This window comes from Carcharhinus amblyrhynchos, chromosome X (genome assembly GCF_965287045.1).
Source record: "Carcharhinus amblyrhynchos chromosome X, sCarAmb.v2.hapA, whole genome shotgun sequence".
Taxonomy (NCBI): domain Eukaryota; kingdom Metazoa; phylum Chordata; class Chondrichthyes; order Carcharhiniformes; family Carcharhinidae; genus Carcharhinus; species Carcharhinus amblyrhynchos.
In genome coordinates this window covers 6,316,903-6,574,402 of record NC_137359.1, presented here as the reverse complement: position 1 = coordinate 6,574,402, position 257,500 = coordinate 6,316,903, and the positions used below count along the sequence as shown (strand labels likewise).

At 46.2% G+C, this 257,500-nt stretch overlaps 3 protein-coding genes across 5 annotated transcripts; 1 reads left to right on the top strand and 2 right to left on the bottom strand.

The window, feature by feature from the left end:
* Positions 1 to 18,337: 18,337 nt before the first annotated feature.
* On the bottom strand, positions 18,338 to 42,682 carry dazap2 (DAZ associated protein 2). Of its 3 annotated transcripts, none has more exons than XM_080217927.1 (4): positions 42,562 to 42,679; positions 28,543 to 28,658; positions 26,435 to 26,665; positions 18,338 to 18,955 (listed from the first exon to the last, which is right to left on the bottom strand). In XM_080217927.1, exons 1-4 carry the CDS (start codon positions 42,572 to 42,574, stop codon positions 18,827 to 18,829), a joined length of 489 nt encoding a protein of 162 aa, XP_080074053.1. In that variant the 5' UTR covers positions 42,575 to 42,679; the 3' UTR covers positions 18,338 to 18,826. The 3 variants fall into 3 exon arrangements, with proteins under 3 accessions (XP_080074053.1, XP_080074052.1, XP_080074054.1); XM_080217926.1 differs by having other exon boundaries at positions 18,339 to 18,955; positions 28,543 to 28,661; positions 42,562 to 42,682; XM_080217928.1 differs by lacking the exon at positions 42,562 to 42,679 and adding an exon at positions 31,167 to 31,330 and having other exon boundaries at positions 18,339 to 18,955; positions 28,543 to 28,661.
* Positions 42,683 to 57,108: 14,426 nt separating this feature from the next.
* pou6f1 (POU class 6 homeobox 1) lies at positions 57,109 to 186,351 on the top strand. The gene is made up of 11 exons (XM_080217969.1): positions 57,109 to 57,396; positions 81,427 to 81,489; positions 95,560 to 95,767; positions 108,285 to 108,379; positions 112,983 to 113,196; positions 154,925 to 155,097; positions 162,017 to 162,130; positions 165,267 to 165,485; positions 170,738 to 170,867; positions 176,686 to 176,854; positions 185,892 to 186,351. The coding sequence occupies exons 2-11, from the start codon at positions 81,436 to 81,438 to the stop codon at positions 186,298 to 186,300; spliced, it is 1,785 nt and encodes a 594-aa protein (XP_080074095.1). The 5' UTR covers positions 57,109 to 57,396; positions 81,427 to 81,435; the 3' UTR covers positions 186,301 to 186,351.
* A 27,626-nt stretch (positions 186,352 to 213,977) lies between these two features.
* Positions 213,978 to 248,780, bottom strand: LOC145361847 (natural resistance-associated macrophage protein 2-like). The gene is made up of 9 exons (XM_080217818.1): positions 248,717 to 248,780; positions 244,142 to 244,297; positions 242,879 to 243,037; positions 233,370 to 233,456; positions 231,560 to 231,679; positions 230,190 to 230,339; positions 224,692 to 224,765; positions 220,169 to 220,322; positions 213,978 to 216,693 (listed from the first exon to the last, which is right to left on the bottom strand). The coding sequence occupies exons 1-9, from the start codon at positions 248,738 to 248,740 to the stop codon at positions 216,586 to 216,588; spliced, it is 1,032 nt and encodes a 343-aa protein (XP_080073944.1). The 5' UTR covers positions 248,741 to 248,780; the 3' UTR covers positions 213,978 to 216,585.
* Between the last annotated feature and the right edge of the window lie 8,720 nt (positions 248,781 to 257,500).

Sequence of the window (257,500 nt, the reverse complement as noted above, 5' to 3'; positions counted from 1 at the left end):
TATAGTTAAGAAAGCCCCACCAACGCCTCTACTTTCTCAGAAGACTAAGGAAATTTGGCATGTCCGCTACGACTCTCACCAACTTTTACAGATGCCCCATAGAAAGCATTTTTTCTGGTTGTATCACAGCTTGGTATGGGCTCCTGCTCTGCCCAAGAAACTACAAAGGGTTGTGAACGAAGCCCAGTCCATCATGTAATTTGACCTTGTGTGGAAACGAGTAAATCCCGTTGGTTTTCTCCGTGGGATTTTCAGAGTGAGTCTCCTGCACTCTGTACACTGCAGAGTGCACCAGTGTAAATCAGTCTGGAAATCAGTGGGTGGCGCCTATTCCAGCTGGAGAAGCCGGCAGCACAGTGCTGAGTGAGCCATTGCGCACGCGCTGACCTGTCAGCACCGAGACCGGCACGTATGCAGCGAGCCCTGTCTGCTGGCCTTCCAATCGCTGGCCAAACCCATGACCCCTGCATCGCCGGCCCCCCCCAACCCCCCCATAGCCTGATCGCTGGCCCCCGACATTCCCCCCCCCCGGCACCACAGTGCCCCCTGCAGGCTGTGCCCCCCCCCCAATGGCTAGCCCCAATTGCTGGCCTCTCTCTGCCTCTCATCGATTCTGTCTGCAGAGTGGCAGCGGGAGCTCCCACCCCTACCAATCGCCCCCCTGACCCTGCCCCCTGAGCCCCACCTCCTTGGCATTGCCTGATGCCCGATGGGCAGTGCCAAGGTGCCCCCCTGGGCAGGGGCACTTTGCCTCTTGGGCAGTGCCAAGGAGCACAGGCTGGCACTGCCAGGGTGCCAATTCCAATGGGTCACACCCCTGGCGCCTGACCTACTTGAAGGGGGGGGTGGGGTGCACTGATTAGCACCCCCCCCCCACTTCACTCCATGGGATCGGGCCCGAAAATAGGGAGCTGCTGTAAACCCCAGGAGAATCGCCTCCAAAATTAATCAACAATCGTTGAAATTCGGCATTTTTTTTGTTGAATGTTGATGCCTCAGCTTTGAGGGCAACACAGCAGAGTAAGGGTCACCTGGCTTGGGAGACCAACTGGGACTCAGAGTGGGTAACCACCCCAGAGGGCAGAGTCCTCTGAGGCAGGAGACATGGGGAGCTGGCTGGGATTGCTGAACAATTCTTATTAATAAAAACATTTCTATTCAATAATGAAGTCTTACGAGGCCTAATGAGTTGGGGCACGGTGGTTAGCACTGCTGCCTCACAGTGCTAAGGAGCCAGGTTCGATTCCAGCCTGGGATGGAGAGATGGTGGGGGGTGGGAGGAGGTCTCCCAGTTCATTCAGAGCCCTGTGTCATGGCGCCTGAAGCTGGCTTCTCTGGCAAGCTTAGACTCTGCCCTCCCAAAGGACGGAAAGCTCCTAGCTGTTAGAAAAATTGACAAGGGTGCAGGAATATTGGAGCTCAAAAGAACAGTGTGGAATTTTCAGACTTTTATTTGAATTTGGCATTAGTTGAGAATAAGGTGTTTCACTCCAGGTATGATTCTATTGACCCACTAGGAAGCTTTTATTAAAACAAACTTCAATTACGAACACAGTTAGAATGTAACAGAAAGAATTAGCATAACTTTTACCAATTAAAATACTTGAACATGACAAGCTATAGTTCTTTACAGCTCGCTCGCTCTACAGTTCTAATTTGAGCAATATCTCCGCAGACATATATCCTTCTTCTGAACCAATCAGCAATAAAGACAGATGGATGCTAGATTTCCAGCATTTTCAACCCTCTGGACAGATATAGAAAGCAACTGTCTCTGACCCCCATACAGCAGTCTCCAGAGAAAGAGCTATCTTCAACCAGCAGAACTTCAGAGAGAGAGAGATCTATTTTCTGGCAAGTCCCACTCTCCAGTCTTCAGACAGAGAAAGAACTACTTCTCTCTACAGCACCCAAGCAGCAACTGAACTTATTATCTCTCACTGACACAAGGCGGGACTAATAACAAAACAAACTGCACAAGAAACGTGACCCAAATACTTTTCTTAAAGGCACAGTCTTAAAAACTGAAACGCCCAGCTCTCTCCTCTCACTGTTTTAATCCTGTTTCCTCTTCCCCCATCCTGGTTCCCGTCCCCTCCTGTCCTGGGCCCCCACTCCGCCAATTCGATCCCCTCCCCCTGGTAAACCACTCACCAGTGAAACTTACCTGTGTTGACTGGGTGATTGCATTGCTGAGCACTTCCGCAATGGGGACCCTGACCTCCCGGTTCCTTGCCATTTTAACACACGATCCTGCTCCCGTGCCCACACGACTGTCCTTGGCTTGTCGCAATGTTCCAGTGAAGCCCAACGCAAACTGGAGGAACAGCATCTCACCTTCCGGCTCAGCACTTTATACAGCCTTCCTCAACATCGAATCCAACAACTTCAGATGGTTTGTTCTACCCCACCTTTTGTTTCCATTCTATTATATTTAATTTTAAACTGTTCTCTACCTTTTATTTCTTTATTGTCTTTCTTCATTTCTCTTCCCACCCTTTCTCCCTACTTTATCCCCCTTCCCTTACCTTTTCTCCCCCTTTTCTAAATCTTACCTCTGCCCCATTCAGTTTCCTCCCCCCGCCCCCACTCCCCCATCATCTTAATTTTAGCTTCCCTGGACCATTCGCACCCTCTATTCTCTGGGCTGCCATTAGCAGCCTTTCCCCTGGTTTCTGTGGCTATGACTCATCTTTCATTCCCTGCAGTATAAATATCTCCCACTCTCTGAGCCTTTGAGCTTTGACAAAGGATCATCTGGACTCGAAACGTCAGCTCTTTTCTCTCCTTACAGATGCTGCCAGACCTGCTGAGATTTTCCAGCGTTTTCTCTTTTGGCTTCAGATTCCAGCATCCGCAGTAATTTGCTTTTAACTTACCTGCTCCCGTGTCCCTTTAGCATCCTCTTCCCAGCAGCTATTACTGGACGTAGAGAAAATTTCTCACCTCTCTGTACCCCAGTCATTCTGCATCGCACTAGCCCTGTCTCAGCCAGACTGAGTGAGGGAGAGAGTCTGGGCAAGGCAGGCGTTTCACAATATTCCCATTTACTGGATCCACCATTGTGGCTGAAATTTAAAATCCCCTCAGTAAAATGGTCCAGTCTGTAAGCGTTACAGAAAACCAGAAAAGTGATGTTATCAGCAGTGACAAGGTGAGGCTGGGAGACAGGAGGGGGGAAGCAGTGTATGATCATAGTGTGCTGTAGACAGTCAGAAGCTTTGTCCTGTGGAAGAGTCAATTACTAGGGGGCACAGGTTTAAGGTGCGAGGGGTAAGGTTTAAAGGAGATGTACGAGGCAGGTTTTTTACACAGAGGGAGGTGGGTGCCTGGAACTTGCTGCCGGGGGAGGTAGTGGAAGTGGATACGATAGTGAGTTTTAAGGGGCATCTGGATAAATCCATGAATAGGATGGGAGTAGAGGGATATGGTCCCCGGAAGGGTAGGGAGTTTTAGTTCAGCATGGTCGGTGCAGGATTGGAGGGCCGAAGGGCCTGTTCCTGTGCTGTAATTTTCTTTGTTCTTTGTTCTCTTTGACTTCTAAGTAACATCATAAGAACAACTCTTGCACACAGTGACACAGTAGTTAGCACTGCTGCCTCACAGCTCCAGGGACCTGGACTCAAATCCCGGCTTGGGTCTGTGCAGACTTTGCACGTTCTCCCCGTGTCTGCGTGGGTTTCCTCCGGGTGCTCCGGTTTCCTCCCACACTCCAAAGATGTGCAGGTTAGGGGGATTGGCCATGCTAAATTGTCCCTCAGTGTCCAAAGATGTGTAAGTTAGAGTGATTAGTGGGCTAAATATGTGGGGTAACGGTGATAGGGCCTGGGTGGGATTGTTGCCGGCGCAGACTTGATGGGCTGAATGGCCTCCTTCTGCACTGTAGGGATTCTCTGTTTAATAATGGTCACTTTGTCGATAGAATCATAGAACCCTACAGTGCAGAAAGAGGCCCTTCGGCCCATCGAGTCTGCACCGAACACAATCCCACCCAGGCCCTACCCCCAAATCCCTACATATTTACCCACTAATCCCTCTAACTTGCACATCCCAGGACACTAAGGGGCAATTTAGCATGGCCAATCGACCTAACCTACACATCTTTGGACTGTGGGAGGAAACCGGAGCACCCGGAGGAAACCCACGCAGACACGGGGAGAATGTGCAAATTCCACACAGGCAGTGACCTGAGCCAGGAATCGAACCCGGGTCCCTGAAGCTGTGAGGCAGCAGTGCTAACCACTGTGCCACTGTGCCGCCCACCACTGTGCTGCCCACCACTGCCACTGTGCCACCCATCACTGTGCCACTGTGCCGCCCACCATTGTGCCACCGTGCCACCCTAATAAAAAGTAAAACAATTCAAAATTGCATTTAATCCATAACAGCAATGAAAATTGCTACTCCTCAATCACATAGCCCAAGTAACAATCATCATTCTCTTGTGCAACACTTCTAGTTTTGATGCAAGTTGTATACAGAGTAACTGTCCCTCTATAATGACCCACCAAGTAATCTGATACGGCCAGATCTCCCGTATATCTGCCTTTACTGTATACCTCCTGCCTGACATCAACAGACCTTTGCACAGTCTGTGCTCCGCCAGCTACGATCCCCGAGAAAATTCCACTCCTTGTTTTGGGACACGCACATCTTAAGAGACAACGCTGATTTGAAGCTGTAACTTTTATTTCTGAGTTTAGGTCATTGCTCAGAAAGCAGGAAGATAAGATCAGTTGTGTCACGAGACAGGGCAGGACTTACACAGTTAGTGGCGGGGGTGTTGTTGAACAGAAAGACCCAGGGCTGCAGGCACATAGTTCCTTGAAATTGGCGTCACAGGTAGACAGGGTGGTGAAGAAGGCATTTGGCACACTTGCCTTCATCAATCAGAGTACAGGAGTTGGGACATTATGTTAGCAAGACATTGGCAAGGCCACAGTTGGAGCACTGCGTACAATTCTGGTCACCCTGTAATAGAAGGGTTGTTATTAATCTGGAAAGGGGGCAAAAACAGATTTACAAGGATGGTACTGGGACTGGGGGGGTCAGGGGTCATGGGGAAAAGGCAGGAGAATGGGGATGAGAAAAATATCAGCCGTGATTGAATGGGGGAGCAGACTCGATGGGCCGAGTGGCCTAATTCTGCCCCTATGTCTTATGGAAAGGTTTGAATTAGAGGGAGAGGCTGGATAGGCTGGGACTTGTTCCCTTTTTCCCGGGGTGGGGGAATCGAAAACTAGAGGGCAGGGGTGAAAGGTGAGAGGGGAAAGGGGACCGGAGGGTGGTGCGTGTATGGAATGAGCTGCCAGAAGAGGTGGCAGAGGGGGATACAACGACAACATTTGAGAGACATTTGGACAGGTACATGGATGGGAAAGGGATATGGGCCAAAAGGAAGCAAATGGGACTAGTTTAGTTTATGAAACCTGGTCAGCATGGACAAGTTGGGCCGAAGGGCCTGTGTCCGTGCTGTTTATCTCCGTGACTCGCACCACATCTTGTCTCAGTCAGCGTGACGTTGAAGAGTGTGGCTGCTATTGGAGAACCTCCCATTGTATCTTTTGACAACAGACCATTTTCCCTGGGCACCTTTGGTGGAACGGTGTCTCACTTGATGGACAGGGGCTCTTTCGACATCTTGTGGAAGACAAGTTACACCAACCTTTTTGTGCTAAAACTGAACACAGAGACAACCGATTATATACATCCTGTAGGCAGGGACACAGAGCAAGAGAGAAAACGGGACACTCAATGTGGCAGGGTTACTCTGGCCCAATCTACACCACACTTATTTCATGGACAAATAATCTCCTCCCTGCCTGAAAATGCAGAGCCATTCGTCTAAACGGCAATCCAAGAATTTTTGTACGGTTTCTAAGATCAAAGAAAAGCAGCGGAAGGATCCAACACCTGTCTACATTCCTGCCGCCTGCTGGGTACTTCCTGAAGAAATGCTGGAGGAATATTTTGACAGTTTGGGGTTCTCCCCCATCCCCCTCCCCTACCAATCACAACTGATGTTGATTAAAAAAAACCTGCAACTTCCTAAAATAATACTCTCAGCGGCGGAGAGAGAGAGCACACAGAAATCTCACAGCTTCACTGACATTTTCAAGATGATGCATCAGTTGTCCATCCACTGCACGTCACCTCAACTTCCAAATAAGATACTTCCTAGTGGCACACTGGTTGGCACTGCTGCCTCACAGCGCCAGGGACCCGGGTTCGATTCCCGGCTTGGGTCACTGTCTGTGTGGAGTCTGCATGTTCTCCCCGTGTCTGCGTGGGCTTCCTCCGGGTGCTCCAGTTTCTCTCCACACTCCAAAGATGTGTAGGTTAGGTGGATTGGCCATGCTAAATTGTCCCTTAGTGTCCAAAGATGTGCAGGTTAGGTGGATTGGCAATGCTAAATTGTCCCTTAGTGTCCAAAGATGTGCAGGTTAGGTGGATTGGCCATGCTAAATTGTCCCTTAGTGTCCAAAGATGTGCAGGTTAGGTGGATTGGCCATGCTAAATTGTCCCTTAGTGTCCAAAGATGTGCAGGTTAGGTGGATTGGCCATGCTAAATTGTCCCTTAGTGTCCAAAGATGTGCAGGTTAGGTGGATTAGCAATGCTAAATTGTCCCTTAGTGTCCAAAGATGTGCAGGTTAGGTGGATTGGCCATGCTAAATTGTCCCTTAGTGTCCAAAGATGTGCCGGTTAGGGTGGATTGGCAATGCTAAATTGTCCCTTAGTGTCCAAAGATGTGCAGGTTAGGTGGATTGGCAATGCTAAATTGTCCCTTAGTGTCCAAAGATGTGCAGGTTAGGTGGATTGGCCGTGCTAAATTGTCCCTTAGTGTCCAAAGATGTGCAGGTTAGGTGGATTGGCAATGCTAAATTGTCCCTTAGTGTCCAAAGATGTGCAGGTTAGGTGGATTGGCAATGCTAAATTGTCCCTTAGTGTCCAAAGATGTGCCAGTTAGGTGGATTGGCCATGCTAAATTGTCCCTTAGTGTCCAAAGATGTGCAGGTTAGGTGGATTGGCCATGCTAAATTGTCCCTTAGTGTCCAAAGATGTGTAGGTTAGGTGGATTGGCCAATCTAAATTGCCCCTTAGTGTCCAAAGATGTGTAGGTTAGGGTGGATTGGCTATGCTAAATTGTCCCTTAGTGTCCAAAGATGTGTAGGTTAGGGTGGATTGGCCATGCTAAATTGTCCCTTAGCGTCCAAAGATGTGCAGGTTAGGTGGATTGGCAATGCTAAATTGTCCCTTAGCGTCCAAAGATGTGCAGGTTAGGTGGATTGGCAATGCTAAATTGTCCCTTAGTGTCCAAAGATGTGTAGGTTAGGGTGGATTGGCCATGCTAAATTGTCCCTTAGTGTCCAAAGATGTGCAGGTTAGGTGGATTGGCCAATCTAAATTGTCCCTTAGTGTCCAAAGATGTGCAGGTTAGGTGGATTGGCAATGCTAAATTGTCCCTTAGTGTCCAAAGATGTGTAGGTTAGGGTGGATTGGCCATGCTAAATTGTCCCTTAGTGTCCAAAGATGTGCAGGTTAGGTGGATTGGCCAATCTAAATTGTCCCTTAGTGTTCAAAGATGTGTAGGTTAGGTGGATTGGCCATGCTAAATTGTCCCTTAGTGTCCAAAGATGTGTAGGTTAGGTGGATTGGCCAATCTAAATTGTCCCTTAGTGTTCAAAGATGTGTAGGTTAGGTGGATTGGCCATGCTAAATTGTCCCTTAGTGTTCAAAGATGTGTAGGTTAGGTGGATTGGCCATGCTAAATTGTCCCTTAGTGTCCAAAGATGTGCAGGTTAGGTGGATTGGCCATGCTAAATTGTCCCTTAGTGTCCAAAGATGTGTAGGTTAGGGTGGATTGGCCATGCTAAATTGTCCCTTAGTGTTCAAAGATGTGTAGGTTAGGGGGATTGGCCATGCTAAATTGTCCCTTCGTGTCAGAGGGATTTACAAATACATGGGGTTACAGGATTGGGCCTGGGTGGGATTGTGGTTGGTGCAGACTCGAAGGGTTAAATGGTCTCCTTCTGCACTGTTGGGGTTCTAATCGATGATTCACCAATACAGTCACTATCAAAAACAGGCTGTGAACTTCCAAACACTCTCACTGGTGCATGGAATCTATACACAGACCATACAAGTTAATAAATATTAGCGCACCCACTGAGACTGTCTGACAGTGATTGGGAATTTCAGCCAGGAACCTTTGGTTTAGTTGACAATGGACAGGAAATAAGTCATTTATAAATATTAACCCAGTTACAGAACATTCTGCACACATGGAACCACAAACTGAGATATCATTTGTGCCTTGAAATGATACCACAAATCAACAGAGTATCAACTACCCTCGACCAAAATATAGCTGAGAAGGACTTCCTGCAGATAACAATAAGCATTACCCAGTAGTGACTGCTGAGACATCAGAACTGTTAAAAACCTGAGATATCTTTGTTAGATGCCAACACATTCTGATCCAGACGGAGATCAAGCCGCTAACAAGCCCAGTCTTTCACCCTTTTGAATGGAATCGCTATCGCCTGCACTCCAGTATAAACCGAGGAGAATCGAGAGAGCGAAACCAACTCACTCCCATTCCACAATAAATACAGTGGAATTGACAACACAGGAGAAACAATCAAGCCAATAGGCCATTGCCAATTCCAGATCAACTCCAGAGCCATGGCCTACTCCTGTTCAACTCGCACACAGTTATCAATACTGCAGTGTATAAAGACAGAGAGGCAAGTGTGAGGGAGCCACTGGAAAAGAGAAAGGTGGAATTAGACAGATAGACAGACAGACTGATAGACAGACAGACAGACAGACTGACTGATAGATAGACAGATAGATAGATACGTAGGCAGGTAGATATATAGACAGACATAGGTAGATAGATAGATAGACAGACAGATTGATAGATACACAGGTAGATAGATAGGTGGATAGATAGATAGATAGATGGATAGATGGATTTATAGATAGACAGATAGATAGATGGATGGATTTATAGATAGATGGATAGATATATATAGATAAATGGATAGATAGATAGATAGATTTATAGATAGATAGATAGATAGATGGATTTATAGATAGACAGATAGTTAGATAGATAGATAGATGGATTTATAGATAGACAGATAGATAAATAGATAAATGGATAGATAGATAGATAGATTTATAGATAGATAGATATAGATGGATTTATAGATAGACAGATAGATAGATAGATGGATTTATAGAGAGATAGATAAATGGATAGATAGATAGATTTATAGATAGATAGATTTATGGATAGATATATAGATAGATAGATATATAGATAGATAGATTTATAGATAGATATATAGATAGATAGATAGATTTATAGATAGATATATAGATAGATAGATATATAGATAGATAGATTTATAGATAGATATATAGATAGATAGATTTATAGATAGATATATAGATAGATAGATATATAGATAGATATATAGATAGATATATAGATAGATATATAGATAGATATATAGATAGATATATAGATAGATAGATTTATAGATAGATATATAGATAGATAGATTTATAGATAGATATATAGATAGATATATAGATAGATAGATTTATAGATAGATATATAGATAGATATATAGATAGATAGATTTATAGATAGATAGATATATAGATAGATAGATATATAGATAGATAGATATATAGATAGATAGATAGATTTATAGATAGATAGATAGATTTATAGATAGATTTATAGGTAGATAGACAGATGGATTTATAGATAGATAGATGGATAGATAGATAAATGGATAGATAGATAGATAGATAAATGGATAGATAGATAGATAGATAGATTTATAGGTAGATAGACTGATAGATTTATAGATAGATAGATGGATTTATAGATAGATAGATCGATAGTTAGATGGATGGAATTACAGATAGATAGATAGATAGATGGATTTATAGATAGATAGATAATAGATAGACAGACAGACAGAATGACACAGACAGTCAGAGAGTGAGAGAGGGGGAGAGATAGATAGAGAAGATAGAGAGAAGATATAGATAGACAGCTGGACGGATGGATGGATAGACGGACGGACAGACACAGACAGTCAGAGAGAGGGAGGAGAGATAGGTAGCTGGATAGAGAGAAAGAGAATAAGATTGCACAAGCCAATGAGAGAGTGTAAGACTGAAGCAAAGACACTGAGACTGGGGGGAGGGGGGAGAGACATTGTGAGCAAATGGAACATTGATTGATGCATTTGAACACGGCGAGATCAGGTGTGGGAAAGAGGATTGTACTGTTAGAGCCCCCCCTCCCACCGCCCCCTGTTTAATACTCACATTACCATCGCCATTCAAGAGTGTTTCAATATTGAAAGAAGCATATTTCCAAGCTGTCTGTCATTTTCTTTTCGAAGTGACTAGTATTTTGTGTTTGTTCTTGCCTGCTGCAATCAGTTTCCACTGTGGTGTGGGATCAGTAAGTTATTTATTGTGAAGGGATGTGAAAATGTCTTTGCACAAAGAATGTCTCTGATGATGACTGACTGGTGTGCAGGATGTTCTGTGATCAGTTAATAAGTACACAGTAACTGGGTTAATATTTGCACATGATTTATTTCTTTCCCAGGGAGAGTTCTGCCAAGCTGGCAGCAGTTGGCAGTGTACTGCCACAGATCGAGTCTCAGTGAGTGCAGTAATATTAACCGATGATTTGTTTCAGCATGTATGTATTCCCGAAACACTGAGAGGGTTTAAGATAATGACACAGTTTTGATGTATGTTTTTTAAAAGCATGTTTGTGCCTTCACAGTTTTCAGCCTCACTTTCCAGCTGCAAGGTTTCTGATCCTAGTGACTGACCATCTAGAGGTAGCTAATCTCAGCGACCCTCCTTATAAACTCCTCCTTGCACATGTACACGCTTCTGTGTATGATTGGGTGTGTGTGCTTCTGATTACGCCTCTATGTGCGTGTGTGTCTGTGCATTTGCGTCTGCTTCTGTGTACATTTGCACATGCTTCTGTATACATTTGCATGTGTTTGTACATTTGCGCGTGCTTCTGTGTATACTTGCACATGCTTCTGTATATATTTGCATATACTTCTGTGTATGTTTGCATGTGCCTTTGTGTATATTTGCACATGCTTCTGTATATATTTGCACGCTTCTGTGTACATTTGCACGTGTTTCTGTGTACACTTGCACGTGTTTCTGTGTATATTTGCATGTGCTTGTGTATATTTGCATGTTTCTGTACATACTTGCACGTGTTTCTGTATACATTTGCACGTGCTTCTGTATATATTTGCACGTGCTTCTGTATATATTTGCATGTGCTTCCGTGTAAATTTGCACGTGTTTCTGTACATACTTGCACGTGCTTCCATGTACATTTGCACATGGTTCTGTGTACATTTGCACGTGGTTCTGTGTACATTTGCACGTGGTTCTGTGTACATTTGCACGTGTTTCCATATGTATTTGCATGTGTTTCTGTGTATATTTGCACATTTGTGTCCGTGTATGCTTTGGTGCACGTGTGCTCGCAATATTTTGTGCATACTTGCATGCACGCGTAGAGTTTTTTTCACTCTGCTGGCGAAACGAGGACAGAAAATAGGGCGAGAGGTGGACAAAAAATCAGAATTACGCCCAGCATCGAGCACTGTGCCATTTTCCCAGCCGCTTGCTCCTGACGCAAACAGCACCAAGATGGGCGAGACGTCAGTTTGCATGCGTGGATTTCAACATCCTTAGCAAGTTCAGCATGGCCCTTTTCCCCACCGTCCGGGCGTTTCCCACCTCTCCGGCGCGCCATCATAAATCACAAATGGTCTATAAAAGTCTGCTTCAGGCACAGGCGCAGAGTGCCACTGAGCACCAACCCCTGGACTGCAGGATGGCATGGGGTCGGGGGGGGGAGATTCATAGCCGTGACCATGATGTGGGATTGGGGGAGGGGGGTGGGGGGTGGGGGGCGGGCTTGCACGTGTGCGGGGGGGGAATATGCTTGTCAGAGGGTCCTCAGGTCAGAGGTCACTGCAGATTGCTGTCAGTGGGGCCTGGGATGTAACGTCTGGAGTTGGCCACAGAGCCTTGTCCAGCAGGGTAACGACAGCGATATCCGTGTTGCGTACATTCCCCCTGAACAAGCCCCGGGTGGGGGGCTCTGCCGTGCTGCCCTGGATGGGAACTCATCCACTGATAGTCAGGAATCTGCCTCTCCCCCTCATCTGACTGAGGTACAACACGTAGTGGAAGGCAATGCACCAGCCACACCCATGTCTATGCCTCAGGAGTTACCAATAGGAGCACCCTCACAGCCACCCTTATGCCCTCCCTGCCTGCTGTGGCAAGGATGCCAACAGTAGACAACCATTGAGGTGACGCGCGGCACCGGGGATGGTGTCGAGCTGCCAGTGTCCAGACTCACGCGTCACTCTCAAGTGCAAGTATGGATTGGCAGCGATAGAGATGGCGATGGAGGAGGTTCCAGGCCAGAGGCCACAGTAGGGTGAGGACATGGCAATATCTTCCTGCAGGGGAGGGGGGGAGGAGTAGGGGAAAGAGGGGGCAGCGACCCCAGGACCTGCAGCTCCTTGGAGGAGATGCTGGAAGCTGCCATAGGCTGTAAGTAAGGAGACGATGCCACACCCGTGTCAGGTTCTCTCAGACCTGGCACCTCGAGGGTACGGAGAACACTCGCTCCCAGTAGAAGAGAAGGTCACGGCAGCCCTCTACATCTCCGAGCGTCTAGCGGGGAATCTACAGCGTCTCACAGCCATCGATAAACAAGGGCCAGCTCGGAGCTGCCTTGTTCACCCAGTCTGCCAATTACATCCACTTCGACATGGGTCACGCCCCACAGGAAGCTTTGCCGCCTTCGCTGGTATACCCCATGTGCAGGGGGCACCAGCCTGACTCTCTGCCCCTCTACCGTGGCTACATTCACAGCCAGGCATCCCTGGAAAGGGAGCATGCAGACTCCACGGGCAACAGCGAAGCCTTCCGTGCTCTTTGGGCATCGCTGGGGCTGGAGTGTATTATTGACCAGGTTAATCACACATTGATTTGATGTTGTAACTTTCATTTATGCCTTTTTTTTTGTTTCAGGTGGTTCCCCTTCAAGGATCTCCAATGTTGCTTTGTCCTTCAACTTGTTTAATTAGTTTGCCAAAAAGAGAGTGGCATTGCAAGCACACATCTAAATCCTTCTGAAAAATGTTCTGAGGGAGACCTCAGGCCTCCATCATCCTTTCAGGCAGCGAGTTCCAGACTCCCACAACCGTCTGGGTGAAGTAAAGGGAAAGAAAATGATGCCAGGATCAGTAGGAGAGTCACTGAGTGCCTGGAAGCTGTGATGAGAGAGTGAGCACGCACATCCCTTTATCTGACGAGTAAGTGAAGTCAGTTGCCTCGAGGTTTAGTGAAGACATAGCCAAGAAAAATTAAAATTAGCTCTTCGGGTAAGCATTCTCCAAGGCGGCTTTCGAGACACACGACAGCTCAGAGTTGCTGAGCAGAAACTGATAGCCAAGTTCCGCACACGAGGACGGCCTCAACCAGGATCTTGGGTTCATGTCGCACTATAGAATCATAGAAACCCTACAGTGCAGAAAGAGGCCCTTCGGCCCATCGAGTCTGCACCGAACACAATCCCACCCAGGCCCTACCCCCATATCCCTCCATATTATACCCACTAATCTACACATATTTAGACACTAAGGGGCAATTTTTTAACACGGCCAATCAACCTAACCTGCACATCTTTGGACTGTGGGAGGAAACCGGAGTACCCGGAGGAAACCCACGCAGACACGAGGAGAATGTGCAGCCTCCACACAGACAGTGACCCGAGCTGGGAATCGAACCCAGTTCCCTGGAGCTGGGAAGCAGCAGTGTTAACCACTGAGCTACCGTGCCCCCCTATCTGTAACTATTTGAGCTTGCAAAATCTCACTAACTGTCCTGGTTTGAGACAATTCACATCTCTTTAACCTGTGAATATCCCTCTCTCTGCTCACTGTCTGTCTCTGTAAAGACTCGATTACCTGTAAAGGTTCACATTCCAACCATTATCTTGTAATTGTGTCTCTGTCTGTATATGCCCTGTTTGTGAACTTACCTCTACACTCATGATGAAGGAACAGCGCTCCAAAAGCTCGCGATTCCAAATAAACCTGTTGGACTTTAACCTGCTGTTGGGAGACTTCTTACTGTGCCCACCCTAGTCCAACACCGGCATCTCTATATCAAGAAAATAAGCCACTGGGGCTAAATATTCCATGATTTACTGGATCTCCTGCAGCGTTCCATCCTTTTCTTCATCTGTGGTCAGTTATCTGGAGAGCCTTGCTAGCGGGGATCGGGCTTCAGAGAATTTCCTGTTTCTTGCGCTTTCCTTGTTCATTGCCACGCCGGGGTTTATTTCCATTCAGGAAGGGATATCCCAATCCGGGACCTTGTGAACTAGCAGCCCCGAACAGGACTGACATACTCGCTCATGTTGTTAAATGAGCATGTCAGAGGGATGGGAACACAAAGGGTGGCCCAAAGTGGAAGGAAGTAACGTCGGGAACAGGAAACGGTAACGAGACTAAGTGGCAGGAGAAAGAAAGCATCGAGTACGCATCAAATGTGGAATGGTGTCAGAAAGACAAAGTTAAGGGTGCTCTACCTGAACGCACAGAGCATTCGGAACAAGGTCGATGATCTAAAGGCACAAATAGAGATAAATGGGTTTGATGTGATTGTTATCACGTAAATGTGGTGCACAGTGACCAGACAGAACTGAATATCGAGGGAAATTCACTGCTTAAGACAGACAAGGAAGTGGACTTTTGCTGGGAATAAGAGATGGGATCAGTGCAGTGGTGAGGGAGGATCTCAGATCGGAAGGACAATGTGTGGAATCTGTTGGGATGGAGCTTAGAATCAGTAAAGGGCAGCAGACATTGGTTGGAGTTTATCATTTGGTAATGCGGTGTAGTATTAATCAGTGGACACTAACAGGGACAATTTGGCATGTCCACTGTAGGCGATGCCACTGTTAGCCCAAGGTAAGGGGGGGGGGGGGGGGACTTCCAGAACACACTGACAATCCAGTTAAAAATGGGTTTTCCTCACTGCCAAACTGATTCAAGTCTACAAGGTTTACGGTGCTGTAACAGTGAGAAACCCTTGTTAAGGAAGCCACTGACTACAAGAATAATATGAAAGTGGCTTTAAATTGCTTTGGTGTCACTATGAACAATTTTATTTTTCTGCGGGCTTTGTGTTCTCAGTATATCAGCACCATTGTCCAGGTGATCAGGTTTGGCAGCATCAGAATGGTATCATGTACCTGCACATGGCTAGCTCTATGATCACATTACCAACACTTCCACAGTTGGCAGGATTAGGTTTGCCCCCAGTCTATACTGAGACTTGCTGCACTCAGCCTATGGAAACATCAGCACAGCGCCTGCTGGTCCCATACAGGCCCATCAAATACAATCCCACCCAGGCCCCATCCTGTAACCCCACATATTTACCCTGATACTCCCCCTGACATTAAGGAGCAATTTAGCATGGCCAAACCACCTAACCTACACATCTTTGGACACTAAGGGACAATTTAGCATGGCCAATCCACCCTAATCTACACATGTTTGGCGACACTAAGGGACAATTTAGCATGGCCAATCCACCCTAACCTACACATCTTTGGACAGTGAGGGACAATTTAGCATGGCCAATCCACCCTAACCTACACATCTTTGGACACTAAGGGATAATTTGACATGTCCAAAGATGTGCTGGTTAGGTAGTTTGGCCGTGCTAATTTGTCCTTTAGGTGTCCAAAGATGTGCAGGTTAGGGGGATTAGCGGGGTATATACGTAGGGTTACGGGGATAGGGTCCAAATAAGATGTCAAAGAGTCAGTGCAAGCTCAGTGGGCCGAATGGCAGAGTTACTGCAATGCAGAAAGTTGTGATTAGCTAAGACGGAATACCTAAATGGAAGGACGATATAAAAAGAGACTGTGAAAGAAACTTAATAGAACTTTGAACTGTCGATACTGTGAACTGGTGTCAATAAATAGCATTCTTTCTGCCCCAGTTTAACCAAACGATCTGTCTTGTTTGTCAGGCTATTAAATACCAAGAGGCCATGCTTTGTTAAAGTTGTGCATTTTTTAATAAATTTATCTGATTTTACATTGTGGGTACCAATGGTCTGATTGTTCAGAATTACATTTCTGTAACACAGGAAGCTGGACATTTCCAACTAACAGCACTAAAATGACCAGGCTGACGTTGGATACAATCAGCCTTTTGTGAACTAGGTTGGCAACATGGGCCGGAATTCTTCACGTCCCGCCGCGGGAGAGTATGGCGCTCAGCCGAATCTCCATTCACTGCAGTGGGAGCAGGGAATTCCGCTTGTGTGAACGGCGGGGAAATGCTGGCCAAGTGCTGCCAAAAAAAAAAGCTACCTTAAGTTATTCAGGACCTAGGAAGCATCAAGCAGACTAATGCAAGGTGGGTCGTAATACTACCCAACACAATGAAGGTGCCTTTATAGATTTTATGGTCCTTTTGACACAGTCATCTTTTCCCATCTACAAGTCGGGGTGGAGATGCCAGCGTTAGACTGGGGTGAGCACAGTAAGAAGTGTCACAACACCAGGTTAAAGTCCAACAGGTTTATTTGGTGGCACAAGCTTTCGGAGCATTGTCCCTTCATCAGATGAGTGGAGAGTTTGTTTCACAAACAGGGCATATACAGACACAAACTCAATTGCAAGGTAATGGTTGGAATGCGAGTCTTTACAGCTAATCAAATTTTTACAGGTACAGACACAATGTGAGTGGAGAGAGGGTTAAGCACAGGTTAAAGAGATGTGTATTGTCTCCAGACAGGACAGTGTGTGCTGAACTTGGCTATCAGTTTCTGCTTGGTGATTCTGTGTTGTTGTGTGTTTTGAAAGCTGCCTTGGAGACACGAGGACGGCCTCAACCGGGATCTTGGGTTCATGTCACACTATCTGTAACCCCCATGACTTGCAACATCTTACTGTCCTGTCTGGAGACAATACACATCTCTCCACTCATTGTCTGTCTCTGTAAAGACTCGATTACCTGTAAAGACTCACATTCCAACCATTATTTTGTAAATTGAGTTTGAGTGTGTGTCTGTACATGCCCTGTTTGTGAACACAACTCTCCACTCATCTGATGAAGGAGCAACGTTCCAAAAGCTCGTGCTACCAAATAAACCTGTTGGATTTTAACCTGGTGTTGAGAGACTACTTACTGCACCTGCAGGTTGGACACTGAACAGAGCTTCCACTTTCACTCGGAGGTGGCAAATTTAAAAATCAGCAATTCACTTCAGTAGCTTGGAAATAAAATCGGCCAACGTTGTCCTTCTCAAGTTAGAAGTAGAAATTTAATATTTCCAGACAGAATCAGAAGAAGATAGGAAAAGAATTCTCCATTTGCAGTCATGGAAATGAACCTGGTCATTTCGTTGGCAGCTATGATCATGAACAAAATCTAGAAATGCTTTTTTTAAAAAAATAAAAATCAGTTGAGGTGCTCCAGATAGAAAAAGAGCAAAGTGATCTTCAGAACACAAGTGGAAGGGAACAAGTTCCTCTCCTTACAAGAGGAGAATATATATTTGCGCAAAAATACAGTTCAAGAAGTTTCAATTTCAAAGCGATGAGTGAAAAATGAACTCAGTGTTGACACAGTTAACCCTTTGAACACCGCATTAAAATCCACCAAATTGACATTTTTAATAGTTTTCCATACAAAACAGCAATATACATAAAAACCACTCGTATAGAGGTTTGGTGGCAGGTATGCAGATATGTACTTTGGTACTTAATAGGCCAAATCAGTACTTAAAAAGAGTCAGAGACACAACAATGGCCCATGAATCTGAAGTGTTAGTTGCCGAAAAAGAGAGACATATTGTCAAAGCTTTTCATTTTGCACTCATGAGGACAGCTACACAAGACAAGCTAACAGTAAAGGAAGCAACAATTGATAGCACATGACAAGAGAGTGCTGATTGGTTGGCAACTGGACTCTGGTAGAGGCATTGCCATAGAGAATACAGCAGAGAGCAGTTAACTGCCAAATTTCTGTTTCAAATTCCAGCCAGGCAGGCCGACTTTTGATTGGTTGGTTGGTAAGTGGACTCTGATCGGTCAAGGCATTACCAGAGTCCACTTACCAACCAAGAGTCAGCCCGCCTGGCTGGAATTTGAAACAGAAATTTGGCAGTTAACTGCTCTCTGCTGTATTCTCCATGGCAACGCCTCTACCAGAGTCCACTTCCCAACCAATCAGCACTCTCTTGTCACGTGCTATCAATTGTTGCTTCATCTTGTGTAGATGTCCTGATGAGTGAAAGATGGAAAGTTTCAATAAGGTGTCCCTTTTTGAACAATTCTTAAGTCACCACCAAACTACTAATTATTATTTGGTTCATAAATGTTAATGACTAATCCTCTTAATTAACAATTGTCACTGATTGTTTAGTTTATATTTCTCTTAATCCTGATGAATGTTAAAAAGGCACCAACTAAAACATTTTTTTCCTGCTCAATTTTGCTTAATATGAGTATTTCCCACTACAGTTACAATTTGATGTTTCCTCCTATCCACTACAATTATAAACTCAGTGCGAGAAGGAAAGGGTTTTAAAAGATGCTAAAAGGCATAGTTACCAAGATAAATCCATTATTTGCCTAAACAAACGAGAAAGTTAATGGCTCCTTCCGTTAAAGCTCCTGTGCAAGCTTGCATCTGATTACCAGATTGTGAAACCACCATCTGAGCCACCACTAAGCCAGTCGCTCTTTCTCTGAGTCACTACGACGTTATTGCCTTGCATGGCTGCGATTTGAGCTGCATTGGGAGGGCAGCCAGGTGGAGGTGGCTAAATCAGGAGAGAAAAACAAGAGTTCTTTTTAAGAGCCAAGCGCATCTTTAACCAGCATATGTTCACAATTCAGCTGCAACCCTCTCCTCTCCAGCTCCTCTGACACCCACACAAGTCCCTTCTTTTAATCGCCAGAGGAGATCATCTGGGTGGGGAAGCAATGGGTTGGAATTAAAAAAGCTTCAGTCTTGCGAATGGCGAGCCAATTCAGCCACTTGCCAGTGTTTCGCTCGGTAAGGCACAGCCTGCTGCCTGTTCCACATGTGTACAGGTGACACTTTGGCTATAGAAGCCCTACAGTGCGGAAGGAGGCCATTCGGTCTGCACCAAATACAAACCCATCCTAGCTCTATCCCCATATATTCACCCTGATAATCCCCTGACACGAAGGGACAATTTAGCATGGCCAACCCATCTAACCTAAGAGGCAATTTAACATGGCTAATACACCTAACTTGCACATGTTTGGACACTAAGTGACAATTTAGCATGGCCAATCCACCTAACCCGTACATCTTTGGTCTATGGAAGGAGAGCAGAGCAGAGCACCCGAAGGAAACTCACATAGACGTGGGGAAAAAAGTTGCGGACGCTGCAGTCACCCAAAGCCGGAATTGAACTTGGGTCCCTGGCAGAGGCAGCAGTGCTACCCACTATGCCATCGTGCTGCCACTATCATTGACCAGAGTAAGACATCATGAGATTGTAGGCGATGCCACTGTTAGCCCAAGGTTTGGGGGGTGCTGCCACAATATTCTGACAATCCAGTTAAAAATGGGTTTTCCTTACTGCCAATCTGATTCAAGTCTACAAGGTTTACGGTGCTGTAACAATGAGAAACCCTTGTTAAGGAAGCCACTGACAACAAGAATAATATGAAAGTGGCTTTAAATTGCTTTGGTGTCACTATGAACAATTTTATTTTTCTGCGGGCTTTGTGTTCTCAGTATATCAGCACCATTGTCCAGGTGATCAGGTTTGGCAGCATCAGAATGGTATCATGTACCTGCACATGGCTAGCTCTATGATCACATTACCAACACTTCCACAGTTGGCAGGATTAGGTTTGCCCCCAGTCTATACTGAGACTTGTTGCACTCAGCCTATGGAAACATCAGCACAGCGCCTGCTGGTCCCATGATTGGAGCTTCGAGGCAAAAAGGTGTATCAATATAATGGGAATCAAATTATTCCTCCAACACCTCAATGTAGGTGCAACACAGCAGAGAAGCTGCCTTGGAGGGGTTACTGTTTATAGACCGTACTCACGTCAGTAACTGATTTGGTTTTTTGATACACTAAAATATGGGGAAAGGAAACCGTAGGGATACAATATAAAAGGAAAATACCACAGGAAGGAAATCCATCTTTTAAACATCGTGTGCAATTGTCAGGAAAAAGACAAGTACATTTCTGTAGCTTGAGGATCCCAGGATATGATACTTATACAAGGCACTAGCTCATCTCCCGGGTGGCACAGTGGTTAGCAGTGCTGCCTCACAGCGCCAGGGACCTGGGTTCAATTCCCAGCTTGGCTCACTGTCTGTGCGTACTCCACACATTCTCCCTGTGTCTGAATGGGTTTCTTCCAGTTTCCTCCCACAGTCTGAAAAAAATGTGCTGGTTAGGGTGGATTGGCTGTGCTAAATTCTCCCTCAGTGTATCTGAACAGGAGGGTGGCGACTAGGGGATTCTCAGTAAATTCATTATAAGAACAAAAGAACCATGAGGAGTAGGCCCTCTGGCCCCCCGAGCCTGCTCCGCCATTCAATAAGATCATGGCTGATCTTTGTGGACTCAGTTCCACTTACCCGCCCCGCTCACCATAACCCTTAATTCCTTTACTGATCAAAAATGATCTGTCCTGCCTTAAAAAACAATGAGGTAGCCTCAACTGGGCAGGGAATTCCACAGATTCACAACCCACTGCAGTGTTAATGTAAGCCTACTTGTGACACCAATAAATATACTTTAGTTTGAACACTGCTTTGTATGGTGCCTAGGACTAATATGGAGGTGGAAATCATGGCTGAAAAAGCAACTAAACCACAAGAATTGGGCATTTAAGCAACTGGGTTGGTGTGAAATTAAAGATTAAATAAGTTAGACATGTGGAGATGCTGGCCTTGGACTGGGGTGGGCACAGTAAGAAGTCCAACAGGTTTATTTGGAATCATGGGCTTTTGGAGGGCTGCTCCTTCATCAGGTGAGTGGAGAGGTTGGTTTCACAAACACAGCACATTTAGACAGAGACACAATTACAAGATAATTGCAGGTTGGAATGTGAGTCTTTACAGGTACAGACAGCACGAGCGCAGAGAGGGATAATCACAGGTTAAAGAGGTGTGAATAAGATAGAATGGAGTAAAGAAGAGAGTAATGATACCTAAACCAGGGTTCCTGTTCTTGTATGTGAATACACTGAGAATAGTGAACAAGACTGGGGGTCACGGGTACAGATTGTGATGTGGAAATATGTTGCAATGAGACCTGGCTCAATGGAGAGCAGGAGTGTGTGTGTGTTAAATATTCCTGGGTGTAAGGTGTTGAGAAAAGATGGGAAAAGGGTGAGGGATGCTGGTTTTGGTTCCAGAGAACATTGCAGCGTTGGGGAAAGGGGATGTTCCAGAGAGTTCACAGACAGATTCTATTTGGCTGAAGCTGAGAATCGGAAAGGGTGGAATGACATTGCTTAGTGTGGAACCTAGACCACTAACTAGAGAGATTGATATCGAAGAACAGATTTGTGGGGAAGTTGCAGAGAGATGCAAAAGTTATAGAGTAACTATGATGGGGCTTCAATTATGCAAAAGTAGACTGGGACAGTGGGAGTGTAAAGGGCAGAGAGGGGCAAAAACGGTTCCCATTGCAGCATGTGTCCAGTACACCAAGAAATAATGTACCTGATGAACCTGGTTCTTGGAGACTAGCTAGGCCAAGTAGATTAATTGGGGGGGGGGGGGGGGGGGGGGGGGGCGGTGGTGGTGGTGGCATTTAGGAGACAGTGATCATTATATCATAATGTTTAAGATGATGGTAGAAAAGGACATTAGGCAATCCAGGAGTAAGATAATTAACAGAGAGAGACACAATTTCAAGTGGGGGAAGAACAGAGGTGGGCTGGTTTGACTGGAACAAAAGGTTGGTGGAAAAAACTGCAGCTGAATAATTGGCTACGGCGGTGATTATCCCTTTAAAAGGGTCAATCTGCAGAGTAAGGGTCATATGACATGGGAAACCAATCAGGGACCAGGGTGGGGCATCACCCCAGTAAGCATGGGCTTTTCTATCTGAACCTTCTGAGAAGCTGGTTGCAGCCACTGTATAGCCTGTAAATAAAATGTGTTGCTGCTTTTCCCTTAACTGGTGAGCAAGAATATTGGCGACAAGGATAAAAGCGACAAATTCTCTCCACCTAAGAATACACCTTCAAGCACTGGCCTGCAAAACGCATAGTGAATGCTGATGCACTTAGTTGCTGACCTTTGCAAAAGAGAGTGTTGTGCCTCCCCCAGTACCGCAGGAAATTGTCACAGTGTTGCATTACTTGGACACATTGATCTGTTTCACTGAGACTGGCAAATACTCAACCAGTCAGATCCACTGCTGCCCAAAAGTGAGGCACAGAAGACTAATGAGTCAGTTTCTAAAGAGATGAAACCATATTTTTATAAGAAGAAGCGAGTGGAGCTGCCATGATAGCATCATACTTTGGGGAGATAGAGTAGGCATTCCTGTACCAGGAAGAGAGCTGCTCCTCACTGAATGACACAGTGCCCATCCAAGTATATTTATGATGAAGACGCTCACCAGTAGGTATGTCCGATGGCCTGGCATTGATGCCAACATTGAGAGTCTAGTTGAAGTGCCAACTGCAACAAAGGTTGCCTACTGCAGCCCCACTGCATCCTTGGGAACGAATCCATATGGATTATATTTGGTCCATTCATGGGCACAATGTTTCTGCTCCTTGTCAGCACACAAAGTCAAAGTCAACGGAAGTGTTTGCGGTGACATCTCCGACGTTGCACACTACAGTTGAGAAACTACGCTCATAACTATGCCTGAAGCCACAGAGTTTGATAACAGAGCAGCCGCCACGAGTGCTGAGTTTCAGAACTTCACTGCTCTCAATGGTATCAAGCACCCTACCACCCAACATCCAACAGACTTGCCAAGTGAGCCATCCAAACCTTTCAGTCTGGCCAAAAGAAGCAGTGAAGAGGAAGCCTAGAATTTCACAGTTCCTTCTGGAGCACTCCACCTGCAATAAGGGGAATCCTGCCAGCAGAGGTGTTGATGAACCAACATCTCAGAACGAGACTCAGCCTCGTGTTTCCAAATTTGCCAGGGAGGGTACAGGCTGCCAAAACAGTCAGAAGGCAAAGCGGGATTCATGTAAGTCGACACGGTGATTTCTGGTGGACGAAGGCTGTGTGAGGACTTTTGGGTGTGGGTCAAATCGGGTCCTTGGAGTTATTGTATCCGAAAAGGGGCCCGTCTTATCAAGTGGACGCTGGAGGCAGGATCATTCAGAAACGTGTGAACCATTTGAGAGAGGGGGAAGTTACCCCCGCAGCCAGTGCTGCCACCTGAAAACATTGTCAAGTACCCACATACCACGCCATCCTGTTTCTGCCACAACTGACGTCCCCATGGATGGAACTGAGATGCTTTACCCAAAGAGGCACTCATGATTGCGGTTTCTACTGACAGCACTCCAGTGGAAGCAGCCCAGACAGAGGAGTTACGCTGCTCCACTAGCAATCAGAAAGACTTCATTTATAACGGATTAGATTCATGTGTTAAACGTTCAGTTATTGGGGACTGAGTAAACTGATTGTTAATCATATAAAAGAACTTAGAGGGGGAGGAATGTGGTGGTCCCTTTAAGAGTCGATCTGCAGAGTAAGGGTCACATGACTTGTGAAAGCAATCAGGGACCGGGGGAGGGGGAGGGGGGCGAAAAATCACCCCATTAAGCACAGGCTTCTGTATCAGAACCATCTTGGGAGCTACCCGCAGCTACAAGGCTACAAACCTTTGTGGAGCCTTTACCTGTAAATTAACACAGACACGGGGAGAACATGCAGACTCCGCACAGACAGTGACCAAACCCGGGTCCCTGAAGCTGTGATGCAGCAGTGCGAACCACTGTGCTGCCTGGTCTATGATGATAATGCTGTTGATACGTACATAGACTTTCAGAAGACATTTGATACAATGCCACACAACAGATTTGAGAGAAGTTCTAGCTCATGGAATAAAAGGGACAGTAGCAACATAGATACAAAATTAGATGAATAATAGGATAGAGAGAGAACGGTCAGTGGATATTTTTCAGGCTGGAGGAAGATTTGTATGCTGTGTTCCCCGGGGTCAGTAAAGGGACCCTCGCTTCTCCTGATATATATTAATTCTATTCCTGGAGTGCAGGAGATCATTTCAAAGTTTTCAGATGACATGAAACTTGGAAGTATTGCAAACTGTGAGGAGGACAGTACAGAACTTCACAAGGACACAAGACAGGTTGGTGGAGTGGGCAGATAGGTGGCAGAGGAACTTCAATGTGGAAAAGTCTGAGGCGATGTATTTTGGCAGGAGAAACATGGAGAGACAGTGTAAAATAAGGGTACAATTCTAAAGGGAGGGCAGGAGCAGAGGAACCTGGGTATATTTCTCCATAGATTGGGAAGGTGGTAGGACAGGTGAGGAGAGCAGTTAATAAAGCATATAGCATTCTGGGCTTTATTAATAGGGGCATAGAGTACAAGAGCAAGGAGGTTATGCTGAACTTGTACAAGACACTAGTTAGACCTCAGCTGGAGTACTGTGCACAGTTCTGGGTGCCACACTATAGGAAGGATGTGAACACACTGGAGAGAGCTCAGAAGAGGTTTACAAGAATGATTCCAGGGTCAAGAAACTTCAATCGTGAGGAGAGATTGGGACTGTTCTCCTTGGAGAGAAGGTGGCTAAGAGATTTGATCGAGATGTTCAAAATCATTAGGGGGCTAGATAGAGTAGACAGGGAGAAACTGTTCCTGTTTGTAAAAGGATTGGGAATGAGAGGGACACAGATTTAAAGTGATTTACAAAAGCAGCAAATGTGATGTGAGAATAATTTTTCACACAGGGAGTGGTTGGGGCCTGGAATGCGCTGCCTGGGAGTGTGGGAGGGAGGTTCAATCAGACTGATCAATATGAAGGAAAGTTGTCAGCCAATAAGAAGGTGAACATAGAGCGAGGATGGTGCATGTGGATTAAACAATGGTTTGGAACGGTTAATGATGATGGCTGTTTCCAGCTCAACATTGCCCTGTCACTAAAGGAGCGAGAAGGGGGAGTTGGTGATTATTTCTCATGATGCATCATTCTTGAAATAGCATTTGGAAGTGAGGAAGAATGTCTCTGAGCTTGTTCTAAATGTAGGCCGCGTTCTTTGCGTTGCGAGTTGTCACTGGCAGTAATTGAACGAGACAGAGTAAAGTAAGATGTTTCTCCAGAAAACTGGCTAGCTCAGTATCCACTGACATAACAGTCTCTTTCATCTGTGTGTGATTAAGACAGGAAATGATATTGAATGTTTGTTTGGATTAAAATGGGGTAACTTGTCTGCTTCCTTGCATCTTTGTAAAAACTTGACGTCTGTGTCGATATGCGCAATCTTCTTGGGGATCCTCTCCACTTGGATCCTGCAGTTTGCAGTGTCGATGGTAGTCACATCGTGGATTAAAATGGAACAGAGAATGGACAAACAGACCAGAGGACAAGCACACAGTGTATTTTTTCATATTTAGTATAGTAGTTTAGAATGACAGTCGGATGGTACAGTGGTTAGTACTGCTGCTTCGCAGCGCCAGGGACCTAGGTTCGATTCCCGGCTCGGGTCACTGTCTGTGTGGAGTTTGCATGTTCTCCCCGTGTCTGCGTGGGTTTCCTCCAGGTGCTCCGGTTTCCTCCCACAGTCCAAGAAACGTGCTGGTTAGGTGGATTGGCCATGCTAAATTCTCCCTCAGTGTACCCGAACAGGAGTGTGGCAACTTGGGAATTTTCACAGTAACTTCGTTGGAGTGTTAATGTAAGCCCTACATGTGACTATTAAATAAACTTTACTTGTCCAAAGATGTGCAGGTTAGGTGGATTGGCCGTGCTAAATTCTCCCTCAGTGTACCCGAACAGGAGTTTGGCGACTAGGGGATTTTCACGGTAACTTCATTGCAGAGTTAATGTAAGCCTACTTGTGACACTAACAAATAAACTTTAAACAAATAAATAGTATTCAAACTATTTCAGGTGTAACAATTGCTTTTTTTAAAAACAAAAAATTGTGGTTGCTTGAGTGTCTCATTACTCAAACTAAAAATTTCTAAGACAACCCGAGGCACATTCAATTCAAATTTATCAGAGTGAGCACATTGGGCGTGGTTACAAAATATAGCGCGTCACACAGTCACGGCTGTCGAGAACACTTACTGGGAGATTAGGAGTCGCTCCTGTCCCAAACCTCGCTCCGGCGTCATACCCTCCATTCACAATCACAGTTGAAGGTGGAGCGAAGGTGTGTGGCATTGTATAGTACCCCATGGGCATGGCTGCCGCATTTGGACGCACTTGCATCTGGGCTGTGACTGGCACATAGAAAGCGCCCGGGTAGCCAGCACCCATGTTGGGTGGAGCTTGGATATATCTTGGCTGCTGATGAGGCTGGGATGCAAACAAATTCAATTATCATTTTACAACAAGTCGACAAAGTTCGAGTACCGTGCTACCGGAGGCTGTCCGAAACACACACACAGCTGATGCTGGAAACACCAACAGGCCCACGTACATTTGTGAAGGTTCAAATCTCGACTCTGATCAGGTGAACGCACTCCAGATAAAGACATCTCTTTGCCTTTTTCAAGTGCAGATAGATCTAACGCTTGCTGCTTTGAATTCCAGGGTTTTTGGCACGCGAGTTCTGATCAACACCTTCAGCCGCTCTATTCGGGGCTGTCGTGGCAAAGTCGCTGAACAAGTAGCGAATGCCCCGCGGGCAAGGGTTCAAATCCCATCAAGACAGCTGGTGGAATTTAAATTCAATTAACAAAAGCTAGATTATTAAATTAGTTTCAAGGCCACCATTACTGAGACTATCGCCAATTGTTATAACACCCCTTCTCGCCCCGCTGGATCCCGGGGAATCTCAGCGCCGTGCGCCCCGCTGGATCCCGGGGAATCTCAGCGCCGTGCGCCCCGCTGGATCCCGGGGAATCTCAGCGCCGTGCGCCCCGCTGGATCCCGGGGAATCTCAGCGCCGTGCGCCCCGCTGGATCCCGGGGAATCTCAGCGCCGTGCGCCCCGCTGGATCCCGGGGAATCTCAGCGCCCCGCGCCCCGCTGGATCCCGGGGAATCTCAGCGCCGCGCGCTCCGCTGGATCCCGGGGAATCTCAGCGCCGCGCGCCCCGCTGGATCCCGGGGAATCTCAGCGCCGCGCGCCCCGCTGGATCCCGGGGAATCTCAGCGCCGCGCGCCCCGCTGGATCCCGGGGAATCTCAGCGCCGCGCGCCCCGCTGGATCCCGGGGAATCTCAGCGCCGTGCGCCCCGCTGGATCCAGGGAATTTTAGCACCATGCGCTCCACTGGATCCGGGGAATCTTAGCATCGTGTTCAGGATTCAGGGAATCTTAGCGTTGTGCGTTCCAAGATCCGGGGAACCTTAGCGCCATGTGTTTCAGATCCGGGGAATCTTAGCGCCATGCGTTCTGACTGATCAGGGAAATCTCAGCGATGTGCAGGTTAGGAGAGTGGGCAAAGTGGCAGATGGAATGCAATGTGGAAAAGTGTGGGTGTACCGATATCACACTGAACTGACTGATGTCCAATAACAATCCTGGAACTCCCTCCCTAACAGCACTGTGGGTGTACCTACACCACATGGACTGACTGATGTCCAATAACAATCCTGGAAATCCCTCCCTAACAGCACTGTGGGTGTACCTACACCACATGGACTGACTGATGTCCAATAACAATCCTGGAACTCCCTCTCTAACAGCACTGTGGGTGTACCTACACCACATGGACTGACTGATGTCCAATAACAATCCTGGAACTCCTTCCCTAACAGCACTGTGGGTGTACCTACACCACACAGACTGACTGATGTCCAATAACAATCCTGGAACACCCTCCCTCACTGTGGGAAGATGCGAGTGAAGAAACAGTGGGTGTTTAAACTAGAGCAGCTGAGGAGGTTGTGTACTTAGAGAACTAGAATGTGGAGTTACATATATAACAGATACAAAGTTCCACTCATCGCCGTTCATCAGGTTTAAGTATCTGTGTTAAACATGACCATCGTGCATCATACAGAGACCAAACTCCACCCCCCCACCCCAAGTCCCACTCATTGCCCAATTTTACTCCACAGTCAACCTCCCTTTCAGTCTAACTTTCAACTTGCTCCTGGCTGGGGGGAGAAAGAAATTAAGTTTCTGAACTGCAATTGGTTCAAAATGCAAACACCGACTAAATTCAACAGCCCGTTAAAGCTGTTACAAAGTGCTTCTCCCCTTGAACCATCCAAAAGTTGACTCACCTCTGCATAAGACGGCGGAGCTTCTGTGTAAGGTGGAGGAGCTTGGGCAGCGGGCATATAGTTTGGCGGAGCCATAGCTGGCCGCTGGACAGGGTAGCTTGGCTGCTGGGGATATGCTGCTAAAAGATGAAGAGGAAAGATTACACGCACAGACACACAATTCAGAGCAGCATTATATTACATTTAAAAATACTGATGACTAATCAACCCATTCGCCTTTTTCCCAGGGTAGGGGAGTCCAAAACTAGAGGGCATAGGTTTAAGGTGAGAGCGGAAGGGGAGCGGAGGGTCACCTGTTTCATGCAGAAGGTGGTGCGTATATGGAATGAGCTGCCACATGGGGTACAGTTACAATATTTCAACAGTACATGGATGGGAAAGGGATATGGGCCAAAATGGGGCTAGTTCAGTTTAGGATACCGGGTCAGGATACCTACCTCCCAAGTAGGGAGGTCTTGCTGCGGCTGTATAGGGCATTGGTGAGGCCGCAGCTGGAGTACTGTGTGCAGTTTTGGGCGCCGCACTTACACAAGGATATTTTGGCCTTGGAGGGAGTGCAGAGGAGGTTTACTAGGCTGATACCGGAGTTGAGGGGGTTGAGCTATGAGGAGAGGCTGAATAAACTAGGCTTGTACTCGTTAGAGTTTAGAAGAATGAGGGGAGATCTCATTGAGATGTATAAGATGATGAATGGGATGGATAGGATAGAGGTGGAGAGACTCTTCCTGCTCAGAAAGGATAGTAGGACTAGGGGGCACAGCCTCAAGATAAAGGAGGGGCGGTTTAGAACGGAGTTGAGGAGGAACTTCTTCACTTAAAGGGTGGTGAATCTCTGGAATTCTCTGCCCTTTGAAGTGGTGGAGGCTGCCTTGCTAAATATTTTTAAGACGCGGGTTGATGGGTTTTTGATAAGAGGGGATTAAGGGTTATGGGGAGAGGGCGGGAATGTGGAACTGAGCCACGACAGATCAGCCATGATCTTATTGAATGGCGGGGCAGGCTCGAAGGGCTAGATGGCCTACTCCTGCTCCTATTTCTTATGTTCTTACGTCAGCATGGATAAGTTGGGCTGAATGGCCTGCTTCCGTGCTGGACGACTGATGTGCTGTAGAGTCTATGGGTGGGATCTTACAGCCTCGCTCAACCTGAGATTAGGGGTAGGTTTTTCACTCAGAGGGTGGTGAGCGAGTGGAATCGGCTGCCATCGGTGGTGGTAGAGGCGAACTCGCTGGGGTCTTTCAAAAGACTTCTGGATGAGTACATGGGATTTAATGGGATTGGGAGTTACAGATAGTTCTATGGCTCGGTAGGTATGGATATGATTGGCGCAACTTGTGGGCCGAAGGGCCTGTTTATGCTGTAGTGTTCTATGAGATTGGAAAATCCCACCCGAGTTCAATAGACGTTTCCATTGTCCACCACTCCGATTCCGTGGCAGGCGGGACGGTGGAATTCCAGCGTGTGTCTGGAAAGTTAGGATAGAACATACAGGATTAGTGGCATCAGTACTGGAGATAGTGGGGGCTGTACTCTTGGGATGGTTTACACCTGAACTATCCATGGTTCAGTAGAGAAGTGAGGCAAAGCATCAAGCTTGAGTATATAACTGTGCAAAGATGAGTGGCAGGTGAGAATATAAAGGGCAGCAGGGAATAGTTTATCAGGAGAAAGAGATTAGAGTATGAGAGGAAGATAGCTAGGAATGTAAAAACAGCAAGAGTTTCTACAGGTATTTAAGAAGGAAAAGCGTAAATAATATGAGCGTTGGTTCTCTAGATAGTAAAAATGGGGAGATGGTCATGGATAATAAGGAAACGGATGGAGAGAATTCAAAAACATTTCCGCAATAGTCGGAAATCAGGAGGTGAAAGGGAGTGAGGAACTTGATGAAATTGATGAAATGGCAATCACTGAGGAAGCAGTACTGAGCAAACTGCCGCCATGGGCTGACAGGCCTCTAGGTCTTAAAAGAGATGGCTAAAGAGGTGGATGTGTTAAATTTCTAACGTTGGCCAGATAGTAGAAAGGCTCCAGCAGATTGAAGTGTCGCAAATGTAACTCCTCTACTCGAGAAGGGTGTGAGGCAGGAAACTATAGGCCAGTTAGCTTGGCATCGGTCATGGGGAAGATGGGAGAATGGATTATTACGGAGGATAGAGCCAAGCACTGAGAGAAACTGAAGATAAGAGTCAGAATGTGAAAGAGAAATCACGTTTAACTAATTTATTAGAGTTCTTTGAAGGGGTCACATGAGCTGTGGATAAAGGGGAACTTGTAGATGTACTGTCCTTGGATTTCCAGAAGGCATTTGATGAGTGTAATGACTTCAATGAGACACTGGAGGTTGGCCTCTTGGAGTATGAGCTCCCTGATTGAGGTCATAATTGTCTGTCCAATTAGGAAGTCTCATTGTGTATATAAAAGTGGGAGTGTCAGGTCTTCTGGCACTCCGCATTGCGATTGTGTACCTGAAGTTTTACGAATGGAATAGTTTGTAAATAAAGGGAACCTGGTGAAGGGACACCAGCCTCAGAGGACTTATTTCAGTGGCAATGAGGAAAAAGAATGACCTTAAGAACAGCCTTAAGAACGCATCAGTGGAAAGCCATTTTCAAGCATCATACCTCTGTTGGGGAAACTTTTGGACCCAATATGTGGAGCGCCTGTGTTACTCTTTTTTTTGGGCTAATGACATTCAGGCAGATGAAAAGCAACAGGTCCTCAGAGCTTGCGGACCAGCAACATTTGCCGTTACTCTCAGCTTAGCCTTCCCGGAGATCCCCGAAACCAAAACCTTCCAAGAATAATTGGAATGAAGAAATGTCAGCAATATTATTACGGGCGGAAATTTGTGATCGTTACCGGAGACGAGCAGTTACTGGGAATACTGAGAGAGGACACGGCAGTATCACCAATAGCATCGGCTCGAACCCAGTGGTGCCCATTATTATTTGCTGCTTACACCTATCAGTGGAGCACCAGCCAGGAGGCTGAATGGCAAATGCAGATGCCCAATGTAGGCTACCTTTAGCAGACATGCCACCAATAGTACCCCAAGTAGAAGAGACACTAATGGCTACAAATTTTCTGGCTACCCTCCCAATGATATCCATCTTTGGACGCAAAAGGACCCTGTACTGGTGAAGGTTAAACACTTAGTACTGACAGGAGAAGTGGAAAGGCCAGTACCGCCCCAGTTCCACCCCGTGGCAGAGACAGCAGACGGAATACTGCTGGCGGGGGCACGAGTGGTTGGTTCGAGTCAGAACCGCTGTGCCATACAGGCTGGATCACATCACAGACACCCAGGAGTGTCCAAACTGAAGATGCTGGATAGACGCGAGGTTGGGTGGCCTGGAACAGACACGGACATAGCAGAGCTTGTAGGTCAGTGGCAGGAACGCCAGCAAGGACAAAAGCTGCCACCAGCAGCTCCCCTACACCCGTGGGAATGGCTGGGTAGAGCATGGACTCGGGTGCACGTGGATTATGCAGGCCCATAGATTCAATGTTCTTGGTCACAGTGGACAGCCACTCCAAGCGAATGGATGTGCTTTGGGTGCATTCAGCAACAACGACAGAGACACACCGCACCTGGTTTGTGACACACGGGATCCCAGAGGTGCTAGTCTCTGACAATGGGCCTGCCTTCACCAGCCAGGAGTTTACCCGATTCACAAAAGTCAAATGGGATTTGTCATACCAACAGGGCACCATGCCATCCAGCCTCACGGAGGGCACAGCCAGGAGTATCTATGGACACCAAACTCTCCCGCTGGTTATTTGAGTGTAGTACAACTCCCCACCCCCTCCAAACCGCGATGGGAATAGCACCTGCAGAATTGCTCATGGCCAGATAACTCTGCACCAGGTTAAATCTTACTATTCCTAAAGCTGGGGTGGGAACAGGTGGAGAAGTAACAAGAAGCCCACTGCAAAGGCCAAGACAATAGTAGCCGGGAGAAAAAAAATTAAAGTTTATTTATTAGTGTCACAAGTAAGGCTAACATTAACACTGCAATGAAGTTACTGTGAAATTCCCCTAGTCGCCACACTCTGGCGCCTGTTCGGGTCAATGCACCTAATTAGAGGCTGGTGATTAGTCCAGCATGGTTAGCTGGAACAAAGAGAGAGAGAGAGAGAGAGAGAGAGAGAGAGAGAGAGAGAGAGAGAGAGAGAGAGTCAGAACCGGGGAAGGAGTCACCCAGAAGGAGGAGGAGATCACTCGTAGGAAAAGAGTAAGGGCTGTGGTGAGCAGCCGGGGGGTGAAAAAGGTGACCCTGTGTAGCAGCAGTGTCTGGTCAGAACGGCTCAAGAGCTAAACTTGTCCTTGGGAGTTGGTTTTAAAGTGCAGACTTGGGAATCCGGGAAAAAAAAACAGAATCAGGAGCCAAGACTGAAATCCAGGCAAGTGAACAGGGTCGAGGCAGTCCGAGTTGGAGCAGCTTTGAGGGAGTTCAAACTTGTTCTTTGAATGAGAAAAGTTTGGTAATCTACTGAAGCCAATCTCTCCCCATAAGGCTGGGTCCATGTCCCCTGTGCAGCAGTGAATGGGAGAGGGACCGATTGCTGCCTGTAAGTCACTGGGGCCATCGTGGTGCCTTTTATTTGTAAAAGGTTCCCCCATGTCACGGCTAGCCTGGCCTTCATATCTGCCAACCTCAGGAATTGGGAGGTCTGATTGGAAATACTGATATGATAATGGAGACCACAGCTTCCGCGGCCACCTCCACCTTCAAGGGGTGGCCATTATCTAACAATTCCACCATTATCTAACAATTCCACCATTATCAGGCAATTTTCCTTGTTACAACTGGATAAGAGCAAATTACTGCAGATGCTGGAATCTGAAACCAAAAGAGAAAACGCTGGAAAATCTCAGCAGGTCTGGCAGCATCTGTAAGGAGAGGAAAGAGCTGACGTTGCAAGTCCAGATGACCCTTTGTCAATGCTCTTTTCTGTCCTTACAGATAGTGCCAGACCTGCTGAGATTTTCCAGCATTTTCTCTTTTGGTTTCCTTGTTACAATTCGATTCAGTTGCAGTGTTCCTGTCTCTGGAAGGGGGATTACCTGCATGGCTCGCTCAGGTACTTACCTTGGCTTTCTCCCTAGGTAGCACACAATTTGCTTGTTCCTGAAGCTCTACCGTGACTGAGTCCTTTTACCCTTTTAGTCTCCCTAACACTGGCCCTGCCAAATTGACCCCAATCAACCTAACAAGTATATCTTGGGAAGAAACAGGAGCACCCGGATGAAACCATGCAGACCACGCAATGTTGGTACGTGGCAGAATGACCTAACCATCCAAAGGAAACTGTTGGCAGAACCCAATTTGGATTTTTAACAAACTTTGAGATAGCCTTGTCACTTGAGAACACAGAGAAAGGGGCTCAGGAAGTACAAGGGGCACCAGGCAGCAATGTACTTAAAACTCACTATCGTATCCGCTTCCACTACCTCCCCCGGCAGTGAGTCTTGACAAATAAATAGGATGGGAATAGAGGGATATGGTCTCCGGAAGGGTAGGGGGTTTTAGTTCAGTCAGGCAGCACAGTTGGTGCAGGATTGGAGGGCCGAAGGGCCTGTTCCTGTGCTGTAATTTTCTTTGTTCTTTGATCACAAGGGGCTTTTCTCCAAGTCTACTGGCTCATTAGAAGTTTTTAAGTCAGGGGCATCCAGATAGGTCAGGCTTTAAAAAAAAAAATCATACAAAGTCAAGGTGTCAACAATCTCACTTTTTGTTTTTCGTCTCCTTCAATGATGTTAGCGCAAATGAAGTAACCTGTGCCCTCAGTATATTGGGCCCAGTCTCTTCCACTGGTGTCATAAGGCTCGAGTTTCCTGAACAGAGGCATAATTGCTTTTTCTTATTGGAGAAACTCTTGACATTTGGAGGTTGTCCAGTGGGAAAAATGGAGAAAATAAATTATCCTCATCGCCAGTGTAGGAATTCAGCCAAACACCAATTTCCAGTCACCAAGGAAAGGTCCCGCATTTTCAGCTTACTGTCAGGTAGTCTTTATCTCAGGACCTACAACTCCAGTCCAGGTAAAGTAACAGGTTTAAAGCCCCCCCCCACTGGCTGCTTCCCATTGAGTGAGCAGTGGCTCCCCCAATCAGGGAACTTGTACTCCAAGAAGCCCATTGGGAGATCTATTAATGACCGCCTGTGGGCATTGTGGTTGTCAGAACACCCACACATGGGACCTCCCACCCAAACCACCCTCCTCACCACAGGCCACAACCTCCCACTGTCAGACTGCACCGCCACCCCCCCTCCCCCCAGACTATCCTCAATAACCTCTTCAGCTGCTTGCTTACATCCTTCACCCCAAGCTAGTGCTGTAACAAAAAAAAGGGATGTAACTTCCTTGTCTCTAATTCTCCTGCCTTTCACACAGGGTCTTGAGAACTGCTGGACTGTTCTCACCCAGTCTGAGTCAGAAGAGGGCAGCTTTACAGAGTGGACGTGGAGAGGATGTTTCCACTTGTAGGAAAAACTAGAACCAGAGGGCACAACCTCAGGGTAAAGGGACATAAGAACATAAGAACATAAGAAATAGGAGCAGGAGTAGGCCATCTGGCCCTTCGAGCCTGCCCCGCCATTCAATAAGATCATGGCTGATCTGTCGTGGCTCAGTTCCACTTTCCCGCCCTCTCCCCATAACCCTTAATCCCCTCTCTTATCAAAAACCCATCAACCCGCTTCTTAAAAATATTTAGCGAGGCAGCCTCCACCACTTCAACGGGCAGAGAATTCCAGAGATTCACCACCCTTTGAGTGAAGAAGTTCCTCCTCAACTCCGTTCTGAACCGCCCCCCCTTTATCTTGAGGCTGTGCCCCCTAGTCCTACTGTCTTTTTTGAGCGGGAAGAGTCTTTCCACCTCTATCCTATCCATCCCATTCATCATCTTATACGTCTCAATGAGATCTCCCCTCATTCTTCTCAACTCTAACGAGTACAAGGACGATCCTTTAAAACAGAGATGAGGAGGAATTTCTTCAGCCAGAGAGTGGGGAATCTGTGGAACTCTTTGCCGCAGAGGAGGTTGGGTCATTGAGTGTCTCTAAGACAGAGATAGATAGGTTCTTGATTAATAAGGGGATCAGGGGTTCCAGGGAAAAGGCAGGAGAATGGGGCAGAGAAAAATATCAGCCATGATTGAATGGCGGAGCAAACTCGATGGGCCGAGTGGCCTAATTCTGCTCCTATGTCTTATGGCTTCACTTCCAGGTATGTAAATAGGAGTTGAGGGGCAATCTGACTCCAATTGCCCCTCTACGCAGTTACGAGGTAATATACCCACATAGACATTGTTAGAAAAGATGGAGAGCGCTGATTCTTCTGTCTGGAAGTGTCACTTCAGCAGGAAAGCCCATGCTTGCTACCAGGTGAAAAACACTAAATATTGTGGGTGTATCCTCCTATTGATAGTAGACCAAGTTTGAGGTACACTGCACAAGTCAAAGATTGCTGAATATAGCATGGGCAGCAAGAGAGAGAGAGGTCATACTTACATTTTCTCTCTCTCTCTCCCCCCCCCATCATCCAAGGATGACTATGATTAGATTGAGGAGTGGGAGCAGGTGAGGGCGGTCCCACCCAGCTGTACGATAGTGGAAAGGTATTGGAAGAGAACGTTGTGGTCAAACATGTCAAAGGCTGCAGACAGGTCAGGAAGGACGAGGGGGGGAGTTTACCTTTGTCCCAGTCACACTGGAGACCACAGAACCAACAGACACTTAGCAAACAATTTTGTGGTGGAAAATACTAAGCCCAAGGTTGTTGCTACACCCAATGAGGGTATTGGCAGGGTGGGTGTGGAGAGGGTGCTTCCTCTTGTGGGAGATTCTAGAAACAGTTGGGGGAGGGGGGGGCTCATTAAGACAGAGATGAGGAGAATCTGTTTTCTCTCAGAGGGTGGGTGAGTTTCTGGAACTAAAAGTTAAAGTTAGTCACAAGTCAGGCTTATATTAACGCTGCAATGAAGTTAGTGTAAAATTCCCCTAGTTGCCACACTCTTGTTCAGGTCAATGCACCCTAAGCAGCGCGTCTTTCAGAACTCCCTTCCTCAAAAGGCTGGTTAGCACTGCTGCCTCACAATGCCAGGGACCCAGGTTCAATTCCTGGTTTGGGTCACTGTCTGTGCGGAGTCTGCACATTCTCCCTGAGTCTGTGTGGGTTCCCTTCGAGTGCTCCGGGTTCCTCCCACAGTTCAAAGACGTGCTGGTTAGGTGGATTGACCCGAACAGGCGCCAGAGTGTGGCGACAAGAGTAATTTCACAGTAACTTTATTGCAGTGTTAAGGTAAGCCTTACTTGTGACTAATAAACTTTAGGCAGTGGAGGTAGAGTCTTTGCATTTTAAGGCAACGATCGATAGATTCTTGGTTAACACGGGGGGGTGAAAGGTTATCAAAGTATCAAAGTGAATCAGATCAGCCCTGATCTTATTGAATAGTGGAGCAAGCTGGAGGGGCTGAGTGGCCTTGCTCCTGATTTGTATGTTCACATGCACACTGACTGGAGTTAAAGTTTCGATCTTCTTTCTCGTGTTGCCCTTTAATACTTTTAAAGGGGACACAAGTCTCAGAAATCAACCTGCTACGGCCTCAGTGATTTTGCAGATTTTAAAACCAGATTGAATTTTATTAAACCTCTTTTGCTGGCAAAGAATGATCATTTTTCTTCAAGTTTATTGCACACAGTTTCTTGCGTAAAATTTGTTTTGCTTGTCGACATTGCAATTATCCTATTTTATTCCCCTCAGCTGGATTTCCTGTATCCGGGAGGTCACATCAGCAGGAAGCAAAACGACAAACTATGGCTGCTGATGTCTGTATACTTACTGACGAATGGAAAATATATTTTAAGTCAATATTCCCAGATCAGGAATAGCATGAAGCAAGAAGAGCAAAATTCCATTTACACTGTGCGCTACAAAACCAATTCCACTTAATCAAGATTCAGCTTACCATTTTGCTACAGGTAGCACGCAATGAAAATCACCCTGTGCGTTAAAATAGCACTTCCTGTTATCAACGTGATATTTCTATTTCTCTCAGCAGTCATCCCAATCACCTGAGTGCGATTGGCTGAATTTAGAATCAATCTATGGCCACCGGGGGGGGGGGGGGAGAATTTCACAACACAAACAACTCTTTGGAGGAAGCCCGAGTTTCACGCAGCAATCTTTGCAGCAAGGAAAATATTTATACTTCTGTCTGGTTTCAATCAAATCCCTGTCACAGATCCAAAGAGGTACAGGGGTTTGCAAATCCAATGTGCTCACATTTCCTTCACTTCTAAAGTCTCTTTCAAAAAGATCCATCTTAAAAGTCAATGTCAAAGTTTATTTATTCGTCACAAGTAAGGCTTATGTTAACACTGCAATGAAGTTACTGTGAAATTCCCCTAGTTGCCATAGTCCGGCACCTGTTTGGGTCAATGCACCCTAACCAGTATGTCTTTCAGACTGTGGCAGGAAACCGGAGCACCCGGAGGAAACCCACACAGACACGGGGAGAATGTGCAGACTCCACACAGACAGTGACCTAAGCTGGGAATTGAACCCGGGTCCCTGGAGCTGTGAAGCAGCAGTGCTAACCACTGTGCCACCACTCTCCCCAAGTACTAATCTCCCTTTTGAAATTCCTTCTTCCTTCAACATCTCCTGAGCCCAAGGCCGATCGAGACCCAAGAGCTGTCACTACAGTGCAGAAGGAGGCCATTCGGCCCATTGAGTCTGCACCAACCACAGTCCCACCCAGGCCCTATTCCAGTAAGCCCATGCATTCCCCTGCTAATCCCCCTGACACTAAGGAGCAACTTAGCATGGGCAATCCACCTAAGCTGCACATCTTTGGAGTGTGGGAGGAAACCGGAGCACCCAGACGAAACCCGCACAGACATGGGGAGAAGGTGCAGACTCCGCACAGACAGTGACCCAAGCCGGGAATGGAACCCGGATCCCTGGCGCAGGCTCTAACAGGCTCTTCTAACCCCTTACTTATCAAATGCAGAGAAAAAACTTCAGAATGGTGAAATTTAGTCTCCCTTGGCTGGGATTATACTATCATAGCCACCGTTCCCACTTCCCCTTCTTCCAAAAATCATTTGTACCTCTTCTGTATTCACCTAGCTTTTAAAAACAAAAATCGAGCAGCATAATCTTGTGCTGCAACTCATTAACCCTAGGAACTCAACACTGAGAAATCTTTCCTTCCCTAAGCTCTAAAGGGATGTCACAAGACACACAATATGTGATAAAACTGACGTCATTGGGAATCTGGGGAAAAGCTTTCAGCTGGCAGGACTGATGCCTAGCGCATAGGGAGATGGCTGCTCGAGGCCAAGTAATCTCACAGCAGATATACTTCACGGCAGCACCCGAGAACCAACAATTTTCAGCTATTCCTGTTTGCTGATGATTACATGTACAACTCCTCAGACATTGCTTCGGGGCAGCATGGTAGCACAGTGGTTAGCACTGCTGCTTCACAGCTCCAGGGACCTGGGTTCAATTCCGGCCTTGGGCCACTGCCTGTGTGGAGTCTGCATGTTCTCCCCGTGTCTGTGTGGGTTTCCTCTCACAGTCCAAAGATGTGCAGGTTGGATGTATTGGCCATGCTCAATTGTCCCTTAGTGTCCCAGGATCTGTAAATCAGAGGGATTAGCAGGGTAAATGTGTGGGGTTATGGGGACAGGGCCTGTGTGGGATTGTAGCCAGTACAGACTCAATGGGCCAAATGGCCTCCTTCTGCACTGTTGGGATTCTATGATGCTATAAAAATGGCCTGATTTTGTGCTAGTACTAAGGCTGAAACTGGCAATGTTTGCCATCTCTGTCTCTCTGAAAATGACACTAATCTCTCGAGTCCATGTAGACACAGATAAAGAGAAATCCAGAAGTTGCTGTTGGCAAAATTTAATTTTACAGAAAGCAAAAACACATGCAAGAGTGAAGGGATTCAGTGCTTTTTACTTCCTTGTTTGCTGGCTGCCTTTACCTCAATGTGATTGGTTGGTTATCCTGTTTGAGGACATCACTATCATTAGAAGGTTAGAAATGTTATCAGCTTGGTACCAGATGCAAACTGGCAGAAAGAAAAGGTAATACTCATGGCACTGAGGTTGCCGAGATTTGTGTGGGCAGCTTTCAAGGTCAGTGCTCAAGTCAATCCACCCTAACCTGAACATCTTTCGGACTGTGGGAGGAAACTGGAGCACCCGGAGGAAACCCGCGCAGACACAGGGAGAACATGCAGACAATGACCCAAGCCGACAATTAAACCCAGGTCCCTGGCGCTGTGAGACAGCAGCGCCAACCACTGTGCCGCCCCACTTCACTGCTGACTGGGAAACCGAGGTAAGTGAAACAAATCTGTGTCCATCTACAACAAGACCTGGGCAACCTTCAGGCCTGTGCCGATAGTGGCAAGTAACACTGATGCCACAGAAGCATCAGGCAATGATCTCTTTCTGGGGAAGACGGTGGAACAATGCTAATGTCACTGGACTAGTAATCCGGAGGCCAAGGCCAGTGCTTTGGGGACATGGATTCAAATCCCACCATGGCAGTTGGTGGAATTTAAATTCAATGACTAAATCTGGAATTGAAAGCTAGTCTCAATAATGGTGACCATCGATTGTTGTGAAAAAGACCCATCTGATTCACTAATGTACTCTGAAAGAAGGAAATCTGCTGTCCTTACCTAGCCTGGCCAATGCACGACTCCAGACTCAAGGCAATGTAGTTAGACTCTGAACTGCCCTCTGTAATGGCCTAACGAGACACTCAGTTCAATGGCAATTAGAGATGAGCAACAAGTGCTGGCATTGCCAGGAATGCCCACTGAGTGGCATTTTTTAAAAATTGCCAACGAGAGAATCTAACCATCTCCCCATGACAGTACCATCACTCCACTATCCCCAAAGGGTACCATTGACCAGAAACTTAAACTGGACCAGCAATATAAATACTGTGACTACAAGATCAGGGGCCAGGACTTCTGTGGCAAGTAACTCACCTCCCGACTCCCCAAAGCCTGTCCACCACCTACAAGGACACAAGTCAGGAGTGTGATGGAATACTCCCCACTTGCCTGGATGGGTGCAGCTCCACACCATCCAGGACAAAGCAAACCAGGTACCATGGCTATAACGGGTACTCAAGAAGCTCGACAAACTTCCTCAGCAATAGCTTCAAACCTGGGTTGTGCGTGGGAATTCCCTCACCTCTAACCTGACTTGGACATATATGGGCCCTTCCTTCACTGCTACTGAGTGCAAAGCCTAGGACTCCCTATCTAACAGAATCATCAGTGCAACTCCTTCGCAGGGAGTGATCAAAGGCCCACTCCTATTTTCTAAAAACTACGGATGGGGAATAAATGCCACCAATCTCCAAATCCCAAAATTTAATAATCTTCAAAGAAAACAGCTGGTTAAGGAAAGCAGAATATAAATCAGGTTCAGCCAGGCAGCAATACCAGTCAGTGAAATGACCCAAACATTATTCTCCAGTCCAACATCACTGCAGTGAAACCTCTCAAATTCACTCGAGCTGTAACACTTGCTATGACAGTAGGTAAAGCTCCATTTACAGAATTGTGACTAACAAATCACACTAACATTCCATACGCTCCTACATTACAACTGACACCACAATACACACTCCATTGAACAAAGAAAAGTACAGCACAGGAACAGGCCCTTCGGCCCCTCCAAACCTGTGTCGATCATGATGCTCTAACTAAACTAAAGACCCTCCTGCCCTTACTCGGTCCGTATCCCTCTATTCCCTCCCTATTCATGTACCCATCCAGATGCCTCTTAAATGTTGTTAATGTGTCTGTTTCCACCCCCTCCTCTGGCAGCACGTTCCAGACACCCACCCCACTCTGTGTGAAAAACCTCCCCCGCACATCTCCCTTAAACTGTCCCCCTCTCACCTGGAACCTGTGCCCCCCCCCCCCGTGTAATTGACACTTCCACCCTGAGGAAAAAGTCTCTGACTATCCCCCCTGTCTCTGATCATTTTGTAGACCAGATCTCCCCTCAGCCTCTGTCTTTCCAGTGAAAACAATCCCAGTTTATCCAACCTCTCCTCATTGCCAACACCCTCGAGACCAGGGAACATCCTGGTGAATCCTAATTACACTCTCTCCAAAGCTTCCACATCCTTCTGGTAGTGTGGTAACTACACACAAAACTCCAAATATAGCCTAATCAAGGTTTTATATAGCCATGATATTGGGTGCAAAGCACTCTGAGTCATATCAAGGATGTGAAAAGCACTATATAAATGCAAGTTCTTTCCATGCTAATAATATTTTTTAAATGCTAGCAACAAGCTGAACCAGTTAGCCACAGGGGACACAGATTAACAATATGTACCACAGTCTCCCAGCATTATAAACAGCAAATCATTTCTGATATTGACTTCAATTCGTTTTTAGACCAAGTGTTGGTCAGACAGTACGTATTTAACAGGATGTTCTTGGCAGCACAAGCTAACTTGTCAATCTGACATTTGCAAAACAGTCAGTCAACGACATATCTCCCATTATGGCTTTTAACGTAATGAAACGTCACTTTGATAGCTCAACAAGCTTTTCTCTCCCCCTGCTCTCCCCACCAAAAGAGGTGGATTGCTGAGTGAAAAGCCGCACTGATTCTAGAGAGAAGAAAGTGACGGGAAGGCAAGCAGGGTCTCCGGTCCAGCTACACCAAGACTGGCTGGGATGTCCTTCCCTGTTTGTAAAAGTATCTTGGCCTTGGGAAACAGGGAAATTCCCTCCCTCCCTCAAAAAAAAGGGTGGAAAGAAAATGCACTGGCATTCCAATCAGGTAAAGGACTCATCTCAGAAAGAAATGTAACCGGGGAAGGGGGGGGGGTTGGATTCATTTCGATTTACCCAAATGGGAAGCAAGTCTATATTGAAGCCAATGTTCTAACATTCGCCCAAGCTTCAAGGCAGCAGTCCCCTGTTGGTTAAAGCTCCCCCCCGCTTACCTTTCTTACTCATGCTGCCGATTCCTGCTTCCTCCAAGCTGAGAGTGCTTTCGATCGCAGAGGTCCCTGCTTACTTCCTGCTCAGGGTGACGTCCTCGCGTCCTGTGCCATTTCAAGGAAACCAGACGCTTAAAGGGGAAATGAATGTTATCAAATCATTCACATGACCAATTTTAGAGGCGGGGGGAGGGAGTTGTTTGTATCCACATGGAGCTGAACTGTCTCTTTATATGCAGAACTGTCACTACCTGGAGATGGATAAGACCTGCAGGTACCTTTCCCAGAGCATTCCATGTATACAATCAGCTGATTATTCAGGATGTAGAGATGCTGGTGTTGGACTGGGGTAAACATAGTAAGAAGTCTCACAACACCAGGTTAAAGTGCCACAGGTTTATTTGTAGCACAAGCCACGAGCTTTCAGAGCGCTGTTCCTTCGTCAGGACAAAGGGGCAGCCAGCGCTCCGAAAGCTAGTGGTTTGTGCTACAAATAAACCTGTTGGACTTTAACCTGGTGTGTGAGAGTTCTTACAATCAGCTGCACAGATTGCTGAATGTCCACTCAGAATTCAGCTTGGTCAGAGGCAGCAAAAAAAAAATCCACACTGTGGAGGGCAAAATCAGACAAGTTTTTGATCATTAGAATTGTTAGGAGGAGGCTTTTCAGCCCATCATATCTAGTACTAGCTCTTCAAACGAGCATCATGACTTAAGGTTATTAGTCACAAGTTGGCTCACATTAACACTGCAATGAAGTTGCTGTGAAAAATCACCACACTCCTGTTCAGGGACACTGAGGGAGAATTTAATACGGCCAATGCGTCTAACCAGCACTTCTTTCAGACTGTGGGAGGAAACCGGAGCACCCGGAGGAAACCCACACAGACATGGGGAGAATGTGCAGACTCCACACAGACAGTGGTCCAAGCCAGGAATCGAACCCAGGTCCCTGGCGCTGTGAGGCAGCAATGCTTACCACTGTGCCACCCATGACTTAGTGCCACTCCCCTGCCTTTTCCCCGTACCTCTGCACATTGATTCTATGAAGGCATTAGGTGATTAGTTGAATAGAAACAGAGGTTTACAGCATGGAAACAGGCCCTTCGGCCCAACTTGTCCATGCTGCCCTTTTTTTTTTAAAAGCCCCCAAGCTAATCCCAATTGCCCTCTTGAATGCCTCAATTGAACAATCACAGTCTTCTATGGGAAAGCACGTGCAGCTATCAGAACATAAGAACATAAGAAATAGGAGCAGGAGTAGGCCATCTAGCCCTTCGAGCCTGCCCCGCCATTCAATAAGATCATGGCTGATCTGTCGTGGCTCAGTTCCACATTCCCACCCTCTCCCCATAACCCTTAATCCCCTCTCTCATCAAAAACCCATCAACCCGCATCTTAAAAATATTGAGCGAGGTAGCCTCTACCACTTCAACGGGCAGAGAATTCCAGAGATTCACCACCCTTTGAGTGAAGAAGTTCCTCCTCAACTCCGTTCTAAACCGCCCCCCCTTTATCTTGAGGCTGTGCCCCCTAGTCCTACTGTCCTTTCTGAGCAGGAAGAGTCTCTCCACCTCTATCCTATCCATCCCATTCATCACCTCATACGTCTCAATGAGATCTCCCCTCATTCTTCTAAACTCTAACGAGTACAAGCCTAGTTTATTCAGCCTCTCCTCATAGCTCAAGGGTAATGTCCAACATGGTCGAATAACCCAACAACTATACGTTGCTAATATCCACCTTGACTCAATTGGCAATACTCCTGCTTTTGCATTAGGTGGACATTAATTCAGGCACCAGTGGAGAGATTTGAACAAAAAGTCCAGACAGTACACAAAGTCAGAGTGCTGAAATGCCAGATGATTTATCAATTCAGGTGGACATAAACACTCTCATGATACTCTGAATAAAGGGGGTGTTCTTGGTGTTCTAGCCAATATTTATCCCACAATCAATACCACAAAAGAACTATCATGGAATCATAGTACATGAAGAAACTGCAATTTGCAAATTAGCTGTTGTCTTTCCTGTGTTACAACAGTGACCACCATTCAAAAACTATAATTAACTGGAAAATGCATTGGGACACACTGGAGTCATTAACATGGTTACAGAAATGCAAGTTCTTATCAACAATCATCCACACTCACCCCCTCGCTCGTCCCCGCACACACTCACCCCCTCGCTCGTCCCCGCACACACTCACCCCCTCGCTCGTCCCCGCACACACTCACCCCCTCGCTCGTCCCCGCACACACTCACCCCCTCGCTCGTCCCCGCACACACTCACCCCCCTCGCTCGTCCCCGCACACACTCACCCCCCTCGCTCGTCCCTCCCCTCTTGGTAACACACAGTAGGGAATTATGTCAGAGCAAGGCTGCTCAGTCACAAGAGTGATTGCAAGTGACAAGAGCGGTGTCAAGAAAGACTTCAGCAGTGGAAACAGACTGAAGGTTTCTCTCTCCTTTTCTCTCTCTTGGAATAGCAATATCACCCACTTCAAGAAGCCAACTCCACCAGAAACCTACCAACGAACCAAGATCTTGTAGTTGTTGTAACATCTGTATCTGACTGCATCCAAGAAAGCAGCAAACCTAAGTGGGCTGACACCAAAAGAGAAAATGCTGGAAAATCTCAGCAGGTCTGGCAGCATCTGTAAGGAGAGAAAAGAGCTGACGTTTCGAGTCCAAATGACCCTTTGTCAAAGCTCAAAGGCACAGAAAGTGGAGATATTTATACTGCAGGGGGAGGGAATGAAAGATGAATCATAGCCACAGAAACCAGGGGAAAGGCTGCTAATGGCAGCCCATAGAGAGAATAGAGAGGAATTGCTTTGATGAGCACCTTCGGTCTGTGCGCAATGGGGACCCTGACCTCCCGGTTCCTTGCCGTTTTAACACACGATCCTGCTCCCGTGCCCACACGTCTGTCCTTGGCTTGTCGCAATGTTCCAGTGAAGCCCAACGCAAACTGGAAGAACAAAGAACAAAACAGCCCGGGAAACAGGCCCTTCGGCCCAACGAGCCCACGCCGCCATTTTAACACCACTAGTCCCCCCCCTCCACCCATGACCCTTATCTAATGTTTTATGGCCATCCACATTGAGGGAAACTAATTTTGGGACAATTTATTACTGCCAATCAGCCTAATAGCACATTTTGGGGTGTGGGAGGAAACTGGAGCACCCGGAGAAAACCCACACAAGCACGGGGAGAATGCGCAAACTCCCACAGACACCGGCCCAAATCCATGTGTCTGCACAGCAAACAGTGATAGTCACTGAGCTGTCGTGTTGCCCAGTATCTGGTCCAGTTTAAGCGTACACTAACGACATGAAGCACTAGGCCAATCTCGAACAACCAAGAGCAGCCCCAGTACGACCCATCGTGTGTATGCCCCTCGTTGGACACGAGGTGGACTGACTTAAAACCTGTGAATGAAAAGAGAAAAAACATTATTATCATACTATACCCATTTACATTACCAGGGACGCCTCAATGCTAATGAACCTTATTTAAAACAATCTCCTATATCCACCCATCTCCAACCCACTCATGTGCCTGTCTAAGTAACTCTTAAACAACTCCAGCGTGCCTGCCTCCACCGCCTTACTTGGCAGAGCATTCCATACCCCCACTACCCTCTGTGTGAAAAACCTCCCTCTAATATCTGTGTTATACCTCTCCCCCCCTCACCTTAAGCCCATGGCCCCTCGTACTATGTGTCTCTACCACAGGAAATAGCTTACCTCTGTTTACTCTGTCTATACCCGTCATAATCTTATATACCTCTATTAGATCCCCCCTCAGTCGGTGTCTTTCAAGGGAAAAGAGCCCCAACTTCTTCAATCTTTCCTCATACCCCAGTCCTTCCATACCAGGCAACATCCTGGTAAACCTCCTCTGCACCCTCTCCAGAGTCTCCATGTCCTTCCGGTAGTAAGGCGACCAGAACTGGACGCAGTACTCCAAATGCGGCCTAACCAACGTTCTGTACAACTGCAACATTAGACTCCAGCTCTTATATTCTATACCCCTTCCTATAAAGGCTAACATACCATAGGCTTTCTTCACCACACTCTCCACTTGTACTGCCACCTTCAAAGACTTGTGCACTTGCACCCCCAGGTCTCGTTGCGATTCTATACTCCTTATGGGCTTACCTTTTATCATATAACTCCCCGCTACATTATTCCGGCCAAAATGCATCACCTCACATTTATCTGGATTAAACTCCATTTGCCACGTATCTGCCCAATATACCAGCCTACCAATATCCCGTTGTATTGCCAGACACTGCTCCTCACTGCCCGCCAATCCAGCCATCTTGGTGTCATCAGCAAATTTGCTGATCATACCACCTACTCCCTCTTCCAAGTCATTTATATATACTACAAAGAGAAGAGGTCCCAGTACCGAGCCCTGCGGCACACCACTAGTGACAGACCTCCAGCTAGAAAAAGACCCTTCCACTACTACTCTCTGTCTCCTCTTAGCAAGCCAGTTCTCAACCCATCTAGATACCTGCCTCGTATCCCATGAGCCTTAATCTTTTCTACCAACCTACCGTGAGGGACTTTGTCAAACGCCTTACTGAAACACATATAGACAACATCAACAGCTCGTCCTTCGTCGACTGTTTTTGTCACCTCCTCAAAAAATTCTACCAGATTCGTAAGGCAAGTCTTCCCCTTGACAAAGCCATGCTGCGTATCCTTAATCAGATCGCAACGCTCTAAGTGCTCATACATCCTATCCCTAAGAATCCTCTCCAACAACTTGCCTGCCACTGACGTTAAACTCACCGGCCTATAGTTACCCGGGCTATCCCTCCTATCCTTTTTAAACAACGGTACCACGTTCTCCATCTTCCAGCTCGGCACTTTATACAGCCTTCCTCAACATCGAATTCAACAACTTCAGATGATTTGCTCTACCCCACCCCCATGTTTCCATTTTATTTACTTTTTAAACTGTTCCCTACCTTTTATTTCTTTATTGTCTGTCTTAATTTTTCTTCTCCTCCCCCCCACTCTTTCTCCCTACTTTATCCCCCTTTCCTTCCCCTTTGCCCCCTTTTTAGAATCATAGAGTCATAGACGTTTACAGCATGGAAACAGGCCCTTTGGCCCAACTTGTCCATGCTGCCCTTTTTTTCAAAGCCCCTAAGCTTGTCCCAATTGCCCGCATTTGACCCATATCCCTCCATACCCATCGTACCCATGTAACAGTCTAAACGTTTTTTAAAAGACAAAATTGTACCTGCCTCTACAACTGCCTCTGGCAGCTTGTTCCAAACACTCACCCTCCTCTGTGTGAAAAAAATTGCCCCTCCGGACCCTTTTGTATCTTTCCCCTCTCACCTTAAACCTATGCCCTCTAGGTTTAGGCTCCTCGACCTTTGGAAAAGATATTGACTATCTAGCTGATCTGTGCCCCTCATTATTTTATAGACCTCTATAAGGTCACCCCTCAGCCTTCTATGCTCCAGAGAAAAAACTCCTGGTCTATCCAGCCTCTCCTTATAACTCAATCCATCAAGTCCCAGTAGCATCCTAGTAAATACTTTCTGTACTCTTTCTCGTTTAATAATATCCTTTCTAAAATAGGGTGACCAGAATTGCATACAGTATTCCAAGTGTGGCCTTACTAATGTCTTGTACAACTTCAACAAGACGTCCCAACTCCTGTATTCAATGTCCTGACCAATGAAACCAAGCATGCCGAATGCCTTCTGTCCACCTGTGACTCCACTTTCAAGGAGCTATGAACATGGACCCCTAGATCTCTTTGTTCTGTAACTCTGCCCAATGCCTACCATTAACTGAGTAACTCCTGCCCTGGTTCAATCAACCAAAATGCGTCACCTCACATTTATCTAAATTAAACTCCATCTGCCATTCGTTAGCCCACTGGCCCAATTGATCAAGATCCTGTTACAATTGCCACTATGCCACCAATCTTGGTGACATCTGCAAACTTACTAACCATGCCTCCTATATTCTCATCTAAATCATTAATATAAATGACAAATAACAGTAGACCAGCACCAATCCCTGAGAGACACCACTGGTTACAGGTCTCCATTTGAAAAACAACCAGCACATCTTTCAGACTGTGGGAGGAAACTGAAGCACCTGGAGGAAACCCACACAAACATGGAGAGAATGTGCAGACTCCACACTGACAGTGACCCAAGCTGGGAATCGAACCCGGGTCCCTGGCACTGTGAGGCAGCAGTGCTAACCACTGTGCCACCGTGCTGCTGTTCACTGTAACTTCATTGCAGTGTTAATGTAAGTCTCCTTGTGACAATAATAAGTGAACTTTAACTTCAGTAAATGTTTCTTTTGTTGTTAAAAGCTAATTAGTGGCATTATAACTCTGTTTCCTCCACATTTGATAAAACTAAAAGTAAAAATAACTGTTCTGCTCTTTTGAGCCGAGGTTGCATTCTGAGATCCTCCTGTTCAGTTATAACACTGACTGGGACTGTAAGAATCAAAGATAATCAAGGACACGTAACAGTATTCTTTTATCTTTTTGTACTGGACTTTAACTCTCCTGATTTCTGATACCTGTGTGTGTGCGTGCGCGCACGTGTAATTCTGAGTGACTGTATGAGAAGTGAATGTTTGACATTGTGTTTTATCCTGGTGGTTAATGAATTTACTCGTTCTTTGACTCAAGAAAACCTTATTTGATTGTCTCCTTATTGCTCACAACTCAAATAGTTAAACACATTCGGATTTGGAGAAGGCAATTTCTCGTGACAAAGAAAATATGATCAACCAAGGAAGCTGAATAGAATGGAATCAGTTTACCCATTCACATCTCCTTGTAATAACACCTTATCAGATTCAACCGCACTCCAAGTGTGAATCCTGCCAATCAGGTCTCTGCCCCACCACAATACCGAAACAGCCTGTATCAAAGTAACAGGTTTGTGATGCTGACCACAGTAACTACCCTCCCCCCACCCCATTCTTCTCCAGCTGTCTGCAGCCTCTGACCGAGTTAGACTTCTCCATCCCCCACCCCCCACCCCCTCTCCACTGTTGTCCAGCTGGGTGGGTCTGTTCTCCCCTGATTCCATTCTTATCTATCTCATCGCAGTCAGAGACTCACTGGCAATGGCTTCACTTCCTGTTCCTGTACCGTTACCTCTGGTGTCCCCCCGGGAGCTCTCCTGGACCCTCCTATTTCTCATCTGCCCCCTCTCATCTGAAAACGCAGTGTTAGTTTTCCCGTGTACACTGACCCTGCTCCACCTCCCCACCACCTCTCTTTAACTGTTGCTAAATGATCCGACTGCTTATCCCACACCCAGTGCCAGATGGACAGAAATTCCCTCCAATTCAATATTGGGAAAACCAAGATTGGTCCTCACCAAACTCTGTTCCCCAGCCACTGACTCCATCCCTCCTGCAACTGTCTGAAGCTGAATCAGGCAGTTTACAACCTCTGTGCCATCGCTGATCCTGAGATGAGCTTCCAGCTACATATCCGCACCATCACTAACAACACCCACTTTCACCTCTGTAAATATCGGCTCAACTCATCTGCTGTTGAAGTTCTTGTCCATAGCTTTGCTTCCTCTAGAATTGACGATACTCCTGGCTGACGGCCTATATCTTACCCTCCTCAAACATGACATCACCCAGAACTCTACTGCCCATGTCCTCACTGACATCAAGTCCCATTTCCCTATCAGCCTTACACTCACTGACCTACGTCTGCTCCCAGTTATAGCGTCATAGAATCATAGAGTTTTACAGCATGGAAACAGGCCCTTCGGCCCAACTTGTCCATGCCGCCCTTATTTTTAAAAAAAACCGCCTAAGCTAATCCCAATTGCCCACATTTGGCCCATATCCCTCTATACCCATCGTACCCGTGTAACTGTCTAAATGCTTTTTAAAAGACAAAATTGTACCCACCTCTGGCAGCTTGTTCCAGACACTCACCACCCTCTGTGTGAAAAAATTGCCCCTCTGGACACTTTTGTATCTCTTCCCTCTCACCTTAAACCTATGCCCTCTAGGTTTTAGGCTCCCCTACTTTTGGGGAAAGATATTGACTATCTAGCTGATCTATGCCCCTCATTATTTTATAGACCTCTATAAGGTCACCCCTCAGCCTCCTACGCTCCTGAGAAAAAAGTCCCAGGCTAGCCAACCTCTCCTTATAATTCAATCCATCAAGTCCCAGTAGCATCCTAGTAAAGCTTTTCTGCACTCTTTCTAGTTTAATAATATCCTTTCTATAATAGGGTGACCAGAACTGTACACAGTATTCCAAGTGTGGCCTTACCAATGTCTTGTACAACTTTAACAAGACGTCCCAACTCCTGTATTCAATGTTCTGGCCAATGAAACCAAGCATGCCGAATGCCTTCTTCACCACTCTGTCCACCTGTGACTCCACTTTCAAGGAGCTATGAATCTGTACCCCTAGATCTCTTTGTTCTGTAATTCTCCCCAACACCCTACCATTAACCTGCCCTGGTTCAATCTACCAAAATGCATCACTTCGCATTTATCTAAATTAAACTCCATCTGCCATTCGTCAGCCCACTGGCCCAATTGATCAAGATCCCGCTGCAATTGGAGATAACCTTCTTCACTGTCCACTATGCCACCAATCTTGGTGTCATCTGCAAACTTACTAACCATGCCTCCTATATTCTCATCCAAATCAATAATATAAATGACAAATATCAGTGGACCCAGCACTGATCCCTGAGGCACACCGCTGGTCACAGGCCTCCAGTTTGAAACACAACCCTCTACCTGGTGACTAGTGGAGTGCCCCAGGGGTCGGTGCTGGGGCCTCAGCTTTTTACCCTTTATATAGATGATCTGGAGGAGGGAACCGAGTGTAGGGTGTCGAAATTTGCTGATGACACCAAGATTGGGGGAACGGCAAATTGTGCGGAGGGTGTGGAGAGTCTGCAGAAGGATCTAGATAGGCTGGGCGAATGGGCCAGGAAATGGCAAATGGAATTTAATGTTGGCAAGTGTGAGGTGGTCCACTTTGGTAGGAAGAATGGTAGGAAGGACTATTACTTATGGGGCGAAAAACTGCAGCAGGCGACGGTGCAGAGGGACCTCGGGGTCCTTGTGCATGAGTCGCAAAAACCCAGCTTGCAGGTGCAGCAGGTGGTCAGGAAGGCGAATGGGATGCTGGCCTTCATAGCGAGGGGGATTGAATATAAAAGTAGGGAGGTCTTGCTGCAGCTGTATAGGGCATTGGTGAGGCCGCAGCTGGAGTACTGTGTGCAGTTTTGGGTGCCGCACCTGCGCAAAGATATTTTGGCCTTGGAGGGAGTGCAGAGGAGGTTTACTAGGCTGATACAGGAGTTGAGGGGGTTGAGCTATGAGGAGAGGCTGAATAAACTGGACTTGTACTCGTTAGAGTTTAGAAGAATGAGGGGAGATCTCATTGAGACGTATAAGATGATGAATGGGATGGACAGGATAGAGGTGGAGAGACTCTTCCCGCTCAAAAAAGACAGTAGGACTAGGGGGCACAGCCTCAAGATAAAAGGGGGGCGGTTTAGAACGGAGTTGAGGAGGAACTTCTTCACTCAAAGGGTGGTGAATCTCTGGAATTCTCTGCCCGTTGAAGTGGTGGAGGCTGCCTTGCTAAATATTTTTAAGACGCGGGTTGATGGGTTTTTGATAAGAGAGGGGATTAAGGGTTATGGGAGAAAGCGGGAAAGTGGAACTGAGCAGCGACAGATCAGCCATGATCTTATTGAATGGTGGGGCAGGCTCGAAGGGCTAGATGGCCTACTCCTGCTCCTATTTCTTATGTTCTTACAACCGCCCTCCGGCTTCTGTCAAGAAGCCAATTTTGTATCCATTTAGATACCTCATCCTTAGGTAACCTCAGTTACGCAATGTCTTGATTGTGAAATTCTCATTCTTGTTTTCAAATGCCTCCATGCTCACTCCTCCCTATCTCTGTCATCTCCTCCAGTCATACAACCTTCCACAATATCTGTACTCCTCCAATTTGCTGATTTCAGCTGCCTGGGTCTCAAGCTCTGGAATTCCCTCCCTCGATCTTTCTACTTTCTTCCTCTCTTCCCTCCTTTAAGACACTCCTCAACATTTATGTTTTTGACTAAGTTTTCAGTCCTAACGTGCAGACAAAGTTTGTTTCCTAACACCTCTGTGAAACACCTTGGGATGTTTTTCTACACAAAATACATTCTAACAATGCAAGTTGGAAATGCAGGTTTTAGTTCAGATTTGCAACACTGACTGTGTTTTGCTGAAGTTTTTGTTTTTCTCCTTTTCCCGAGCTTCTTCTACCGGCACTAATTGGTGGAATGATTGCGATTGTTGTGGGAATTCTATACAGCTGAGAGAACAACATCTCTAGCTGCAAGGTTAACAGATCAGCTGAAAGAACAACACCTTCAGGTGGAATGATGTTGAAACAAGGTCCAAGATAAACAACAAACGTCAGAGGTGTGGCAGGTAGAAAAATAAGGCTCGGAAAGACTCCACTTTATGGTGTCCTCCAAATTCGCCATGATCTTTCTGATCCTGCAACTAAGTCTGTACATCTCCTAGGTTCAATCACAGAATCATACAGCGTATGAGGCCCTTCAGCCCATCGAGTCTGCACTGTTGTGAAGTTGAGTTTATAAAGATGTACAGAATGTCGACAAAATATGTGAAATATTAAAGAGGAGAAAACTGGGTGTGTCAATGTCGTTAAAAGCTGTTTTTGTTCAATGTCGAGGTGTTGAAAATGCAGAGTACGCACAGACTTCAACATTTGTTTCAAAAGGACCAAACCTCAGGGTTGCCTTGGTAACCAGCTCTGCAGTTTTCTCTTGCATTATAACAGCCTATGAGTTTAAAGAGGACACTCAGCTAAAGGGAACCTATCAGATTTGAATTTACTATTGTTGTCAACCTCAGGCCAATCTGAGTCCAGGAATGTTGATAGATCATTAGGATTATAAAAAAGAAATTTGGTCGACCTCCTGGCTCAACCCCTGATGGAACTGCCTCCAGGAAGGTCAACCAAAAGCAGTGCCAGACCACCTGAAGCAGTTTAGGGAAGTTAGATCAACTGGAGTAGTTGGTTCTTAACTCTGCCAGCTTCAGACAGGGATTAAGATAAACCGCCCTCTAACCAGGAGACAGTACCGAATCAGACAGAAAGTGGACAACTACTGAAGTACTCCAAATGTCTGAACGATACCAGATCTGGCTGTATCCAGTTTTTTGAGAGTGACTAAAATTCAGTTATTACTATTTTAGTACTGAATGGTCTTTGTCTTTATTTGAACAGCATTTCAGTCGAAAACTTCCTTAACGCAAATGTTATAGAGTCATGGAGGTTTACAGCAGTTGGAAACAGGCCCTTTGGCCCAACTTGTCCATGTTGCCCCTTTTTTTTAAAACCCCTAAGCTTGTCCCAATTGCTTGCATTTGGCCTCATATCCCTCTATATCCATCTTACCCACGTAACTATCTAAATGCTTTTTAAAAGACAAAATTATACCTGTCTCTACTACTGCCTCTGGCATACGGCCAGGGCACTGAGTTTAAAAATTGGCAAGTCATGTTGCAGCTTTATGGAACCTTATTTAGGCCCAACTTGGAAAAGAGTGTTCAATTCTGGTCGCCACACTACCAGAAGGATGTGGAGGTTTTGGAAAGGGTACAGAAAAGATTTACCAGGATGTTGCCCTAGTATGGAGGGTATTAGCAATGAGGAGAGGTTGGAGAAACTTGGTTTGTTCACATTGAAGTGACCGAGGTTGAGGGCAACCTGATACAGTCTACAAGATTATGAAAGGCATGGACAGAATGGATAGTCAGAAGCTTTTTCCCAGGGTGAAAGGGTCAATTACTAGGGGGCACACACACGCGCTCGCTCACTCACTCTCACACACCTTCCTCCCCCCACCTCTCCACACACACACACATCCCTCCCTCTCTTACACATACAGACACCTCCCTCCCTCCCTCATACAAACCTCTCTCACACACATAGATCTCCCCCTCTCTCTCAACACACACACCTTCCTCCTGTAATGACTTCAAAAAGGCACTGGAGGTTGGCCTTTGGAGTATGAGCTCCCTGATTGAGGTTGCCACTTGTTTCTGTAGGGTAGTGGTTATCACGTTCGCCTAATAAATGAAAGGTCTCCTGTTCAAAACTGGGCAGAACCATTCATTAAACTTTCTCATGCAGGGTGAGGGAAAACCGTACAATTGCAGTTGGTTGCTATAAAAAGATATCCCTGATTGAGGTCATATCCAATCAGCGAGTCCTATATGTATAAAACTGGGAGTGTCAGGTCTTCTGGCACTCTGGATTTTGACTGTGTACCTGAAGCATTTTGAATGGAATTGAGTTTGTAAATAAAAGGAATCTGGTGAAGGGACACCAGCCTCTGAGGAGTTATTTCAATGACAATAAGTAAAAATAATAACCTTAAGGAACTTGCTCGCTTAAAGCTGGTTATGCATTGGGGATAAGCTATTTTCCACAGGGGAGTGGTGGGGGCTGGGGAGGATGTACTTTCAGAGAGTCAGTGCACTCTCTTGATGGGTCAAATGGCTATCCTCTGCATTCTGCACTGTAAGGATTCTATGGACACATGACTGCAGTGCAACACTGAGTGTGGCACTCTGGGAGATGTATTCACATAACAATTAATTCCTAGCTATTTGTGAATAATAAAATAGTTGTGAACCTGAGTAATGAGTCCAAATATAGCTCAATTAGTTTGGATTTTTTTCAAATCAGAAAAGCAAACCTCAGAGTGCTAATGAAACATTACCTGAAAGGTAGCACTGTTTTTCTCTCACACGTGCTGCCAGACCTGACGAGTGTTTCCAGCACAGCAAATCTTAGATTGAAGGTGTTAATGAATCTCCTACACTGCCAAGACAGTCAGACATGAACTTCCAAAACATTTACGGGGTGTGGGAGTCATTGGCAAGGCCCAGCACTTATTGCCCATCATTAATTGCACCTCGAGAAGAGATGGAGCTACCTTCATTCGCTGCAGTCCATGTGGTGTAGGTACACCCACAGTGCTGTTAGGGAGGGAGTTCCAGGATTGTTATTGGACATCAGTCAGTCCATGTGGTGTAGGTACACCCACAGTGCTGCTAGGGAGGGAGTTCCAGGATTTTGATCCCGTGACAGTGAAGGAATGGTGATATATTTCTGAGTCAGGATGGTGAGGATTTTCACAGTAACTTCATTGCAGTGTGAATGTAAGCCTACTTGCGACTTATAAATAAATATTACTTTGAATGATTTGGAGGGGAGAGTTGAGGGCTTCAAGTTTTTAGGTGTCCAGGTCACCAACAACCTGTCCTGGTCTCCCCATACTGACACAATAGTTAAGAAAGTCCACTAACGCCTCTACTTTCTCAAAAGGCTAAGGAAATTTGGCATGTCAGTTACAACTCTCACCAACTTTTACAGATGCCCCATAGAAAGCATTCTTTCTGGGTGTATCACAGCTTGGTATGGGCTCCTGCTCTGCCCAAGACCTCAAGGAACTACAAAAGGTCGTGAATGTAGCCCAATCCATCACACAAACCAGCCTCCCATCCATTGACTCTGTCTACACTTCCCACTGCCTCAGCAAAGCAGCCAGTATAATCAAGGATCCCACGCACTCCGGACATTCTCTCTTCCACCTTCTTCCGTCAGGAAAAAGATACAAAAGTCTCAGGTCACGTACCAACCGACTGAAGAACAGCTTCTTCCCTGCTGCCATCAGACTTTTGAATGGACCTACCTTGCATTAAGCTGATCTTTCTCTACATCCTAGCTATGACTGTAACACTACATTCTGCATTCTCTCATTTCCTTCTCTATGAACGGTATGCTTTGTCTGTATAGCACGCAAGAAACAATACTTTTCACTGTATCCTAATGTGAAACAATAATAAATCAAATCAAATATTAAGCTAATCTTTGTCTCTAACCTAACTATGACTGTAACACTATATTCTGCACCCTCTCCTTTCCTTCTCCCCTATGTACTCTATGAACAGTATGCTTTGTCTGTATAGTGTGCAAGAAACAATACTTTTCACTATATCCTAATACGTGTGACAATAATAAATCAAATCAAATATTAAGCTAATCTTTCTCTCTACCCTCACTATGACTGTAACACTATATTCTGCACCCTCTCCTTTCCTTCTCCCCTATGTACTCTATGAACAGTATGCTTTGTCTGTATAGTGCGCAAGAAACAATACTTTTCACTTCGTCCCAATACATGGGACAATAATAAATCAAATCAAAGGATAACTTGCACATGGTGGTGTTCCCAGGTATCTGCTGCTCTTGTTCTTCTAGATGGAAGTGGTTTTTGGAAGATGCTGTTGGAGGAACCTTGGATGGGTGCAGGTGGCTGGAGTCAGTTGAACAGCTTCAGTTGGAATGGGCTGGAGGGTGTCCCTTTAAGAAGGAAAGCGCGCCATCTGGCCTGGCGGGTGGGCACGGCAGCAGCAGCTTCTCTCTGGCGGCCGCAGCCTCGCCTCTGCATAAATTATGTTCATGTAAAGGCTTAAGCAGCAAAAAAAATTATCCAAGCAGCTGCCCTCTTTTTTTTGCGGAATAGAAATCTCGGGTCAGATAATTTCCTTTAGTTGACAAAAGCTTTTTTTGAAAAAAAAATAAGATTGGTGAAGGGAGGGAAAAGTCTGAAAGGCCAGGTTGAAGCGATGCAAAATGTTAATTGTTGTGTAACGTCGACTTTTTGATTAATTGCGCTTGAAGTACTAGTTGTGGAGGAGGCTTTGATTCAGCGGGAAGATTGCAGAGTGAGGGTAAGTAGATGCAGGTGGATCTGGGTGGAGCTGAGGGGAGGCAGCTCTGTGTCTCGGAGCTGAGGAGGGAGCCGGCCCGTGGCGCCTCATTGGGATTCTCCCTCCGCCATTAGCATAATTTATCAATTTATGGCTCTGAGAGGAGAAGCGGCTGCTTCAGCACCCCGCTCCCAACCCCTCTCTCTCTTCATTTCCTCTCTCGTTCAACAAAAACCCACACAAAAAAAACATTATCTGAAGGGAACGGTTATAAAAACAGGCAAATGAGCAGCTGCGCATGCGTGCCATTTCTAATGAATAAACCTGGCAAATCTTTTTTGATAATTTTAAAAAAAATTGTCTTGACTGTTGTCAATCTTTTAAAATCTATTAACATTTTTCTTTAATCCATTAAGATTTGTGTCTTAACTACACTTTGTTTAGATTTGTCTTAACTATTTAAGTTTTAATCTATTAAAATTTTATTTGTCTTTATTAAAATTTGTCTCAACCATTTCATTTTTAATCTAAGATTTTTTGTCTTAACTAGTTGTCTTTTTTAAAATTTGTCTTAACAAATTAAAAATGAAATTAAGATCTTATTTCTCTTAACTACTTATCTTTTAATCTATGAAAATTTATCTCAACTATTTCATTTTTAATCCATTAAGATCTATGTCTTAACTACTGTTTTTAAATTTGTTAACATTTGTCATAACTAATTCCCTTGTATATTAACTACTCTTTCTCTAGATTTGTGTCTCAACTATTTCAGTTTTAATCCGTTAAGATCTATCTTTAATTATTTAAATCCATTAATATTTGCCTTAACTAGTTGTCTTTGACTACTCTCTTTAGATGTGTGTTTTAACTATTTCACTTTTAATCTATTAAGATTTATGTCTTAACTACTCTAAAATCTATTAATTATTTCTCTTAACTGGTTGTCTTTATCTATGCTTTGTTAACTCTTAGATGTGTGTCTTAACTATTTCATTTTTAATCTAAGATTTGTGTTTTGGCTACTTTTTCTCAGTTGATTAACATTTGTGGTAACTAGTTGCCTTTAATCTATTAAAATTTGTGTTAACTACTCTTTCTTTAGATTTGCCTGAACTATTTAATCTGTTAAGATTTGTGTCTTAACTGCTCTTACTTCAGGTTTTTTTATTATTTCATTTCTAATTTATTAAGATTTGTATCTTAACCAGTACCTCTTTTTATCTATTAATAGTTGTCTTTTATGTGCAGACAGAAAATTGGAATTATTTCCTAATTTTTGAATTGCCTGGTATAAGAGCAAGATTTTGGGATAAGGGCATTGAATTTGTTACATAATTGGAATGAAAGCACCTTTTTACATTCTGAACAGACTGGTCAAGGAGAGACTTGATTTATTGCATGAATTTTCTCATCCCACCTACCGCGGGAATTGGAGCAGGTGCAGATCGTGGAAACATAGAAGCTAGAAGCAGAAGGAGGCCATTCGGTATATCGAGCCTGCTCCACCATTCATTATGATCCCTCTCGCTTCTTCACCAACCCCCTCCCTCCCCGTCCCTCCCCGATCCAATTCCCCTGCCCCCCGCCCAGTTGACCTTGGGCGAGATTTTCCAGATTCGGGGTAAGCATGGCTGGGACATCCCACCTATTATTGTCACGTGTATTGGGATACAGTGAAAAGTATTGTTTCTTGCACACTGTACAGACAAAGTATACCACTCACTGAGTAAGTAGGGGAGAAGGAAAGGAGAGGGTGCCGAAAATACTGTTATGGTCATAGCTAGGGTGTAGGGAAAGATCAACTGAATATGTGATTGGACGATTCAAAACTCTGGCAGCAGGGAAGAAGCTGTTCTTGAGTCGGTATGTGTCCTCAGATTTTGTAATTTTGCCCTGATGCAAGAAAGTGGACGTGTCCTGGGGTGCATGGGGTCCTTGATTGCGTTGGTTGCTTTTCCGAGGCAGCGGGAAGTTTCGACAGTGGATGGTAGACTGATTTGCCTGATGGACTAGGCTACGTTCGCAACCCTTTGTAGTTTAACACTGCTGCCTCACAGCGCCAAGGACCCAGCTGGTTTTGATTCTGGCTTTGGGTGACTGTGTGGAGTTTCTATGTTCAGCCCATGTTTGTGTGGGTTTCCTCCTTCATTCCAAAGATGTGGTTAGGTGGATTGGCCGTTGCAATTTTTCCTTTAGTGTCTAAAGATGTGTCGATTAGGGGGATTAGTAGAGTAAATGTGTGGGGTTACAGGGATAGGGCAGGGGGCGGGCCTGGGTAAAGATGCTCTCTGGAAAGTTGGTGTAATCTCAATGGGCTGATGGCCTCCTTCTGCACTTTAGGAATTCTACAATTTTATGAAATAACGGTGGTTTGTAAGAAAGGTCCATTTTCCATGTGGAAAGCAGGGCTACAAGGCTTTCAATCTTGCATGTAAACTTTAAATCATGTGCCTATGAGTTCAAAGGGGGGCTGTAGTCTTTTGGATAGACCTACGTTCCAGTTCAATCTAGGAGAAAGATGCTGGAGCGGCAGGATGTTGTCACAACTTGCAATCAACATTCTACCAATGAACCTGTAAATGTAATTAGAATACTACAGAACACTTGATCTGTGGCCTCTAGCCTGTTAATAACTTTTTTTTTGAAGCTGTATTTACATTTCAGCATTAGGTTATTTGTCAGCAATGTAAACAAGTCCAGGATTTATTCACGAGGCAAAGTATTCAGAAAATGGCTATCATACGTAAAAGGATTAGAAAGAAAACTTTATGGAAGGAAAACGAAATGCCTCCATTTCATACCTATCCAGGCCATCAATGGATGGTGGCTACTGGGAGACGAACATTTCTGTCCACAGTTGGCAAATTGAATTTAATCTTAATTCGTCATATCTTGTTGTTATTGTATTGGCAAAAATTGCTGCTTTGACCAAACTGCTAAAATTAGTGTGCTCTTTCACTCAAAACTCACTTCAATGGATTTGATCCTCAGTGCAGGAATGATTGCCAGCAGGTCGCTGCTTACTGGGTGAAGGGATGATATAAGGAACGCTGCAATTTTGTAATGGAGTGATGCTTTCCTTTCCCTTTTCCTGCCAGCTTGGTTTTCTTTAAATGACTCACAGTATTACCATATTATTAACCAAGGCTCCACAAGCTCCTTTCGCAACAGTATCAAGCTGTTATGGATTGATGCTGATCTCCTTGGTCGACAGCAGCCACTAAAATAGCATAAGCATTCCAAAATCTGACAGTAAAAGCAGGAAGCAGTATTCTTTATTTAATCTCTCCCAAGAGATATCAACCTCAAAAGGGAATCAATGCTGAAACAGTTTCACATCCTGCATCAATGTTGAAGGTCCTTGCCAAGATCTTCACTCATCCCTTTAGAGAGCAGTTTTTAACTTTGGTTGAAGATCTGTTACAGTAAGAAGCCATCCTCCCCTTAGATATTGGTTATATTTCTTGGGTGTTTGCTATAGAGCTACTGCAGCTGCAGAATTTTTCTCAACTGCCTAGACTGGATTGATGCATGGTATTGGTGAAGTAATATGATATATCTTTTATGTGATGTACACAATGGTCTGCATTGTTGAATAGGAAGAGAAATGTGGGCTTTAAACTAGTAAAGCAGTATTCCAAACCTGCCTGCTATTTTATCAAAAGTAAATCTTCTTGAGCAATAATCTAAATGATGCTGACAAAGAATGAGGGCAGAAGGGAGTTAGATTAATTGCTGGCATGAGAGCAAATCACGGATAAGAAGCCAGAGTAATATCAGAAAAGAGTGGGGGGGGGGAGATAGTGGAAATTATCTACATTGCTAGACTTTCTTTTTGTGTTGTTCATTCTCAACATAATGTTAAGTCATTTCAGAGTTGTACAAAATTCTAAGAAACCAAATGGACTGGAAACCTTTTTAGTACAGATTTTTAGCACTGGCTTGCATGGAGTTTGGACAATGCTGATCTGTTCCTGAGCACTGTAAAAACTGTGTACGTTTTGAAGCAGTTCTTTATTGTCACCTACAAGGTAAGAAACTAACAGCAACAAACAATGAAAAATCAATAATCTGATGCCATTTGACATTTTCCACACACTTGAAGACTAGTTCAAATTAAAAGGATGGGAAGTCTTTGCAAGGAAGAACTCCCATCCAGCAGCACTGTGGGTGTACCAGATGGACAGCAACGGTTCAAGAAGGCATTGACTACAACTTTCTCGAGGGCAATTAGGGATTGGCAGTAAATGCTGGCCACGTCAGTAATGTGCGCGTCCCATAAAATCCCTATAGTGCCAAAGAGGCCATTCAGCCCATTGGGTTTGCAACTACTCTTGATAGAGTATCTTACCCAGGCCCTCTTCCCTCACCCTATCCCTGTAATCCCACACATTTACCATGACTAATCCATCTAACCTACACATTTTTGAACACTGAGAGGCACCTTAGCATAGCCAATCCACCTAACCTACACATCTTCAGACTGTGGGAAGAAACCCACATAGATGTGGGGAGAATGTGCAACAGATCAGCCAAAGAAGATATTGCTCGTGGATTCTAAGTTGAATCATTGTGATTTTGTGGATGTTATCAATTAACCTTGATGGATTCTGCTTCAATACTTCCTCCATGAAGCAGCTGGTATGACATTTTTGTGGGACCACTGAACTTCCTGCTAGAAGGATGGCAAGAAGGAAGAATGTACTCCACCTTCCACTTTGATCCTCTACTTTGAACCAGGCTCATACAGAACTCTGGAAAAAGTTGTTTTGCATGTTTCATTGTAGTGCAAATATTTTTCAAAATCACAAGAGCTCTGGGATGTGCTGTCTGGTGACTTGGGTGTGGGTGATTCCTTGGCAAATGAAGTTTTTTGCACTTCATGATAGCAAGGGTCTGGCACACAGCATGATATTGCAGTGAATCTTCTATCATTGGCTTAGCTGGTACAATGCATGATGTGGCTCAAATATCATATGGCACTCAATAGTTCAGGCAATCTTTCCCTCTGAGATGTTTAAATATTTAGCCCATTATTGGTGTATAAAACAGAACAGCTTAAATGGCAAACAATATGAATGATGGCTTTTTAACAATTCATTTATAGGATATGAGTGCCACTGGCTAGGCCAGGATTTATTGCTCTTGAGAAGTGATGGTGAGCTGTCACTTTGAACTGCTACAGTCCATGTGGTATAGATACACCTACAGTGCTGTTAGGGAGGGAGTTCCAGGATTGTTATTGGACATCAGTCAGTCCATGTGGTGTAGGTACACCCACAGTGCTGTTAGGGAGGGAGTTCCAGGATTTTAACCCATCGACAGTGAAGGAATGGCCGATATATTTCCAAGTCCGATGATAAGTAACTTGGAAGGGAACTTCCAGCAGACTATATGTCTGCTGCTCTTGTTCTTCTAGATGTTAACAGCGGGGAGTTTGAAAGGAGCTGCCTGAGGAACATTGGTGAGTTGCTGCAGTGCGTCTTGTAGGTGGTACACACGGCTGCCACTGTTCCTTGGTGATGGACGGAGTGAATGTTTGGAAAGTAAAGTTTATTTATTAGTCATAAGTAGGCTTATATTAACACTGCAATAAAGTTACTGTGCAAACCCCCTAGTCGCCACACTCTGGTGCCTGTTCAGGCTCACCTGAGGGAGAATTTTAGTACGGCCAATTCATCTAATCTGCACGTCTTTCAGACTGTGGGAGGAAACCGGAGGAAACGCATGCAGAAACAGGGAGAACGTGCAGACTCTGCCCAGACAGTGACCCAAACCAGGAATCAAACCCGAGTCCCTGGCTCTGTAAGACAGCAGTGCTAACCACTGTGCCACCCACTGCTTGTGGAAGGAGTGCCAATCTTCCTGGATGATGAGTGGTGTTGGAGCAACAGTGCTAAGCATGTGGAGGCTGTTCGACTTATCCCTTGTTCCACCATTCAACCAGGTCATGGTTGTCTTGGACCTCAACTAATTCCATTTAATCCCACCTTTAATCTTAGCGAGGTCAAATCATCAACAATCTTAGCTTCATAATTCAACTGACCCAACATCTACAGAAGAATTTCAGATTTTCACTGACTGTTATGTGCAAATGTGCTTCCTGATTTCACAGCCCAACAGCCTAACTATTGATTTTTAAGTTTTCACAGCTTGCAGTCGTTTTTAGGTTTTTGTCGGTACTTCCATTTCAGTTGGCAGAATTTTGTTATTTTATCTAAATTATGTTTTGAAAGACTTACTATTGCAGTTATTCCTTTGTCCTTTATGTTGATAATTTGGTCAACATATATTTCAAGCAATATCAAGTAAGTGCATTTGTCTGAAAGCTACATTAACTGAGACCCTTTATTAAAAACACTCAGAGATATTGGATCATTTAGAGCTTACTGGCATACGCTACACTATCCACAACGAGTCGGAAAGATTTGAAGCATTGTGTAAAATGCATCAACATGATTGGTCTGAGGTGGTGACGTAGGGGTATTGTTACTGGACTATTCCTCCAGGGACCCAGGTTCGAATCCCGCCATGGCAGATGGTGGAATTTGAATTCAGTTTAAAAAAAATCTGGAATTAAGAATCTACTGATGACCATGAAACCATTGTTGGAAAAACCCACCTGGTTCACTGATGCCTTTAGGAAGGTAATCTACTGTCTTCACCTGGTCTTTTTTTATTAATGGGACATGGGCGTCGCTGGCTGGCCAGCATTTATTGCCCATCCCTAGTTGCCCTTGAGAAGGTGATGGTGAGCTGCCTTTTTGAATCGCTGCAGTCCATGTTCTGTGGGTTGATCCACAATACTGTTAGGGAGGGAATTCCAGGATTTTGACCCAGCAACTGTGAAGGAACGGCAATATATTTCCAAGTCAGGATGGTGAATGGCTTGGAGGGGAACTTTGCAGGTGGTGGTATTCCCAGGTATCTGCTGCCCTTGTCCTTCTAGATGGAAGTGGTTGTGGGCTTGGAAGGTACTCCCTCAGGAGCCTTGGTGAGTGGCTGCAGTGCATCTTGTAGATGGTACACACTGCTGCTACTGAGTGTTGGTGGTGGAGGGAGTGAATGTTTGTGGATGGGGTGCCAATCAAGCAGGGCTGCTTTGTCCTGGATGGCGATGAGCTTCTTGGCTGCACTCATCCAGGCAAATGGGGAGTGTTGTCTCACACTCCTGGCTTGTGCCCTGTAGATGGTGGACAGGGTTTGGGGTCAGGAGGTGAGTTACTCGTCGCAGTACTCCGAGCTTCTGACCCGCTGTTGTAGCAACTGTGTTTATGTGATGAGTCCAGTTGAGGTTCTGGTGAATGGTAACCCCAAAGATGTTGACAGTGGGAGATTCGGTGATGGTTACACTATTGAATGTCAGGGGACAGTTGTTAGTGTCTTTTATTGGTGATGGTCATTGCCTAGCATTTGTGTGGTGTGAATGTTATTTGCTACTTGCCTTTTGTCTGCCCAAGCTGGATATTGTCCAGGTCTTGTTGCATTTGAACATGGACTGCTTCGGTATCTGAGGAGTCGTTCTACATGTGACTCCAGACCCACAGCAATGTGGTTGACTCTTAATCACTTCTGAAATGGCCCAGCAAACCACTCAGTTGTATCCAAAAGTCAATGAAATGGAATGAAACCAGACATCGACCTAGGCACTGGAAACGAGAACAGCAAACAGTCCTTGACCCTGTGCCAAACTTCTGTCTCACTAACTAGTGAAGCAATATAGTCATACTCATGGAACCGTACCTTACAGACATGTCTCAGACATCAGCACCCTAGATATCTCCTGTCCCATGGGCAGGACAGATTCAGTCGAGGTGGCAGCACAGTAGTATAAGTCACAAGGGAGTTGCCCTGGGAGTCCTCAACATCGACTCATGTTGTCTCATGGCAAACATGGTCAAGGAAACTTGTGAATTATCACATACTGTCTCCTCTTAGTTGATGAATGCTCCATGTGGTATTGAGGACACTCCATGTTATGTGGCACTATCACTGTGCTAAATGGGAAAGACTTCAAACAGATCAGAATAGTGTCTAAAAATTTGATTGGATTTTGAGGAGATGATTAGGTGTATAGATGAAGGCAGTGTAGTTGATGTAGTCAACGTGAATTTCAGAGAGACATTTGACAAGGTCTACCATGGGAGATTGATCAAGAAGGCAAGAGCCTCTTGGGATCCAGGGCAATTTAGTAAATTGAATCCACAATTGATTTAGAGATAGAAAACAGAGGGTGATGGTTGAAGGTTTTTGTGTCCAGCGGTGTACCACAGGGATCACTGCTGGGTCCCCTGCTGTTTTGTAGTGTACAGTAATGATCTAGAAGTGTGTGTGTGTGTGTGTGTGTGTGTGTGTGTGTGTGTGTGTGTGTGTGTGTGTGTGTGTGTGTGTGTGTGTGTGTGTGTGTGTGTGTGTGTGTGTGTGTGTGTGTGTGTGTGTGTGTGTGTGTGTGTGTGTGTGTGTGTGTGTGTGGTGGGGGGGGGGGGTGATCGGTAAGTTTGCAGATGACACAAAAATTGGTGGTGTGGTAAATAGTGAGGAGGAAAACCTTAGATTACAGGGCAATATTGATGGGCAGAAAAGTGACAAATGGAATTTAACCTTGAAAAGTTTGAGGTGATGTATTTTAGAAGGACTAACAAGGGAATATACAATGAACGATAAATACTCGGAAATACAGAGGACTATGGGGACCTTGGGGTGCGTGTTCACAGATTCCTGAAGGTAGGAGGGCAGATAAATAAAATGGTGAAGAAGGCATATGTCAGAGTCATACAGCACAGAAACAGGCCCTTTGGCCAACTATCAAATACCGATCTATACTAATACCATTAATCAGCAGTTGGTTGATAGCCTACTGTGCCTTGGCAATTTATGTGCATGTCCAGATGCTGCCCAGGATACTGTGTGTTCCATTAACAGATTTCTAAACTTGTACTTTCTGTCTCCAGTGACTTGTGCACATATACACCCAAGTCTCTCTGCTGCTGCACCCACTTTAGAATTGTACCCTTTAGTTTATATTGTCTCTCTGCATTCTTTCTTACCAAATGAATCACTTCACATAAATATCATCTACAACATGTCAGCCATTCCTGCATATGTGCCCTTGAAGTCTAAATCCAGCTTCCTAACAATTCCTAACACTTTTGTGCCAATGTCAGTTAACCTGAAAATTTTGAAGTTGTGTCCTGTCTAGATCATTAGTATGACCCTAACACTGACCCCTGGAGAACGCTACTGTATATAGAGCACAGAAAAAGGCCCTTCAGTCCATTGAATGTGTGCTGGTCAGACAAATCACTCAACTCTTCTAATCCCATTTTTCAGTGCTCAGCCCATAGCCTTATATGCCTTGGCATTGCAAATGCACATCTGAATACTTCATAAATGTTCTCAGGGTCTCTGCCTTTCAGGCAGGGAGTTCCAGATTCCCACCACCCAAAGGGTGAAAAAGATTTTTCTCACGTCCCCTCTAAATTCTCTTACCATAAACCCATGCCCCGTTGATCTCTTGACCAATGGGAAAAGTTTCTTTCTGTCTACTCTTATCTATGCCTCATAATTTTATACAACTCAATCGTGTCCCCCTGTTTAATCTCCTCTGCTCCAAGGAAAACAACCCCAGTTTATTCAATCTTTCTTCATAACTAAACTCTCCAGCCCAGGAAACATCCTGGTAGATCTCCTCTGCACCCTTTCCAGTGCTATCACCTCCCTCCTATAACATGGACTCCAGAATTACGCACAATACTCTAGCTGTGGACGAACAAATGTATTATATAGTTCTAGCATAAACTTCCAGCTCTAAAACTCTATGCCTTGGCTAATAAAGGCAAGCATACCATATGTATACCAATCTGCAGAGCTACTGTCGTATGTTGTCAAGGGTGACTATGCTGCCTTGCTTGGTCACTCCTGATTGCAGAAATTAAAATTAAACTGGAGGGGTAAACAGGCTGGCAGATTTGAAAACAAGGTTCCAGGATGTCCAGCAGAGGTACAGGAACAGATTCAAGGGGACTCTGAGTGACATGAAAGGGGTCAAGATAAAGATTCAATTGAATTCTGGAGCTTGTCCAAGGAGTCTGAAGCCACATCCAGTGTCATACGCCATTCGGCCAAAGGTGGAGGCCGAATTAGAATGACGGTTGAGTATGGGGACACTGGAAGCAGTCTTGACCAGTGAATGAGCCACCCCAATTGTGTCAGTTTTAAAGACTGACGTTACGGTGAGAATCTGTGGAGACTCACGGTAACTGCGTGCCAATCAATACCCACTTCCTCTGATCAAGGACTTACTTAGCAGATTGGCAGGAGGGAAGAAATTTTCAAAGGTGAACTTATCTCAAGCCTGCCTTCAAATGAGAGTTGCAGAAAAGCCCCAAACACCTCTGACGATCGTAACTCATCAGGGATTTTTCCGTTATTAGCATCTTCCTTCCTGGTATCATGTTGAGACCAGTCTTTTTCTAGAGGGCTATGGATTACCTGGCGTCCAGTGTTAGCTGGACGACATTTTGGAGACCTTCAGCAGGCTACAGGAACATGGCCTGCAAGTAAAGAAAGAGAAATGCACATTCTTTAAAGATTCAATTGAATACCTGGGCCACATCATTGATAGTGAAGGACTACACAAGGCACCCAAGAAAATCAAGGCTGTCGTGAAAGTTCCTAGACCAGAGAATGTATCGCAGTTACGATCGTTCTTGGGACTCATCAATTATTATGGCAGATTTGACCACCATGCAGAAACCTTTACACAGACTGCTGGGTAAAGGCCAGTCATGAAGATGAACTCTGATATGAAGAGGCTTACTGGGAGATAAAACATGGGTTACAAAGGTTGGGGGTATTGATACTTCTGATCTGAAGTTGCCATTTCAATTCCCCTGCCTTGCTTCGCCACATAGGGTTGGCGCTGTAATGTCATACATTGTCCAATGGAGAAGAAAGACCATGACAAGAACAGAGGAAAGATATGCCCAGGTCAAAAAGGAAGGGTTAAAAATCAAATTTGGGGTGAAGAAATTCTTCCATTTTCTATATGGCCGGCATTTTGCACTGTTAACTGATCATGGCCCCTGACACCAAAGATGGGCCATACACAGGAATACCACCCATGGCAGCAGCACAGTCACAATGATGGGCACTGCTGTTGGCAGCATACTCCTACGACTTACGGTATAGACATTTTTGAACAGCATGGTAACGCTGATGCACTTTCATCTGCCTCTGTCTGAGAGAACGGATGTTCCTGATTGGCATTTGAAATTATGTATTGTCACTTAGATAATAAAGTACCTGTATCAGCAACCCAGAGTTGAAACACCACAAGAAATGACCCAGTCTTAAGTCAATAATGAATTTAGTACGATGAAGGAAGACTTTTTAAATTCATTTGTGGCACATGGGTGTCGCTGGCTGGCCAGCATTTATTGCCCTTTCCTAGTTGCCCTTGAGATGGTGGTGGTGAGCTGCCTTCTTGAAGTGCTGCAGTCCATGTTCTGTGGGTTGACCCACAATGCCGTCAGGGAGGGAATTCCAGGAGTTTGACTCAGCAGCTACGAAGGAACAATGATATATTTCCAAGTCAGGATGGTGAGTAGCTTGGAGGGGATCCTATAGATGGTAGTGTTCCCATTTATCTGCTGCCCTTGGCCTTCTAGATGGTAGACATTGTGGGTTTGGAAGATGCTGTCTCAGGATCTTTGGTGAATTACTGCAGTGCATTGTAGATAGTACACACTGCTCCTACTGAGCATTGGTGGTGGAGAAAGTGGATGTTTGTAGATGTGGTGCCAATCAAGTAGGCTGCTTTGTCCTGGATGGTGTTGAGCTTCTTGAGTGTTGTTGGAGCTGCACCCATCCAGGCAAGTGGGGAGTATTCCATCACACTCCTGACTTGTACCTTGCAGATGGTGGACAGGCTTTGGAGAGTCAGGAGGTGAGTTATTCACCACAGTATTCCTAGCCTGTAACCTGCTTTTGTAGCCACTGTGTTTATGTGGTGAGTCCAGTTTAATTTCTGGTCAATGGATAACCTCCAGGATGTTGACAGTTGGGAATTCAGTGATAGTAACACCATCGAATGTCAAGGGGCGATGGTTAGAGTGTCTCTTATTGGTGATGGTCATTGCCTGGCACTTGTGTGGTGTGAATGTTACTTGTCACTTGTCAGCCCAAGCCTGGGTATTGTCCAGGTCTTGCTGCATTTGGACATGGGTTGTTTCAGTATCTGAGGAGTCATAAATGGTGCTGAACACTGCAAACATCCCCACTTCTGAAGTTATGATAGAAGGAAGGTCATTGATGAAGCAGCTGGAGATTATTGGACCTAGGACACTAAGCCGAGGGACTCCTGCAGAGCTGTTCTGGAGCTGAGAGTTGTCTGGAATGGATGCCTGTCTTTTGTGGGGTATGAGAGTGGTCATTCCTCCTACATTACGTAGAAAGGTGCTAGATCAAGGGCACCTGGGTGTGGTGCGGATGAAAGAGATTGCCAGGAGCTACTTTTGATGGCCAGGCATTGATTCCCAGATCGAGGACAAGGCTGGTGCAGCCATTATTGCAGTTATCACCCCTTCATCCAAGGGAATGGCCTGAAGTTCCTTGACAAAGGATGCATGTAGGCTTCGCAAGTCCAGTGGAAGGAAAATTGCTGTTGGTAGTGGTGGTCGATGGCTTGAAGTAGCAATTATTAGGTCAGTATCTGCAGAGGCAACTACAGAGCCACGCGACCAGTTGGCTTGTTTTGGAAGCCCTGATGAATAGTGAGCGACAAAGGGCCACAGGTTGTGGCAAAGGAATTTGTCAACTACCTGGACCACCAAGCAGTCCGGCAGGAGATGTTGGCCCTATGCCACCCTGCAAACAAATGGCCAGGCCGAAAAGTTTGCCCAGACCTTAGAACAGACATTGTAAGGTTTGCCAACTGGAGGGTTCCTTGGGAAGGCAATTCTTAAATACATATCGTGACACACTCCATGCAACAATCCAATGTTTCCTGGCGCCATTGATGTTTAGTCGTAGATTGAGGACCACCTTTGAGTTGATGTGGCCAAAGGAGACACGAGAATTGGTAACAAAGACCCAACAAGGGCAGATGGCCGGAAGTGAGGGAAAGACCAGGAAGTTCAGGAAGGGAGCAACTATGTTAGTGAGAAAAAGGGGCCATGAAATGTCCTTGGTAGAGAGGGTTAAGGAGAATCCAAAGGCTTTTTATGTGTATATAAAGAGGAAGAGGGTAGCTAAGGAAAGGGTAGGTCCACTCAAGGACAGTGTAGGGAATTTGTGTGTGGAGCCAGATGAGGTAGGGAAGTCCTTAACTGCATCAGTATTCACAAAGGAGAAGGATGTGGCGGATGGTGAGTGTAGAAAGGAGAATGTTGACATTATAGGACATATTGAGATAAAAAGGGAGAAGGTATTGGAGGTTTTGAAAAACATAAGGTGGACAAGTCCGCAGGGCCAGAAACAGTCTTTTCCAGAATACTGAGAGAGGCGAGGGAAGAAATTGCTGAGGCCTTGGCCAAAATCTTGGTATCGTCTTTAGCCACAGGCAAGGTACCAGAGGATTGGAGAGTAAATAACACTGTTCCTCTGTTTAAGAAGGGCAGAAGAGACAATCTGGGAAATTACAGGCCTGTGTGCCTTACATCAGTGGTGGGGAAATTATGGGAGAAGATTCTTAAGGACAAGATGTACTCACATCTGGAGCACAATAGGCTTATTAGCGATAGGCAACGTGATTTTGTGAAGGTGAGATCATGTCTCACAAACTTGAGAGAGTTCTTTGAGGAAGGGACAAGAAAAATTGACCAGGGTAGGGCAGTGGATGTTGTATACATGGCCTTTAGTAAGGTTCCTCATGGCAGGCTGATCAGAAGGTGAAGTCATATGGGATCTGAGCTGAGCTGGCAAGATGAATACAAAACTGGCTTGGACATAGAAAGCAGAGAATAGCAGTTGAAGGATACTTTTCTAACTGGAGGTGTGTGACAAGTGGTGTTTCACAAGAATTAGTGCTGGGGCCTCTGTTGTTTGTATATATAATAAATGATTTGTAGAAAAATGTAGGTGGTCTGATTTAGTAAATTTTGCACATGATACAAAATTGGGGGCTAGCGGATAATGAGGAGGATTGTTAAGCGATCCTAGCAGGATATAAATTGGCTGGAGATCTGGACCGAGAAATGACAGATGGAGTTTAACCCAGGCAAATGTAAGGTGATGCAATTTGGAAGATGTACTGCAGAAAGAATGTTTGCAGTAAATTGTAGATCCCTCAGAAATATCAGCATACAGAGGGATCTTGGAGTGCAGATCCACAGTTCCCTGAAGGTGACAACTCAGATAATCAAGGTGGTCAAGAAGGCGTAAGGCATGCTGGCCTTTGTTGGTTGGGATGTTGACTATAGGAATTGGGAAATCGTGCTGCTGTATAAGACTGTGGTTAGGTCGCATTTGGAGTATTGTGTACAATTCTGGTCGCCACCGACTGGAAGGATGTTGGTGCATTGGAAAGAGTGCAGAAAAGATTTACCAGGATGTTAACTGGTTTAGAGGCTGTGGATTCTGAAGAAAGGTTGAACAAACTTGGATTGTTTTCATTGGAGCATCGGAGGATGCGGGGGATACCTGATAGAAGTTTACAAGATTATGACAAGCTTGGATAGAGTGGATAGTCAGAGTCTTTTCCCCAGGGCCAAAGAGTCAATTACTTGGGGGCATAGAATGAGAAGGGGAAAGTTTTAAAAGAGATGTATCAGGCAAGTTTTTCACACAGAGTGGAACATGCTGGAACACGCTGCCGGAGGTGGTGGTGGAAGCAGATTCTATAACAGCGTTCAAGAGGCATCTGGATAGATATACGAATAGGCAGGGAATAAAGGCATATGGGCTATATAGAGGCAAGCGAATATTAAATTAGATAGGCATTTGTGTCGACACATACTTGGTGGGCCACATGGCCTGTTCCTGTGCTGTACTGTTCCTTTGTTCTTAGCACTAAGCTGCCTCCACTCCAGGGAAAAAAGTCCCAGTCTATTCAGCCTCTCCTTATAACTCAAACCATCAAGTCCCGGTAGCATCCTACTAAATCTTTTCTGCACTCTTTCTAGTTTAATAATATCCTTTCTATAATAAGGTGACCAGAACTGTACACAGTATTCGAAGTATGGCCTTACAATGTCTGGAACAAGCTACCAGAGGTGGTGGTAGAGGCAGGTACAATTTTGTCTTTTAAGAAGCATTTAGACAGTTACATAGGCAAGATGGGTATAGAGGGATTTGGGCCAAATGTGGGCAATTGGGACTAGCTTAGTGGCTTAAAAAAAAAGGTGGCATTGGACAAGTTGGGCCAAAGGGCCTGTTTCCATACTGTAAACCTCTATGACTCTAAATGTATTGCCTTCATCTACACATCTGGTCACCTCAAAAATTTCAGTCAAGTTGGTCATGACCTCCCCTTAAAACCATGTTTACAGTTCTTGATTAATCCCTGCCTCTCCAATTGCAGATTACTTAATTAGGGCACCACAGTGGTTAGCACTGCTGCCTCACAGTGCCAGGGACCCAGGTTCAATTCCTGCCTTGGGTCACTGTGTGTGCCGATTCTGTGCATTCTCCCCATGTGTAAGTGAGTTTCTTCTGGGTGGTCTGATTTCCTCCCACACTGCAAAGATGTGCAGGTTAGGTGGTTTGGCCATGATAAATGTGTCAAGGGGATTAACAGGGTAAATACGTGGGGTTACGGGGGTAGGGCCTCGGTGGGATTGTGGTCGGTGCAGACTCCAGGGGCTGAATGGCCCCCTTCTGTACTATAGAAATTCTAATTCTGTTTCTCAGAATTGCTTCCAATAGTTTCCCCAGCACTGAGGTTAGACAGATTGGCCTGTAGTTTCCTGGTTTATCCCTTCCTCCTTGAGTAATGGTATCACATTGGTTATTCTCCAGACCCCTGGCACCTTTTCTGTGGCCAGAGAGGAAATAAAAATTATTGCCAGCACCCCTGCTATTTCCTCCCTTGCCTCACTCAACATCCTGGGATCCATTTCATTCGGCCCTGAAGATGTACCTACTCTTCAGCCTGCCAGACCACTCAGAACCTCCCCTCTGTAGTTTCTTTAATTGTATCGCAGTCCTTCTTTGTGATTTCTATACTCATTATCTATCTCACTAGTGAACACCAGTACAAAATATTCACTTAGAACCCTACCTATGTCCTTGTATTAAAATAAATACCATCTAATCTTGTCAAACTCCCTTGTGCCTTAACTAGCCTATAATTTCTGTGCCTCCCTGACTCACATGCTGTCTCTTCTAATTTTGGTTGTGTAGCTCCCCCTGCTGAACCTTCTCTCTGGATCTCAGCCCCCTGCCAAGTTAGTTTAAATCTTTGACAAGATTCCACAAAGCAGACTAGTGCAGAAGGTGAAGTTGCATTGGGATCAGAGGTGAGCTGGCAGGATTGGTACAGAGCTGGTTCGGTCATAGAAGACAGAATAGCAGTGGAAGGGTACGTTTCTGAGTGGAGAGCTATGACTAGTGGCGTTCCTCAGGGATCACTGCTGGACCTTTTGCTGCTTACAATATATATAAATGATTTGGAGGAAAATATAACTGGATTGATTAGTAAGTTTGCAGATGACACAAAGGTTGGTGGAATTGTGGACAGTGATGAGGACCATCAGAGGATACAGCAGGATATAGATCGGCTGGGGACTTGAGCGGAGAGATGGCAGATGGAGTTTAATCCGGACAAATGTGAGGTACTGCATGTCAGAAGGTCGAATACAGATGGAAAATGTACAGTAAATGGCAGAACCCTTAAGAGTATTGGTAGGCAGAGAGATCTGGTACAGGTACACAGGTCACCGAAAGTGGCAACGCAGGTGGAGAAGGTAGTCAAGAAGGCATATGGCTTGCTTGTCTTCAGCGGCCGAGGCATTGAGTTTAAAAATTGACAAGTCATGTTGCAGTTTTATGGAACCTAGAACATACAATGTTCAATTCTGGTTGCCACACTACCAGAAGGATGTGGAGGCTTTCGAGAGGGTACAGAAAAGAATTACCAGCATGTTGCCTGGTATGGAGGGCATTAGCTATGAGGAGAGGTTGGAGGAATTTGGTTTGCTCTCACTGGAACAACGGAGGTTGAGGAACGACCTGAAAGAAGTCTGCAAGATTGAGGGGCATGGACAGAGTGGATAATCCGAAGCTTTTTCCCAGGATGGAAGAGTCACTGACGGAAGGGCACAGGTTTAAGGTGTGAGGGGTAAGGTTTAAAGGAGATGTATGTGGGCAAGTATTTTTTTACAGTGTGGTGGGTGCCTGGAACTCGTTGCCGGGGGAGGTAGTGGAAGGAGACACGGTAGTGAGCTTTAAGGGGCATCTTGACAAATACACGAATAGGATGGGACTAGAGGGATATGGTCCCCATAAGGGCAGGGGGTTTTAATTCAGTTGGGCAGCATGGTCGGTGCAGGCTTGGAGGGCTGAAGAGCCTGTTCCTGTGCTGTAATTTTTTTTGTTCTTTGTTCTAAATCCATGATCGAGGGGATGGTGTACACAGTTGTGGGAAAATCTAGAACTCGGGGTCACTGTTTGACAATTACAAGGGGGCACAAGTCCAAGGTAATGGGGGGGTGGTGGGGAAGGTTCAGTGGAGATGTGTAGGGAAGTTTTTTTTTTACACAGAGGTTGCTGGGGGCCTGGAATGCACTGCCAGGTTGAGGCAGATATGTTAGCCACATTTAAGACCCTTGATAGGCATATGAACAGACAGGGAATAGAGGGATGTAAGCGGTTGGTTTAGGTAGGACAGTGTGATTGGTGAGCTTGGAGGGCCGAAGGGCCTGTTCCTGTGCTGTACTGTTCTTTGGCCTTTGTTCAAAAAGGGGTTGCCCATTTTGGATGAAGAGGGAGAGAATTTTTTTTCTCTCACTTTTTTCCTCAAAAGGGGCGGAAGCCGAGTCTTTAAATATTTTTAAGGCAGAGCTAGATAGATTCTTGATTAACAAAGGGGTGAAAAGTTTTGGGAGCAGTTGGGAGTTAACACTAACATTAGGTCAACCATGATCTTATTGAATGGTGGAGTAGGCTTGAGGGGCTGAGTGGCCTTACTCCATGGCCGACTCCTGCTCTGAGTTGGTATGCAACCCTGCCTCCTTTTGCCTTCCCTATTGTTTTTGAGCACTTTATTAGCCTTGAACATTGTGTCCTCGTCATTTTAAGCAACATTACTGGTATTGCCTTTGCATTCCAAGGCTGTGTGTGCTTGTAGCTAACTTCATTCAGCAGACATTGTAACCCTGTCTTTGTATTTTTCATAGTCCTTGTTAGTGCACTCATATACAATATGGCAGTAGTGTACTTACTTCTCTAGTATTACCTTACACTCTCACTTGGGCATTCCCAACCGCACCAGTGAAACTCCCCAGGAGGACACTGGTCCCAGTCTTGTTGAAATACAATCTGTCCTTTTTGAATAGGTGCCTCTTGCCCCAGAACTGGTACCAATGCCCCAAGAATCTGAAACTCTCCCTCCCACACACTGATCTGCCCTATTTTCCTGTGTCTGCTCTGGCCAGCGTGTGGTGGTGAGAGTAATGTAGAGATTCTACCTTTTGAAGTCCTACTTTTTAAACTATCTCCCTAGTTCCTGATAATCTGACCATCAGACTTCAGTACTGTCATTAATACCAATGTGTTCTCCAACTTCTGCCTTCTCCTGCAGAATATTCTCCATGATGTCCTTTAGCCTGGCAACAGGAAGGCCACACACAATGCAGATACAGTGACAGCTACAGAAATGCCTCTCTGTCCCTTGACTGTGGAGACACTTTATTTCCCTCCTGTGCAGTTCCTTGTCCATTGGTGCCGTGATCTATACTGTCCCTTCAAAAGTGTCATCACTCCCCGCTGTCTCCAATGCTGAGCATGTGCTTTGAGTGGCACACACCGCAAAGAATCCTGTACATCCTGCCTCTTCCTCCATTTCTAGGTGGATATCCCATCTATTATCTTGACCTCTCATTGTCTGGAACGCGTGACCTAGAAAACTCTTATCCTCCCCCAGAACTCCAGCTGCCCCTCCAAGTCGGAAATCCTGAACTTGAGTTGAAGCAGCTGCAGGTATACATGGTTCCCCCAAGACTCATGAAGTTACCTGAGAGGGTAGGCTGGGATTAAGAGGGTAGGAAGCCAGGTGAGCGGATGAGTTAGGGTCACAGATAAGGGATGGGTGAGGGGGTAGTGTGGCAGGTAAGAAATAAAGGGGTTAGGGCGGGTGAGAAGGAGCAGCACGGTGAGAAGTTGGTCTAAGGGGTGCAGGATGTCAGGTGAGTGGGTGGGTCAGAGGGCTGGACTGGAGGTAAATGTGGGTGTGGTCAGTGAGTGAGGAGGGGCGGTAAAATGGGGTTGTTAAGGGATCCAGTGAGGAGAGGCGAGGGTGGCAGTCAGTCCAGCAGTTGCCCAGGAGTTAGAATTGGCTTTAACCTTTCTAACACTGCTTAGGTAAGTATTCTGGAAACATTTGACTATAATTCATTAGAGATTTTATCAAAGGGTTCAGATGCATGGTCCATCTGTAGCAATTTCTACAATCAGTGCATTAGGATGGCAGACAGGTCCATAGTGCCTCTTGAGAGTACTGCTCGGGTATGTCTATCGAGAGATCAGATGCTCAGCACCAGAAAGTAGTGGTGAACGTTTGTTTTTTGGACTGGTGGGAAGATCATGCTCGCAAATTTAGAAATACAGGTTAGTCCAGATGAATGCGTGGCTGGAGAGATGGTGCAGGGGAACATTTTTGGAGACGGTGAGACCTGTACAAAGCAGATGGGTTGCAGCTGAACCGAAATGGGCCTGGCCTCCTTGCAGGGAGGTTTGGCAGTGCTTTGGGATGGATTTAGAACAAAGAACAAAAAAAATTACAGCACAGGAACAGGCTCTTCGGCCCTCCAAGCCTGCACCAACCATGCTGCCCGACTGAATTAAAACACCCTGCCCTTAGGGGGACCATACCCCTCTATTCCCATCCTATTCATGTATTTGTCAAGACACCCCTTAAAACTCACTATTGTATCCCCTTCCAATACCTCCCCCGGCAGCGAGTTCCAGGCACCCACCACACTCTGTAAAAAATCTGCCCCATACATCTCCTTTAAACCTTACCCCTCACACCTTAAACCTGTGCCCCTTAGTAAGTGACTCTTCCATCCTGGGAAAAAGCTTCAGATTATCCACTCTGTCCATGCCCCTCAATCTTGTAGACTTCTTTGAGGTCAATTTAGCATGCCCAGTCAACCTAACCCGCACATCTTTGGAATGTGGGTGGAAACTGGAGCATCCGGAGAAAACCTGCACAGAATGTAATAAAATAAATGGAAATGGGCTGAAGGCAGAAGGAACAGTTCATGCGCTGAAGTTGTTGAACTCGGTATTCAGTCTGGAAGGCTGCAAAGTGCCCAATTGGAAGATGAGGTGCGATTCCTCCAGTTTGCATTGGGGTTCGCTAGAGCATTGGTGATGACAAAGGGTTATCCAGACTCGAAACGTTGAATTGATTCTCTCCACAGATGCTGTCAGACCTGCTAAGATTTTCCAGCATTGTCTGTTTTTGTTTCAGATTCCAGCATCTGCAGTATTTTGCTTTTATCTTTTATATACACCCTAGCTATGACTGTAACACTACACTCTGCACTCTCTCCTTTCCTTCTCTATGAATGGTATGCTTTGTCTGTATAGCGCGCAAGAAACGTGTAGATAGGACTGTAGATAGGGCTTTAAACTAATTGGGGGGGGGAGGGTGCGAGGGTAGGTGAAATTACAGGGTCTAAAGTAAAGGGGAGGGTGCAGGTACGGGATGAGGCCAAGGATGTCCCAATAATAAAGGGAGTAGGGGGCATGAGTAAGATTGGTGGCGTTCCTGCAAATAGGGTACAGGTGAAGGCTGGGATGAAGGCACTTTATCTGAATGCCCGAAGCATTCGGAATAAAGTGAATGAGCTGGTGGTGCAGATCAGCACAAATGGATATGATCTGGTGGCCATTAGAGATGTGGCTGCAGGGTGACAGGGACTGGGAGCTGAATGTAGATGGGTATCAAGTGTTTAGGAAGGATAGGCGGGAGGAAAAAGGGGGGGGGTGTAGCTCTGATGATTAAGGATAGCATCAGGGTGGTAGTAAGGGAAGATATAGGAGCCAAAGAGCAGAAAGTGGAATCGTTGTGAGTGGAGATTAGGAACAGCAAAGGGAGGAAGATGCTGGTGGGTGTCGTCTATAGGCCTCCAAATAATGATATGGAGGTGGGGTGGGCTATTAACGTGCAAATAAATGCGGCGTGCTGGAATGGAACGGCGATAATTATGGGGGATTTCAATCTACATATTGATTGGTCGACCCCTGTTGGACGCGGTGGGCTTGAGGAAGAGTTCTTGGAATGCTGCCCCCATAGTTTCCTTGAACAGTGTGTGTTGGAGCTGATGAGGGAGCGAGCTATCTTGGATCTGGTGTTATGTAATGAGGCAGGTAGAATTAGGGACCTTGTGGTGAAGGACCCTCTTGGGAAGAGTGATCATTGAATGGTGGAGTTTCTGATGCAGATGGAGGAAGAGAAAGTGGGTTCCTGGACCTGTGTCCTTTGAACAGAGGGGAGTATGACAGGATGAGAGAGGAATTGGCGTATGTTGATTGGGGGAGCACATTGGAAGGTAGGTCTGCTGAGGAACAGTGGAGGATCTTTAAGGAGATCTTTCTTGGTGCTCAGCAGAAATTTATTCCGATGGTTAAAAAGGCTTGTAGGAGGAGAGATAATCAGCCGTGGATAACCAAGGAGGTAAAGGAGAGTATTAAATTAAAAGCGGATGCGTTTAGAGTAGCTAAGAGTAGTGGGCGAGAAGAGGATTGGGAGAGGTTTAAATATCAACAAAGAATGACGAAGAAGTTGATAAAGGAGGGTAGGATAAACTATGAAGCTGGGCTAGCGCTAAATATAAAAAAGGATAGTAAGAGTTTTTATAAATATATAAAAAGGAAGAGGATGGCTAGGGTGAACGTTGGACCCTTAGAGGATGAGAGGGGGGACTTAGTGGTAGGGGATGGGGAAGTGGCTGAGGCCTTAAATAACTTTTTTGTTTCGGTCTTCACGGAGGAGGACGTGAATAGTTTGCCGGGTGTTAGCGATGGAAATTTGGTAGGACTGGAGGGCCTGAATGACATTATTGTTACTAGAGAGGCAGTGCTCGACAGACTGGAGGGACTGATTGTGGACAGGTCCCCAGGACCGGATGGAATGCATCCAAGGGTTCTGAAAGAAATGGTGGAGGTGATAGTGGATGCCTTGGTGATTATTTTCCAAACCTCGCTGGATTCCAGGGAAGTGCCGGAAGATTGGAAAATGGCTAATGTTACGTTGTTGTTTAAGAAGGGTAGCAGGCAAAAGGCAGGGAATTAAAGGCTGGTTAGTTTGACGTCTGTGGTAGGTAAAATGCTCGAATCCGTAATCAGGGAGAAAATAGCGAGGCATCTTGAGGAGAATTGTTTGATAGAGCAGATGCAGCACAGTTTCGTTAAGGGGAGGTCGTGTCTGACGAATTTATTGGCATTCTATGAGGATGTGTCTAGGGCGGTGGATAGAGGAGAGCCGGTAGATGTGGTGTTTCTTGATTTTCAGAAGGCGTTTGATAAGGTGCCACACAAGAGGTTATTACAGAAGGTTAGGGGGCATGGAGTTGGGGGTAGGGTGTTAGCGTGGATAGGGGATTGGCTGTCAAATAGGAGGCAGAGAGTGGGGGTCAATGGGTGCTATTCGGATTGGCGGTTGGTGACTAGTGGAGTGCCCCCAGGGGTCGGTGCTGGGGCCTCAGCTATTTACCATTTATATAGATGATCTGGAGGAGGGAACCGAGTGTATGGTGTCGAAATTTGCTGATGACACCAAGATTGGTGGAACGGCAAATTGTGTGGAGGGTGTGGAAAGTCTGCAGAGGGATCTAGATAGGCTGGGCGAATGGGCCAGGAACTGGTAAATGGAATTTAATGTTGGCAAGTGTGAAGTTGTCCACTTTGGTAGGAATAATGATAGGAAGGACTATTACTTACACGGCGAAAAACTGCAGCATGCTACGGTGCAGAGGGACCTTGGGGTCCTTGTGCATGAGTCGCAAAAACCCAGCCTGCAGGTGCAGCAGGTGGTCAGGAAGGCGAATGGGATGCTGGCCTTCATAGCGAGGGGGATTGAATATAAAAGTAGGGAGGTCTTGCTGCGGCTGTATAGGGCACTGGTGAGGCCGCAGCTGGAGTACTGTGTGCAGTTTTGGTCGCCGCACTTACGCAAGGATATTTTGGCCTTGGAGGGAGTGCAGAGGAGGTTTACTAGGCTGATACCGGAGTTGAGGGGGTTGAACTATGAGGAAAGGCTGAATAAACTAGGCTTGTACTCGTTAGAGTTTAGAAGAATGAGGGGAGATCTCATTGAGACATATAAGATGATGAATGGGATGGATAGGATAGAGGTGGAGAGGCTCTTCCCGCTCAGAAAGGACAGTAGGACTAGAGGGCACAGCCTCAAGATAAAGGGGGGGGGGGCAGTTTAGAACGGAGTTGAGGAGGAACTTCTTCACTCAAAGGGTGGTGAATCTCTGGAATTCTCTGCCAGTTGAAGTGGTGGAGGCTGCCTCGCTAAATATACTTAAGACGCGGGTAGATACGTTTTTGATAGGCAAGGGGATTAAGGGTTATGGGGAGAGGGCGGGAAAGTGGAACTGAGCCACGTCAGATCAGCCATGATCTTATTGAATGGCGGGGCAGGCTTGAAGGGCTAGATGGCCTACTCCTGCTCCTATTTCTTATGTTCTTTTACAATACTTTTCACTGTATCCCAATATATGGGACAATAATAAATCAAATCAAATCATTTATTTTTAAACCATGCACTTAGAGGGTAACCCAAGTGATTTTACGTTAGTAATATTCTTCAACCGTTATTCATTGTTTGTATTCTGTTCCACACTATGCAGTAATGCAGATTAACTTTTTTTTCAGTGATGTACGATGGAAACTGGCAATCTGACAGAGCAACATGACGTTTTGGCTATTACTAAGCAGGTATGACACTTCTCTTTTTCCCTTTTATTATGATTTCATCCTATTCAAATATAGAACAAGTAAATATTAAACAAAATAGTAAGATTGTTACAACTTGTTTTCCCTGGTTATTTAATGACCTTTTAATTGATATTGCATTTATTTAATGAGCACAATTGGGAAGAAGTGAGTATGTTGATGTTTGGTTGTGGCATGTGCTGTGACACTTGCCGGAATTCTATCATCATGCCCACCACGGGAATTGGATAATGCAAAGTCCATTGACCTCAGGCGGGATTTTCCAGTCTCAGGTGGAGCGAGGCTGTAAAATCCTGCCCAATGAGTGGTGGAAGCTTCTTACCCAGGACTTCTCATATGAGTTCCCAATCCTGGACGCAGGTGAGATCCCAGAGGAGTGGCGGATAGCGAATGTGGTACCATTATTTAGGAAGGGTAGCAAGGATAACCTGGGTAATTATAGGCCGGTGAGCTTGACGTCTGTGGTAGGGAAATTGTTGGAGAGGATTCTTAGAGATAGGATGTATGCACATTTAGAACAAAATAATCTCATTAGTGATAGACAGCATGGTTTTGTAAGAGGGAGGTCATGCCTCACAAATTTGGTGGAGTTTTTTTGAGGAGGTGACAAAAACGGTTGACGAGGGAAGGGCCGTGGATGTCGTCTATGTGGATTTTAGTAAAGCATTTGACAAAGTCCCTTGTGGCAGGTTGGTGCAAAAAGTTAAATCTCATGGGGTAAAAGGAGAGGTGGCTAGATGGGTGGAGAACTGGCTTGGCCACAGAAGACAGAGGGTAGCAGTGGAAGGGTCTTTTCCAGCTGGAGGTCTGTGACTGGTGGTGTTCCGCAGGGCTCTGTACTGGGACCTCTGCTATTTGTGATTTATATAAATGATTTGGAAGAAGGTGTAACTGGTGTGATCAGTAAGTTTGCGGACGACACAAAGATGGCTGGACTTGTGGATAGCGATGAAAATTGTCAGAGAATACAGCAGGATATAGATAGGCTGGAAAATTGGGCGGAGAAGTGGCAGATGGAATTTAATCCAGATAAATGCCAAGTGATGCATTTTGGTAGAACTAGTGTAGGGGGGGAGCTATACAATAAATGGCAGAACCATCAGGACTATAGACACACAGAGGGACCTGGGTGTGCAAGTCCACAGATCCTTGAAGGTGGCATCACAAGTGGTGAAGATGGTGAAGAAGGCATATGGCATGCTTGCCTTTATAGGACGGGGCATAGAGTATGAAAATTGGCGTCTGATGTTACAGCTGTATAGAACATTGGTTAGGCCACATTTGGAATACTGCGTCCAGTTCTGGTTGCCACACTATCAGAAGGATGTGGAGACTTTGGAGACAGTACAGAAAAGGTTTACCAGGATGTTGCCTGGTATGGAGGGTCTTAGCTATGAGGAGAGGTTGGGTATACTAGGGTTGTTCCCCCTGGAAAGACGGAGAATGAAGGGAGACCTAATAGAGGTGTATAAAATTACGAAGGGCATAGATAGGGTGAACAGTAGGAAGCTTTTTCCCAGGTTGGAGGTGACGATCACGAGGGGTCACAGGCTCAAGGTGAGGGGGGCGAGGTTTAACTCAGATATCAGAGGGACTATTTTACACAGAGGGTGGTGGGAGTCTGGAATGCACAGCCAAGCAGGGTGGTGGAGGCGGACGCACTGGGATTGTTTAAGACTTATCTTGATAGCCACATGAACAGACTGGGAATGGAGGGATACAGAAGAATGGTCTAGTTGGACCAGTGAGCGGCGCAGGCTTGGAGGGCTGAAGGGCCTGTTTCCTGTGCTGTATTGTTCTTTATTCTTTATCCCAATTATACAACTGAGGAAGGAGCAAATCAATTTTGGATACTGTTTATTTCATGCTACAACTAGTTTTCGGTAAGGGAAGGAAGGAGAATCAGCCTCAGTTCAGGAGTAGTTTACAAAAGGAGGAACATTTCCAGCTAAGGTATCGACCATGAGCCAACTGTGGCCTTAGTGAGCTTCTTCTGCAGTTGTTACAATCCTCTGAAAGAATAAAACTTTTCAAATGACCCCAATGGAAGAAATTGATCGATAAAATATCATTATTTTAAAGTTTTAACAGTCAATCCAAAACAGTGGCACAATGGTTAGCACTGCTGCCTCACAGTGCCAGTGACCCAGCTTGGGTCACTGTCTGTATGAAATTTGCATGTTCTCCCCGTGACTGCGTGGGTTTCCTCTGGGTGCTCTGGTTTCCCCCCCACAGTCCGAAAGATGTGCTGGTTTGGTGCATTGCCGTGCTAAATTCTCCCTCAAAGTAGGATTTTCAAGTAACTTTGTTTAAGTATGAAGGTAAGTGTACCTAAGACTAATAAATGAACTTTACTTAACATGAGCTGACAGTCCAATTATATTCAATAGAAACCAAAGATTACAGTATAAATAATTTGTACAATGAAGACAAATTTCAGATTTCTTAGGTAGAACACATCACGTGCAGTCTTAATGTCTCTTATAACTTTATCTCCCCACTCTTCATCACATGGGATTTATTCCTCCGACAAATGGTTCACTCGGTCCAAGATCCACAGATATGATCTTCACCAAAGGGTACACTGTTGTGGAATCTCTTTCACTTGAGTCATGGCAGTCCTGGTGGTGTAGTTTTCCAGACTCCCTTTCACCTGACCACTCAGCAACATCCCAATACATGGCATGGCCAGGTCTGGTGAAACCCTCACAGCTCTCTAATGTGTCTGGATAGCTCACACAGTTTTTAGCTTCACAAACACAGCTTCACCAAGAGATTCTGCGTTTGCTGTCTTTCTGCTGACGGGAAACAACTTTTGAGAGGCCTCTTCTGACCACTGGCTGAAACCCAATCTCGGCCCATTTATGCTTCCCAATTAGCTTGTGTTTCCTTTGTGACTGAAGACACTGGTTCATTTCTCAAAGGTCTGATGTCACAACCAGGAAATCCAGTTAAGAAACCTGGACTTGGCTGGAATTCTCTGACCTCACCCCCAGCTGGGATTCTCCGGTCTCGCTGCTGTGAATGGTGAAAAAGAATGATGCCTTTTAGCTTTGACAAAGGGTTATCTGGACTCAAAACAATGGCTCTTCTCTCTCCTTACAGATGCCAGACCTGCTGAGATTTTCCAGCATTTTCTCTTTTGGCAGTGAATGGCGATTTGGCTGAGCACCAAATTCTCAGTTTTCATTGGCAGCGAGGCGTGTGTTATAGGAGAATTCAGGCCCAGGCCCGTGTTCCAATTTGGGGACATACAGGCTTTGAAATCTCTTTGTTGCATAGCCCTTGGACTGTGTGTGATCTGGTCTCACATTTTCTGTCCTATCCATGGCTTTGCTCAAAGTCTTGAATTCCCAATTTGAAAGTGATTGCACTGCTTTTGACAACTTTATTACAAAGAGCTCTCTGACAAAACTGGCCGTCAACCATTGATGTTTTCATGCCCACTATTAGCCTACTTTCCCTGCTCTCGTTTTGGCTCCCATGAAGAATTGGATGTGCTAGAAATCTAGATTTCAAGTACGAGAAGTAGAAAGAGAGAGTTTCTGTAATACAGAAAGCCCTTTATTTAAAGTTTAAATGGTGCCAGTTTAATCCTGGGAACTGTCAGTTTTTGAAAAACATGCCTGTGCAGTAAAGGGCTTGCAACTTCAAAAAAAAGCTTTTAGACAAAGTTTTAGTAAAACTTACAAAGGCAAAAGGAAGTTTAAATTTGTAATATTTCTGTTGATATCTTTGCTGTTGAAGTGGTGCTTGTTTTTTTTTATGTTGGTCTGACGTGAGATAGTCTTTGATCCAGTTTCTTGGTTGAAACAGGCCATTGTCCTCATGTTTGTCAGAGAACTGGAGGTCCTGAGGCCAAAGCTGCTTCTTGCTTCTCTTAGCAACTTTGAGCATTTAATGCAGAAGTGTCTACAGAATCTTGGTAGCGTTTTTGTGCGCTATCCAGGTATAGCCTCCTCATTTTCATCTCCTCATATGTAGTTTAACTTATCGAGTGAATTGCCAAATGAGAAACTGTTAAACAGATATGTGTGCCAACAGCACACAATAATGGCATACAAACTACTTTTGAAAAGCAACTGTGACCCAAATGTTGCTAATGTTAAGTTTGTTCATTCTTGGGGTTTTACAGCTACTTATTGGATTAACAGTTAATGTTTGTAAGCAATCACAGAAGAGATAATTGGACAGTTAAGTGAAGAGGAAATACAAAAGTCGAAATATTTCTGGGGAAGGGGGTGAAAATGGGGAATGGAAGTGATTTGCCAGCCAAATTTAATGAAACCTCATTGGCCTTTTACAATTCTGTTTTGTGCTTGGCAACTAGCCAGTTTGACAGGCCAGTTTCCAGCCACCAGGAAGGGTAGCAGGTTTTGGTTTGGGAGGGTTGTTTGGGTGACCAATCATAGTAAAGGATTTGCTAGTGGGTTGAGGGGTGGGGGAACGGGACAAGGGAAAGCACCCTTGCTGTTCTGGATCCAAAAGCAATACTTAAACGGCAATTACCAACAGGCTGCAGTTGCTTCCATCTTTTAGCTGCCAGACTTCCCAAGCCCTGGGAAACGATATTAAATTGGATTAATTGCCAAGACATTGAGAATCGGCCTTCATTTAAATATGATTACAAACTGACCTCCACAGAGTGGGTTACTTGCATGTGGTTAAAATGGAAACAGGCATGTTTGTGAGTTGGGTTTTGCAAATCTTCTGATTTTTATAACACCAGCCCCCCCCTGCCCCCCCACCCTGACCCTGACCCTGACCCTGAATGTGAAAGGGATAAAATTGACCCCTGTCCACCCCCACAAAATAATTCCTTCTTCTTACGTGGCTGATGTTGCTACTTTATCACTTCACTAGAATAAAATAACAGAATGAAATGGCAGAGGGTCTGGCACTTTGAGGACATTAATGCCACACAATCAGCTAACATCCTACCCTGCTACAGCCTTTAATTTATTATCCTATGGTTCATAAATGATTGAGCAATTGTTTTACTACTGTATTCACTAATGTTAGATCCAATATGACTATGCCTCTATTGTCAACACTTCGAGCTAGGGCTTCTAGATTTTGTGTTACAGAAGTTGATTTGTAATTAACCTCATTTGTAAATGTGGTCCAATTAGCATAATACATCCTCCCTAATGAATAACAATTACACCCCTAAGTTTCATGAAGATCAGAATTGACATGTTAGAATTGTAGGAGAAAGTCTGTTAGAGTGGCATAGTGTCAGCACTGCTGCCACACAGTGCCAGCGACCTGGGTTCAATTCCAACCTTGGGTCACTGTCTATGTGGAGTTTGCATATTCTCCCCATATCTGCGAGGGTTTCCTCCCACAGTCCAAAGATGTGCGGGTTAAGTTGATTGGCCATGCTATATTAACCCTAGTGTCAGGGGGATTAGCAGGGTAAATATGAGGGGTTACAGGAATAGGGCCTGGGTGGGATTGTGGTCGGTGCAGACTCGCTGGGCTGAATGGCCTCCTTCTGCACTGTAGGATTCAATTCTATTCTGTTTTGTTTTGCAACTAAACATTTTTAGTAATTAGTATAAATCATTAATATGATATTCCAATTTCTATTGGAGTTTTATGAAGAACTTGCACTTTGTATATTGCAAAGGAAACTATTTTTCCTAGTTGTTAATTTGCTGATGCAATTGGCGTATAATTAGCACAGTTCACTAATAACAGTGTACCATCCAAGTTCCATTAAGGCATGACAAGAATTCTTGAGTTGAGCTCATGCAAAATTTGTTGCATGAAGTCCAGCATTTCAGAAGTTTTGCATGTCCTTTTCCTTCATTATAAATATTCAGCTCGCTTTCTCTCCAAATAATTTGACATCTCGTAATTTTGGAATTAATGTGACATGTTATATTGCAGGCTAAGTGCACCAAATGGTTTGGTGCACTTAGCCTGCAATATAACATGTTTTAGTGTGCGTTCAAATTTAACAGGTTAAAGACTGAAAGTATTTTTATACATTTAATTTAATTTATTTGAACATGCAGAGCTTGTATTCATTTGATGCAAGAGTATGGGCAGGAAAACTTGTTGTTGGAAAGGATCCAAGCTGTTTTAATTTAAAAGCTTAATTTCAATTTGACAAAGTATTATTCAGGAGCTGAAATGAAGTACAGCCCACTGCAGGTACAGCGAACCAGGGGTTTTGTGAAGCAATGGCAGATTCACTGGGTTGGTGAAAATGTTCATGCTATAATGCACTCAGAATCTATACACTAGAGAAGGAGACCATTCGGCTTATCAAGTCTGCACCGACCACGATCCCACCCAGGCCCTATTCTCGTAACCCCACATATTTATCCTGCTGATCCCCCTGACAGTGGGGTCAACTTAGCATGGTCAATCCACCGAACCCGCACATCTTTGGACTGTGGGAGGAAACTGGAACACCTCGAGGAAACCCATGCAGACTCGGGGAAAACGTGCAATCTCCACACAGTCACTTGAGGCCGGAATTGAACCTGGGTCTCTGGCGCTGTAAGGCAGCAGTGACAACCACTGAGTGCCGTGCTGCCACTTCTATGTGTCAGGATATTTCTTCGGGGATGTGTAGAAGTCTGTTTTGGACTCAAACAGAATAATGCTCCTCTTCTGAATCTGCATTAATTAGCGAAGCAGGTAAGGTGATTGGTTGGTGAGTTTTAAAGTTTCTTTCTTTCAGTAAACTAGGACCAGTAAAATATGTAGCATATTAATTTTTTAGTTTAACTAGTTAAACTACATGATAACCAAAAAAATTGTTGAACAAAGAGATATGGTATCAACGGGTTATGTGCTTAGACTGCAGAAATTGGGAATTTGTAGATGGCACGACCCTTGTGAGCAAACGTATGTGGGAGATCTCTCCAGCTCAGAGTCATTGAGCTGCAATGTGAGTTGCATAGTCTCTGATTGTTGTAGGGTGTTGGTTACAATTCGGTAGGTAGGTAGGTCTGAACAAGTCTTTGTAGTCATACATAGACTAACTGTAAGTTTTTGACTTTTGGAACTATTTACAAATATAGAGTAAAGGGTACAAGCTGTCTCCATTCTGGCTGGTACACACAGCTCTGTCCCACAGCAGACTGACCCTGGGTGTGGGTCTTATGCTCTCTTATATCACTGTATGGGCAGTACTTTTCTCAGTAGCACATTAACCCTGTAACTACTTGACCCTTATGCTACACTGAAGAATGAGGGGAGATCTCATTGAGACGTATAAGATGATGAATGGGATGGATAGGATAGAGGTGGAGAGACTCTTCCTGCTCAAAAAAGACAGTAGGACTGGGGGGGCACAGCCTCAAGATAAAAGGGGGGCGGTTTAGAACGGAGTTGAGGAGGAACTTCTTCACTCAAAGGGTGGTGAATCTCTAGAATTCTCTGCCCGTTGAAGTGGTGGAGGCTGCCTCGCTAAATATTTTTAAGACGCGGGTTGATGGGTTTTTGATAAGAGAGGGGATTAAGGGTTATGGGGAGAGGGCGGGAATGTGGAACTGAGCCACGACAGATCAGCCATGATCTTATTGAATGGCGGGGCAGGCTCGAAGGGCTAGATGGCCTACTCCTGCTCCTATTTCTTATATTCTTATGTTCTTGTGTACACTGACACATGGAAAAAGGGCAGTGGGGGGAAAGTTTCTGGACAGTTGCATCCAGTCACAGAGGAATACAGTTCAGACAGAAGACTGAGGCCAGTCTTCCAATACCAATCAGCCATTTATTTATAGTGAGCACCATTCAGTGGCTACAGAGTGCAGATCGATCCTGAGTCTATCGACTGCTGACCTTCCCTGTATAGCGTGCAAGAAACAATACTTTTCACTGTATACTAATACATGAGACAATAATAAATCAAATCAAATATTAAGCTGATCTTTCTTTACACCCTAGCTGTGACCGTAACACTACATTCTGCGCTCTCTCCTTTCTTTCTCTCTGAAGTACTCTATGAATGGTATGCTTTGTCTGTATAGCACGTAAGAAACAATATTTTTCACTGTATTCCAATAGATGTGACAATAATAAATCAAATCAAATATTAAGCTGATCTTTCTCTACACCCTAGCTATGACTGTAACACTACATTCTGCGCTGTCTCCTTTCCTTCTCTCCAATGTATGGAGATACATCCAATGGAGGTGATGCATTTTGGCAGAAATAATGTAAGGGGGAGTTATATGATAAAGGGTAGACCTATAAAGAGTATAGAAACGCAGAGGGACCTGGGGGTGCAAGTGCACAAGTCTTTGAAGGTGGCAGTACAAGTGGAGAAGGTTGTGAAGAAAGCTTATGATATGTTAGTCTTTATAGGAAGGGGTATAGAGTATAAGAGCTGCAGTCTAATGTTGCAGTTGTATAGAAAGTTGGTTAGGCCACATTTGGAGTACTGCGTCCAGTTCTAGTTGCCTTACTACTGGAAAGACGAGACCCTGGAGAGAGTGCAGAGGAGGTTTACCAGGATGCTGCCTGGTATGGAAGGACTGGGGTATGAGGAAAGATTGGGCAAATTGGGGCCGTTTTCCCTTGAAAGACGGAGACTGAAGAGAGATCTAATAGAGGTATATAAGATCATGAAGGGTATAGATAGAGTAAACAGTGGTAAGCTTTTTCCTAGGTTGGAAACGCACATTACGAGGGGCCACGGGCTTAGGGTGAGGGGGTGGAGGTATAATTCGGATGTTAGAGGGAGGTTTTTCACACAGAAGGTAGTGGGGGTATGGAATGCTCTGCCAAGCAAGGTGGTGGAGGCAGGCACGCTGGAGTTGTTTAAGAGTTACTTAGGCACATGAGCGGGATGGAGAGGAGACTGTTTTAAATAAGGTTCAGGAGCCCTGGGGAATCAATTGATTCCTATGGACCTTCCAACATATTTTCTGGCTCACTTGTTTCACTTGGGGATTCCCTTGAATGTGCGTATAAGGATGTGGATGATATTGATGTTTTTCTTTTTTAATCCACAGGTGCTTCGGTCCACCTTGTTGTCCAACAAGGGGCATACACGCGATGGGTCGTACGAGGGCTGCTCTTGGTTGTTTAGACAATAGCCTAGTACTTCACGTCGTTAGTGAACGCTTAAACTGGACCAGATGCTGGGCAACACGACAGCTCAGTGACTGTCACTGTTTGCTGTGCAGATACATGGATTTGGGCCAGTGTCTGCGGGAGTTTGCTCATTCTCCCCGTGCTTGCGTGGGTTTTCTCCGGGTGCTCCGGTTTCCTCCCACACCCCAAAGATGTGCTATTAGGCTGATTGGTGTAACAAATTGTCCCTAAATTAGCCTTCCCTCGATGTGGAATGCCATAAGCATAGACAAGGGTCGTGGGTGGAGAGGGGACTCATAATGTTAAAATGGCGGCGCGGGCTCGTTGGGCCGAAGGACCTGTTTCCCGGGCTGTTTTGTTCTTTGTTGTACTCTATGAATGGTATGCTTTGTCTGTGTGGTGTGCAAGAAACAATACTTTTCACTGTATACTAATACATGAGACAATAATAAATCAAATCAAAGCCAGCTGATTTTAAACCCTCCCCATCCCCCACCCTATTGGGTGAGCCCCCATTTGCCTAAAAGGGGAGCTCATATTCAATGAGGCCTGTGGGGAGATCTATTGATGATCCCCTGTGGCCCACACAACATCCCTCTCTCCTCAAGTCCTGTGTACTTCTGCTGTGGGGTGCGGGAGAGGTGTGGTGCCATGAGAGTGGGCTAGTCTTCTCCACCAGGATTGATGTGAGGCAGGACTGGATCGGAGACTTTCACTTCCATAAAGCCACCAACTCTGGTTCTTCCTGAGGTCTCACTTCGATAGGGCCGCCTGTTTCTTCTACTTCTACTTTAGGAATCCGTGTCCTCATCAACTGGGAGGGCAGGTGTGGGGTCAACTTCCATTCAAGACTCGACACTGGCAGTGGTCAACCCCACTGCTAATGAGGCCTACACTGGCATGGGCTCCCTACCCCTGAGATGGACCAGGTGCCTCCTGACAATTTTGCCCTGCACTTGAACCTTATAAGACACGGGCCCTGCTTTTTCCATTATGATCCTGTGGACCCAACTGGGGCTGTCCCAGTCCCCATGGACTGGGTCACTGGTTGTGAATAGAGTCATAGACATTTACAGCACGGAAACAGGTCCTTCGGCCCAACTTGTCCATGTCACCCTTTTTTTCTTTAAACCCCTAAGCTAGTACCAATTGCCCACGTTTGGCCAATATCCCTCTATACCCATCGTACCCATGTAACTGTCTAAACGATTTTTAAAGGACAAAATTGTACCTGCCTCTATTACTACCTCTGGCAGCTTGTTCCAGACACTCACCACCCTCTGTGTGAAAAAATTGCCTCTTTGGACCCTTTTGTATCTCTCCCCTCTCATCTTAAACCTATGCCCTCTAGTTTTAGACTCCCCTACTTTTGGGAAAAGGTGTTGACTATCTACCTTATCTGTGCCCCTCATTATTTTATAGACCTCTATAAGATCACCCCTCAGCCTCCTACACTCCAGGGGAAAAAGTCCCAGTCTGTCCAGCGTCTCCTTATAACTCAAACCATCAAACCCCAGTAGTGTCTTAGTAAATCTTTTCCGCACTCTTTCTAGTTTAATAATAATAATACTCTGTCTGTCCTTACAGAATCGTGTGTTGTCTCCTGGGTCTCTTGTTGGGAGTGCTCCTTCCCCTCCAGGTTTGGGAAAAGTAAGCTCAATCTTGTCCGATACCGCAACTCCTGTCATTGTGTGAGGGCTAGCCCTGTAGTCAGATTAAAAATGGTGTCAGATTGGTCTCTATGGATGCTGCAGGTTGTTTCTTCATGCCGAGCTCATTCAGCTAACCCATTCGATGCTGGGTGATAGGGTGCTGCCCCAATGTGTTTGATTCCATTGGAAAGCGTGAAGGTCTGAAACTCGGTGCTTGTAACAGCAGTGCCATTGTCAGAGAGCAGGATTTCAGGTATCTCGTACGTGCAGAAACCTTGTGGTAGATTCTCAGTGGTAGCCTGGCAAGTGGCAGAGCTCACCCGATGTATCTCTATCCATTCAGAATGTGCATTGAGCATGATCAGGAATGTAGAGTCCCTATGTACTCGCACCCAGGGCTTGCTCGGGATGTAGGGAGGCTGAGGGAGGCAGGATTTGATTCTCTTGGCATGACTCACACTGTCAAACCACGTCAGTAATGTCTGCATCAAGGCTGAGCCATCACACATAGGTCCTGGCTGGCATTTTCACCTTTGAAATCCCAGGGTGGCTACGCTGTAGGAGGATTGGACAACGACACGGGAATCCCAGAGGATGAAGCCATCTTCAACACTTTTGCTTTGTCCAGTAATGTTTCACTTCACCTGAGGGCTGTCTTCTGAATTTCTCCATGCAGAATTCTGTTTTGATTTACACAGGGCTGGCTCCTTTTGTGTCGAGTTCTTGATTTGCCTTGCACACACCGGCAAAGTGTTTAAAAAATTTCAGCATCATCACAACCTGTTCCACAGCTGGAGGTGGAGCTGGACATCTGGTCAATGGCGGACGACTCAATGCATCGGCATTAGCTATCTGCAGAGGGTGGTGGGGGTGCGGGGGGGGGGCGGTGTGGACTGCATGGTGGCACAGTGGTTAGCACTGCTGCGTCACGGCATCAAGGTCCCAGGTTCAGCTATGGGCCACTCACGGCTATGGGCCGCAGAATCTCGAGAAGCCTGTTCAGTTCCTCAGCTGTGGCCCGCTGTGACTCGGCCATCACTTGGAGCCTGCCACTCATGGTGAGGATTCCCTACCCCGGGCTTTCCACTGCAAATGCCACCTTGCAGTATTGGCCTGGAAACCAGGCAAGACAGGCTGGTCTGCCTGAAAGCTTTGGGATTCCTCCCAACAGCCTCACAGTGGGTCCAGTGTGGCCGTCAGCCCCTCCTGCATTCCCTGGCTCTGTTGCTGCATCTTCAGCAGCTGAAGGAGAAGTGATCTCAGAGGCCCAGTATGTAGCCTGAGGCCAGCTGAGTCCTCGTCTCTGACAGGACCCCGCATGCCAGAGGCCTCAGACATTCATTCCCTCCTCCACCCAGTGTACATCAGCAGATGTGTCGTGCTCACCAGAGAGTGACCCAGAAGCCTCACCATTAACTGGACCCACCGACAGGTCAGTATCTGGATGGTGAGATGTGAGGTGGAAGCTGATGCCAAAACGGTGTCAGCCTCGGATGATGTGGGTGAAGGGACTTCTGAGGACTCGTCCGAGCTGTCTGGAGCCAGATGGGCAGTAGCCGCAGTGGGGGCCATGATGCCAGAAGGTCCCAGGGCTTCCGGATCTGTCCCTGTAACACAGGACACAAGGTTAAGGGCAAGGAAGGGAGAGGAATCCAGGACGCCAAATGCGTGATTCACATTTCTCCATTGAATATAGAACAAAGCACCAAGAAAATTACATTTCAGGAACAAGCCCTTCGACCCTCCAAGCCTGTAGTGACCAGACTAACCATCTGATTTGTAACCCCCTACCCTTCTGGGGACCATATCCCTCTATTCCCATCATAACTGTGAAGACAGGATCACTATTGTATCTGCCTCCATGATCTCCCCCGGCAGCGAGTTCCAGGCACCCACTACCCTCTCTGTATAAATAAACGTGCCTCGTACATCTCCTTTAAACCTTGCACCCGAAACTCGTGCCCCAGAGAAGTTGCCTCAAAGTGAGTGAAGGAATGACAGGTGCTCCTGTCTGGATGGCAGTCTGACCATGCTGTTACTGACAGCCTGTATCTCCCATCTCCCCTTCCCTGGACAGCTGCAGCACCCGCTCCTCCAAAGCGGGTGAGGACCTGGAGGTCTGACCATCCACCCCCTGTCTCTGCCCTCTCATGGATGCTATGGTCGGTCTTCTCCTGCGGAGACAGAAGGAGCCATGAAAGAAATGGCATGACTTCTGCAGAGTATTAGGTGGTGGCCCTTAAAGGGCAGTGGGGCTCATTTGGGGGGAATAGGAAGGAGGTGCTTGAGGGGCAGGAGCTGGAAGCGTGCTGGGGATCTGGGGGGAGATTTGGGGGAAGATACAAGCTGGGGTTCAGCACTCACCCTCGGATGAGGTCATTGACCTTTCTCCGGCACTGATCCCAGTTCGGGGGGGGGGCAGTGCCTTGGCACTGACCGAGGCGGTGACTGCCTCCCAGGCCACATTTCCATCAGCCCCTCTGGGTCTGCGTCCTCGGGGGGGTGGGGGTGTGTGTGTGTGTGTGAAGAGGGTGTCCCACCTCGCCTCTGCTGCATCCATCATCCTCCTCAAGTCACCGTCAGAGAATCGGGGAGGGCTGGTCGTGCGCACATTTTGTCCTGCACTGCCTGTCCATTTTAGAGTATTTAATGGAGCTGCCCCTGGTTAGGGCAAATCAGCTGCAAGCAGTTTGGGAGAGCTTTCGAGCAAGTTCCATGCGGTTTGCTTGTTAGCATTGAGGGGAAGGTAAGTGAGCACTTGCAGGTGTGCTGATGGGGAGAAGGGGCTGGTGGGGGGACCAGTGCCACAATGATTGGGGACAGGGGAGAGAGAGGGAGGTGTCACACAGCAGTCTGAGTCTGGAGGAGATGGGGACCTTGTGCAGGAGGGTCCGGGGTGGGGGTGAGGGGGATCACCCCGCCTGATATCTGGAGGGGGGAGGGTGGATCTCTCTGCCTGAGATCCGTCGGAGGGAAAGGGGGGGGTGTCTGCTACCATCCTGCCTGTGATCAGTGAGGGGAAAGGGGGGGCTCCGCTGCCACTCTGCCTGTGATCAGCGAGGGGGAAGGGGGGGGTCCGCTGCCACTCTGCCTGAGATCAGTGAGGGGGAAGGGGGGGGATCTGCTGCCACTATTATGGCTACATCATAGGCCAAATGTTAAATCTTGCATCGTTAGGTTTTTAAAAATAAACTATTTTTGGACCCACAGAGAATCCAGGTCTCTACTTCAGATCTCAATACCAGCCCTGGAAATTAAAAACTGAACTATTAGGCATAGGACCATAACTGAAGGACAAGATGCAGCTTTTACATTTGATTCTTAATTAATGTATTGGCAGGCCACAGTGATGACTGGGCAAGAAATCAGCAAAGTTCCGTCAAGGAAAGTGGATATCTCATCCAAAGCAGGAGGTGATATGGAATCTCAAGGAATTGTTCTCCCTACAGCAGTGGTGGTTGAGCGAAACAATGAAAGCAACATTTCCACTGAGGCACCAAAAGTTCCCAGAGGTTCTGTGCAACAGAACCACTGCCACAAGCCTACTGGTGAGCAGGATTTAATTTTTGAACACTCCTGGCCTGTATGCGTTCACAAGCAGCATTTCTGTTAACCTCATGAGAATCCCAACAATGTTTCTGTTCCATTTTTGAGAACGCAGTGGGACCTACTTAATGAAAAGAAAGTGGTCAAATTTACTAACCACGTATGTTAATTACAAGACAATAAATGATTAAAATTGTTTCTTCATGAGGTCACATAGAATCGTAGAGTCCCTACAGTGCAGGAAGAGGCCATTTGGCCCATCAAGTCTGCACTGACAACAATCCCATGTAGGCTCTATTCCCATAATCCTGCGCATTTATCCTAGCTAGTCCCCCTGACACTAAGGAGCAACTTAGCACAGCCAATCCACCTAACCTGCCCATCTTTGGACACTAAGGGACAATTTAGCATGGCCAATCCACCTAACCTGCCCATCTTTGGACACTAAGGGACAATTTAGCATGGCCAATCCACCTCACTGACACATCTTTGGACACTTGAAGGATAGTTTCTTATATTTATCATCTGTCATTCAGCGATATGTCATACAGATCAATGGAAGTATATATCTTTGTTTAAAAAGATTGTAATCACTTTCTGAATGCTGACTGAGTCCTTTTGTTAGACTTTTTGGAACCTAGACAATAAAATTGATAAAATTATAAATTGCCTTTGTCATAGAATGAACAACTGGAATTGTACTATGTCTGTTAAATTTGAGCTGCAATTATGACTCAGAAAAAGCTTTGTCTGTCGTACCTGCATATCAGTATCACATAAGAACACCACACAAGAAATAGGAGAAGGACTAGGCTAAACGGCCCATAGCGCCTGACCCGCACCATCCAATGTGGTTTTGGCTGATCTTGGGCCTCAACTCAACTTTCTCTATATCCATTGATTCCGAGAGACAAAAAGTCTGTCCACCCCAGCCTTAAATATATTCAGTGATGGAGCATCTGCAGTGCTCTGGGGGAAACAATTCCAAAGATTCACAACTCTTTGAGTGAAGAAATTTCTCCTCATCTCAGTTCTAAATGGTTGGTCCCTTATCCTGAGACTGTGTCCCCATGTTCTGGATTCCCATGATGTGGAGATGCCGGCCTTGAACTGATGCCAGCCTTGAACTGAGGTGGGCACAGTAAGAAGTCTCATAACACCAGGTTAAAGTCCAACAGGTTTATTTGGTATCACAAGCTTTGGAGCACTGCTCCTTCATCAGGTGAATGTACAATTGACTCAGCTGAGGAAGGAGCAGTGCTCTGAAAGCTTATGATTCTAAATAAACTTGTTGGACTTTAACTTGGTGTTGTGAGACTTCTTACTAGGTTTTCCAGCCAAGGAGAAACAACCTTTCAGTATCCACCCTGTCAAACCCAGTTAGAATGTTGTATATTTCAATAAGATCCCCTCTCATTCTTCTAAACTGCACAGAACATTGGCCCAATTTACTCCGACTCTCGTCATAGGACAGCCCCCTCACCCCAGGAACCAACCTTTGTTGTGCTACCTCTAATGCGAGTATATCATTCCTAAACTATGGGGACCAGAATTTCACACTGTATCCCAGCAGTGGTCTCACTAAAGTCCCATAGAGCTGTAGCAAGGCTGCTTTATTTGTGTACTCCAATCCCCTTGCAATAAAGGCCAGTATGCCATTTGCCTTCCTATTTGCTTGTTGTACCTGCATACTGACTTTTGCTGTTCCTTGCACAAGTACACTAAGTTTCTCTGAGCATTTAAGAGGTTTCACACCTCTTAAAAATATTCTACTTTTCTATTCTTATGACCAAAGTGATTAATTTCACACTTCTCCCCATTATCTTCCATCTTCTAACCTCTTACTTAAAGTGTATATAACTCTTTGCAGCCTCTTCCTGATCTCCTCACAGTTGCATTTCCATCTAACTATGTACTGTCTGCAAAGTTAGATACATCGCTCTGCTTTTCTTCTTTTAAGTCATTGATATAGATTGTAAGTACCTGAGACCTCAGCACTGATCCTTGTGACATTCTATTAGTCACAACCTGCCAACATGAAAAAGCCTTGTTTATCCATACCTTGTACTTCCTGTCTATTAACCAATTCCCTCTCTCTCACCCTGGACTCCTTTAGCCCCGTCTTATACGTTAATCTTTTATGTGGCATCTTATCGAATGCCTTTTGGAAATCCAAGTATACTACATTAACTGGTTCCCCCTTATGTGTTCTACTAGTAACATCCTCAAAAAACTCTAGTAAATTTGTCAAACAGGATTTCACTTCAGTAAAACCATGTTGATTGATCTAATTATAATCTGCTTTTCTAAGTGCATTGTTATTGTTTCCTGAATAATAGATTCCACCATTTTCTCAATGATCGCATCAGGCTAACCGGCCTGCCGTTCCTCATTTTCTTTTCGTCCTTTCTTGAGTAGCAATGTTCCAATCTGCTAGAATTGTTCCTGAATCTAGTGAGTCACAGCTGGCAATCTGTGCAGCTATTTAATAATGCTAAGATGTAGGCCATCAGTACCTGACTACTTGTAGACGTTCAGTCTCTTGAGTTTCTCTGGGATTTTTTTCTCTGCCAATATAAATAACCTGAATTTTCTCACTCTTATTAATCCCTAGGTTATCCTCTATTTCTGGTAGGTAACTTCTACTGTAAAGACAGACACAAAATACTTGTTCACTGTCTCTACTGTTGCATCATTCGCCATAATTTCTCCTGTTTCTGTTTCTAAGGGACTGATGTTTATGCAATGTCCTGACTATGTTGGGAGTTATGGGCTTTAAACAAAAAAAAAAGTGGGTCAGGATTCTCCCAAAAAAAATTGAGTGCCAAATTCACATAAAAACTGGAGTAAATATTGTTTTTTTTTAAAGAGGGATTTTCAAAATGTATCAGTCACTCTTTGTGCACTGCAGAGTGCCCTAGCTTGAATCACTCCAGAAATTGGGGCAGGGGCACTTCTCGTGGAGAGGTCGGTATCGTAGTGCTGAGCTGGTCACTGTATGTGTGCTGATCTGTAACTGCTGAGATTGGTGCATGTGCGGTAGCCCCGCACTGTTGGCCTCCTGGTCGCTGGCTAGCTCGATCCAGCTGCTCGATTCCACAATGGGACCCTTCCAAGCTCCCCCATGCTCCGATCGCTAGCTGCCTGGGTGGTTTTGAGCCAGCCCTGACCACCATCACCACCACCACCACAAAACCCCACACCCCTCAAAGTTCCAATCCCCCAGTACCTGCCAATCAGCCCTTCCCTCCCTCTGTCACCAATCAGCCCTTCCCTCCCTCTTTCTGTCACCAATCCCAACTGCAGTGTGACAGTGAACCCAACACCCCCCCCCCCCACCACCCAGCCACCCCACCCCCTATGCAAAATTGCACATGGCTCAGATAATATTCCAAAGATTATTAACTTTGAGGCTCTTTCTTAATTTGTGCCAAGCTCCTCGTACTGACTATGCAGAACCCCCTTCCTTGCCCTGTCTTATGTTGTTGGTACTACATGGACCACGACAAGAACGTCCTCCCTCTCCCACTGCAAGTTCCTCTCCAGATCTGAGCTGATGTCGTGAACCCAGACAACACAGGCACCTGGACTCTCACTCGTTGTGACAGAGAACAGTGTTATCCCCCATCAATCTACTGTCCCTACAACCATCATATTCCTAGCTCCCTGGAATGAAAATCTGAAGATTCAGAGCATCTTCTCCTGAGCTGGTTTTGTGGAGTTGAGCATTTTCTTGACCCTGCGCTCCTGACTTGGAAACAAATGTTCGGCCCTGCATGTGGTCTAACCCAGATTTGATACAGATTTAGCATAGCTTTCCCACTTTTCAATTCTATTCGTCTAGAAATAAAACCTAGTGTTTGGTTGCTTTTTATGACCTTGTTAAATTGTGGCACAGCTCTTAGTGATTGATGTATTTGTACTGCAAGATTTTTTTTGCCTGACCTAGATTTGCATCTTCCAAGTAATAAGTGGCCTTCCCATTCTTCCTACCAAAATATACTACGTCACCATATCTGTGTTAAACTTAATTTGCCAATTATTTGCTCATTCTATAGATTTATTAATGTCCTCCTGTAATTTGTTGCAGTTCTCGTTATTGACTATCCCACCAATTTGATGTCATCCATAAAATTAGAGATTGTTGATTCCAGAATCTGAATGATTAATGTAAATTGTGAACAACACTGATCCTTGTGGAACACCACTTTCCATCTTGTACCACTCTGAACAACTACACTAAACTGTGTTGAAGCTATAGTCCATCAGGCTGGCCTCTGTGCTGCTTACTCAGTGTATGTGCACAATCCTCCTCTCTTTATACTAGCTGAAATTCCAAACAGCTGAGTCAGACGCTGCTGACTACAGAACCAGTTGTAATGAGCTGCCTAATGAACAAACAATGCAGCTGCCACTAGTAGGTAGCTTGTTTACCACAGACTAAGATTGTAATAAACTACAAATTAATGTTTAGCGTAATGGTAAATGCAAAACTTGAGTAGATTTTAGAAAGAGATCAACTCTTAAAACACTTAGGCTGTAACCCTACCACCTCGCCTGAGCAGGAATCGGAGCGGGCGAGGTTCCCAGAATAGAAATCTCCGTTGGCCTTGGATGGGATTTTACAATCTCGTCCAAACGAGGCCGTAAAATCCCACCCTTAGAATTCCCTCAGTCAACAAATTCCCAATTGTACTCGAGGGAGTGCAGCCTCTGTTGAGGCTGTACTCCCTTGAACTGGCCTCCGTGCTGGTAGTTAAGGGCAAATCATGTTTAACTAATTTGATTAAGTTTTTTGGTGAGGTAGCAGACAGGGCTGATGATGAAATGCTGTTGGTGTAGTGTGTATGGACTTCTAAAAGGTGTGTCACTTAACAGACTTCATACTATGGCAATATGTGGCAATCAACAAACATAAGGGATTCTATAATTGCACATGTTTGCCTTCTGGGGGCTCATCAGCAAGTGGCATTCTCCAAAAAGTCTCTCAGAACATCCTTCAGGGGCTACCCAAGGTGGCGGTATGCTTTGATGACGTCTTGGTCACAGGGATTCCAGAACAGGAACAGCTGGCCAACCTAGGAGAAGTCTTACAGAGATTTTCCAGAGCAGGAGTTCACTTGAAGAGGATGAAATGTGTTTTCTAAGCAGTTGAAGTAACCCATTTAGACTACCATGTAGATGGCAAGAGGTTACATCCAGTAGAGAGTAAGGTAAAGGCCATCAAGGAGGCACCAACCTCGAGGAACACCATGGAGTTAAAATCTTTCCTGGGATTAGTTGATTATTATGGAAAATGTATTCTGGGTTTGGCTTCCATGCTGGTCCCCTTGCATGCGCTACTACAAAAATATCTGAGATGGTCCTACGAAGCTCCACAGGTAGAAGCTTTTTCTAAGGTTAAATGTCAGTTACTGTCATTTAACGCATTTTGACCCTAAGAGAGAACTTCTTTTAACCTGTGATGCTTTCCCCTATGGTATTGGTGTGGTGCTGTCACATCGCTAGAAAGACAGGAAGGAAAAGCCAGTCGTAGACACCTCCGGCACCCTTTCGGATGCAGAGCAACAGTATTCTCACATTGAGAGTCATATTTGATGTGAAGAAGTTAATTCCATAGGTGTACGGTAAAAGATATTTATTATTACTGACCATAAACCCTTATTGGGCCTCTTCAACGAAGACAAGACAATTCCACCCCCCCGCCACTGCTTTCATTTGGATACAATTCTGGGCCTTGTTATTGGTCTTCTACAAATATCTTCTGGAACACTGCCCTGGATCTAGGTAGCTGATGCTGATGCGCTGAGTTGTCTCCTGTTGCCCACAAGCCTGCTCTTTTTTCAGCATTGGAAGAGGTTGTGATGATTGAACTTCTTTAGAGAGTTTGTCTGTGTCAGCAAGGCAGATTAAAGCCTGGACCCACAAAGACCCAACCTCATCCAAAATTAGGTACATGATCTTACATGGTGAGATCCAAGGACATCTGCCTGAAGAAATCCCTCTTATTAAGAAGAGGCTGAACTGAAGTGTTTAAGACCTGATTAGGACGTCTGCTCAAGTTCCAAGCAGCAGAAAGGACCTCCTCGCAGTGGGGTGCTGGGAGAGATATAGACCAAGTAGGGGAGGGATGTTATGATGATCACAAAGACCATGGGAGATCATCAGTAGATCTCCCCGTATGCTTCATGGAGTATGAGCTGCCTTATTGAGCGCGTGGTGGCTCACCCAGTGGGAAGCAGCCAATGGGGGTTTTCAAGCCCTGACTGGAGTTGGAAATCGCAAGGTAAAGACTGCCTGACTGTAAGCTGTGGGAGCGACCCTTTCTTTTGATGCAGAATAAAGGGTGTTGGTGACAGGAAACTGGCGTTTGCTTGCGACAATAACCATGGAACCATTATCGAATGTCAGAAAAAATGTCACTAATGTCCTTTAGAGAAGAAAATCAGCTATCCTTACACAGTCTGGGTGAAGCCAGAGCCGCAGCAATGTGGTTGATTCTCAACTGCCCTCTGAAATGGCCGAGCGAGACACTCAGTTTAAGGGCACTAGGATGGGCAATAAATGCTGGCCCAGCCAGCGATACCTCCATCCCATGAACCAATAATTTAAAAAAATGGGTAAAGTGAAAACAATACTTCCTTCAGTATGACTTCTCAAGACCGTTTTTATATACCTTTAAATAAACCTGTTTATTCCTTCAGTCAAGGTTAATGAAAGGTCTGACACATTCATATTATCTTTTTTTGGCCTGTCTGGGATGGGAGCATCTTACAATTATCAAGCCATTTGAAGAATCCGTATTAATAATAGGTACTGATCATGTAATGTGCTTGTGATTATAAAAGTAACAAACTTCTTGTGTTAGACGTTATATTCCCATACAGGCTTCCTATCACATCTATTAATGAAATATTATTCTTTAAATATTACACAGTTAAGGCTATTTAACTAATCTGGATGATTTCCAATAATGTAAATTTAGTTTTTTTAAAATGGTATTTGTCAATTTTGCACAAAATGCAAAGTGACATATGAATTCAGACAACAAAATGATTGTCACACTAAAACTACTGATTTTGAAACTACCAAAAGTGGTTAGGATCTGGAATGTAGGCTGGAACTCTACAAACTCATCCGCCACGGAATTGGGGGAATCTCCATTGATCTCAGGCGGGAATTTCCGGACTCACTCGAGCGAGGCTGTAAAATCCCACCTGTACTCTCTCATGGTGTGGTGGAGACAGATTTACACTGTGATTTGTTAAGATCTGGAATATACTGTCTGAGAGTGTGGTGGAGACAGATTCACACAGTGAGTGGTTAGGATCTGGAATGTACTGTCTGAGAGTGTGGTGGAGGCAGGGGCAGTTGAGACTTTTGAATGGAAATGTAAAGGAGCAGTTTGCAGGGATATGGGGAAAGGTTGGGGGAGTGGGCTTCACTGAGTTGCTCTTGCAGAGGGCAGCAGATATGAAAGGCCAAATGAGCACTTCCAGTGCTGTAAGCAGCGCATAATTTTAAACTGGAGATATGAGGCCCGATTTTACCATTACATAGCTTCCATTTTTGCGTGCAAAAGCTTTGTAAAGTTGGGCGTGAGGCAATTAATGCGATCCGCAGATGGCCACTTTACCAAGGCCCAAAAATGGCCATGAATCAAAGCGCTCCAAACATAAGAACATAAGAAATAGGAGCAGGAGTAGGCCATCTAGCCCTTCGAGCCTGCCCCGCCATTCAATAAGATCATGGCTGATCTGTCGTGGCTCAGTTCCACTTTCTCGCCCTCTCCCCATAACCCTTAATCCCCTTGCCTATCAAAAACCTATCAACCTGCGTCGTAAATATATTTAGCGAGGCAGCCTCCACCACTTCAACGGGCAGAGAATTCCAGAGATTCACCACCCTTTGAGTGAAGAAGTTCCTCCTCAACTCCGTTCTAAACCGCCCCCCCCCTTTATCTTGAGGCTGTGCCCTCTGGTCCTACTGTCCTTTCTAAGCGGGAAGAGCCTCTCCACCTCTATCCTATCCATCCCATTCATCATATATGTCTCAATGAGATCTCCCCTCATTCTTCTAAACTCTAACGAGTACAAGCCTAGTTTATTCAGCCTCTCCTCATAGTTCAACCCCCTCAACTCCGGAATCAGCCTAGTAAACCTCCTCTGCACTCCCTCCAAGGCCAAAATATCCTTGCGTAAGTGCGGCGCCCAAAACTGCACACAGTACTCCAGCTGCGGCCTCACCAGTGCCCTGTACAGTTGCAGCAAGACCTCCCTACTTTTATATTCAATCCCCCTCGCTATGAAGGCCAGCATCCCATTCGCCTTCCTGACCACCTGCTGCACCTGCAGGCTGGGTTTTTGCAACTCATGCACAAGGACCCTGAGGTCCCTCTGCACCATCGCCTGCTGCAGTTTTTCGCCACGTAAGTAATAGTCCTTCCTACCATTATTCCTACCAAAGTGGACCACCTCGCACTTGCCAACATTAAATTCCATTTGCCAGTTCCTGGCCCATTCGCCCAGCCTATCTAGATCCTTCTGCAGACTTTCCACACCCTCCGCACAATTTGCCGTTCCACCAATCTTGGTGTCATCAGCAAATTTTGACACCATACACTCGGTTCCCTCCTCCAGATCATCTATATAAATGGTAAATAGCTGAGGCCCCAGCACCGACCCCTGGGGCACTCCACTAGTCACCAACCGCCAGTCTGAATAGCACCCATTAACCCCCACTCTCTGCCTCCTATTTGACAGCCAATCCCCTATCCACGCTAACACCCTACCCCCAACTCCATGCCCCCTTACCTTCTGTAATAACGGGCGCGACGGCGATTTAAATGTATTTACGTGCATTGAAATTGAATTAATGGGCTGCCCGCCTAACTTTACCGGCATTTCCCCCTTTACCACCGCATTGGCCGTCCAGATTTGGCGTGAAACAGACATGCTGGGCAAAGGTGTGTTTTGGGTGCTGCAGCTTCTGAACAGTAAGTTCAGAGCTTCCAGCGGCTCTCTGACTCAGATCAGTGGTGGAGGGGAGTGGGGGGGCATATCATGCTCTAGTGACGGGGAGGAGGGAGGTCAGATCATTGTCTGATGAGGTGGGAAGGGAGGAATGCCAGATGGTTTTCTGGTGTGGGGGAGGGAGGAGGTAGGTGGGTCAGATGTATTTCTGTTGGGGCAGGGGTGGGGGGATCTGCTGCCACTCTGCAGGCGATTGGTGGGGTGAGGCGGAGGGTGGAGACTCACGATTGGTCTGGGTAGTGGGGTGGTTGGGTTGATAAGGGGGGCAGTTATGTTGTGGGGGTGGGGTGATGTCTTTGGGGGCCATTGCTCCCAGGCCCCTTTTCCCCTTTTTGCAGCCCGGGAGCGAAGTGACAGGGACGCATTTTTTCAAATTTTCTTTCTCTGCACTCGCGCAGTTGAAGGCTCCGATCGGAGCTGCAGTGTTCTGGGCGCGATAAGCACCGCCCAACAACACGCTTCACTCCCACGATTTATTTTTTGAGGCTAAGTGCTTCGCTTAGCGCCTGAGAACTGTTTTCCAAGTCGGATCTGAATTGTGCCCAGATTCAGCACTTGGAATCAAAACGGTAAAATCGGGCCCAGTGTCTGTACAACATTATCTCTTGGGCTGATCTTGCAAACAATTCTTTGTTGTATACAGTGGAATAGAAGTGGGAGTGTGCAACCAAGTGGAAAAGGGGATGATGTCACCAGAGAAGAAATGAATAAAGATGGAATTCTCCCCAAAAAATTCAAAGCATACCGTTCATAGAGAAGGAAAGGAGCGGGTGCAGAATGTAGTGTTACAGTCATAGCTAGGGTGTAGAGAAAGATCAACTTAATATTTGATTTGATTTATTATTGTCACGAGTATTGGGATACAGTGAAAAATATTGTTTCTTGCGCACTATACAGACAAAGTATACTGTTCACAGAATACATAGAGGAGAAGGAAAAGAGAGGCTGCAGAATGTAGTGTTACAGTCACAGGGTGTAGAGAAAGATCAACTTAATGCAAGGTAAGTCCATTCAAAAGAGGACAGCACAGTAGCACAGTGGTTAGCAGTGCTGCTTCGCTGCTTCACAGCTTCAGGGTCCTGGGTTCGATTCCCAGCTTGGGTCACTGTCTGTGTGGAGTTTGCACATTCTCCTCATGTCTGTGTGGGTTTCCTCCGTGTGCTGCAGTTTCCTCCCACAGTCCAAAGATGTGCGGGTTAGGTTGATTGGCCGTGCTAAAATTGCCCCTTAGTGTCCTGAGATGTGTAGGTTAGAGGGCTTAATGGGTAAAATATGTAGGGATATGGAGGTAGGGCCTGGGTGAGATTGCAGTCAGTGCAGACTCAATGGGCCAAATGGCCTCTTTCTGCACTGTAGGGTTCTATGATTTCTATGAAAAGTCTGATGGCAGCAGGGAAGAAGCTGTTCTTGAGTCAGTTGGTACGTGCCCTCAGACTTTTGTATCTTTTTCAGAACAGAAGAAGCTGGAAGAGAGAATGCCCAGGGTACTTGGGGTCCTTGATTATGCTGGCTGTTTTTCCGAGGCAGCGGGAAGTGTAGACAAAGTCAGTGGATCAGAGGCTGATTTGTGTGAAGGATTGGGCTGCATTCACGACCTTTTGTAGTTCCTTGTGATTTTGGGCAGAGCAGGAACCCATACCAAGCTGTGACACAACCAGAAAGAATGCTTTCTATGGTACATCTGTAAAAGTTGGTGAGAGTCATAGCTGACATGCCAAATTTCCTTAGTCTTCTGAGAAAGTAGAGGCGTTGGTGGGGTTTTCTTAACTATAATGTCGGTACTGGAGCAAATCCCATTGTTTTTTTCAGTGTGAGTTTAGAGAAGAATCTCCCACACTCTGTGTACTGCTGAGTGCTCCAGTATGATTCACTCCAGAAATGAGTGAGTGGGGCCTTTTCCCACCCAGGGGGCCGACAGCATAGCGCTGAGCGGGCCACTGTGCAGGCACTGATGTCAGCACCGACATGCTACTGTCTACTGGCCTCCCTATTGTGCCCAGCTAAATCACTGGCCAGCCCCGTGGCCCCCGCAATGCCAGCTCTCTAATCTCCCCAAGGCCCAATTGCTGCCTGGGCCTGCTAATTGTATTTAAAATATGTAAACATTTATTTCAATAATTTATGTAGCTCCCCACCGATTTACGGCATGCAGTTAGTGCTGCTGGATATCCGATGCTGAAAGATGCTCTCGGGGTGGGACGCCCAGCGTGGATCGGGTGCCGTTGGAATCTCCCAACCTGCTGTGCTAACTTTTTAGTGCAGTGGGATGGGAGAATCACTCCGCCCCCCCCCCCCCCCCACCCACCCCCAAGATTTTATGTATTTGCATTGTTATCAGAGTAGTACAATTAGTGCTCTGCAATCTGTATCACATTACATATAGTAAGAGATTGCTCTTTCCGCTTTGTGCTCCTTTTTTCCATTGTTGACTCACAGCGCCAAAGTTTGGGTTCGATTCTCAGCTTGGGTCACTGTCCGTGTGGGGTTTGTACGTTCTCCCCGTATCTACACGTGTTTCCTCTGGGTGCTCCGGTTTCCTCCCACAGTCCAAAGATGGGCAGATTAGGTGGATTGGCCATGTTAAAGTGCTCCTTAGTGTCCAAAGATGTGGAGGTTAGGTGAATTGGCCATGCTAAATTGCCCCTTAGTGTCCAAAGATGTGCAGGTTAGGTGGATTAGCCATGGTAAAGTGCTCCTTAGTATCCAAAGATGTGTAGATTAGGTGGATTGGCCAATACAAATTGTCCTTTTGTGTCCAAAGAATCCACTCGTTGACTGTGACTGTTGAATACATGAGTCAGCGTATAACTAGTGCATTGAAAATGGGCAGTAACAACATCATGTGTCCTATTTTTCATCATTATGATAAAAGTAATGCTGGACATGAAGGATGCTGTTGTGCTCCTGGCATCCAATGATGCTGTAATGGGAGAGAGGATTTCTATTTTAAGCAGTCCTCTACAGCAGTGAATTTGAATCTTATCAGTTGCATCTGGGACCATGTTAATTTTATTGTTTGAGAAATAAAGGGATTCCTTTGAGATGGCACTGCTCCATTACTGTAGGCAGGGAGCCTGTCAAAATACTTAAATGAGCTTTGTTCCTACTTGTCGTGTCAATAATGTTTTCAAAAAAACACCAGTGTTGATCTCTCCTTTCTCAATTTATGGTACTATCTTCTAACAGATTACATTTCTCCCAACGTGTTCACCTTCAAAGCTTTTCCCTGCAAGTCTACGACTGATATCAAATGAAACGATTTCTACTTTCCAGCTGTTCCATAATTAAATTTATACTTTTGAGATTTTTCTCAGCTATCTATGTGTATTATGGTGGTACATGAAGGAATTCTCAACGTTTACTTTGGAAAGAAGAGATACGAAAGTAGATTGAATACATTTTAAGTGGGGAATCCAACTGACATTCCACCACTGTGCTGTGCTCATGAGTAATATTGTTTCTGGTTTATCACTGCTGTGTCTTTCAGAACAAGTGGATGCAACACCACCATCTGACCCAGCACCAGTTAATAAAGTGCAAGCACAACAGTCTGTGCTGCCCCCAGCACCCACAGTGTCTCAGGTAACTCATTCGCTAAAAATGTGTTCTTCACAAAGATTAGGATTTCATCGGATTTGTTCCCACTCGTGAAACAATTGAAATGAGAGGGCACAGATTGACAGTAATTTTCAAAAGTGATATGAGGTTAAATTTTTTAATGCCGAGTGCTTAGGGTCTGGAATGCACTGCCTGAGAGTGTGGTGGAGACAGTCAAAACATTCAGAAGGAAATAGACTGTTATTGGAAGAAGAAGAATGTGAAAGGTTATAGGGAGATTGTGGGCGAATGGCAAAAGATGTATTGCTTATACAGCGAGCCAATGCAGGCATGAGGGGCTAAATGACCTCCTGTGCCGTAATAATTCTGTGAATCTATGATATACCACTGCCACTGGATCTCTGCCATTTATTTAAGACTTGTGTGTGCAGATGATGCAAACATCAAATATGATTCTATTCCATCTTATTTTTCATGAGGTGTGGGCATCACTGCTTAGGCTAGCCTTTATTGCCCATCCTTAATTGCCCTTGATAAATTTGTGGCAGGATGCCTTTTTGAATCGCTGCAGTCCATTAAATCTAGGTACACCCATAGTGCTGTTAGGGAGAGAGATAGAAACCATAGAACATTACAGCTCAGAAACAGGCCTTTTGGCCCTTCTTGTCTGTGCAGAACCATTTTTTGCCTAGTCCCACTGACCTGCACTTGGACCATATCCCTCCACACCCTTCTCATCCATGAACCTGTCCAAGTTTGTCTTAAGTGTTAAAAGTGACCCCGCGTTTACCACTTTATCCGGCAGCTCATTCCACACTCCCACCTCTCTCTGTGTGAAGAAGCCCGCCCCTAATATTCCCTTTAAACTTTTCTCCTTTCACTCTTAACCCATGCCCTCTGGTTTTTTTTCTCCCCTAGCCTCAGTGGAAAAAGCCTGCTTGCATTCACTCTATCTACACCCATCAAAATCTTATTCACCTCTATCAAATCTCCCCTCATTCCCCTACGCTCCAGGGAATAAAGTCCTAATCTATTCAATCTCTCTCTGTAACTCAGCTTCTCAAGTCCCGGCAACATCCTTATGAACATTCTCTGCACTCTTTCAACCTTATTTATATCCTTCCTGTAACTAGGTGACCAAAACTGTACGCAATACTCTAAATTTGGCCTCACCAATGCCTTATACAACCTTACCATAACACTCCAACTTTTATACTCGATACTCTGATTTATAAAGGCCAATGTACCAAAAGCACTCTTTACGACCCTATCCACCTGTGATGTCACTTTTAGGGAATTCTGTACCTGTATTCCCAGATCCCTCTGTTCAACTGCACTCTTCAGAGTCCTGCCATTTACCCTGTATGTTCTACTTTGGTTTGTCCTTCCAAAGTGCAATACCTTACACTTGTCTGCATTAAATTCCATTTGCCATTTTTCAGCCCATTTTTCTAGTTGGTCCAAATCCCTCTGCAAGCTTTGAAAACCTTCCTCACTGTCCACTACACCTCTAATCTTTGTATCATCAGCAAATTTGCTGATCCAATTTACCACATTATCATCCAGATCATTGATATAGATGACAAACAACAATGGACCCAACACCGATCCCTGCGGCACACCACTAATCACAGGCCTCCACTCAGAGAAACAATCCTCCACTACCACTCTCTGGCTTCTTCCATTGAAAGAAGTCTCACGACACCAGGTTAAAGTCCAACCAGTTTATTTGATAGTAATCCCACAAGCTTTCGGAAACAGTGTTCCTTCGTCAGATGTGTGGAAGGTTCTGATCAGAGAAGGGCATATAAAGTCACACACAGTTTACAGAACACTGATTAGAATGCAAGTCTTTACAGCTAACCTCCTATTCAAGTCTTAAAGATGCAGACACTGTGAGTGGAGATAGCATTAGCATAGGTTAAAGAGATGTGTATTGTCTCCAGACAGGCATAGTCTGTGTTATAGGTTGACCTGAATGGGTTCGTGATCTGAAGTCCTTTCGGTATCTTGTCTGATTTCTTGCATCTTTGTAAAAACTTGATGTCTGTGTCAATGTGCGCAATCTTCTTGGAGATCCTCTCCACTTGGATCCAGCAGTTTGCGGTGTCGATGGTAGTCATGATGTAGAAATGCTGGCGTTGGACTGGGGTAAACACAGTAAGAAGTCTCACAACACCAGGTTAAAGTCATAGAACATTACAGCGCAGTACAGGCCCTTCGGTCCTCGATGTTGCGCCAACCAGTGGAACCAATCTAATGACCCTCTAACCTAAACTATTCCAATGTTATCCATATGCCTATCCACTGACCATTTGAACACCCTTAAAGTTGGCGAGTCCACAACTGCTGCAGGCAGGGCATTCCACGCCCTCACTACCCTCTGAGTAAAGAACCTACCTCTGGCATCTGTCCTATAATTACCACCCCTTAATTTAAAGCTATGTCCCCTCGTGTTAGCCATCACCATCCGATGAAAAAGGCTCTCACTATCCACCCTATGTAACCCTCTGATCATCTTGTATGCCTCAATTAGGTCGCCTTTTAACCTTCTTCTCTCTAACGAAAATAACCTCAAGTCCCTCAGCCTTTCCTCATAAGACCTTCCAACCAGTTTATTTGATAGTAACCCCACAAGCTTTCAGAAACGGTGTTCCTTTGTCAGGTGTGTGGAAAGTTCTGATCAGAACCAGTTATTTAGTCCAGGACTGTTATTGGACATCAGTCAGTCCATGTGGTGTAGGTACACCCACAGTGCTGTTAGGGAGGGAGTTCCAGGATTGTTATTGGACATCAGTCAGTCCGTGTGGTGTAGGTACACCCACAGTGCTGTTAGGGAGGGATTTCCAGGATTTTAACCCAACAACTATGAAAGAATGCATTGACTATTCTCCAAATCGGGATGCTGTGAGGGGCCTGGAGTGGAAATTGTAGGTGGTGGTGTTTGCATGTATCTGCTGCCCTTGCCCTTGCTTTGGGGAGCCAGGAGGTGAGTTAATTGCTGCAGTAATCCCAGCCTTTGAGGTGTTCTTTTAGCCATGGTATTTATGTGGATAGTCCAGTTGAGTTTCTGGTCAATGATAACCCCAGGATGTTAACAGTGGGGGGATTCAGTGATGGTTGCCCTTTTGATTCTCAAGGGACAATGGTTAGATTCTTTCTTATTGAAGACAGTCATTGCCTGGCACTTGTGTGGTGTGAATGTTACTTGTCACTTGTCAGCCCAAGCCTGAATTTTGTCCAGTTCTTGCTGCATTTGGACATGGTCTGTTTCAGTATCTGAGGAGTTGTGAATGGTGCTGAACATTGTGCAATCATCAGTGAACATCCCCACTTCTGATCTTATGATGGAGGGATGGTCATTGATGAAGCAGCTGAAGATGGTTGGGCCTCGGACACTGACCCTGAGGATCTCCTGCAGTGATGTCCTGGAGCTGAGATGATTGACTTCCAATCACCACAACCATCTTTCTTTGTGCCGGGTGTGACTCCAACCAGCAGAGAGTTTCCCCCTGATTCCCATTGACTCCAGTTTTGCTCGGGCTCCTTGATGCCACATTCGGTCGAATGCGGCCTTGATGTTAAGGGCAGTCACTCTCACCACATCTCAGGAAGTCATCTCTTTTGTCCATGTTTGAACTTAGGCTGTAATAAGGTCAGGAGCTGACTGATGCAAACTGAGTGTCAGTCAGCAGGTTACTACTGTGTGAGGAGGGAATGTGGTGGTATAATAGTATTGTCAGTGGACTAGTAATCCAAAGACCCAAGGGAGCTGGGTTCGAATCCCATAATGGCAGATGGTGAAATTGAATTCAATAAAAACTCTGGAATTTGAAGTGTAATGTTGATCTTTGTCACTTGTTGTAAATACCCATCTGGTTCATTAATGTAGGCTGAAGTTACTGTGAAAATCCCCTAGTCACCACACTCTGGCGCCTGTTCGGGTGCGCTGAGGGGAAACTTAGCATGGCCAGTGCACCTAACTAGCACGTCTTTCTTATTGTGGGAGGAAACTGGAGCACCCGGAGGAAACCCACGCAGACACGGGGAGAATGTGCAAACTCTGTACAGACAGTGACCCAAGCTGGGAATGGAACCCTGGTCCCTGGTGCTGTGAGGTAACAGTGCTAACCACAGTGCCACTGTGCCCCTGTACGGAGCAAGCACATTGAGCCATGTGGCACACTCCTGCTCCTATTTCCGATGTCTTTAACCTGGTGTTTGAAGATGGTAAATGTATACAGACAGGGAGAAACAAAGTACCGTATTATTAGAGGGTGTTGGGGTGGAGGGAAGTGCATGTGGTAGGACTTTTCATTTGCTTTGCTTGAGGGGCTTTTGTATGAAGGCAAAACTCTGTTCCAAAATGAGGAAGAGTGATATTTGGAGGGAGTCCAGCTCAGTAACTGATTTGAATTTCTAACCATTGATTTATGGACTCAATATCCAACTCTCAATGTACAGCTTCCTTAATTACTGGGGATGGCTGGAGCACTGAGTGTTGTTGTGTGAGTCAGAAACAGTTTGTTATGACAAATGAAGAAAACACTGGATTTTCTGCAACATTTAAGTTGAAAGAACTCAAGCTGCCGCTTTATGTGATCTTTGAAATGTATCCTTTCCTCAGGTGTTGACTTCAGAAAACCTGGCAACAGTGGTAATGGCTTCAACAGGGAGTGTCCCATTGAACCAACCTCTTTTTGTTCCACTTAACATGGCTAATCAAGTAACTGCCCAACAGGGACTTGTGTTGACAATTCCCACAGCGACTCTTTCTTCTCTCCCAGGACTTGCCACTGGTTCCGGAGGCATCCTCAAGCTCCCACTGGCCAACTTGCAGGGTAAGCCACACATAATTTACTGTATGCATAAGCTTCTAGAAAAGTTATTGGACAAGTTATTTTGCATCTTGTTTGGTATGCATGGTTACATGTCAAATGCTGTCCCAATTATGTCCAACAATGCATATCTTTAGTTGTGAAATTATATCTCTAATCATGGAGCATAAGGGAAGATTTTCCTCTTTGGGTGCCATGCAGCTAGGGTGCCTTGGGCCCAAGGGAAAGCAGCTGTCCATGTTTGCTTTCCCTTGGTCCATTTGCATAGCCAAGGGAAATTCCAGGGACAGGCCTATCAAATGGCTGGACTGAAAATCCCAGCAGCCCTCCGAGATCTGAGTCTTGCAGCTACTATTGGAGAACTGCAACCAGAAAAAGCCCAGTTTTCCATTTTATCTTTGGTGATTGTTGCGAAAGAATGTGCCAGTTGCTCACAGGCCCTGCAGTTCCTCTGTTCCATAGGGGTCAACGGGTAAATTTTCTTCAGGTGCCAACAAGTGCAAAAAAAAATAGAAAATTGGAGTCTTGGAACACTCTTCCTGCCTTATTCAATGAGGTTTGCTAGGCCTGTGCTTATTACAGATCATTAAGGTAGTGTCCAGGAAATCCTCAGGTAGTGCATCAAGTTCAGATACCTGATGCTGCAGGTCGCTCCTATTTTATTCTTCACTATATCTAGTGTAATGATTCTGCCAACGCCTGTCTTTCTTCGCCTGAAGCCTTTTAATGATAACATAAGAAAGAGCTGCATCTGGGGCCTACAGTATCCAGGTTGGTACCCAGGGACCTACAGAACAGCGTCTGGGTTGGAGTAATGGGTTTTAACCTCCCGCTGCTCACTTACCATTGGCTAAGCCTCTGCTTGCTTAATAAGGGAGTGCATACTCCATGAAGCCCACAGGGAGATGTATTGCCAATTCTATAGGCTTTATGGCCAACATAACATCCCTTCCTCTTTGGGTCTGTTTCTCCCCCAGTACCCCCACCGTGCGAGGGTCCTTTCTGCCGCTTGGCAGTCGGTCTAAGGTCAGTCGAAGGCGGGCTTGTTCTGGCAGTGTGAACCAAATGGGGGAACCTTTTGTTTCTGGCAGAAGCATTGCAGGATTACTGATGTGGGTTCCTCTTCAGCAGGGATGCCAGCTTCCTCTGCTTCCACCTCGGAGTCCGTGTCCTTATCCTCTGGAGGGATTAACAGGCTCGGTTTTGACTTGTGGGCAGACACTGGAGACGTGCTTCCATGGCTGATATTAGGACTTGCTTGGACTCCCTGCCCCAAGATGATCCAGGTGTTTTTATTACGATTTTACCCTGGATTTTAGCTTTGTAAGATATTAGTCCCGTTTTCTCCATAATAAACCCAGGGACGCAACTGGAACCATTTCCTAAGTTCCTTATGTGGACCAGATCACCCGTTTTAAATGTTCTTTCTGCCTTTGCAGAATTGTGAGATTTTTTCCAGTTTCCTTGTTGGGACTCCGCCCTCCATACCAGGTATGGGAACAGTAGGCTCAGTCTTGTACAAAGCCGCTGTCCCATTAGCAGTTCCGCTGGGGCAATTCACATTGTTGTGTGAGGTGTGATCCTATAGTCAAACAAAAAAGCGTGGCAGTTATGTCTCCATGGATGCTGCTGGTTGTTTCTTCATGCTGTTTTTGAAAGTTTAAACCACTTGTTCTACCAGTCTATTTCACAACAAGGGCAGTTCGGATACCATTGGAGAGCACAAAGTTCTGGCAGTCACTGCTATTAAAGACGGTACCTTTTATCAGGAACCAGGACTTATAGTATTCTGTGCACGCAGAAGCTGTTGTAATTTCTCAGTCATAGCCTGAGAAGTCCATATGGTGCACCCCTAACAACTTGGCGTGAGTGTTCACCATGATTAAAAACATGGAACCCATCAAGGGAACGGTAAAGTCCACATGTACATGTATCCATTACCTGCCAGGCCACTCCCATGGATGTAGAGAGGCTGAGGGTGGGAGGTTTTGATTTTCCTGGCACAGGTTACCATTTCACAATGTCAGTGATGCCAGAGTCAAAACTGGGCCACCAGGTATAACTCCAAGCCAACATCTCCATTTTTGACATTGCTATGTGGCTGCTATGTAGTACTATAAATATTGGACATTGTTCTGGGGGCGGGGGGGAGCAATAATTCAAAACCCTCAAAAAGTGAACCCGTCCTCAGCACTAAGTTCATCTTTCTTAATGAGGGTTACATTCCTTCAGAGGGTTGTCCTTAGAATCCAACATGTAAGATGATCTGCCTTATTTTAGACAAGATTAGATCCCTTTGTGTCCAGGCCTTAATTTGCCTTACAGATACCAGCAGTCTCCAAAAAGTCAGGGTCATTACGACCTCTTCTAATGCTGGCAAAGGAGCCAGGCTTGTGGGTAATGGGAGGTGACTCAGCGCGTTGATGTTGGCTATCCAGGTTCCAGGGTGGTGGACTGGAAAGGATTCGTAGACTGCCAATAACAAGGCCCAAAGCTGGTGGAGACGGTAGGGGGGTTTGCCTTCCAGTAAGGATTTGTGGTTAGTAATTACGATGAAACATCTGCCATAGACATATTGGAGCTTGTTCATACCAAATACGGCGGCAATCCCTCTTTCTCAATCTGAGAGTACCTCCGCTTGGCAAATGAAAGGATCCCAGATGAATCGGCGATAGGCGTTTCCATCCCATCTTTTCAGAGATGTGAAAATAATGCCCCAACCCCGTATGGAGAAGCGTCACATTTCTTGGGGTCAAAATGTGCTAATAGGTCAGAGGACAGGGGCTGTTGTTTAACTTTGTCAAAAGCCTCCATCTGGAGCACTTCCCAGGACCACCTTTGGTATTTTCACAGTAGGGGCTGCAAAGGGGCCAGCATGGAAGCAAAATTCAGGATCCCAGGAAGGATATTAACATGTAGTGTTCCCTGGAGTTGGCGCTTCCTTGATGGCCTTATCTGATCCTCTGCTGGATATAAACTATTGCCATCTACTTGGTAGCCTAAGTCGCCCACTTCAATCGCTTGGAAGATGCATTCTGTGCAAGAGCTCTTCTATGTTTGCCAGATGCTCTTTGCACTGAAGTCCCTGTGACGAAGACGTCATCTAAATATACTGCTAATCTCGGTAGGCCCTGGAGTAGGTTCTCCATAACTTGTTGCAATGTGGTGCACACGCACAAGATGCCCTCAGGGCACGCTGGTACTTGTCCCTTGTGTGTATTGTTACGTATTTTTGGGTCTCCTTTTCTCCTTTCTCTCCCCCCGCCCCTCCGCCTTCTCTCTCCACCCCCCCCCGCCCCTCCGTCCTCTCTCCCTCTCCCCCCCTCCGCCCCTCCACCCCTCCGTGCAGTGATGTCCTGGAGCTGAGATGATTGACTTCCAATCACCACAACCATCTTTCTTTGTGCCGGGTGTGACTCCAACCAGCGGAGACTTTCCCCCTGATTCCCATTGACTCCAGTTTTACTCGGGCTCCTTGATGCCACACTCGGTTGAATGCGCCCTTGATGTTAAGGGCAGTCACTCTCACCTCACCTCTGGAATTCGGTTCTTCTGTCCATGTTTGAACCAAGGCTGTAATGAGGTCAGGAGCTGAGTGACCCTGACAGAACACAGATTGAGCCCAAATCTGTGAACACAGGAACAGGAGTAGGCCATTCAGTCCATCGAGCCTGCTCTGCCATTTAATACAATCATGGACGATTGGACACTTCAGTACCTTTTATGCTCACTGTGCCCATAATCTTTACATTAATGTTCATCAGAAATCTATCAATCTCTGCTTTAAACAGACTCAATGAATGAGTTTCCGCAGCCCTTTGGGGTAGAGAATTCTAAAGGTTCATCTCCCTTTGTGGAAAGAAATTTCTTCTCATCGTGATCTGAAGTGCTTTCCCCCTTCTTTTGAAATTGTTCTCTCTGCTTCTAGACTCCCCAGCCAAGGGAAACACCTCACCTGCAACTATTCTGTGTAACCCTTCAAGCATTTTGTAGGTTTCAATGAGGTTGCTTCTCATTTTTTAAAACTCTAGACAGTACAGGTCCACAGCGCCCCATGGATGCCCAGTCTTGCGTTGTTAGATCTGTTTGAAGTCTATCCCATTTAGCACGGTGGTAGTGCCATACAACACGATGGAGGATATACTCAATGTGAAGGCGGGATTCATCTCCACAAGGTCATTCCTACCTATCATGTCGCTGAGAGATGCATCTTCAGCAGGCAGGTTGGTGAGGATGAGGTGAGGTATGTTTTTCCCTCTTGTTGGTTCCTTCACCACCTGCCGAGTCCCAATCTAGCAGTGATGTCCTTTAGGATTTGGCCAGTTTGCTGTGTAGTGGTGCTACTGAGCCACTTTTGGTGATGGATATTGAAGTTCCCCCCTCCCAGAGTACATTCTATACCCTTGTCACCCTCAGTGGAGTTCAACATGGAGGAGTACTGATTCACCAGCTGAGGGGGGACGGTATGTAGTAACCAGCAGGAGGTTTCCTTGCCCATGTTTAACCTGATACCTTGAGACTTAATGGGGTCCAGAGTTGATGTTAAGGACTCCCAGGACAACTTCCTCCTGACTGTATACCATGGTGCTGCCACCTCTGCAGGTGATGAAACACAATTATCATTATGTAGATAATGTCTTATCTACATTGTTTCTGGTCTGAACTAGACAATTTATTTCTCTGTTGGCTACCCTTCTGCTTATGATTTATATAATAGAAAATGAGAAAAACAGGGTCAGGCATGTATTTCTTCTGTCAAGGATAAACCTCTTCTGTCTAAGCAGAGCACTGCTTCCAGGATCAAAGCAGGAAATCCTTGTGAGGAGGCTGTACCAAATAAGTTCTAGACAACTGCGCTGTTCTCCTGCTGTACTCCTGTTGTCATGCCTTTTAAAGATGCAGCAGCCCAGATAACATGAGTGCCTATTTGCAGGAAAGAGCAAGGTACTTCAGCAACATCAAGCCGTTCCCAGTGTCATCAGGACATTGATGGGTTGTCCATTTTGTCAACTTTGGAATTTCCCTTGGTAACAGAATAACAGGGCTATTAATTTTGAGCAAGTAGTTAGTTTTCCCAAAGTGTAAGCAGATGTAGAGGCAACTCATGTAGTCATCTGGACACAGCCTATCTGTTCCCTAAACTCTGTGAACTTACAATCTTTGAATGTTATAATTATGAGGTTAATAAGATTGTTCTGTTTTGGAACTGTGTCTTTAATTTTGGATAAAATCAGTTGGGGGTCATGTGTCCTATTCTTAAGTCTGCCTAACAACAGGCCTGGGTGACATGTCTGCTAACAATTAAAGAGAGGGCCAGGTTGTTTTGCTGGAAAAATGGTATAGGGTGTTCACATGTGGAGACATTGGCAGCAGCGCCTGTATTTACAGTGGTTAGACTGTTAGTCTCCAGAGTTATGGGAAGGTGTTGACAACGTCAGGTTGTAAACAGGTATGCTATCAACTATCCATTTATCTCTAAGAGGTTTGGGGTCTGAAGGATAGATAATCAGCATATGTACCTGGATACCAGGCCCATGTGATTCATTGCCATGGAGATGGGCTTTGAGAAAGGAATGGTTTCTAAGATATCCCTGAATCTCTCAGACATAGGCAATTCACCAGAATCTGGGGGGGAGAGAGCAATTAGAGGTTCAAAGTCTGTACGGTTCACCATGCAAGAATGTGGTTGGGAACTCGTCCTTGGCTTGAAAAGACCAAATTTGTGATAATTTGAAACAAGGCTAGAAATTTGCCTAACTTGTGCTAGAGGGAGACTTGCCAGGAGAAATCCTCACCGTGCCGGGATTGAAAATAATCAGGTTGGAAAAGGAAAGGTACAGAACTATACTCTCAGAACTCAAAATCACTTTGGACTGGGTCCAGGAGATCAAATGACTGTTGTAGTTTGTGGTATATGTAATGACCCAGTGTACAAAATTACCCCTTTTTATTAAACCCCAAATTTCATGTTTTTGCGTATACTCAATGTACAAGTCAACCCCCCTTTTCAGCCAATGACATGCTATTAGTGGTCTTGTTAATGCCTTGGTAGTCAGCCTCAAGTTTGTTCCCCTAAAATGGTTGTTTTACTTACTGGTACTTTATAACTTGGTGCATGGGATCAAGTGGCTTTGTTGCGCACGTGCATTGCAATTTGAGACAAGCTCACACAGAGCAGACCCTATGGGTTGAATGACAAAAATAGTGACCACCTACACTCGCTGCGCCAGTTCGCTTATGTGCTTGGCGTGCAAGTCAACCTCCCTTTTTGGAGGGACTTCTTGTGGCTTTAGTGGTCGATTTAAATGCCTATATCTATGGTATTTAAGGAACAGTGTAAAGTAGACCTGTGAAATGGGCTTTATGTTTGTGTTACACTAAAAGTGGAAAGTTGTGTTCTGTAATTTGAAGTATGTTGCGTACAAAAATAGTGTTTAGTAAATAGTGCTTTTAGTTTGTCTATTACAGTAAAAGTGTAAAATAAAATAAGTAATGTGTGAAACCTTGTCATGTCATCTTTTTAGCTATCAATTGGAAGGTCAAATTTATTTTTAAAGTCGTCGGTCTCTAGGGAGCTTGTAATAATATGCAACTAATATGTGAGTAACAATACTGAAGGCTACATATCATGGGTTGGTGAACCTATTTATTGATTTATGAGCTTTTGGCTGTTGTGACAAAACCAGTATTTGTTGCCAATCACTTATTGCCCTTGAGAAGATGGGAATGAACCAGCTTGTTGAACGGCTGCAATCCATGTGTTGTTTGGGGGTGGGTTCATAGAATCACAGAATTGTTACAGAACAGAAGGAGGCCATTTGGCCCATCATGTGTATACCAGCTCTCCAAATGAGTGACTTAGTGCAATTTCCTTGCCTTTTCCCTTGTTTCTATTCAAATTCAAATTCTATTATTTGTTTCTATTCAAATAATCATCTAACACCCCCTCGAATGCCTCGATTGAATCGGCTTCCGCCACACTTCCAGGCAGCGCATTCCAGACCCCAACCACTCACTTTTTTTCACATCACATTTGCTTCTTTTGCAAATCACTTTAAATCTGTGTCCCTCTCATTCCCGATCCTTTTACAAACAGGAACAGTTTCTCCCTGTCTACTCTATCTAGCCCCCTAATGATTTTGAACATCTCGATCAAATCTCTTAGCCACCTTCTCTCCAAGGAGAACAGTCTCAATCTCTCCTCACGATTGAAGTTTCTTGACCCTGGAATCATTCTTGTAAACCTCTTCTGAGCTCTCTCCAGTGTGTTCACATCCTTCCTATAGTGTGGCACCCAGAACTGTGCACAGTACTCCAGCTGAGGTCTAACTAGTGTCTTGTACAAGTTCAGCATAACCTCCTTGCTCTTGTACTCTATGCCCCTATTAATAAAGCCCAGAATGCTATATGCTTTATTAACTGCTCTCCTCACCTGTCCTACCACCTTCCCAATCTATGGAGAAATATACCCAGGTTCCTCTGCTCCTGCCCTCCCTTTAGAATTGTACCCTTATTTTGTCTGTCAGTGTTCTCCCTGCCAAAGTGCATGACCTTAAACTTCATCTGCCACCTATCTGCCCACTCCACCAACTTGCCGAGGTCCTTTCCAGGTTCTGCACTGTTCTTTTCACAGTTTACAATACTTACAATCTTTGTGTCACCAACAGACTTTGAAACGTCCAAGGCTGGAAATTTGCCTGACTTGTGCTAGAGGGAGACTCACCAGGAGAAACCTTCACCATGATAGACAGTGCTGGGGACAAAAATAACCAGGTTGGGAAAGGAAAGGAACAGAACTATACTGTCGGAACTCAAAATTGCTTTGGACTGGGTTGAAGCAAATCAATTGACTGCTGCAGTTTGTGGTATATATATGGCGACCCAGTGTACAAAATTACTCCTTTGGATCATATATATATCAGAAAGCTGATATCATTAATATTAGGAAAACAAGGGGAATTCCCCTGGGGAACTCCACTACAAACCTTCCTCCAGCCTGAAAAATATCCATTGCCCAGCACTCCCTGCTTCCTATCATTCAGCCAATTTTATATCCAAGGTGCTATTGTCCCTTTTGTTTCATGAGCAAATGATCATCTAATGCCTTCTCAAATACCTCGATTGAATCTCCCTTGACCACACTTACAGGCAGAACACTCCAGACCCTAATCACTCAGTGTGAAAAATCATTCTCACATCACATGAGCTTTTCTCAAGTTTGTTCTGTGGCTCTTGGCATTTGACCCAGTGACAGAGAAGGAATGGTGATAGAGGGTGGAATTTTATACAACACCATGGTGATTGGACTTACTTTATCATGGGAGAGACCATGAGCCAGTTGGCGGCAACAGAAAAACCACCTGCAATTATGTTAGAGGCAGGAATGCACTCGTAGGCAAATTTGCCTGCTTATGGTGGAATGGCAGTTAGTCTTACTAATGACATTCGGGGCAACAAGCTGGCATCTGTGACACTGGGGACCTCAGGAGATTGCCAAGATTGATCACCTATTTGACAGTTGTAGCTGACAGTGGTTGCAAGTGCTTCAGCCTTCTCTTTTGAACATCTTCATCATTGGGAATGGGAATGTCTTTGGAGCTGCCTCCTCCAGTTAGCTGTTTCATTATTCAATGTTATTCACAACTGGATGTGGTAACGTCACAGAGCATTGACTTGATCTGTCGATTGCGGGATTGATTTGCTCTGTCTATAGCATGTTGCTTCTGTTGTCCAGCATGCATTCAATCTTGTGTGATAGCTTTACCAAGTAAACATTTCATTATTGGGAACATCTGGTACTGTTCCTGGCATGCTCCACTACAGATCCTCATTGAACCAGGGTTTGGTGGTACTGGTAGAGTGGGAGATATGCAGGCCATGAGGTTACACATAATGGCTGAATTCAATTCCGCTGTTGCTGATGGCTCACAGCATCTCATGGAATTTTGAGCTGATAGATCTGTTTGAGGTTCAATGCGTAAAGAACAGGCCAAATGGGAAAAGAGGTGGGGTAGCATTGTTAATCCAGGAAGGTTTCAGAGCAGTGCTGATCCACAATGTAAAAGCAATGAATAGTAATGTCGAATCAGTTTGGGGTGCAATTATGAATATCAGGGTGGGGAGAGACAAGGATGGAAATAGTTGATAGACCCCCCCAGAAGGTGACCTCTCAAAAAGTTAGAGCATAAATGGGGAAATATCAAGGCCATGTTTGTAGGGAACTGCAATTATCATGGGGGGTATTTATCTGCATATTGATTGGACAAACCAAACCAACAAGGGTAGCGTAGAAGAATTTGTGGAGTGCATCAGGGGGATTTTTTTTTTTGAGCAGTATGTTGTGGAACCTGCCTGGGAACAGGCTGCTTTAGATTTGATTTTGTGTAATGAGGAAGGATAGTAAGCAGTCTTGTGATTAAGGACCTCCCAGGGGCAGTGACCACAATATGATAGAATTCCTACAGTTTCAGGATGAATGCCATAGGCCCACATCCAATGCCTTCAGCTTAAATAAGGGCAGTTCTAATGGTATGAGGGAGGAGTTGTCTAAGGTGAACTGGGTAAACAAACTAAGATACAGGTCGGTAGATGAGCAGTGGCCGATATTGAAACAGCTGGTCCAAAATGCTCAGCAGGATTTTATCCCAATCAAAAAGAGGGATTCTAGGAGAAAGAGACAAAATCCATGGTTAACACAGGAGGTCAAGGATAATGTTAAATTGAAAAGCAGGATATACAAAATGGCAAGGGATGGTGGTAAACCAGAGACTGAGAAGCTTTCAGGATCCAGCAACAAAGGACTAAAAAACTCATAAGGAAGAAAATTAATTTTGAAATAAATTTTGCATAAAAAAATTTTAAAAAGCGTAAAAAAAGTGAGAATGTAGTTGAGGACAAAACATTTTCTGATTTCAAGAAGAAATTAAAAAAGAAAGAGCAGTACAGCACAGGAAAAGGCCCTTCGGCCCACTAGTCTGTGCCGACACAGATGCCTCTGTAATTTAATATTTTCTTGCCTCTACATGGTCCATATGCTTCTCTTCCCTGCCTATTCATGTATTTATTCAGGTGCCTCTTGAACGTTGTTATAGAATCTGCTTCCACCATCTCCTCCGGCAGCGCGTTCCAGGCATTCACCATCCTCTGTGTGAAAAAACTTTCCCCCTTACATCTGTTTTAAACTTTCCCCCTCTCATTTTCAACCTATACCCCTGAGTAATTGACCCTTCAACCCTGGGAAAAAGACTCTGACTATCCACTCTATCCAAGCCTGTCGTAATCTTGTAAACCTCAGGTCCCTCCTCATCCTCCGATGCTGCAGTGAAAACAATCCAAGTTTTTTCTTCATTGTCCATATCCTCCAAACCAGGCAACATCCTGGTAAATCTTTTCTGCACTCTTTCCAATGCATTAACGTCTTTTCAGTCGTGTCGTGACCAGAATTGTACACAATACTCCAAATGCGACCTAACCAAAGTCTTATGCAACTGCACAGGATTTTCCAGTTCCAATACTCAACGCCCTGACTGATGAAGGCCATCATGCCATATGCCTTCTTGACCACCTTGTCCACCTGAGTTGCCAACTTCAGGAAACTGTGGATTTGCACTCCGAGATCCCTCTGTATGCTGATATTTCTAAGAGTACTACCATATATTGCATACTTTCCTTCTGCATTAGATCTTCCAAATTGCATCACCTACTCCCCCAATTTTTGTATCATCTGTAAATTTATTAATCAAACCACCTGTATTTTTCTCCAAATCATTTATATATATTACAAACAACAGAGGCCCCAGCACTAATCCTTGTGAAACACTGCTTGTCACACACCTCCAGTTAGAAAAGTATCCTTCAACTGCTATTCTCTGCTTTCTATGCCCAAGCCAGTTTTGTATCCACCTTACCAGCTCACCTCAGATCCCATATGACTTCACCTTCTGTATCAGCCTGCCATGAGGAACCTTACTAAAGGCCATGTATACAACATCCACTGCCCTACCCTGGTCAATTTTTCTTTAAAGAACTCAATCAGGTCTGTGAGACATGATTTCACCTTCACAAAACCATGCTGTCTATTACATAAGAACATGAGAACATAAGAAATAGGAGCAGGAGTAGGCCATCCAGCCCTTCGAGCCTGCCCCGCCATTCAATAAGATCATGGCTGATCTGTCGTGTCTCAGTTCCACATTCCCGCCCTCTCCCCATAACCCTTAATCCCCTCGCTTATCAAAAATCCATCAACCCGCGTCTTAAAAATATTTAGCGAGGTAGCCTCCACCACTTCAACGGGCAGAGAATTCCAGAGATTCACCACCCTTTGAGTGAAGAAGTTCCTCCTCAACTCCGTTCTAAACCGCCCCCCCTTTATCTTGAGGCTGTGCCCCCTAGTCCTACTATCCTTTCTGAGCGGGAAGAGTCTCTCCACCTCTATCCTATCCATCCCATTCATCATCTTATACGTCTCAATGAGATCTCCCCTCATTCTTCTAAACTCTAACAAGTACAAGCCTAGTTTATTCAACCTCTCCTCATAGCTCAACCCCCTCAACTCCGGCATCAGCCTAGTAAACCTCCTCTGCACTCCCTCCAAGGCCAAAATATCCTTGCGTAAGTACGGCGCCCAAAACTGCACACAGTACTCCAGCTGCGGCCTCACCAATGCCCTATACAGCCGCAGCAAGACCTCCCTACTTTTATATTCAATCCCCCTCGCTATGAAGGCCAGCATCCCATTCGCCTTCCTGACCACCTGCTGCACCTGCAAGCTGGGTTTTTGCGACTCATGCACAAGGACCCCAAGGTCCCTCTGCACCGTCGCCTGCTGCTATTGCTAATAAAAATATTCTGTTCCAGATGTGAGTACATCTTGTCCCTAAGAATCATCTCCAATAATTTCCCCACTACTGATGTAAGGCACACAGGCCTGTAATTTCCCAGATTGTCTCTTCTGCCCTTCTTAAACAGAGGAACAGTGTTATTTACTCTTCAATCCTCTGGTACCTTGCCTGTAGCTAAAGACGATACCAAGATTTTGGCCAAGGCCTCAGCAATTTCTTCCCTCGCCTCTCTCAGTGTTCTGGGATAGACTTTATCTGACCTTAATGTTTTTCAAACCTCTAATACCTCCTCCTTTTTTTTTATCTCAACGTGTCCTAGAATGTCAACATCCTCCTTTCTACACTCACCATCCACCACATCCTTCTCCTTTGTAAATACTGATACGAAGCACTTGTTAAAGACCTCACCCACCCCATCCGGCTCCACACACAAATTCCCTCCAGTAACCTTGAGTGGACCTTTCCTTCGCTACCCTCTTCCTCCTTATATACACACAAAAAGCTTTTAGATTCTCCTCAATCCTATCTGCCAAAGCCATTTCATGGCCCCTTTTTGCCCTCCTAAGTCTCTGTTTAAGCTCTTTCCTGCTGTCTTTATATTCCTCAAGAACCTTATCCATTTTCAATTTCCTGAAATTTATGTATGCCTCCTTCTTCTTTTCCACTCAGCTCACAATCGCTCTTGTCATCCAGGATTCCTGAATCTTGCCAACTTTTCCTTCATTTTTACAGGGACATACTTGCCCTGAATTGTTAACAACTGACTTTTAAAAGACTCCCACATACTGGATGTGGATTTGCCCTCAAACAGCTGCCCCAGTCTACATTCCCTAGCTCCTGCCTAATACTGTCATAGTTAACCTGCCCCCAGTTTAGTACTTTCACTCTGAGACTACTTCTATCCTTTTCTACAAATATCTTGAAACTTACAGAATTGTGATCGCTGTTCCCAAAATGGTTCCCCACTGAGATACCAATCACCTGTTTGGGGTCGTTTCCCAGAACCAGGTCTACGATAGCCCCTTTCTCTTGGACGATCTACATATTGCCTCAAGAAGCACTCTTGGACAAACTGAAGAAACTCTGCTCTGTCCAAGCCCTGGCACTAAAGGAATCCCAGTATATGTTGGGGAAGTTAAAATCGCCCATCACAACAACTCTTTTGTTTTTATATCTTCCCATAATCTGCTGACATATCAGTTCCTCCACTTCACGCTGGCTGTTGGGAGGTCTGTCGTACAATACCAACAGTGTGATTGCACTGCTCCTATTCCTGAGTGCTACCCATATAGCCTCACTGCATGATCCCCCCAAGGTGTCCTCCCTCTGCATAGCTATGACATTGTCCCTAATCAGTAAAGCAACACTCCCACCTCTTTTGTCACCATCTCTATCTTGCCTGAAGCATCTAAATCCTGGGATGTTAAAACTGCCAATCCTACCCTTACAGGTGGCATGGTGGCACAGTGGTTAGTACTACTGCTTCACAGCGCCAGGAAGCGGGTTCAGTACCGGCCTTGGGTGGCTGTCTGTGTGGAGTTTGCACGTCTTCCCCATGTCTGCGTTGGTTTCCTTCGGGTGCTCTGGTTTCCTCCTGCAGTCCAAAGATGTGCAGGTTAGGTTGATTGTTCATGCTAAACTGACCCTTAGTGTCGGGGGATTAGCAGACTAAATACCTGGGATTACGGGGATAGGGCCTGGATGGGACTGTTGTCAGTGCAGGATCGATAGGCTGAATGGCCTCCTTCTGCAGGGTAGGGATTCTTTGATTGACCCTAGTACCAGGGAGGTAACATACCATTCTGGAGTCTCGTTTGAGTCCGCAGAAACGCCTGTCCATTCCCCTTACAGCTGAATCCCCTATCACTACAGCTGTCCCACTGGTGTGTGCAAGCTCACTGGTCAGCCGCTTTTAAAACCATTGCTTTATATTCAGCTGAGGTTAGTTGAGATGACTCACACACCAGTTTAAAATTAACTAGTGGAGTACTGTAGGGATTAGTTCTTGGCTTGCCAGTTGTTCACTATTTACGTTAATGACCTGGAGGAAGGAACAGAATGTAAGGTTTCCAAATTTGCCAATGGTACAAAGATCGGCAGGTTGTGATGAGGATATCGTGATTCTGCAATGGGATATAGATGGATTGGATGACTGGGTGAAAACCTGGCAAATGGAGTTTAATGTGGGGAAGTGTGAGGTCATGCACTTCAGGAAGAGGAATCAAAATCCGATTACTATCTGAATGGAGAGGGAATGCGGATGAGTGAAGTGCAGAGGTGTTCTAGCACATGGATCACAAAAAGCTAGCAGGTAGGTCCAACCAGTAGTTAGGAAGGCAAATGGCATTTTGGCCTTTAATGCAAAAGGGATTGGAGTTTAGAAATAGGGAGGTTTTGTTGTAATTGTACAGGGTTTTGGTGAGGCCTCACTTGGAATACTGCGTACAGTTTCTTCTTACAGAGGGTGGTGAATCTCCGGAATTCTCTGCCCCAAAGGGTGGTGGAGACTGGATCATTAGAAGTATTTAAATTGGAGTTGGATGAATATTTGATAGATCGAGGAATAGCGGACGATGGGGAAATGGCACAGAAAAGGAGCTGAGGCGGGCATAGATCAACCGTGATCATATTGAATGGTGGGGCAGGCTTGAAGGGCCAAATGGCCTACTCCTGCTTCTATTCCTTAATTTGTGTTTTTTGGTGAGATTTATCCGATTTAGCACAGTGGTCACAAAACACAATGGAGAATATCTTCAATATATAGACGGACTTTATCTCCACATTACTGTGTGGTGGTTACTCCCACCGATACTTCAAGAACAAGTGCATCTACGACAGATTGGTAATGATGTTGATTCCCTCATCATCTGCCACAGGATCAGATTGGCACATATCACACTCAGGACTTCACCAACTCAGCAGTGGTGGTGTTGCAAAGACACTCCTTGGTTATCAACCTTGAAGTTCCCCGCCCAGAGTAATTCTGTGCCCTTGCCACCCTCAGTGCTTCCTCCAAGTGCAGTTCAACATTGGAGGAGGAGGAAATGATATGTGGTAATTAGCAGCAAGTTTACTCAATTTTGTTTGACCTGATGCCATAGGATGACATGAGTCACTATTGAGGACTCCCAGGACAACTCCCTTGTGACTGTATACTACTGTGCAGCCAACTCTGCTGCATCTGTCTTACCTGTGGGACAGGAGATACCCAGAGATACTGATATCTGGGACATTATCTGTAAGATTCCATGAGTATTGCTTGACCAGTCAGTGAGACAGAATTTTGCACCCCCAGATGTTAGTAAGGAGAACTTTGTAGGGTTGACAGGGCTGTGTTTGCTGTTCTCATTTCCAGTGCCTAGGTCGATGTCTGGTTTCTTTCCATTTCATTGACTTTGGATACAACTGAGTGGCTTGCTGGTCCATTTCAGAAGTGATTAAGAGTCAACCACATTGCTGTGGCTCTGGAGTCACATGTAGACCAGACCAGGTAAGGACAGCAGATTTCCTTCCCTAAAGGACATTAGTGAACCAGATGGAATTTTCCGACAATAGTTTCATGGTCATCGGTAGCTTTTGAATTCCAGATTTTTTTTCTGCCACGGCGGGATTTGAACCTGGGTCCCCAGAACATCACCCTGGGTCCCTGGAGGATTAGTCCAGTAACAATATCCCGACGTCACCACCTCAGACCATCAATCACGTTGATGCATTTTACACAATGCTTCAAATCTTTCTGACTCGTTGTGGATAGTGTAGCGTATGCCAGTAAGCTCTAAATGATCCAATATCTCTGAGTGTTTTTAATAAAGGGTCTCAGTTAATGTAGCTTTCAGACAAATGCACTTACTTGATATTGCTTGAAATATATGTTGACCAAATTATCAACATAAAGGAAAAAGGAATAACTGCAATAATAAGTCTTTCAAAACATAATTTAGATAAAATAACAAAATTCTTCCAACTGATATGGAAGTACTGACAACAACCTAAAACTGACTGCAAGCTGTGAAAACTTAAAATCAAGAGTTAGGCTGTTGGGCTGTGAAATCAGGAAGTACATTTGCACAGATACAGAACTGGCTTGGTTATAGAAGACAAAGAGTAGCAAGGGAAGGGTATTTTTCAGCATGGAGATCTGTAGTAGTGGTATTCCTCAGGGATCAGTGCTGGGATCTCTATTGTTGTATATATAAATGATTTGGAGGAAAATGTAGGTGGTCTGACTAATAAGTTTGTAGATGACGCAAAGATTGGTGAAGATGCTGATAGTGCTGGGGATTATAAGAGAATACACCAGGAATGGATAGTTTGGAGACTTGGGCACCGAATGGCAAATGGAGTTTAATCTGGACAAATGTGAAATTTGATTTGATTTGATTTATTATTGTCACATGTATTGGGATACATTGAAAAGTATTGTTTCTTGTGCTGTACAGACAAAGCATACCGCTTTTAGAATGTAATGTTACAATCATAGCGAGGGTGTAGAGAAAGATCAGCTCAATGCAAGCTAAGTCCATTCGAAAGTCTGACAGCAGCAGGGAAGAAGCTGTTCTTGAGTCAGTCGGTACGTGACCTCAGACTTTTGTATCTTTTCCCCGATGGAAGAAGGTGGAAGAGAGAATGTCCGGGATGTGTGGGGTCCTTGATTATGCTGGCTGCTTTGCCGAGGCAGAGGAAAGTGTAGACAGAGTCAATGGATGGGTTGATGATGCATTTTGGAGGATTAAATTTAGATATGAATTATGCTGTAAATGGCAGAACCCTTCGGAACATTAACATAGAGAGGGATCTGGGCCTGTAGGTCCAGGTGGCAACACAGGTGGCCAAGGTAATTAAGAAGGCATGATTGCCTTCGTTGGTTGGGGCATTGAGCACAAAAGTTGGCGAATCATATTGCAGCTATATAAACCCTTGGTTAGGCTGCATCTGGAGTACTGCGAGTGGTTCTGGTCACCACACTCCCAGAAGGATGTGGAAGCTTTGGAGAGAGTGCAGAGAAGGTTCACCAGGATGTTCCCTGGTCTCGAGGGTGTTGGCAGTGAGGAGAGGTTGGATAAACTGGGATTGTTTTCACTGGAAAGACAGAGGCTGAGGAGAGACCTGGTCTACAAAATGATCAGAGACCGGGGGGATAGTCAGAGACTTTTTCCTCAGGGTGGAAGTGTCAATTACACGGGGGCACAGGTTCAAGGTGAGAGGGGGACAGTTTAAGGGAGATGTGCGGGAGAGGTTTTTCACACAGAGAGGGGTGGGTGTCTGGAACGTGCTGCCAGAGGAGGGGGTGGAAACAGGGACATTAACAACATTTAAGAGATGGGTACATGAATAGGGAGAGTAATATAGACCGAGTAAGGGCAGAGGGATTTTCTTTAGTTAGGGCATCATGCTCGGCATGGGCTTGGAGGGACGAAGGGCCTGTTCCTGTGCTGTACATTTCTTTGTTCTTTGTATAACAGTCAATGAAAATCTGCAACTCTTCTGTGGATTTAACCTGGTTAAGATTAAAGGTGGGATTAAATGGCGTTAGTTGAGGTCCAAGACAGCCATAATCTGAATGGTGGAACAAGGGAGAAGTCGAACAGCCTCCACATGTATGTGATCTTTAAGTGACCTATAGTCTTGCTTGTTTACATCTATCTATTTGTGCTATCTACATTGATGTATCTGAAAGTTGAGTTGTTCATGAGCAAGTAGGATCAAATCCCAATGGTGCCTGCTCACTGACCAGGGAATGATGGTGTTTTCTGTCCAGAAATGCACTTTCTTGTATTGTAACAAACTCAAAATACTGTTGTTTTGATACAATTGATGAGACCTGTGGCCTTCACAGGAATGTACATTCTATGAGCCGAATCGTAGAATGGTTACAAAAAGAGCAATTTGAGTTTATCCCAGCTTTCTGAGAGCAATTCTGCTTGTCCCACTCCGAGTCCATCCCCTTGGCTCTGGAAATTTTTTGACTCAGATTTTGATCCAGTTCTCTTTTGAAAACCACGAGCGAGGTCCTAATTCCACCCAAGAGGCCACCATCAGCTCACTGAGGGGTTCACTCCACATGTGCCGGTCTCACAATATGGAGATTGGCGCATGCGCATGGCCCTTGTTGCCGTCCCCCTCAGCTGCCCCACCCCCACATGGCCAGCTACGATCACCCCCTTTCCCCATGGGCTGCCCTAACCCACCCCCACCCCATGGCCAGCCATGATCAACACCTTCTGCTCCCACTAATCACTGTGCAGAATGCACAGCGGTCCCTGATTACAACCACTGATTGGCCTACTGTCGGTCTGGCTCCATCCCCTCAGGCCCTGTCTGCTCGGCATTGCCTGGTGCCTGATGGGCAGTTCCAGGATGCCAGGCTGCCACTACTTTGGCCACTTTCTGGCTCCAGCCTCCTCGCCCCCACCCGGCACCCGACCTCCTGGGGGGCCAGCTTTAATCCCTGCTGGTGGCACCCTCACCCTGCGGAGTGGGAAACAGGAGCCCGAGCCCAAACAATTTAAATTTGAATTTCTACATTGTAATCAGCCTTGCACATTTTCCTGGCACAAGGCTCATTACGTGATAAAAATAGACAGGAAAGTCGTGACTGGCATTTCAGCCCTTCTGCAGGCATTTGCTGGCCCACTGTGTTACTTGAGCGGTCTCCACCACACTCTCAGACAGTACAGTACATTCCAGACCCTAACCACTCACTGTGTGAATCAGTCTCCACCACACTGTCAGACAGTACATTCCAGATCCTAACCACTCGCTGTGTGAATCTGCCTCCACCACACTCTCAGACAGTACATTCCAGATCCTAACCACTCGCTGTGTGAATCTGTCTCCACCACACTCTCAGACAGTACATTCCAGACCCTAACCACTTGCTGTGTGAATCTGTCTCCACCACACTCTCAGACAGTACATTCCAGATCCTAACCACTCGCTGTGTGAATCTGTCTCCACCACACTCTCAGACATTATATTCCAGATCCTAACCACTCACTGTGTGAATCCTTCTCCATCACACTCTCAGTGCATTCCAGACAATAACCACTCGTTGTATGAATCTATCTCCATCACGCTGTCAGACAGTGCATTTCAGAACCTAATCACTTGCTGTGTGAATCTCTCTCCACCACACTCTCAGACAGTACATTCCAGATCCTAACCCCTCGCTGTGTGAATCTGTCTCCACCATATTCACAGTCTTCTCCCTGAATAGCAGTAAAACAAAGGAGCTAGTCAATGTTTTCATAAACGGGGATAAACTGGAAATGGTCAAGAACTTCAAGTTTTTCAGAGTCCAGATCACCGACGACCTGTCCTGGTCCCTCCATGCCACCACTACTGCAAAGAAAGTTCACCAACATGTCTACATTCTGAAAAGCCAAAGGAAATTTGGTATGCCTGCTAAAACTCCCACCAACTTTTACAGATGCACCATAGAAAGCATTCTTTCTGGTTGTATCACAGCGTGGTCTGGCTCCTGCTCTGCCCAAGACTGCAACAAACTACAAAGTGTCGTGAACATATTCAGTCCATCATGCAAACCATCCTCCCATCCATAGACTTTGTCCACACTTCTGCTGCCTCAATAACATAGCCAGCATCATCAAGGACACCACGCAACCCGGACATTCTCTGTTCCACCTTCCGTATGGAAATAGATAACAAACGTCTGAGGTAATGTACCAACTGACTTAAGAACGGCTTCTTCCCTGCTGCCATCAGACTTTTTAATGGACCTACCATATATTAAGCTGATCTTTCTCTGCACACAAGCTGTGACAGCAACACTACATTCTGCACCCTCTTTCCTTCTCTATGAATGGTCTGCTTTGTCTGCATAATGTGCAAGAAACAACACTTTCCACTATATACCAATGCATGTGACAATAATCAAAAAATATCAAAAGGACATTCCAGATCCTAACTACTCACTGTGAACCTGTCTCCACCATACTCTCAGACAGTACAATCCAGATCCTACCCACTCGCTGTTTGAATCTGTCTCCACCACACTCTCAGATAGTGCATTCCAGATCCTACCCACTCGCTGTTTGAATCTGTCTCCACCACACTCTCAGTGCATTGCAGATCCTAACCACTCGCTGTGTGAATCTCTCTCCACCACACTCTCAGACAGTGCACTTCAGCTCCTAACCACTCGCTGTTTGAATCTGTCTCCACCACACTCTCAGACAGTACAGTCCAGATCCTAATAACTCACTGTGAATCTGTCTCACAAAAATAATATTGGATATGTGAAGGATACAGGCAGTCGGGAGACTGAAAATTTTGGGTGGAGAGACAATCGAGAGCATGAAAACAGCCCGAGAGGAGAGACGGTCAGGAGATTGGAAACATGAAGCGGAGAGATGGTCGGGAGATTGGGAACAGCGAGCGGAGAGACGGTCGGGGGATTGGGAACATGAAGCGGAGAGACGGTCGGGGGATTGGGAACATGAAGCGGAGAGACGGTCGGGAGATTGGGAACAGCGAGCGGAGAGACGGTCGGGGGATTGGGAACAGCGAGCGGAGAGACGGTCGGGGGATTGGGAACAGCGAGCGGAGAGACGGTCGGGGGATTGGGAATATGAAGCGGAGAGACGGTCGGGGGATTGGGAACAGCGAGCGGAGAGACGGTCGGGAGATTGGGAACAGCGAACGGAGAGACGGTCGGGAGATTGGGAACATGAAGCGGAGAGACGGTCGGGGGATTGGAAACATGAAGCGGAGAGACGGTCGGGAGATTGGGAACAGCGAACGGAGAGACGGTCGGGGGATTGGGAACAGCGAGCGGAGAGACGGTCGGGGGATTGGGAACAGCGAGCGGAGAGACGGTCGGGAGATTGGGAACATGAAGCGGAGAGACGGTCGGGGGATTGGAAACATGAAGCGGAGAGACGGTCGGGAGATTGGGAACATGAAGCGGAGAGACGGTCGGGAGATTGGGAACATGAAGCGGAGAGACGGTCGGGAGATTGGGAACAGCGAGCGGAGAGACGGTCGGGAGATTGGGAACAGCGAGCGGAGAGACGGTCGGGAGATTGGGAACAGCGAGCGGAGAGACGGTCGGGAGATTGGGAACAGCGAGCGGAGAGACGGTCGGGGGATTGGGAACAGCGAGCGGAGAGACGGTCGGGGGATTGGGAACAGCGAGCGGAGAGACGGTCGGGGGATTGGGAACATGAAGCGGAGAGACGGTCGGGGGATTGGGAACAGCGAGCGGAGAGACGGTCGGGAGATTGGGAACAGCGAACGGAGAGACGGTCGGGAGATTGGGAACATGAAGCGGAGAGACGGTCGGGGGATTGGAAACATGAAGCGGAGAGACGGTCGGGAGATTGGGAACAGCGAACGGAGAGACGGTCGGGGGATTGGGAACAGCGAGCGGAGAGACGGTCGGGAGATTGGAAACATGAAGCGGAGAGACGGTCGGGAGATTGGGAACATGAAGCGGAGAGACGGTCGGGAGATTGGGAACAGCGAGCGGAGAGACGGTCGGGGGATTGGGAACAGCGAGCGGAGAGACGGTCGGGGGATTGGGAACAGCGAGCGGAGAGACGGTCGGGGGATTGGGATCATGAAGCGGAGAGACGGTCGGGAGATTGGGAACATGAAGCGGAGAGACGGTCGGGAGATTGGGAACAGCGAGCGGAGAGACGGTCGGGAGATTGGGAACAGCGAGCGGAGAGACGGTCGGGAGATTGGGAACAGCGAGCGGAGAGACGGTCGGGGGATTGGGAACATGAAGCGGAGAGACGGTCGGGAGATTGGGAACATGAAGCGGAGAGACGGTCGGGAGATTGGGAACAGCGAGCGGAGAGACGGTCGGGAGATTGGGAACAGCGAGCGGAGAGACGGTCGGGAGATTGGGAACAGCGAACGGAGAGACGGTCCGGAGATTGGGAACAGCGAACGGAGAGACGGTCGGGAGATTGGGAAAAGCGAGCGGAGAGACGGTCAGGAGATTGGGAACAGCGAGCGGAGAGACGGTCGGGAGATTGGGAACATGAAGCGGAGAGACGGTCCGGAGATTGGGAACAGCGAACGGAGAGACGGTCGGGAGATTGGGAAAAGCGAGCGGAGAGACGGTCAGGAGATTGGGAACAGCGAGCGGAGAGACGGTCAGGAGATTGGGAACAGCGAGCGGAGAGACGGTCGGGAGATTGGGAACAGCGAGGGGAGAGACGGTCGGGAGATTGGGAACATGAAGCGGAGAGACGGTCGGGGGATTGGAAACATGAAGCGGAGAGACGGTCGGGAGATTGGGAACAGCGAGCGGAGAGACGGTCTGGAGATTGGGAACAGCGAGCGGAGAGACGGTCTGGAGATTGGGAACAGCGAACGGAGAGACGGTCCGGAGATTGGGAACAGCGAGCGGAGAGACGGTCGGGAGATTGGGAGCAGCGAACGGAGAGACGGTCGGGGGATTGGGAACAGCGAGCGGAGAGACGGTCGGGGGATTTGGAACAGCGAGCGGAGAGACGGTCGAGAGATTGGGAACAGCGAGCGGAGAGACGGTCGGGGGATTGGGAACATGAAGCGGAGAGACGGTCGGGGGATTGGGAACATGAAGCGGAGAGACGGTCGGGAGATTGGAAACATGAAGCGGAGAGACGGTCGGGGGATTGGGAACAGCGAGCGGAGAGACGGTCGGGGGATTGGGAACAGCGAGCGGAGAGACGGTCGGGAGATTGGAAACATGAAGCGGAGAGACGGTCCGGAGATTGGGAACAGCGAGCGGAGAGACGGTCGGGGGATTGGGAACAGCGAGCGGAGAGACGGTCGGGGGATTGGGAACAGCGAGCGGAGAGACGGTCGGGGGATTGGGAACAGCGAGCGGAGAGACGGTCGGGAGATTGGGAACATGAAGCGGAGAGACGGTCGGGAGATTGGGAACAGCGAGCGGAGAGACGGTCGGGGGATTGGGAACAGCGTGCGGAGAGACGGTCGGGGGATTGGGAACATGAAGCGGAGAGACGGTCGGGGGATTGGGAACAGCGAGCGGAGAGACGGTCGGGGGATTGGGAACAGCGAGCGGAGAGACGGTCCGGAGATTGGGAACAGCGAGCGGAGAGACGGTCGGGAGATTGGAAACATGAAGCGGAGAGACGGTCCGGAGATTGGGAACAGCGAGCGGAGAGACGGTCCGGAGATTGGGAACAGCGAGCGGAGAGACGGTCGGGAGATTGGGAACAGCGAGCGGAGAGACGGTCGGGGGATTGGGAACAGCGAGCGGAGAGACGGTCCGGAGATTGGGAACAGCGAGCGGAGAGACGGTCGGGAGATTGGGAACAGCGAGCGGAGAGACGGTCGGGGGATTGGGAACAGCGAGCGGAGAGACGGTCGGGGGATTGGGAACAGCGAGTGGAGAGACGGTCGGGGGATTGGAAACAGCAGTCGCGATTCTCCCAAAAGTGCTGAATTGGTGGGAAAACTGTTCTAGATAACAACTGTTTTGTCAGTTCAGCTTCTAACCTGTATCTCCCCACTCTGTACATTGCAGAGATCACAGTCGTGAATTTCATTTAAAAACTCCGGGGGGGTGTGGGAGAGGGGTGGCTCTTCACACCAAATAGCCTGAAATTGCCAGGATGAGCAGGAACCTGCGCGTGCGCACATTGCTGAGAGATCGCTGAAAAGTCCTCCCAGTATCCAGATCACTGCCATGAAATCCCTTCACACATCGCTGGCCCCCACAACGCCCCTGCACACGTTGCTGACCCTCCCACCCCCCACCACTTTCCCTCACAACCCTCCCACACACATTGCTGGTGCCCACAGCCCCCCTGCCCCACCCCCCACACACACATTGCTGCCCCCACAACCCCCAACACATCGTTGGCCCCAAGAACCCCCCCCCCATACACACATCGCTGGCCCCTGCAAGGCCCCCACAACACCCCCGCACACATCACTGACCTCATCGCTTGCCCCACATATCGCTGGCCCCCACAACCACCACCATCCCCCCCTGCCGCGCGCGCGCGCACACACACACACACACACACACACACACACACACACACACACACACACACACGTGTCGCTGTCCCCCACAATGCCACACAAACATTGCTCGCCTCATCACTGGCCCCCACAAACCTCCCACACACATCACTGGCCCCCACAACCCACACACCCTCATTGCTGGCCCCCACAGCCGCCCCCACACACATTGCTGGCCCCCCTATCCCTTACAGACATATCTTCCTGCCCAGTCACCACATGTCCCCATGGATCCAGATAATGTGCCTACCCAATCCCTCCATCCCTTGAACATACTTCCTCACTGCTGCCCTGTAGAGAACTGCCATTGTGCCGACATGCACAACCCCAGCTTGTGATCGTTCCCTCTCTTGAATGGGAGCCCTGAGTATTGCGTGCGCGCGCACGCACACACGCACACACACACACCCAACCCTCCGGACACAGCAGCTTATTGAATGGCAGCCAGTCAGCACCCCGAGGGATGCATGACACTCAATTGAATGCAGCCTTCAAAATCTCTCTCGATATTTGTTGCCAACAGGCCCTTGACTGGCCACACTCAATACACCTGCACTCCCCCAATATGCCAGAGCTGTATATAAGCTGCAGGAATGGACTCACAGCCAGTCACGCCACAAAGATGGCTGCACGGAAACCGGCTCCCAGATTTACAGAGGCCGACCAGGAACACTTGCTAGATGCTGTGGAGGAGAGGCATGATCGTCTGTTCCCCGGCTAGGGCCCTAACCCAAGGGGTCATCTGCCATAGCATTGTGGGAGGAGGTAGCAGAAGCAGTGAATGCCAGGAGCCTGACACCCCGCTCTGGCAGACAGTGTCGGAAAAACAATGTATCACCATCGAGTAACAAGGGTGAGTGAGCATCCCACTTGGAACTCCGGATATGCTTGACAAGGATCTCCAACCCTGCTTAGACACCTGAAGGGCATGCAACACGTGACCCTTCCCCCAGGAACAGAATCTTCCCCTTCCCCTCATCCCTCAATGGGTTCTTCCGTGGTGACCGCTTTCCCTGAAAAAGTCAGCACAACACCCGAGACACAGGCACTCATTGCGCACCACGCACTGCAACATGTTAATGCTTGCTATCTATCTTTATGTTCCCACAGGAAAAGAACATTCACAGCGCATGGGAAATGACACAGGCTGGTGGTGATGTGCCTGACCTGCGGCAGCTGACCAGTATGGAGGAGCGTGCCATGGAGCTGGCAGGGGGTGATGGGCCATTCCGATTGGTCACCAGTCAGGTCGGCGTCCAGCATGCAAGTGAGCAGAAGCACACCCTCAACCTTGGTCCTCCTCTAAGTAAGTGCGATGCTGCATGGAATGTTTTGCCTCCCTCCCCTCAATGTGTTATTTTTTCCAGCTCTGGACCCAGAGGAACCCGGCCCTTCAGGTGTTGCTGCCGCCCCTACTGCTCTGGAGCAAACTGCCCACGGCCCCCTGGCTGACACCTCGGAGGGAGGCACTGAGAAATCCTCCGAGGGCAGCAACACTGAAGCAGTAGCTGCATATACCACACAACGCACCAACACAAAGACGAGCACCACGGTGGGTACCTTTAGCGTTGAGGCTTCTGGGTCACGAACTGGTGAACACATCACAGACACTGCACATCGGGTGGAGGCGGGCACATCCGAGAGCCCACAAGCTTTTGGAGTCTCGCTCCTTCTTCAGGTGAATGAACTATGCTTACCCCTGTCCAATGCCGGCATCTCCACATTCTGGAGACACAGCAGGCCATGGCTGTGAGCCTCGACAACTTAGCCCAGACTCAAGAGGGCTACTGCTGAGGGGCTCCAGAGCCTGGCTTGCTCACAGAATGCTGGAGCGGAGGGCTCTGGAGCTTGGCCCAGTCTCAGAGAGCCAGGGCTGAGGGATCACACATCATGCAGCTGATGCATCTGAGCCTCCAGAACTGGCAGAGCAAGGTGAGGCCAGAGCTTTTGGAGCTCAGTCCAGCTACCGTGGCGTCCCACGGAGTGTCCCCGGGGTCTCTGGGCACCCCAAGGGAGGAGGAAAGGCTTGAGTCCATGCCGGCGTCTTCCACTCAGGAGATCCCGGATATCCCGCAACCTTCCGATTCCCTTCTTCCTAACACCAGGGCATCTCGGGGCCGGCGAGATGAACGGGTGCACTGAAACAGTGTCATCCGCAAGTCAGCCAGGGCCCTCCAGGTCCCAGCCACCCAGGGGACATCCGCCAAGGGCATCGCAGGCAACGGGGCGAGCATCACATCTGGACACCTCCACCTCGGATGTGCACCCTGGGATAGCACCTAGAAGAAGCAGTAGACAGCACAAAGTTAGAAAGTTGTGGTTCACTTGAGGGCATGAGTGAAGGTCAGCATTAGTCAGGGTTTGGTTATCATTTATGTTAAGAGCACAATAAACTGTTAATTGCACATCATGCTGTGACTAATTTGTCTCTGATTCTCTTCCAATCCCCCCATAAAGCTGAGTGTTCCTGATTCCCAAACATAGAAGTGCTGTCTGTTGAGCCTTGCAGACTCAGCCAGATGTTTCAGAGTGCCTGCCCTACCTTCCCCAACATCCACCAGACCCCTGGTGCAAGTGCCCCCACCCCAATCTTGGCCAAAAAACATGCATCCCCAACCGTTACAGCTCCGAGGGCCATGGTGGCAACGTGCGTTCAGAGTACAGGTAGGAGTCAGACTTGAGTGACACCAGGGGCAGGATCCCAGTGTGCACAACAGCGAGTCTTCATCATCCTCCAGCCTTCAACTAAAACTCGCAACCATTGCCAGCCCAGGCACACTAACAGGTTTGGATGTTTCTGGGGGATAGGGTGGTGGGATGACAGAGGCTGGAGAAGGGTGATGTGGTGGTTTGAGAGTCCAGGTTGATTTGGAGGGGGAATAGCGGCTGCACTTGCTCCTGGGGTGTGATGGATGAGCGTTGGTTGCAGTCCCTTCACTGCACAGCACCAGCTAGGTGAAGCAGGTTGTAATCAAGGTATCCCTTGCTGCCCTTCCCTGCTGGACTCCTGCCATTGCCGCCCGTCCTCTTTCCTCCAGCTCTTCATGTGGTGGGGCACCCACCTCACCCCCTCGCCGCTCCTCCTCCTCCTGCTTCAGCTGGTCTCCCTGCTGCTGGGCGATGCTGTGAAGAGCGCAGCAAACAATAACGATTGCGTGAAGCATGCACAGGGTCATACTGGTGGCTCTCCTGCAGAGTGATCCAAGCAGTGGAACCGCATCTTCAGGCCGATGCACCACTGTACGACGGACGGGTGGCTGCATGGGCCTTGTTGTAGCGGATCTCTGGCTCTGTCTCGGGTCTCCACACAGGTGTCATCAGCCATCACCTTAGCGGATAACCCTTGTCACCCAGTAGCCATTCTGGGAGCCTGGGCTGGTCTTCAAAGAACCCAGCGATGTCCGACTGTCTGAGCACAAACCTTTTATGGACACTCCCTGGGTGGCATGCATTGACCTGGGATGATCTTCAGCCGATGGTTGCAAACTATTTGGGTGTTCAGGGAGTGGAATCCCTTCTGGTTTAAAATTTGCTGCGGCCCTGCATTGGGGGCCCACAAAGCGATGTGTGTGCCATCCGCTGCACCCTGCACGTTCAGAATCCCAGTGATGGATGCGAAGCTGAGAGTCCGGGCCTCCTCCTGTGCACAGCCCACATCGAAATTAATGAACTGCCCTGCCCAGGCATACAGGGCATCTGTGACCTGCCACACACATGTGTGCACAGAGACCTGGGAGATCCCTGCTAGGTTGCCACTGGGAGCCTGGAATGCCCCGGAGGCAGAGAAATTGAGGGCTGCCATCACCTTCACATCCACAGGGAGCAAGTGGCTGCCTCTCCACTGAGGTGCCAGATGTGAGAGCACCTCACAAATATGACGCATCATGGTCTTGGACAGGCGCAGCCGGCGATGGCACATCTCCTCTGAGAGGGCCTTGAAGGAATTGTGGGGCCTATACCTCCTTGCCCTCGACATCCTTGCCTTCTGTGCACCCTCTCGGGAGGCTGCCCACCCACCTTCTGGCCCTCAGCGACAGCCCCCTGCCCTCTTTCCTGAGGGTCTGGTGGTGGTGGCTCCTGCGGTGGTCTCTGCTCCTGTGGTGGTCTCTCCATGCCCACCACTTCCTGGGCCGCCTCCTCCTCCTCCTCCTCTGCCCCTGCTGCCACTATCATGGCCAGCTCCAGATTGAGCGAACCGACATCCAGCTGCACAGTGAGGTTGGGAAAGAGCATAGAATGACAGACTATTATCATTGGCTGCATAGACCCAGCACCACTCCAATCCCTCACTTGGGCCAGAACCCTCACTTGTGGGAGCTGGCAGCCCCACACAATCTACGGTGCCAAGCGAGACCCAATTAGGGTTATGTGAGATTCCCATCATGACAAATGCTGGCACAGATTATGCAGGTCACTGTGCAGCCGTGGGCAATGCGCACCCTTGATCTTAGGCCTCAGTCAGCACATGGTGCATTCCTCCCCCACCCAGGAACACCAGCACTCAGTTGAGTCCCAGACCACATCCCTTGGCAAGACAATGCCACTGCAAAATGGGTGGGTGGGTGGGGTGGGGTGGGGGGGGGTAGTTGAGCGGGATTCCTCAAGGCAGCCTCACACACTGCGCTACAGTGCTTCCCGGGAGGGAGGGGGAAGTGGGATTCCTCAAGGCAGCCTCACACACTGCGCTACAGTGCTTCCCGGGAGGGAGGGGGAAGTGGGATTCATCGAGGCTGCCTCACACATTGCGCGTCAGCACTGCCCGGGAGGGAGGGGTGAAGCGGAATTCCTTGAGGCTGCGTCACACAGTGGGGGACAGTGCAGCACGGGAGGGAGAGGGTGAAGCAGGAGCCCTCGAGGCTGCCTCCCACAGTGCGCAACAGCACTGCGTGGAGGGAGGGGGGAGTGGGATTCCTCAAGGCTGCCTCCCACATTGCGGGACAGCTCTAACTGCAGGGGGGGGCGGACGGAAGCTGGAGACCTTCAGGCTGCCTCCCATACTGTGTGACAGATGGGAGATTGAAAATGAGAGGAGAGACAATCGGGAGACTGGAAACAGCGAGTGGAGAGTCAGTCAAGAGACTGTAAACAGCTCAAGTGGAGAGACAATTGGGAGACAGTTGAGCGTGAGTGGAGAGACAGTCGGGAGATTGGAAACGGTCCGAGCGGAGAGACAGTCGGGAGATTGGAAACGGTCCGAGCGGAGAGACAGTCGGGAGATTGGAAACAGTCTGAGCAAAGAGACAGTCGGGAGATTAGGAACAGCGAGTGGAGAGACAGTCGGGAGATTAGGAACAGCGAGCAGAGGGACAGTCAGGAGATTGGAAACAGCGAGTGGAGAGTCAGTCGAGAGACTGTAAACAGCTCAAGTGGAGAGACAGTTGAACGTGAGTGGAGAGATTGTCAGACAGCCCGAGCAGAGAGACAGTCGGGAGATTGGAAACGGAGAGCGGAGAGACAGTCGGGAGATTGGAAACGGAGAGCGGAGAGACAGTCGGGAGATTGGAAACGGAGAGACAGTCGGGAGATTGGAAACGGAGAGCGGAGAGACAGTCGGGAGATTGGAAACGGAGAGCGGAGAGACAGTCGGGAGATTGGAAACGGAGAGCGGAGAGACAGTCGGGAGATCGGAAACGGAGAGCGGAGAGACAGTCGGGAGATTGGAAACGGAGAGCGGAGAGACAGTCGGGAGATTGGAAACGGAGAGCGGAGAGACAGTCGGGAGATTGGAAACGGAGAGCGGAGAGACAGTCGGGAGATTGGAAACGGAGAGCGGAGAGACAGTCGGGAGATTGGAAACGGAGAGCGGAGAGACAGTCGGGAGATTGGAAGTCACCAAGAAATCCAATTGGGAACTCTTCATCTAGAGCGTGGTGAGAATGTGGGACTCAGTCCCGCAGGGAGAGTGGGGAGAATGTGGGACTCAGTCCCGCAGGGAGAGTGGGGAGAATGTGGGACTCAGTCCCGCAGGGAGAGTGGTGAGAATGTGGGACTCAGTCCCGCAGGGAGAGTGGGGGGAGAATGTGGGACTCAGTCCCGCAGGGAGAGTGGGGAGAATGTGGGACTCAGTCCCGCAGGGAGAGTGGGGAGAATGTGGGACTCAGTCCCGCAGGGAGAGTGGGGAGAATGTGGGACTCAGTCCCGCAGGGAGAGTGGGGAGAATGTGGGACTCAGTCCCGCAGGGAGAGTGGGGAGAATGTGGGACTCACTCCCGCAGGGAGAGTGGGGAGAATGTGGATCTCACTCCCGCAGGGAGAGTGGGGAGAATGTGGATCTCACGCCCACAGGGAGAGTGGGGAGAATGTGGAACTTTGCTTAGACATTAAGCAGAATATAGAACAGTACAGCTCAGTACAGGCCCTTCGGCCCTCGATGTTGTGCCGGGCTATGTCCAAACCCAAGATCAAGCTATCCCACTCCCTATCATTCTGGTGTGCTCCATGTGCCGATCCAGTAACCGCTTGAAAGTTTCTAAAGTGTCCAACTCCACTATCACAGCCGGCAGTGCATTCAACACTCCAACCACTCTCTGAGAAAAGAATCTACCTTGGACATCCCTCCTATATCTCCCACCATGAACCTTATAGTTATGTCCCCTAGTAACAGCTACTTCCACCTGAGGAAATAGTCTCTGCACGTCCACTTTATCAATCCCCCTCATCATCTTATAAACTTCTATTAAGTCGCCTCTCATCCTCCTCCACTCTAAAGAGAAAAGCCAGGGCTCCCTCAACCATTCATCATAAGACCTACCTCCAAACCAGGCAGCATCCTGGTAAATCTCCTCTGCACTCTCTCCAATGCTTCCACATCCTTCTTATAGTGAGGTCACCAGCACTGCACGCAATATTCCAAATGTGGTCTCACCATAGTCCGGTATAGTTGCAGCATAACCCCCACGGCTCTTAAACTCAAACCCCCTGTTAATAAACGCTAACACACTGTAAGCTTTCGTCACGGCTCTATCCACTAGAGTGGCAACCTTCAGCGATCTGTGGATATGGACCCTAAGATCTCTCTGTTCCTCCACATTCTTCAGAACCCTGCCGTTGACCCTGTAATCCGCATTCAAGTTTGTCCTACCAAAATGAATCACCTTGCACTTATCAGGGTTAAACTCCATCAGCCACTTTTCTGCCCAGCTCTGCATCCTATCAATGTCTCTTTGCAGCCTACAAGAGCCCTCCACCTCATCCAGTACTCCACCAATCTTGGTGTCATCAGCAAATTTACTAACTCACCCTTCAGCCCCCTCTTCCAAGTCATTGATAAAAGTCACAAATAGCAGAGGACCCAGCACTGGTCCCTGTGGTACACCGCTGGTAACTTGCCTCCAGTCTGAAAATTTTCCCTCCACCACCACCCTCTGTCTTCTATGAGACAGCCAGTTGCTTATCCAATTGGCCAAATTTCCTTCTATCCCACACCTCCTTACTTTCTTCATCAGCCTACCATGGGGAACTTTATCAAACATCTTGCTAAAATCCATGTATACAACACTTCGTCCACCACTTAGTTACCTCCTCAAAGAATTCAATCAAATTTGTGAGGTAGGACTTACCCTCATGAAACCGTGCTGACTATCCTGGATTAAACTGCATCTTTCCAAATGGTCACAAATCCTATCTCTCAGGACCCTCTCCATTAACTTCCTGACCACTGAAGTAAGACTAATTGGCCTATAATTATTAGGGTCATTCCTATTTCCTTTCTTGAAGAAAGCAACATTTGCCATTCTCCTCTCCCACAGGGAGAGTGGTGAGATGCCGAACTCACTCCGGCAGGGAGAGTGGGGAGAATGTGGGACTCACTGTCACAGGGAGAGTGGGGAGAATGTGGGACTCACTGTCACAGGGAGAGTGGGGAGAATGTGGGACTCACTCCCACGGGGAGAGTGGGGAGAATGTGGGACTCACTCCCACAGGGAGAGTGGGGAGAATGTGGGACTCACTCCCACAGGGAGAGAGTGGTGAGAATGTGGATCTCACTCCCACAGGGAGAGTGGGGAGAATATGGAACTCACTCCCACAGGGAGAGAGTGGTGAGAATGTGGATCTCACTCCCACAGGGAGAGTGGGGAGAATATGGAACTCACTCCCACAGGGAGAGAGTGGTGAGAATGTGGATCTCACTCCCACAGGGAGAGAGTGGTGAGAATGTGGATCTCACTCCCACAGGGAGAGAGTGGTGAGAATGTGGATCTCACTCCCACAGGGAGAGAGTGGTGTGAATGTGGAACTCACTCCCACAGGGAGGGTGGGGAGAATGTGGAACTGATTCCCACAGGGAGAGGGGTGTGAAGGTGGAACTCACTCCCACAGAGAGGAGAATATGGAACTTACTTCCTTGGGGGGGAATGTGGAACTCACTTCCTCGGGGAGAGGGTGGAACTCACTTCCTCGGGGAGAGGGTGGAACTCACTTCCTCGGGGAGAGGGTGGAACTCACTTCCTCGGGGAGAGGGTGGAACTCACTTCCTCGGGGAGAGGGTGGAACTCACTTCCTCGGGGAGAGGGTGGAACTCACTTCCTCGGGGAGAGGGTGGAACTCACTTCCTCGGGGAGAGGGTGGAACTCACTTCCTCGGGGAGAGGGTGGAACTCACTTCCTCGGGGAGAGGGTGGAACTCACTTCCTCGGGGAGAGGGTGGAACTCACTTCCTCGGGGAGAGGGTGGAACTCACTTCCTCGGGGAGAGGGTGGAACTCACTTCCTCAGGTTGAGTGGGGGTAACGTGGAACTGCCTTCCACAGCGAGTGGTGAGAATGTGGATCTCACTCCCATAGGGCAAGTGGGGAGAATGTGGGACTCACTCCCACAGGGAGAGTGGTGAGAATGTGGAACTCACTCCCACAGGGAGAGTGGTGAGAATGTGGAACTCACTCGCACAGGGAGAGTGGTGAGAATGTGGGACTCACTCGCACAGGGAGAGTGGTGAGAATGTGGAACTCACTCCCACAGGGAGAGTGGTGAGAATGTGGAACTCACTCGCACAGGGAGAGTGGTGAGAATGTGGGACTCACTCGCACAGGGAGAGTGGTGAGAATGTGGGACTCACTCGCACAGGGAGAGTGGTGAGAATGTGGGACTCACTCCCATGGGGAGAATGTGGAACTCACTCGCACAGGGAGAGTGGGGAGAATGTGGAACTCAGTCGCACAGGGAGAGTGGTGAGAATGTGGGACTCACTCCCACAGGGAGAGTGGGGAGAATGTGGAACTCACTCGCACAGGGAGAGTGGTGAGAATGTGGGACTCACTCCCACAGGGAGAGTGGTGAGAATGTGGATCTCACTCCCATTGGGCAAGAGGGGAGAATGTGGAAATGACTCCCACAGGGAGAGTGGGGAGAATGTGGGACTCACTCCCACAGGGAGAGTGGGGAGAATGTGGATCTCACTCCCATTGGGCAAGAGGGGAGAATGTGGAAATGACTCCCACAGGGAGAGTGGGGAGAATGTGGAACTGATTCCCACAGCGAGAGACACGTGAAGGTGGAACTCACTCCCACAGGAAGAGAGAGGAGAATGTGGAACTCACTTCCCGGGGGGGAATGTGGAACTCACTTCCTCAGGTTGAGTGGGGAGAATTTGGAACTCACTCCCACAGGGGGAGAGGTGAGAATGTGGGACTCACTCCCACAGGGAGAGTGGTGAGAATGTGGGACTCACTCCCACAGGGAGAGTGGTGAGAATGTGGGACTCACTCACACAGGGAGAGTGGTGAGAATGTGGATCTTACTCCCACAGGGAGAGTGGGGAGAATGTGGAACTCATTCCCATAGGGAGGGTGATGAGAATGTGGATCTCACTCCCACAGGGAGAGTGGTGTGAATGTGGAACTCATTCCCACAGGGAGAGTGGGGAGAATGTGGAACTCATTCCCACAGGGAGGGTGATGAGAACGTGGATCTCACTCCCACAGGGGGAGAGGTGAGAATGTGGATCTCACTCCCACAGGGAGAGTGGTGCGAATGTGGATCTCAGTCCCACAGGGAGAGTGGTGCGAATGTGGATCTCAGTCCTACAGGGAGAGAGGGGAGAATGTGGAACTCATTCCCATAGGGACGGTGATGAGAATGTGGATCTCCCACAGGGAGAGTGGTGAGAATGTGGGACTCACTCCCACAGGGAGAGAGGGGAGAATGTGGAACTCATTCCCATAGGGAGGGTGATGAGAATGTGGATCTCCCACAGGGAGAGAGGTGAGAATGTGGGACTCACTCCCACAGGGAGAGAGGGGAGAATGTGGAACTCATTCCCATAGGGAGGGTGATGAGAATGTGGATCTCCCACAGGGAGAGAGGTGAGAATGTGGGACTCACTCCCACAGGGAGAGAGGGGAGAATGTGGAACTCATTCCCATAGGGACGGTGATGAGAATGTGGATCTCCCACAGGGAGAGTGGTGAGAATGTGGGACTCACTCCCACAGGGAGAGAGGGGAGAATGTGGAACTCATTCCCATAGGGAGGGTGATGAGAATGTGGATCTCCCACAGGGAGAGAGGTGAGAATGTGGGACTCACTCCCACAGGGAGAGTGGGGAGAAGGTGGAACTCACTCTGTCAGGGAGCGTGGTGAGAACGTGGATCACTCCCACAGGAACGTCTCCAGGCCAGCCCCAGTGTTCCCCACCGCGCCGATGGCCAGTCCTGATCAGCCCCTTCCCTTCTGCCACTGATCCCAAGTGTAGAGTGGCAGTGGGACCCCACCTCCGTCGATTTCCTCCAATAGGCCCTGCCCCCTTGGCAGTGCCCAATTCCCAGTTGGCAGTGCCAAGGTGCCCTTTGAGTATTCCCACTTTGCCCCTTCAGCAGTGCTGGGGTGACAATGCTGAGGGGGCAATTTGCCTTACCCCATACCTCCTGGGGAGAGTGGTGCCTCAATGGCCTTTCTTCCGTCCAGCGGGGTCGGGCCATTAGCTCCCCATTAGTGGGGAGCTATTGGAAACACCGCTGGAGTGAACCGGAGACTTCAATTCTGGGATGACTCGTTGGATGCAGATTCAAATTTTAATATTTAAATTGGCGCAGAGCTGACGCTGCCAGAAATTCAGGCCCTGGAGATGCACAGAGGCCCTAATACCCAATGGGGAGTCTGCTAAATAGCATCCACTGATATCTCCCGGCCCATTGCACTGCTCTAGCTGGGAGAACCGCCCCCGGTGAGCCATCTGCTGACTCTAGGTGCAAAGACCTGTGGGAGATATGCTTTATGAAGGCACCATGGCAACATCCGGGATATTTTGCACAGGCGTGCATGAAAGCTTTCTGATGGTCACAGTGCAGCTGAACACTGATGGAATTTGATTGGCAGCTACTGGGAGTTGATATGAGGGTGCCTTCTTCGTACCTTCTGGAATTCCAGCCACTGTAGCAGATACGAAAGCCCTCTGCTTCTCACGGACTTTATTAGTACCAGACTGGACATAAGTCGCAGTCCTGACAAACATGGCATCTGTCTCCTGGAAGATGCGTTTATGCTGAGCAGAGTATAAGATTTTGCAGATAGCGCCAGCACATTCCTGGAAAGAGCGAAATTCACTGACCTTGACAATGGGTGCCCGTCTGGCCCTCTTGGAAGGCTGTCAGCAAAAATCGGCTTCAAAAGTCTGATGCACTGCTGCTCAGTCGTATCAGAAGCTGATCCTCTGCCTGTGTGAACAGTGTTGAGAGCATTGTCCACTTTTAACAGGAACTCTGTCATCATCCCCTGTGGAGCAGCAGCTGTCTGAGGAGAAGGCAGCGCTGTTGCTGTTGCTGCAGCTACTGTTTGTAAAGCTAATACTGGTCCATGGCCCATCCTATAACAGCAGAAGCTGCTCCCATATTGCAGTGAAAGGTGACAGCAGGGAAGTGTAGATCAAGTAAAAAAAAAGTCCAAGGTAGCAGAAATGTTGGCAATCACCTGTAAAGGAAATCACCAGTGTTAGCCAAGCCATGGTGACAGATAAGGAAACTGTCCCTAGAAGGATTCAAAATTGATATGGAGGAGGTATTGGATAAACTGTTGGTACTTGAAGTTGACAAGCCACCGGGACCGGATGAGATGCATCCAAGGATATTGAAGGAAGTGAGAGTGGAAATTGCAGGGGCACTGGCCCTCATCCTCCTGTCTTCCCAACAGCAAGGAGATTATAATGAATTTATATAAGGCACTAGCTAGACTTCAGCTGGAATATTGTCTACAGTTCTGGGTGCCACACTATAGGAAGGATGTGAACACACTGGAGAGAGCACGGAAAAGATTTACAAGAATGGTTCCAGGGATGGGAAACTTTGGTTGTGGGGATAGATTTGGAGAAGTTGGGACTGTTCTCCTTGGAGAGAAGGCAGCTAAGAGGAGATTTGGTAGAGATGTTCAAAATCACGAGAAGATTGAACATAGGAGATGGGGAGAAGTTGTTCCCACTCGTAAAAGGATCAAGAACGAGAGGGCACAGTGTTAAAGTGATTTGCAAAAGAAGCTAATGTGATGTGAGAGAAACTTTTTCACACAGCGAGCGGTTTGGGTCTGGAATGCACTGCCAGTAAGTGTGGTGGAGGCGGGTTCAATTGAGGCATTCAAGAGGACATTAGATGATTATTTGAATAGAAACAACGTGCAGGGTATGGGGATGTAAGAGGAATTTTCTGAGCTGTCCCACTGGGATGCAATGTATTTAGTTGACCTCATCCAACCAATACAAAGACTACGAAAAACAGTGTATAGTTAAAGAATGAAAAGGAATTTATTTGTTAATGCATGCATCAGGAGAGAGACACAGCCAGTGAGGGTTGATTGTCCTCTCTGAGCTAATACTGCAAGGTAAAATTATTATATTCTGAACATTTCAATATCCTGCCCAGCCTCGTCAATGAGACCGGAGGGTTCAATCACAATATTACACATTATTACCTTAGCCGATAACATTCCACCTGTCAACAGGAACCTACAGGAAGCAAGAAGTCATTGCCCCTGTAGGTTCCTCCCCTGTTACTGAGGGAACCTAACCCATGTCATTTCTGGTAACGAAGGCCACTACTTGCCGCTGTGAATCTTAATTGGCAAAAGGAGTCATTCTTCGCCCAAATCTGGCATGTCGTTATCAGATTGTGGGACTTCTCCAGCCTCGCTACCCATGAACGAACCCACTCCCTTGCAAAGCAGGCCTATTAAACTTGTTTTTGTTATTCAAAAACAGATAAGAGAAGCATTAAAAGAATTTGGCCTGTCTACCACTGTGTTTCCTATCATGCTGCATTGAGAACGAAGTTGGCCAAGGCACACAATACATATATTGAAAATACAATTGAAGCTTATAAAACTTGTTAATTTGTGGTTATATCGCGTATAATACCATTGCAATTTATAATACCTTTGCATATTTTGTTCCAGGCACATTGTGAATTCTCACTGTATATCAGGCACTTTATAATTACCTTACCCTAGTCTACTTATTATAGTAAAACTAAAATGAAGGGTCTCATACTAAGAATTCTATACTACCCCCATCAGGGGAAAAGGCGGGGAAATGGCAGTAAGTCATGATGCTCGTTTGGAGAGTACGATGGGCCAAATGGCCCCCTTCTATGCTCTAACAATTCTATGATTTAGAGATTCTTGAACTGTAACCTAAGTAGTGTCAATGTAATTCTGTAGCCTCGGGAATCCATAATTTCAGAAGAAATATATCTGCCACTTCATCTGCTGTTTCTGCTCAATGTTGAAATGGATATAGGTCTTGGCATGCCATCTGTTTGATGGAGCCAGATGTGCTGCCATCTAGTTGCTCCAACACAGATTTCCTGCAGTTGCCTGGGATGACTGTTGAAAAGGTTCAGGGTCATTGTTACATGAATTGGTATCAATAATTAGATATTGCTTGAGGACTACACCTCTCGGCCTTAGCTCATAACATTGCATATCCTGATGATAGCCTCACATTAAGAAGCCGGCCAAAATAGAGCTCCCCTGTGAGTTTCAGGATTCTTTGTCTCTGGTGGAACATTAGGTTCATGGTTAGATCCAGTGGGTAATCCCCAGTGCCAGCTGGCCAAGGTCTTCCTGCTGTTTCTCTCCCTCCCCAGTCATCAGAAATGTGGCTCTACATCCTAGAATTAGATTTCATCAAGCTTTAAACTTGCGCAGTTCTGCTAAAGTGAGTGGCCGGAATTGTACTGCTCCACCTGCAACTGAATCGGAACAGGCAAGGAGCCTTGACCTCGGCAGGATTTTATTGTTTCGGGAGAAGGAAGGCCATAACATCCTGCCTTCTGATCCTACAATTATGGATGAGTCAGCTATAATTGACTTTTGACAATTTCACACGTTAAGCCCCACCTTATGCACTGAATCGTTGTGTTAAAAGCGATGGCAGGAAAATAATTTTCTGTACTGTGTTCCATGTAAAAGCTGCATTAATACAAGTATAACAAAGTAGTTTCATATTTGTAACTTCCACTCTCAACTTTTTTTTGGTTTTTATTATGTTATAGTTCAGGTTAGAAACTCCAAAGTGTTTTATGGAGCCTGCCTCAATCGTAAGTTTTGCTTCTTGAATTTGGCTGGGATAAGCATCATATGTTGCATTTCAGGTATGATGCAAAAGACCCAGTAGGGAGCTTTTATTAAACAAAGTTTACTTAAGAATATAGTTAACGTGCATAGTAAGAAAATTAGCAAGAACTTTATCAATTACATGCAAGAAACAAAACAACCACCATAATGTATAACTCTTAACAAAGGTAATTAATATGTTCCAATCAAACTAAAACCCTTGGCACAGACAAAACCCTTCAAACAGGTCCAATACAGCAAAACCTACTGCTTATGTGATAAGGGAATTTGAGTCCTTTGTTTGAAGTCTGCAGTTCTTTGGATTCACTCAGAACAGTTTGAAGACCAGGCAGCTTCCCAAAACACCAGAGAGATTCTGGTTCTGCCTCCAACAATAGCAGATTTTCACCCTTCAGGAAAACAAGAGCTTGTTTTCAGCTAACCAACAGAATTTTCAAAAAACGAGGGGAAACACTTCTTTTTAGCTTGCTCTCCCTTCTAAAACTGAAACTGAAAATGAACTCCTGTCACCTGATCTGCCCACAGTTTTTTCCTCTTCCCAACAATGGCATCACCTAAGGCTGTGAGCATGAATCCAAAAAATTCTTAAAGGTACACTAACATCACAATTAAGATCATTTCAATTCTAGAAGGAACCAAAATTGAACATAGACATTTCACCTCAGAAACTGGACATTTCTTTTTTGAAACTGTAAAAAGAGTTCATTGGGCCAATGGAAGGATGCATCAGATGGCACATTGGTTAGCACTGCTACACCTCAGCGCCAGGGACCTGGGTTCAATTCCCGACTTGAGTCACTGCCTGTGAGGAGTAACTACTTCTCGCAGAGGGAGGTGAATTTGAGGAACTCGTTGCCCCATAGCAGGGTGCACTCTGAATCGTTGAATGGTTTCAAGAAAGAGATAGATATATTTCCAATAGAAAAAAGGGAAAGATAGATACAGGGAACAGGTGGGGAGGCAAATTTGAGACCAGGGAGAAATCAGCCATCATCTGATTGAATGGTAGAGCAGACTCGAAGGGCTGAATTTGCCTACTTCTGCTCCGAATTCCAGTGTTTCTATGTATGAGTTTCCTCCACGTGTTCTAGTTTCCTCCCACAGTCTGAAAGACGTGCTGGTTAGGTGGATTGGCTGTGCTAAATTCTCCCTCAGTGTACCCGAACAGGAGTGCGGCGACTAGGGGATTTTCACAATAACTTCATTGCAGTGTTAATGTAAGACTACTTGTGACTACTAAATATATACACTTATAAAACTTAAATTCTGCATTTGGACCAGTTTTTCCAAATCCTTCTCTGCCAGTGTCATGATCTGTCGTATATTCATCATGTACCTGACCCCCAGATTTTCCTCGCCCAAGCTGCCTGCATTCTTTGAAGGCAATACTTCAATCTGTTCTGATGATCCAGTCATCCAAGTGTATTCCATTAAATCTCACGCATTGTTCAGCATCATTACGTGTAATCTTCCACAAAACAGAACCCACACAAAGTTTTCTTGATTTTGTCCAAACTCAACTCTGCGGAAGAAAAGGGCTAAACCCTTAACGAATAGGGGTGTAAAAATGTGGCTTTTAAGCTCTCTAACCCATGAACCTTGTGTTTAAGTAAACACAGAATATGTGTGCTTAACTTGGACTAACAAGCCTGCGGAACATATTTGAATGTCTAGCATCATATCAGCAAAGTAACCCAGTTCAGAGTCACTGTCTGGCCTTTTCTTCAGATTTATGGAACTTGTCAAAAAGAAAATCTAATCACATAACAGCATCGTTTTGAATGGTAAACCTCTCTACAACACTCATTTGAAGCATGTCCCAGTTATCTATGATGTCAACTAACTATCTATGTCAGAGTTTCCCAAACTATTCCAGCCATGAGAAACATTTTCTTTATAGTGAAGAATTAAACCACAAATAAAATGATTCTTCTTGCACATTCGGTACAAACCCATCCGGTTCACTAATGTCCTTTAGGGAAGGAAATTTGCCATCCTTACCCGGACTGGCCTACGTGTGACTCCAGAGCCACAGCAACGTGGTTGACTCTGAACTACCCTCGGGGCAACTAGGGATGGGCAAATGCTGGCCAGTCAGCGACACAGTAAAAAGTCTGACAACACCAGGTTTAAGTCCAACCGATTTTATTTACATACATTTATTATAATACCAAAGTTATTTATTCAAGAAATACTTACCAGTCTTTCTGTTATTTTTAATGGAAGCTGCTCACACACACACACACTCACTTGCACGGTCCCTCACTCTCCCTCAGCCAATCTCACCCTCACTGAACCTCAGCCCTGGCTCTTCTTGGGACCAACACAGTAAGAAGTTTCTCAACACCAGGTTGAAGTCCAACAGGTTTATTTGTAGCAAACACCACCAGCTTTCGGAACTGGCTGTTCCTTTGTCAGGTTAGACTTCAACCTGATGTGGTGAGACTTCTTACTGTGTTTACCCCTGTCCAACGCCGGCATCTCCACATCATGACTACCATCTTCTTGGGACCACAGCTGAACGGACAGCAGAATGCCTGCAGAGGGTATAGGCACCCCTGACCCACATAACATAATGACTCCAGTACCTTTTGATGGAGTTCCACTGCACTTGCAAGTTATCTACCTCAACACCACTGTGCATTTCTTCTGGATCTTCCGATCCCAGCTTTCAGATAAATGCAGTTATTTGGGAACTCTATTTATGTGTTACAAAGTTAGGGAAAGACAGGACATGCTTCCTTTTTGTGGAACTAGCGACTGTATGGTAAGTTTAAAGTTGCAGTTTAAATGTTAGTGAATGTGTAGGGGTAATCGGGTTGGTGTGGCCGGGATTGGGGCAGAGCTGGTCAGTAGTTGAGGGGTCAGATGGGTAATCAGGTTAGAAATGCAGTTGGGGATAGTCGAGATGGGTAATTGGATGGGATTTGGTGGTCAATTGTATTCACCTAGGAGCTAGACTAGGTTTTAAACTATCTGATAAACTATTCAGGGAAGTACTGTGGAGGGCAATGGGTAACAAGAGAGTTGCCCATTGGAAGTTTAAACCTGAGGGGCAATTCCCACATAGGTTGATGACACATCAGGAGTTCCACAGGGTCCTGATGCGCAGCTCAGAATTATATCTGGCCTGTGATGATCCTGAGACTGGAAAATTTGCCCCGTGTACTAAGAAGGAATCAATGGAGAATGTACTTTATTGGCTGAAGTTGTTATAAATCCATGAGTGAGAAGTTTCTCTGTTATCTGTAACAGAGTAATTTGGGATTTTAAAAAATTATGCCTGATTCTGACCACTGGGTATTTTTTGTCCTAATTGTCTTTCAGCTGCACCAGTGTTGAATCCTGCACTCCAGCCTACACAGCTTCAACAGGCTTTACAAACTCAGCCTACTGTACAATCCCTCCCTACGTCGCCTGTACCTCTGAAACAGCCGGAACCACAAACCCAAGTCACTTCCATTCACACAGCACAAGGCCTGACTTTAAACCCCACAATCGTGAGTTATTCCAGTGTTTACTGCCTCATGTTAGATGTGGAGAGTGACCAGTGGTAATGAAATCATTAAATAGTTTTTACTGCAGTTATCATGATAATTGTCTTATTATAAATTCTAAGGTAGATTTTTTTCTTGATTAGTTATTCACTTGTACATGTTAATACAATTTTAAATTGATATATTCTTACCTTTATGATTATAATTAAAATATTCATTTTTTTGTACAAAATCATATGTTGACTGTTTTGAGGCTGAGGCTTTGGCTTAATTTGCAGTATTTTTAGTATTGTGGATGGCAGTGGTATGTCTATAAATCTATTTTTACCTTTGTGCTTTGTGAATGATTGTAGCAGAACTCACTGCTATTTTGCTAAAATGCTGTTCTGAAATTCAATGGAACAGAAGGACCAGTAAGAATGTTTTACGTCACTAAAAGAATATATAGAGGAGACAGCTCATTACCACAAGGGCAGCCTTTTCAAAGCAGTGACCACTTAACCCCGGAAATGAATTTGATAGTTCCTTATTGTAACTTGGATTTCATAATTCGCTTGTAGATTCTGAAGCAGAGAAAATGAAGGTGAGGCACTCATGGAAGAACTCGAAGGAAACCCTCCCTGGAGCGTTCTTACATTTTACAAAGCAGAGGCTGACTGATGGGACAATGCACTGCCCTGCACTGTGTCGGCAATTCACATGCTTGCAATTACAATGGGAAATTAGTTCAATTGGTTTGGAGTTCTGTTTCCTATCCATTAGCAGCAGGTGACATAGGAAGCCATGCACCCAATCTAAAGCTTAAGTGGGAGCCATTGCTATGGTTGCCATTTGTTTCCACAACAGAAGGAGAAGCTGAGCAGTGGGTAAGGTGGGGCTCAGTGCCAGGGTCTTTTTTCTGATACTTTATTTAAGGTGCTGCTGGAGGGAGTGACATCATTAAGAAATGACCTATTCCTTGCTAGAGACATGGTAAGGCCTGCAAAGTAGGCCAAGAAGCCATGACTGGATATGGCTCGTGAGGTCAACAGCAGAGGGATGAGGAGGAGCTGGGTTCAGTGCAGGTAACATTTCAATGACCTGCTTGGGTCTGGTAATGTGAGTCCAAAGAGAGATACAGATGTCACATCTCCTGGTCAGCAGTTACCAGAATGCAAAAGAGGAGAGCATCTGAGGGAGTATAGAGTTGTGTTGACCATAGGAGAGAAGTGTATGCAGCAGCATTGATGACCCATAAGCTTAGTTCATAGCCTGAGCACTATTCAATGGGAGACTACAATACCTTATGTGAATGAAAAGCTACAAGCAATGAGGCATTGTCCTAGTGACACTTCTTCATCTCACAGGAAGGATTAACAAAACAAAGGAGTGTGTTGGGAAAGAGTGTGTCAGGTGGAGACTCTAGACCCTGCCAGTGTTTTTCCATTGGAAGAACTGCTGATATTCATTCTTAACAAATGCTTGCTCTTACTTAGATTAAAATTTAGAGTTTATTTATTAGTGTTACAAGTAGGCTTACATTAACATTGCAATGAAGTTACTGTGAAATCCCCTAGTTGCCACACTCCAGCGCCTGTTCAGGTACACTGAGGGAGAATTTAACATGGCCAATCCACCTAACCAGCACGTCTTTTGGACTGTGGCAGGAAAGTGGAGCACCCGGAGGAAATCCATACAGACACAGGGAGAAGGTGCAAACTCCACACAGACATTGACCCAAGCCAGGAATTGAACCCGGGTTCCTGGCAGTGTGAAACAGCAGTGCTAACCAATGTGCCACCATGCCCGCCCTCAATGGAGAATCTCCTCTCCAAGTATCCTGCAGACGGAGTCTTGCTCAGTGAAATATATTGAGATCAGAGTGGCTCTAGTGTGCCTGCCATCTTGATATACACTGTGCTTCCTGAGTGTACCATGGTTATGATCTGGCAAAGCATGGGGACTGCTCTCCAATTCACCTCCAACCTGTTGTTTTCCTCTTCTGTTTCCTTCCTCTCTGAGAAGCTGTGCTATTCCAGTACCTCTGTTTCTTCAAGATTGACATCTTTCAAAAGAGTTATATTTTAGAAAGTACAGCAGACTACCACAATGCGCAAGATCCTGGAAGTACAATGCTGGAGGGTGCCACCCAACCAGTCAAGGCACTTGGTACCTGACCCTCATCTTCAGGAAACCAGTGGCCTGCTCACTGATGACCCTTATGCTCAGGTGTCAACCCTTGGTGTGTCATAAGCCATCTCTTCAAGGGATAAGCTTAATTCCTATTCCACCAATTTCCGAATATTCTGCGAAAAGCTGCTGGAGATTAAAGGTGTCATGGTAGCTTCCAGGATAGTATATACACACCTGTACAAAGCACTTGCTGTGCTTGTATACTGGCTGAATGTTTAAGGAGTGGAATCCCTTCCTGTTGAAAAATTTCCCTGGCTGGTCAGTCATGGGTGCACCTGAGGAATTCAGCAAATCCCTTTAAGCTTGAGTGCCATTATCCACCTTCTCTCTGGAATATAGTATCCATTACCTCCATGATGCAATGATGTAGTGCTCCCTGTGAAATGCCATCAATGTCTGCTACCACTTCTTGGAAGAAACCAGTTGCAAAAGAAAGTGTAAGGCCGTTGTGACTTTAACAGCTACAGAACGGTCTGACCATGGCTCCTGCCAAACCATCGAACCCTCAATGAGGCGTACAAGTCAAATGACTGTCCTCCGAGACAGACGCATCCTTCGATGGTATTGATGACGGAGACATACTCGAAAGGCCCAGGTAGTTTCTCCTTAGTAATCTTCCTGCCCCTCATTCCTAACCTCTGTGCCTCTATTCCCAAGGGGTCTGCTTCTCTTTCTGCAGATGCTTCTCCTTACTGCGAGTCAGTTCTATCATTGAGTAGTTTATTCTCATTTCCTGTTGCGTCCTTCCTTTCATTTGGAATACGGAGTCTTCCTGAAGCCTCTCATGAACCCATGGAGTCTGTGTGCAGAAGAACCTGCCCACCCCCCAGAGCTGCTTTCCCAAATGCACCTGCCCAGAGCAGACAGATTTTACAGTTAATTCTGCAGACACTGCGCACCTAGATTGCTGTGAATGAAGGCCTCCTCTCTTCTTGCTGCTGTCACATTGTTTTGATTCATTCCCTGCTATGGTTGAGTCTGTGTTATAAAAAAAATTCCAAGCTGGTTCTTAATGAGCTGACAACAAGCTCATTAAGAACCTTAACACGCTATTTGTTAATTTTAGATGGGTTATTCTTCCCACACTGAAATTTCATTAAAAGTTCTGCCCATGGAATCAGAGAAGCCCCTGGTGCGTCTGAAAGCAGCTTGGAAGCAGAAAGGAGATGCCCACCCCTTCAGGGGGCTAGCTACCTCACTAAAGTCTTGACAATAAAGGGAACTCTGCCCTGGAGTGAACTCATTCAAGCATCGAGTTAATTATCCCAAATTCATCCTGTGAATGCAAAGAGCAATCTGTACAACTCGCAACTGCCATACAGCACCAAGTCTTAGATGACAGGCTACATTGGAAAATGAGGAGTTGTAACCTGAGGAGAGGACACTCAAAAGAGATTCAAAGCCACAAATGGGAAACCATTAAGATCTGTTGCAGCAGTGTAGCACAAGTATAGTATGTCTGAAGGCTATGTGGACTGCAGGAAGGACCAGTGTTTCTGGAGGCTGTGTCACAGTAGAACACAGTCAATAATCTGTGTTGTATCAAAAAACAAAGAGAACAAAGAAAATTACAGCACAGGAACAGGCCCTTTGGCTCTCCAAGCCTGCGTCGACCATGCTGCCTGACTGAACTAAAACCCCCTACCCTTCTGGGGACCATATCCCTCTATTCCCATCCCATTCATGTATTTGTGAAGATGCCCTTTAAAATTCACTACCGTATCCGCTTCCACTACCTCCCCCAGCAACGAGTTCCAGGCACCCACCACTCTCTGTGTAAAACATCTGCCTCGTACATCTCCTTTAAATCTTGACCCTTGCACCTTAAATCTATGCCTCCTAGAGATTGACACTTCCACCTGGGAAAAAGCTTCTCTCTATCCACTCTGTCCATGCCTCTCATAATCTTGTAGACCTGGAATGTATTAAAAAACACATATGTATGGCACTACAATGGATTTGAATAGATTAATTTTAAAACTCACTGGACAAGATTGTCTTGGAAAATGGCAAAAGTCAATAGTGGGTGGAAAAGCTGTGTTGAGCCTGCCATTGGCAAAAGCAGATTTTCCCATCATATAATGTAGCACATGGTGCCAAAAGATTTCATCCGCAGGTTCCCACAAGGGGAAGCATCCTCTCAGCATCTACCCCTGTCAAACCCCCTAAGAATCCCATGGCCCATAACTTCCTGGCTCCTCAGTGTTGCATTGGAGGGTACCCTAGTGATAAGCTGGAGAATCCCTCCAGGAAGTTTCCACATCAGGTAATTGTCCAGAAGTGTTAACTTCCGTGAGACAATTGAGCAGCGCTGAGAATGGTTTAAATCGCTAACTTTGGATGGATGGCCAGTTTTCCCCTGAGAGTTATTCTGAACGAGTTAGAAGGAAAGGATTCACTTCTAATTCCAGAATAACTGTTTAAACACTCAGAGCCAGACTTGACCATGTCCTCCACCGGCCCCCAAAAGCACACACCTGCAGGATGTGTTTGGTGCAGTCGCAGACTGGCTGAACATTCAGTGAGTGGAAGCTCTTGCAGTTCACATAGTTCAGTACTTAATGCCCTGGAGGTCTGAGTGTCCCATGAGTACAGGTGATGGTACCCTGCACCTGCGGAGAAGGGGAGATTTGCCCAATGCTCTTACATCCTGGTTTGCCTGATCCCATTCAAAATGGATGAAGCTGTCTGCCCTCTCGAAAATAGTGTCCATCACCTCCTGGATGCACTTGTGCATGTAGGCTTGCAAAAACCTGCAGAGGTCACCTGTGGAAAGAGTTGCATACAAATTGAGCGTCGCTAAAACTTTCAGTGGCATGGGCAGTGGATGCCCTCCAAGTCCCCGTGGCAGAGGTGACCAACCAATTCCTTGGACATGATTAGCATTCAGCAATACTGGTTCCTGGACATCTGCAGGCATGTTAGACTCTGGGTGACAGCTCTCTGGGGTTTACTGTCTATGTGTAGAGCAGGCTCTGCTATCTCTTCCTCTTTATGGTTCTGCTCCTGCCTTTGGTGAGCCAGGCATCCCCTTGACGCCTTCTTCTTCCCTCCTGCCTATAAGCAAGAAGAATGACAGTGAGATCACCAGGTTCTAGGTTTTGCTCACTGCAGTATCAAAGAGAGAAATTTATCAGGCATTAGTCTCCAAAGGACCACTCTGCATCCACCACAATATCCCCAGGTCAGACCCTGGCATCCCTGAATCAACCCCCTGAGTCCGTGGAGTCTGTAGATGAGTGCTGTGCTCACCTTCGAACCCCTCCTTGGAGGCCTGCTCACCAGGCGTACGCCCTTTGAAGTCAGTTGTGTGTTGCGCTGTGGGGAGGGGTATGACTACCACATATGGGCCCTATAATGAGATGCAAATGTATTGCAGTGATGTTCCTGACATTGCACTGTGGGAAACGCAGCCCGCCATTGAAGGTGGGAGGTGATGATTGTGGCCAGCTATCATACCAACATAAAAACTGACTTTGAATTTCTGGCGATATTTTCCATTCCCGTCACCAAACTCATCCGACATGATTGGGAGCAGAAAGTCCCAGTCAGTGTTACTTTCCAGCATCTCCCAGGCAACACCATTGGAGCCAAGAACCATTCAGCATCTGGTGAGACAGATCCAATCTTTGGACATTTGTGGTTATCTGGGGGTACAATTAAGGTGCCATCAATTACATCCATATTTCCACTTGTGTACCTGTAGGGAATGCACTTCATGGTAAGCTCCATGAATGTGCTGATGGGATGAAACTAAAAGCACTGAATTATAGGCGAACATTTTCCAGCTGTTCCTGCTGGTGGGATCTTTCAATCTCATTGATGGTGACCCCTCGCCATACATTCCCTGGCAGCGGAGCATGCAAATAATGGGGAAACCTGTCGACAGCAGCAAAATTGGAAAATCCACGACCAGCTAATGGTAGGCCACTGTCGCAAATCATTCCACCGGGGCATTCCACTGGATGGGGGAAGCGGAGGGGGACAGGGTTAGGAGTGAAAATCCCACCAGTAGAGGTTAATGCTCATGCAGGGGGCTACACATGACCAATACAGCCTGATGTGATCAATCTTTCTCCAGTCCTTCCACAAAGAAAGTAAATTGCAACTTTGGCTGTTGGATTTGTAATGGCACCAATTCACATGGCAGAAGCGTACCCTTCAAAGAACAATCCCAACATTTGAACCACTCAAAGGGTGTGTCATTGTACACTTTGGAGAGAACAGACAGAGGAATCATCGTTAGTTGCATATTGCACAAAAAAGATGGTCAGCGAATGCCCAAAGCAGGACTGATGCACCTGGCAATCATCAAGAAATCGTCCTCTTCAGACCTGCATAGGATCTTTATGGCAGTCAAAAGCACAGAACCAAGAGCATTATAAATGCGTATTTCCTTAAGTTAACCTGATGTTCTCAGTGAGGGTATAATATGATATGCTGCTGTGCTCTCTCCTTGTGCTAGAAGTATTAACATAATAGGATTTGTCTTACATATTGCGACTAAATGAGGGCTCTGGTGGAAAGAGTAGAAAGAGGGTTATTGCAAGATCTCCTTTTTACCTTCTTTTGATTCTAAATGCTGGGAATACATGGCAGGTCCATCAGTATCTGAAAGGGGAAAGGATAAATTAAGAATTTAAAGTCGATTGCTGTGAAATTTTGCGCATGCCCTGCATATTTTGATTCCGCTGATGGTATTGTCACTGTTTTTCACATTAGGATAACTGTTGTTTCTCCTCCCTTATAGCTTAGCAGTCAAACTTCACTTGTGGGATCTTTGACGGCTACTCCAGTTATTGCAAATGCTGTGCCCAGCTTCCAGGGAATTACAAGTCAGATCATAACTAATGCACAAGGACAGGTAAGTGTACTCTGGGTCTGAAACTTATTATATTTTCATACTAATAAACATGTATTTACTGCATAGGAAAGTTAAACATAACATCTTAATGTTCTGACCATTTTTTTGTTTAATCTCAGTAACATTACTGGCAGTAAAAGTCACCTGTGCTCAGGAAACTGTACAACCTGTTGAGCGATTAAGACCACATAACAACATAAAAACAAAAATATTACTCAGGCTAGAAGACTCACAAGTACAAGCTTATTGTGAATGGTAATGAGGCAGCCGTATATCATTTTATCTTGCAATACACACTTGGAATACTATGTACTGTGTACAGTTCTGGTCACCCTGTTATAGAAAGGATATTATTAAACGAGAAAGAGTGCAGAAAAGATTTACTAGGATGCTACCGGGACTTGAGCTATAAGGAGAGGCTGGATAGACTGGGACTTTTTTCTCTGGAGCAGAGGAGGCTGAGGGGTGATCTTTTAGAGGTCTAAAATAATGAGAGGCATAGATCAGCTAGATAGTCAATATCTTTTCCCAAAGATCGGGTAGTCTAAAACTAGAGGGCATAGGTGTAAGGTGAGCGGGGGGAGAGATGCAAAAGTGTTCAGAGGGTCAATTTTTTCACACAGAGGGTGGTGAGTGTCTGGAACAAGCTGCCAGAGGTAGTAGTAGAGGCGGGTACAATTTTGTCTTTTAAAAAGCATTTAGACAGTTAATGGGTAAGTTGGGTATAGAGGGATATGGGCCAAATGCGGGCAATTGGGATTAGCTTAGGGGTTTGAGAAAAGGAGCAGTGTGAACAAGTTAGGCTGAAGGGCCTGTTTCCATTTTGTAAACCTCTATGACTTTATGACCTGTTTCAATTGTCTTCATATCTTCGCAATCTCCCTCAATATGTACAAGATGTGACTTCCATTTCAGTCAGTCTGAAGTTAGGATGCCAAGCTGACAGCTATTCCCAGTTGATTCATTCTCATGTCTATGTTTGGAAAATGATTTCTCTGCTTTCCCACCTTCTCAGATCACCCAGCACACACAGGTCTGCAGACTTTGGTCCAAGAAACATCCTTAGCCTGATTGAACTGCCTCATGTTAAGTGATGTAGGCCTTCTTGCAGCCTGAATAACTAAAGGTGATGGAAGAGTCAAAGAGAAGGTTATGGGACTGGGGAAAGATAAGATTCAGTGAGACAAGAAGGGACCTGCTTCATATAAACTAGACATTAAAGTTATCAAAATGGATATGAGCTAGCAATGGGAGATCTTCAGATATGAAATGGAAACAAATTCACCATCATCCTTGAGTCCTACTCTCCTGATCAGTGCTCTCTTTGAGCCATGAGGTGAAGACTCACTTGATGAAGGGGCAGCGCTCCAGAAACTAGTACTACCAAATAAGTCTGTTGGACTTTAATCTGGTGTTGTGAGACTTCTTACTGGGCCCATTGAGCAGCACACCTTGCTAGGAATGGCTGATTTGGGAGTCAGCCTTAGTGTGCAAAAGCCCTTCCCAGTGACACCACAACCTGGAGTGATATTTGGCTCAACATTTCTCCAATAGGCATGAAGTAGTGTCTGTATCCCCTTGCAGAAAGTAAGACTAACCCTGAACCTCTACAGCAGGAACAATAGACACTTCAGGGTCAGTTGTCCAAATTAGTATTAACACAGCAGAAATAGCCTCAAAATTAATTGTAGACTTGCTGCCTTGTTTATGCCACCATTTTATCTGTTGCTATTTTAAAGGAACCTTTCTATGTACAGTTGGAAAACCTGGTTGTTTCAGGTGGCGCCTCTTGTTTATACCGGGGGCCCTGTGATGTACTGGAACCCCAATTTTGATTCTAAGAGTTACATGGATGGAGCGTGTTCCATGCATCCTGTCTTCACGCATTCCCAAAATGGGAATGGATGCACAGGAATGGATGCTCACTTAGTTGCCACTCCTATACCCATTTCACCTCCTGGAAGCAGCCTTAAAAAACACATTGTTTTCCACACAAGATGACCAAGAGAAGAATCTTAGCACACTCCCCCAAATACCATGCAATCAAAATGTAGAAATTAGTGCCCTCATTTTTTTAATAAGTAATTTACAGGATACAGTGTCAGTGGCTAAGCCAGCATTTATTGCCCATCCCTAATTGCCTCTTGGTGCTGAACTGCCTTCTTGAATCACTGTGTAAACCCACAGTGCTGTTAGGGAGGGAGTTCCAGGATTGTTATTGGACATCAGTCAGTCCGTGTGGTGTAGGTACACCCACAGTGCTGTTAGGGAGGGAGTTCCAGGATTGTTATTGGACATCAGTCAGTCCATGTGGTGTAGGTACACCCATAGTGCTGTTAGGGAGGGAGTTCCAGGATTGTTATTGGACATCAGTCAGTCCGTGTGGTGTAGGTACACCCACAGTGCTGTTAGGGAGGGAGTTCCAGGATTGTTATTGGACATCAGTCAGTCCCTGTGGTGTAGGTACACCCACAGTGCTGTTAGAGAGGGAGTTCCAGGATTGTTGTTGGACATCAGTCAGTCCATGTGGTGTAGGTACACCCACAGTGCTGTTAGGGAGGGAGTTCCAGGCTTGTTATTGGACATCAGTCAGTCCATGTGGTGTAGGTACACCCACAGTGCTGTTAGGGAGGGAGTTCCAGGATTGCTATTGGATATGTCAGTCCATGTGGTGTAGGTACACCCACAGTGCTGTTAGGGAGGGAGTTCTAGGATTTTGACCCAGTGGCAGTGAAGGAACGGCGATATATTTCCAAGTGAGGATGGTGAATGACTTGGCCTGGAACCTCTAGGTGGTGCTGTTCCCAGGTACCTACTGCCCTTGTCCTTCTACATGGAAGTGGTTGTGGGTTTGGCTGTCTAAGGAAGCTTGGTTAGTTCCTCTAGTGCATCTTGTCGATGCTACTGAGCATCAGGGGTGGAGGGAGTGAATGTTCCGGGAAAGGGGTACCAATCAAGTGGGCTGCTTTCTGCTCATTGTTCAAATATAGACTGCTGGAAGTATTGAAGTGATGTCTTCTAACCACGCACCCTAATTCACTCTGCTCATAAAATCTCACCATGGCAATTTCTGATTTTGGCAACGGTGGCTGATAGTGTATTTCTTTGACATTGATTTCATCGTTCTCAAACGCAGGTCATAGGAACTGTTCCCTTAGTAATGAACGCCGCAACAATAACAACAACCAATCCTGTGACAGCAGTAACAGCACAAAACCTACAAGTGCAAGCAGTTACACCACAGATGCTCCTGAACTCGCAAGGTCAGGTGATTGCAACTGTGATTAGCAACCAGTTTGTGCCAGTCCTGAGCCGACAAGGAGTCCCCGTCTCACCTGTAAAGACAACACAGCAGGTAATGTCTCCTGGGCTAGGTTCACATGCAGTAGATCATGTTTAATGGGAGCACCGCCTTTTGCAATTATAATTTCTGCAGGTATTACAAACTACACAAAGAATGATCACATTTATGCCCAAGCAAATGTTCTTGGTATTGATTACTGATATTACACTATATTTAATCAACTTTTACGAAATGTACTTAAGTCAGGTGGTAAAGAAAGTAAATAGTATAGCATGGCCTTCATAGCGAGAGATTTGAGTATAGGGACAGGGATGTTTTGCTGCAATTGTACAGGGCATTGGTGAGGCCACATGTATTGTGTGCAGTTTTAGTGTGCTTGTCTGAGGAAGGATGTCCTTGTTATAGAGGGAGTACAGCGAAGGTTTTCCAGGCTGATTTCTGGGATGGCAGGTCTGTCATATGAGGAGAGACTAAGTCGGTTAGGATTATATTCACTGGAGTTTAGAAAAGTGAGAGGGGATCTTATAGAAACTTATAAAATTCTAACAGGGTTAGACAGAATAGATTCAGAAAGAATGTTCCCGATGGTGGGGGGAATCCAGAACTAGGGGGGTTATAGTTTGAGGATAAGGGGTAAATTTATAAAATTCTCAGGGTAGATTCAGAAAGAATATTCCCTATGGTGGGAGAGTCCAGAACTAGGGGGTTATAGTTTGAGGATAAGAGGTAAACTTATAAAATTCTAACAGGGTTAGACAGGGTAGATTCAGAAAGAATGTTCCCGATGGTGGGGGGAGTCCAGAACTAGGGGGTTATAGTTTGAGGATAAGGGGTAAACCTTTTAGGACTGAGGTGAGGAGAAATTTCTTCACCCAGAGGGTGGGGAATGTGTGGAATTCACTCCCACAGAAAGTAGTTGAGGCCAAAACGTTGTGTGATTTCAGGAAGAAATTAGATATCGCTCTTGGGGCTAAAGGGATCAAGGGATATGGGGGAGAAGGGGGATCAGGATATTGAATTGGATGGTCAGCCATGATCATAATGAATGGTGGAGCAGGATCGAAGGGCTGAATGGCTTCCTCATGCTTCTAGTTTCTATGTTTATATGAAGTATGGCCATGAAACAGGAGACCAGCTCTCCAGGATCCCTAACAGCAGAATGGAATTTTTACCTCAGCCTGATTATGGAAGGTCAGGGGGGTTATAGTGATGCTTAACTAAATTGACTAACCGGTTGAAAGTTTTTGTGTCTGGAGCTTTGGGTGTGATCAAGCACCTCAACAGATTGTAAGTCTGTGGGCCACAGACTGAGCAAATTCACCTTCTGTTTCTCCTTGGCTGCTGTTTTGTTTGCCACAAAAAATATTGCAGCCTCTCAATGTACTGCACCCAACTCTCGACGCGGGGTTGAATGGCTTTATTTTACCGAGTAGCAGCACCTTTAAAACAAAGTCTGTACCATTCCTCTTCGGTCTTCAAATCTTCACTCTCCTCTCCCTCAACTCTGCACTGCAGGCTTTCAACAACTGATCCGGTTTGTCCTCATCAGCAGTGTATTAACTCGAGGTGACTCGCTATAGCAGGTGTAAAACAAGAAGATTTATTCAACAAGTTGGAACTATTTACAATTAAGGAATTGCAACACAACAATTTAGGTCTGCTCCCAACAATTCCCCAGTTCGCTCTGCCCACTTCCAGAGAATGTGATCCCTTGCTCCCGATTAGCCCAGGTTCACATGCTCATCCTCTATTAGTTCAGACCTGGGCACATAGTCACGCGACCCATGAAGGATCACCACTTAACGGGGCCTGCTAACACAGTTTTTAAACATTAGGATCTATCAAGTCTGGGATCTGACTTGTCCACTATTAACATCAGTTAGAATCATAACAATAATCTCTGTTTAGTGCAGGGCATAGCTTAAGGTCTCTGTTTGGAGTAAGACACTGTTTGAAATCTGTTTAGTGCAGGATATGTTTAAAATCTTTGTTCAGCCTAGTGCACTGTTTAGAATAAAGAGAACAAAGAAAATTACAGCACAGGAACAAGCCCTCCAAGCCTGCAATGACCATACTGCCCAACTTAACTTAAACCCCCTATCCTTCCAGGGATAATATCCCTCTATTCACATCCTATTTATGCATTTTTCCAGATGCCCCTTAAAAGTCACTACTGTACCTCCCCCACCACCTATCCCAGCAGCGAGTTCTAGGCACCCACCACCCTCTGTGTAAAAATTCGTACATCTTTAAACCTTGCCCCTTGCACTTTAAACCTCTGGCCCTTAGTAATTGACTCTTCCACTCCTGTAAAAAGCTTCTGACTATCCACTCTGTCCATGCTTCTCACTATATCACTTTGTATTTGCTGCATAAAGTTTGCCTGCAGAAGGAACTAACCAGCTGAGTAGTGCCCCTCAAGTTATATATGACCAATTCTCATTGGAGAGAGATGCCTGTGGTTAATTAGCTCCACAGTGACACAGTGGTTAGCATTGCTGCCTCAGAGCACCAGGGACCCAAATTCGATTCCCGGCTTGGGTCGCTTCTGGTTTGCACATTCTCCCCATGTCTGTGTGGGTTTCCTCCAGGTGCTCCAGTTTCCTCCCAGTCTGAAAGTTAGGGTACATTGGTCATACTGAATTCTCCCTCAGTGTACCCTCTCAGGAGTGTGGTGACTAGGGGATTTTCAAAGTAACTTCATTGCAATCTTAACGTAAGCCTACTTGTGACTTATAAATAAACTTTACCTATTGTTTAAAAGCCTCCCTGAAATTTCTTCACATTAACAAGTCAGATGGTACAATATAGAGTGCCATTTGCTGTCAGAAACTGTGCCTTCAAGAAATGTATTTTTAATCATGTTCTTTGCCGTTTGGAAGCATGCCTTTTTCTTTTGTTTTTGTTATTGACACCGTGAGGTCTGTAGTGGCATCTTTTATTGCTGCTTAAATGGTTTAAAAAGGGATTTGTTTATTTTAATCTGGGGCTAATTCACTCTCTAGGAGTTTACAACCCTTTTTGAAGTGTTGTGGGAAGATTGACAGGTCAGATGGCACAGTTTTTTTTTCTCTCCTAAAAATGCTTTCATATTCCGTTTTGGCTGCTAGCTAGTAACTAGAGTCAAGGATTGCTTCTGTCTCTTGATGTGGTTTGCTGGCTAAAAGCTAGAGGCAGCAGTGGCTCTATTTCTACCTCGAGGTGCTGGGATTTCCAGAACGGAGAAGCCAGAGTCCCAATTCTCCATCCAAAGGACTAATTCACAGCAGGTATTGCAGAATTGAAAAACCACGTGAGCATTCTTATTTTCTGTGCTGTATCTAGGGACAGGTGTTTGTTTATGAGGAGGCTTGTCGTGTGGAACAGGACATTTAGCCGTTAAGATTTATATGATAGCATGGTTGTTTCTTTTTCTTGTTTGTAATTGGTAAAAGTTGTTCCTAATTGTCTTATTATATGTTAATTGTATTCTTAAATAAACTTTGTTTGACAAAAGATCCCAAGTGGGTCATTTCAATCATACTTGGGGTGAAACACACCTGCTTAGCCATGCCAAATTCAAAGTGTAAAACTTATGGTCTAGGCTAACATCATAAATGGAGTTTCTGAGCTGGATTATAACAATGTTACAAAGTTGGTCACAAGAAAATACGTTAAAACAAAATCTGCTATTTCAGAGAATCACTGTATCACAGAATACCACAACCCATTGAGTCTGCAGCAATGCATGAAATGCCCTGATCTCCCCACCTAATCCCACTTGCCAGCACTTGGTCCATAGCCCTGAATGTTATGATGTGCCAAATGCTGATCCAGGTACTTTTTAAAGGATGTGAGGCATCCTGCCTCCCCCACCATCCCACACAGCGCATTCCAGACTCTTACCACCCTCTGGGTAGAAATGTTTTCCTCAAATCACCCCTAAACCTCCCACCCCTCACTTTGAACCAATGTCCCTTCGTAACTGACCCTTCAACTAAGGGGAACAGCTGCTCCTTATCCACTCTGTCCCTCATAATCTTGTACACCTCAACCAGGTCGCCCTCAGTTTTCTCTGCTTCAGAGAAAACAACCCAAGCCTACCCAGCCTCTCTTCATAACCTAAATGCTCCATCCCAGGCAGCATCCTGGTAAATCTCCTCTGTACCCCCTCCAGTGCAATCACATCCTTCCTGTAGTGAGGTGACCAGAACTGCACACAGTACTCCAGCTGTGGCCTCACCAAAGTTCTATACAACACCATCATGACCTCTCTGCTTTTGTAATCTATGCCTCGATTGATAAAGACAACTTATTGATCAGTTTGACAGCCTGGTTGGACAACAGGCATTTGGTTTATGGACCCTGAAGAAACCTGCCCATTTTGCATTTAGGCTGCGCTCCCTTTTTATTTAAAAAGCCTTTTATTGCAGTTTTGTTTATACTTCAGTCCCACCCTCCTGAGCTACAGGCACTTGGTTCAGAGGGGGGCAGAGAAGGCGGAGGAAGTCCTTCTGAACCTGCTCCTGGGCCTGGCTAAGCTCACCATCAACAGGTACAGGCAGTGGGTGATCAAGGGGGTCATCCGACCTGACTGTCTGCCCTTCATGATGTGGATATGCCAGCGTCTGCCCTTCTACCATGGCTATAGCTGCAGCCAGGTGTCCCTAGAGAGGGAGCATGCGGTGTCCATAGGCACCATTGAAGCCTTCCGTGCCCTTTGGGCCCCACAGGGAGCTGGGTTGCCTTATCGACCCCTTTAATCATCTTTTGATTTAATGTCATAAGTTTAATTTGTGATTTGTTTTTGTTTTGCGTGGTTCCCCTCCAAAGGGCTGCCCTTCTTGCTTTGACCCTCATTTTATTTCATTTAGTTTATTTGTTTAACTCAAAAGAATTGGACAATAGGCATCAGTGGCAGTTTTCTTGCACTCTCCTAGTCCTTCACACAGTGTAACAAAGACATGGAAATTCTGAATAAAGACCACATGCTTGAAAGATTTCGGCAGAGTTTAACATATCTCAGCTCATTCTATAAGCTGAAATGTTCTGGGCCATGGTTCACAAGGCACTGAGAGATCAAATCTAATTTTCTTCAGGATAACTCATGGATAGTTCAGCAGAGTGTCTCTGGTGCTTAAATGGAAATCACGGCCGGAATTTTACCGGCACTCCCGCCCCGATTCTGCAGGTGGGTGAGGCTCGGAGAACAGTATTCTCCCTTGGCCTCGGGTGGGATCATACAAAGCTCGGGCAGATGTGCTGATAAAATTCCGTCCCACATGAATCATTAGTGAAAAGTATTTCTACTCTTTTTCCCTAAGGTACAAACTTTCCAAACAATGACTTCTGTAACGCAACCCAGTGTGACGCAAACCACAGCCACGGCACCGACTGAACCTATTGCACCAAGCAACACTCCATCCACTGCCAGTGTTGGACAACTTGTCAGCAGTATGTATTGGACAAAAATTGTCAAAAATATTATTTGGTCCTAATGTGCCCTCACTTGATTGGTGAGTTACTGTGTTTCACTGGTTCTTCCTGAATCTTCTTATGGGCAGCATGATGGCACGGTGGTTAGCACTACTGCCTCACAGTGCCAGGGACCTGGGTTCGATTCCTGTCTTGGCTCACTGTCTGTGTGGAGTTTGCACATTCTCCCCATGTCTGCGTGGGTTTCCTCCGGGTGCTCCGGTTTCCTCCCACAGTCTAAAAGATGTGCTGGTTAGGGTGCATTGACCTAAACAGGCGCCAGAGTATGGCGACGAGGGGAATTTCATAGTAACTTCATTACAGTGTTAATGTAAGACTTACTTGTGACTCATAAATAAACTTTAAACTTTATCCCTAACCATCTTTTACTATCATTGACAAGTCTCATGTATGCATCCTTGTGTTACTTTTTAGGGATCTCTGTATCTTTACCCCAGATCTCTCTGTTCCTCTACTCCATTTTAGACATTCGGCCAGGCCGAGGTGGTTAGCATGAATGGAGACATTTCCCAACTTGCCAACACTCCTCGGTAGAAAGTACTCAACTGCAATTTTTGTTCCAGGGCACTGGGGTGGGAGTGTTGTACCTGAGTGCAGGGTAGAAATTACAGAATTATTACAATACAGAAGGAGGCAATTACGGCCCATTGTGTCTGCACAGGCACTCCAATGAGCATCATGCCTTTCCCTGCCATTTCCCCGTATCCCTGCACATTGTTTCTATTCAAATAATCATCTAATGCCCTCTCGAATGCCTCGATTAAACCTGCCTCTACCACACTTCCTGGCAGCACATTCCAGACCCTAACTACTTACTATGTGAAAAAGTTTTATCTTACATTTGTTTCTTTTGCAAATCACTTTAAATCTGTGCCCTCTTGTACTTGATCCTTTTATGAGCAGGAACAGTTTCTCCCTGTCTACTGTGTCCAGTCCCCTCATGATTTTGAACATCTCTATTAAACCTCCTTTTAACCCTTTTCACTCCCAAAGGGAACAGTCCCAACCTCTCCAATCTATGCCAACTCTGGAAACAGATCCTAGGCAGCCGTGGGTTCAGGCCAGTGCCAAAGCAGGCTGGTAGAAGGTCCGCATCCATTCTCTATGACTGTTCCAATTGTTGTAGAAGTTATTGAGCCCTCTTGTCCTCACCATACCGCACCCCCCCACCCCCCTGCATCTTGCCCACTCCCCCATGGTCCCTCATCCCTTCTATGTCTGCTCAATGCCAACTCATGGCCTCTTTTACCCTGCATGCCATGATACATAAATACCAACTCATAACCCCACCCATTGCCCCTCATACCCACATGTCAACATGAAACCCTGTATCCATCCCCATGGTCCTTTGTACCTTCATGTCATCTTGATAGCCAAACACCAAGTTTAGGCATGGCTATGGGCAGACCTCAGGAGCCTTTTGGGAATGAAAGAAAATAAACTTGTAACAATCTAATACAGCTCTCACTCCTACGCACTTGATAGTGGAAAAACCTCCCACTCATTAATCTCCTATAAAAACAAACTTGTACTCAGATCTAACATCAAATAGGTAATCATTTAATAGACTCTAAACTGTCAATCAAACTGTGAACTTTGAATCACACTGAGATAATTGTAGCACTTACAACTCAGCTGAACAGTTATAATCATAACTCTTAGGGGAATGTACAACATAGATCTCTCATGAAAGTGCACAACCAGGCGCTATCGTTTCATTCTAACATGCACCAGGTGGTCTGTCAGTCAAAACAGCAGAGAGTTTTTTATCTCTTAGTGACGTCTGCAGCTGGGTTTTTGTTTTACAGTTTAAAGAGAAGAGGGTTTAAAGAAACACTTAAACAGACCCTATGCGCCCTTCAATAATTTGACATTTGCTCCATGAGTTTGTGATTTCCACACTGCAGGTTAACACCCTTGCAATAGCCAAAATGGAGTCTATTTGAACTCAGCACTAAGTTCACATTTCCCTCGTATATCAGTCCTTTCTCCGTCTACCAAAAATTTGATTCATTGGAAATGTAGGTGGGACATCCACCAGAGCCTTCTCAACTTTGTGAAAGTCTGGCCCTCAATTTCCAAAGAGTCTACAATGTCCTTATTCTTCCTCATACTTTCCTATATTGACGTTCAATTGCCAATTACAAGAATGTTCTGGTAATTGATTAACACCTTTCTGCATTTTGTTGTAGTGTTCTTCTGTATTAAATCCACTCTGCAGATTGGTGGAATCTGCATGTTTTGCAATTGTACTTCCAATTCCTGAGACCAAATAATTTAAGTAAATGATGGTAAACAATGGTTCCAGTGCTTATATAAGGCCACTTCCCATTTTTTGCCAATTTAAATGACTACCTTTCAGTCCTACTCTCTTTTTTGTTTTGTGGTCAGTCAGCTTGCTATTTATTCTGCCTCATTTCTCAATTCTCAGGATTGTTATTTAACATCAGTCAGTCCATGTGGTATAGGTACATCCACAGTGCTGTTAGGGAGGGAGTTCCAGGATTGTTATTGGGCGTCAGTCAGTCCATGTGGTGTAGGTACACCCACAGTGCTGTCAGGGAGGGAGTTCCAGGATTGTTATTGGACATCAATCAGTCCATGCGATGTAGGTACATCCAGAGTGTTGTTCGGGAGGGAGTTCCAGGATTTTGACCCTGTGACAGTGAAGGAATGGTGATTTTTTTCAAGTCAGGATGGTGAGTGGTTTGGAGGGGACCCTCCAGGTGAGGGTGTTCCCAGGTATCTGCTGCCCTTTTTCCAGATGTTAGAGGTTGTGGGTTTGAAAGGTGCTGTCTAAGGAGCCTTGGTGAGTTGCTGCAGTGCATCTTGTAGATGGTACACACGGCTGTTACTGAGCGTCGGTGGTGGAGGGAGTGAATGTTTGTGGATGGGGTGTCAATCAAGCAGGGCTGCTTTGCCCTGGATGGTGTTGAGCTTCTTGAGTGTTGGAGCTGCACCCATCCAGGCAAGTGGGGAGTATTCCATCACACTCCTGACTTGTGTCTTGTAGATGGGGGACAGGCTTTGCAGGGTCAGGAGGTGAGTTACTCTCCGCAGGATTCCCAGCCTCTAACCTGCTCTAGTAGCCACAGTATTTATATGGTTAAACCAGTTGAGTTTCTGGTCAATGGTAATCCCTAGTATGTTGATAGTGTGGGATTCAGCAATGGTAATGCCATTTGAATGTCAAGGGTGTTAATGATTTTATTTCATTTAGTAAGAAATGTCTAAAACAGTGTGGGGCCCAAATGGTGCACACTCACCAGCCCTGAAAACATTACCTGTGTAAAAGTCTACCTCATGACCTGAAAAAACGGGTTTCAACAATTCAACTTTTACATGTGTATATACGGTCACTGATACTGGCCTTTGTCAATGACTAGCTAAAAGTTTGTTTATGTGTCACAAGTAAGGCTGATATTAACACTGCAATGAAGTTCTGTGAAATTCCCCTAGTCGCCACACTCCTGTTCGGGTACACTGAGGGAGAATTTAGCACGGCCAATGCACCCTAATCAGCACGTCTTTCGGACTGTGGGAGGAAACTGGAGAACCCGGAGGAAACCCGTGCAGACTCTCACAGACAGTGACCCAAGCTGGGAATCGAACCCGGGCCCCTGGCGCTGTGAGGCAGCAGTGCTAACCACTGTGCCACTGTACTACCCAGGTTCACATTGAACCCATGCCCAAAGAAAAGGTTTCGATATTATACTGAATGCCAGAACTGTGTCAGCCCACCTTTTTTCTTTTACGGTTCAGCGCCATTTTTAATTTGAAAGTTGATTTTTTTTTGAGCTTCATTTTTAACAGGTGCTTGTGTTGCCGAGTCATTCCTTTCATTATCTAATCTGCATTCAGAATCCCACAGAAAGCAGTTTAAAGCCATTTGTGCCGGGCTGTATACCTGGTTCAGCAGCTACTAAGTACCTCTGCTAACCCCCTCCTCACCAAGCCACCAGGTTCCAGGATGGGCCTGGCTTGGGACATTCTAGTTCCTGAGGATTTTCAGGTTCCGTCTTTCCTGCACTGCACTGTATGATTCTATGATCCATGTCCAAATTGTGCACTGCGGAGCAGGCTGCATTCTTTCTGTGGTGTAAGATACTGGGCACTGAGCACCTGACAAGGGCTTTCAGAACACAACTTTGTTCACGATTGGAGTGTCCCTGCAATTTAAAATAAAATAAATGCTGCAATTAACAGATTGGGTAGCATCACATGCATGGTGGCACACTGGTTAGCATTGCTGCCTCACAGCACCAGGGACCTGGGTTCGATTCCTGGCTTGGGTTCGTGTCTGTGCGGAGTCTGCACGTTCTCCTCCGTGTCTGCGTGGGTTTCCTCCGGGTGCTCCATTTCCTCCCATGTTCTGAAAGATGTGTAGGTTCAGTGGATTGGCCATGCTAAATTGTTCCTTAGTGTCCAAAGATGTGCAGGTTAGGTGGATTGGCCATGCTAAATTGTCCCCTAGTGTCTAAAGATGTGCGGGTTAGGGGGATTGGCCATGCTAAATTGTCCCTTAGTGTTCAAAGATGTATAGGTTAGGTGGAGTGGCCATGCTAAATTGCCCCTTAGTGGCCAAAGGCAGGTTAGGTGGATTGCCTGCTCCACAGAAAGAAGTACAAGAGAATACTATTTCATTTGGAAGGAGAGTTTGAGACCATGGATGCAGAGGAACAAGGAGTTGAAACACCCAGTCTTTTACCTGCTGAAAAGTGGCATCTCGGCCTTTTGGTTAAGATGCAAATGAGATCAAGCCTTGGAGGAGGAGCTATACCTACTCCAATCAGCTTGGATCATATAGATCAAGCCCAAGACAGGAGGTGAGAGCCCTGACTTGTCAGCTTGGATCAGGAATGTCTCAACTTGTTGAGACTCTGAATTGGACTTGATTGGATTGAATTGGAAGAAAAACGAAAAAAACATACCCCCTCAAACTTTTTCCAATCTAGTGAAAGAAGGGATATGCTCGGATCAGTTAGAGGCGCAATGCAGTCTACTCTACTCATGGATCTGCAAAGTTTGCAAATTCCTCTTTGCTTGAGTCATTCAAAAGTGCTGGTGTTAGGTGGCCTATAACCCCCTGCTACACTTGGAATCTTTTGCAGCCACCAGTGTAAATCCAGGATATTTGGGACTAAAGCTATGTCCATGCACAACCATGCTTTGTAAGATTACGAAATCACTTGTGCCTGAATTTCCTGAACTGAAGTGAATGGAAGGCTTGTTATGACCATCGATAAGGGCTTCATGGAATTCCACCAACTGTTGTGGTTCCTCAGAGCATTACCCTGGGTCTCTGGATTACTAGTGCAGTGATAATACCATGATGCCAACACTGCCCAGCATGACTGAGAAGTGTTTCTAGTCCTTGGGGGTGAATTTTGCCGTTTGAAGGAAATCCCATCCGAGAGACGGACAACGGAAAGGTCCATTGACCCCGGGTGGGATTTTCCTGTTTCTGGGTGAGCGTGGCCAGAAAATCCCGTCTCTGGTCTGTAAAGCCTTAATTTTAATTTGCTGTGTGGCTTGTGACAGAATTGACCACAGCAGCTGGTTCTGACAAAAGCCCTTTGAAATCATAGCCTCTGGGATCACTGGATGAGCATCTGGCTGATTTTAAACATCCACCCTACTAAGCTTCTGCGGGTTGGTCATGATTAAAGCTGGCTCCTCAATGTCAACCTAGTGGGTGAATTAATCTGTTCTACAAAACATCTAATTGTTTTCTGACCAAAGAATCCAATCTGGAATAATATCTCTGCCATTTTAGAGCCTCAAAATGCACCCGCTGAGGTGGATGGAATAAACCTGGAAGAGATTCGTGAATTTGCAAAGAATTTTAAGATACGTCGACTGTCTCTTGGACTGACGCAGACACAGGTTGGACAGGCACTGAGTGCTGCAGAGGGACCAGCATACAGCCAGTCAGCCATCTGCAGGTAACACTACCACCAAGATGGTATTTCCAAATAAGCAGGGGTAGGAGAAGTAATACTTAATAGCTTAAGTGTCTTGCAAAATAATTTCCGTGCAAGATTATGTCAAGTTGGAAGTCTGGAATGGAACCAAAAAATATGCAGCAGCTCAGAAAACAAGGGAAAGATTAACTTTTCAGTTGGGTTCCTTCAACAGAACTGAGATATTTTAAAATTAAATAACTTCCTATAAGCCACTTTTAAGCAGCTGATGAGGTCTTTTCCAAGCAGTGCAGAGCAGTCAATGTTAAGCTTCACTTTCTCTATATTTGGTATCTGCTAAGAGACCTTTTGACCTCTTAATTCACTTGTTTAAACCAATAGGTAGCTGAAACACAAAGGCAAATGACACCTCTAGTTTGATTTCTGGGACAAGATTTTCCCTGCGGACTTCTGAACCCTGTCATCAGGCTCAGGTAGAGGCAGAAGCCCAACAGGCATCTGGTTGTGATTTCCCTGAATCGATCAGTTAAAGGCCAGAGAGTGGACTTGCCATCCAAATGAGGATGCGTGGGTTCTCTAAGCTGGAGGGCTTTCCAACTTGGAAGCAGCAGCAAGATGCCAAGACTGGAAAATGAGGGAGAGGGCATCCCAAATTTGACATTTAAAATAAAAGGGAGTTCAAGCAGCCAAGCCACCATTGTGGTGGGAGTTCCCCTCCACACGGTGGCCTGCAGCTGAAGCCACATGGATGACCTCTGAGCCTACCTGGAGTAATGGTGTCTGCTGCCTCCAGACAGCTAAATTGTCCCCTGACATCTCCAGGGATCACTGGCAAATCCCAATCAGCCTCTTGACAAGTGGCCATTAATGAGATGAATTGACTGCCAGCTGCTTCCAGGGACGAAAGCTCACCACCCATCCTGCCTCTGAAAAAATAACCTGGGCTGGGATGACATCAAGGAACCTCTGGCCCAAGTGGTCTGTGCTGGGCTAATCTTTGTTGTTGCTGTTGGCTTCAACACCCCAAATTTGCGAGAAGAATTGTTCTGGCTTCTTGTTTCTGATTCCTGTCTGACAACGCAGCTCTGAGAGAATCTAATAGTTTGCAGACACTCACTGGGATCAGGTAAAAAAAATGACCACCTGAGTGAGGTAGAGAAAAGTAACCACAATGCAAGAACAAGGAAAGGGAAGGATGGAAAAAGCTTGTTTTGTTTGCAAGGGCGGCATGGTGGCACAGTGGTTAGCACTGTAAACCTGAGATATGAGCAACACCAGCAAGATCAGCATTGTGAATTGCCCTCAGAAGGTGGCAGGGAATTGTAATGAATTTAAATAGTGGCTTGCTCAGCTATTTCACAGGGTAGTTGAGAGTCAGCCACATTGCTGTGGGCCTCCAGACCATATAAGGACAGTAGATTTCTTTTCCTAAAGGACATTAGTGAATCAGATTTTTTTTTACATCTGTTTTATGGTCATCTTTGCTGAGACTAAGGATGGAATTCTCCCATTTGCAATGGCAGGCAGCACCTATCCCGCTGGCCAGAATGGCAGGGCCCTGCACCAGATTTAGCACTTGGGGCCTCATTAGTTTGTCTGCCCACTAAAGGGCCCTACCTGACCCTCCTGACACACCCGGATCCCAGAGGGGAAGAAAAAGCAGCCTCAAGGAGAAGGCAGTACTGATTTTCAATGGTAGGTCCCTTGAGGACCTTACTTGGGGGAGCCCAAGCCCACCAGTGTGTCCTCTACCCCAGGGATGGCTCAAAGAAGCACACGGAACTATCCAGCTCTCTGGTACTCGGAGGGAGACCAGTCACCTGCTCAGTCCCAGAGACACGGACAGTCCAGCTCCCTGGCTCTCGGAGAGACACCAGTCACCTGCTCAGTCCCAGAGCCACGGACAGTCCAGCTCCCTGGCTCTCGGAGAGACACCAGTCACCTGCTCAGTCCCAGAGACACGGACAGTCCAGCTCCCTGGCTCTCGGAAAGACACCAGTCACCTGCTCAGTCCTGATCACACAGACAGTCCAGCTCTCTGGCTCTCGGAGAGACACCAGTCACCTGCTCAGTCCTGATCACACAGACAGTCCAGCTCCCTGGCTCTCGGAGAGACACCAGTCACCTGCTCAGTCCCAGAGACACGGACAGTCCAGCTCCCTGGCTCTCGGAGAGACACCAGTCACCTGCTCAGTCCTGATCACACAGACAGTCCAGCTCCCTGGCTCTCGGAGAGACACCAGTCACCTGCTCAGTCCCAGAGACACGGACAGTCCAGCTCTCTGGCTCTCGGAGAGACACCAGTCACCTGCTCAGTCCCAGAGACACGGACAGTCCAGCTCCCTGGCACTCGGAGAGACACCAGTCACCTGCTCAGTCCTGATCACACGGACAGTCCAGCTCCCTGGCACTCGGAGAGACACCAGTCACCTGCTCAGTCCTGATCACACGGACAGTCCAGCTCTCTGGCACTCGGAGAGACACCAGTCACCTGCTCAGTCCCAATCAGATGATGAACCTCTGGAAGTGACTGCGAGATCACTGTACAATGGCCACTCCCACCAACACTTTAATAGATGCATCTGCAACAGTCAGACTGGTAAGAATGACCTTTCTACTGGGTCCCTCACACCTTAAAAAGTCTGACAACACCAGGTTTAAGTCCAACGCCGGCATATCCACATCCCTCACACCTGCCACACGCCCAGTTTGGCAGATGTATCCTTGAGAGCCTGCCCAGCTCTGTCTTGTGGTGCCATTGAGCCACACTTGTCTCCCACCTAGAGTGCACCCTTCTCACAAGTGGTGTTCAACATTGAGGGGCACTGATCTGTCAGTTAAATCTATTGTTTGACTAATCTGTGGACAGCTCCCCCATTTTTGCTACCAATCCTCCGATGTTACTGAGGAGGATGTTGTTGAATTGACTGTGAAAGAGCCGGCAGGGTGTGGTTGCTGATGAAAGTTGTCTGGTGGACTGAAGTGCATTTGTTTCAATGCAAGAAGTGTAACATGTGAGGCAGATGAACTCAGAGCTTGGATTAGTATTTGGAACTATGATGTTGTTGCCATTACAGAGACTTGGTTAAGGGAAGGACAGGATTGGCAGCTTAATATTCCAGGATACAGATGTTTCAGGTGGGATAGAGAGGGATGTAAAAGGGGTGGGGGAGTTGCACTAATGGTTAAGGAGAATAGCACAGCTGTACTGTGGGAGGAGGACATCTCGGAGGGCTCATACAGCGAGGTAATATGGGTAGGGCTCAGGAATAGGAAGGGTGTAGTCACAGTGTTGGGGGTTTACTATAGGCCACCCAACAGCCAGCAGCAGATAGAGAAATAGATATGTAGGTAGATTTTGGCAAGGTGTAAAAGTAACAGGGTTGTTGTGGTGGGAGATTTTAACTTCCCCTATATTGACTGGTACTCAGTAGATGAAGGGGCAGTGCTCCGAAGGCTCGTGCTACCAAATAAACCTGTTGGACTTTAACCTGGTGTTCTGAGACTTCTTCTCATGATCTTATACACCTCTATAAGATCTTCCCTCAACCTCCTATGCTCCAAAGAGAAAGGTCCTAGCCTGTCCAATCTCTCCCCATAACTCAGTCTCTTCAGTCCTGACAACATCCTTGTAAATCTCTTCTGCACTCTCTCCAATTTAATAACATCTTTCCAATAGCAAGGCGACCAAAACTGAACACAATACTCCAGGTGCAGCCTCACCAGCATCCTATACAACTGGAGGAAAGCAAAAAAAAACCCCAGTACAATTGAGCTCAGCTGAATGGACTATTCTATGTGGCATGATAAGAGGTCTCACAACACCAGGTTAATGTCGAACAGGTTTATTGGGCAGCACGAGCTTTCAGAGAGCTGCTCCTTCATCACCTGAGACTTCTTACTATTGTTAAGTGCTGATGGTCTTTTCCCTTGTCTAACCTGGTTAAGTTATCAGATGTTTTGTAGCACTGAGATATCATCGCCTGCTGTGTTGTTCTTCCTTGTGCCCATGTCTGTTCCACAGAAACACTGCAGCCCTGTTTTGCCTAACTTCCACAGCTTGCTTGCCAGACTTCTTATGCCCTTTGCACATGTCACTGACATTTTCAGGTGACATCATTTACAATGGAGCTCCAAAACAGAATATATCCTATTCCCTGGATAAATCTGTTACAGCTTACCCTCCGATTTCAGCTTCTCTGCCATATTCTCTCTATGGGCTGCCATTAGCAGCCTTTTCCCTGGTTTCTGTAGCTATGACTCACCTTTCATTCCCTCACCCTGTAGTACAAATATCTTCCACTTTCTATGCCTTTTAGCTTTGAAAAAGGGTCATCTGGACTCGAAATGTCAGCGCTTTTCTCCCCTTACAGATGCTGCCAGACCTGCTAAGATTTTCCAGCATTTTCTCTTTTTGGTACACCCTATTCCCTTTAGGTTGTTGCAGGCTTTTAATTACTGCAGCCAATAAATAAGTTTCCGCTGCCTAAAAGCAAGCTATCTCCCAATCAAACAAAGACTACTCTGCAGAGCAGATTGATGACATTATCTGCAGTGGCAAACCTGCAAGTGCTGGTGGCCTGCCTTAACCATGCAAATTAACCCATTCACACAATTTGTGATCGGTTCTGGTTCTAGGCTGGAGTGGGTAATGATCCTGTTCTGTGAACCCCAAAAGTCTTTGGAAAAGCTTTAAAGATATTTCACTGCATTGGCTGCCTTTACTAAACGCTGAACGGGAGAGAGCTAAGAAGTCCCTGGCAAAAATGAAGAGGCGCTGAATCTGCAGACAGTTAATGGAAGCCCATCTCCAACCCAACCCTTCTCTCTGAATCTTGCTGAGATGGAGGTGCTGCTACATGAGATGGTTAAAGTAAAGGACTCACTTGATGAAGGAGCAGCGCTCTGAAAGCTTGTGATACCATATAAACCTGTTGGACTTTAACCTGGCATTGTGAGACTTCTTACAGTGCCCACCCCAGTCCAACACCAGCATCTCTAGAGGTGGTTAAAATTGACTAGTTACAGTGTAAAAGAGGCCATTCAGTCCACTGTGTTAACGCTGCCCCTGTTGTGCTCAAGGTGCCTTCAACTTATGCCTGTGAGTGTTGCATCTTGGTGCCCGCCCTCACTGGCAGTGGCATCGGAGGCAGTCTGCTGACTTTGCAGTTGTGGTCGCCGTGATGACCTTGGCGGTCATCCTCTGGCTGCTGGAACCTGAGTTGGCTGCACATGGGAGAGTGCTTCCAGCCACTTGGCTGCACACTCAGCAGTCGTGGCATCATCAGATGCAAGTGCCACTGGCAGAGGGTGAAGAATGTCGGGAGCACCTGAGACAACAGGCAGCTTGTCCGCCAGTGTGTGGTATTTTTAGACTTTCCTGATCACCATTGATGGATGGGCATCATGGTACCTTGCCCATCTTTCGCACTGGTACTGACCTCCTGAGGTCATTACCTGTATGATGGTGAGCAGGTTCAAACACAATCTCAGGAACCCCTGATTCTGCTCCTGGAGCTGCTCCCCATGACAGTTGTTGCACTCTCCATTGCGGAGGCCATATGCTCGGTGTTAAGGGTCAACACAGTTCTCGTGCTCCACATGGACTCCTCCACCACAGAGACCATGGCACACAGATCCTCATGAATCACTGCCAGATCTCCCCACACATTCCACTGGAAATCCAGTCTCTGCCATCTCATTGACAATGCTAGAGTCTCATCATGTGCCTCAGAATCAGCACGGTTCTGGTCTCCAGCAGTCAGAGACATACAGCACAGAAACAGGCCCTTCGGCCCATCATGTATATACCAGCCATCAAATTCAATCTATACTAATCCCATTAACCAGTAATTGGTCCATAGCCGACTAAGCCTTGGCAATTTAAGTGCAGGTCCAGATGCTGCTTAAATGTTGCGGGAGCAGCTGCCTCCATCACCCTCTCTGGCAGCATCTTCCATATTCCCACCACCTTCTGGGTGAAAAATTCTTCCTAAAATCCTCTCTCAACCACTTACTCCCCACTTTAAACCTCTGCCCTTTGGTCTTAGATACTTCTGCCATGAGGAAAAGATTCTTACGATCTACCCTCACCATAATTTTGTACCTCTATCAGATCCCCTCCTCAGCCTACACCACATGGACTGACTGATGTCCAATAACAATCCTGGAACTCCCTCCCTAACAGCACTGTGGGTGTACCTACACCACATGGACTGACTGATGTCCAATAACGATCCTGGAACTCCCTCCCTAACAGCACTGTGGGTGTACCTACACCACATGGACTGGCTGATGTCCAATAACAATCCTGGAACTCCCTCCCTAACAGCGCTGTGGGTGTACCTACACCACATGGACTGGCTGATGTCCGATAACGATCCTGGAACTCCCTCCCTAACAGCACTGTGGGTGTACCTACACCACAGGGACTGACTGACGTCTGATAACGATCCTGGAACTCCCTCCCTAACAGCACTGTGGGTGTACCTACACCACATGGACTGACTGATATCCAATAACAATCCTGGAACTCCCTCTCTAACAGCACTGTGGGTGTACCAACGGCACTGTGGGTGTACCTACACCACACGGACTGACTGATGTCCAATAACAATCCTGGAACTCCCTCCCTAACAGCACTGTGGGTGTACCTACACCACATGGACTGACTGATGTCCAATAACAATCCTGGAACTCCCTCCCTAACAGCACTGTGGGTGTACCTACACCACACGGACTGACTGATGTCCAATAACAATCCCGGAACTCTCTTCCTAACAGCACTGTGGGTGGTCAGCAGCGGTTCAAGAAGGCAGGTCAGCACCTTCTTCAGAGCAATTAGGGAGGGGTAATAAGTGCTGGCCAAGCCAGTGACGTCCACATCTTTTGAACAAATAATGAAGAGAACCATTTCCTTACTGCGCTAAATTCCCTCCCGCACCAAATGCCCTGAGTTAAGCAGGTACGCTGTTGCAGCAGTACTCCTTCAAGCTGGACTTCATGTTACTAATTTTGTGCGTAAGCAAAACTTCCTGTCATAAGCAGTGTGGCTGTTCCAAGGCCCCAGTAGCCTTGCTGTCTGTCACTGGATGGTTTTGCCCCTATAGAGCACTTTAACATTTGCTGTCCTTGCAGCATCTCCGGGACTGTCTCACTCCTAGCACACAGTGAAGGCAGTTCCCCACAGGTAGGTATATTGTGTCTGCAGATACAAGTGATCGTACTGTGGGTGTTGTGACGAATCAGGTCTTGATCACCTTGTCATGCAGTATCTCTGAAGGTACGACAGACTGTGACTGAAGCGCTCTTGAAGAACTAAAGGTTCGTTAGACCTTTACTGATAGCAAGACTGTTATCACAGCCTTGAGTGTTGGAGCCTCTTGCTAATCGCAGGGTGGTGCACCCCGACCCTCAGTGAGTATGTGAGAAGTGCTTGCTAAATACCTTTGTGCAGCCTGACCAATCTGAAAGCTCTGTGGTGGTTCTTTGTCCCCATCCTTAAAGCTCACATATACTAACATTTCCATTGGGACTAATTGAACAAGAAGAAATAAAGCTGTTATGAAGGAAGACTGAATTAACAAAAGAAGAAAATATGTGCACAAAATACCAAAAGCTGTTTAATTATACCTTTCCCTTCAAATGAACTTTTACCTTTATTTGATCCTCTGGCAATCCTGGCCAGCCATTGTGTGTGGGTGTAATTTGGCAGTGGTGCCTGGCGTTTAGGAGGCATTCCCATCATTCCTGCCCCAGTTGCATATTATCACATAGCATCCATCATTTGTCTCTAAGAAATACAGATCATTTGCACGTAGAATGGAAACTCAGAACCCTTTACCTTCTCCATTGCAATCAGGAATCAATGAACACCAATTGTTGCTGCCACCTTTGTCTCCCAAGAGCTGTAGTGATCTTCAGAAGGCATCGTGATGGTTTGGAGCTATAACTGCTTTTCGTAGGGCAGTTGGTTCACATTCAGATTGTCCTCTGTGTTGAGTTACTGATCTTATCAATGCTGATTCGGAGAGACACAGAATGGATGCCAGGTCTTGCTCACTTGTTACTGGGTGTGGTTTTGTTCTCTTTCTAGTGGCTGGTTTCAGAGTAGTATTGGTGAATTTCTTTCCATTCACGGGGTGTGGGTGTCACTGGTTAGGAGAGCATTAATTGCCCTTGAAAAGTTGGGCAGTGAGCCACCTCCTTGAATCTATCAGAGTGTCTCGCTCAGCCATTTGAGAGGGCAGTTAAGAGTCAACCCCATTGCCATGGCAAGACCCACAAATAGGCAGCAAACTTCCTTTGTTGCAGAACATTAGTAAATTGTTTTCTTTGTAACAATCCAATAGTTTCATGCTCATTTATTATTAAATCAACCAAATTTAAATTTCTCAGCCTCCACAGGGGATTGAACTCCTGACTCATTTTAGGCCTCTAGATTACTAGTTTAATCACAATGCCACCATTCTTCTAAAGACTTTCTCCATGCCCACCACTCCACTGGAGCTTTATTTCAAATGTTGTTTCCAAGTCTGTGAAGTGCAACAGCTTTCTGACTTAATGGTGGGAGCACTACCTACTGAACCACAAATGCAAAGGGGGAAATGAAGAAATATTTGACAAGGTGAGACAGCTTTGGGCTGAGGCAAATCTCAGATAACAGACTATAAGCCAAAATTACTCAACTCAACTTTTGTTTGCTTATAGCACACTCTTGAAAAAAATTCCATCAAAATTGTCCAGTAGCTATAATACATTGAACTCCAGATTGGAAAAAAATGCAAATTCTATAGTCAAGGTGACACTAACTGGTTTGGAGTTTCTAAAAGTGCCAATTTTGCTAAATTGTCGAAGGTAAGAATTGTGAATCACTCACACGTCTTTTGCCATGCTAAAGTGATATCTAAAGGCTACCGTTGAATTATGCCAACCTGGGGGTATGTTCAGCTGCTTCCTGAGCTCCAGATAATCTAAACAGGAAAAGAACATTTGAGTATTGACATTTCTTCAGTTGTGTGTAGGCCGACAATTATAGCACAGTTTTGTGTCCTGTTAGGTTTGAGAAATTGGACATCACTCCTAAAAGTGCACAGAAGATCAAACCAGTTCTAGAAAGATGGCTGACAGAAGCAGAAATACGCCACCGTGCGGGCATACAGAACCTCACTGAGTTCGTTGGTAGTGAGCCGTCAAAGAAACGCAAGCGGCGCACATCTTTCACACCACAGGCCCTGGAAATCCTTAACGCTCACTTTGAGAAAAACACACATCCCACAGGTCAGGAAATGACAGAGATAGCCGAGCAGCTGAACTACGACCGAGAGGTGGTTAGGGTGTGGTTCTGCAACAAGAGGCAGACTTTAAAAAACACCATCAAGCGACTACAGCAGAATGACTCGACGGGAACAGGTTCAGTCGAACAGTTATCGGACCCCACAGTAAACGTTACTGCTGGAACAGGCTGACCTGCAGGAGGTTCGTTCAGTGAGTCATTCCAACGTTTATAAATAGCACTATGAGAATCATTTAGAGGGTAAGGACCAAGCAGAAAAAGTAGACTCTGATCACTGCATCCATCCTGTCTACTAAGGCACGTTGTCGCTATGTAGCTGGAGCCATTATAGCTAATTACAATAGAACGTAAACTGCTACATAATTATTTTTGTAGCACCCACAGTCTTTCAGGTCATACATCACAATCAGTTGTCATACCCTACTTCTTGTGTCATGTCACTTGGACTCTTATACCTATCAGCAAGAAACTGCAACTGTTCAGATCTTACCTTGAGGATATATACCCTATAAAATAATACATTGGAGTATGTGTCTCTCCAGCTTTCCCAAGGGCTCAGCAATTTTATCCTGTGAATAGCCGATTCATTTAGACCAGCTTTAATCTTTAATCTGTGCCAGGTTACCTGACGTCAAGCAAGACAGCTGTAAGAGGGCACTACAATGAGCCTGAGAATCCTGGAGTTGAACGTGGCTCTTTCACTGTACAAAGATGCATGCTAGAAGTGTGCACGTTTAGAGTCAGGTTCACACAGAGGGTGGTGAGTGTCTGGAACAAGCTGCCAGAGGTCGTAGTAGAGGCGGGTACAATTTTGTCTTTTAAAAAGCATTTAGACAGTTACATGGGTACGATGGGTATAGAGAGATACAGGCTAAATCCGGACAATTGGAACTAGCTTCGGAGTTTAAAAAAAAGTGGCATGGTCAAGTTGGACTGAAGGGCCTGTTTCCATGCTGTAAACCTCTGACTATGACTAGGTGAGGTACTAGGTGAGCTGTGATTGTGTAGAATATTGAGAATCAGGCCAGGACAATATTAATGGTGGTGAATGCCGTACTACGGTGAGACAGGAGGCACATGTCCGTCTATATATTGAGGTCCTGCTGTGATTTTAACTGGTGCTCCATGAGTTGCACACGGATTGGCAAGATTGCTAAGGTGACTCTGACAGGACTGAATGAAGAGAGAGCGAGAGCACCAGCAGTGAAAGGGGAATATGTGCAGTAGGCCTTACCCACCTCGGAGGCTTTTCAGACTGAGCTTCCTTGACCATTCTGAGGAACGATGGTTCAGGATACTCATATTGTCTCACTGCATGGTGAGAATGATCTGATTCTGGCCCAGCTATCCTGCCAAGATGCCAACATGGTGTGCTAATCTCTGTGCTGGTACCTGTCACACATGTATCATGTGACAGTTGATCTTCAGAATGGATACTCTCCTCCAAGCAGTCTTCATTTTCTGAAACTGGGGCTCGTGATGCTGATATGAGGTCGCTAGGAGGAGGTAAATATTTAGTAAGAAAGCGTAAGTGTCCATATGAATCACCTTACTGGCTGAAATGTTTAAATAGCTGAAGGTCGAGTTGGTTGTGTAAATTGAAATCAGCCACTTTGTTCTGTGGAACTGCTAACCTTAGCATCACAATGCTGAGCAAGTTGTTGGCTCCACATATTAAGGTCCTTCTCATCTGCCAGACTCACTTCAATAAAATCTGGGTTCTCAAGGTTGGTGTAGGCCTTGAATTCTCTGTATTCTCTGGAGTGGGGGATATTAGTGGCTAGTGAGCATGTTTGCTTCCCTTTGAAGGTAGTGCAGGAAGTGAAAGGGAGAATCAGAAGATTTCATTAGAGTGGGGATACTGGCCACTGTATGTAAATTAGCTGCCTCATTTTCCTGCATTAACAAAGTGATTGCTCGCTGCAAAAGCTGTGAAACACTTTGGGATTTGCTGAAGATGTGAAAGGCACCATATAAATGGGAGTTCTTTCTTATAGTGCTGAGGAAATTATATAGAGTTAATGATGGGAGAGAATGACGAGAAAATAGAATCCCTAGAGTGCAGAATGAGACCATTTGGCCCATCAAGCCTGCACCGACTCTCTAATCCACATAACCTACACATCTTTGGACACTAAGGGACAATTTAGCATGGCCAATCCACCTAACCTGCACATCTTTGGACACTAAGGGACAATTTAGCATGGCCAATCCACCCTAACCTACACATCTTTGGACACTAAGGGACAATTTAGCCTGGCCAATCCACCTAACCTACACATCTTTGGACACTGAGGGACAGTTTAGCATGGCCAATCCACCTAACCTACACATCTTTGGACACTAAGGGACAATTTAGCACGGCCAATCCACCTAACCTGCACGTCTTTGGACTGTAGGAGGAAACCGGAGCACCTGGAGGAAACCCACACAGACACGGGGAGAATATGCAAACTCCACACAGTCACCCAAGGCTGTATTGAACCCGGGTCCCTGGCATTGTGATGGGCAAAGGACATGTGCTGACCTTTCCTGACCTAAACAATATCTTGCAATCGTTCTGCAACCTTGAGGCGGACTAAGCATGTAAAATAGTGGGCACAGCATTGCTTCATGTGCTGTGTCATTCACAGCTATATCATGGCAAGGAATTTGGCTTTATTTAAACTAAGCCTGGCTGATTTGCTTCCATGTCATGCAGCGCTCCAGCCTCATCACCCTCTGCCAGCCTCACACATCATGTTCCCATTCCTGGATAAAAATCAGGACCTCCCTGTCAAGACTCACATGAAGAAAGGCCATTCGGCTGAGGTATGGAAAGATCACATGAAGCTGTTCCCCAACAAGGAATTATATTTTCATGAGAGGATGGGAAAAATTGATCATATTTCTTGAGTGGGTTTCACTTTGTAATACCCTCACATGTATCACAAGCAAGAGTGAGGAGGATTAGCAACATTTTAATTGATATGATAGAGTAATTGGTGAAAACTATTGCCTGCAGGAATTTAAGATTAGGTACATTCTGTAAAAAAACTCTCCAAAAAGTTAGAAATATAGGCTGCGATTCTCCCAAAAGTGCTGAATTGGTGAGAAAACTGTTCTAGATGACAACTGTTTTGTCAGTTCAGCTTCTCACCTGAATCTCCCCATTCTTTGTGCTGCAGAGGTCACAATCGTGAATCTCATTAAAAACCTGGGGAATGGGGCCTTTTCGGGCCTGAGTTTGAGAGTTCTGGAACTCAGTGCATGCCCAGTGGTCCCAATCTGTCGGTGTCCCAGTTTGCTGGTCAGCTCAATCACTAATCAGCCCAGGACCCCAGCAGTGCTGCCCCCTCCCATGGCCCATTGCAGCCCCCACGACAATTCCCAGGCCAGCCTTGACCATGCCCGCCCCAGAGTGCCCCGATGCTCAGCCCACCCCTTCCAGCAATGGCAATCGGCCCACCCCCCTTCACTCCAGCAGACCCCAACTCCTGCTGGCACTCCTGGAGTCAGACCACCCCCCCTCCCAGGAGGCAGGCCCCCCTGGTAGACCACCCCCCTCAGCCCATCCCCTGGGCATAGGCACTTTGCCTCCTGGGGCTTCAATTGTCCCCTCCTTTCATTCTGGCAGGGTCTCTCTCTAGTCCCCCGAACATGGGGAGCTACTCAACCCCATCGGAATGAAGTACTCCTAGCGGGGTGGGAGATTCAATTGGGCCTGGCAAGTTTCCGATAATGAACTGATAAACATATTTAAGATACGTTAAAACAGATTTAAATCACTTACCTGCCTTCCAGCCAGTTTCCAGCGAGGTCTGACCACCTACTGTTGTCCGGCTCTGGGAGATGCGCATGTGTTCCCGGTGCATGCGCAAATCCCGGTCTTGCACATTTCCCAGTCCGACCCGCCAGGGAAGTTGCAGGTCACGATGGGAGAAACACAGCCATATTTTCAAACTCATGAGCTTGCTACCTGATACTTTAGAAGATAGATCTCTCAGCCCTGACAAAAAAAATCATCTGTTTCAAACAAAGAACTAATCTTGAACTTTGTTCCTGATATTAGCCTACAGTATCATATGTTCAACTTTCCAAATTTCATTTCCTGTGCAACTGGGTACTCAAAGCAAGTCTTCTTGAACTGGGAGGGTAGCTCAGGCAATAGCCTCTCCAAAGCAATAGCAACCCCATTTACTGGAGACACGGTGCCATGAATCCGTGTATTTTCACTCCTGTTGTAAGATGCTTCACTTACAGATGAAAAATCATGTTTTCCTGATCTAAAATAGAAACTTAATGCAAACTGGCAGACTACACTCAGACTATGTTGAAATTACAAAGGCAGTCTAATAGTTCTGAAACATATCTGGGGGAAGCCATATCCAATGGTTTTCTGGTCTAGTTACCTGTCCAGGCTACTGGAATGTCTTAAGCTCATTGGGGTAGATTTGGCTTTGTGTGATGGCAAGTCGGCAGCTTCCCTACTTTTTTACTTCCACTGACGTTGAGCTGCTGACTGGCTATCTTCATTTCACAATGTTGCACAAAATCATAATTACCAACCCTTCTTTATACACCATTTTCAGAAAAGTCACAAATTGGGAACTTTTGGAAGCATGTTCACCATGTTTACTTTCTGTGGCACAATATGAACAGGGTAATGCAGTAACACGAAACACCTATTGCAGGACTGTTACCTACAGGATAAAGACAACATTCAACAAATGGCAGAGTTGTGAAGTGATTCCATTTGGGGAACAAGCATTGCAAACTGTGCTGAAAGCATCCCAATATTGTGAGCAGTTTTGGTGTCCTTATCTGAGGAAGGATGTCCTTGCTATAGAGGGAGCACAGTGAAGGTTTACCAGGCTGATTCCTGGGATGGCAGCTCTGTCATATGAGGAGAGACTAAGTCAGTTAGGATTATATTCACTGGAGTTTAGAAGAGTGAGAGGGGATCTCATAGAAACTTATAAAATTCTAACAGGGTTAACAAAGAACAAAGAACAACCCAGCACGGGAAACAGGCCCTTCGGCCCAACGAGCCCGCGCCGCCGCATCACCCTACACCTTTTCTACCCTGCATGTCTACGAATGGAACCCTACTCAGTCAGATTCAGGGAAGAAATAGTGTCAATTTGGTGGAAACCGATTAGCCTAAGAGCACATCTTTGGGGTGTGGGAGGAAACCGGAGCGCCCGGAGGAAACCCACGCAACCACAGGGAGAATGCGCAAACTCCCACAGACACAGGCCCAAATCCATGTATCTGCACAGCCAGCAGTGCTCGTCACCGAGCTGTTGCGGCGCCCGTCTACCAGTCCAGGATCAAGCACACACACCGACATGAAGTACTAGGCCACTCCCGGAACTTCCAAGAGCAGCCCATGCACAACCCGCCGTGTGCATGCCCCTCGCTTGACACGAGGTGGACCTCCACCTGCGGAATAAAGACAAAAAATATTAATCATACAGCCTGCCCTTCCGGTGTCTCCCGAGGTTAGACAGGGTAGATTCAGAAAGAATGTTCCCGATGGTGGGGGGAGTCCAGAACTAGGGGGTCATAGTTTGAGGATAAGGGGTAAACCTTTTAGGACTGAGGTGAGGAGAAATGTCTTCACCCAGAGGGTGGGGAATGTGTGGAATTCACTCCCACAGAAAGTAGCTGAGGCCAAAATGTTGTGTGATTTCAGGAAGAAATTAGATATCGCTCTTGGGGCTAAAGGGATCGAGGGATATGGGGGGGAAGGGGGATCAGGATATTGAATTTGATGATCATCCATGATCAAAATGAATGGCAGAGCAGGATCAAAGGGCCGAATGGCCTCCTCCTGCTTCTAGTTTCTATGAAATATCTATTCCAGTGAAAAAGTGATTTTTATATCTTAGCTGCTTGTTTATGTAAAAAAAAGTGACCAAGTGAGGTATGATGCCAGTTACCACTTACCTTTCTGTAAAGTATTCAATATAACATGATGAAAATATCTAGCTCCAATTCCATTTCAGTATGTAGCCACGATCCTTCCTACATTCATGGAGGAAACATCGGTTCCAGGTGTGGATTGAGGGCCAGCTTCAGTATGGTTTGTGTTTATGTACTCTGTTCTGATCTTACAGAGTTTTTAAACCTGGTCCCTGGGCATCCCTAACCTGACAATTGAAATAATTGACCCACAGTAACACGATCCAGTCTCTACACTATTCTGCGGACCCTGATTAAGTTGCCAAAGTCCATGCTGTTCCTGAGCTTCTTTTGAGCCTGTGTGTGTAACAGGTGGGTTTAAAACTGAGAGTGCATCAAATGGCCTTCCTCTGTAGCCTTTTAAAGCCTCGAAGCATCTCTTAGTGAGGAAATTAAAACTATTCACCCAGTATTCTAACTGAAGCCTGATTTGGTTTTGTACAAGGACATAATAGCATGCTATGTTTTGCTATGAATTGTTTCTGTAAATATAGTCAAGAACCCTATTAGTGTTGCAGTGTTACTCTTGAGCCTTAAGAGAGTGTGCAGTATGATCCCTTTGGCTTCTATTCAGTTCTTTATAGAGTGTATATATGCCTTCCTTCCCAGTGTCAGTCAGTGGAGTTTTGAGCAAGATTCAACACTGCCTTTAACTGTTACTGGTGTTTGTAGCAGCAGCCTGCCATAGCAGAGAACCATCTTGAGGTGCTTTCTGTCTGCATTGTAGAGACAGCAGCAACAGTCTGCCATTAGCTGCTATTTTCTGGTAGCATTCCAGAAAAGCAGACTCAACCCACCTGTAGAAGCCACCGGTACAGTTCCCACATTCCTGGCTTGTATAAACCTCTGCCAACCATTTTTATCTGTCCTGTTGCCAATGCTGCTTTGGAATATATGCTGTTTACATTGCACTGCACCAGTGATCACCATTTACAACATATTGGGGGGGGGGCAGCAGCAGCACATATTCATACCAGGAGTGCAATTTTAGTAACTTGTCATGACTCAATATGATCATTACTATTATCTTGGACAGTAACATTTAAAAACCTGGGCCCAGCCTACAGCCCAACCTAATGTGCAGCGACTCCTCCAGTAACCTTGTACACTTACTCAGAATCAGACTTAATGGGCAGGATTTTATAGCCTCGCCCCCTTCCCATTGTCTGCCCCTCGCCCGCTCCGATTCCCGTGGCAGGCAGGATGGTAAAATTCCAGCCAGTATGTACATGACATAAGCTGAAATGTATGTGGATGGCACAGTGGGTTAGCATTGCTGCCTTACAACACCAGGAACCCAGTTTCAGTTCCAGCCTCGGGTCACTGTCTGTGTGGAGTTTGTACATTCTCCGTGTGTCTGCGTGTGTTTCCTCTGGGTGCTCTGGTTTACTCCCACACTCCAAAAGATGTGTAGATCAGGTGGATTGACCATGCTAAATTGTCCCTTAGTGTCCAAAGATGTGCGGGTTAGGTGAATTGACCATGCTAAGTTGTCCCTTAGTGCCAAAGATGTGCAGGTTAGGTGGATTGGCCATGCTAAATTGTCCCTTAGTGTCCAAAGATGTGCAGGTTAGGTGGATTGGCCATGCTAAATTGCCCCTTAGTGTCCAAAGATGTGCAAGTTAGGTGGATTAGTGGGGTAAATATGTTGGGTTACGGGAATAGGGCCTGGATGGGATGCTCTGTTGGAGAGTTGGTGCAGACCTGATGGGCCAAATGGCCTCATTCTGTATTGTGGAGATTCTATGATAGTCTGTTACATAATGCACAAAATACTTACCATCCTACAACTGAAAGATTTATATTATTGTATGGGGAAACTAGCGCTAGATTTTACTTTTGTTGTTTTCAAGATAAAGGCTCATGCAGAATAAGCGGTTGAATAAACTAGCATTGAATCTTATCAATAGAAAGCTGAATATTTAAAATCATTATCCAGAAAAAAAGTATTATGTTCCTATCAAACTGCTTGCTAATCTGGCAAAGGTATAGCCTTGTAGGCTCACTGTCTTTCTGGCTTGTTGAAATTTTGACTAGAATTTACTGGCCATTTGTGCCAGCAAGATCTTCCAATCCCGCTGACAAAATGCAGAGTGATTTTGCAGGCAACATAAAAACTGACTGTTAAAGCTTCTATGGTATGTGAAGAGAAAAAGATTGATAAAGACAAATGTAGGTCCCTTACAGTCAGAAACAGGGGAATTTATAATGGGGAACAGAGAAATGGCAGGTAACTGAATACATACTTTGGTTCCATCTTCACAAATGAGGGCACAAATAAGATACCAGAAATGTTGGGGAGCACAGGGTTTAGTGAGAGGGAGGAACTGTTGGAAGTCAGTAGTAGTAAGGAAATGGTGTTGGAGAAGCTGTTGGGATTGAAGGTTGATAAATCCCCAGGGCCTGATAATATACATCCCAGAGTACAGAGGAAATGGCCTGGGAAATAGTGGGTGAATTGGTCATCTTCAAGATTCGATACTGGAACTGTTCCTGCAGAATGGAGGATAGCTAATGTCACCCACTATTTAAAAAGGGAGGTAGAGAGAAAACAGGGAATTATAGACCAGTCAACCTGATGTTGGTTATGGGAAAAATTCTAGAGTCTATTATCAAAGATTTTATAGCGGAGCACTTGGAAAACAATGGTAGAATGAGACAGAATCAGTATGGATTTATGAAAGGGAAATCATGCTTGACAAATCTACTGGAATTCTTTGAGGATGTAATTAGTAGAGTTGATGACGGGAGTGCCAGTGGATGTGGTTTATTTGGACTTTCAGAAGGCTTTCAGCAAAGTCCCATTTAAGAAATAAGTGTGTTAAATGAAAGTGCACAGGATTGGGGATAGTATTTTGAGATAGATAGAAAACTGGCTGACAGGAAACAAAGAGTAGGAATAAATGGGACTTTTTCTGAATGGCAGGCTGTGCCTGTTGGGGTAACGCGGGGATCAGTGATTGGACCCTAGTATTCACTATGTATGTTAGTGATTTAGATGAGGGAATGGGATATCTCCAAATTTACAGATGACACAAAGTTTGGTGGGAGGGTGAGCTGTGAGGAGGATGCAGAGATGCTTCAGCGTGATTTGGACAGGCTGAGTGAGTGGGCAAATGAATGGCTATTAAGAGATGGAGTGTGCTACAAGACCTGGGTGTCTTTATACACCAGTTGCTGAAGGTAAGCATGCAGGTGCAACAGGTGCTTAAAAAAGGCAAATGGTGCGCTGGCTTTCATAGCGAGAGGATTTGTGTATAGGGATAGGGATGTTTTGCTGTAATTGTATAGGGCGTTGGTGAGGCCACACCTGGAGTATTGTGTGCAGTTTTGGTGTCCTTATCTGAGGAAGGATGTTCTTGCTATAGAGGGAGCACAGCAAAGGCTGATTCCTGGGATGGCGGAACTGATGTATGACGAGAGATTGAGTCGGTATTCCAGCAAGAGTAGGCTCTGCCCACTGATTTCCAGAGTGATTCACACTCGGGCACTCTGCAGTGCACAGTGTGTGTGCACAGTGTGATTCACTCTGAAAATCCTGCTAAAAATACCAGCGGGATTTGCTCCAGTTTTTACGTGGATTCTTAAGAATTTTTTTTAGGAGAATCACCCCTCATGTATGTTCTCAGGAAGAAATTAGCTATAGCTCTTGGGGCTAAAGGGTTCGAGGGATATGGGGGGAAGGGGAGAATCGAAGGGCCGAATGGCCTCCTCCTGCTTCTAGTTTCTATGTTTCTACGTTTCTTCTTTAAATTCTCCCCCTCCCCCCATGCTGTGTAAGGAAGCATTGGTCAGTATTAATGCTGAGATCACCAGTAATTAAATAACATGCAAGATTCTACATCCCGTCCATAATATTGCACAGATATTTACTTGTTCTTAATCATCACATGTCTTTGGGGTTTGTTTGGCTTCATAATAGCCCATATATACCGCCATGTACCATGGTGATTAGGAATCTGTGAGAGAATATACAATACCCACAGGATACCAGAAGGGTTAATGCACTGAGAGCATTGCTTAATTTTTTTATCTTCTCTCTGACTATCCCAGCGTTTGTGAGGTTTATTGGACATTCTGATGCCCATAAAGCTCTGGCAAACAACACAAGGACCATGCTTATGAGGAACAGTTGCAAAAGCTACATTTTAAAAGCATTAATTTTTGCTAAGCATCAATAGCAACAGAGCAGAAAATAGAAATCTCTCGGAGAAGCTGATTGTCCGTGAGGAGTTAGTTGTCTAAGAGCAGCAAGCAAACAGCAAGCAAACCGCAAGCTAACTAAGCAGCAAAAGCAAGCAGCGGCAGCAGAATCCAGCTAGAACAACAGAGTTGGGACAGAATTTGGCGTGAGAAGCAAAACTCTAGCAGGGACAATCGTTCGAAACTTTAATTAAAATACCAACAGTACTGGCAGCTCCCAGCCCTGCTGTGTTGTTGCCTTTTTGCTTATGCTCCCAGAATGTTGGCAGACTGTATGTTAATACCCTGCTCAGGCATCAATTGCTGGATCAAAGTGTCAAAAGTTGTAGCACAAGCCCTACTGTAAATGGTGATCGCAATGTGGTGGCATTAGCGGAGAGCATACACACAAAGGCAGCAGTGCTGTGAAGAAAGAATACAGCAACAATGGCTTCAGAGCCAGTTAGTAAAGATGTCTCCAGCTCACATTGTCAGGCTCCTGCTGCCAAATTGAAAATGCCATGCACGTTCTGTGATTTCATCAAATTTTTTGGTGCAAGAATGGAAAACCAGTGGCCTTGATCATCAGCAGTAACCAAGTTCACTCTTTTATTACTCTAGCACCTATTTGCTCTACCTAAATGTACTGTTGCCAGTACCATCAGAAATACATGTAGTAGAAGTGATACAAGCAAAATTGGTCTTTAAGACAAATTGGGTGTTTGCAGGAAGGTGATGGAATATGTAGGCCATTATCTTCTCACAGCACAGTGCACAGTGGTTGGCACTGCTGCCTCACAGCGTCAGGGACCCGGCCTCGATTCCCAGCTTGGGTCACTGTCTGTGTGGAGTTTGCACATTCTCCCTGTGTCTGTGTGGGTTTCCTCCGGGTGCTCCGGTTTCCTCCCACAGTCCAAAGATATGCAGGTTAGGCTGATTGGCCATGCTAAATTGCACCTTTGTGTCCTGGGATGTGTATGTTAGCAGGGTAAATGTGTGGGATTTCAGGAATAGGGTCTGAGGTGGAATTGTTGTCATACAAACTCGATGGGCCAAAATGTCCTCCTTCTGCACGGTAGGGATTCTGTACAAACCTTGCACTTCTGAAAACTCCTCACCAGTTTCTCCAACCACTTTTTGTCACTGGAGGCTTTACCTGCTTGGTAATTGCTCTGCCTTTATCTTTGCTAGGATCTGTGACAGTATTATGGTACCGGTGTTGCGTTTTGATGTGGTGTTCCGAATAACCCCTAGTTCATTTTACCTGAAATTACAGGCTTCTGTTGTGATGCACTTCCACAGGTATGGATAGCCTTTACTCAAGTGTGAACCTAAACATGCCAGCTCATTTCACCACAAATGCATCAGGGGCAAGCTCAATCCCATTTCACTCAGTGTCCACGTAGGCACACTTACCTGTAGCCATTATTGATTGTAATCAAGAGCAACAGTTGGAGTTATTTTTCTAACGTAGAAATTCTGACTAATTATAGTGTGTGGGCTACTCAGAGATTGTCACCAGTCAGGCATCAAATCAAGGGCTAAAAGCAAATTACTGCAGATGCTGGAATCTGAAACTGTTCTAAATCTAAAACAGAAAATGCTGGAAAATCTCGTAAGGTTTGATAGCGTCTGTGGAGAGAGAAAAGAGTGTGCGTAACTTTCAATCATCCAGACTCGAAACATTGGCTCTGTTCTCTCCCCACAGATGCTGTCAGACCCACTGAGATCTTTCCAGCATTTTCTGTTTTTGTTTGAAACCTAGGGCTAGCTGGTTTGTATTGCTGAGTATAATTCCAAAGCATCTAACACAAAGTTATCTGGAGACCCGCTTAATTAAAAACATATATGAGTAACAACAAAAACCAAAAAAAAACTTAAAGAAGATGAATAACTGGGAGTGGGTTCAACATTAAGGGCGGGATTTTAGGACCTCACTCATCCTGAAACCACACAATCCCACCTGAGGTTAACACACCTTTCTGTGTTCCGCCCCTCGCCAACTCCAATTCTTGTGGCGGGCGGAAAGGGAAAATTCACCCCCATAGCTTGAAGTTCAACATCTCAACTTCAAGGTACAATCACAGCCTTCAATGGTTTCTACGGTGGCACAGTGGTTAACACTGCTACCTCACAGCGCCAGGGACCTCGGTTCGATTCCTGGCTTGGGTCACTGTGGAGTTTGCACATTCTCTCCGTCTGTGTGGGTTTCCTCTGGTTTCCTCCTACATTCTGAAAGATGTACTAGTTAGGTGCATTTAACGCAAACAGGTGCCTGATTGAGACGACTAGAGGAATTTCACAGTAACTTCATTGCAGTGTTAATGTAAGCCTTACTGTGACACTAATAAATAAACTTTACTTCTTCCTATCCATTTTTCTAACCTATACTGTGAAATTTCTGATGTGGTTCTATTCTGCTTATTTTAGTATATTAAATGTTAAGATGTTTTAACATCTTAATAATGCAGTAGTTAAAACCAAGTTGAAGATACACCAAACTTCTGTTTTTCTAATGACAGGAAGTAGGCAAGAGATTTTGAAACTAAAAATTTCTGACATATTTATTGCTCTGAGGAATGACGAATCCCTATTCAAATGCAAGTTAATTTGAATTGAAAACATTTTGCTGTATAATTTTGAAATATATTTCTAAATATGTTTGATGGATCATGAGTCATCAGACTTTTGTAGGGTTTATTAATAAAAATAGTTCCAAAGTAATGAAACTTGAACCTAGACACTAAATGGGATTTGGAAACAAGAAAAGATTTGCACTTATCCAGCACTTTTCACAAACACCAGACATGCCAGAGTGCATTAGACATAGACTCCCTACAGTACAGAAGGAGGCCATTCAGCCCATCGAGCTTGCACAAACCACAATCCCACCCAGACCCTATTTCTGCAGCCCCACATATTAACCTGCTAATGCCCCCTGACACTAAGGGCTATTTAGCATGGCCAATCCACCTAACCCACGCATCTTTGGACACTAAGGGACAATTTAGCATGGCCAATCCACCTAACCCACACATCTTTGGACACTAAGGGACAATTTATCATGGCTAATCCACCTAACCTGCACATCTTTGACACTAAGGGGTAATTTGGCATAGCCAATCCATCTAGCCTGCACATCTTTGGACACTAGCATGGATTAGCCATGCTTAATTGTCCCTTAGTGCCAGGGGGACCAGCTATGGTAAGTGCATGGGGTTATGGGGGTTGGGCCTGGGTGGGATTGTGGTTGGTGCAGACTTGATGGGCCGCATGGCCTCCCTCTGCATTGTATGATTCTAAGGGGCAATTTAGCAAGGCCAGTTTACCTAACCTACACATCTTTGGAGTGTGGGAGGAAACAGGAGCACCTGGAGGAAACCCATGCAGACACGGGGAGAACGTGCAGACTTCATACAGTCACCCGAGGCCGGAATTGAACCTGGGTTCTTGGCGCTGTGAGACAGTGGTGCCAACCACTATGCCACCCTAGTGTGCCACCCATTGCAGCTGATGATGAAATGGAGGTTTTAATCTTTGATGTGGAGGTTTTAACATCTGTTGAAAGATGGAGATGGTGAACTGCATGGATTGTCATCAACTGGATTGTAGGTGCATTCGGCTTGGGAATGCGGGCAGGAGTTAGAATATCATCGGGGGAATACAGAGGTTAGCAAGGATGTCGTGGTGGACACACCCTGTCATAAGAACATAAGAAATAGGAGCAGGAGTAGGCCATCTAGCCCTTCGAGCCTGCCCCGCCATTCAATAAGATCATGGCTGATCTGTTGTGGCTCAGTTCCACATTCCCGCCCTCTCCCCATAACCCTTAATCCCCTCTCTTATCAAGAACCCATCAACCCGCTTCTTAAAAATATTTAGCGAGGCAGCCTCCACCACTTCAACGGGTAGAGAATTCCAGAGATTCACCACCCTTTGAGTGAAGAAGTTCCTCCTCAACTCCGTTCTAAACTGCCCCCCCTTTATCTTGAGGCTGTGCCCCCTAGTCCTACTGTCCTTTCTGAGCGGGAAGAGTCTCTCCACCTCTATCCTATCCATCCCATTCATCATCTTATACGTCTCAATGAGATCTCCCCTCATTCTTCTAAACTCGAACGAGTACAAGCCTAGTTTATTCAGCCTCTCCTCATAGCTCAACCCCCTCAACTCCGGTATCAGCCTAGTAAACCTCCTCTGCACTCCCTCCAGGGCCAAAATATCATGCGAATGTCATGGAAGGAAGGTGGTAGTACGTCATAAGGTTGACATCAACTTCACCTTATACACTGAGAGAAATGCAGTGATTGGCTGATCCATCAGCGAATCACAATGAGTGCATGCTCACTGGCCTCTCCATCTCTCAGAGAGCTAGTACAGGCACGATGGGATGAACAACCTCTTCCTGAGCTGGAACCTTCAAGAGGCAGACATTGACATTGTGAAAGTGAATCCGAAACCCCCTTTGGTTGAGTTCTCCCCTTCAGTGAAGTTAATGAGTTGAGACAAACCAGTTGCTGAATTGAAAACACCCATTTTACACTCCAGAACTAACCTGGAGCTCAACTATGATGTCCTCCAACTCACTGACTCAGCCCAGACATTGAAACTGACTTTGCAGATAAGGGTGTCTATAGAGCAGGCTTCAAAATGAACTAGAAGCCATAGAATCCCAACATTGGGATTGTGGTTGGTACACACTCAATCTCCACAACCCCACACATTTACCCTGCTAATCCCCCTGACACTAGGGTCAATTTAACATGGTCAATGCACCTAACCTGCACACCTTTGGACAGTGGGAGGAAACCAGAGCACTCAGAGGAAACCCACACAGACACGGGGAGAATGTGCAGACTCCGCACAGACAGTGACCCAAACTGGGAATCGAACCCAGGACCCTGGCACTGTGAGACAGCAGTGCTAGCCACTGTACCACTGTGCCTACTGGCAGAACAGTTTGATTTAATTGTAAAACATAAAGTGTGAGCGCCTTTCTCACTAATCTATGACGATATACGTTACAGATGTGAGTGGGAAGAAATGCAAAGCTAGGCTCGAGTAAAAAAGGGGACAGAGTTCTTCTGGGCTGTATACAAGAGGAGAAATTGAGAGGCATCACATAAAGTGTGAGCTGTTGTGTAGAGGTTAGAAATATATCATTCCTTCAGGGATAAATAAAAATCTCTTGTTGCTGTTTTCAAACGAGCAACATTTGAAGGGAAATCTCTGTGACTGAAATATCACTAATCAATGCAAGATCAGCAGTTTCCTATGTGGAGGGACAGTGCGGCTTCGTTACAGGACAGCCCACACATAGAAATGAATTCAGCTGTTGGTAGCAAAGCTCTGAGTGAACTTGTAGTATTCATCAGAAGTCAAATGTAAGAAATAGTTGCACTTAGGCCCTATTTTAATGAAACAGAAACCTGTTTGTTCTCAGTATTTTATTGTCATTTGTGTTTTGTAATGATTAAACAAAATTACTAAAATAGACATTTATTCTAGCACTGAAGAAAGCAGAATTTTCACCAGAAATCCTGCTCATAATGTAGCGTCGGCCTTGGAAGAAGTGGGGCAGCAGGGGGCCGGGGGGGGGGGGGGGGGGGGGGGGGAAATAGGTGAAAAGACAATTTGGATCTACTTATCCTGAACTGCTGAGAGAGGCAGTGAAAAGTGTTTGTACAAAGTCAGGAGTGTTGTATACAGACTGACGATATGACAGGTGTGGTAGGGAATGATCAATCCTGGACACTGGGGACAATCAAACTGGCTTTTTAAAAAAATATGGAGTTAAATATTGAGTCTCTGGATGGCCTGGAGGGAAAATATTGCTGAAGCTGCATCACAATCCTCATTCAATTATTCCAAAAACTCACCTGGTTAATTTGTTACCACACTTGTCTCTATATCTACGTGTAATATGGCATAACTTGAGGAGTTTCTTAGACTCCCGTGACTTTAAAGTTCTTTTCGTCTTCACTGTTGAAGCTCGGTTCCTTTAAACCACTTTGATTTCCTTCCATCAGTCATGGAAAAAGATCCTGCAGTGATACCTGCCTTTTACTGGCGCACAGAATGCTACAGCCTTCTTAGATCTTTTTTCAGTGATCTAGAATGACAAAGCGTTATTGTACCAAGGCAGACCTCTTTTCATGAGGAGGTGAGTGGGCAGCCACCAAGAATCACAAACTCCAGAGAGAAACAATGAAGCTGTAACTTGCAGCAAACTCCATATGTTGGAAAGAAGCTGGAGCAGACAGATGATTATTTTTTTAACGATTCACCAACATGAAAAAGGTGAAATCAGTTTGTTCCTAACCGTAATGATTTTGTTGCCTCGTTTGAATTCGAATTAATGGTCAGAGATCAGTAACAGAAAATCCCACTGGTTCTGCAAACAAACAATATATCATTGTGAATAATGGTCTGCTACTAATTACTTGTGGATAGAAGTTGATAAGAAAAATAATAAAGCATTATTTTAACAGTACAGAATAAAACCCTTCTGTTGTATTAACTTACTGCGTTGAACTGGATTGCTCTTTAGTTGTTACATATATAACTTAGTGGTCTTTCTGACAAAGAGGTATCCCACAAACAGGAAGAGAGGCAACTGCATTGATTTCCCCAATTGCTATCCGTCTTTTAATCCTCATTTCCCCCTTTGTGGTGCATATTCCCCAACCCTTACATTTGGAAATATTCCAATCCTCTATGAATAATTTGAGGTAAGTTAAAATAAAAGGCTTGGTTAGTTTGTACACGTGCGTGTGCACGCGCACACGAGAAGGCTTTTCCAAGATCCACCCTTTTACACTCAGACACTAAAAGGGGGAATAAGGAAAAACATGGACCAGTTATGATGACCTCACCAGTAGAACCCAAGGCAATTGAAGTCTTCTGGTGAAATCGAGGGCAGGGGGGCTGTCCCTTGGGCAGTGCCAGTCTGGCACCCAAGCACTGCCCACTGGTTGGTGCCAAAGCAGGGCCAAACTGTGGGTGGGGGTACACTGGACAGGGCCAGACTGGAGATGGATCAATCAGGTGGGGGGGGGGGGGCACTGCCATTCTGAACGTGATCAGTGGGAGAGGGCAGGGTGATGTTTCTGGGCGGGTGGGGTTCATGATTAGCTGTGGGTCTCCATGATTACTGGGGTGGAAGCGGGGGGGCGGGGGGGGGGGGCAGCCTGGGTCAAGGCCAATTGCGCACGTGGAGGCACAGAGGTCTGCGCATGTGCAGTGGTACCCTCTGCTGCTATAGCAGGCTTGCTAGTGATTTAACCCCCCTGCCCCCTTCCCCTGTAGATGAGGAACAGTTTAGCCCACTGAGTACATAAGATACTGGATTTGAACTTGCCCAAAAAACATGGCAGAAACTCTCCCGTTTCCACGCTCATCCAGGACTTAAGTAATTCAGGGTGTTCTCTACAAAATTGGAGCATGGTTTCTATTGTCCTGCAGGAAATATAAAGTGTAATGTTACATGCAAAGTAACTTTGATTTTCCCTCCTTGGAATTCCCTTTGTCCCAGATATTTATATTGTATGTTAGGAACCAGGTCAGAAACTCCAAGGGTATTTTATGAAGTTAGCCTAAACCCCAATTTTTATATTTGCTTTTGGAATTAGGGTGAGCATAAGGTGTTTCACTCCAGGTACGATTCAAGTGACCCACTGGGAAGCTTTTATTAAACAAAGTTTGTTTAAGAACAGTTAGAATATAATAAAAAGAATAAGCATAACTTTTACCAATTAAATTACTTAAACATAAGACAGTATTATTCTTAACAACAAACTATCTCTAAAGTTCCAATTCAAGCAATAGCGCATAGACACAAATCCCTCTTCAGAATCAGGTAGCACAAAAACATATTGGCTCATGTGGGTGCTAGATTTTCCAGCCTTTTAACATCTCTGGACAGAAATCCAGAAAGACACATTAAAAACTTTTGACTCCGATACAGCAACCTCCAGAGAAAGAGCTATCCTCAAAGAGTAGAACTTCAGAAAAAGAGATCTATTTTCTGGTAGCTCTCAGTCTCCAATCTTCAAAGAGAGAAAGAACTATTTTCTGTGGTGCCCAAGCAGCAACTTTGCTTGTTTTCTTTTTGTAAATCTAGTCCCACCCAGCCACATGTCTTCATTTGTCAATCAACCTAATCAAGCCCCACTCTGAAAAACCCCAGGGGAAAACACTAAAATAACAATATTGCATTAGCCCAGATTAAAACAAGCATTCCAGTGATTAGGATCAATTATGCTGTTGCAGTAACAACATGTAGCCTGCTGGTTATAGACAAAGTGGCACCAATACATCAAACTAACTGCTGAAAAATTCCTGCTCAAGAAACATGACACAAATACATTTCTTAAAAGCACAGTATCATTACAGTATCATAAAAATTGAGATGATACCCTGTCTTGAATGATGAACAATAAATGTTATTACTCTGCCATCACTAATGCAGCGTGGGATGCAAATCCACTTGATCTGTTCCGTTTCCCCTCATCTTTTCTCTTAATTATTTACATTACTAAAACATGCCCCCCTTACCTCTCATCGTAGCGATGTTGTTCTTGTTGTTGGAAGACTGTACCTGTAAGGTTTCCTCCACAAACAGCACGTATACAAGCCTGGCTGGCTGGCTGATGGTAACTCATACATCTAAACTCGGAAAAACTTCATCCCCAGACAACACTGAAAATAGATGAATATTTTATTGATCTTTTTTCCTAGCATTTATGCTTCACAATGGTTCCTTATGTCTCTGAGTATCACTCATACAGTCTGGAACATGGCAGTAAATGTCGTGGGTTTCAACTGGCCTGTACTACTGTTCCAGGTAGGTAAAGCCAGGTAAGCAAATGGTCGCTGAGATTTATAACATTTACAAGTGTCAAGACTCCAAATAAATGATTTTACATCTATTAAGATCCAGGCCGGAAACTACAAGGTATTTTGTGAAGTTAGCTCAGATCCTAAGCTTTACAACTGATATTGGTATTAGGATGAGCAGAAGGAATAGGGTTCAAATGACCCACTAGGGAGCTTTTATCAAATAAAGTTTATTGAAGAACACAGTTAAAATATAACAAAGAATAACTTTTACCAATTAAAATACTTAAACATGAAAGCATATAATTTTGAACATTTAGCTTTCTCTGTTGTTCTAATTTAGCAGTATCCCTTATAAACCCCTTCTTTAGAACCAGTTAACACAGAAAATCCAATATGCTAATATGGCTCCTCAATCTCTGGCCTTGCAATACCTCTGGAGCGTGATCCAGATGGCTTTTTGTCTTCCAATTCTTATACAGCAACATCTAGCGAAAGCTCCAGCCCCAGCTGGCAGAATCGCAGAGAGAGATTTATTTCTAAGCAGATCCCAGCCTCCAAACAGGGCAAGAGATACAGAAAAAAGCAACTTCTCTCTAGAAGCTCCCAAAATGCAGATTGCCCTGAGTTCTCTGTGCCCAGTCATATGCCTTTACCTGTCAATCAACCTAATCATGCACTGCTTTGCAATATCCTAAGTGAAAATACAAAATAACAGAACCCTGCATTACTCCAGATTAAAACAAATATTGTAGCAATTAAGATCAGTTATGCTGCTGCAGTAACAAGACAGTGCTGCTGGATCCACACAAAGTGGCTCTGAATACATAGAACAGATTCTGCACAAGAAACGTGACTAAAATAGATTTGTTAAAGACACAGTATCATCACACATTAAAAAAAATCCAGGTCTCTCTCTCTCTCTCTCTGGACCCAGATGCAATCAGAGCACAAAACCAACATGCAACCAAAATGATTGTTGGTGTAAGTCAGCAATGCAATGTAAACAGCCCCAACCTCCTAATTTTAAACAATCCAAATCCAACCAAATTCATCTCAAAACATTATAGCGCAGAACAAGCCCTTCGGCCCACGATGTTGCACCGACCAATTAAAAAAGCAATGACCCTCTAACCTAAACCAATCCCTTTCCATCCATAAACCTATCCATGGATCTCTTAAATGCCCCCAAACTAGGCGCATCTACAACTGCAGCAGGCAGGGCATTCCAATCCCTCACCACCCTTTGAGTAAAGAACCTACCTCTGACATCCGTCCTATATCTACCACCCCTTAATTTAAAGCTATGCCCCCTTGTGCTAGCTTTCTCCATCCGAGGAAAAAGGCTATCACTATCCACCCTAGTTAAACCTCATCATCTTATACGTTTCAATAAGGTCCCCTCTTAGCCGCCTTCTTTCTAATGAAAACAACCCCAAATCCCTCAGTCTCTCCTCATAGGACCTTCCCTCCATACCAGGCAACATCCTGGTAAACCTCCTCTGCACCTTCTCCAATGCCTCCACATCCTTCCTATAATATGGGGACCAGAACTGCACACAATACTCCAAGTGCGGATGCACCAGAGTTTTGTACAGTTGCAACATGACGCTGCAGCTCCTAAATTCAATCCCTCTACCAATAAACGCCAAGACACCGTATGCCTTCCTAACTACCCTATCTACTTGATTCCCAACTTTCAGGGATCTATGTACACATACACCTAGATCCCTCTGTTCATCAACACTATTCAGAGTCCTACCGTTAGCCCGATACTCTATGCATCTGTTATTCCTGCCAAAGTGAATTACCTCACACTTTTCCATATTAAACTCCATCTGCCACCTCTCGGCCCAGCTCTGCAACTTGTCCAAGTCTCTCTGTAAACTAAGACACCCTTCCTCACTATCTACCACTCCTCCGACCTTGGTGTCATCAGCAAATTTACTAATCCACCCAACTATACCCTCATCCAGATCATTTATAAAAATTACAAACAGCAGTGGCCCCAAAACAGATCCCTGAGGCACACCATAACAATAGCCCTACTCCAATTAGCCCTGATGCAAGGGTGCATTTGCTCAGCGAAACACTTCAAATTGTGACCAGATTTTCAACCATAGTTTTTGGAACATCTTTAACCAAGATATCTTCACTGAGGCATTGCTCTGTCTTTTTCATCCCATTCATATTGATAGTACCAGTATCAATTAAAAATGGAACAACCTTGTGATACGATGAGTGAGAATTGTTTCAAAAAAATGAATCAGGCTGGTTTGTGTCAGTGAGAACTTTGTTGAAAAAGAATAGAATGCTGTATTGGGTTGACTTAGAATACTGGATAAATGTGCCCAATGACCCTTTCTCATTATTAAGGGCCTGTTTCCATGCTGTAAACCTCTATTATCGTCATGTCCTTGGAATCCTCCTGCTGATCTGCATAATCTCAGAACTTCCATTAATAATTGACTTCCCTACCCACATCCCCTGCCCACCTGTATTCCAGGTAGGTTTGAGGTGCCTATAAGAATTTGTGACCATTATTAAAAACCAGGCCAGAAACTCCAAGGTAATTTATGAAGTTAGCCTAGTCCCTAAATTTTTCATTTAATTTTGACATTAGGAGGCGCGTAAAGTGTTTCACTCCAGATTTGATTAACTTGGAAGCTTTTATCGAGCAAAGTTTATTTAAGAACACAGTTAAAATATACAAATGAATTAGTGTAACTCTTACCAATTACAAGACTTAAACACGACACAGTATAACTCCTAACAGCTAGCTATCTCTGTTGTTCCAAGTCAAACACCATCCCACAGACAGACTTCAGACTTGGCACAGAGAGCAAATATGTCTCATGTGATGCTGGATTTGCAGCTTCTTTACATCCATGAATACGTGCTTTGAATGTTGGACCAATTCTTTGAGGTTTCCCAAGCCTGGACCTTTCAGCACGCCTCTGGAGACAGAGACAGTGCCTGCTTCCACCAGCTTCGAACAGCAACTGAGAAAATTAAACAAGAATCTTCAGAGAGCGAGGGGAAAAAGCACTGTTGCTTCTCTCCATTTCACCACTGAACAACGAAACTGAAAACTGAACTTTTGTCTGAAGTATACCTATCCCGAATTACAAGACATAAACTGTCAATCAACCTCAATCAAGCTCCACTCAGAATCCCCAAAGGATCATTAAAACCCCAGAACACTGCCTTAGTCCAGATGAAAATCAGCATGATGCCTATTATATTGCTTCAGTAACAATAAAGGACACCAGTTAGAGACAACATGGTGCCGACAAAATCCTGCAAAGGAACATGACTAAAATACAATTCTTGAGGAGATGCATCCCCGTGTATACAGGGACCCTATAGATGATCAGACCATATGTAGTAATCATCACATATTGTCTAGATTCAAATGCAGAACACAACAACACTTTGGCAGATTGGTTGCAACAGGTGATGTGTCAATTCTCATATAGGGACATCCCTACTGATACTTATACCCTTTTTGAAATGTCCCTCTGATGCGTGGTCATTATAATTGGATAAGTTCAGTTAGATAAATAGAGAACGAATCTGATCAGGAATTTTCCATTCTTCAAATAATATGCATCATTAATATATTTGATCACATCCTTCCATCCCCACTGGGGAAGCTAGCTTGAGTTTAACATCAAGTCCAGATTGCCTAGAAGCAGAAATCCAAGAGTTTGAATGAGACATAAGAACTAGGAGCAGGAGTCGGCCACCTGGCCCCTCGAGCCTGCTTTGCTATTCAATAAGATCATGGCTCATCTTGTCATGGTCTCAGCTCCACTTACCCACCCACTCACTATAACCATTAATTCCCTTACTGTTCAAAACTTTATCTATCCTTGCCTTAAAAATATTCAATGAGGAAGCCTCAACTGCTTCACTGGGCAGGGAATTCCACAGATTCACAACCCTTTGTGTGAAGAAGTTCCTCCTCAACTCAGTCCTAAATCTGCTTCCCCTTATTTTGAGGCCATGCCTCAAATGCCACCAGTGGAAACAACTTCTCTGCTTCTCTCTCATCTAATTCCTTCATAATGTTTCTCTAAGATCTCCCCCCCACATTCTTCTGAATCCCAATGAGTATAACCCCAGTCTACTCAGCCTCTCCTCATAAGCCAATCCTCTCAACTCCAGCATCAACCTAGTGAATCTCCTCTGCACCCCATCCAGTGCCAGGATATCCTTTCTCAAGTAAGGAGACCAAAATTCGCTAGCTTAGTTCACTGGCTCAAAGGAAACCATGTGCTGGGCAAACAGAATATGTTGTGACAGCGCAGAAAGGCTTTGCTTAGAGCCAACATCATTCTCCTTGCTGCTCCTTAAACTCAACAGGGGAATAGATTTCAGCCAATCTTCAACCTTCAGAATTTCTAGAAGCTTTACGTGTTCGCCCTGTCCACAAGGGAAAATATGAGTTCAGCGAATGGATCTTAATGCTTCAAACATTGAATGCAGGATTTCCTGACTGTGCTTGCCCCAAAACCAGGAATTCCCACCCGTTAATGTAAGCCTTACTTGTGACTAATAAAAAATAAACTTTACATTAACACTGCAATGAAGTTACTGTGAAAATCCCCTAGTCACCACATTCCTGTTCAGGTACACTGAGGGAGAATTTAGCATGGCCAACGTACCCTAACCAGCACATCTTTGGAGTGTGAAAGAAAACCCACACAGACACAGGGAGACCATGCAAATTCTGCACAGACAGTGACCCAAGCTGGGAATCGAACCCGGGTCCCTGCCGCTGTGAAGCAGCAGTGCTAACCACCGTGCCACCCCATGCATTTTCCTTCAGTACTTCTGGGTAACTATATTCATGACATGCACTGTTACACCAGTGAAAATGGAGCTCTTCATCCAAATCATTGAAATGTGCTAATAACATTCGTTATACTGAGATAAAATCCCAAACAGACGAATAGAAGATGCAAGACAGCAAATTAGTTCAGGCTCAGAGAGTCACAAGGAGAGGAATGAAAGAAATGCGGAGCCTATGGGAAAATGACAACAGCTTTCAAGAACAAAGAAAATTACAGCACAGGAACAGGCCCTTCGGCCCTCCAAACCTGCACCAACCGTGCTGTCCCGACTGAACTAAAACCCCCTACCCTTCCAGGGACCATATCCCTCTATTCCCATCCTATTCATGGATTTGTCAAAAAGGCCCTTAAACCTCACTATCGTATCCGCTTCCACTACCTCCCCCGGCAGTGAGTTCCAGGTACCCACCACCCTCTGTGTAAAAAATCGTATATCTCCTTTAAACCTTGCCCCTCGCCCCTTAAACCTGTGCCCCCTAGTAATTCTCTCTTCCACCCTGGAAAAAAGCTTCTGACTATCCACTCTGTCCATGCCTCTCATCATCTTGTAGATTTCTATCAGGTCGCCCCTCAACCTCTGCCGTTCCAGTGAGAACAAACCAAGTTTCTCCAACCTCTCCTCATAGCTAATGCCCTCCATACCAGGTAACATCCTGGTAAATCTTTTCTGTACTCTCTCCAAAGCCTCCACATCCTTCTGGTAGTGTGGCGACCAGAATTGAACACTATATTCCAAGTGCAGCCTAAATAAGGTTCTATAAGGTCCTGCAACATGACTTGCCAATTTTTAAACTCAGTGCCCCGGCTGAAGGCAAGCATGCCGTATGCCTTCTTGATTACCTTCTCCACCTGCATTGCCACTTTCAGTGACCTGTGTACCTGTACACCCAGATCCCTCTGTCTATCAATACTCTTCATTTACTGTATATTTCCTATCTGTATTAGACCTTCCAAAACACATTACCTCACATTTGTCCGGATTAAACTCCAACTGCCATCTCTCTGCCCAAGTTTCTCTTTCCTTACTGTCTCTATACTCATGGATCCTGCATTTCTTGCCAGGGACAGCCACGGTCTTCCTGCTGCTCAATAAAGATATGATCACTATCTTGAAAAAATCACCATGCAACAATAATTCGAAACCCTTCTCCAAGCGTTTTAAAATTCTATTATGGGATTTGGGTGTGACTGGCTGTGCCTAGCAGTTATCGTCTTACCATAACTGCCCCTTGAAAAGATGGTGGGTGAGCTGCCTTCTTGAAACATTGCAGTCCATGTGGTGTAGGTACACCCACAGAGCTGTTAGGGAGGGAGTTCCAGGATTGTTATTGGACATCAGTCAGTCCATGTGGTGTAGGTACACCCACAGAGCTGTTAGGGAGGGAGTTCCAGGATTGTTATTGGACATCAGTCAGTCCATGTGGTGTAGGTACACCCACAGAGCTGTTAGGGAGGGAATTCCAGGATTGTTATTGGACATCAGTCAGTCCATGTGGTGTAGGTACACCCACAGTGCTGTTAGGGAGGGAGTTCCAGGATTTTGACCCAGTGACAGTGACGGAATGGCCGATATATTTTTGTATTGTGTGGGCTGTGATGATACTGTACGTATAAGAAATGTATAAGATCCAAGATAACTCGCTCCCTCGTAGGTTCCATTACACACTGTTCAAGGAAACTATCGTGACAGCATTCCAGGAACTCTTCCTCAAGTCCACTGCGTCTGACTGGAGTCAACCAATCAATATGCAGGTTAAAATCCCCCATGATTATTGCTGTTCTGTTTTTGCACACATCCATTATGTGCTTGTTTATAGCCCACCCCACCTCAAAGTTATTATTTGGGGGCCTATAGCCTATGCCCACCAGTGACTTTCTCCCCTTACTATTCCTTATCTCCACCCACATCGATTCCACATTTTGCTCCTTAGGGCCTATATCATCTCTCACGACCACCCTGATGTTATCCTTAATTAACAGAGCTACCCCCCCCCTCCTTTTCCTTCCTGTCTATCCTTCCAAAATGTCTGATACCCCTGGATATTCACCAGGATGTTCCCTGGTCTCGAGGGTGTTGGCTATGAGGAGAGCTTGGATAAACTGGGATTGTTTTCACTGGAAAGACAGAGGCTGAGGGGAGACCTGGTCTACAAAATGATGAGAGGCAGAGACAGGGGGGATAGTCAGAGACTTTTTCCCCAGGGTGGAAGTGTCAATTACACGGGGGCACGGGTTCCAGGTGAGAGGGGGACAGTTTAAGGGAGATGTGCGGGAGAGGTTTTTCACACAGAGAGGGGTGGGTGTCTGGAACGTGCTGCCAGAGGAGGGGGTGGAAACAGGAACATTAACAACATTTAAGAGGCATCATGAATAGGGAGGGAATAGAGGGATACGGACCGAGTAAGGGCAGGAGGGTTTTTAGTTTAGTTTGGGCATCATGATTGGCACAGGCTTGGAGGGGCCGAAGGGCCTGTTTCTGTGCTGTACTTTGTTCTTTGAAACTTGAGCCAGTGATAACAGGAACCCGCTAATATGCTACTTAAAATCATAGAACCCTGTTCAGAAGGCCATTCAGCCCATTGAGCCTGCACTGACCAAATTCCACCCAGGCCCTATCCCCATGCATTTACCCTGGCTTGTCCCCCTGACACCAAGGAGTAATTTAGCATGGCCAATCCAACTAACCTGCACATCTTTCAGACTGTGGAGGGAAACCAGAGGAAACCCACGTAGACACAGGGAGAACATGCAGACTCCATGCAGTGATCCAAGCCAGGAATTGAACCTGGGTCCTCAGCGGTGTGAGGCAGTAGTGCTAACCACTGTGCCAACATGAATCCCTGTCTCATCAATGTGTGTGTGTGTGTTTGCACATTCTCCCCATGTCTGTGGGTTTCCTCCCACAGTCTGAAAGGTGTGCTAGTTAGGTTCATCGGCCGAGCTAAATTCTCCGTCAGTGTACCCGAACAAGTGCCGCAGTGTGGCAACTAGGGGATTTTCACAGTAACCTCATTACAGCTTTAATGTAAGCCTACTTGTGACTAATGAACAAACTTTACTTCTGTCTGTGACACACACACATGGTACAGGGGTCTGTCAGAGTGGTGAATCAGAAGTATATGATTACCTCACTTGGTGGGACAAGCCTGTGTGCGTGATTTCCCCCACCCCCCACAATTGTTGGAGCTTTGGGGTGCTGCTACAAGCAGGTACCATAGGAGAACACAAGTTGCATCTTTTTGGGAGATATTTCCCAATTGTAAAATTGTTGCAGTCTTCTCCCAATATTTTCATTTGCTTTTTCTGACAGGTAGCAACAAGAGGGGTGTGTGTGTGTGTGTATAAAGAGATAGAGTGAGAGAGCAGCAGGATTGCTCAGGGCTCTGGGGATATGGTATTAAAAATATGGCTCTGGGACTTCTCCAGTTGTGCTTGACTCTGGTGAACGCTGACTTGGGAGATGGGATATTTGAGGCAGTTTCAAGTCCCAAACACATTAGGCGCTGTACAGATTTTAACCTGGTGTTGCGAGACTTCTTACTGTGCTGCTACATAAAGAACAAAGAACAAAAACAGCCCGGGAAACAGGCCCTTTGGCCCAACAAGCCCACGCCACCATTTTAACATTGAGTCCCCCCTCCGCCCATGACCCTTATCTATGCTTATGGCATCCCACATTGAGGGAAAACTAATTTAGGGACAATTTATTACCACCAATCAGCCTAATAGCACATCTTTGGGGTGTGGGAGGAAACTGGAGCACCCGGAGAAAACCCACGCAAGCACGGGGAGAATGCACAAACTCCCGCAGACACCGGCCCAAATCCATGTGTCTGCACAGCAAACAGTGATAGTCACTGCGCTGTCGTGTTGCCCAGCATCTGGTCCAGTTTAAGAGTACACTAACGACGTGAAGCACTAGGCTACTCTCGAAACAACCAAGAGCAGCCCTCGTACAACCCACCGCGTGTATGCCCCTCGCTGGGCAACAAGGTGGACCAACTTAAATGATGAGGGGCAGCTTCAGAAACACAATAACAGAGACAATCTAATCAATTTATTCAAAAAAAAACAGTTCATTACAGAATTCTCAAGTGGTCAGATCAACAAGACTTCACAATTGGAAACATCTCAAACTACATTTCACAGTTAGACTCTTCAGCCCCTGCTGCACTTTGCAACCTCCTTTGTGCTCAGCACCATTTGGATAAAGACACACCGGAGTGCATTCCCACCCACATGTTAAGTAGCAATTGACAGTTCCCTGCAAAGTTGCTGGTTATTGTTCCCCTGCCTGACTCTGACTGCTCACCTGCTCATTCAGGGTGGCCCACACGTATCGATGTGTGAAACATCGCTCATCGGGAGCGGAAGCCGAGTGTGATTCCAGCACTCCCACCTTTGCAGGACAGACACAGAACAGGGAACCGTGGAATAGCGGGAAATGACAAAAGGAAGAAACAGGAAAAGTTTGGAGTACAAGTCGGCTCACACCCTTTCCCCTGGGTAGAGTCCCTGATGTCTGGGGGTCAGAATCAACAGTCAAACCCAGTTATTTGCTTCAAATTTAATAAGTCACAAGCTGCCACAACCACTGGCAGAAGTCCAGCCCCCAGATTAAGTGCAGTGTCGCATTCCAGAAACAAAAGTCCAGGCAGCTTTCAAAATACGCAGCACTTGATATGAGAGCTTCAAAACAAACTTATATAAAAAGGTATCCCTGCTGCCATGATTGTAACAATGGATAATTCAGATATTCCCAGTTTGAAACATTATTCAGAATAGAGCTACAGCAATTGGAATAGATTCCAAGGGCAGCTTTCTGACTGAGGGAGTGGGCACAATGTATTTGCATTAATGGCTCTCTGCAATCAGAGGGAAACTGAGGGCAGTAAACTGAGGATGTTCCATTCACAGGACTTGCCAACACTGTCAGCAGAGCCACCACTTGTTAATTCAATCAGCCAGTCACAGACCCAAATACTCAGCACTGCCGAGCAGAAGCATAATGACCAGGAGCAGGAATCCAAAATTATTTACCGCCTTACTCAAGAAGGTTAAAGTTTATTTATTAGTCACAAGTAGGCAACGAAGTTACTGTGAAAATCCCCTAGTCAACACACTCCTATTTGGGTACACTGAGGGAGAATTTATCATGGCCAATCCACCTAACCTACACATCTCTGGACTGTGGGAGGAAACCGGAGCACCCGGAGGAAACCCACGCAGACACGGGGAGAATGTGTAGACTCCACACAGACAGTGACCCGAGCCGGGAATTGAACCCGGATCCCTGGCGCTGTGAGGCAGCAGTGCTAAGCATAGTGCCATCCAAAAAGACCTCAGCCAAGATCAGCTGAGTCCCCCTCAGTCTAAGTACCTCAGTATCACAGCTAGGTGGCACACTGGGAGTGCTGGAAAACACTCTACTGTTTTCCAGAACTGAAAAACTGGATTCAGAGAGATCAAGCATCTTTCCCTTTAATTCCATATCAAACTTCCCCAAGTCAGCCTGGCGTAGCCAGCTTGGACTCAAATTTGTGAACATTCCTGGAAACATGGCTTTGAATGTGGGCTGAAGAGCCTGTTCCTGTGCTACATCGTTCTTTGAACTGTGTGGGCATCTTAGCTGCTCGCTCAGTCCAGAAACAGTTGGCAGAGTCCCAGTTCCTGAGCCCGTGTGAAATAAAAGCTGTCAACTCGGTCTATCGGAATGCATCACAACTTACACTTTCTAAAACCAAAAGCAAAACACTGGATACTGGAGAAATTTTTTAAAAATCCAGAAAAATACAGCAGGCGTGCGGAGAGGGGCACGAGAGTTAACGTTGCGAGTCCAACATGACCCTTGGTCGGGGCAGGAGTCCTGAAGATGTCATAGTGATCCCGAAACTTTAACTCTCATTTTAACTCTCATTGCTGCCCTTTTTCCAGCGCTCATTTTACTTTCCTTCCAGCTCCGTCCCCAGCCTGTGTGGCAATCCTTAATTTGAATACTTCAAAAGGCTAAAACACTGCCTGTCATTGGCAATCCTTCCCAGAGGCGAGTTGAGAAAGAGGCTGAAGCTATACTGGTGCCTGATAAAATATTTGGTATGTGGGAGGGATGGGAGCACTGCTGCACCAAGTTCGCAGTCTGAATGCAGACCAGAGAATTGGGCCAGCAAGTGACAGTATACACATTGAATTTTTTTTTTAAATATACAAAATTGTTTTAATTTAAAAACATTACAAATCGTTCTCAGCAGAACTTGCACATGTTGATCACGAGGCACTAGACCATAATAAAATACACGGTTTGGGATTTCAAATATATACCGAGAGCATCTGACTCTTCACATCAGTGAGGGGGTTGGGGGGGGGAGGAATATCACTCAATGCTAGATCAGTACAATTATCTGAGATCTAAAAGGTAGTGTTAAACTAGGGCTTTCTGTAAAGCTTCTAATTAATAATTATGATCCTAAACCCTACGATAATTATTTAATTCACAGGAACTACTGAACTCCCCCTCGAGAAAGGTTGGCTTAGAATAGCTCTCGTGTGGTTCCCCATGGAACAGTCCTCCAAATGCCACCCAGTAAAGCTACAGCCTGGCGTCTGGACACAGGGAGGCAGAAAGGAGTTTGCTCTGGTTAGCTGTCAGTCCCGCCTCGCTCTTCGATAAGCACAGCACTGCCATCGTTTACTGTGCGTCCGCAGCTCAGATAGGGGACTCCCAGTGAGACTGCACAGTACCAGGCCTAAGAGAGACAAGAGACAAAGTACAGGTCACTTCATAAAATCAATCACTTCCTTCCACAGCTCTGAATTAAAGCAGCACGGCTAGTTACTTGCTGGATTCTTTCCTTTCTGCACTGCTGGATAATCACCCATTAAGATAAGTAATTGCCACTGCCACCTGCAGTTTTTTTATATTCATCCCTGGGACATGGGTGTCGCTGGCTGGTCCAGCATTTATTGCCCATCCCAAGGGCAGTTAAGAGTCAACCACATTGCTGTGACTCTGGAGTCACATGTAGGCCAGACCGGGTAAGGACGGCAGATTTCCTTCCCTAAAGGACATAGTGACCTAGATGGGTTTTTCTGACAATGGTTTCATGGTCATCAGTATGTAGAACATAGAACATTACAACGCAGTACAGGCCCTTCGACCCTCAATGTTGTGCCGACCTGTGAGACCAATCTAAAGTCCATCTAATCTACACTATTCCAATATCACCCATATGTTTATCCAATGACCATTTGAATGCCCTTAAAGTTGGCGAATCCATTACTGTTGCAGGCAGGGCATTCCACGCTGTTACTACTCTGAGTAAAGAACCTACCTCTGAAATCTGTCCTATATCTATCACCCCTCAATTTAAAGCTATGTCCCCTCGTGTTAGCCATCTCCATCTGAGGAAAAAGGCTCTCACTGTCCACCCTATCTAATCCTCTGAACATCTTATATACCTCTATTAAGTCACCTCTTAACCTCCTTCTCTTTAACAAAAACAGTCTCAAGTCCCTCAGCCTTTTCTCATAGGACCTTCCCACCTTACTAGGCAACATCCTGGTATACCTCCTCTGCACCCTTTCCAATGCCTCCACATCTAGTATGATTTCCCTTTTGTAAATCCATGCTGACTTTGTCTGATTATATCACTGCCTTCCAAATGCTGAGTTATGAAATCCTTGGTAATAGACTGCAGCAACTTCCCCAGTACCGATGTTAGGCTCACTGGTCTATAGTTCCCTGTTTTCTCTCTACCTCCCTTTTTGGATAGTGGGCTTACATTAGCTACTCTCCAATCTGTAGGAACCAGTCCAGAGTCCAAAGAATTTTGGAAAATAACCACCAAGTGGATCTACTAATTCCAGGGCTGCTTTCTTAATTCCTCTGGGATGAAGATTATCAGGACCCGGAGATTTATCCACCTTCAATCCTATCAATTTCACCAAAACCATTTCTCTACTAAAGCTGATTTCCTTCAGTTCCTCACTAAAACCTGTTTCTCTCAGAACTTCTGCTCCATTATTCATGTCTTCCTTTGTGAGACTGAAGCAAAGTACAGATTTAATTCCTCAGCCTGTCTTTATTCCCCGTTTCTCCCTGTAAGGGGCCTACATTTGTTTCTGTCAATCCTTTTCTCTTTACACACCTACAGAAACGTTACAATTAGTTTTTAGGTCCCCGCTCGCTTACTTTCATGACAGACCTTCCTCCATCTTCTTCTAATTCTGCAGAACAATCGCTGAATATATTCTTAACATTTTTTTCTTCGATTGTGGCCCTCAGTAGCAAAGCCAGCAATTATTGCCCAATGAGAAACTGGTGACAAGCACCTCCTTGAACCGCTGCAGTCCCTGTGGTGTAGGTACACCCACAGTGCTGTTAGGGAGGGAGTTCCAGGATTGTTATTGGACATCAGTCAGTCCATGTGGTGTAGGTACACCCACAGTGCTGTTAGGGAGGGAGTTCCAGGATGGTTATTGGATATCAGTCTGTGTGGTGTAGGTACACCCACAGTGCTGTTAGGGAGGGAGTTCCAAGATTGTTATTGGATATCAGTCAGTCCGTGTGGTGTAGGTACACCCACAGTGCTGTTAGGGAGAGAATTCCTGGACTGTTATTGGACGTCAGTCAGTCCACGTGGTGTAGGCACACGAGGACGGTCTCAACCGGGACCTTGGGTTCATGTCACACTATCTGTAACCCCCATGACTTGCCTGAGCTTGCAAAATCTCACTAACTGTCCTGTCTGGAGACAATACACATCTCTTTAACCTGTGCTTAACCCTCTCTCCACTCACATTGTCTGCACCTTTAAGACTTGATTAGCTGTAAAGACTCACATTCCAATCATTATTCTGTAATTTGAGTTTGTGTCTTTATATGCCCTGTTTGTGAATAGAACTCCCACTTACCTGACGAAGGGGCAGCGCTCCGAAAGGTAGTGGCGTTTGCTACCAAATAAACCTGTTGGACTTTAACCTGGTGTTGTGAGACTTCTAATGTATAGGTCCACCCACAGTGCTGTTAGGGAGGGAGTTCCAGGATTTTGACCCAGTGACAGTGAAGGGATGGCCGATATATTTCCAAGTTGGGATGGTGAGTGACTTGGAGGGGACCCTCCAGGTGGGGGTGTTCCCAGGTATCTGCTGCCCTTGTCCTTCTGGATGGAAGTGGTTGTGGGTTTGGAAGGTGCTGCCTAAAGAGCCTTGGTGAGTTGCTGCAGTGCATCTTGTAGATAGTACACACGGCTGTTACTGAGTGTCGGTGGTGGAGGGAGTGAATGTTTGTGGATGGGGGGCCAATCAAGCGGGTCTGCTTTGTCCTGGATGGTGTCGAGCTTCTTGAGTGTTGTTGGAGCTGCACCCATCCAGGCAAGTGGGGAGTATTCCATCACACTCCTGACTTGTACCTTATAGATGGTGGACAAGCTTTGGGGAGTCAGGAGGTGAGTTACTCACTGTAGCCTCTGACCTGCTCTGGTAGCTATAGCATTTATATGGCTGGTCCAGTTGAGTTTCTGGTCAATGGTAACCTGTAGGATGCAGCGATGGTAATGCCATTGAGTTTCAATGTACAATGGTTAGATCCTGTCTTGTTGGAGATGGTCACTTGTGTGATGTGAATAGTACTTGTCACTTATCAGCCCAAACCCAAACGCTCTAAGGGGAAGAATCCCAACTTTTCTCATCTCTCCAGTTAACAGCAGTGCTGTATTTCTGATATCATTCCAGTCTTCTGCAGTCTCTCCAAGACCATAACGTGTGTTTGTGGTGCCCAGTATGGCAGGCAATCGGTATAAACAGCTATAAACACTCAGCATCACTTCTTAGGTTTGAATTCTATTAATAATTAAAAAGGCCACATCTGTTTTTCTTTTTAAATAGTTTTCTCAACTTGTTCCACTGTCCATCATCCCCCATGTCTCTCTGATCCTGCACCCGAGTTAGGCGTACATCAGTGAATCTGTATCTGCTCTCCTCATTCCTTCTATTAAATATATCACTTCACCCTCCTGTGTCTGGTATCTGCCCATTTCACCATTCTGCCAATGCCCTCCTGAAGTTTGTTACTGTCACTATTTACTACCTTGTGTACCATCTGCAAACTTTGAAATCACATCCTGTGTACCCAGCTGAAGCTGGACTTTAGCACTGCACCAAGCAGAGCATGGAGCCACAGACTTTGTACCCGATCGCAGACAAATCTGTGCCAAGACTTACCAGATACGCGACAAAGCTCAAGTATGCGAGTGAAACGACCGCTGCGAGTAGGTAAAGTGCCACATGTCCCAGGCTCGACACGTACACAATCACAAAGTACATATTAATGGCACAGATGATAAATACAATGACACCGCCGACAATCTTCCAAACTCTGAGGGGGAAGAAGAACACAAATGCTAATTATGTTCAAGGCCACATCACTGGAACTGCACAATATCAGGCAGACTAACTTCACATCGAAATGGTTCAACCCGAGTTGATGTGCTTCAGTCAAGATTGAACTGCGTGGTCTCCAGGGCGACTCCTCCCCTTAACCTGAACCCCAAATCCCCCTCTTTTGTCCCATCCAAAGTCTAATTCCACACACTGTTATACCAAAACGTATCCACCTCGCATTTCCATGCGAGACTTTTTTTTGCCCATTCTATCATCTTATTCATGTCCTCGCAACTTCCACTGGTCCTGACATTTCGTTGCTCTGCCTATTCCCATAATCAGCTGCTAATTTTGCCCCTCACTCCCTCCAGTCCAATATGCAAATCATCAGAGTGGCCAGGGAACAATCGTGATCCCAGACAGATCCCCGTGGGTCACTGCCCTTCCCAATTGCTGAGAAAAATCACCCTCCCCTTTCTAAACAGTTCCAGCCAGACTTGCTCCCCTTCCGCTCGTACAATCGAGATGCTGTGGTCACCCCATAGTCTCTGAAGTGAATTCATCACACTGTCACCCTGGCTGAGTCTAGCCTGAATTTCTTTGGTCGAAGCTGTATCGTCCTGGGTAATGGGAGATACCACCCTTCCCAAGGTGAGCTCGGTATCCTGTGGGAGATTTCCACCCATCTCCATCACACTCCTGTCTGGTCAGTGCTGAATAGATGTTATTCCTGCTTCACTGGGTCAAACGAATCAAGCTACCGACTCGGGTAGCTCCTCACTGAGGCAGCGAGCAGAATAAATATCACCAGCAAACCAAAGGTTCAAAACTCACTGCCAACCATGCAGCATCTCACCTGTGTATCCATCAAATAACTCTCTCAGAACTATTTCTGCTAGGATAGAATAGAATCCCTACAGTGCAGAGGGGGCCATTCGGCCCACCAAGCCTGCACTGACCCACCTTTTTATCCTACCCAGGTCCTATCCCCATAACCCACGTATTTAAGAACATAAGAACTAGGAGCAGGAGTAAGCCATCTGACCCCTCAAGCCTGCTCCGCCATTCAATAAGATCATGGCTGATCTTTCTGTGGACTCAGCTCCACTTACCCACCCGCTCACCCTTAATTCCTTTACTGTTCAAAAATTTATCTATCTTGGTCTTAAAAACATTCCATGAGGGAGCCTCAACTGGGCAGGGAATTCCACAGATTCACAACCCTTTGTGTGAAGAAGTTCCTCCTCAACTCAGTCCTAAATCTGCTCCCCCTTATTTTGAGGCCATGCCCCCTAGTTCTAGTTTCACCCGCCAGTGGAAACAACTTCCCTGCTTCTATCTTATCTGTTCCCTTCATAATCTTATATGTTTCTATAAGATCTCCCCTCATTCTTCTGAATTCCAATGAGTATAGCCCCAGTCTACTCAGTCTCTCCTCATAAGCCAACCCTCTCAACTCCAGAATCAAACTAGTGAATCTCCTCTGCACCCCATCCAGTGCCAGTATATCCTTTCTCAAGTGTGAATCTGTCTCCACCACACTCTCAGACAGTACATTCCAGATCCTAACCACTCGCTGTGTGAACCTGTCCCCACCACACTCTCAGACAGTACATTCCAGATCCTAACCACTCGCTGTGTGAATCTGTCCCCACCACACTCTCAGACAGTACATTCCAGATCCTAACCACTCACTGTGTGAATCTGTCCCCACCACACTCTCAGACAGTACGTTCCAGATCCTAACCACTCGCTGTGTGAATCTGTCCCCACCACACTCTCAGACAGTACGTTCCAGATCCTAACCACTCGCTGTGTGAACCTGTCCCCACCACACTCTCAGACAGTACGTTCCAGATCCTAACCACTCGCTGTGTGAATCTGTCCCCACCACACTCTCAGACAGTACATTCCAGATCCTAACCACTCGCTGTGTGAATCTGTCCCCACCACACTCTCAGACAGTACGTTCCAGATCCTAACCACTCGCTGTGTGAACCTGTCCCCACCACACTCTCAGACAGTACGTTCCAGATCCTAACCACTCGCTGTGTGAATCTGTCCCCACCACACTCTCAGACAGTACGTTCCAGATCCTAACCACTCGCTGTGTGAACCTGTCCCCACCACACTCTCAGACAGTACGTTCCAGATCCTAACCACTCGCTGTGTGAACCTGTCCCCACCACACTCTCAGACAGTACGTTCCAGATCCTAACCACTCGCTGCATTTGAAAGGTTTCTTGTGACTCTTCTTTTACCAATCACAATAAACCTTGTCCCTCTGGTTCTCGGTCCTTCCACCAATGGGAACAATTTCTCCCTCTCTACTCTGTTCGGCCCCCTCATGATTTTGAGCGTCTCGATCAAATCTCCTCCTAACCTTCCTGTCCCCAAGGAGAACAGTCCCAACTTCTCCAATCTACCCACATCACTGAATTCCTCATCCCTGGAACCATTCTCTGGAATCAATTCTGCACTCTCTCTGAACCCTTCACATCCTTCCTGTAGTGTGGCACCCAGAACTGTGCACAGTACTCCAGCTGAGGTCTAACTAGTGTCTTGTACAAGTTCAGCATAACCTCCTTGCTCTTGTACTCTATGCCCCTATTAATAAAGCCCAGAATGCTATATGCTTTATTAACTGCTCTCCTCACCTGTCCTGCCACCTTCAATGACTTATGCACATCAAGTGCCTCTTCAACCGAAACGCTGCATTCTCCTTCCCAAAAACCACTTCACATTTCTCTGCATTCAATTTCATCTGCCACCCACCAATCCCACTAACTTGTCCTTTTGAAGCTCCAACCTCAGATTCCCAAATGCTTCCAAGTTTCATACCATCTGCAAATTCTGAAATTGTCCCAGTACAAAGGAAAAAAATTCTCAACGTTTCCAACCTCACCTCAGAGCTGAAGTCCCCTTTCTCTGGTGAAACTGTTCCCTCTTTAAAGACACAGCAGCACAGTGGTTAGCACTGCTGCCTCACAGCGCCAGGAACCCAGGTTCGATTCCCAGCCTGGGTCACTGTCTGTGTGGAGTTTGTACATTCTCCCCGTGTCTGTGTGGGTTTCCTCCGGGTGCTCCGGTTTCCTCCCACATTCTGCAAGATGTGCTGGTTAGGCGGATTGGCCCTGATAAATCGTATCTTAGTGTTAGGGGGTAAATGCATGGGGTTATGGGGTTAGGGTCTGGGTGGAAGTGTGGTCGGTATAGACTCGATGGGCCGAATGGCCTCCTTCTGCACTGTAGGATTCATTTCCATCTTTTCTGACATAGAATGTCCAGAATCATCCCTAACCACTGACCTCTAAAGTTCTAGCACAATCACTTTGTTTTTATATTTGAATTCTCTATGTAGATTCCCTAGTAACCCACATGCCTTTTTAAACTCACCTTATCACTAATCACCTATGAGGATTTATGTAGATGGATGCCAAGGTTTCTCTCCTTATTAACACTTTTCACTATCTATTTTAGTCCTACTTCCCTGAACTCCATCTGCCACGTTACTGCCAATTTCACCATCCAAAAGCTTGTAACTTTCATCATCGACTGCTTTCCCCATGTTTAGCATCATCTATAACCTTTAGAATGTGGTACCCTACACACGAGTCTACATTGTTACTGTTTGTTTGAAAGGTTTTTAAGGATGTGGGTGTTGCTGGCTAGGCCAGCGCTTATTGCCCCTTGAGAAGGTGGTGGTGAGCTGCCTTCTTGACCCCACTGCAGTCACTGTGGTGTAGGTACACCCACAGTGCTGTTAGGGAGGGAGTTCCAGGATTGTTATTGGACATCAGTCAGTCCATGTGGTGTAGGTACACCCACAGTGCTGTTAGGGAGGGAGTTCCAGGATTGTTATTGGACATCAGTCAGTCTGTGTGGTGTAGGTACACCCACAGTGCTGTTAGGGAGGGAACAGTACTATTAGACAGGATAATAACTCCTGGGCCATCCTGAATAGTTTTCCCACAAGAGTGTATCTGAGGCAGGAATTGAATGGAGGGGCTCGGGAATGATAACTGATAGCTGGGAATCAGTACCAGGCCTGAAACTAACCAAAAGATTCAGGGAAGTGTGTGGACTGTTTGGGGTGGGAGGGTTTGAGACGTAAAACAGTAGGTACCTGGGAGTGAGGTATAGGCTAGGGTCTCATCAAGTGGTCAGTGTGGGAAAGGCAGTTAGGGTTTGATAAAGGGTTTCGGAGGGTACATAAAATAACAGCTACCCAGGAGTGGGTTACAGTTGGAATCTAATCTATGATTTTATGTGCAGAGTAACAGATGCATCAACTGTGCCATTCTATCTTTGAATTATAAGGCAGAGACAAAAAAGGAAAATATCGAGTATTTTGGGATACTTACAGGCCATTGGTGAAGTCGTGCATTACTGAGCTCATACTTGTAAATGTCAATATCGGGATCAGCGCAAATGGCAGCTGCAAAGAGTTGAAAGGTCACCACCGTAAATAAACCAGGATTATACAGATACAACCATCATAGACAAGGCCACATCTTCCTAAAATTTAAATAACATCCGCAAACAATATTTAAAAAACCCAAAGATTAATATTCCACATTCACTGGAAAGCACTATGTTGTGAGATACCCTTTTTCTCCGACACCCCCAATAATCTTCTGGTACATAAGAAATAGGAGCAGGAGTCGGCCATCTAGCCCTTCGAGCCTGCCCCGCCATTCAATAAGATCATGGCTGATCTGAAGTGGATCAGTTCCACTTTCCTGCTTTTTCCCCATAGCCCCTAATTCCCTTGTCTATCAAAAACCTATCTACCCGTGATTTAAATATATTTAGCGAGGTAGCCTCCACCACTTCAATGGGCAGAGAATTCCAGAGATTCACCACCCTTTGAGTGAAGAAGTTCCTCCTCAACTCCGATCTAAACTGCACCCCCCCCACCCTTATCTTGAGGCTGTGCCCTCTAGTCCTGCTATCCTTTCTAAACGGGAAGAATCTCTCTACCCTATCCATCCCCTTCATTATCTTATACATCTCTATAAGATCCCCCCTCATCCTTCTAAACTCTAACGAGTACAGACCCAGTCTATTCAATCTCTCTTCATAGTCCAACCCCCTCATCTCCGGTATCAGCCTGGTGAAGCACTCAAGCACTTTTGTTCACCAAACAGACTTGCATCATCCCAATGCATTTCTTTTCTGCAAATACTTGTTTCCATTTGAGTCAAATCCTCTAATCCTCACTGTTCTAGTCAAATGAACATTATCCCACAAGGAATGATGGCTTATTCAATATTCCATGTATATGCCCTTGTTTAGAATTTCCATTTGACAACTATCCCATATCTACTGCTTCCATAACAGTGAGTGTTTCCGCAGCTGAAGGACTTTAAACAACCCCATTTCCTTAGCCATGCAGACAAAGGACAATATTTTGCATTTTCACCACCCACAAATAACAAGTGAGTGGCACAGTGGGTTAGCACTGTTGCCTCATCCAGCCAGGGAACCGGGTTCGATTCCCGGCTTGGGTCGCTGTCTGTGCGGAGTCTGCACATTCTCCTCATATCTGAATGGGTTTCCTCCCATAGTCCAAACATGTGTGGGTTAGGTGTATTGGCCATGGTAAATTGTCCCTGAGGGTCAGGGAGACGAGCTAGAGTAAATGTGGGGAATAGGGCCTGGGTGGGATTGTGGTCAGTGCAGACTCGATGGGCTGAATGGCCTCCTTCCACACTGTAGGGATGCTATGATTTTAGAAATGTTAAGAAGCTTGCTGCTTTTGGAATACCTGCCGGGAGGATTAGCAATGCAAACATCACTAAAAATGGCTAATTTCACATACTTTGGATCACCCAAGATGGAACTTGAAGTATACATTCCTCCATATTTAATGGTATTTTAAATGTTTATTTGCTTTTCAGACAACTTTGACTCTAGGGTGTTTCACTGCAGTAGGACTCAGTTCTAATACATCAAAACTATGTCCAGACTTGTCTAAGTGCGTAACCAATTCAAGCCTTTCAGGAGTGGCACAGAGGTTAGCAGTGCTGCCTCACAGCTCGACGGACGAGTTCAATTTCCAGCTTGGGTTATTAAAATGTAACCGGTGACAACTTTGTATTGGATGTAATGTGACCAATGGGAACACAATGTAAGAGTCAGCTGACCCAGTTAACCATGGAACCAATTACAGCTGACTCACTATAAATAAGGAACTCTGTAGGATTATAGAGAGCTTGGAGTGGCCCAGGGCGAGGCCCCAAGTTTGGAGTAATGAAGTTTTTTTTATTAAACCCTTTCTTGATTTATAAGTTGGGGTAAATTTTGCTGCATTTTGAAGAGTTCTTTCTCAAGAAACATGGGTCACTGCCTGTGCAGAGTCTGCACGTTCTCCCAGTGTCTGCGTGGGTTTCCTCCAGTTTCCTCCCACAGTCCAAAAGACGTGTGGGTTAGGTGGATTAGCCGTGCTAAATTGTCCCTCAGTGTACCCAAGCAGGGGTGTGGCGACTAGGGGATTTTCACAGTAAAGTGTTGCAGTGTTAATGTAAGCCTACTTGTGACTCTGATAAAGTTTTTTTCCAATGTGACATCAGCATTTTGCGATGGCCTGATTAACTGGGATAGGAGTAACACTCTCCAAGTAGGATTGTTGATTCAAAGTTACCCCAGCCTGATTCCAGTCAATGTCTAAAGTAATATATTTAAAAGCTCCTGGAGCCTGACTTCCAATCTTAAATTCCACTTGAATCATTGCATCCATACAGTGCAGGAGGTGGTATTCGGCCCATCAAGTCTGCACTAGCCACAATCAAACCTGGGCCCTATCCCCGTAGCCCCACGCATTTACCCTGCTAGTCCGTTGACACTAAGGGGCAATTTATCATGGCCAATCCACCTAACCTGCACATCTCTGGGCTGTGGGAGAAAACCGGAACACCCAGAGGAAACCCTTAGTGTCCAGAGATGTGCAAGTTAGGTGGATCGGCCATGCTAAATTGCCCCTTAGTGTCGACGGACTAGCAGGGTAAATGCGTGGGGCTACGGGGATAGGGCCCAGGTTTGATTGTGGCTAGTGCAGACTTGATGGGCCGAATACCACCTCCTGCACTGTATGGATGCAATGATTCAAGTGGAATTTAAGATTGGAAGTCAGGCTCCCGGAGCTTTTAAATATATTACTTTAGACATTGACTGGAATCGGGCTGGGGTAACTTTGAATCAACAATCCTACTTGGACAGTGTTACTCCTATCCCAGTTAAACAGGCCATCGCAAAATGCTGATGTCACATTGGAAAAAACTTTATCAGAGTCACAAGTAGGCTTACATTAACACTGCAACACTTTACTGTGAAAATCCCCTAGTCGCCACACCCCTGCTTGGGTACACTGAGGGACAATTTAGCACGGCTAATCCACCTAACCCACACGTCTTTTGGACTGTGGGAGGAAACCTGAGCACCTGGAGGAAACCCACGCAGACACGGAGAGAACGTGTAGTCTCCACACAGACAGTGACCCAAGCCGGGAATCAAACCCAGGTCCCTGGCGCTGTGAGGCAGCAGTGCTAACCACTGTGCCACTGCACTTCGATGTTTTAATGCCTCAGTAAGCACACACAATATACTTGTAACTCTTCTCTCCTCACCGTCAAAGGCCACTCCTTCCAATGGTGATTGTCAATTTATACAATTTTCTTCTTGCTCACAATGGGGGAGACCAAATGCAGACTGGGTGACCACTTTGCAGAACAGTCCGTAAGCATGACCCCCCCCCCCCACCCCGCCTCCTAGCTCCCAGTTGTCGGATATTTGAATTCTCCACATTGCTCTTGTACTGGCACGTGTGTCCGGGCCTGCTGCACTGTTCAAATGAGGAACTGCACTTCACGTTTCAATTAGGCACCCAATATGGAGGTAGTTAAACGGTTTCAGATGGCAATCTCTGCCCTAATTCAATTTCCTTTTCCTGGTTTGGGTTCACTCTTATTTATCCTGCTTCGTTTGCTTTTGGACGAAAGCTGTTCATCACTTTACCATTTACACCTCCTCAAAAATTATCTCTTACTCCTTCGCTCCATTACCAGTCCCTTTTCTCAATGTATCTCTCTCAGCCTATCATCTTGTTCTTTTTCCACCCTCTCCCCTTTCATTTGCTAAAAGTCAATCAAATCTCTGTTCCACGGTCTAATGAACGTAGGAGAATGAGAGGTGATCTTAGTGAGGTGTATGAAATCATGAGGGGCGCAGATGGAAAGAGACTGTGCGTTCATCCTAATGGAAGAACTGAAAACTGAAGGGCATTGGTTTAAGGTGAGAGGAGAAAAACTTTTTTTTTAACTCATTCATGGGACATGGGTGTCACTGGCTGGGCCAGCATTTATTGCCCATCCCTAGTTGCCCCTCGAGGGCAGTTGAGAGTCAACCACATTGCTGTGGCTCTGGAGTCACATGTAGGCCAGACTGGGTAAGGACAGCAGATTTCCTTCTCTTAAGGACATCAGTGAACCAGATGGGTTTTTCTGACAATGGTTCCATGGCCATCAGTAGATTCTTAATTCCAGATATTTTTATTGAACTCAAAAATACACCATTTGCTGTGGCTGGATTCGAACCCTGGTCCCCAGAACATTAGCTGAGCTTCTGGATTAATAGTCTAGTGATGATACTACGAGGCCATCGCTTCCCCCCAGGGACCCGAGGGGCAACTTCTTCACGCAGAGGGTGGTGCGTGTATGGAATGAGCTGATGGAAAGTGGTTGAGGCAGGTACAATAGCAACATTTAAAAAGCATTGGAATAGGTACATGGATGGGGAAGGATTCGGGGAATATGGGCCAAACTCGGGCAATTGGGACTAGCTGGGAGGGCACCATGGCCGGCATGGACTGGATGGGCCAAAGGGCCTGTTTGTGTGCTGACTGCTCTACGGACGCTGCCTGACCAGCAGTTTTGGTTGTTTTATTAAGCAATCACTTTATTTTTGGTTTATCTATTAGTGTCACAAGGTTTATATTAACACTACGATAAAGTTAGTGTGAAAATCCCCTAGTCACCACACTCTGGTGCCTATTCGGGTACACTGAGGGGTAATTTAGCATGGCCAATTCACCTAACCTACACATCTTTGGACACTAAGGGGCAATTTAGCATGGCCAATCCACCCTAACCTACACATCTTTGGACACTAAGGGACAATTTAGCATGGCCAATCCACCTAACCTGCACATCTTTGGACACTAAGGGACAATTTACTATGGCCAATCCACCTAACCTACACATCCTTGGACTGTGGGACGAAACTGGAGCACCCGAAGGAAACCCACGCAGACACGGGGATGTGCAAACTCCACACAGACAGCGTCCTAAGCCAGGAATTGAACTTGGGTCTCTGGTGCTGCGAGGCAGCAGTGCTAACCACTGTGCCACCATGCCTCCCATCTTCGGACTCCCATTCAGCAGTCTCCAGAGAAAGATCTGCCTTCAAGCAGCAGAATGTCAGGGGAAGAGACCTATTTTATGACAGGTCCCAGTCTCCAATCTCTAAAGAAAGAAGAAGAGACAGCCAGAGAGCTATTTCCTCTTTTCTGTGACTGCCAAACACCAACTGAACTCCTGTCTCTGTGTGGGCTGAGCCCTACCCAGTCACATGACCTCGTCAACCAAACTAATCAAATCCCATCCAAAAAAAACCAGGGGAAAACACCAAAATAAGGGAGGAAACCCACGCAGATAAGGGGAGAATGTGCAGACTCCACACAATGACCCAAGCTGGGAACCGAACCCGAGTCCCTGGCGCTGTGAGGCAGCAGCGCTAGCCACTGTGTTGTCCTGGATTTCAAATGACAGTACAAGATTGGGTTGTTGAAGGGGAATCCTCTCACCTGCATGCTTTGAAGAACGTTTAGGAAGTCATTCATCCCCGTCAGATGATCTACATCTTGAAACAGTGCAACCAGCAATGTTGGGGTAATAGCAATGGATCGTGTGAAGACAACACGAGCAAAGCGGGACCACTTCAAGTTCAGGAAGCCCTTTAAATAAAATGTTTCTGAGTAATTCATTCAAAGATTAACATTCTGTACAATTAAAACCAGCAAGTCCCATCAAACACTCCCAGGACAGGTACAGCACGGGATTAGATACAGAGTAAAGCTCCCTCTACACTGTCCCCCCATCAAACACTCCCAGGACAGGTACAGCACGGGGTTAGATACAGAGTAAAGCTCCCTCTACACTGTCCCCCCCCATCAAACACTCCCAGGACAGGTACAGCACGGGGTTAGATACAGAGTAAAGCTCCCTCTACACTGTCCCCCCATCAAACACTCCCAGGACAGGTACAGTACGGGGTTAGATACAGAGTAAAGCTCCCTCTACACTGTCCCCCCATCAAACACTCCCAGGACAGGTACAGCACGGGGTTAGATACAGAGTAAAGCTCCCTCTACACTGTCCCCCCATCAAACACTCCCAGGACAGGTACAGCACGGGGTTAGATACAGAGTAAAGCTCCCTCTACACTGTCCCCCCATCAAACACTCCCAGGACAGATACAGCATGGGGTTAGATACAGAGTAAAGTTCTCTCAACCTCACCACAAAAATGTATGTGAACCTGAACATCAGAAGAATTTGACATTCCCGCTTTCCCATCTGCCACATGGACTGTGGTAATTTTGTATTTTATTTTCTGTACATGTTTACCAGAGACAGCCCCCATCTCATTTCATTGGGGGTCCTTTCAGCCCAGCAGACTATCTGACTGTACATGCTGTATGCAAACCCCAGTGAAGGGAAGGTCTGACAGGCATAGTATTGGCAGAGTTGTAAATTAGAGACAGAATAAAACACTGAGCCAGTGCGTGCACAAATATTGGACTGTCTGGCAAGATTCACATTCTTTAGAAGAAGTTCATTCTCATGGGAGTATCCGCCCTGTTATTGGCTCTCAGAGATGCCTCTGTCCATTGCATCAAATCCATTACTTTGAACTAATATTCTCTCCCCACAGATGCTGTCAGACCTGCTGAGGATTTCCAGCATTTTCTGTTTTTGTTCCAGATTCCAGCATCCGCAGTATTTTACCCTTATCACATCCCTCAGCCCAGGAGATAGTCAGTGAGCAATAAGATCATCAGGCTCACTCGATCACAAAACGCTGCTCAAGGCACCGACACATCTGGAACAAAAATCCTCAAAGGCAGCAACAAAAGGGAGACTCACATTAACTGAAATTCGAGAGTTAACATTACCTCCATGACAAACTGTCCTGAGTATGTTCCTGTCATGGTTGAACTTTGACCTGCAGCCAGGATGCCAATGGCCCAGATGTAGAGGGCAGCAGCACCAAAATAACAGCCCAACACAACGCCCTGAGGGAAAGACAGCAGAAGGGTTAGCGGACATGATTGTGCTGTTACTGACTGCTCTACATAACAATGTTATTCACTGGATAGTGGGGAGAAACGTCTGGATCTTAGAACAATGTCACAGCACTACCTCGAACACACAGCAATCAGTGAAATGTCATCAAACCAGAGAGGGGCAGAGACACACACACACACACACACACACACACACACACACACACACACACACACACACACACACACACACACACAGAGGGGGGGGGGTTGGGGGGAGGAGATGGAGAGAGAGGGAGGGAGGGAGGGAGGGGGGAGACAGAGAGAGGGAAGTGAGGATAAAAGAGCAAGCGTTTGCTTGCTTGGGAGAGGCAGTGGCAGCATGAGCAAGCCTGAAAGTCCAAGAGACTGCATAAGGTGGAAATACAGAGGGCAAGAGCAGTCGAGATGCAGAGCAGTAGAGTCTGAGGGCAAGATACTCGGGTGAGTTTATTCTTAAGAACACAGGAATTACTGGCAGAAGCAGGCAAATTCTGCCCTTCGAGCCTGCTCATGGCTAATCTCTCCCTGGTCTCAAATCCACCTCCCCACCTGTTCCCATATCCCTTTACCAGGATCAAGGAAGTTTGAAATCTCACAACCAATGCATCCACTATCCCTGCTGCCACCTGCTTTAATAACCTAGGGTGCATGCCATCAGGTCCCAGAGACTTATCTATCTTTAATCACATTAGTGTATTCCATACCTTCTCCCTAGTGATAGCTATTGTACCAAGTTCCTCTGCATTCACGGTTTTTGGAAAATTGTCATTCTTCTCGACAGTGAAGACAGGGGCAGAATATTGGTTTAGTGCCTCCACCATCTGGGTTCCCCATTAATACCTCACCAGTACCATCCTCTAAAGGGCCAACATCAACATTAGATATTCTCTTCCTCTTTATAAACTTATTGAAGCTTTTGGTATCTGTGTTGCTGATTTCTGCTAGTTTCTTTTCCTAGTTCAGCATAACTCTTTAGATTCTATTTTTGATCATCTTTTGCTAAACCTTAAACTTCTCCCAATCCTCCAGCTTGCAGTTTAGGTATGCCCTAGTTTTGCCTTTATATCCTCTTTGAATTCCTTGTCCAGCCATGGAACGCTTTTCTTCCTTTTACAATTCCTCATCCTCTCAGGGATATAGAGAGATATTCAATATCTCCTTGAACATCCGTCATTGCTTCTTAACTATCCTACCCTCAATTATTGTGCCCAGTCTACTTTGGCCAACTCTTTCCTCAGGCCTGTATAATGACCTCTGCCTGGCACTAAAACTCCCGCTATATCTGAATCTGAAGTTCTGGCATGTTGCGATCATTCTTTCCAAGAGCATCTTTAACAAGACTATTTATCAAGCCTTCTTCATGACATAATACTAAATCTAAAATAGCCTGCTCCCTGGTTGGTTCCATCACATATTGCTTTAAGAAACAATCCCTCAGACACGATGAAATCTCCCTCTGAGGCTACCTTTACCAATTTGATAATCCTGTTAAAATCACCCCACTTTAGAAACAGCTCATTTCTACTTTTGAAAGAGTGCATTTTGAAGTCTTTAAGCCGATTTCCAGTTTCCACTTTCTCCACCTGTAATCATGGACAAAAAAAATTGAAGAGAAGCCACTCTTGTCTGTTTAAACGTGTACCCTCCCTACACTTACCCCTTTGTAGATGTTAACCTCTAAAGTGTGATTGTTCTGAGGGAAGAGGTCGGAGTATGGGCCGCTTTGGTTGAAACAGACATCGTGCTTCAAAAGAGAAGAAAAACATTTCATCAAAGTGTGAGACAAACCTCAGTGTTCAACATCAATCATCTTGCCATAACATTTTGCAATTCATTAATCCTGCAGACATATCACAAGGGCGGCATGGTGGCACAATGGTTAGCAGTAATGCCTCACAGTGCCAGGGATCGATTCCCAGTTTGGTTCACTGTCTGTGTGGAGTTTGCACGTTCTCCTTGTGTCTGTGTGGGTTTGCTTCGGTTTCCTCCCACACTCCAAAGACGTGCGGGTTAGGTGCATTGACCATGCTAAATTGTCCCTCAGAGTACCCCAACAGCAGTGTGGCCACTAGGGGATTTTCACAGTAACTTCATTGCAGTGTTAATGTAAACGTACTTGTGACTAATAAATAAACTTTCAATATCACAAAAAGAAATAAAATGGAGGCTTACAGTTCCTTTCATAGAATCATAGAATCCTACAGTGCAGAGAGGGGCCATTCGGCCCATCAAGTCTACACTGACCACAACCCACCCAAGCCCTGTCACCATAATCCCATGTATTTCCCTAGCTAGTCCCCCTCACAGGCAACTTAGCATGGCCAATCCACCCTAACCTACACATCTTTGGACACTAAGGGACAATTTAGCATGGCCAATCCACCCTAACCTGCACATCTTTGGACACTAAGGGACAATTTAGCATGGCCAATCCACCCTAACCTGCACATCTTTGGACACTAAGGGACAATTTAGCATGGCCAATCCACCCTAACCTACACATCTTTGGACACTAAGGGACAATTTAGCATGGCCAATCCACCTAACCTACACATCTTTGGACACTAAGGGGCAATTCAACATGGTCTTTACATGTTTCGATCTTAAAATTACATTTTTCTTGCATCCCCTGGACTGTTATTTTGTTTCTTTACTTGGTTAATCACCACTGCCCCACAAATGCTTTTAATCACTCCCACCTTCCACCCTATCCCAAACCGCAGCCCCCTCCCCCCAACCTTCCTTTCACCAACACAGAAGCTATGCCATTTCTAACATCTCCGATGAAAGGTCACGACCGGATACGTTAATTCTGTTTTGCTCTCCCAAATGCTGCCCGACCTACTGAATATTTCCAGCATCCCGCCTTTTACATCCAGTATCCTCACTATCTTGAGCACAAGCATCCAAATGAGGATGCAGGCCCCTCCAGCCTGCTGTGCTATTCAATAAGATCACGGCTGATCCGATTGTTACCTCAACCCCACATTCCCGCTGACCCCTGATAACCTTTCACCCCCTCGTTAATCAAGGCTCCATCTTGCTCTGCCTTAAAAGTATTCAAAGACTCTGTTTCCACTGTCTTTTGAGGAACAGAGCTCCAGAGACTCTCCACCCTCAGAAAAAAATTCTCCTCATCTCCTGACCTCTTATTTTGAAGCAGTGACGCCCCCCACCCTCCCACATCTCTAGATTCTCCCACAACAGGATTTGATTTATTGTCACGTGTATTGGGATACAGTGAAAAGTATTGTTTCATGCGCGCTATACAGACAAAGCATACCGTTCATAGAGCAGAAGGAAAGGAGAGAGTGCAGAATGTAGTGTTACAGTCACAGCGAGGGTGTAGAGAAAGATCAACTTAGTGCAAGGTAGGTCCATTCAAAAGTCTGACAGCAGCAGGGAAAATCCCCAGTAGTGCAGAAGGGGGTCATTCGGCCCATCGAATCTGCATTGACTACAATCCCATCTAGTCCCAATTCCTGTGACTTCAAATATTTACCCTAGCTGGTCCCCCCCGACATCAGGGGCAATTTAGCATGACCAATCTACCTAACCCACACATCTTTGGAGTATGGGAGGAAACCGGAGCACCCAGAGGAAACCCACGCAGACACGGGGAGAACATGCAAACTCCACACAGACAGTGGCCCAAGCCGAGAATCGAACCCAGGTCCCTGGTGCTGTGAGGTAGCAGTGCTAACCAGTGTGCCAGCATGTTGCCCCTGGGGTCATTTGGTACTTGACCTCAGACTTTTGTGCTTTTTTCCTGACGGAAGAAGGTGGAAGAGAGAATGTTTGGGGTGTGTGGGGTCCTTGATTATGCTGGCTGCTTTTCCCCGAGGCAGCAGGAAGTGTAGACAGAGTCAATGGATGGGAGGCTGGTTTGTGTGATGGACTGGGCTACATTCACAACCCTTTGTAGTTTCTTAACATCCTCTCCACATCCACCCCGTCAATCCCACTTCAGGATCTTAAAGGTTTCAATCAATTTGCTTTTGGATGAATAACAGAAAGCTCCGTTCAGCCACACCATACTCTGGGCACAAGAAAAGCTGTGGTGAAGGGTTCACATTGGCCCCAAGAGATGTTAACCAACAAAGTTTTCAGCTACAGGTACTGTGGGGCACAGGAAACCCCAAGGGCCTGAGGGAGAGGGTCTTTAATATGTCTCAATACACTCAGAATGCTGCTGGGTATAAGCTGAACCCACCCTGGCCAGAAAGATCCCAGCCTTCCGTCCAAGCTACTGCTGAGTCAGACAAGGTAACAGAAGGGCCATTAACGCTGACCACAACTCACTCAATCTCCCCTCGATCCTATTCCCAAAGCTGACTCAGCTTTAGGAATAGGATCGAGGAGAGATTGAGTGAGTGACTCAGCTTTAGGAATAGGATCGAGGGGGATGTGAGTGAGTGAGTCAGCTTTGGGAATAGGATCGAGGGGAGATTGAGTGACTCAGCTTTAGGAATAGGATCGAGGAGAGATTGAGTGAGTGACTCAGCTTTAGGAATAGGATCGAGGAGAGATTGAGTGAGTGACTCAGCTTTAGGAATAGGATCGAGGAGAGATTGAGTGAGTGAGTCAGCTTTAGGAATAGGACCGAGGGGGATGTGAGTGAGTGAGTCAGCTTTAGGAATAGGATCGAGGAGAGATTGAGTGAGTGAGTCAGCTTTAGGAATAGGATCGAGGAGAGATTGAGTGAGTGAGTCAGCTTTAGGAATAGGATCGAGGAGAGATTGAGTGAGTGAGTCAGCTTTAGGAATAGGATCGAGGAGAGATTGAGTGAGTGAGTCAGCTTTAGGAATAGGATCGAGGGGGGATTGAGTGAGTGAGTCAGCTTTAGGAATAGGATCGAGGAGAGATTGAGTGAGTGAGTCAGCTTTAGGAATAGGATCGAGGGGGGATTGAGTGAGTGACTCAGCTTTAGGAATAGGATCGAGGAGAGATTGAGTGAGTGAGTCAGCTTTGGGAATAGGATCGAGGAGAGATTGAGTGAGTGAGTCAGCTTTAGGAATAGGATCGAGGGGGGATTGAGTGAGTCAGCTTTAGGAATAGGACCGAGGGGGGATTGAGTGAGTGAGTCAGCTTTAGGAATAGGACCGAGGGGGGATTGAGTGAGTGACTCAGCTTTAGGAATAGGATCGAGGGGAGATCGAGTGAGTAAGTCAGCTTTGGGAATAGGATCGAGGGGGGATTGAGTGAGTCAGCTTTAGGAATAGGATCGAGGGGAGATCGAGTGAGTAAGTCAGCTTTGGGAATAGGATCGAGGGGGGATTGAGTGAGTGACTCAGCTTTAGGAATAGGATCGAGGAGAGATTGAGTGAGTGACTCAGCTTTAGGAATAGGATCGAGGAGAGATTGAGTGAGTGACTCAGCTTTAGGAATAGGATCGAGGAGAGATTGAGTGAGTGACTCAGCTTTAGGAATAGGATCGAGGAGAGATTGAGTGAGTGAGTCAGCTTTAGGAATAGGATCGAGGAGAGATTGAGTGAGTGAGTCAGCTTTAGGAATAGGATCGAGGGGGGATTGAGTGAGTGACTCAGCTTTAGGAATAGGATCGAGGAGAGATTGAGTGAGTGAGTCAGCTTTAGGAATAGGATCGAGGGGGGATTGAGTGAGTGAGTCAGCTTTAGGAATAGGATCGAGGAGAGATTGAGTGAGTGAGTCAGCTTTGGGAATAGGATCGAGGGGGATGTGAGTGAGTGAGTCAGCTTTAGGAATAGGATCGAGGAGAGATTGAGTGAGTGAGTCAGCTTTAGGAATAGGATCGAGGGGGGATTGAGTGAGTGAGTCAGCTTTAGGAATAGGATCGAGGAGAGATTGAGTGAGTGAGTCAGCTTTAGGAATAGGATCGAGGGGGGATTGAGTGAGTGAGTCAGCTTTAGGAATAGGATCGAGGAGAGATTGAGTGAGTGAGTCAGCTTTGGGAATAGGATCGAGGGGGATGTGAGTGAGTGAGTCAGCTTTAGGAATAGGATCGAGGAGAGATTGAGTGAGTGAGTCAGCTTTAGGAATAGGATCGAGGGGGGATTGAGTGAGTGACTCAGCTTTAGGAATAGGATCGAGGAGAGATTGAGTGAGTGAGTCAGCTTTAGGAATAGGATCGAGGAGAGATTGAGTGAGTGAGTCAGCTTTAGGAATAGGATCGAGGGGGGATTGAGTGAGTCAGCTTTAGGAATAGGACCGAGGAGAGATTGAGTGAGTGAGTCAGCTTTAGGAATAGGACCGAGGGGGGATTGAGTGAGTGAGTCAGCTTTAGGAATAGGACCGAGGGGGGATTGAGTGAGTGACTCAGCTTTAGGAATAGGATCGAGGAGAGATTGAGTGAGTGAGTCAGCTTTAGGAATAGGATCGAGGGGGGATTGAGTGAGTGAGTCAGCTTTAGGAATAGGACCGAGGGGGGATTGAGTGAGTGAGTCAGCTTTAGGAATAGGACCGAGGGGGGATTGAGTGAGTGAGTCAGCTTTAGGAATAGGATCGAGGGGAGATCGAGTGAGTAAGTCAGCTTTGGGAATAGGATCGAGGGGGGATTGAGTGAGTGACTCAGCTTTAGGAATAGGATCGAGGAGAGATTGAGTGAGTGAGTCAGCTTTAGGAATAGGATCGAGGAGAGATTGAGTGAGTGAGTCAGCTTTAGGAATAGGATCGAGGAGAGATTGAGTGAGTGAGTCAGCTTTAGGAATAGGATCGAGGGGGGATTGAGTGAGTGAGTCAGCTTTAGGAATAGGATCGAGGAGAGATTGAGTGAGTGAGTCAGCTTTAGGAATAGGATCGAGGAGAGATTGAGTGAGTGAGTCAGCTTTAGGAATAGGATCGAGGGGGGATTGAGTGAGTGAGTCAGCTTTGGGAATAGGATCGAGGGGGGATTGAGTGAGTTAGTCAGCTTTGGGAATAGGATCGAGGGGAGATCGAGTGAGTCAACATTGGGAATAGGATCGAGGGGAGATTGAGTATTCAGCTTTGGGAATAGGACCGAGGGGGATTGAGTGAGTCAGCTTTGGGAATAGGACCGAGGGGGATTGAGTGAGTCAGCTTTAGGAATAGGATCGAGGGGGGATTGAGTGAGTCAGCTTTGGGAATAGGATCGAGGGGGATTGAGTGAGTAAGTCAGCTTTGGGAATAGGATCGAGGGGGATTGAGTGAGTGAGTCAGCTTTGGGAATAGGATCGAGGGGGGATTGAGTGAGTGAGTCAGCTTTGGGAATAGGATCGAGGGGAGATTGAGTGAGTGAGTCAGCTTTGGGAATAGGATCGAGGGGAGATCGAGTGAGTCAGCTTTGGGAATAGGATCGAGGGGGGATTGAGTGAGTGAGTCAGCTTTGGGAATAGGATCGAGGGGAGATTGAGTGAGTGAGTCAGCTTTGGGAATAGGATCGAGGGGAGATCGAGTGAGTCAGCATTGGGAATAGGATCGAGGGGAGATTGAGTATTCAGCTTTGGGAATAGGATCGAGGGGAGATTGAGTATTCAGCTTTGGGAATAGGATCGAGGGGAGATTGAGTATTCAGCTTTGGGAATAGGATCGAGGGAAATTGTTCACCTCCCTATGCTGACCCACTCAGATAATAAAGGGAAATGTCTGGCTCACTATACAATGACCAAATGCACCCCTGTTCTAATTCAGGGCAATAAGCAGAGCAGGGATAGAATGTCATAGCCTCTGGTCTCCCTTGTTCAATACATCACAATTATTAACAGCCATCAGGGGGAGTCCAAACATTTTCTTTCTCAATTCACAATGAGGCTTTGCAACATGAGTGAACAAAGGCTTTACTGTCCAATACATTAATCATTAGCTACCTGCAGCCAAATGGAAAATAGCAGCTCTGACTAATACAACCAACCAGCAAAAGGCACTGTTGTTAGGCCTCCCAATGCATGGTTATACACAAGCAAGCTCAAAAAAACCTCTGTGCATTTCTTGGTGAAAAGGCAAAATAAAAAGTGAATGTTCAACTCACTTGGTGACCTATGATGTACACTACATGCCAGGACCCACGCACCCCAGACACTCTCTCTTCCACCTTCTTCCATTGGGAAAAAGGTACAAAAGTCTGAGGTCACGTACTGACCGACTCTCACCAACTTTTACAGATGCACCATAGAAAGCATTCTTTCTGGTTGTATCACAGCTTGGTATGGGCTCCTGCTCTGTCCAAGACCACAATGAACTACAAAAGGTTGTGAATGCAGCCCAATCTATCACGCAAACCAGCCTCCCATCCATTGACTCTGTCTACACTTCCCATGTTATTGTGTTTTAAACTATCTCAGTGTAGCAGCCCTGTGGCTAAACAGAGAATTACACTGACTTATAGGTCCATGCATGGTGAGTTACCGTGCACACTCTGCAGGCTGGAGAGAGCACACATGCACAAAATCAATCCGTTCTTGGTTCATTTCAAATCAGTAAAGGGGCAGGGAGGGGAAGCGGCATCAAACTGAACACAGCTGGAGCACTGCCAGCCTGCTCCTGTGATAGGAAAGGAAGAGGTAAACACCTTATATACCTATGACTGTGCGGCCAAATTCCCCTCCAACTCGATTTTCAGGTTTGCTGATGACACCACCGTGGTACGTCGGATGTCAAACAACGACGAGACAGAGTACAGGAATGAGATAGAGAATCTGGTGAACTGGTGCAGCAACAATAATCTCTCCCTCAATGTCAACAAAACAAAGGAGATTGTCATCGACTTCAGGAAGCATAAAGGAGAACATGCCCCTGTCTATGTCAATGGGGGCAAAGTAGAAAGGATCGAGAGCTTCAAGTTTTTAGGTGTTCAGATCACCAATAACCTGTCCTGGTCCCCTCATGCTGACACTATAGTTAAGAAAGCCCCACCAACACCTCTATTTTCTCAGAAGATTAAGGAAATTTGGCATGTCCGCTACGACTCTCACCAACTTTTACAGATGCCCCATAGAAAGCATTCTTTCTGGTTGTATCACAGCTTGGTATGGGATCCTGCTCTGCCCAAGACCGCAAGGAACTACAAAAGGTTGTGAATGTAGCCCAATCCATCAGCCTCCCATCCATTGACTCTGTCTACACTTCCCGCTGCCTCGGAAAAGCAACCAGCATAATTAAGGACCCCACACACCCCGGATATTCTCTCTTCCACCTCCTTCCGTCGGGGAAAAGATACAGACTTCTGAGGTCACGTACCAACCGACTCAAGAACAGCTTCTTCCTTGCAGCCATCGGACTTTTGAATGGTCCTATCAAATATTAAGCTGATCTTTCTCTACACCCTAGCTATGACTATAACACTACATTCTGCACTCTCTCCTTTCCTTCTCTATGAAGAGTATGCTTTGTCTGTATAGTGCGCAAGGAACAATACTTTTCACTGTATCCCAGTACATGTGACAATAATAAATCAAATATTAAGCTGATCTTTCTCTACACCCTATTTGTGACTGTAACACTACATTCTGCACCCTCTCCTTTCCTTCTCCCCTATGTACTCTATGAACAGTATGCTTTGTCTGTATGGAGCGCAAGAAACAATACGTTTCACTGTATTCCAATACGTGACAATAATAGATCACAGATCATAAGAACTAGGCTATTCAGCCTGGGCCCAAAGTTTGAGAATTCCCTCCCCAAACCTCTCTATCTTGCTTTCTGACATTCATTAAAAGCTCGGCTTGTGGTCATTTGACCCAAGATCTGTTTATGTGGCTTGATCAATTAGTAATCACAATCAGTAAGGATAGGCAACAACACCTCCTCCACGATCATCCTCAACACCACTGCCCCACAAGGCTGTGTTCCCAGCCCCCTACTATACTCCTTATACACCTATGACTGTGTGGCCAAATTCCCCTCCAATTCGATTTTCAAGTTTGCTGACAACATCACTGTAGTGGGTCGGATCTCAAAACAATGACGAGACAGAGTTACAGGAATGAGATAGAGAATCTGGTGAACTGGTGCGGCAACAATAATCTCTCCCTCAACGTCAAAACAAAGGAGATTGTCATCGGCTTCAGGAAGTGTTAGGAGAACATGCCCCTGTCTACATCAACGGGGACAAAGTGGAAATGGTTGAGAGCTTCAAATTTCTAGGTGTCCAGATCACCAAAAACCTGTCCTGGTCCCTCCATGCCAACGCTATAGTTAAGAAAGCCCACCAACGCCTCTACTTTCTCAGAAGACTAAGGAAATTTGGCATGTCCACTCTCACCAACTTTTACAGATGCCCCATAGAAAGCATCCTTTCAGGTTGTATCACAGCTTGGTACAGCTCCTGCTCTGTCCAAGGCCGCAAAGAACTACAAAGAGTCGTGAATGTAGCCCAAAGTATTACACAAACCAACCTCCCATCCATTGACTCCATCTACACTTCCTGCTGTCTTGGAAAAGCAGCCGGCATAATCAAGGACCCCACGCGTTCTCTCTTCCACCTCCTTCCGTCGGGGAAAAGATACAGAATTCCGAGGTCATGTACCAACCGACTCAAGAACAGCTTCTTCCTTGCAGCCATCAGACTTTTGAATGGTCCTATCAAATATTAAGTTGATCTTTCTCTACACCCTCGCTATGACTGTAACACTACATTCTGCACTCTCTCCTTTCCTGCTCCCCGATGTACTCTATGAACGGTATGCTTTGTACAGCACATAAGAAACAATACTTTTCACTGTGTCCCAATATATGTGACAATAATAAATCAAATATTAAGTTGATCTTTCTCTGCACCCTAACTATTGCTGTAACATTACATTCTGCATCCTCTCCTTTCCTTCTCTATGAAGAGTATGCTTTGTCTGTATAGCACACACGAAACAATATTTTTCACTGTATCCCAATACATGTGACCATAATAAATCAAATCAAAATTTATACAAGACTCCAGTTAGATGCAGGGCACCCCTTTAAAGGGGGAGATACTAAAGGGTGCAAGGAGTGAAGAGATCGGGACGAGACTGGATGGGATATTAGAGGGTGCAGCGAGTGAGGGGGAGTGGGACGAGTTCGGCTAGGATATTAGAGGGTGCAAGGTGGATCCTAGAGGAAATGATTACACAGATTAAATGGGATAAGTGCCCCGTCTCCATGCTGGAATGTTTGATGATTGCGTGCTGGAATTGTGATTTGGGAATGGTTGCAGTAAAGATCGTGCTTCTAAGGAAACACAGTACATCCCATACTCACCACTTGTTGGTTGGTCTGATTATAAAACGCTTCAGCGAACACGGAGACCACAAAGACATTGATGAGGAATGAGACGAACAAAGCCAGGCAGGCTTCAATGAAGAAGTAACGATTCGCCTCTCTTACTTCATTCTTATTGGCTCGGTTCACTTCCCTGGACTGAGAAACGGAAGGAGTCAGTACTTGTCTGTCAGAGATTGGTTGAGAGACATTTAAAATTCCTGAAATTCCTCGTCACTTCCATCAGTAAACCAGCCTATCCTGTGTAGGAAAGCAAGGAAAATGGACATGCCACACTGAACACAGAACGCCCTGTTTTCTCAATCCTTTAACGGATGTAGGTGTAACTGGCTAGATATTTATTGCCCATCCCTAATTGCCCCTCGAGAAGGTGGAGGTGAGCGCCTTTCTTGAACTGCTGCAGTCCGTGTGGTGTAGGTACACCCACAGTGCTGTTAGGGAGGGAGTTCCAGGATTGTTATTGGACATCAGTCAGTCCATGTGGTGTAGGTACACCCACAGTGCTGTTAGGGAGGGAGTTCCAGGATTGTTATTGGACATCAGTCAGTCCCTGTGGTGTAGGTACACCCACAGTGCTGTTAGGGAGGGAGTTCCAGGATTTTGACCCAGTGACAGTGAAGGAATGGCGATATATTTCTAAGTCAGGATGGTGAGTGACTTGGAGGGGACCCTCCAAGTGAGGGTGTTCCCAGGTATCTGCTGCCCTTGTCCTTCTAGATGGTAGAGGTCATCGGTTTGGAAACTGTTGTCAAAGGAATCTTGCTGAGTTTTTGCAGTGCATCTTGTAGATGGTGTACACGGCTGTTACTGAGCATCGGTGGAGGGGTGCCAATCAAACGAGGCTGCTTTGTCCTGGATGGGGTCGAGCTTCTTGAGTGTTGTTGGAGCTGCACCTATCCAGGCAAGTGGGGAGTATTCCATCACACTCCTGACTTGTGCCTTGTGGATGGTGGACAAGCTTTGGGGAATCAGGAGCTGAGTTACTTATGGCTGGGTCCAGTTCAACTGCTGGTCAATGGTAAACTGAGAGTGTAGTGACTAATGCCTGTATGCAGGTGAGCACCCACCCCTCAATTTCCCCATTCTACTTACTGACAAGTTACCTGAAGAGGGATCAGAAACACTTGCAAGTGTCGGCCACTCATTTAGCACCCCGCAGCAAGTTGCCCGACTTCAGATGACCCAAAATATAGAAAGGGAACTTTTGAAAGGATCCAAATACAAGAATGCACACAACCTCACCTTGACCAAGGCAGAGTGCAGGTAGATATTGTGGGGCATGATCACAGCACCAACAATTCCAACTGCCTGCTCCAACTGGCGGGTTCCACAGCCTTCACAGTAAGGAACAAACATCCCCTTCAGCAACTGTCCCTGGTCTGGCTTCACAGTCACATACTGTGGAGTAGAGAAACACAATTTAGTAATGACGAGACCAAACCACTCTGAAATAACAGGCTCCCTATTTATCATCATTTCAAACGGCACACACAATAAAAGCTAACCTGGCTTGATTGGTTCTGAGAAACCACTCACCTACTTGTACATTGAAATTGGACTGATGCTGAAGGTGGGCAGTATTGCTCAATCTTGTACCAAATTAGACAGCCTGTGCCACTGCGCCAGAGCACGTTGACCGTAGCTGGACTGACAGGTGAGTAGCACTGTGATACAACGATGCAGTTCATTAAAGGAATGAAGACAAGCTGATGAGGCTACGTAATCATTGGGTGTCTGCCACACACTGTACGGCCACATCAAAATAGTATGACATAGAGAGGTGCCAGAGCACTCGCTGTCAGAAGAGATTTACCAACATGTTGGAGAACAAGTTGCAAATCATGCTCAGTAAATGTTAAAGTTTATTTATTTGTCACAAGTATGCTTACATTAACACTGCAATGATGTTACTGTGAAAATCCCCTAGTCGCCACACTCATGTTCAAGTGCACTGAGGGACAGTTTCTTTTAGTTTTAGCATGGCCAGTGCACCTAACCAGCCCCTTGGTGTCTTTAGACACTAAGGGACAATTTAGTATGGCCATTCCCCCTAACCTACACATCTTTGGACTGTGGGAGGAAACTGGAGCATCTGGAGGAAGCCCACACAGACACAGGGAGAATGTGCAAACTCCGCACAGACAATGATCCAAGCCCAGAACTGAACCCAGGTCCCTGGCACTGAGACAGCAGTGCCAACTGCTGTGCCACCCCAAATATATTAGGTTTACTCAGAGAGCACGCATATGAGTGTGCATATGCGCAATAGAGCCTTCCAGTTACCCTTTGAAGAACTGCTTCCTGACATTGGCCCTGAAAGACAACTCCAGTTTAAAAGGTCTCTTCCCACAACCCGCAACCTCCCCAACCCCCACCCCTTCCGCTCTCTATTCTTCTGCACCCACCAGAGGAAATAGTTTCTCTCCAGGAGCTCCTGTAATCATCTTAATAACGTTGCAATTAGATCGCCTCTTAATCTTCAAGCCAACACCACTTAACCAGTCTTCAAAATTCAATCCTTTTCACCAAGCCAGGGCTGAAAAGTCTGCAGACATTAAAGCTGCAGTAGCTATACAGAACTCCTATGACCGTGCTAAACAGTCATCTCATTTGGCATAACACAAAATCAAGGCTACACAACTTCCTCTGCAGAGCAAGGCATGGAGCTGGTTCTCAAAGAGTAGAAACTGAGCCTGCAAGGGGCCAGGATCCATTTTAACCCTGTGCCCGTGGACATGTACTTTCCTGATCCAAAACTTCTGCCTAGTGATATTGAAGCATACCTATCTGGACATAAAACCATCCACGTTTTTAAATCAAGGGTAAAAGAACAGGACAGCACAGGAACAAGGCCCTCCTAGCCTACATCGATCACATTGTTCACACCTGTATCCTTCTATTCCCCATCTGTTCACATGTCTATCCAGATAAGTCTTAAATGTCGCTAATGTATCTGCCTCAACTACCTCACTTGGCAGTGCATTCCAGGCCCCACCACCCTATGTGTAAAAATCTTCCCCCGCACATCTCCACTGAACCTCTCCCCCCTCATCTTGAACTTGTGCCCCTTGTAATTGTCATTTCTGCCCCTGGGAAAAAGCTTCCAACTGTTCCCCCTATCCACACCCCTCATAATTTTATAAACTTCTATTGGGTCACACCTCAGCCTCTGTTTTTCCATGGAGAATGATCCTAAAAAATTGCCAAATCTGACTTATAAAGTCTGTGGATTAGAGAAGGGAAGAAGAGGCTATGAAAATGATGGGTTGGACAGAATTAGGATTAAAGTTAGAGACAGTGCACAAATCTGGATACACCAATGTAAGGCTGTAGAAACAGCTCCAGTAGCGAGAGAGGAAAGTTCCAGGGAGCAAATTAACTACTATGTATTCAGAGCTTCACTTATCATAGAATCCTTACAGTGCAGAAGGAGGCCATTCAGCCCCTCAAGCATGCACCCAGACTCTATCTCTGTAATTCCATCTATTTACCCTGCTAATCTCCCTGACACCAAGGGACAATTTAGTACCACCTAACCTTCATATCTTTGGACACTAAGGGGCAACGTAGCATGGCCAATTCACCCAATGGGGAGAAAGTGCAAACTCCGCACAGTGACCCAAGCCGGGAACCGAACCTGGGTCCCTGGCACTGTGAGGCAGCAGTGCTAACCACTGTGCCACCCACAGTGACAAACACAAATCACTTCAATGGGGGAACTGCATCTGTTTTGAAACCAAATTCCCAACATAATTGCAAAATTAGCAGAAAAGATTGAATTCATTCACACGTAGATTATCATTTCCCACTAGGCGATGGCCTATTATCGCTAAACTATTAATCCAGAAACTCAGCTAATGTTCTGGGGGACCTGGGTTCGAATCCTGCCATGGCAGATGGTGGAATTTGAATTCAATAAAAAATATCTGGAATTAAGAATCTACTGATGACCATGAAAATATTGTCAATTGTTGGAAAAACCCAACTAGCTCATGAATGGCACAGTGGGTTAGCACCACTGCCTCACAGCATTAGGGACCCAGGTTCCATTCCCTTCTGAGCACCTGTCTGTGTCTGAACATAAGAAATAGGAGCAGGAGTAGGCCATCTAGCCCTTCAAGCCTGCCCCGCCATTCTATAAGATCATGGTTGATCTGAAGTGGATCAGTTCCACTTTCCCCCCATAACCCTTAATTCCCTTGTCTATCAAAAACCTATCTACCCGTGACTCCAACACTTCAACGGGCAGAGAATTCCAGAGATTCACCACCCTTTGAGTGAAGAAGTTCCTCCTAAATTCTGATCTGAACTGCACCCCCCCCCCTTATCTTGAGGCTGTGCCCTCTAGTCCTGCTGTCCTTTCTAAGCAGGAAGAATCTCTCTCCCTCTACCCTATCCATCCCCTTCATTATTTTATACGTATCTATAAGATTCCCCCTCATCATTCTAAACTCCAACGAGTACAGACCCAGTCTATTTAGTCTCTCTTCATAGTCCAACCCCCTCATCTCCGGTATAGGCCTAGTGAACCTCCTCTGCACTCCCTCCAAGGCCAACATATCCTTCCTCAAGTGTGGCGACCAAAACTGCACACAGTACTCCAGCTGCGGCCTCACCAGTACCCTGTACAGTTGCAGCAATACCTCCCTGCTTTTATATTCTATCCCCCTCGCTATAAAGGCCAACTTTCCATTCGCCTTCTTGATCACCTGCTGCACCTGCAGACTGGGTTTTTGCGACTCGTGCACAAGGACCCCCAGGTCCCTCTGCACCGTAGCATGCCGCAGCTTTTCGCCTTTTAAATAATAATCCCTCCTACTATTATTTCTGCCAAAGTGGATAACCTCACACTTGCTAATATTATACTCCATCTGCCAGGTCCTCGCCCACTTGCTCAGCCTATCCAGATCCCTCTGCAGACTTTCCACACCCTCCATGCAATTTGCTTTTCCACTCATCTTTGTGTTATCAGCAAATTTTGTCATCTTACACTCAGCCCCCTCCTCCAGATCATCTATATAAATGGGAAATAGCTGAGACCCCAGCACCGATCCCTGCGGCACTCCACTAGTCACCAACCGCCAACCAGAATAGCACCCATTGATACCAACTCTCTGCTTCCTATTAGACAGCCAATCCTCTATCCACGCTAACACCTTACCCCCAACTCTGTGCACCCTAACCTTCTGTAGCAACCTTTTATGAGGCACCTTATCAAACGCCTTTTGAAAATCGAGAAACACCACATCCACTGGTTCCCCTCTGTCTACCGCACTAGTCACATCCTCATAGAAATCCAATAAATTCGTCAAACAGGACTTCCCCTTAATGAACCCGTGCTGCGTCTGCTCTATCAAACCATTCTTTTCTAGGTGCCTCGCTATTTCTTCTTTGATGACGGATTCTAGCATTGTTTCCTCTTGGAGCTCCGGTTTTCTCCTACAGTCCAAATGATGTGCAGGTTAGGTGCATTGGCAATGCTAAATTCTCCCTCAGTGTCCCTGAACAGATGCCAGAGGGAGTATGGCAACCAGAGGATTTTCACAGTAACTTCATTGCACTGTTAATGTAGAGTAGGAAGTCTCAGACCACCAGGTTAAAGTCCAACAGGTTCATTTGTAGCACGAGCTTTTGGAGCGCTGCTCCTTCATCAGGTGACTAATGATAGGCAAAAAAATGTTGGCCCAGCCAGTGATGCCATGTCCCATGAATGAACAAAAATATATATACACACTGTGGTCAAATCAATTGCAGAAGGGCTAAGGTTATTGCAACTCTAAAAGCTACTGAAAAACTTCAAAATCCATTTACTCTTACCTCATAGCCAAATGTAATTGCCATAACTGTGATGAGGAAACCAAAGAAAGCTTCCAGTTTTCTTAAACCTGAAGGAGGTAGAAGGGTCCTGTTAGAAAGGCTTGTAATTATAAAACACCCAAACATCTCAAAAAACACTTCACTGGAAAGTACACTGGTGTGAATTGTGGATTAAGATACGGATCAATTTGAGTACAAGTTCCCACAAATAACAATGAGCCAAATGTCCGGTTCATTTGTTTTTGTTTTTATTTTTTAATTCTTTCATTGTTTGAGGGAAGAATGTTGGTCAGGACATCTGGAGAACTCCCGACACTTTGTCTAATAATACTATGGCATCTGTAATTAAATCTGCTCCAGTATTTAAACTGAAGTCTCTTCCCAAGGAGAGCACCGCTCGACAGTACTGCATTGAAGTGTTCGCCAAGATTGCCTGCTCAGTTGGCACATTCTGATTTGCAGTGTGGGACACCTTGACGATTCCAACAGTACGATGGAAGACATTGGTTATGACTGATTTGCGAGTTTTGCAGCAGGGAGCAGCAAGTTGCGCTTCAGACCAATCCTCGCATGCTGAGGTTTGGAAGGTGCAATTTGGATGGGCAAAACTAGACAGCATTGGTGATAAGGAGATGGCAGATTTGAGAGGTCTACGGCTGTATTGCATGAATTTGGTAATGTTCCTTTCCCAAAACCTCAAAAGATACAAAATAGATGTGCGTGCATGCCTGCTCTGGTCAAAATCATTCTCTCTGAAAAGTGTGAAGTGGTGAGGTCCAGTACACATACATACATACGCACACACGCATGATCCATTTCTGCATTCAACATGCAAGACTTTACTGCTTGTATATTTTGGAGAAAAGCATCCAGCTTCACAGCCAGACTCTCCTGCAGTCTTTGCTATTGCCTTTGTGATAGTATGGAAATCTTCCTGACATGCGGCAGGAATTGGTAAAAGAGGTCCAATCAAACCCCAGGCATTTATGTTCACATCGATACCCAACAAGGCATATTTGACAAGTTATACCACTCCTAGCACGTGGGAGGCTTTCAAGTGTAAGTTGATAGGGATTCAGGACCGGCACATTCCTGTAAGGATGAACAATAAGCATGGCAAGTTTTGGGAACCTTGGATAACGAGAGATGTTATGAGACTAGTCAAAGAGAAAAAGGAAGCATTTGTCAAAGTTAGGAGGTTGGGAACACATGAAGCAAGTGTGGAATAGAAGTAGAAAGAAACTTAAACAAGGAGTTAGGGGGGCTAAAAGTGGTTACGAAAAAAGTGGTTACATTGGCCAGGATTAAGGAAAATCCCAAGGCTTTTTATACATATATAAAGAGCAAGAGGGTAGCCAGGGAGAGGGTTGGCCCATTCAAGGACAGAGGAGGGAATCAATGCGTGGAGCCAGAGAAAATGGGTGAGGTATTAAATGAGTACTTTGCATCATTATTCACCAAAGAGAAGGATTTGGCGGATGATGAGTCTGAGGAAGGATGTGTACATAGTTTGGGTCACGTTGAGATCAAAAAGGCGGGAGTATTGTAGTTCTTGAGAAACATTAAGATAGACAAGTCCCCAGGGCCAGATGGGATATACCCCAGAATACTGAGAATGGCAGGGGAACACATTGCTGGAGCTTTCAGAGAAATCTCTGTACCCTCACTGTCTACAGGGGAGGTCCCAGAGGATTGCAGAATAGCCAAAGTTGTTCCTTTGTTTAAGAAAGGTAGCAAGGATAATCCAGGTAATTACAGGCTGGTGAGCCTAACATCAGTGGTAGGGAAATTATTGGAGAGGATTCATCAAAACAGGATTTACTCCCACTTGGAAACAAGTGGATGTATTAGTGAGAGGCAACATGGTTTGTGAAGGGGAGATCATGTTTCACTAACTTGATCAAGTTTTTTGAGGAAGTGACGAAGATGTTTGATGAGGGTAGGGCAGTGGATGTTGTCTACATGGACTTCAGTAAGGACTTTGATAAGGTCCCTCATGGCAGACTGGTGCAGAAGGTGAAGTCGTGTGGGATCAGAGATGAGTTGGCAAGATGGGTACAGAACTGGCTCGATCAGAGGGTAGCAGTGGAAGGGTGCATTTCTGAATGGAGGGCTGTGACAAGTGGCATTCCTCAGGGATCAGTGCTGGAACCTTTGCTGTTTGTAATATATATATAAAACGATCTGGAGAAAAATGTAACTGATTTGATTATTAAGTTTGTGGATGACAAAGGTCAAGGATTTGCAGATAGCGATGAGGACCATCAGAGGATACAGCAGGATACAGGTCAGTTGGAGACTTGGGCGGAGAGATGGCAGATGGAGTTTAATTTGGACAAATGTGAGGTAATGCATTTTGGAAGATGGGAAATATACAGTAAATGGCAGAGTATTGATAGGCAGAGGGATCTGGGCATACAGGTCACTGAAAGTGGCAACGTAGGTAGAGAAGGTAGTCAAGAAGGCATATGGCATACTTGCTGTCATCGACCAGGGCATCGAGTTTAAAAATGGATAAGTCATGTTGCAGCTTTACAGAACCTTAGTTAGGCCGCACTTGGAATATAGTGTTCAATTCTGGTCGCCACACCACCAGAAGGATATGGAGGCTTTGGAAAGGATACAGAAAAGATTTACCAGGATGTTACCTGGTATGGAGAGCATTAGCTATGAGGAGAGGTTGGAGAAACTTGGTTTGTTCTCACAGGAATGACAGAGGTTGAGGGGAGACCTGATAGAAGTCTACAAGATTGAGGGGCATGGACAGAGTGGATAGTCAGAAGCTTTTTCCCAGGGTGGAAGAGATAATTACTAGGGGGCATCGGTTTAAGGTGTGAGGGGCAAGGTTTAAAGGAGATGTACGAGGCAAGTGTTTGTTTACACAGAGGGTGATGGATTCAGTGTTGGGGCAGATAGTGGAAGTAGATACAGTAGTGACTTTTAAAGGGCATCTGGACAAATACATGAATAGGATGGGAATAGAGGGATATGGTCCCCGAAAGGGTAGAGGGTTTTAGTTCAGTCGGGCAGCATGGTCAGTACAGGCTTGGAGGGCCGAAGGGCCTGTTCCTGTGCTGTAATTTTCTTTGTCTGACCTGGTTCATCATATTATGTGACTGTCATTGTCACTTCAGTGGTGGCTGAGCTTGCCTTATCCACTGTAGGCTGAAGTACACACAACAGTCAAGGATTAGGAGAGATTTCCCGGCGACTCTGAAGGTCACGACAATATTAAGCTTCTATGTGACAGAATCCTTCCAAGATAGCCTAGGAGAGATAGGATCCCTACAGTGCAGAAGGAGGCCATTTGGCCTATTGAGCTGGCACTGACAACAACCCCACAACCTCACCTATATACCCTGCTAATCCCCCTGACACTAAGGGGCAATTTAGCATGGCCAATCCACCTAACCTGCACATCTTTGGACACTAAGGGACAATTTAGCATGGCCAATCCACCCTAACCTGCACACCTTTGGACACTAAGGGGCAATTTAGCATGGCCAATCCACCTAACCTACACATCTTTGGACACTAAGGGACAATTTAGCATGGCCAATCCACCTAACCTACACATCTTTGGACACTAAGGGACAATTTAGCATGGCCAATCCACCCTAACCTACACATCTTTGGACTGTAGGAGGAAATCGGAGCACCCGGAGGAAACCCGCGCAGACACGGGGGGGGGACGTGTAAACTCTACACAGACAGTGACCTAAGACCAGAATTGAACTTGGGTTCCCAGCAGCAATGCTAACCACTGTGCCACCTATTCTACTGCCAGAAAAGTTCATTTGTATGTAAACCAAGTGACCGGTGCGGTGATTGCTGGAGCAAAAGCAACTTTCTCACTGTAAATGAGGCCGAAGCTGAAAGGGCCACTGAAGCTTAGTGACAGCGATTATCAGCACCCTGCTACTCTCTGGGATTTGAGTAATACTTAGAGGGACCTGGATGAAGTGGACGGATACGAGGACATCCCGACAGGAAGCCTTCTGAATAGGCTCCTTTTGCCAACTGAAGCAGCAAGCCACAGGAAAGCAACCTTTTCAGTGTCTGAGCAGTGAGGAAAGTCCAGTCTCACTGTCAACCACCTCGCCTGTCAAACATGACAGGAACAGCCGGGTCACAGTCAGGTTTTTGGAATTCCAGCTCGTACATAGGAGGCAAAAACAGAAAATGCTGGAAAATCTCAGCAGGTCTGACAACATCTGTGGAGAGAGAATAGAGCCAACATTTCGAGTCTGGGTGACCCTTCGTCAAAGCTGAAGACAAAGAATATAGGATGAGGTTTATACTGCTGTGGTGGGGTGGGGAGAGGGGGGTTGGGGAGGAGCTGGATAGAGCGCCAGCAATAGGTGGAGATAAGGGAGATTGACATAGATATCATAGATAAAAAGACAAAGGAGATGTAAATGGTGAAGATTAGAGCTAATAGCAGCCATTGAGAGATCAGAATGTGTAAATGGCAGAACAAAGAAAGGCAAGCAAAATGTTAAAGGATAACCTGAGACATGGAACAGATAGCTCTGGTGGGGTGGAGGGGGAGGGGAGACAATGAGAAGGGCAAAAAAAAATGAAACAATGGATGAAAACAAAATTTTAACAAGTAAATAAATTGATGCAGATGGAATGAAGCTGGAGGAGAGAGAGTTCATGCTCTGAAGTTGTTGAATTGAAATGCTCAGTCCAGAAGTGCCCAAATCGAAGGAGGAGGTGCTGTTCTTCGAGGTCATGTTGGGCTTCACTGGAACATTACAACAGGCCAAGGGCAGACATGTGAACAGGACAGCACTGCAGAAATCTCAGAGGTTTTGGTTCGTACAAAGAGTAAGTAGCACGGAAGCCAGCTGGATGGAATACTGCTAGGCTGGAGTGTTGAACTTTGGAATTTGGTGAGTGAGCAAAGTTCACAGGGGGTTTGACAGGGTAGATCATTCCCCTTGGGGAAGGGGGAAAAGTTTCAGAATATGCAGTCACTTATGTGAGACAGAGGAGGAGTTTCATTAATCTTTGAAATACTCTACCAAGGAGAGCAGCAGGGAAGAGCTGGACAGATTTTTGATCAGGAAGGCAGTCACGTTACAGCAGTTGCTGCAAGATGGCAGCTATTCTTGTTCTCTGGCTGCATACTGCCAATGCCAGAGAAACATCAACAGGCTCAGTCAACCTCACTCCCTGTAGGAGCGTATTGCAAAGCAACTTGCATGCGGTTTGCGATGGCAGGATGCAACAAGATGGAATACAGACTATTTGCGCAATGAAGGAGTCTGGAGAAAGCGGCAGAGCTTCTCTTTATATTTTGTGGATGATGCAGATGAATATTCAGATTTCTTCCAAGCTTTCCGTAGTGTGTGCATCGAGGTGCGACATGATGTTCCAAGTTGGGACGCTCCATCCACTCGCTGTTGCCACTTCCATTTTGCCATTTAAACACGGGCTTTACTGGGGGGGGGGGGGGGGGGGGTCTTTGAGCCTAAGTGGGTGGCACAGTGGTCAGCGCTGCTGCCTCTCAGCGCCAGGGACCTGGGTTCAATTCCTGGCTTGGGTCACTGTCTGTGTGGAGCTTGCACATTCTCCCTGCATCTGCGTGGGTTTCCTCCGACACTCCAAAAGACATGCTGGTTAGGTGGATTGGCCGTGCTAAATTCTCCCTTAGTGTCAGGATTAGCAACGTAAATATGTGGGGTTAGGTTCTGGATGGAATTATGGTCAGTGCAGACTTGATGGGCTGAATGGCCTCCTTCTGCACTGTAGGGATTCTATGATAAGTAGGCTGCTCTCCTTTACTGCAGCAGGATCTCAAATAAGTTGCCCCAAAAAAAGGGAAGTTTCTCCTCTGTCCTCATTTTTCAGGCAAATTGCAATACACTTCCTCATCGCGGTGGCACGCCATCCAAAGTGGCACTCAATCCACTCCTTTTGGTGACAAGCAGCATTCCTTTAATTACCTCTTCCAATTGTGCACCTCTTCATCATTTTCTGCTTCATTCCCTGCCTGAATTTTCCGCTCGGAGAAAGCCTGTCTCACAAAGTCACATTCATTCTTTCGACTGCCTGCAGAGGCCACCCCGTGCCACGGGATGACATAGCGCCGGTTTCCTGGCCTCACAAGATGGGTTCTGGCATCTTTTCCATGGTCAGTCATAATGTACAAAAATTCATCCCCGTGTTCAACAGGTTCCAAAACTACTGCCCAGTAGGTTCTTCTACAAGAGCAGCCTAGTGAACTGCTTAGTCCAGTAGGAGTGCGTCAGAGAGCTGACTTTGTTCCAAGCTTAATCAACACCAACACTGACCTGGAGAGATGCCATTTATCTTCCCATTTGGACGGTCAGGTGCAGCGAGCCAGCAGATCCAGGTTCAAATCCCACTCCAGAACTTGAAGGCACATTTATAATGCGACCAAACAGATAAAGAGTATCAATGTGCAAATCCACCCAACCCACACCTACGGCAGGCGGTCAGAGTGAGAGAGATTCCCAGTTATGCCATGCGATGGAAAGAAATTGGAGATTCTACCATCACAGCCCAGAGTATTACATACGTGTAAAAGTGCATGTTGCGGCAGCAACCCTGACTCCGAGGGAGTGATGGGGGTGGGGTTAGCTGGTTGGACAACCAATGTGGATCAGACTGGTCTCAGCAGCATCGGGTTTGATCCCTGTTCCCGTTGGGGTGGATTTGTGACCTGTCTCCTTGCCCTACCCAGGAAGGAGATTGTGACGATGGTCGGACCAGCCTTGCGGGGGGGCGGGCAGTGAGGGAAACATAGGGGCTGTCCTGAGACAGAGCATTCAGCAACAACTTATAAAGCCGCAGCTTGATTGACACATTCCTCTGGACACCTCAGCATCATCTATCTCCCCAGAATCTGGCAATGCCACTCCAGGTCTGCATCAATACAGGTGCCACATGGCATCGTGCAGAGTGCGCACTGGAACTCAAGCAACTGTTTCCTTGTATACAAGAGGTTCTGTCAATTTAACAACAAATATTGGCAGTGCTAATTTGCATCATCACCATAAAACCCCAGATCAGCAGTCAAATTGTACATTCCCATATAACTGGTCATATCATCTATACAACTACCCCAAAAACTACAACAAAACTCAATCACACTGTCTGCACAGAGAGGCAGAGAGACACTTCACATATGCTTCAGTTACTCATTGCTGAAACCAACTTAAACATTAGAAGCCTGTGCTGGACCCCACTGCGCTCGGTCAGTGTCTCTCCCTCTGACCCCACTGCGCTCGGTCAGTGTCTCCCTCTCCCTCTGACCCCACTGCGCTCGGTCAGTGTCTCCCTCTCTCTCTGACCCCAATGCGCTCGGTCAGTGTCTCTCTGACCCCAATGCGCTCGGTCAGTGTCTCCCTGACCCCACTGCGCTCGGTCAGTGTCTCCCTGACCCCACTGCGCTCGGTCAGTGTCTCCCTGACCCCACTGCGCTCGGTCAGTGTCTCCCTGACCCCACTGCGCTCGGTCAGTGTCTCCCTGACCCCACTGCGCTCGGTCAGTGTCTCCCTGACCCCACTGCGCTCGGTCAGTGTCTCCCTGACCCCACTGCGCTCGGTCAGTGTCTCCCTGACCCCACTGCGCTCGGTCAGTGTCTCCCTGACCCCACTGCGCTCGGTCAGTGTCTCCCTGACCCCACTGCGCTCGGTCAGTGTCTCCCTGACCCCACTGCGCTCGGTCAGTGTCTCCCTGACCCCACTGCGCTCGGTCAGTGTCTCCCTGACCCCACTGCGCTCGGTCAGTGTCTCCCTGACCCCACTGCGCTCGGTCAGTGTCTCCCTGACCCCACTGCGCTCGGTCAGTGTCTCCCTGACCCCACTGCGCTCGGTCAGTGTCTCCCTGACCCCACTGCGCTCGGTCAGTGTCTCCCTGACCCCACTGCGCTCGGTCAGTGTCTCCCTGACCCCACTGCGCTCGGTCAGTGTCTCCCTGACCCCACTGCGCTCGGTCAGTGTCTCCCTGACCCCACTGCGCTCGGTCAGTGTCTCCCTGACCCCACTGCGCTCGGTCAGTGTCTCCCTGACCCCACTGCGCTCGGTCAGTGTCTCCCTGACCCCACTGCGCTCGGTCAGTGTCTCCCTGACCCCACTGCGCTCGGTCAGTGTCTCCCTGACCCCACTGCGCTCGGTCAGTGTCTCCCTGACCCCACTGCGCTCGGTCAGTGTCTCCCTGACCCCACTGCGCTCGGTCAGTGTCTCCCTGACCCCACTGCGCTCGGTCAGTGTCTCCTGACCCCACTGCGCTCGGTCAGTGTCTCCCTGACCCCACTGCGCTCGGTCAGTGTCTCCCTGACCCCACTGCGCTCGGTCAGTGTCTCCCTGACCCCACTGCGCTCGGTCAGTGTCTCCCTGACCCCACTGCGCTCGGTCAGTGTCTCCCTGACCCCACTGCGCTCGGTCAGTGTCTCCCTGACCCCACTGCGCTCGGTCAGTGTCTCCCTGACCCCACTGCGCTCGGTCAGTGTCTCCCTGACCCCACTGCGCTCGGTCAGTGTCTCCCTGACCCCACTGCGCTCGGTCAGTGTCTCCCTGACCCCACTGCGCTCGGTCAGTGTCTCCCTGACCCCACTGCGCTCGGTCAGTGTCTCCCTGACCCCACTGCGCTCGGTCAGTGTCTCCCTGACCCCACTGCGCTCGGTCAGTGTCTCCCTGACCCCACTGCGCTCGGTCAGTGTCTCCCTGACCCCACTGCGCTCGGTCAGTGTCTCCCTGACCCCACTGCGCTCGGTCAGTGTCTCCCTGACCCCACTGCGCTCGGTCAGTG

Coding starts and splice junctions, on each gene's coding strand:
- dazap2 (XM_080217926.1), bottom strand. Junction 26,666..28,542: donor CTCCGCCGTCTTATGCAGAG/GTGAGTCAACTT, acceptor TTTGCATCCCAG/CCTCATCAGCAGCCAAGATA. Junction 18,956..26,434: donor GAGCGACTCCTAATCTCCCA/GTAAGTGTTCTC, acceptor CTCCTGATTTAG/CCACCTCCACCTGGCTGCCC.
- pou6f1 (XM_080217969.1), top strand. CDS start 81,436: ATGGAAACTGGCAATCTGACAGAGCAACATGACGTTTTGGCTATTACT. Junction 108,380..112,982: donor CAGCACCCACAGTGTCTCAG/GTAACTCATTCG, acceptor TCCTTTCCTCAG/GTGTTGACTTCAGAAAACCT. Junction 176,855..185,891: donor AGCCAGTCAGCCATCTGCAG/GTAACACTACCA, acceptor GTGTCCTGTTAG/GTTTGAGAAATTGGACATCA.
- LOC145361847 (XM_080217818.1), bottom strand. CDS start 248,740: ATGGCAATTACATTTGGCTATGAG. Junction 224,766..230,189: donor ACGTTCTTCAAAGCATGCAG/GTGAGAGGATTC, acceptor AACTCTTTGCAG/CTGCCATTTGCGCTGATCCC. Junction 216,694..220,168: donor TGAGCTTTGTCGCGTATCTG/GTAAGTCTTGGC, acceptor TGTCTCTCTTAG/GCCTGGTACTGTGCAGTCTC.